The sequence below is a fragment of the Anabrus simplex genome, chromosome 14, assembly GCF_040414725.1.
Source record: "Anabrus simplex isolate iqAnaSimp1 chromosome 14, ASM4041472v1, whole genome shotgun sequence".
In the NCBI taxonomy this organism is placed as follows: domain Eukaryota; kingdom Metazoa; phylum Arthropoda; class Insecta; order Orthoptera; family Tettigoniidae; genus Anabrus; species Anabrus simplex.
The window spans coordinates 57,151,783-57,440,140 of record NC_090278.1 but is presented as its reverse complement, the minus strand read 5'-3'; the positions used below and the strand labels follow the sequence as shown (position 1 = coordinate 57,440,140).

The following is a 288,358-nucleotide window of genomic DNA, read 5'->3' as shown; positions in this document are numbered from 1 at the left end:
AGATACATCAGGCAGATATACTGTCAAACTCCCTATTAACAAATACTTTAAAACTTCGTAGATCTAAACAAATGGCAATTCAGCATTTCCTGTCCTTAGAAAGAAAAACTGTAACGAAATAAGAAGTTCTGCCAGGAATACATTGAATTCATGTGTGAACTCAAATCACTAGACCACATGAAAGGAAATGAATTTGAAACCCTTGCAGGAAGAAGATCACTATTAAATTCCACATGATATTGTCATATATCAGTGAAGTTCAACAAGAAACACTTGTTAATTTCAAAGCTTTGGTCAAAACTAGCAATGGCATAAGTCTCAACTACATCCACCATGTAGGGCCATCAATTCGAAACATCTTTTCTATATAATCACCTGATTATGGGCTGAAAAAATAGTATTTACAGCAGACATAGGATAATGTATCATGAGGTGAACATCAAATCTAACATTTACAATTCATTATGTATACTCTGGCAAGATAAGGCACAACAGTCAATTAAAACGTAAGGACTCACAATGGTAACCTACAGAATAGCATTCCTTTCCACAAGATGCACAAAGAAATTCCACTAAGATACAAGCTCCCCTCATGCAAGAAACATCATAAATCAAGACTTCCGTGTAGATGACTTTATTTCTGGCATGGGTGAATTACAGGAAACAATCAAAATTTGTGATGAACTACTAAACCTTCTCACGAGTAGAGGTTTCAACTTACGGATGTGGAACTCTACCTGCACAGTGTAGTTGAATTGAATTCCAGCACATTTCCTTGTTAATTTCAATGCTTCGGTCAAGACAGACAATAGCATAAGTCTCAACTACATCCTCATGTAGAGCCATCTATTGAAGAACATCTCTTCTCCATTACCATCTCATTGCAGGCTCAACAAATAGCATTTACGTGTGTATGTCAGATCATTTAGAAATAAAATTCGAGTGACAAAAATGTTGCTCTGTGTAAAATGCAAGGTAGCACAGCTAAAAACCTCTCCTTTCAATGTCTGAGTTTTGCAGAGCCTTTCTCTTGACAAGACTACTCAAGAAAACATTAAAGGCTCTGAGTTTGAACTTGGTAAAGATACAAATGAGTGGCACCATGTGCCGTCTGAGGAGAAACACGCTGACTTAGTGTCCACACGACTACAAATGAACATAATCGTCAATAATTCAGCTCATTTGCATGGTCCTAGATGGCTGAATCAAGATTCCTTGAGTAGGTCAAAATGAAAATATGATGTTCAAATTTATCTCAGAGCTCAAAAAAAGCCACTATTGCTTCTTACAGCCATGCATGAATATCTATTCATAAGAAAAGTCTCAAGATTAAGACAATGAGTCCCAAGCAAAACCATTTGGGTGCACAGTAACTGTGTGTTTCAAAGTTGTATAAAGTATCTTCCTGCAATCTGTTGGCCGTCTATTTATGTACGTGCATAGTCCAACTTTCATTCGTCAATTACTGTTTTGGTGCGACCCCAAATGCTTTGTAGGGCAGCAAAGTCATTGTTTATCTCACGCATGGATTGTTTATGTAAGTGTGCAACACTGTGAGTTTCCCTTTTCTTTATGTCACTATGAGTAAATCGAGCAGTAGAAGTCTTAGGGCAGATAGACTGGACGATATATTGAACAAGTCAGACAATGATGATGTAGACGAAATATATAGTTATAGTGATTTTACAACTAGTATACAGCAAACAGCGATCTTGCAAGTCCATCCACTTTGATGAATTACTACCTTCAGCATACACTTCCCTACTGGTCACTGGGTTTCCAAGCTACCTGTTGCAACACTTGGTCAACTTGACCAACTTCAACCATCCTCATTGACATTGTCACTGGTTTCCCACGTTGCACAATCATCAATGCTTGGTTTTCTTACCCAAATTAAAAGTTATACAAACATAATTATATACATATTCAATATTCCCTAAATAAAATTACTCTTATATTATGCTCTCACATCCTAATTTACTAAATTCACATAATTTTCACTACTTTCCATAACAAAATTTTATACAAAAATTTCCCAACCTTAAATGGGGAGATCGTCATTTACAAACATATCCTAATCCAAAATTGGAGATCGTACATTTGTACGCCTCCAGTATGAACAAGCTAACATGTCTCTCGAAATCAATGACATGTAATGCATCACTGCAAAGGAAAAGGTAAGTATGGCTGAGTGTTGGGACATTAATTACTGCATAAGTGCTACTCCATATGGGGGAGCGTGTATGTATACAATTCATAATGACCAATATGACCCCATACGGGTTTGCAATACAAGGCCTAATGTACATAAGAAGTTAACTGAATATATCATAAATATATCCTCATTTCAGCGATTACTTGCTTGGTTAAGCCTGTGAAAATTTTGGCAACAGGGAGTAACTCAATGTCACCCATGGCACTAGATGGAAATCCCATGAATTTCAGGCCAGCACTCAATGTGTTAAACAAGGTACAGAGAGTAGCTGCATGTTGTTTGTGATTTATCTTAAATTATTGTAAACAACCCATGGAGTGAAATTCAAATTCACTGTACATATAGGAGTTGAACCCTGCACTCAAAAGTTGCATTAATATTGTGTAGGAAACTATAACTCATATTAAGACTATAAACCCATTCATAGATCAAGAAGGCAATCTTCATGTCGGTGGACGACTGCTTAATATCCTAATTCTAGTAGAGTGGAAACATTAGATCCTTCTGTATCCATATCATCATCTCATAAATCTAATTGTGATGCTGGAACGCCTTCGACTGCTTCATCCTGGCACTCAACTCTTCATCACAACTCTGAGAGACAAGTTTTGGATCCCATTAGCAAGGGGATGGTAAAAAAGCCACATTCATGCACATCTTAAGTGTTGTAACTTGAATGCAGATACTTCTGAACAATTAATGTGAAATTCAAGAAGAGTGCATGTATCACTGATGTACCCATTCCATAAAACTAGAATAGACTATGCTGGCCCAATTCTCATAAAAATTGGTGTCAGATCAAACAAGACCAAACCACCTAGGTACCAAGTCTCTCTACATGGACGTGATATCTGACCTGAACACAACTACATTTCTTGCCGCTCTTTGTTGACTCAGTTCTCATACAGGTCAACTCCTGAAAATTTACAGTGATAACCGCATGAACTTCTTTGGTGCAGCTAAAGAAATCAAGGCCTTTCTGCAAAACAACCCTAAAAAAACCAACCCTTCACTGAAACTGCATACATGGGACTGACAGGGCATTTCACCACTCCTGCAACACCACACTATGGTGCAATCTGCGATGCAGCAGTCAAGAGTCTGATATATCTCCTCAGAAGAGTGATGGATTCTTGTTGCTTCACCAACAGAGAATGGACCACTCTTACAACACATCCTCATGCCCCTCACTAAAGTTAAATAATGACCATTTTGACACAACTTACATAACTATATCCTATTTACTTATAGGAGAGCCAATTACTACACTCCCTGATCACGACTGTATTTCCATTCCCATTACCCAGATGACTATATATTCAGCAGGTAACCCAGAATTTCTGAAAGAGATCATCAATTGAATATCTCAATAAATGGGCAATGAAATACCCCATAGCCACATAGTCACAATGAAGGAAGACGACAGACATGCTATGCAGTGTACGATGATAATGATCAAATGTGTATTCTGGTAGTGACGGATTAATCCATGTGACAAAAGTTCAGGTGAGTAACAGTGAACATACAAGGCCTATTCACAAACACTGTCCCTTACGAAGTATGGAACAGAAAGACAAGATCACTTTTCAAGGGCCTGTTAATGCCTTGCAAGTTTAAGTAATATTATAAGTCACAACAGACCACATTAGGAAGAATACGAATGTTTTTCACTTGCCACAAGATGGCTACAATGTGTGTAGTATATAAGTGAACACTCACAGTAAGCAAGCATAATATCTGCAACTTGTATACATAAACAATTGTATTATCTAGAAATAAATAAATATAATCATTAAGATTACAAAGGTGTTTCATTTGCAAGCAACGAGCAAAATACCCAGGAACAGTAACAAGAGAATGTATCTTATAGCAACTCTGTGTTCGAAAATATTTACGAAGTCAAAAGTATTAGTAGCAGTGATACCAGCCCCCAAATGATATACAGTAGAGGTCTTTGGAGCAATCTTAACTGCTACACAATACATAACACAAGATTGCAGAACAACTTGAAGGAAAAGTGAAAATTAGGTAAAAAACAGTGAATCTCAGAAAAAGCTGTATTTTCCGTAGGACTATCAATTGTACTGTATGCATGAAAATGAAGGGTGAACAACTGATATCTGTTGAGGCATTTTATAACTATTCTCATTACCTGATGATGACTTATCAAAATATGTACATTACCTGAAGCGAGTCTTCATGTGTTGGTCCTGGCTCTGTTAACTCTGATATAACTTCTTCTTTCAGGGGTATCACTTCTGATGAGTGTTCAATATCCTCCTGTGAAAAATAAGATATATTATGAATGCACAAAAAACACATCTACAAATATTGTCACCAACAAAAGAGCATGATAATATGTTACTCCCAATAGTGCAGTTACTTTCAAATTTTCACTATTGTATAAGAAAGATTTCTACCAGCAGAGGACTGTTAATAAAAATAATAATAATAATGTTATTTGCGTTACGTCTCACTAACTACTTTTTAAGGTCTTCGGAGACGCCAAGGTGCCGGAATTTAGTCCCGCAGGAGTTCTTTTATGTGCCAGTAAATCTACCGACACGGGTCTGTCGTATTTGAGCACCTTCAAATACCACCGGACTGAGCCAGGATCGAACCTACCAAGTTGGGGTTAGAAGGCCAGCGCCTTAACCGTCTGAGCCACTCAGCCCAGCGAGAGGATTGTTAAAACCAAAGGATTAACTGAGGATGGTGTTATTATCCTCACTCACACCTAATGTCAGAGAAAGGATGAGACTGAGAACCAAATAAAAAGTGAGAAACATTTTCTAGCTATATCAGAAGATAACCTACCAGAGATGGAATTGGCACCATCTCGCACAGAATTTTGGAAGGAAGCTGCCCTAGACATAAACACTAAATCTTACTAACTGTTTCATATGTCCAATTGTAGCAAACAAATCATAGAGGTTGTTTGAACACTTCCAATTATTAAGACTGTTCTAAATCTTTTGCTATATAATGAGAAATATGAATAAAGTTTGTTTAAAGACAGATTAAAATCTCTTTAATCACATTCTCTACTCTGCTTTTGTAGCGCTCGCAGGGACTACATACTGCACTGTGACAGTTCTGTTTCAAAGAGAATATTTCAATGCTTCTAAATATAAAAATTAAAAAATGAACATGAATGAAGCTAGCTTATCACAGTCATATATGAGGGAAAGGTGTGATGTACATCAAACACACAGCAACTATAAATGAAAAGTTTTACTACTACAAGGATGTTATGCGGTGTGCTGTAATGAACTCTGGGGATGAGAACACCATCAATGGTAAATCATCAGTGTTGGAATGTAAATCTGCAGTTTCAGAAGCTCTTTCGTGATCTACTACAAGACCTTAACATTTCTCACCAGGACTCATAAAACCTCGTTGGCGCTAAAGGGGTGCGAGAATGACTGTGATCAAAAGCTTACATACTAATAGAAGTTAATTTACCAATAAAAATATAGAAGAAAGTAAAGAGTAGCCAAACTAAAGAAAGGAAGAAAAAAAGGATGCACAAAACGGAGAGCTGGTTAAGAATGAAGCCATACTTTCTGTTGTAGACTTAGTTAAATCTAACATAAAAACTTTGAAGTCTGTCAAACACACAAACTTTATAACATAAATTGTAACACTATAAATATACTTGTAAAAAATACACATCGTTATACATAGAATGACATGTATTGTTCTACAGAAACATCCTCAGATTCTATCAAATCACTTAAGACATGTACATATATGTACAGCATTGTTTAATTCCCACACAATGTCAGTGATAGAGAGGTTAGTGATAATATGAACCAGTATAAAAAAAAAATATTTTTACAAATATTAATATAACAAAAAACTTCTGTATTATCTAGAATGCCAGTTCTCAGTCAGTTGTCACCAAATACTCTGTCAGGACTGTGTGGATGACTCATGTTGGATATTAAAATCTAGTACTGTCCCCATCAAATTTGGTCAGTAAAAAGCTTAAAGTTACAAGCCAGCCTTAAGAAATTTTATTATTTGTCAAGGGCTGGATTCTGTCATCAGCTAGCTGTTTTCCATGTGCATACGCTGGATTTTACCAGTTCTGAGCATTGCAAGTATTGATCCGATGTTCGATCAAGAGAAAGGGGGAGGCCTCGTGACCAACAGGTTTCCCAAGGTAGCAGCGCGCATGCAGAGCGAGCACGTACATTCTACAGAATTCTAGAACAGACACAGCCAATAAAAGGAGATATCGGTGAACCAATAATCGTCATTCAAAGCAACAAAACCCTGAACCAGAAATGATACGACTTTGTGCGCACATTAAATCGCTCTCTTACATACTTACTTTTTCGTCGCCTGGCCAGGTGAATGCATCATGAACTACATCGTACTTGTCTTAAATCTCATGACAGCAGCCTACTCTCATATATGAGACATTAGTTATTGAGAATTGAACATTACCGGGTGGTAATCTGAGTTTAAAGACACAAGTTAAGTGTAATACTCAATGTGTTAATAGAATTTCAACTGGATCATGCACATTTTAATGCCTGTTGTGTTAGTTACAACTAAACTCGCATGTAGTGAAGACCCAGCTCAACGGACATCGTCGCCAACCACAAGATGGATCCCGTGTTATCTAGAAATATATCATTCTCACCATGGGACGTCAACTGCTGTGTCACCATGAATTGCTAAGTATGTAAGGTGATTCTGGCATGAAGAAGGTGAACGAGATGGAGGTGTTGAAATTGTGAAGATATCAACCAGGAATTGAACAGCATCTAACGTTTAAGTATCCATTTATTGTACAATATCTTTCTTATCTGCATAGAACTAAATGATCTTTCTTCTCTAGTTAGTAGTTCTGTTAGTATTTGCTGTATTCAGAGTTATTTCAAGTTTCCATTCTTAAAGGTGGCGAGGTAGACAAGTTACCTGAGTGATCAAAGATTGTGAACTCTATTAGAGTAGCTTACTGTAGTTGTTCTTTTGAATGGATTCTGAATAGAAGGTCTACATTTAAAAATAAATGACCTCACATTAAAATTTGTCTTGAATTACGTGTGATACTTGAGATACTGTGAAATGGAACTATTTGTGATTTCAATGATTAGAGTTCATTTTGAGTTCCATCTATATATCATCCTATAATTCTTTAGGATTGTGTCATCCATTTTCAAGATAATTTCAAGATTGCTGATAGATTTCATAAATCACTGATAATAATAATAATAATAATAATAATGAAATTTAAGTATGAGATCTGGTTAAACAGTGACTTAATGCGCGTGAGCCATAAAGTGTTAGATTATTCTGGAATGAGATATTTAATGTGCTCAATCAGTGAATGTGCCGGGAATATTGGTGATCCCAAGGGATATAATTATAATAATTCTGTAGCTTGTGTCTTTGGAACACAGTGATTTAGTATAATTTGGAGCATGTATTGGATACATGTCTTATGTGTAGGAATTAATAATAATTAATTGAGGCTCATGGACCCTGTGTTGGTAACCTGAGATGACCCACCTGATGGTGATGATTATTTATTTCTATCAAATCTTCGAATAATATTCTGAAACTATGATAGATTGTTGTCGTTCTTAAATAATTTACTCAATATAAGTGATAACTCTAATTCGATCCGAGATTATAGGTTAATACTTTACAGAAAAACAATATATATACAAATCTCCACCTTATCAATACAAATTTATTTTACATTAAGCAAGTAAATATAGTCAAATAGTCAAGACTAGTTTCGACCCCTAGGGGGTCATCCTCAGTTGACATGCAATAAAAATTGTATTGTTCATAAAAACATCACATATAGTGGTAAAAGTTTGGACTAATTTAGACTGATCATTAATGTTGGTATGTCTAATGCATGACTAGTGTGCATCGTTCATGAAGACACATATCACCTTACTGCTACTACCATCCAATTTTTAGGTTATATAATATGGAACACACATATGTTTGTGTAATTCAACAGTGGCAAGTTCAACTATGTACACAATTGGCTATTGATTAGTCACATGAAAGTACAGAACACTGGCTTGAACATTTCTGATTGAGGTATCAATGCAACACCTTACTTGCATACATCCTAGAAGCTAAATTCAGTTTGTAAGGCCCATTACTTCTGATTGAAACTTAGTATGAAGTTAAAATTTGAATAAAAATATTTGCTAATGTAGACATTAAAATGTTGTTAAAATGGGCATATAGTCAAAAACAGTGGTATGTATGCCACACATGTCTAGTTAAAAATACATTACATTGATGTTGTTTATGTGCGGTACAACATGTACACTGATTTGGAATAAATGAGGTTTGTATATATAGTGTTCCAACAAAATGGATCCATAAAAATATTATGTAAAGACAATTGGTATTATAATGATCCGCTGCAGATCAGGTAATGCTGTTTATTTATCTGGAGATATTATTGGCAGCTACAGATGTTGGAGTTATTAGAAATGTTAATGGAGCATGTTTTCTTCCGTAGTCGCGATGTTTATAGTTGGTGGCATTAGTCAAATATGTTGAAAGTTATGCGTCTTGGTGCACGTTGATTTGTTCTGGAAGCTTATATGTTGTAAAAAACAAGGTGGAGTGTCTGGAAATAGAAATAATAGTGTGATAATGTTGTGGATAGAAAGTGTAATAGTGAATCGTATGTCGTTTTACTTACGTAAAGTGTTGGAACCGTGCGTTCTTTGTAGCTGCCTGTTGGGATCTGATACGTGTAGCTCTGAGATTGTAGTTAGCGGCGGTAGAGGGGAGGTTTGGGGGGATGGGTGGAGTGTTAGTGATGGGAGTGGGGTTGGAGGGGAGAGGGTTTTGGGGCGGTTGATTTGAACATACCGATTTTTGTTTGCTTATTCTTTTGATATAGAAATCTTTTAATAAGGGAATTACTGCATGAAAAAGAATATTGTTTCTGTCTATACTTTCATTTAGGTTGGAGTTTGGATTCACGTATTTGTCTAAATTTATGTAAAATTCTTCTATTATACTGAGCAAGGGACTTTTTGGATTCATATTAAGGATTTGCATGTCGTTCTTAATGTCCGTGAAATTATGTTTTTGATCGTCAATATGCTGACCCATAGCTGAGAAATGTCTGTGTTTGACGGCGTTTACATGTTCATTATATCGTATTAAAAAACTTCTACCGGTAAGTCCTATATAGCTGGCTCGGCAGTCGTTGCATTTTAGGCGATAGACTCCTGAGTGATTGTATTTATTTATGTTATTAACTGATTTGGAATTGTATAGTATGTTGGTGTTATTGCGTGCCGTTTTATATGCTATTTTTAGGCCTTGTTTTTTGAAGATATTTGTTATGGGATGTATATGGTTATTGTTGTAAGTAAACAGTGCATATTCTTTTTTATTTTTAGTGATTCTGGTTAGCTTGGTTTTAGGTTGGTTTTTGACTTTATTGATGATCCGGTTTATCATTTCTCTTTTATATCCGTTTTGTTTTGCTATTTCATGGATTGTGTTTAGTTCTTTATTTAGATTTTCCTTTGAAAGTGGAATGTTGTATGCTCTATGAATCATACTATAGTATGCAGCTCTTTTATGGGCATGTGGGTGGGTGGAGTCTATCTTTATTGTATTTGATGTGTGGGTAGGTTTTCTATATATATTGTATGTTAGGTGGTTGTTATGTCTGGTTATGGATATGTCTAAGTAGTTTATGGTATTGTTGTGTTCAGTGTCCATGGTAAATTTAATGTGGGGATCTATTCTATTTAGTTGTTCTAGGATTATGTTTTCATTAGTATGTCTATTGTCCATGATTATAAATGCATCATCGACAAACCTGCACCAATAAATGATATTTTCTATTTTTTTAATTTCTTGGTGTTCTAAGTAATCCATGTATATATCAGCTATTATGCCTGATATTGGTGATCCCATGGGTAATCCTTTTTGTTGATAGATAGTGTCATGGAACTTGAAATAATTGTTATTGATAGCGAATTGTAAAAGTTTAATAAATTCATCTATTTCCAATTTGCTTAGCTTACTGTGGTTATAAAGGTTTTCTTTTGAACGAACAGGAAACTGCAAAATTAACCACCATGAATCCAGGGATACCTACAGCTAAAGCTTATCCTAAGATCCATAAAAACAATATTCCTATGAGACCCATAATAAATTATAGACCAAGCCCTATTTATAAATTATCCAAATACATACAAAAATTCCTTAAAAAACATTACGTTTTTCAAGCAAACAAAACCATAAAAAACTCAATAGATTTCTGCAACATTACTAAGAATATAAGAATAGAACACTTCTACAAGCTAGCAACATATGATATAACAAACATGTATCCCAATATACCCACACAAAAAACTATCACTATCATAGAATCCAACCTTTATAACCACAGTAAGCTAAGCAAATTGGAAATAGATGAATTTATTAAACTTTTACAATTCGCTATCAATAACAATTATTTCAAGTTCCATGACACTATCTATCAACAAAAAGGATTACCCATGGGATCACCAATGTCAGGCATAATAGCTGATATATACATGTATTACTTAGAACACCAAGAAATTAAAAAAATAGAAAATATCATTTATTGGTGCAGGTTTGTCGATGATGCATTTATAATCATGGACAATAGACATACTAATGAAAACATAATCCTAGAACAACTAAATAGAATAGATCCCCACATTAAATTTACCATGGACACTGAACACAACAATACCATAAACTACTTAGACATATCCATAACCAGACATAACAACCACCTAACATACAATATATATAGAAAACCTACCCACACATCAAATACAATAAAGATAGACTCCACCCACCCACATGCCCATAAAAGAGCTGCATACTATAGTATGATTCATAGAGCATACAACATTCCACTTTCAAAGGAAAATCTAAATAAAGAACTAAACACAATCCATGAAATAGCAAAACAAAACGGATATAAAAGAGAAATGATAAACCGGATCATCAATAAAGTCAAAAACCAACCTAAAACCAAGCTAACCAGAATCACTAAAAATAAAAAAGAATATGCACTGTTTACTTACAACAATAACCATATACATCCCATAACAAATATCTTCAAAAAACAAGGCCTAAAAATAGCATATAAAACGGCACGCAATAACACCAACATACTATACAATTCCAAATCAGTTAATAACATAAATAAATACAATCACTCAGGAGTCTATCGCCTAAAATGCAACGACTGCCGAGCCAGCTATATAGGACTTACCGGTAGAAGTTTTTTAATACGATATAATGAACATGTAAACGCCGTCAAACACAGACATTTCTCAGCTATGGGTCAGCATATTGACGATCAAAAACATAATTTCACGGACATTAAGAACGACATGCAAATCCTTAATATGAATCCAAAAAGTCCCTTGCTCAGTATAATAGAAGAATTTTACATAAATTTAGACAAATACGTGAATCCAAACTCCAACCTAAATGAAAGTATAGACAGAAACAATATTCTTTTTCATGCAGTAATTCCCTTATTAAAAGATTTCTATATCAAAAGAATAAGCAAACAAAAATCGGTATGTTCAAATCAACCGCCCCAAAACCCTCTCCCCTCCAACCCCACTCCCATCACTAACACTCCACCCATCCCCCCAAACCTCCCCTCTACCGCCGCTAACTACAATCTCAGAGCTACACGTATCAGATCCCAACAGGCAGCTACAAAGAACGCACGGTTCCAACACTTTACGTAAGTTAAACGACATATGATTCACTATTACACTTTCTATCCACAACATTATCACACTATTATTTCTATTTCCAGACACTCCACCTTGTTTTTTACAACATATAAGCTTCCAGAACAAATCAACGTGCACCAAGACGCATAACTTTCAACATATTTGACTAATGCCACCAACTATAAACATCGCGACTACGGAAGAAAACATGCTCCATTAACATTTCTAATAACTCCAACATCTGTAGCTGCCAATAATATCTCCAGATAAATAAACAGCATTACCTGATCTGCAGCGGATCATTATAATACCAATTGTCTTTACATAATATTTTTATGGATCCATTTTGTTGGAACACTATATATACAAACCTCATTTATTCCAAATCAGTGTACATGTTGTACCGCACATAAACAACATCAATGTAATGTATTTTTAACTAGACATGTGTGGCATACATACCACTGTTTTTGACTATATGCCCATTTTAACAACATTTTAATGTCTACATTAGCAAATATTTTTATTCAAATTTTAACTTCATACTAAGTTTCAGTCAGAAGTAATGGGCCTTACAAACTGAATTTAGCTTCTAGGATGTATGCAAGTAAGGTGTTGCATTGATACCTCAATCAGAAATGTTCAAGCCAGTGTTCTGTACTTTCATGTGACTAATCAATAGCCAATTGTGTACATAGTTGAACTTGCCACTGTTGAATTACACAAACATATGTGTGTTCCATATTATATAACCTAAAAATTGGATGGTAGTAGCAGTAAGGTGATATGTGTCTTCATGAACGATGCACACTAGTCATGCATTAGACATACCAACATTAATGATCAGTCTAAATTAGTCCAAACTTTTACCACTATATGTGATGTTTTTATGAACAATACAATTTTTATTGCATGTCAACTGAGGATGACCCCCTAGGGGTCGAAACTAGTCTTGACTATTTGACTATATTTACTTGCTTAATGTAAAATAAATTTGTATTGATAAGGTGGAGATTTGTATATATATTGTTTTTCTGTAAAGTAATATCCATCAATACGGAAATGAAACTTATAAATAACATTATAGGTTAAGTCGAGTGTGTTAACAGACTTGACTCTACTGACCCAACCATATGTAAAAATAATGAACTGATAAAATTATGTCCAGGATTTGCATGTAATAATGTATATAAAAATTCATGTTGCCCTTGTGTGAATGATATGAATGAATGGAGTAGTTAGCAATATTTTCAGATGTTCACTTTTCACATAGTTTTAATCTAGTCATGAGTTTACTGCGATGACTCAGGTTTATTCCTGCAATGTTTTTGTCAAAGTGTTGGTTCAATGGAAGTGCTTATGGAAATATTACTGAGATTATAACAACGTAAAGACTAGATTTAGATTTCTTTTCTTTTAAATTTGATTCAGATGAGAGATCATGCAGTCAAAAGAACGGCAAAGGCAAACATTTCAAATAATGAGCGGATAAAAATTAATTTGTACCAGATTGCATAACGAATAAATCAAGGGGGTAATAATTAGTAATAATGAATTAATTAATTCGATTACCAGATGAGTCATGACTGAATTAAGAACACAATAGGTGGTATACATTAGCTTATGTGAACACGATCATGTAATTATTGAATGGAAACTGTAATGAAATAATTCGATGGCAATTAACAGCAGTGTTAATTAATTAATTGTGCCATTGAAATGAGACTCACGATTGATAGGAGGATTTTCATAAATTGCACAAACTAGTGTTACCTACCTTGGAATAATGTAAAAAATTATTAATTTAGATTTCAATCAAAGAGTTACCATGTGGCCAAGTGGGAATTCTGTGTTAATTTTTGCTATTGTGATAATAAGAGAAGGTTAGATGCCAGTTGATTTGCAAATGTTACTGTAAATTAGGAGAGGCTCTCACATTTTTTATTTTAATTTTGAAGTTGATGAAGGCCTAATTTGAATTTGTTATTTTTCAGAGCCCAACCTTTGTCTACATCGATGAAGATTAATTTAATTTTGAACACTCACTCCTGGAGGAAATTCGACAACATGAAGTAACAAATTAAATTTTTTCACAGCTAGAATATTGTCGTGTTTTTCTGCAAATGCTTATATTGAAAAAATGTTAGAAATGTGGTTTTAATTTTTTTTTCTGCCTTTTCATCAATCCTATTCCCTTCAATGCCTCTAAACTTCGGTCAGCCTTTGAACGAAAGTGCTCACGTGGGATCTGTCATTCAGTGGCTGGGTTAGCCAGATAAAAAGGGTGCAGTATAGGATACCATGGAGAGGAGAGGGGGAAATAGGGTGGAGCGAGTGAAGTGTTATGGAACCTTCTTTCAACACTGCAGAGGGGAGAGAAAGTGATTAACCTACTTCATGTTATAATGTACTTTTATATAATATGGACAAGTGCAAGTTAATTATTTTATGTAAATAAAATACGGAATTGAAGTAGAGAATTTAATGAGTATGCGTTGTCCAGATATTATGTGAGTAGGGCGGAGAATGGGGAATTCTTTTAGTGTGTATGGTCATTCAGGCTGGTTACATTAGCATGTTTTGCAATGTAGGTTATGATTGCTTGCTTTATATTCAAAGATTTACTTTTATCCTTATGTGTAAAATTTTTAGATCTCTGTTGATGTCTGTGAAATGATTTGAACTGTCATATATGTGCTCTCCTAAGGCTGAATGCCCATTATACCTGATCATGTTTTTTGAGTTCTTTATATCTTGTGTGGATATTACGTTCTTTTTACTTACATATGTGGCATTGCAGTTCAGAGATTCCTGACATTGAGAAAGGGCTTTTATTGTTTAGGTTGCACTTGTCCCTGCAGTGTGCTGTTTTTTCTAATGGCTACTTGTTTCCTGAAAATATCAGCTACTTTTTATGTGTTCTTGTTAACGTACTTGAGAACCACACATACAAAGTAGCTAATAGTTTCAAGAAACTACAATTAAAAGTAGCCTTTAGAATGAACAACACACAACGGAGACACATCAGCAAGTGCAACCTAAACAAAAAAGACCCTTTCTCAAAGTCAGGATTCTATGAACTCAAGCGCCCTTAACGTAACTGCAATGCCACATATACAGATAGGTCAAGCGAAAAGTAACTTCCACACAAGCTACAATGAACACAAAAACACAATCAGATATAATCGGCATTCAGCCTTCGGGGAGCACATATATGACATTTCACACCATTTCACATACAGCAACACAGATCTAAAAATTGAACACATCGAAAAAAAGTAAATCTTTAAATATAAAGGAAGACATCAAAATTTACATCGCAAAAAATGCTAATGTAACTAACATAAATGAACGTACACACTTAAAAATTCTGCCCTCTTCGGTCAACTCACACAATATCCAAACAAAACTTACTCATTAAATTAGCGTTGATCATAATAATATCCAATAGATATTCTCCATTTCAATTCCATACTTTATTTACCTAAAATTATTCATTCGTATTCATCCATATTATATAAAAGTACATTATATCATGAAGGAAGTTATTAACATTCTCTCCACTCTCCAGTGTTGACTGAATGTTCCACATCACTCCACTCCCTCTGCCCTATTTCACCCTCCCAAATCCAGAGTACAATATACTATATTTTAACATCCAGTAGGAGGCATCCGCAAAGCTCAACATGCCCCTCCCAAGCTTCCCCTCCCTCTCCACGAGCAGTAAGCTATACCCAAAACTTTGCATTTGCCTCTACATGGTCACAGACTTGAAAGAGTATCTGGTGACAATGGACTTAGTATCGGCAGTCTATATACGCACACAAGTTTTCTAGTTATATTAATACTTGTAAAAGTATTCTTTGTCAATACTGGTTCATACTATCACTATCACTAAACTCTCTATCATTGTATAATAGTGTGTGATTTTTACAGCTATGTTTATAGTGTAATAATATATGTTAAAATTGTTGTGTGTTTGGCAGACTGGAAAGTTTCTATGTTACAAGATGGAGGGGGAAAAGAATATCAAAGAGGAAAGAAAAGTTCATTTTTAATGTGCCTTACGTCCTCAAAATCCCAAAGCCCACTATAAAAAAAACTTTCCATTTGCCTCTCAATGACCACAGTCCCGAAATAGTGTTACAATTTATATTGGAATTGTAGTGTGTTTGACAGCCTGTAAATTCTTTATATTACAAAATCAAGAGGGAACGTGTGACAAAGAGAAAAGAAAAGTTCATTTTTAATGTGCCTTAAGTCCTCAAAGTCCTGGGGCCCACTAAGAAGGGGCATTTAAAAAAAAATGTTCTCATAAATCATGCATTCTAGAGCCTTTAGACATGGATCTCTATGTAATATAGGTATTGACCTGTATCAGAGGAATAAAATGAGCCTTTCTAAATGAATTCAACATCTGAGCAAAATACATTTTTTGAGAGAATTTACATTTCAGAATTTGATCTATTTTATCACTCCTATCCTATACGCAAATTTGCTCCTTTTTTAACACAAATATCTTCCAGCAGATTGTGGATGTGAGGGTAACCCAGAGTAATCACACCTGTACTGTCATTCTGTTCAGCAAACTGGTATATCCAGTCTCAAAATACATTGGCAAAAATTTGTGATTTAAACTTTTTCTACATTAATTAACAAAGAAGTAATAATTTTTAACATGTGGAGCTAATGGTGGTGCAGTAGTGTTGGAGGATATTACTGTTTAAAAAAAGGTGTAACAGGTTAACCATCCTCTTTTATAATCAGGGGGGGAGAATAGAAAAGTTGCGACCCCTAAACCAAAGTAATTTTGATTCTCACAGTAAAACTTACACAAATATGCAACCCCAACCTTAACACACTCGCTAATAGTTTACGAGATTGGTACACATTTGTACGACATAACTCAGATATCCATACCAGTTTGACACAGAAATATCAAACCTAGAGTTCTTGATCAGGCGTGTGCTCATAGGTCAGGTTTAAGGTTGACACAGAACATAATATCACAGGTAGATATCTTGAATAGCAGTGTGCTTGTATCTTTGATATGTTCAGACACCATCCTCTTCTGTACTGCCTGTAACTCAGAAGTCAACAAGCGCACATTTACTGTTAGAAAGGTTTTCAATGACTCTGAAGTGCCAGATTGATGTTCAGGAATTCACTTTCATGCCAGTATAAAAACATATGTGTTTGGATAATTCAGCTTCTTCAAATACCTCTAGAGCTAATGTGAACACCAAAATCCCAAAGCCTACTATAAACAAAACTTTCCATTTGCCTCTCAATGACCACAGTCCCGAAATAGTGTTACAATTTATATTGGAATTAGCATGTTATCACATCACCCTCTAAGCTATCAGATGAAGAGCCACACAACCGAAGGCCACACACTCAGACGATTGCAATGGACTGTGTTTGCAGTAGCAACAGACAGAGCAAGGAAAGTTAATGAAAACATCTTGCTTCTTCTCAAAAATCTTTCACTGCTTCTTCCCCTTTATATGAGTGTTTACTTAAGACATGCTATACTGACAGTAAATTGCCAAGGCAGAATTTTGCTACGTGCACACCTAACATTAGTTACATTGTAAGGAAGTTTAAATGATGTTAATCTCACCTGGTTTTTCTTTTGGAGGAAAAATATGTTCACTACGAGAGCCAGTGCCTACAGTTATCATTGAGTTCAGCAGCTACCAGCACTGTAATTGGCTTACATATGATAGGAAATGTTGTCAATCTCACGATACCATTATCAAACCATGCAGAATAAAAACATAACCACACACTCTCCATAAATTCATTTCAATAACCAACAGAGGTAATCAATAAACAATAGACAGTCATTCAATGAGTACTTAGCACACAAAATGCCCTGATGCCTTGATCTTGAATTACTGCCTGTCACATCTTCTTCACTATCTGTACCTAAGAAAGGTTCCCTAGCTATCATGCCCACAACATTATTTCAACTTTTTGCCACTATCAAACATAGAATGCACTGCCATCTCCCTAGTAAATGCTACAGGCCAATTGTCCATTTGCTGGCCATATTTCAGGGCTTATGCCTCCAGAAGCCCTTTACTTGTCCCATGAACAACGCTTTTGTCACTAGATGGGCCCATAGATGTACATCAATACTGTTGTTTGTAGTTCCAAAGAGTTGGCAACTTTGTGTAGCACGCTGTGGCGTACCACTCCCAGACAAAGACATACCATGCCTCGATTCCCATGCAGCAAATGGCGACTGCTGGTGTTAATATTGGCGAAGCACATAGTATTTTATACCCTGCAAAACTTACTCAGCTACTAAGGGTTAAATTCTGATCTCTATAAAGTTATCTGGAATGAGACTTACAAGTGATGAATTTGTTGTTCCTTCAAGCCAGGCTGGTTCCTCCTTAATGTTCACTTCCAGGTCCATTTCACACTGCAATTGAAGTAGTTGTAAGGTACTGGGGTTGTTGATTACTTCTAATGACCTTACACTGAAACACAGGCCAGAAAAATATATTACCTTATTGCCATCATTGCTACTTAGATTATTTGTCAACAGACTAAGCAACAAGGTTGTAATTTTACATGACCATCAATATTATGATGATACTGGAAAGACAAAATTTTACATGAATGTTGATATCATGATCATACCTATAGTACCACCAGTTTTACATTACTTTAAATACAGTGATCACTTCCATAGGAAATCTAATTTAACATATCTGTTGATATCAAGATCATAGTCAAAGGAACCCTAGTTTTATATGACTCCTTATGTCATATTCACAGCTATATAACATAGAGTTTTATATGAAACTGAAGCCAGAGCAAAATGACTTGACTTTTTAATAATCCAACGTAAATTGATTATGATCAAAATTAACATTTTTTTTTGAAAATACAGTGATTACTCCACTTGCATATCACTATGATCACCCAGGTCTATATCTTGGAATCTTCCCACCATTTTTTCCTTTGTACTGCACTTCAGTGGCTTGAGATTTGTCTTACAAAATTCTTCTTCTTAGGATCAAATTCTTACAAACCATTCTCCTCTCATCAAGCTGATTCACTATATCTTTATTTGAGACATGTTATATTCACCTGATCTTCAACAACTTCCAAAAACACGGCATTTAAAATGCTTCAACTCTGTTTCCGTCTGCACCAGATATTACCCATGTTTCACTTCCGTATGGTGCCGTACTCCACACTCGGTGTAACATAATTTTTAAAGTTTTCGGTCTGTTGAATCAAAGAACTTAATGGAGAAAAGACGGGAGTTTGGGCAGGATTTAGTGATGATATTTATAGATATTGAGAAGGCATATAACAGAGTACCACGGCAGGTGGTCTTGTGGGCATTCATAACAAAGAAGGCAGGGAGAGGAGAAGAACCAATTATAAAAGCCATAAAGCCACGAGTAAGTATTATGAAGACTACGATAGAAAGATCAAACTGATTGAAAGCAGAAACTGGACGTCAACAAAGATGTGTATTATCCCCTCAACTCTTCATTACAGTCATGAATGAAATCCACAAGAGTATACAACGAAAAATGGGAAACAAGGAGGCAAAGGCCTTACTCATTGCAGCTCACACAGTAATATGGGGAGAAGATGAAATGGAAGTACAAGAACAAGATCCTGTAAGGAATGAGGAGGTAGAGTAATATGGAATGAAAACAAGTGTGGAGAATTGTACCATAGTATTTGTGACAAGAGGTAATAGAGAAGTGGGGAAATTTTGAAGTAAATGGAAAATAATTAGAAATTGTGGAAAGCTTTAAGTAATTGGGGAGAATAATTGCAGAAAATGGGAAAATCAATTACAAAATTGAAAAGAGAATTGAACAAGCCAATGGGTTTTACCAATGAGTGAGATGTGTAGTTTGGAACAGGGATGTCTCAAAGGAATGAAAGATAATTTTTCCACCCTATGTATTACACACCAATTTTAACATATGCAGCAGGCACATGGACAACAACCAAAAAAACATGATGAAAGCAGAATCCAAGTGGCCAAGAAGAAATTCCTTAGACGAATAATAGGGAACACATGAAGGGATAAAATCAGAAATACAGAAATAAGGGAGAGAGTTGGATTCCCTGAACTGATAGGCAAGATAGAAACCAGTAAGCTGAAATGGTATGGACACATAGTGAGAATGCAAGAGGATAGAGTTCCAAAGTAAGTATTTACAGACAAAATAATAGGAGAAACACATCAGGGAATGCCCAGAAAGAGGTGGATGGATATGGTGAAGGAGAGTGCAGAGAAGAGAGGTGTATATGTAGAAGAAATATTGGATAAAGGAAGGGAGTGTTGGAGAGGGAGAAAGCTGAGGAAATCCTTGATTCACAACTCAAATCAGAAGACTCAAAACAGAAAATGAAGACAAAGAATCTTTTGAACTGACGACAAAAAATTATACAACACTGCTATAAGCTTATTTCATCAAACAATGCCATCAACCTTTACTTAAACATCCTTTCTTTACTTGTCTGTGCATCTCATGTCTCATAACACAACCAAGAGTGCTTACCAGAGCGCCCCTTGAGTGTAGATCCGCGTCAAACAATGGCTTTAACTGTTTGGCAGTTTTTATTGTTCCCCAGGTGCCACAGTGAATTTATTTCAGCCAATAGCAGTGTTTGTTAGACATTCTGAGATTTTTTTTTGCTAGTGGCTTTACGTCACACCGACACAGACGATGGGATAGGAAAGGCCTAAGAGATGGAAGGAAATGGCCGTAACATTACTTAAGGTACAGCTCCAGCATATTCCTGCTGTGAAAATGGGAAACCACAGAAAACCATCTTCAGGACTGCCAACAGTGGGATTCGAACCCATTATGTCCCGGATGCAAGCTCAGAGCTGTGCATCCCTAACTGCACGGCTAACTCTCCTGGTGTGATATTTTACTGTAAAAGTAATCATAATGCACTGACAGTGAATACTACAATTTCTCACACATGTAATACCAGCTTCATTCCTGAGGCCAGTTGCGTCGATTATTACTCATTGCCAGAAAACATATTTGTATATAAACAAATATCGATAGAGGAAACTAAGATCAAGTCTATTTTGCATATTTCAATGTAGAGGACAATACTGAAATGTGCCATGTTTACTTGTTCTAGCCATGACTGGTTATTCCATTAATGTATTATTGGTTTTACTTGAAATTAGCAAGCTTCCAGAGCCAGAATTTCTTCCAGAAGACTGTTCTTCCATTCCTGCAAGTAGTTTAACGTTGCACTAACAAATCGAAGGGAAAGGGCTAGAATTAGGAAAGTAAATCATTAATTAAGGTTAATTAATGAGAAATGTGGAAACCACGGAAACGATTTCCAGGGCTGCCAATCCTGGGATTCAGACTTACCACCACTCATCCCTGAAGATCTTTTACACACCAATAAATCAGGAAATATCTTACGAAAGCGAGGCAGCCTACTGTTAACTAAAACATCAGAAGTAAATACCGGATATAGCTGTTGTGGGATAATGACGTGATACAGAAGAATATGATAAGCTTTACAGACATTCTAAATAGAACAACTCTCAAGATTTCGAACCCTACAACCATCTTTCGCAACCGACAGTGTAAAGAACAAATCAACATTCACAGCGTCACTTTTATCACACAGAGAGGTAAATAACACATCAACACAATAATTAAAATTATGCACTACAGCATGTAGTTTCTTTCTGAAACCACCATCCGCATTTCTTCACCTGCGTAGCTCTTCACAAAAATTACTCATTTCACTAAATTCAGATAGGCCTATAAGATATATTGTTACAACACACGACTTGCTGGCACTTGCAACGCAAAGGCCACGAGTTTTCAAAAAGAAAGCTAGTTATTTGCGTCTACATTTTTAATTAAAAGTCAAATGTAAGAAAATTGAACATTATAAATGTTCAAAATATGTACAATGCTGAATCTCAGAAAGATTAGTACCGGTATCAACTTCTTACTGTTCTCAATTGAGATCTATACGTTTGGCAAAAGTAAATTACTGAAACTTGACCATTACCGACAATATGTTAGAGGTTGTGGACTCAGTGTAAAATTATAGAAATCACAATTACTCAGTGATGAGATATGTAACACAATTAAGGAAATAAGCTGTACAACTGGCTAACAAGCGTCTTATATTACAACATACCCGACACTTCGAAACAAAACCTGATATTTTAATGTAGTTTAATCACTTTAAACAAACTCTTTGAGAACAAATTCGACTTGTATCAGTCAGTAGAACAGGCTGAATTTCGCAGAGGATGTATTACTAGTGACAACTACAGAGTATACAACACTTATTGAAAAAAAGCGCAGTGTGCAATTCCCCGCTACGTCTGGCCCAAAGAGGATATATAAGAGAAAAGGAAACTCTCCTGCTATAAATAGACGGGAATACAAATATTGGACGTCAGATATTTCAGTGGAGAGAAAGAATACAACAGCAGGTCCATAATTCGTAACGTATGTGGACAGCTATGAAAGGAGGGTTCACCTGACTTAACTTTACGATTCACTTCATCATATAACGGAAATAAAATCGTACATAATATTATTATTATTATTATTATTATTATTATTATTATTATTATTATTATTATTATTATTATTATTATTATTATTATTATTATTGTTGGTGGATCAGCAGAGGTGAAAGAAGGTGCCGGGGCGAATGGGTCCAACTACTTTGTCAAGAAATAATTTATACTGAAATGGAAGGTTATATTTTCAAAAGCAACAAGTTAACAAATTCTCACTTGGTGAGATAACAAAGACATAGCAATTTAAAAACAACATACATACATACATACATTATCATTATAGACTGTTATGCCTTTCAGCGTTCAGTCTGCAAGCCTCTGAAAATTTACTAAACGTCGCCACAATCCTCGATTTGTAACTAGTGTTGTGGCCTCATTTAGTTCTATACCTCTTATCTTTAAATCGTTAGAAACCGAGTCTAACCATCGTCGTCTTGGTCTCCCTCTACTTCTCTTACCCTCCATAACAGAGTCCATTATTCTCCTAGGTAACCTATCCTCCTCCATTCGCCTCACATGACCCCACCACCGAAGCCGGTTTATGCGTACAGCTTCATCCATCGAGTTCATTCCTAAATTAGCCTTTATCTCCTCATTCCGAGTACCCTCCTGCCATTGTTCCCACCTGTTTGTACCAGCAATCATTCTCGCTACTTTCATGTCTGTTACTTCTAACTTATGAATAAGATATCCTGAGTCCACCCAGCTTTCGCTCCCGTAAAGCAAAGTTGGTCTGAAAACAGACCGATGTAAAGATAGTTACGTCTGGGAGCTGACTTCCTTCTTACAGAATACTGCTGATCGCAACTGCGAGCTTACTGCATTAGCTTTACTACACCTTGATTCAATCTCACTTACTATATTACCATCCTGGGAGAACACAAAACCTAAATACTTGAAATTATCGACCCGTTCTAGCTTTGTATCACCAATCTGACATTCAATTCTGTTGTATTTCTTACCTACTGACATCAATTTAGTCTTCGAGAGGCTAATTTTCATACCATACTCATTGCACCTATTTTCAAGTTCCAAGATATTAGACTGCAGGCTTTCGGCACAGTCTGCCATTAAGACCAAGTCGTCAGCATAGGCCAAACTGCTTATTACATTTCCACCTAACTGAATCCCTCCCTGCCATTTTATACCTTTCAGCAGATGATCCATGTAAACTACGAACAGCAAAGGTGAAAGATTACAGCCTTGTCTAACTCCTGTAAGTACACTGAATCAAGAACTCATTCTACCATCAATTCTCACTGAAGCCCACATGTCAACATAAATGCCTTTGATTGATTTTAATAATCTACCTTTAATTCCATAGTCCCCCAGTATGGCAAACATTTTTTCCCTCGGTACCCTGTCATATGCTTTCTCTAGATCTACGAAACATAAACACAACTGCCTATTCCTCTCGTAGCATTTTTCAATTACCTGGCGCATACTGAAAATCTGATCCTGACAGCCTCTCTGTGGTCTGAAACCACACTGGTTTTCATCCAACTTCCTCTCAACGATTGATCGCACCCTCCCTTCCAAGATGCCAGTGAATACTTTGCCTGGTATACTAATCAATGAGATACCTCGATAGTTGTTGCAATCCTTCCTATTCCCTTGCTTATAGATAGGTGCAATTACTGCTTTTGTCCAATCTGAAGGTACCTTACCAACACTCCACGGTAATTTGACTACTCTATGAAGCCATTCCATCCCTGCCTTCCCACTATACTTTACCATTTCAGGTCTAATTTCATCTATTCCTGCTGCCTTATGACAATGGAGTTTATTTACTATCCTTTCCACTTCCTCAAGCATAATTTCACCAACATCATTTTCCTCCTCCCCATGAGCTTGGCTGTTTGCAACACCACCATGATGATTTCCTTTTACATTCAGAAGATGTTCAAAATATTCCCTCCACCTCTCCAGTGATTCCCTGGGATCTATTATGAGTTCACCTGAATTACTCAAAACACTGTTCATTTCCTTTTTTCCTCCCTTCCTAAGATTCTTTATTACTGTCCAGAAAGGTTTCCCTGCTGCTTGACCTAGCCTTTCCAGGTTATTACCAAAATCTTCCCATGACTTCTTTTTGGATTCAAAAACTATTTGTTTCGCTCTGTTTCTTTCATCTACGTACAAATCCCTGTCTGCTTCGGCCCTTGTTTGGGGCCATTTCTGATAAGCCTTCTTTTTACGTTTACAGGCTGCTCTCACTTCATCATTCCACCAAGATGTTCGCCTTTTCCCATCTTTACACACAGTCGTTCCTAGGCATTCCCTTGCTGTTTCTACTACAGCATCCCTGTATGCCACCCATTCACTTTCTATATCCTGAACCTGCTTACTGTCTACTGTTCGAAACTTCTCACTAATCATATCCATGTACTTCTGTCTAATTTCCTCGTCCTGGAGATTTTCTACCCTTATTCGTTTGCAGACAGATTTCACTTTCTCTACCCTAGGCCTAGAGATACATAGTTCACTACAGATCAGATAGTGGTCTGTATCATCGAAAAATCCGCGAAAAACTCGTACATTCCTAACAGATTTCCTGAATTCAAAGTCTGTTAAGATATAGTCTATTATGGATCTGGTACCCCTAGCCTCGCATGTGTAGCGGTGAATAGCCTTATGCTTGAAGAATGTATTCGTAACAGCTAAACCCATACTAGCACAGAAGTCCAGCAAACGCTTCCCATTCCCATTAGCTTCCATATCTTCCCCACATTTACCAATCACCCTTTCGTATCCTTCAGATCTATTCCCAACTCTTGCATTGAAATCACCCATTAGCACTATTCTATCCTTGGTGTTGACCCTGACCACGATGTCACTCAATGCTTCATAAAACTTGTCAACTTCATCCTCATCTGCACCCTCACATGGTGAATACACGGACACAATTCTTGTCCTAATTCCTCCAACTAACAAATCTACCCACATCATTCGCTCATTTACGTGCCTAACAGAAACTATGTTGCGTGCAATGGTATTCCTGATAAAGAGCCCTACCCCAGACTCTGCCCTTCCCTTTCTAACACCCGTCAAGTACACTTTATAATCTCCTATCTCTTCCTCATTATCTCCCCTTACCCGAATATCACTTACTCCTAGCACATCCAGATGTACCTTCTTTGCTGACTCAGCCAGTTCTACCTTCTTTCTTCCATAAGCCCCATTAATATTGATAGCTCCCCATCGAATTCCATTTCGTTCGCCAAGTTGTTTCCAAGGAGTCCCTCGCCTGTCAAATGGGAGTGGGACTCCAATACTCCCATAGGTCCGAGGCTTGCTTAAAGTGTTCTGAGCTCGGTAAATTCATGAAGCAGGATGCTGCCCTACTTGCACATAGTCCAAGTGAGGATCTCTCCTCTAACGGGTTATGGACCACCGGTGAATTGTATAGTCCTAGCCGCCTGAGCACAAGGAGGGCCACGACTCAGAATATGTCTGAGATGCCCACTCCCATTCCATAGCAACTGGTATCCCGACTCTCAGGACCACTTACTAGGCCACTCAGCCGTTGCCCATGGTTCACGAACTAGGACGTGACTACAGTAACCCACAAACTTGAACCTTAAAAACAAGGCTTAGAAAAAATCCAAGACTTCAAATCCTTAACACACTTGGGCTACGAGCCCCTAGTTTTACAACCTTTGAACTTCCAGATCAAACTTTACAGAGGAGCATAAATTTGCAAAAGGGCAGAAATCCCCTAATACCTGGAGCACTTGCTCCCCAATTTACAATATCGAGCCTCCTAGAGGCACATTTCCAACACTTGAAAAGAGCTGACACGGTCTCAGTTTTCCCAAGCCTTTTACAGGCAATGTGAGACTTTACAATTAATTGCCCTCAAGGCACAACTTACAACAATGACACGGGGGTACCTTGTACCCAACCTATTGAGCCTTAGCAGAAAAAGAACAGGTAAAGTAAATGGCCCGAAATACAAAATGAATGGAGGCGTGTACTTGCGCTCCTAAATACTCATTTTAAAACCTAAAAGGCACTAGGCTGATGAAACAGTGGCTATTCCCAAACTATGGAGGTGACCCGTATAAGAAAGAAATTTAAACATTAGGGAAGAGAAGAAAATCAGTTACCAAAATGTAGTCACCTCAAACCAAAATGAAGGGGAGCTCGAGAGGGTAAATCACTCTCTATCGCCGAATTACAGTAACAGATTTATAAGGTTTTTACATAAGCCGGCAGAACTTACATTTTAGAGAAGTTAAGTTTCAGACCTTTCCCGCGGGTAAAACTGCTGAGCTAGCAAGAAATAAGATGTTAAACGGCCATTACCTTGCTGAAGAGCAGCTGCCTGATGAAAGGTGCACCTCCCGCCTCCTGCTTCACGTACACATTTAGTTAGCTGTTGATCAAGTGGCCAAGAGATGTGAAAATCCGCAGTTTATAAACCCTCGGGGGAAGTTGAGACCTTTCATGAATAATAAAACCACACCCTCTCAATTTTATTGGATACTTTACAGTTACACACCAAATCGAAGAAGAAGAAGAAGAAGCCGGTGATCAGTCGAAAATTAATTACAGAAAGGCAAATATTGCCAACACACAAATGAATGAACAAAATTTAGTAAAGAACAAACTTATGAATACAAAATTTCTTCAAATAAAGTTCCTTCACTTCGCACCTGGGTGCATGATCATAGTTTTTAGTAGAGACACCTAGGAGAGAATGTCCACACTTCTTGAGGAACAGAAAACAAAACAAGTTGAAATTCACACAGTACTGGCAACTTCATAATCACAAAATTAAGGTAGTGACATCATCTGAGCAAAAGTTTAAGGAGGTCTAGTTTTAAGTTCAGTGTTTCTCCAGTAGAGGAGTTCCAATTGGCGCAAGATTTAAACGTGCGGCGTAGAGGTGTACCTCCCGGTACAGATCTCCCCCCCCCCCAAATGTCCCTCCAAGGGGTGACAGAGAAGAATTTGAATAATTTATTATTTAACTTGAAGAGAATTAGTTTTTTGAAGTATTCGTGTAGCAATTCGTTACATTTCAGCCTAGGAGTGTCTTTGTTACTACAGACTTAGAAATACATGTTGCTATTTTGACGGCAAGACCTGCCGCCGCTGCCGACATCCAGGTTAGGTCGCCCGGACTCCTCAAGTACCCTCAGATACACCTCTCCCGCTACTATGAGAGGGGTAGTCGTAGTGAAGGACGCCGGAGATCAAAAGTATATGATCAGTCCCCAGATGAGTTGGCGGGTTGTGCGCCGCACTTCAGCCTTTGCCGGAAGATGGACTCCGGCGCGCCGTACATAGATAGTCATCACGGGAGTGGAGTGGGCCCGTACCCCACCTCAGTGGCGGTACGGCGACGAACGGCTGCAGGGTACTGAAACAGTAAGGTCTCGGCGACAGAAATGTGTTGTTGGTGACTTGAGAATAGAGGGCACGATCTTTATTGGTGATGCTGTGGACCGGGTGGTGTAGAAGGTTTTTGGTGCCATGGTGTGCATATGCAGGAGGCGGGGTCTTGGTAATGGCCACTCAGGAATGGACAGAAATAAAACCAGAGGGAAGGATCGTACATTTAGATAACCAATTACAATCAAAGAGCAGAAAGCCTTAAATTTAAAGAAGATATTACCTTCAAAGTTCCTACTAAGGTTTAGCGGCAATGAACAAAAAATTATTATACCGGTTTAACTTGGGAGATGTGGACTCTAAAGATCCTCTCTGTGGCTGGATTGCTAACTAATAATGTAACAGGAGTAAGGAAATCTAAAATGATGCACGCCCCATGAAATCTGGGGGCAAGCTTGCGGCGGGAACAAAGTTTTTTACCATGACTTGATCTCCTACTTTTAGATTGGTGGGCCTCCGTCCACGATCATATCTTTCCCTTACCTTTTCATGGGAAACTTAAAGATTGGCCTTAGCCTGCTTCCATAGATCTCTAATGTTATCGGGATCGACTGTCTCTGGTAGAATATCATTAAAGACCAAAGGATAGAGAGCGGGTAGTTAGGCACAAATTTAAACATCAAGGAAGCTGGAGTGAACTTATGAGATTCATGAACCGCCGAATTCAAAGCGAAGGCCAACCGATGCAGGGATGTATCCCACCTGGAATGATCATCGTGATGATAGGCAATAAGAGCCGATCTCAGATTACGATTGACCCGCTCAGCCAGAGATGGTTGAGGATAATACGCCGAAGTAGTTACGTGAGAGATGCACAGATCTAAACAGAATTTACGGAAGAGATTGGAGGTGAAAGCTTTAGCATTAGCAGAAACAATATATTGACATGGACCAAAAGAAGCAAAGATGGAATTTAAACAAGAAATGGTGGACTGAGCGGTAGCCAACTTGGTGGGAAATAACCAGGAAAATCTAGTGAAGCCATCTACACACACGAGAATGAATTTGTTGGCGTTCCCCTTTGATTGGGGGAAGGGTCCTACGTAGTCGATATAGAGACGTTCCATGGGGCGCGACGCTTGGTGAGAAGACAATAGACCTAACTTTGTGGACATGGTGGGTTTACTAAGCAAACAAGATTTACAAGCCTTTACCAATTCACGAATTTCACCATCCATACCTTTCCAAATGAACATCCCTCGAATCTTTTCTCGAGTTTTGAAAATGCCTAAATGCCCCCCTAATGGGTTCTCATGGTAGTACTTGAAGATCATAGGTACAAGAACAGCTGGGACCACAAATTTCATCTTCTTATCATGCCCCGACGGGCAACATAAAACACCATCCCTCAATACATAAGGGACGACATGTTCCCCAGAAGAACGGGTTTCCATGATAGGGGCCAGTGTCGGATCTTCACGCTGATATTTTTCAATATCCCTAAACAACATGGGATCATCAGTTAGAATGGCATTTACACCAGGAGGAATGGACTCGGGAAGTGAAGAACTATCTACCTGTTCAAAAGTCTCTACGTCATTAGAAAACATACGGCTTAGTCCGTCCGCCACAACATTTTCAGACCCTCTTATATGCCTAACATCGAACTGGAAGGCAGAAATTCTGATGGCCCAGCGGGCTATACGACCAGTACGACGCGGCCTAGCTAAGAACCAACTTAAGGCTTGGATATCTGTCTCCAAGTCGAGTTTGACATGTTCCACATAGAGGCGGAACTTTTCTAGCGCAAATAAGACTGCCAAACCTTCAAGTTCATAGATGGAATACTTGGCTTCTTGAGCCGATAGTGTCCTAGATGCATAGGTGATGGGTCGCCTTCCGAGTTCAGTCTCTTGAAGAAGGACTGCAGCCACCGCCGGCGACGACGCGTCGTTTTGGACGATGAATTTCTTCGAGAAATCAGGCATAGCAAGAACAGGGGCATTACAAAGGGCTAATTTCAGGTCTTCAAAAGCGGCTTGTTGAGAAGGCCTCCACTCGAATTTGACGCCTTTCCTACGGAGTAAGTTCAAGTGCGCCGCTCTGTTAGCGAAGTTGGGAATAAATTTCCTAAAGAAATTCACCATGCCTATGAACCTGGCAATACCTTTGATGTCCTTAGGAGGTTTGAATTCACGGATGGCCAGTGTTCTAGAATGATCCACTGCGACACCATCGGGCGACACAATATGCCCTGGAAATGACATGTAAGGCTTAGCGAATGCAACCTTGGACAACTTCACGGTTAACCCTGCCTTACGAAGGCGATTTACGACCTCTTTCAAATGATCTAGATGTTCTTCAAAGGACTCCGAAAATACGACGACGTCGTGAAGATAATGGTATAAGTATTCGAATTTGATGTCGGACAAGACCCTATCTAGCTATCTTGTAAGCACAGCTGCTCTCGTGGGGAGCACAAAAGGCACGCAGTTGTACTCATACAAGTTCCAATCCGTGGCAAAAGCTGTAAGATGTTTGGATTCTTCGGCTAGAGGGATCTGATTATACGCCTGATTAAGGTCTAAGATGGGGAAGAACTTAGCTTTTCGAAACCATGAGAAACAAGAGTGAATGTCGGGAAGGGGCACAGATTGTAACACCAACTTCCGATATAAAGCCCTATAGTCAATCACAGGCCTGAAGCCACCTTGGGGTAATGGAAAGAGAAAAAAAGGCGATGAATACGCCGACTTAGACGGTCGAATTATACCATCTTTCAGCATCTGATCTATGATCTCCTTCAGTGCCTTCGTTTTAGGAGGAGATAGCCTATAAGGTGGAAACCTAACAGGGATTGAATCCGTGACCTCAATCTTGTATTCGATAAGGTCAGTAATACCAAGAGTATCGGAGAAAACATCTGGAAACGACTGACACAACTTACGAATACTCTCAGCCTGCTCCTCATGTAGATGTCTAAGGTCTAACAAAATCTCATCCTGGGTAGGCGAAAGAGATGAACATGACACAGAATTACATTTTAGTAAGGGGATTTTGAAATTACTCGCAAATTTGAAAGTGCACGTCTTGCTCTGCATGTCGAGCACTAGACCAGTAAAAGACATGAAATATGCTCCCAATATAATAGCGCAAGACAAATGCTTAGCCACAAACAGTTTTACTTTCCAAGTAAATTTAGCAATCCTAATTTTGGCAAAGATGAAACCTAAAATTTCTAAGGGAGAATTGTTAGCCGAAACGCATTGAACCGAAGACGATCAATAATCGGAAAATTTAGAGACAGGCCTTAATTTGGAATACTATTCAGCCAAAATAATTGAACACACACTCGCAGAGTCTAATAGAACGGTAACGGGTTCATTATTCAATTCAATTTTGAGAAAAGGTATAAGTGCGGGAGTCTCCGCCGCAATCCTAAGACATCCTTTAGGGCATTCCACTGCCGGTTTAGGAGAATATGTATTCTGCTCCAAGCTTTCACAGGCTTTAACCGGGGCTGAGCCTTGGAAAGGTGAATTATCCGACTCAGTCGATGCCACTAGTCACTTTTGATTATTGGCGTTGATGGAAGTTGCACCAGAAGTTGAGCAGGAGGGGGTGCTATTAGTATTAGGACAATTATTGGCAATGCGATTAAATGAGCCACACTTGAAACATCCTTGTGATGAACCTGCTCGGTTCTTTGTCCCATTGGATATGGTCAAAGGACACTTGTTCCGGAGGTGATCTGCCGACCCACAAGCATAACATTTGCGGGGTGTGAAAGATCGGCGAGGTGGAGGCCGAAAATCACCCGAGGACGGAGGGGCTCCTTCGCGATACGTAATATGTCGGCATATCTAACTCCTTCGGCTGAGACAGCCATAGCCTCTAACTTGGCAAAGTTTGCGGGCGCGACGCGAAACACAAATATGACCTGTAGGATGGTGAAATTCCTTCGAGAAAGGCCTGTACAATTTGATCTTCAGAGAAATGAAGAGCAAATACCCTTGTATAAAATTTAATATCTTGGATGAAGTCTGCCAAGTTTTCATCCAGTCGCTGTACTCTGTAATAGTACTTCTGTACTAGAGAAGACCTTGCCCTAGCCGGAATGAAATTAGCTAGCAGACGGGCGTGGAAGTCTTCTATAGAGGATTGAACAGCTATGGCTTTTACTATTTTGTCTGTGAGGACACCTATGGAATAGGGATAAATAATCTGAAGAATTTGACACGGGGAAAGATAAAAGACAAGGGCGTGATCCTGGAACTCGACTAAGAATCTTAAAAATGAAATGACGTCACCAGCAGAGTTAACGGAAAACTTAGAAAACCCTCTAAACAACATCGCAAAAGGATGAGGCAAACTACTGAACCCGGGTGACATAGTAGGTAAAGGCCTAAGGGGCGGAGAAGCTGTTTCAGAGGCTGCATTATTCAAAACAAATGGTGGAATAGATGTACAACGACCGGACTCGGTTTCTAATGGGGCAGATGTTTGTTGAGTAGCCGCAGATGTACTACTTTTTTCCCCTTTGGAAGAAACCTCCTCGCTTACTATGTTTACCGCAGGGGCTTGGTCGGATTTGGGAGGAACAGACCCAGATAACAATTGACTAACCTTACTGGACATTCTAGAAATGTGTTGTACAAGATTACTAGCCTCCTTACCCTTAAGTTCATTTAACTTAAGAGACAATACGTCGCTCACCCTATTATAAAAATGGTACAATCTAGCCTGTACTCTTTTAAGAAGATGGATCACTTACTTCAAAAAACTAACTACAGATGCTAGCTCAGTAGTATTGTCAGTGATCGTGGAGAGAGCGTCGTCAATATCCTTATCTCCCAAGATTGGGATACAAATTAGTAACTCTAATGACTCCTTCAGTTTGTTTGTGTCTACCGCAACCGTGCCTCCAGAGTAGGTATATTGAATGGTTCGGGTGCCGCCGCCTCCGCAGGGCTCCCAGGGGCCTCCTCCTCCGCCACCGCACTGGGGGGCGTCCCCAGGGGCCTCTTCCAGTGCTGCCAACTAAACTGTACTAGCGCGAGATTTGTATTGGTAAACAAAGCCACGTGCTTTTTCTGACAGCTACATGCTTTTTGACAGACGACAACGCATCGCTAACCTCACTGCTGCCATCTTGACGGGCCTAAACCTCAGTGCTGCCAACTTAAACTCACTTGCGCGAGATTTGAATCGGTAAACAAAACCACGCGCTTTTTTGACAGCCACGTGCTTTTTGACAGCTATCATCGACAACAACGAATCGCTAACCTCAGTGCTGCCATCTTGACGAGCCTAAACCTCAGTGCTGCCAACTTAACCTTACAAGCGTGAGATTTGAATCGGTAAACAAATCCACGTGCTTTTTTGACAGCTGTCATCCGCCATCTTTAATCAACAGAGCACCGTGCTGCCCTCTTTATGGCTACTACCTTAAGCACGTAGTAGCGGGCAATTTGAAAAGTTCCGTTAGCTGTCATCCGCCATCTTTAATCAAGAGAGCACAGTGCTGCACTCTTTAGCTACTTACCTTTGAAATGTGCTGGCAGCATATTCCACGTGCTCTTGTTTGGAAACAAACCTACGTGCTTTTTTTGACAGCTGTCATCGGCCATCATTAACCAAGAGAGCACCGTGCTGCACTCTTTAGCTAGATACCTTTGAAATGTGGTGGCGGCAATTTGAAAAATTCCACATTGTCTTGTTTGGAAACAAATCCACGTGCTTTTCTAACGGCTGTCATCCACCATCTTTTAATCAAGAGAACACCGTGCTGCACTCTTTAGCTACATACCTTTGAAATGTGGTGGCGGTAATTTGAAAAATACTTTTTGACAGCAGCCATCTTTAATCAACCGAGCACCGTGCTGCTATCTTTATCGTAGCAGTTGTAGGCAGTTTCTACGTAACAACTGTCATCCACCATCTTTCATCGCTAACCTTAGTGCTGCACTCTTTAGCTACTTACCTGTAACATGTAGTGGCGGACTATTTGAAAAATTCTATTTCACAATCTGTTATCCGCCATCTTGCATCGCAAACCTCAATACTGCACTATTTAGCTACATACCTTTGAAATGTTGTGGCGGATAATTTGAAAAATTCTATTTGACAAGCTGCCATCTTTAATCAACAGAGCATCGTGCTGCTATCTTGCGGGTAATTACGCCCGCTGTCATCCGCCATCTTTAATCAACAGAACACCGTGCTGCCCTCTTTACGGCACTGCTGGTAATTTAAAATCCACATGCTTTTCTAACAGCTGTCATCCGCCATCTTGCATCGCAAACCTCAGTGCTGCATTCTTTAGCTACTTACCTTTGAAATGTGGTGGCGGATAATTTGAAAAATACTTTTTAATAGCTGTCATCTTTAATCAGCAGAGCACCGTGCTACCATCTTTAGCTACCGCCATCTTAACATCGCTTTCCTCGCTGCTGCACTCTTTAGCTACTTACCTTTGAAATGTGGTACGGCAAATTTAAAATATTCTATTTGACAGCATCCATCTTTATTCAACAGAGCATCGTGCTGCTATCTTTACGGCTACTGCCTCACTAATTAGCACTTAGAGGCTACTACACAAGATGGCGGTGGCTGTTAGAGCCTTTTCCTCTGTTAAGGCATAGCTTTATCGAACAAGTTTAAACATGCATCGGGATAGCTAGAGTAAGCACGCGCTGCAGTGATTACATTGTGCATGTTTAGACTTAATCGTTTTCTTAAAAGTAAGTCGGTGTAAGGAATGCCGTAAAAATGCATAATGAAAGCAAGAGTGTGCATCTGCTGCAGCGATGACATTATTATAGCTGTACATATTTAAACCTGTTCGTTGACTAAAAGCTTTAGTTTCCCAGATACAGTGATATAGAATGGAGCGCGAACATGACGAAAACATTAATAGTTGATATACAAGGCTTTAAATTAAACGGCAACAAATTTGTGTTTAAAAAGGTAGCTGTGTTAGATTGCAGTGTGTTGTGGGCACTAAAAATTGTTAGTTTAGTATTTAGCCCAGCTTTTCCTTACTGTTTGCAAACAGATGAATATAAAAAGCAGACTCAATGGATCGAAAACAATTTAGGTTTGAAGTGGGAAGAGAAAGGAATACCTTATCGTTTCCTACCTTTAATGATGAACGCACATTTGTCAAGAGCAGATCTTGTTCTTTTAAAGGGTTGTGAAAAGAAAGAATGGTTGCGTGTGTATCTACCATCATCGTGTAAAATTATCGACATGCATGAATTAGGGTGTCCATCATTTAAAACTCTTCCGAAAGAGCTTAGTAGAGAAACAAGTAAACAGTCTTTACAACATGTATGCATGCTATTTGATTGGTTGTGTTGCAGTGCATGCCGGGAAGTAAACAACATATGTAGACTGCAGTGTCGAAATAAGCTTAGTGTAAAAGAAACATTTGTAGAGTGAAAATATCATGTCATTTCTAACGGATACTAAGTGTAACGCAGTTGAAAAGGCAATCGAAAAGATTTATGCATGCAGAAAGAAACTAAACACCTTTACTGAAGAATAGTTAAATGCATTACCAAAGGCATGTTTGGTTAATGTAGCTGCGAATGCTGTAATGAAGATTTGGAATAAGGTGCCTCGGGAGTGGACCCAAGATCATGTTTTGTCAGAGCTTCAAACGTGTAGTTTACATCATGAACACGTGAGTTTAGGTAAAAGACCTTCTGTGAGACAGTGCCGTATATATCAACTAATTAAACTGTGCCACGGACCTAATACTAACGAGTTGTCTTCAATTATAAACACGTATCATGTCTGTAAAGAGAGTAAACAAGGAAAAGGTGAAGAAACGTGCTGGGAAAAAGATGAGGAAGCATGTTGGGCATGGGCTCATCAATAAAGTAATTGATCTTCTTTACTTCGCGCTTCATCATCCCTGCGGCCCTAGAACACGTTCGCCTAACACGTAGTTAGATGCTGCCTGCAAAGAGTATGTCAACAAAACTAAACTAGGACGTGTAGCTGATAAAAATCTGCTTCGTAAAATTATGCCGTGTGTGTTATTACCTAGTGCTTCAGCTACATAGAAGATACCAGCACATGTTGTTGGTGGTGCAATAAAACGAAAACTGAGTGACAGAGACAGTAAAATAAAGGATAAAAATGTATATAATCTAAAATAAATATGAGTTGTTAAAACATATTACAGGTGTTGTTTAATCCTACAGTATTTCCTAGTGACTTAGAAGAAAGGAGAGGTAGAGGATTAAAAGAAAACACACATAAGATTTAAAGTACATCCTCTTTATTAATCCATGAATTAAAGCTGTTATTAAAAGCAAGCCATTTAACATACAGTTTATTCCCACGACGTCGAATAACACGTTCATCTAAATAGTGATCAGGATATTTTGTTTTCTGCAGTTCTTTGATGTAGAATCCTTCAATAGGTTGTCCTCTGAGATCGCGAAGTAAATACTTAACTGGATTAGTAAGCTTAACACTTCTGATTTGAAAAATTTCAGTGCTCCAGTTAGGTGTATCCTTTTGCAAAGATAGACTTGTGTTTGCTGATGCGAACAAAATCACCTTCTTTAAAGCGATGGCGACGTGGATCAGCTGTTTTAATTACAAGATGAATAGCATCTATACGAGGTGTATTCTTTGTAACAAGACGTGGCTTCGTTCCGATAGTGCGATGAGGTGTATCGTCGTAGGTAGATGCAAGTCTAGGAGCAGATCAATCCAACGATATGAACCTTGTGCTGTAAATTCTAGCCACATCATTGTTTTGAGTGTACGATTAAAGCGTTCTACAACACTTGCCTCGAGATTGCTGAACGTGGAGTAGTGTTGAATGCCAAGTAACTTGAGGTAAGAAGAAAAATCCTTGTTGTAAAACTCTTTACCTTGATCAGTTTGAAGAAGCCTTGGGCAGCGTTTCGATTCTTCAACAATATGTTTAAATGCTTCTTTAACTTGAGCTGCTGTTTTAGAACGCACGGGTTGTGCAAAAACAAACTTCGAGTACACATCGATAACAGTAAGTAGATACTTATACCCCTTATTACTAGAGGCATATGGAATCATTTCTACTAGTCTGCTTGCCAGAGATCATCTTTTCCTCGTGTAATAACGCGTCTGCGGCAGTAGGTGCGACGTGCTGGTTTATGTAACTGATGTGCGATGTTTACTTTTACAGGTAAGATCTTCTCTTGACGAGCCATTACAAAATAATACCGGCATAACGTAATTTTCTTTCTATTTCTAGAGTTTCTGATTCGTGACCTCTGTGACCAGCATCTTGTGATGCTCTTAAAAGTTGAAACCATTCAACGAGTAAGTTTGGGTCATTCCAGTATTTTACGTCCACATACGGCAACAAAGGCTTGTAGATAACTTCAACACCACGTGCAGTCGGAAACAGCTTAGATATAAACTCACGATACTTGTAACTCTTATTTGCATTTACAACTTATGTTCTCTTGTAATTACGTCGTGTTGCATCAGTAGCAAAAAGTACTGCTTTATATTTTTTAAGATCATCTTGTAAAATTATAACCTTATCAGGTATTCGTGAGAAAGAAGTTCTAAGAGTCCTTTCGTAGATTTATAGGTAACACCTTTTACAATGAGTTTGTTGTTATTAATCTTAACATTTGAATTTCCTATCTAGAAACAGTCATCTTCGTAGCGAATACCGTAGGTAGTGTCAGTTTGTCCTGTAAAACGTTTTTCTATGTAAGGTGCAAAGAGAGATCCATAGGTATCTTGAATAAAAGTTCTAGACTGATTGCGATACTCTGGCGTAATCATAACCTCAGACAAAATGGTAGATCTTGCGTTGATGTAGTGTTTCAGCAATAACATCTGTAGTTAAAAAATCAACACGCTTAGACGGTGGTGTATCATTAAGTTCTTCTTCCTTATCCTCCTCTTCCTCTTCTTGATCTACATCTTGCTTTTTCTCTTCCTTATCTTGTTCACGCTTTTCTTCTTCTTCATGCTTCTCTTTATGATATGATGTTTGCATAGAAGCAAAATTTGAAGTAGCCTGCGGTAATGAAGTAGAATTAAAAATTTCTTTGTGTGGTATTCTTAGTTGTGTTTTTAAAAGTAATTCCGTGTCTGCTTGAATACGTTTAAGCTCTTTAAATTTCCGTCGAATATTGTTTCGAGCTTGGATAATATGTTTTGTAATCTACTTGCTAGATGTTAACATGATGATGGTTTTTAATCAAGTAGTTACTGTAATTCTGTTCTAATGCATATAAAATGATCGAAACCCATGCGATATCGTCCATGCTGAACATCACTTTCTTTATCAATAACTAAAAAGCTGTAACGGTGTAATGACCAACATTTAGCACACATACGTTTAAAGTCATCGAATGTCATATCAGTGTTAACATGATCGTTATACACATGTCGCATGTTGCGCTCATCTTGCCGAAAAAGCACAATAACATTTGCGTTGTCGCGTATCAACTGCTTAGGCACACGAGAATAGGTTTGACACAAATAGATGCAATCAACATATTTATGCCGTCCCAAACTAAAGAATGCGCGAATAACGTTTTGCTGTTCTGTTGCGACATCATCTAAGAGAATTAGGAAGCACATTGTCTGGTGATGGTACTTGCTCATGCGAATTAAATTTAAAATATCTTATTCCATCTTTAACTAGATCGTGCATTACAGTTTGTAGAAAAGTATATAGCGGTTGATAGAGTGACTTTGCGAAAACGTAAATATTCTCGAAGCGCATACCATTTACAGAAGTAATAAGTGTGAGTAAAAGATTTGTTTTACCACATCCCGATGGGCCTGATATAATACATCGAACAGTAAAAGGAAACAACGTTCCATGGCGCTTTCTTGTAGTTGTACTAGAACTAGGTAAGATATGTGGTACAATGTCGGTAACAGGTTGTGTGTCTTGCTGCTTTATAATCTTCATGGTAACTAATCATAAAGTAGGTAACAGTAATATATATATTAAACGAAACAAGAGGTAACGGTTAGTTTATGATTTGCTCTTGATCAGTAAAGTCGTGTACAGCATGGTAAAACAACGATATCCAAACGACATGAAGAAGAAGAAAGCGAACACTGTGGGATGGAAAGATGTTATAAAGGCTGCGCAAAAAGCTATTCGATGGGAATACAATCCTCGTGTAGCTATTACTAAGGCATTATGCGCAGCGAGAGCGAGAAATTCTCCGATGTGCAGAGCAATATTTAGTAAACTTGCACGAATTATTCCTGTTCCAAAACGAGGATTTCTTCCTGCGCTGTTTGCTGGCCTAGCAGCTTTAGGGTCATTGCTGGGTGGTGCTAGTGCCGTAGCAAGAACTGTTAAAGCTGTAGAAGAAGCAAAACAACAGTTGAAAGAGAGTGAACGTCATAACAAGACGATGGAGGCGATTGCATTACGACGCAAAGGTGTACACATGAAGCTAGCACCATACATTTGGTATCTACATTTCTCCAAAAAACGTCTACTGAATGCACTGCCACATCGAGTTCTATCGCATGATGAAGATTTTACGTTTGCTAAACAACTACGTTTGCTAATCAACTACCAGCGCACCCACGTGAACGTGAAAGTGCCGTAATTAACTTGGACAACAGTCGTGGACCTGGAACTCATTACGTTGCTTAGGTAAAACGTAAATCTAAAGTATGGTATTTTGATAGCTATGGAGACTTACCTCCTCCTTTTGAGCTCATACGTTATTTCGGAAGCAGTGCAGACATTGTTTACAATTAAAACCGTGTGCAAAACTTTAATACACGCATGTGTGAACGATTATGTCTTATGTTCTTATATCAAACCCAGACAGTAGAGAAAGAGCATTAGTGTCTACGTGATGATTAACAGTGGAAGAACGTTTGCTGTACGTGGAGAAGGACCTGAAACAAACGTCTATTTTAATTTGCCGATCGAACTTGGCTATCAGCCGCGTAGTCTTGGACTAGTATCGTTTGAAAGCTACAATAAAATCTATAATGTGCGTGATGGTGTAAACAAGTTCTATTACGATGAGTATGTGCTAACGCTACCCTCAGGTAGTTATTCAGTAGACGATATTCATGGCTATATTGAAAGTACGTTAATCGATCAGTTTGGAGAAGATAGTTTTAGTAATCATAATTACATGTTCTCAATCACTGTAAGCAACATTACACATAAATGTGATATTGAATCATCATTTAAGACTGACTTCAAATCACAACCTGATTCGATTGGACCATTGCTTGGATTTTCAACAAAGGAGTTCCTACCGAACGTACGTTACGTGTCTGATCAACCTACAGCACTCTTCGATGGTTATCATGTGAACATTACTTGTAATATTATTACAGACTTGAATTGTAATCTACAACCTTGCACGTCCTGCACGCCTTTATTGTTACAGAGGAACGTGGATATACTATTTTTGAGAAACTAGCAGTAGTTCTTTATCATCCTGTGTCTGTAAAACACATTAGTAACATTACTCTTAGGCTTGTAAATAAACATAATCAGCTTATTCATTTAGATCGGCACGCGTACGTAGCTTATAAACTCCATCTCAAACCAGTATGAAAAACATCTATAAAACACGGTGTACATTCCAAAGACATGTATGCAGAGACTCATCGAGTTAACAGATACCCATAAGCAGATACTCCATGATTTAGGCTTTACGCTATTACAACAGAATGGAAGAAATGCTAGACATTACGAATACAGTAGAAACTCGTGAAGGTATAGTACGAAGTGAGCTTCATTCCTATCAACCTTTTACGTTTGGATTAAATAACAATGATTAAATTAATTTTATTATTAATCAGCAAGATGTATACACTTAACCACACGAAAGCTACCTCTATATTGAAGGACGACTAGAAAAGTTGGATGGAAGTGTACCAAGCACATCACAACTAAACAACCATGCTCTAGCTTTTCTCTTTTCTGAAGCGAGATATGAAGTAAATTATGTTGAGATAGATCGAACGAAGAATGTTGGTATTACAAGTGCAATGAAACTCTACTCTCCTTCTGTGATGAAGAAAGTAATATTTTGCGGATGGCAGGATGGTGTCCAAAAGCTACTAACAACTGGATGATTAATGAGGATGGATCTTTTACGGGTATGTTATCACTGAAACATATTTTTGGCTTCGCAGAAGACTTTACACGTATTATAATCAACGCGAAACAAGAGCTTATTCTAATCCGTGATCGAAGTGATTACAATTCTCTTAAAGCAGCAAAAACACCGGTGGAATCGAAAATTACACTTCATCGTATACTGTGGAGGATTCCACATGTAACCTTATCTGATCGTGAAAACTTCGATTGCTCAAGATTGTAGAAAATGATACACCATTACCTATACGTTTTCGAAGTTGGTAACTGCATGAATATCCTGTGTTACTACCTACAAACGTCACGTTTTACCGAGAAGCACTTGTATATTATTTTTGGATTTCAAACTAATGGTAAATTCAATCACGAAAAAGATAGCTCACTGTTTCATCACTGTAAAGTAAGGCACGTTAGGCTATATCTCAACGGAATTACGTATCCCTACGAAAACATAGACATTAACTTTGAGAAAAATAAGTTTGGGATGCTCTATGACATGTTTTGTAAATTTCAATCATCGTATTATCAGAAAGAAGATCGTCCGCTATTTACACCTCAAGAATTTAAAACTAAAGCACCGATTGTAGTTATAGACTGCTCTTATCATGAAGAATCTATAAAAGAACCTCCAGTTGATATTCGTTTAGAATTTGAAACATCTGAAAACATTCCTGCTAACATATTCTTATAAGTGATGTTACTTACCAACCGCTAACGAATATTGTTACCAGACTATAAATCAGGATAACTCTTTATCATCAACATTAGTGTGCGTTTCGACATCGTATGCTATGGAACAAAACTGTAAATGTGCGTGCTGTTTGCATGCTCATACGCAACATCTTATTTATCTTACACGAGCAAGTGAGGCTATTAAGATGTTCTATAAACATAGAACTTCAATGCCAAAACATCTTATTCAATGCTCACCGCCAGGATTTTTATCTACGTACGCTGCCTCTTACGCACATAATTTTTGGGACATCCTTCCTCTACACAGTAAGATGTCGATCGATGTAGCTTTATGCAGAACCTGTCAACGACATTACAAGCATCGAGGAGAAAATGGTGATGATTGGGATGGACCAAATCCGAGGATTGAACACTGTACACAGTGTATGAATGAACTTTTCTAGTACCTCATGATGATGACGATTCAGAAAAGGAATAGCAACAAGGTAAGAAGTGTATGATCTTCTCTGTAAAGCATAACATACTTAGTAAAATATATTTCTAAATGTTTTGTTTAATTTGAATGCTGCAGGAGGCATTTCGGAAGCATACCGCAAAACGTTGTTAAGAAGCATACCAACCTTGTCAGAAACGAAATGAACACTGTTGTAGTACATTGTAAATAAATATTTAATCGCATTCAAAATGTTGTACTTACTGCATTCCTTACACCGACTGACTCTTAAGAAAACGATCAAGTCTAAACATGCACAATGACGTCATCACTGCAGCACGTGCTTACTCTAGCTATCCCGGTGCATGTTTAAACTTGTTCGATAAAGCTATGCCTTAACAGAGGAGGTGGAGAAGGAGGCTATAACAGCCACCACCATCTTGTGTAGTAGCCTCTAAGTAGCCTCTAAAGATGGCAGCACGGTGCTCTGTTGATTAAAGATGGCAGCTGTTAAAAAGAATTTTTCCAATTATCCGCCACCACAATGCAAAGGTAAGTAGCTAAAGTGTGCAGCACTGAGGTATGCGATGCAAGATGGCGGATGACAGCTGTTAGAAAAGCATGTGGATTTTAAATTACCAGCAGTGCCGTAAAGAAGGCAGCACGGTGTTCTGTTTATTAAAGATGGCGGATGACAGCGGGCGTAATTACCCGCAAGATAGCAGCACGATGCTCTGTTGATTAAATATGGCAGGTTGTCAAAAAAATTTCAAATTATCCGCCACCACATTTCAAAGGTATGTAGCTAAATAGTGCAGCACTGAGGTTTGCGATGCAAGATGGCGGATAACAGCTTGTTAAATAGAATTTGTCAAATAGTCCGCCACCACATGTTAAAGGTGACTAGCTAAAGAGGGCAGCACTAAGGTTAGCGATGATAGATGGTGGACGACAGCTGTTACGTAGCAACTGCCTACTACTACTACTACTACTACTACTACTACTACTACTACTACTACTACGATAAAGATAGCAGCACGGTGCTCGGTTGATTAAAGATGGCTGCTGTCAAAAAGCATTTTTCAAATTGCCGCCACCACATTTCAAAGGTATGTAGCTAAAGAGTGCAGCACGGTGCTATTTTGATTAAAGATGGCGGATGACAGCCGTTAAAAAAGCACGTGGATTTGTTTCCAAACAAAAGCACGTGGAATTTTTCAAATTGCCTTCAACACATTTGAAAGGTATCTAGCTAAATAGTGCAGCACGGTGCTCTGCTGATTAAAGATGACGGATGACAGCTGTCAAAAAAGCACGTAGGTTTGTTTCCAAACAAGAGCACGTGGAATTTGCCGCCACCACATTTCAAAGGTAAGTAGCTAAAGAGTGCAGCACAGTGCTCTCTTGATTAAAGATGGCGGATGACAGCTAACGGAACTTTTCAAATTGCCCGCTACTACGTGCTTAAGGTAGTAGCTATAAAGAGGGCAGCACGGTGCTCTGAGGATTAAAGATGGCGGATGACAGCTGACGAAATTGCCTGCTACTACAATAAAGAGTGCAGCACGGTGCTCTGTTGATTAAAGATGACGGATGGCAGCTGTCAAAAAAGCACGTGGATTTGTTTACCGATTCAAATCTCGCGCTAGTGAGGTTAAGTTTGCAGCACTGAGGTTTAGGCCCGTCAAGATGGCAGCAGTGAGGTTAGCGATGCGTTGTTGTCTGTCAAAAAGCATGTGGCTGTCAGAAAAAGCACGTGGCTTTGTTTACCAATTCAAATCTCGCGCTAGTAAGGTTTAGTTGGCAGCACTGGAAGAGGCCCCTGGGGAGGCCCCCAGTGCGGTGGCGGAGGAGGAGGCCCCTGAGAGCCCTGCGGAGGCGGAGGCGCCCGAACCATCCAATATACCCCATCAACGCAGTAATTAAAACTGAGAGTACTTTTCCTAATTGTGAATCTCACAACCTGACTTTTAACCTCGTTTATCAACATACAATTGCCTGCTGTCCATCTCACAACATTTTCGAGGTCACGTTGCAGTTGCTCACAATCTTGTAACTTATTTATCACTCTATAAAGAATAACATCATCCGCAAAAACCTTTATCTCAGATTCCACTCCTTTACTCATATCATTTATATATATAAGAAAACATAAAGGTACGATAGTACTGCCTTGAGGAATTCCCCTCTTAATTATTACAGGGTCAGATAAAGCTTCACCTACTCTAATTCTATGGGATCTATTTCCTAGAAATATAGCAACCCATTCAGTCACTCTTTTGTCTAGTCCAATTTCACTCATTTTTGCCAGTAGTCTCCCATGATCCACCCTAACAAATGCTTTAGACAGGTCAATCGCGATACAGTCCATTTGACCTCCAGAATCCAAGATATCTGCTATACCTTGCTGGAATCCTACAAGTTGAGCTTCAGTGGAATAACCTTTCCTAAAACCGAACTGCCTTCTATCGAACCAGTTATTAATTTCACAAACATGTCTAATATAATCAGAAAGAATGCCTTCCCAAAGATACATACAATGCATGTCAAACTTACTGGCCTGTAATTTTCAGCTTTATGTCTAGCACCCTTTCCTTTATACGCAAGGGCTACAATAGCAACTCTTCATTCATCTGGTATAGCTCCTCCAACCAAACAATACTCAAATAAGTACTTCAGATATGGTACTACATCCCAACCCATTGCCTTTAGTATATCCGCAGAAATCTGATCAATTCCAGCCGCTTTTCTAGTTTTCAACTTTTGTATCTTATTGTAAATGTAATTGTTATCATATACATTTTATTACTTCTTTGGCCTTAGTCTCCTCCTCAATCTCGACATTATCCTTGTAACCAACAATCTTTACATACTGCTGACTGAATTCTTCTGCCTTTTGAAGATCCTCACATACACACTCCCCTTGTTCATTAATTATTCCTGGAATGTCCATCTTGGAACCTGTTTCTGCCTTAAAATGCCTAAACTTACCCTTCCATTTTTCACTAAAATTTGTATGACTGCCAGTTATGCTTGCCATCATGTTATCCTTAGCTGCCTTCTTTGCTAGATTCAATTTTCTAGTAAGTTCCTTCAGTTTCTCCTTACTTCCACAGCCATTTCTAACTCTATTTCTTTCCAGTCTGCACCTCCTACTTAGTCTCTTTATTTCTCTATTATAATAAGGTGGGTCTTTACCATTCCTCACCACCCTTAAAGGTACAAGCCTGTTTTTGCATTCCTCAACAATTTCTTTAAACCCGTCCCAGAGTCTGTTTACATTTTTATTTACTGTTTTCCACCGATCATAGTTACTTTTTAGAAACTGCCTCATGCCTGCTTTATCAGCCATATCAGCCTACTTTTAAGACCTTCCTTTCTATCACATTTATTTTTAACTACCACAAAGACAGCTTCATGATCAATAATACCATCTATTACTTCAGTTTCCCTATAGAGCTCATCTGGTTTTATCAGCGCCACGTCCAGGATATTTTTCCCTCTGGTTGGGTCCATCACCTTCTGAATCAGCTGTCCTTCCCATATTAACTTTTTTGCCATTTATTGGTCATGCTTTCTGTCGTTCGCATTTCCTTCCCAATTGACATCTGGCAAATTCAGATCTCCCGCTACAATCACATTTCTTTCGATGTCGTTTCCCACATAGCTGACTATCCTATCAAATAATTCCGAATCCGCATCAGTGCTACCCTTTCCCGACCTGTACACTCCAAATATATCAAGTTGCCTATTATCTTTAGAAATGAGCCTTACACCTAGAATTTCATGTGTCTCATCTTTACTTTTTCGTAGCTTACAAATTTTTCTTTCACCAGAATGAACACTCCCCCTCCCACACTTCCTATCCTATCTCTACGATACACACTCCAGTGCCGTGAGAAAATTTCTGCATCCATTATATCATTTCTCAGCCATGATTCAACTCCTATTACAATATCTGGTAAATACACTGACTGACAGAGCAAAAGCAACACCAAGAAGGAGTGGTCAGAACTTTATGCCAATTGCAGGGTAGACTGACGTCACTGAGTTATGCTGCGCACGTAGCGAACGATAAATCACTTCGTACCGTGATTTCTCAGCCGACAGTCATTGTAGAACGTGTTGTCGTGTGCCACAGGACACGTGTATAGCTAAGAATGCCAGGCCGCCGTCAACGCAGGCATTTCCAGTAGACAGACGACTTTACGAGGGGTATGGTGATCGGGCTGAGAAGGGCAGGTTGGTCGCTTCGTCAAATCGCAGCCGATACCCATAGGGATGTGTCCACGGTGCAGCGCCTGTGGCGAAGATGGTTGGCGCAGGGACATGTGGCACGTGCGAGGGGTCCAGGCGCAGCCCGAGTGACGTCAGCACGCGAGGATCGGCGCATCCGCCGCCAAGCGGTGGCAGCCCCGCACGCCACGTCAACCGCCATTCTTCAGCATGTGCAAGACACCCTGGCTGTTCCAATATCGACCAGAACAATTTCCCGTCGATTGGTTGAAGGAGGCCTGCACTCCCGGCGTCCGCTCAGAAGACTACCATTGACTCCACAGCATAGACGTGCACGCCTGGCATCGTGCCGGGCTAGAGCGACTTGGATGAGGGAATGGCGGAACGTCGTGTTCTCCGATTAGTCACGCTTCTGTTCTCTCAGTGATAGTCACCGCAGACGAATGTGGCGTCGGCGTGGAGAAAGGTCAAATCCGGCAGTAACTGTGGAGCGCCCTACCGCTAGACAACGCGGCATCATGGTTTGGGGCGCTATTGCGTATGATTCCACGTCACCTCTAGTGCGTATTCAAGGCACGTTAAATGCCCACCGCTACGTGCAGCATGTGCTGCGGCCGGTGGCACTCCCGTACCTTCAGGGGCTGCCCAATGCTCTGTTTCAGCAAGATAATGCCCGCCCACACACTGCTCGCATCTCCCAACAGGCTCTACGAGGTGTACAGATGCTTCCGTGGCCAGCGTACTCTCCGGATCTCTCACCAATCGAACACGTGTGGGATCTCATTGGACGCCGTTTGCAAACTCTGCCCCAGCCTCGTACGGACGACCAACTGTGGCAAATGGTTGACAGAGAATGGAGAACCATCCCTCAGGACACCATCCGCACTCTTATTGACTCTGTACCTCGACGTGTTTCTGCGTGCATCGCCGCTCGCGGTGGTCCTACATCCTACTGAGTCGATGCCGTGCGCTTTGTGTAACCTGCATATCGGTTTGAAGTAAACATTAATTATTCGTCCGTGCCGTCTCTGTTTTTTCCCCCACTTTCATCCCTTTCGAACCACTCCTTCTTGGTGTTGCATTTGCTCTGTCAGTCAGTGTATATATATCTATTAAATTACTTAATTCTATTCCTTTCTTTACAATACTTCTACAGTTCAACACTAACAATTTTATGTCATCCCTACTTGATTTCCAGTTTCCTGTTCCATTATCACCGCTCCCTTGGCCCTCCCGTTTCCCTGAATGTACCTCCCTATTACCCTTCCAAACAAATTTCCTAACTTATACGTACCACTGCGGTTTAAATGAAGGCCATCTGAGCGCAGATCCCTATCTCCTACCCACCCATTAGGATCTAGAAATTTCACTCCCAGCTTCCCACATACCCACTCCATAGACTCATTTATATCCCCAATCACCCTCCAGTCAGTATCCCTTCTACACAGTATTCCACTAATAACAATCTCCGCTTTCTAAAAACTTCACCCGTGCTGCATTTACCAGATCCCTCATATCTCCAACTATGTTGGTACTTATATCAGCTTGCCTTACGTTGTTGGTACCAACGTGAAACACTACCACCTTCTCCTTCCCCTCCTCCCTCTCTTCTACTTTCCTCAACATCTGCCTCAACCTAATTCCTGGATAACACTCTACCCTGGTACCCTTTCCTCCACACACTTTCCCCACGTGTCTAACGATGGAATCCCCCATGACCAGAGCCTCAACCCTACCCACCTCATTTGATCCCTTCCCCTCCTGGTCAGCCCTATCTTTCCTGATAGCTGCAGAAGCTACTTCCTCCTTCCTTTTCTCCTTCCCATGAGCCTGTTCCACCTGTCTTTTCCTATCCTCTACTCTACATTTCCCTTTCCTACTTTTTCCCTTCCTCCTACTTCCACACATCTCACCAACAGTTCCCTGTCCCTCATCTTCCCTCTATTGTTCTACCTGGAGTGACTGGTACTGATTTCGCACAGACACCTGTCCTGAATTCTGATCCTGAATGGAGCCCTTAACCTACAATCTCCTTCCCCTTAGAACATTAGACCACCTGTCTGCTACAATTCCCCCCTTTCCTTCCCCTCCCTCTTGTGCACCTACTGTAACCAGTACATTTTTTGAGGGAGTCCTATCTTCCTTCCTGTCTTCTGTGAGAATCCCAAATATCTCCCTCAAACTTTCCAACTCCTCCCTCATACCCCTCAATGCCTCGCCACACCCACAGTTCGTACACTCGCGCTCCTTAGCCATTCTTTACGGGGAAAAAGAAGAAAATAAAATAACTTATTTGCAAAAAAAAAAAATGAACGGAGGGATATATTGTCTGGGATAGTACTCAAAGATCACACGACTGTAAGGTAATTTATATACGACTACACTACAATACTACTTAGTCGTACTCTATTATTTATCCTACAACCCCTAACAGGATAAAAACTGCTGTTAATTACTGAATACACAAGAACTACACAATTCCAAACTGCAATTAATCCTATCCTAATTACAACAACAGTATTTTAGTATGAGTTTCTACGGATACCTCTACTACACCAGTACTACACAAATATTTTACAACAATAAAATAAGCACACTAAATTCTAATAGGATATTACTCGTATACTACTGTACAGTACAGTACAGTACAGTACAGTAATTTTTAAACTACTTTCAGACGTGTCCTAATTACGATACCGGTACTATATGTCACTACTAAGCACAAACAGAAATGAAATTTGCAAGAACTACTGTACTCAAAGATTACCAACGAATCTAAATGCTTAGACAAATTATTATTGGTATTACGGTCTAACAGATACACACGAAAAATAACGCGAATATAGCAGGCAAGATACGGCACTATCTAAATGTACTGTATCTATACTACAATGTATCTACACAACACTTCACTGCGTTTGGTTAAATGCTTAAGTATCGAAAGGATTGCCGTACACGAAGAAAAACACGAATATAACTGGCAAGATACTATCTAATATATTATACCTTATCTTCACTACAATTCTACTGAAATGTGGTTATGTGATTATTACAGCTGGTGGATTACTATTATTTTCCCTACTCCACGGGACGGAGAATAAAAGTGTCCTTAATTAGGCCTACTGAAAAATACGAGGTTGTCTACAATAATTTCTCAAATATTTCTATCAAAACTACTACTACTACTACTACTACTACTACTCCAGGGACTTGAACTGCAATTACAGGGATATATGAACTTTATTATTATTAGATAACCGCTCATAAATACTGAAAGATCGAGGGAGCGAAATATAAATTACGGGTTCTTTAACTACCTACTCAGAAGTACAAATGTTTGGAATACAAGGTAAGCTGATTTTTATTTATATTAACTTGACTACACTACTCCCTTTGTTTACGACTGTGGCCAACAATGCAATATTTGAATATGAGGAGCGACAATAATCAATAACAATACGACTGTTAACTATTACCGTCTAATCTCTTTAACTACTTTTTAAATAGAAGTTTACAGGCCTATCGTGTTTTTTAATGTAGTAAATTATTACCTTCGCGATAGTTTGGACGGATATCTATACGCTAGGGGCTTTACGTCGCGCCGACACAGATAGGTCTTATGGCGACGATGGGATAGGAAAGGCCTAGGAGTTGGAAGGAAGCGGCCGTGGCCTTAATTAAGGTACAGCCCCAGCATTTGCCTGGTGCGAAAATGGGAAACCACGGAAAACCATTTTCAGGGCTGCCGATAGTGGGATTCGAACCTACTATCTCCCGGATGCAAGCTCACAGCCGCACGCCTCTACGCGCACGGCCAACTCGCCCGGTGATATCTATACGAAATACCGCAGAAGTTGCGGCGGAAGTTACGGTATTATTCCTTATGATAATCTGCCTTTGTAAGTATTATACCAACGAACCTACACAAATTCACAAATATTTTTAAAGTTAATATGATTACCTAAAGTATTTCCTAAACCTAAATTCGAAACAAGGTACACCTAGCTAGCTTACTTAACCTAAAAAACGTAATTTACTGAAGACCAACTTAATTACTTGTTAGAAAATTTAAATAAATATCACTACTCCCAATTTCTACCAACAAGCACTAAACACCACTAAATAAATAGCACTAAATAGTTTAAAGTTACACATCAAAGTCGAAGATATGCTTGGTCAAAAAATAATTAAAGGAATGCTGGATTGGCTAAGTTCAAAACTGGCGGAGGAAAGATTAATATTGCCAACCCACAAATGAAAGAACGAAATTTAGTAAGGACAAAACTTATAAGTACAAAATTTCTTCAAGAAAGTTCCTTCACTTCGCACCAGGGTGCATGATCATAGTTTTTTTGTAGAGTCATCTATCAGAGAATGTCCACACTTCTTGATCAATGGAAAACAAAACAAGTTGAAATCAATACAGTACTGACAACTTCGTAATCACAAAATTTACGGTAGTGACATCTTCTGAGGAAACTTATGAGTTGATACAGTTTTTAAAATTCAGATTTTCCCCTGTAGATGAGTTCCAATTGGCGCAATATTTAAACTTGCGGCGTATAGGTGTACCTCCCGGTACAATTCTTCTTCTTCTTCTTCTTCTTATTATTATTATCACTTCTAATTTAATATAGATGTCTATGCTTTCGTATCCTGTGTTAACAATCTTTATCTCTACGTATTTATTGCTTTCTCTGTAATTCATGTCGTTATCCTGGGATCTCCCTACCATTTATTTCTTACCCACTCTTACCTGCAACGTAACGTCGTCCATTACCTCCCTTAAGCTAAAGCGATCCGAGTTGAATTCAACACAGAATGTGCATGTCAGAGAGAGTGTAAATAAAATATTGCTGCATTTTCTATTCAGGGACAAATTCTTGCACGTCAATGGTTCGTAGTCCGGCTCCATGGCGTGCTGGTCTTTCTTCACAGGGGCCTCGGTTTCGACTCCCGGCAGGGTCGGGACTTTTAACCATAATTGGTTAATTCTGCTGGCACGGGGCTGGGTGTATGTGTCGTCTTCATCATCATTTCATCCTCATCATGAAGCGCAGGTCGCCTACGGGAGTCAAATCAAAAGACCTGCATCTGGCGAGCCGAACTTGCCCTCGGACACTCCCGGCACTAAAAGCCATACGCTATTTCATTTCAATGGCTCTTAAAAGCATAGTAGCTACAATTTCCATTTGAGATTCCGGTAAGTTTCTTTGGGTTTATATTTATAGTAGCTGATGTACCCGTGCTTCGCTACGGGATTCTCAGAAAGACGGTCTTTGTGGTTTTCCTAACTGAAGTCAACTCAAGCCTTTACACAAACGTCAGTAGGAATGTAGCGATTAAAAGCAGTGCTATCACATAAAATACTCGATCAAATGAAAAACTGCACATTTTCACACTTTTAACGAACAGCACTACGGTGCCGATCTAACAGTGCCGGAATGACCAGGCCGCAGACAGCCGTGAACTCCGTTAAATATGCACACTGCTCAGTGTAGGGATTGAATAGAGCGCATGCTGTGATGAACCCCTCTTTACGTACCAGTAGTATCAGGAACCAGAGGAATGGCATGCTAAAGAAGAAAGTTAACTCCCGCCAATATTCAGACAGGCTGTTATACTCGGTCGACTGGTCAAGTTGGCCGTGAGGTTAAGAGAGCGCAGCTGTGGGCTTGCATCCGGGATGTAGAGGGTTCGAACCCCATTGTCGACAGCCCTCAAGATGGTTTTCCGTGGTCTCCCATTTTCATAGCAAGCAAATGCGGGGGTGTATCGTAATTAAGGCCAGGGTCGCTTCATTCGCACTCCTAGCTCTTTCATATCCCATCGTCCCCATAAGACCTATCTGTGTCGGTGCAACGTAAAGCAAATTAAGAAAAAACTCGGTATACAGCAGTAATCGTATTTATCGGAGATGAGTGACAACAGAGACACAAAGCAAATCACAACAAACAATGGTCAATGTAACGTTATTGTTGATCAATGTTATGAGCTTTCTGTATTGTAGGCCTTCACATTTAGTTATCTTTCGACTCTGTGATATTAGGACGTCTTACAAAATTATTTATAGCTTAGACTGTAGTTCATTATTCTCCGACTTTACATCTAAGGACCACGGAAATTAACCTTGTGCATTCATCTTAATCCTTCGTTTCTTGATTTCCAATAGTTCTTCATCCTTTGCTGTTTCCTCCTCTCTTGTGTCCAGACGTTATTATTACCTCTCCTCTTTTCCTTCTCAAGAAAACCATTGAAATTTTGTATCAATCTTCTCAAAGTTGTTCTGTCTTGTATTATATACCGATTTTCATTAAATTCTGTTTGCCCATTTTATCGTGGCTCGGCGCTGGTATGGACTTAGCAACAAAAACCCATATTCATGAATATCTCTGTTATCATAGCCGGTACGGTAAAAGTGTATAAGACACAAACGATCGGACATTTAATGCTATATAACTTTAGTTATGTAGTATTTGTCGATGGGGCAACTAATAACAGAAATATTGGCGACTTAAATTTTAGACCTTCCTGTAGACTACCACTTCACTCAGCGTTAATAAAATTATTTATAGCCTAGATTGTAGCGACTTATTCCCCGACTTTTTATACCGATTTTTATTAAGATAGGACCTCTAATAACACAAATATTTGACAATTAAATTTTAGGCCTTCCCCTAAACTACCATTTTCTCAGCATGAATATGATTATTTATAGCCTAGATTGTAACGACTTATTCCAGGACTTTACATACCAATTTTTATTAACATAGAACCATTCATAATATAAATATTTGGGAATTAAATTGTAGGCCTTCCTTTAACTACAATTTCTCTTGCCGTGAATAAGAGCATTTATCATTAAAATTGCAGCGACAAAATCCTGAACTTTACATGCCAATTTTCATTAAGATAGGGCCGCTAATAACATAAATATGTGAGAATAAAATTTTAGGTCTTCCCCTAAACTACCATTTCTCCCAATGAGAACAAGATTATTTATGGCCTAGATTTTAGTGGCCCCTTCCCGGACTTTACGTGCCGATTTTCATTAAATTCTCTTCAGCTATTTTTCGTCATGCGTGTACATACATACATACATACATACATACATACATACATACATACATACATACATACATACATACATACATACATACATACATACATACATACATACGGACACACAGAAATTACGGAAAATTTAAAAGTGCATTTCCTCGTTACCATGGACACGACCGATACAGAAATACCATCCTTTTTAATTTCTGAGCAATGTACAGACAAAACTCTTATTTTTTATATATAGATATCAGGTGGGTCTCGAAACCTGAACCACAATTCACAATTAATATTTTAAAGTGGCATAATGGCTGTCGAATTCACTTAACGTCAGAACACTTCTAGTTACATTTAGCTTATTTCTGCTCTTAAATGCTACCCGAAATTCATAGGGGAGCCAGAAAATACAGGAGCCTCGCGGCCAAGAAGAGCCGAGAACCAAAATTAAATGGTACTGGTTCTAACGTCGTGTGATGGAATCAAGAGTATTGAGGTCAGGTTCTGCTGTTACTGCTTGATTTATGGGTCATCGCACTGGTGTGTCCGTGTGTATTGTGTTCTTGTACTGTCTCGTGATGGAGTAAGTAGTATTGAGGTCGTGTTGTCCTTTCTTCATTGGTTGGTACTGCTTGATTCAAGGGTCACCGCACTGGTGTTTCGTATGTGTCCTTGTATTGTCATGTGTCGGAGGACAGATAGGCTTGGTGATGTTGTTTCATGCTGTAATCTGATAGTCCCTGGTATGAAGGTGTTATCTGTGAGCTTTTATTTCTTATATCAGTGAGTTGCGCACTTTAGAATTGTTTTTATTTTTCATTTGGATATTCGGTTTATCGGTAAATTTCATCTGCTTTTTAATTCTGTATTCTTGGTCTTAATTGTGTTTAAATTTGACTGGTGTGACACGTGATACTTAATGAGAGTTTTATCTGAGTTAAAATTTTAAAGTAATGTGTACATGGCGTGGCAAAGGGATAGTGACTTACTAACCTCATTTCATTGGATAATGTGAGCAACGTTGCAAGCTAACGTAATAAATATAACTATCTTCCTGTTTTTAATTCCCTTGCAACATTCTAAATTTCACCTCCCATTTTATGCCGGATAATTCAGAATACATATGGTAAATTAATTTAAAGTAAGTTTTAACGGGAGTACATTATGTGACCTAATGGTATGATTGTATGTGTGTGGTACTTCAGTCAATGAGTTTGGGTAATTTATTACTTGAAGGACGTTTCCTGTCATACCTGTTGTGCTTGCTTGTCGGGTAGTTAATTTAGTGTAATGGCACTGGGTTTGTGCTGTATCCTCAGCAACATATGTTTTTTTAAATTTTTCTGGCAAAGGTCTTTCTTGACTTCTCGGATAAGTTACGTCTTGATCCTAAGGGGGGGTACACCTTTCGCATGACAATTCTACTGAGATAAAAAATGTATATCTCATAAACTACACGTAGCAATGGATTAAGACTTTGCAGGATTATTAAGCACAGTTTACTCATTACTATGCACGAAACAAATTTTACAATATGCTTGCAGTCATACATTATTATACCACCAAACATACAGCCCTTTTCTGTACGGTTGGACAGCGTTTACAAGATAACTGCCCCACAATTTAAAATAATTACATATATGTTCTTTTGAGCTATTTGTAATATTCAGGGCTACAATATACACCAAAATAATTGATATACATATTAGGGAAGTATGTTTATTATGTTCTTACTCTAAGTGCATTTTTTTAACTTTTGCTGGGTAAAAGTATTCTGTTAAGTGGGAACTATGCTTGATATACAAAATATTTTGGTGTATGTTGTTCATATTAATACAATAAACAATCATGCAAATCTTCATTGAGATATCTTGAATAGTATTGGAGTTATCATGTAAACGCTGTATGAAAATAAAGTTTTTGGGAAACGAGTTACCTAAGGGTGGAATTTAGATCTAAAAGCTCATACTGCATAAATTAAGCCTCTTCTAGTTAAAGACTTCTTCTGCATTGTTTCCTCTTTTGTGGCTTCATGTGCACGTTTATTTCCTGAACGTACCCGTTTGTCATCCTCTTCATGAAGCATCTTAACACAAAATATTCGAACCATTAGCCCTAGCTTCTAGCACTCATCCCATCATTGAAAGTCATTAACTGATATCTCAGCAGTTTTTCTCCAACAAAATCCAGTTTTTGGTCACACTTTCCAAATTTTGGTGTTGAATGATTCATTATTATTTTGGGTGTAACCACCGACACACCGCTTTAGGAACTCAGTCTGAACGAGATTTTTAAATACTGGCTTTATTGCCTCCATTACAGCACAGTCAATATATACTGGCACAATCGCTACTACAACTGGTTTTGCAGGAAAGCACTGTTGCAAACTTGATTAGAAGTACCATGTGCTTGTGCTTTGTTTCCAATGTTTTTGTATTGGTTTCCACGGAACAATGTCTTTTAAGGCCTATATTCTCCTGATAACGACTGCTGAGAAATGATATAATGGATGCAGAAATATTTTCACGGAACTGGAGTGTGTATCGTAGAGATAGGATAGGAATGGTAGGAGGGGGAGTATTCATTCTGGTGAAAGAAGAATTTGTAAGCTACGAAAAAGTTAAGGATGAAGAATATGAAATTCTGGGTGTAAGGCTCTTCTCTAAGGATAATAGGCAACTTGATATGGGAAGGGTAGCGCGGACGCTGATTCAGAATTACTTGATAAGATAATCACCTATGTTGGAAATGATATGGAAAGGAATGTGATAGTAGCAGGTGATCTCAATTTACCAAATGTCAATTGGGAAGGTAATGCGAACGACAGGAAGCATGACCAACAAATGGCAAATAAGTTAATATGGGAAGGGCAGCTGATTCAGAAAGTGATGGAACCAACTAGAGGATACAATATTTTGGATGTGGTGCTGATAAAACCAGATGAGCTCTATAGAAAAACAGAAGTAATAGATGGCATTAGTGATCACGAAGCTGTTTTTGTCGTAGTCAAAAATAAATGTGAAAGAAAGGAAGGTATAAAAATTAGGACTATTAGGCAGTACCATATGGCTGATAAAACAGGCATGAGGGAGTTTTTAAAAAGTAACTATGATCGGTGGAAAACTGTAAATAAAAATGTAAACAGACACTGGGATGGGTTTAAAGCAATTGTTGAGGAATGTGAAAAGAGTTTTGTTCCTTTAAAGGAGGTAAGGAGTGGTAATGATCCACTATATTATAACGGAGAAGTAAATAGACTAAGAAGGAGGTGCAGACTGGAAAGAAATAGAGTCAGAAATGGTTATGGAAGTAAGGAGAAATTGAAAGAACTTACTAGGAAATTGAATCTAGCAAAGAAGTCAGCTAAGGATAACATAATGGCAAGCGTAATTGGTGGTCGTACAAATTTTAGTGAAAAGTGGAAGAGTATGTATAGGTACTTTAGGGCAGAAACAGGTTCAAATAAGGACATTCCAGGAATCATTAATGAACAAGGGGAGTGTTTATGCGAGGATCTTCAAAAGGCAGAAGTATTCAGTCAGCAGTTTGTAAAGATTGTTGGTTACAAGGATAATGTCCAGATAGGGGACGTGAGTAATACTAAAGAAGTATTAAAATTTACCTATGATAACAATAACATTTTCAGTAAGATACAAAAGTTGAAAACTAGAAAAGCAGCTGGAATTGATAAGATTTCTGGGGATATACTAAAGGCAATGGGTTGGGATATAGTACCATATCTGAAATACTTATTTGATTATTGTTTGGATGAAGGAGCTATACCAAATGAATGGAGAGTTGCTATAGTAGCCCCTGTGTATAAAGGAAAGGGTGATAGACATAAAGCTGAAAATTACACGCCAGTCAGTTTGACATGCATTGTATGTAAGCTTTGGGAAAGCATTCTTTCTGATTATATTAGACATGTTCGCGAAATTAATAACTGGTTTGACAGAAGGCAGTTTGGGTTTAGGAAGGGTTATTCGACTGAAGCTCACCTTGTAGGATTTCGGCAAGATATAGCAGATATCCTGGATTCAGGAGGCCAAATGGACTGTATTGCGATTGACCTGTCTAAGGCATTTGATAGGGTAGATCATGGAAGACTACTGGCAAAAATGAGAGCAATTGGACTAGAAAAAAGAGTGACTGAATGGGTTGCTATATTTCTAGAAAATAGAACTCAGAGAATTAGAGTAGGCGAAGCTTTATCTGACCATGTAATAATTAAGATGGGAATTCCTCAAGGCAGTATTATTGGACCTTTATGTTTTCTTATATATATCAATGATATGTTTAAAGAAGTGGAATCAGAGATAAGGCTGTTTGCAGATTATGTTATTCTGTACAGAGTAATAAATAAGTTACAAGATTGTGAGCGGCTGAAGGGTGACCTCGATAGTGTTGTGTGTTGGCATGCGGGAGGGAAAGGAAGGGGGAAAGTTATGGAAGACAGGTGGGGTCATGTTTTAAGTTCAAGGAAAACGATAGCTAAGAGTTTTCCTCAGGCAGTGGGTCCAGGAGAGGTATCAGTGGGGAATCATTGTGAGTCAATGAAGGTAGATCAGCAAAAGGGAGATGGACATCACGGAGGTGTTACAAAGGAGGGATGGGGGAAGAGCAAAGTGACTGGTAGAAAAGGGAAACGTAGAGTAGAGGATAGGAAGAGAGAGGTGGAACAGGTTAGGGTGACGGAGCAAAGGGAGGAGGAAGTGTGTTCTGGGCCCGGCTCGACTTATAAATGGTTAGCGTGCTGGCCTTTGACCACAGGGCCCCCGGGTTCGATTCCAGGCAGGGTCGAGAATTTTAACCATCATTGGTTAAGTTCGCTGGTACGGAGCCTGGTGTATGTGTCGTCTTCATAATCAGTTCATTCTCATAATGACGCACAGGTCGCTTACGGAAGTCACATCAAAATACCTGCAACTGGCGAGCCATAAATATCGTCGGACATTCCCGGCAGTGGGTTCTGCAGGAATCAAGGGATGCTCAGTGACACGAGCAGAAGTGAGGTTCAAATAAGGAGGGCGGTGTTGAGGAACTGGTCATTTGCGACTCAATTATCAGGCATGTGGGGAAAGTGTGAGGAGAAAAGGGAGCCAGAGTAGAGTGTTATCCTGCAATCACGTCAAGGCAGATAGTGACGAAAATAGAAGGGAGACAGGTGGTAAGGAGAAGGCGGTAATCTTCCGTGTTGGTACCAATAATGTATGAAAAGCAGGAATAGGTACTAACATGGTTGAGAAATGTGGGATCTAGTTACTGCAGCACGGAAGAAGTTTGAGGAAGCAGAGATTGTTGTCAATGGGGTACTGTGCAGGAGAGAAACTCACTGGAGGGTAATTGGGGATTTAAATGAGACTGTGGAATGGGTACGTGGGAAGTTGCAAGTGATATTTGTGCATGCTAATGGCTGGATAGGGGATAGGTATCTACGCGCAGATGGCCCTAACTTGAACCGCAATTGTACTTATAAATAGGGAAGTTTGTTAAGAAGCGTTATTGGGAGGCACATTCAGTGAAGCGGACTGGACCAGTGAGCGGCGATCAAGGTGCAGGTATTAGGACGTCAAGTTGGGATGACGTAAAAACTTTAGTATTGCACTGAGGACGTACTGTAAAGAAAGGAATAGACTTAAGCAGTTTGGTAGAATATACTTACCGTATGTTGAAATGAAATTTGAATCGTGACTTAGAATTGATAAAATAGAAGCAGAAACTCCCTCAGATTACTGAAGTGCTTATCGTAGATAGGATAGGAATTGTACAAGGGAGAGCATTCATTCTGGTGAAAGAAGAATTTTTTAGTTACTCAAATGATAAAGATGACAAATATGAAATTCTATGTGTAAGGCTCATCCCTAATGGTAATAGGCAACTTGATGTTTTTGGAGTGTATAGACATAGAAATGGTGACGTAGACACTGATTCGGAACTATTTGATAAGATAATCAACTATATGCGAAACGATATGGAAAGGAACGTGATTGTAGCAGGTATTCTCAATTTAGCAAATGTCAGTTGGGAAGGTTATGCGAAGGACAGGATTCATGACCAACAAATGGCAAGTAGGGCAATATGGGAAGGACAGCTGATTCAGAAAATGGTGGAACCAACTAGAGGGAAGACTATTCTGGATGTGGTGCTGGAAAATCAGATGAGGTCTACAGAGAAACTGAAGTAATAGATGGTGTTATTATAAAATGACGTGTGGCCCCGAGAGGCTTGATGCGGGTATTTCGATATGATACCCGTAGGCGACCTGCGCGTCGTGATAATGGTGATGATGAAGGCACAAAAATCCAGTCCCCAAGCCAGTGGAATTAACCAATTAAGGTTAAAATTCCCGACCCTGTCGGGAATCGAACCCGGGACCACTGTGCCCATTTATCCGTTGAGCCGGACGGTGGTATTAGTGATCACGAAGCTATTCTTCTCGTTGAAAAGTGATAGAAAGGATGGTCGTATAGGTAGTACCATATGGCTGATAAGACAGGTACGAGGGCGTTTAAAAAAGTAAGAATGATCGACGGGAAACGGAAAATAAAAATGTAAACAGACTGTGGGATGGGTTCAAAGCAATTGTCAAGGAACCTGAAAACACCTATATACGTTTAAATGTGGAACCTGAGAACAGCTATATACTTTTAAATGTAGTGAGGAATGGTAAAGAGTCTAAGAAGAAGGTGCAGGTTGGAAAGAAATGGAGTTAGACATGGTTGTGAAGTAATGAGAAATTGGGGGAATTTATTAGAAAGTTGAATCTAGCGAAGAAGTCAGCTAATGATAACCTGTTTCCAAGCATAACTGACAGTCACACACATTCCATTGAAAAATAGAATGTTATGTGTAGGGATTTTAAATAAAGGATACAGAACTCTGCACATGGTTATGAGGGTATATAGGGGTTGCAGTAAGGATGTAAAGGATGGAATAAGTAAAGAACAGATAGGGTATCTGCTACATGGGCGACTGCAGATTAGTGGTGATTGTTAGATTGATATTATAATAAAATCAAAGGAATAAATAAAATTACATATATTCTTACAAGAACAGTCGGACGCTATTGTCAATGACATAAAGAATACCATGTCAAGATTTGGACTCGGCATTTTGAAGGTAACTGCCTTTAGAGCAGTAGCGTTCACACTTAAGTTTTCCAGTAGTCGACTGGTGAGAAGGGAAATACCTTGAAGTAATACACAATGTTGTAGAAATGAATGCAGAATATTGCCACATGACGTAGAAAATACGATGCTGGAGTTTTTCCGAGTAATCTTACTCAAATATATACCGCACACTTGTGACTATACACACTGGATAGCATGACATACATGTTGATCTAATGAAGTTTAATAAGGGTGAAGGAATGGGTGAAAAATAAATTCAAATTTAGAAATAAACGAGAATATAAGTTCAAATGAGTTTAAAGGCACCAAGTTAATCACAATAAAATATTGTTATTTTTATTGCTGATCTGATCATCTAATATTAGTTAAAAATTTCTCTCATCATTGAACACACCTCAATGCTTCATAATTCCAGCTCTGTTTGCTATGTCAAGCCTGGGACATGTTTAAGTGGTACACCCGAACAGAAAATACAACAATAATTATTTAAATTCAATCAATTTATTCCATTATTACAAGAACTATGACTTATTTAAATCAAGGCTGATGGCCTAATGAACACCATAACATATTACAGCAATGGTAGAACTACATTTATTTACAGATAAAACATAGAAAGAATGTTGTTAAAACATCCATGCCGGACTGAATCCCGGTAGAAAGTAGGCTTACACTTGTTCATTTACCAACTGAAAAAACATGGAAGCAGACGACGAAGTCCTGCCTCCACTAAAATACAAGCTATCTAATGAAACACTATGTTTCTACTTGTGGACCTGCGAATGGCATTAATTAACAGCAACCACTATAGCACAGGGCAAAGGTAAGAACACAGTCACATGTCTGCACAATATCCCATACTAAATTGATCAATGATTCGCAGGATTATCACAAATATCAGTATCATATATATTATTGTCCGACTCGTTGGCTGAATGGTCAGCGTACTGGCCTTCGGTTCAGAGGGTTCCGGGTTCGATTCCCGGCCGGGTCGGGGATTTTAACCTTAATTGGTTAATTCCAATGGCCCGGGGGCTGGGTGTTTGTGATGTCCCCAACATCCCTGCAACTCACACACCACACATAACACTATCCTCCACCACAATAACACGCAGTTACCTACAAATGGCAGATGCCGCCCACCCTCATCGGAGGGTCTGCCTTACAAGGGCTGCACTCGGCTAGAAATAGCCACACGAAATTATTATTATTATACATATTATTATTATTCTAATTATAATCCATTCACTGTCAAATTAATTATTCATTAATGTGATTATATTCATTGTTAGAGATCAGAGAAGTTACCATCATAAGTTACTTGGAGCTAATAATGATTTTTATTTATTAAATTTTGGAATAATAATTTTCTTCTTCTTATTATTATTATTATTATGAGCATGATGGTGAGAAATCAGAACAATTACGATTTATTATTATAGTTGATTAGTTACCATCCTGCAATCAGCTGACCTACTTGTGAACCTGGTACCACAGCATAACTCAACTAGAGAATTGTGGAGGTCTGAACGGACACTCCACAGGCTAGAGAGAACACTATCAACATCATCACTAACACTACTATTTACATGGAAATAAATCACAAAACCCTGGCATGGCGAGTGACCAGGCTTTACTTTCACAAAAACGTTCAACAGAATAGTAATGGATGGTTTGGGAACTGTACATCTCAATAAACAGGCATAACGTAATCTACAGACTCCAAATGATTTTAGAACCAAACACAACAAGATTTCCGCCAAAAATTACAAACTACAGATGCAAAAGTCAATTGTCAAAATTCTTCTTCAAATAATGTAGTATGTTTGACACTGAACTAGTCATGGTCTAGGGAAATGCCAAGATTTCCACCCTAGCCACAGGCTAATTTAAATAACCTCTCAGTATTGACAAATGGTGTAACTGGGACAATACATATTCAAGAACACATAAAACCTGCCCTGGGGTAAAAACAACGAACATCCGGATGATGTGCTGGGACTAACATCTTACAAGGACATACTGGTCATCACTGGCGCCTATGAACAATCTTATAAACCTCATTAGAGTGCCCCTCACATGGTGCATTATTCATTTATCATCAATACTAACTTCACCAGGGTTCAATACATCATCACAGATTCATAATACTAGCCTCACATCAAGAACTCACTAACATCATCGCAGATTCATATTACTAGCCTCACATCAAGAACTCACTAACATCATCGCAGATTCATATTACTAGCCTCACATCAAGGATTCATTACATCATCGCAGATTCATATTACTAGCCTCACATCAAGGATTCATTACATACGGCATCGCACATTCATATTACTAGCCTCACATCAACGACTCACTAACATCATCGCAAAATCATATTACTAGCCTCACATCAAGGACTCAGTAACATCATCGTAGACTCATATTACTAGCCTCACATCAAGGACTCACTAACATAATTATTTTACACAGTTACAGTTTATGATGAGTAGACATCGGATCTGTATGGAAATGCCGATATGTAGAGCTCCAAAACCGATAAGCAAGTGCGTTTGAAGGCGAAATGCGACCAATTATTGAGAGAAATAATGCATGTATATACATATTTGAATATATTTGAGATTAGAGCGTACATTTCAAATTTCGAATTTACTGTGCATGTTTCCGTTTTCTATTATGCACATTTAACCTGTTTTATAAGCAATCTTCAAAAATATTAAGTAATTAATACCGTGAACTCTTCCGTCAATAAAACAGTTGAAAGGGATTCGGCACCTATCAAGAGACACTTCCAAATCATACGAGAATCAGTCAAGAAACTAAACGCACGTGGGTTGAGTCTTGGAGAACGTGAAGTGTGAAATGAATGTTTCCCAGTAAACCTCAGATAATGAGGATCTACCGGAATGTTTAACACATACACGCTCCCAAATTCAAGCACTTTCCTGTCACATCCGTACATGTAGAGAGATCATTCTCAGGACTGAAGCTGGTTTTAACAGACAAGCGCCACAGATTTCAAATATAAAACCTGGAAAAGACCGTCGTAGAGCCTTGCAAAGCAAATTACGGTGTGCAGTAGCTCAAAGGGTTCAGGCGCTGGCCTTTTGGTCTCAACTTCGCAAGTTCGATTTTGGCTCAGTCCGGTGGTGTTTGAAGGTGCTCAATACGTCAATCTCGTGTCGGTAGATTTGCTGGCATGTAAAAGAATTCCCGCAGAACTAAATTCTGGTACCTCGGCGTCTCCGAAAACCGGAAAAGCCGTTCGTGCGACGTAATACAAATAGGACTATTTTATTTAATATCTGATGAATACTGTATCTTGATCACGAGGTCCGATCACCCGATTGTTGTTGCTCCCTTAGCACCACCCGGGGTCACGTGTAGGATACTTTTAGATTAAACCATCGGACGTGAGGTCGGGTACCACCTACACATTAAGCTTATGAAAGATTTGTAGGCGCTATGACATCTGCAGCAAAGAAAAATATCCCTAAATGCAGTGAGGAAAGTGAAAAACTGTACCAACAATTTCTTCAGGACAGTGGCCATGAAACTGCAGATCAACTCTTACACAGTCTAGATGCAGTCAGGAGGAAAAATGGGAAGATAAATATCGCTCACTTGACTGCACAAAATTAAGCCGAGAAGCATGGTCTCTTCTATGGAAAATTGAAGATGGAAAATCAACTGCACGGATGACGTCACATGTGGTTCACTTGTTGGGTGAGCGTTGCGTCAAGATCCGAGGCTACAAGTCGCTTGCTCGGTGAGGAACGCAGATATATCCGCCACATTTAATTATTTTTATCTCAGTTACCCGCCTGTAGATTTTGATTTCTTTTTCAGCAGCGTATTATGGATGAGTCTGTCCTGTGATGTGAATTTTTTCAACTACGTTTTGCCAGTTCCAATGTGTCATCCACGAGATGTATCATAAAGAACGCAACTTACATCCGGGGAAGAATGAACTAAAGTCCAGTAGCCTCGCGCTGAAACTTTACCTCATCGCCTAATCACCCCTTAGATGAAATAATGTTGCTGTTGAAGGAATTTCTGGAGATCATGATACTCAACACACCTCTCTGATGATACTTTAGAACTGCGACGTTGAGTTCTAGGGTTCTTTCTTCACGACTGAAATGCGTGTTTACTGCCAGTAATACAACATATATTATCGCATACATATGTTCTGTAAAAAAGGCAAAATTTATATTCTACCAAACTGCAGAGATCCGGGTTCTATTCAATTCCGTTTCTTACATTTTCCCGCTAAAATGCCTAGGAGGAATCAACGGTCCCCGCCGTTAGAGGAAGACGATTTACGGGTTATGGTAAACGAATTGTTGAAATTTAGTAGAGAGGATGGTGATCATGGTGAAGTAAGTTTTGCCGAAGTGGAATTCGTAAGTGACAGGAATTTACCTGGAACAAGTACAGCAGGCTCCAATGTACAGGGATCGGGCCCAGCTGTTGCCAATATATAGTAGTCACGAAAGATATAACACGAGTTGATTCCTTTTAGAGCCATGATGATGACAATGATGACGATAATACTAATAATAGTCCAACCAGTGTAACTTCTTCGTCAACCTGGACCAAAGTGGACAAAATGCAGGTCCTGCTTTGATCCAAAATCTCATCATGATGTAACGGGAGAGTTTTGGGAAAAGAAAACCGAGCGAAATATTCTTTGATGACGAGATATGCCACAACATAGCTGAACAGACAAAAGATGTCCGGCAGGAAATCGCGCATATCCACATCTGATATTTAGTAAAACAACCGAAAGAGTAGAAATCAAGACCGGGTCCTGACAAATAAGGATGAAATAAAGATTGTTATGGACATACTGTTGCTGCAGGAGATTGAACAGAAAACTAAATTACGACATTATATATCTCACAGTTACTTTTGACTACTCCTATTTCTTATGAGCTGATGACACAGAAGAGATTTTTCCTCGCCAGGCTGAGTGATTCAGATGGTTGAGGCGCTGGCCGCCCTTCTGACCCCATCTTGGCAGGATCTATCTTGGCTCAGTCCGGTAGTATTTGAAGGTAGTCGAATACACCAGCCTCGTGTCGATAGATTTACTTCCATGCAGAGGAAATCCTGCGGGATAAATTCCGGCCCGTCAGCGTCTCAAAAATCAGTAATATTAGTGGAATACAAAGACAGTAATACTATTATTATTAGATATTTCGTAGACATATTTTATATTTATCTGACAATGATGCATATAATGGACAAATTCCTCCCAAAACATGCAAGGTAAAGCCAGTAATTGACCACCGCGTAGCAAAATTTTCGGAAGCTTATACCACTGATGGCAAAGTGTCAGTTGATGAGCACCTCTTGTTACGGAAAGGGTGGCTAGAATGGAAAGTTTACATGAACTTGGTTTGGTTCTCCTTTCACATACCCCTTGCCAGGAACATAGAACCTAAAAGAGTGATGTATTCATCTATGGAGACATTTTCGCTGCAGGTGTATAGCAGGCAAGCTGTGAGGACACTGTTGAGTGTAGGTCTGACCTTTCAAAATTTGTCGTTCTCCTTCTCCTCATTAGTGTTGTGTCATCATCAACTAATTTCAAATTAGGTATGTCTTACAATAGTTAAAATAATGTATTATTAAGGTCCACCTTTTCAATACAAACTGTACCGAGTTTAAATTACACATGTTTAGGGACTAGTTTCGAACTAACAGTAGGCCATCATCAGCCTAAAGCAAATTAAATACATAAGTATCGAAGAAATTAAACAATGTAAAGACACATAAGATCTCAAAACTGTACATACCATAAAGAAATTCCAACCTTAATGACATTTCCGAAAAAAACGAATATTCTCTTGGACCTGATCATTCACCTTTTTAGAATCTCAAAATCAAATAATCAAGGTCCGATTTTTCATTCTATTTACTGTACTTTACTTAGGCAGTCAACCATATTTCCTCATCCCTCAGCACCGCCTAAATAGCCCCCCTCCTCTCCTCCCGCTTACTTTCCTTTCTTTTCTTTTTCTCCCCGCACAAGGCATCCTTTGAACCTCACCTACTCCACACCCATTCTCATTTCATTTCTAGCTACCCTCAGCCTATCATATCAATACACGAAGTAATTTCCCATATAACATATTCCATTTAAGCATTTCCTTCCCCCTAAATTATCTCCTTCTTTCTTAGCTGTCATTTATTCAATGTCAACTGTACGGTCCGCATTGAACTGAGAATTTCTAACACCTTTATTTAATTTTATATATATTAAGCCTCCACGCGCAACCTCCTCAAGATTCTAGAAACAGAAGAGCTTTTTTCTACCATCATGCTTCGCATCCATGTGTACTAAAGTTATGAACATCTTGAAGACAGCGTGACTACAACTCAGTTGATCTTCTATGGAAAGCAGCATCTCTTATAAGCCAGCCTATATTGATTTCCGTGACCAGCAATTTTAAGCATTACTTTTACAACTTTTTAATGTTGTGCGGCGCACTGGACTTTTTTTATGAATCTCTATTTTTTAACACAGTGTGGCGCATCTCTCGATTCTTAAGCTTCCACGCACAATAATCACCTCTCTTCAAGTACCAAAAAACAAAAGAGCCTATCTAGCATCCATGTGTTATTATATTTACGTATATCTCAAGAAAACGACGTGAATTCGGCTCAGTTGTTCTTCGTATGGATAACAGCATCTTTAAAGAGCCAGCATACATTGAATTCCTTAACCTCTTCAGGGGCAAATTTATTAAATTAAATTTTTTCTCCTGGATTTTTGATATGGTACATTGAGGCTAAAATGCCATAATTATATACTTATTTTTAAGAAATCTCCTAATACCACCCTAAAACTAACCTTTTTGTTAATGGCAACATTTGTGTACACAGTACATAGGTGGACCAATCAAGGAAGCTATTATAAAAAATATTGCGTTTCTTTTGTACCTATTTTATTTCACAACTAGTTACAATTATTGTAAAATGGAGGAAATTAATAATTTTACACATTGTGGAATGACTTCATGCATGCTGGCACACAACACTTTTTGCATTCATATTGTGTTCGCCTCTTACAGTTTTTATCTCTACATCGAGGTGCACTTCTGTGGTCCTTTTTCGCTGGATAATGGTCCATCTTATCTAGTCTCACTTCTTGAACACAACCCATGCGAGCTCTTTTCTTAATTACAGAGGGAGATTTTGGTGATAAGGATGGCCTTCACCGCTTCCTTCTTGCCAAGCACATTTCCACTACTGTAGTAGCTACTGAAGCTTTCAATTCTACTAAGGAAATTTTACTACAGGTTCTTCTGAATAAGATCCATGCTTTTACAATACTGACAGTGAAGAAATGAAAGATCCTCATATAAATCTTCTTGTTTTTGAAAGCATGAGGGTAATGTGGTACCATGCGATTTGTAAGGTCTACACCCCCATGTGGTCATTATAGAATGCAACTGCATTTGGTCTCTCAACATCAATATGTTCCTTCTTCTTTTTGTCCCATCTCTTTACCTTATCTACAGGATCCCTCCCAGCAAATGTTGATACCATGTGGACCAAATTGTTATCTAACCATCTAAGAACAGATATATTTTCATTAGTAGTTGTAATAGATATACTCCCCCTTCCATTTTTCAATAATTCCTTCTCAACTTTCAACTTAATTTTAGCTCCCTCTAGTCTGTTAGATCTAATTGTGCAAAGCACAAAAATGTCATGTTCCTGAAGATGAATACTCAGTGGAATGGAGGTAAAGAGGTTATCCAGGAAAGGTTTGTGATTCTTTCCTTTGATATCTTCAACTAGCCTGAGAACTGTGTCTCCAATTGGACCAAATTTACTTCTACGGGGTGTCTGTCCTTGAAACGTATTGGCTCCCTGATACATTTCAAATTTTGACACATACCCATCCGAACCTGACCTAACCCAAGCCTTGAATCCCCACTTATTTGGCTTTGACTTGATATATTGCTTGGTCCTACTTCTTCCCTTGAATGGGATAATCATCTCATCAATAGCTTGATATTCAGTGGGTGATACAACACTACCAAATGTCTCATTTAGAATATTCAGTATAGGTCTTACTTTTGATAAAAACATCTTTGTTGTCATTAGGAATACTGTCATTATCTATAAAGTGAAAATATTTTTTAATTTTGTCAAATCTCTTTATCGACATGGCATCAGCTATTAAATTCATGCGTAATGCTGGATTAGCAGACCAGTATAACCTGTAGTTGGGATATCTAATGAGTGTCATAATGATATTTATTGCTAAAAATACCCTGACTTCATCTCCTGAAGTGCTGAAATTATGCTCATTACTTTGCATAGTTTCCCTTGCAATAAGATCAATTATTTCCTCTGTGAATAGGCTATTGTAGTATAGGTATGGCGTTTCTGGTTGTCCAGAAACAGTACAAACATAATTTCCAAGGAAAGGTGGGGGTTACCAGAAAAACTGTTATCTTTTCCTGCATGCCATATGGAATTTTGATTTACTGTAGGATTACCATTTGTTTGCAATTGTATAGGATCAAGGATAGGACTAGTCATGTTGGATGGATCCCCGTTTTGCGTTTGTGAAGTTTGTGAAATATCACGGCTCTTGGAAACCGATGGTGCAGATAACTGGAGCTCATGTTCCTGAACACTTTCATCTTCATCACCTGACTCACTCTCATCATCGGTGGCTATCATTTCAAGATCTGAACCATTTGGGTCGTCCAGAATATGAAGAATATCCTCTCCACTTAATATGCAACTCATATTGACCTATAAAGAAGAGCAATATCCATTCAGTCCAATAAAAGTCTTTCTACAAGGAAAAAGTGTGAGGTTATGTTATAACGTAATGAGTGCCACATTTGCGCATGGGGCACATAAGAGACCATTTGTATATTATCGATTTTCACAGATGATTTCACGATTTCGTAAGACTATTATCAAAATATTATTTTCAGGTTGTCATTTGCCATACTAAAAATTGTCAGTGTTCGAAATTTATTACAACACAACAAAATCACTTAGCAATATATCATATTCTCACACCAGGATGAAGTATGCACGTTCCATAACAAATATAATAGCTGTGAACAAACTGCTGCTTTATGGGTAAGAAACGTGGTTGCTGCCAACACAACAGATCTTAAAGGCCACATCTCTGTACTCTGAGCGTTGGAGAACCAATTATAAGCACATTTAAAATACACTGAATTTAATTGCATCAAATGTGCCGATGCCCCTAAAGAGGTTAAGGATTTCTATCTCTAACACCTTTTTTTAATGTTGTACGGCGCACTGGATTTTTTATGTATCTCCATCATAGAACTATTTTTTAACATAGTGCAGCACGTCTCTACTATCTAATCTCAGTTTCTCACATGGCTTGTACAGTTCTGAGACCTTATCTCAGTTCCTCACATGGTATGTACAGTTTTAAGACCTTATGTGTCTTTACATTGTTTAATTTCATCGATACTTCTGTATTTAATTTGCTCTAGGCTGATGATGGCCTACTGTTAGCTCGAAACTAGTCCCAAAACATATGCAATTTAAAATCTGTACAGTTTGTATTGAAAAGGTGGACCTTATTAATACATTATTTTAACTCTATTGTAACCGCAGTTCAATACGGATCCTATTATAATGAAATTTATTTCCTTTAATAGCTAAGTCTTGCCATTGATGCTTTCACGGCCCGTACTTATAGACATGATACTGTATAGGCTTTTGGGCTAATGTCGTGTCAAGAAAATTTCTTTACGTTTCACAGAGAACCGTGCTCTACATCATCAGAAGAAATCTCGACCGTCTACAAGAAAAACTTCTTAAACAATATAAATAATTTCAACTTATTTTCTTGACATGGCATAAGCCCAGAAGCCTATACAATATCATATCTATAGGTATGTCTTAATCGAGAGTAACGATCTTTCGTTATGTGGTCTGCTATACTTGCAACTCTAGTTTTTAGAAGCTTTCCTGTACCTTGTGAATGTTGTAAGGTCTTTTATGATATCTGCAGGCATGTACTTGCTGAAATAATCATGTGGTGATAGTTTAGTTGCTTGTACCTGGTTTGTTGAGGTAGGAGCTGGTTGCAATGGCTGGAATCCGTCAGAAGGTAGTCATTTCCGAAATACTCTCCGCATAGAGCTGGGAGAATTTATACAAACGGGAGCTTCTGGGACATTTCCTACAATAGGCCATGGGCGCCAAACCCCTCGCCTTCTCCGTGCATCTCCTTCACTGTAACAAATCTCCCGGTCTGAGAAATGGCGGTACCGTCTAAGAGGCCCGCCCCCCATTCAGGAGATGAATGAAAACATTTTAGGAAAGAAATGGGAGCTATGCGGTAAATCTCCTTCAGTCTCAGTTTCTGAAGAATATTGCTGATTACTTTTGGGTAGGATGTAGGTTTTGTCCTCCTCGTTACCACATCGGAAGATGAGTCTGATAAGAGCTCATAGTCTGAATCTTCACCATAAAAGCAATCTTCAACAAACTCTGAAAAGCCAGGTGAACCTGTAAAAACACACTTGAATTTGGTTCTAGGAACATGAGTTTAACTTGAAATATTGCAACAAATACTAGAGTACATGTAGAGCAGACTAATATTAGCCATCAGTATAATTTTATTATTTGTTTGTGTCCTTACAGCCCGTACAGTAGTGATGGGACATTCGATTCATTTTACTGAATCGATTCATTTGATTCCGTTCATGTTACTAAATCGATACAGTGATCCGATTCACGGCACATTAGTCACCGCTCCTACTGCATCTGTGTAGTATGTGCTGGTAAGACAGCAGCATCAGCATTCAGTGCTCGCAGCTGCCATCTGGTCTTCATACTATGAACTCCTTCCTTAGAAAAAATTCTAGTCTCTCTAATACATCGAAGGTTTCCGGCTACGCAGGGTGGGAAAGGTTAGGATTAGGAAGGTAGCAGCCATGGCCTGAATTAAGGTAGAGTCCCAGCATTTCCTGGTGTGAAAATGGGGAAACTACGGAAAACCATCTTAACGGCCGCCGACGGTGGGATTCGAACCCACCATCCCCCGAATGCAAGCGCATAGCTACGCGATACTAACCGCACGACAACTCGCTCAGTCATTTTTGAACATATTTATTTTTCCATCAGCTGAGGCTTTTTTTAAATCGTCACATTTTGTATAGGCTACACGAGATGGACAGTAGCCCGCTAGTTTTCTGATTCAACATACTGTTGGTTAAGTTGTTGCGTCTGTCCACATATGATTGAAGTCTTGTGCAACGATGTGACATATGAACTGAGAGAATACTGAGCCGTTCTTCCCAATATAAAACAGGTACTTTTGAGTGTTCATGAGCATGACTCATAGTCATAGGGCAGGCTAGAGTCGAGTTTAATTGTCAAATAAGTTATATTACAAAGATTCATTAAACTAATAAATAGTATAACCTAATAGCCTACCTACTTACTAGCTACTTCATATTTATGTTTTGACTACCTATCCATCTATTATTTAAACCTCCTTGTAAGAAGAGAACAGTGAATGCAAAGGGGTATTATTTTCAAATGAACTGAGCTCTAGAGTCCATTATAGCATAAGATTCTTTCAGTGTACCATGTGTGCCATTTCACTGTTATGTAAAGTTACGGACGGAACAAAAATGGAGTCTAAACCTCCGAGAATAACGAATATTTAAAGTCTGGCGATATCATGAACTAAGATGATAATATCTTCAGCAGGCACTTGGAAAAGGACTGAGGTGTAGAAGGCAGTGAAAAGGAACGAAGTGAGAAGATTGTTACGAACAATTATTGAAAAAACAACAAGTTGGAAGAGAACTACTTTTCATTTCAATCACATACGAGAAGTAACGTCGTCTACCATATAAAAGAAGATATCAGCATTAGATTTCTCCACTGGAAACAAGAAGAAGACGTTGTTGACGGCTGCATTGTAGATTATTGGCAGAAGATATTATTTCACTCCGCGAAATTTAAATACACCAAAACCTAAAGATAGAAGTTACAGCAGGCATACGTCACGACAGTATTTTTCTGACGTATTACCCGATACCGACAGTCTTAAACAACTGAAGGAGTAGAACTCTGACCACAATCTTTAGAAGGGATATATAAATACAATTTGCTCATTTTGAGCATTACAATCAATTCCATTATCCCGGATTACCAGCTGTCTATAACATCAACTCTTCCAAGAAGAACGATCATTCCATATATGCAGATAATAAACAAACCTAATCCTAAGATGACCATACTAATTAAAACTGCATATTATTTTGTTCCAACAACTCAAGCCATGCACGAGATGTTCTAAGAAGATGGGAGGCGAAACTACCCAAATGAGCTCCGTGGAATGACATCGCCAGCCATAAGATGACTAATGCCCCAGATGAGAAATGTCCGAGCTTTCCCAAATACATAGGGAAATGAGAGGAGGGGTGTCTACACGTCCAGTCACCGGGACATAAACCAACTTCAGGAGCTGCTGTATGAGATAAGTCCATTTTTTAAACTAATGTTTAAATAAGTAGTATTTATTTCACTTTGTTATTAAAATACGGAGTTATTCTGTATGAAAGTAATGAAAGACGCAAACAGCGGATTGCGAGTATGGTTAAAGGTGGTCAGGTAGTCTTCACATCATTAATGTCAGATCCATGTGTAGGAAGTCAGTCAGTGATTGAAAGCCTACGTTCAAAATACGGTCAATATAGTGTGAGAAGGGATTGGTTTCTTTAAGGTGTTGGTAAATTGTATACGACGTCAGAGTTGAAGTTAGTTATATGCTTTAATTCTGAAGGATTTCCCGCAGATATTGCAGGAGTGTTTCTTTTCGTCTGCGTGAGTAAACACATATGCGGCCAGATACGCTTTAAAGGTGAAAGACATACCACAAACATTGCATCAGTATGATTTCTCGCCTGTGTGTGTCCGCATGTGAACTGTAAGATTGCCCTTCTGGCTGAATGATTTTCCGCAGACACTGCAACAGTGCAGACTTTCACCTGTGTGAATCCTCATATGACGTGTCAGGCTGCCTTTATGGTTGAAGCACTTGCCACATACATTGCAAAAATGTGGTTTCTCTCCTGTGTGAATCAACAAGTGGGCTCTTAGAACTGCCTTCCGACTAAAGGATTTTAGACAGACATTACAACAGAATGGTTTCTCGTTTGTATGAGTCCGCATGTGAACATTTAGACTCCCTTTCTGGCTGAAACATTTGCAACAGACATTGCAACAGTGAGGTTTCACGTTTGCATGAGAACGTATGTGGACTGCTAGGCCGTCTTTCCGACTGAAGGATTTACAACAGATTTTGCAATAATGAGGCTTGAGGCTTACGTGAGTTGGCGTGTGAGCTACTAAGTACTTTTTACTGCGGAAAGATTTTCCACATATATTGCAACAGTGTGGCTTTTCAACTGTGTGATTCTGCATATGGACTGTTAGACTCCTTTTCCGTGGAAACGATTTGCAACAGATTTTGCATTGATTTGTCATTTCTCTAGTGTGAATGAGCATGTGACTACCAAGGCTAGCTTTCTGGTTGAAGGATTTGCCACTAACACTGCCATAGTACGGCCTCTCGCCTGTGTGCGTTCGCATGTGAACTGATAGATCGACTTCCTGCCTAAAAGATTTGCCGCAGATATTGCAGCTGTGTGGCTTCTGGCTGAAGGATTTGCCACAGCGATTGCTCCTGAAAGAAGGTGCTCCATCATCCGTAGGCTGATGATCTGCGTAACTCACCTCGGGTCTCGATCTATAGTGAAAAAATTAAAACAATATTGCCAATAAATGAACAGTCAACTCCACTACGACCATCACACAGCGAAAATCTACTGAACATTCCACTGACTGATATCACATGCACAGAGCTTGTTAGTCATGAACATATTCCTGAGGGTAAATACCATCTGAGGTCAAATTCAGAGTGTAGCCGTAAATTTGAAAAGCTCTCGCTTGTTACGTGGATGTGTTGCGTGTTCTGTCTCGAATCACGATATCACGCCGTAGAAATTTCTGATGATTTAAGAATGTGAAGGCTCATAGACAACCTCATTTAAAGAATAATTCTAGGAATATGAAGGCTCATAGACAACCTCATTTAAAGAATGCATGAGAAGAAATAGTACAGCCTGAAAGGAGAAATACAAGCTCTTTAATCCGGCAAACATTTATCTATTTAAAACCGTATATGTCTGTACTGCTACACAGTGGACAGCATATGCTCTTGGCGATTTGATCTTCTACAAACAAATACTATGCGGTTCCTGACAGCGAGTAATGATTTTTGTAAATATCCCTTGTTCTTGAGGTTATTTGAGAGAATCACAGTGTTGTACATAATAATAAAATTGAGAACATAGTTTTCCGACAGTCAGCACGGTCTGCTGAAGAACGGCATATCATTTATAAATATTAATTAACAACGCGCAAACATGCGTATTGTATTTGTACATTGTTACCATATCAGAGCCGCACTCTACATTTGAGTGTAGTTAGCTCTACTAGGGATGTAGGCAGAGAAAGTTCGCGCCAGATAGCGCTCGTGTACTACTGGGTAAGCGCAAGGCGATCGTCTTATGTTTCTCCCAGTCAGCTGCGAGAAATATACAGATTGTGACCGAGTTTCCAAAGCTAAAGCCTATTATATATTCTCTAATTTTACTCCAAGACTATACTAATTATTTGTACAGGTATATCCCCTAGTATATTATGGACGATTTTCAGCGTTTAAGCGTTAAACAGCTGCAAAATGAGCTACGGACCAGAGGCGCTAAAACTAGCGGGAGGAAGGAAGAATTAGTGCAGCGGTAATTACAAAATTCTAACACGCTTTATTATCTAAATAATAAATAGGAGTCAGCATGCCTTTTCCTAAAGAATACAATTACTTTGTACATTGAGAAATATATAAATATACCTCCACAAGACTTAAATCATAAATAGAGATTTAAATACGTATTTACTCTACTTGCTTATAGTCTTCAATTCACGTATTTTTTTAGGTTGATGGCTTACATGAAACTGCAGATACAGCCTTGTCCACCACCAAAAGCATGTGAATTTCTTCAGTTTCCTAGTACCGGTTCCTTTGAAGAATTGACTATCAGCCATAAGGTGAAGATCACCATCACAAATGTGCATTTGATGGATTATTTTGTATTTAGAAAATCGGAAATAGATGGAGCACCTGTTTCAACTACAAATCATTGTGTGATGCTGGATACAGACTTTTCAGTGAAAAGTTTGTTTTATTTATAACATGTTTTTTCAATCGGATGAAATTCTAATATGCAGTGCTGTGAAATCCGAGTACACAAAACATAAGAGCTATAACGTGAAGCTTATTTTAGGAGTACCTGGTGACATTATAGGAGCGGAATGTGAATGTGTTGCTGGAGCAGGCCCCAAGGCATGTTGTAACCATATTGCTGCTGTAAGCTATGCATTAGAGCACTTCTCCAAGACTGGTATTGTTCAGTGTTCAGAAACATGCACCCAAAATTTACAAACTTTTCACCATCCCCCTTCCAAACGGTTGAGGCCAGTTAGCCCTATGAAAGTGGAATGTTTGCCCTTGGAACAAGTTTTCCAGGAACCCTGCCATGATGTTAGGCCATTGTCAGGAGTTAATCAGCCTGGATATCAGCAATATGTTGAAGGTATTGTGAAAAGTTCCCAACATAAGCTTGCTTTTTCTTTTGGTCTAAAAAAAGAACAGGCCAGCTGCTTTGATGTCATTCATGACCACCATTATGGTGTGGATCCATGTGCGACACAAGCTGAAAATCTTGTAAAAGTCAATGATGAGGAAAGGAATAAAATTGAGGAAAATACTAGACAACAATCCCAGCCAAGTCTATGGTTCAAAGAGAGGAAATATCGTTTGACAGCAAGTAATTTTGGGAAAATCTGTCACTCAAAAACACCTAAAGCCCTAGCAAAATCCTTATTCAAGGGAAGTTTGTTTTGCTCCAGTGATATGAAATGGGGACTTCAAATGGAAGTCTCAGCAAAGGACAGATATTCTCAACTAACAGGCCATGTAGTCCAAAAGTGTGGCCTCATTATTCATCCTACCAGACATTATCTGGCAGCATCTTGTGATGGATTAATTGGACAAGATAGAGTCTTGGAACTTAAAGGGTTGCCAAGTAATAAAAATGAAGCTATTTCAATCAAATGTGTTCCATACTTGGGGGAGAGCAGTGGTGCAGTGATACTCAAGAAAAATCATAACCATTACTTCCAAGTGCAAGGCCAGCTGTTTGTTACAGGCAGACATTATTGTAGCTTTGTTGTGTACACTGCTGTTGACATGCTAGTGTTGGAAATAGAGAGAGATGACATTTTCATTCATGAAATGGTGGCAAAATTAGACAAGTTTTACCATGAATATTTTGTTCCAGTCATCCTAACCTGACATAATGGTTTTCCTGAAATTGCATAACATAAAACATACAAATATTATCCTCCCTGAAAGACGAATTTTACTGACATGCAATTTTGACTGCAGTATTTTGTATGTTTTAGCAAGTCCTATAGCCCGTTCTATGTGTATTATTTTAGAGGCTCTCCTCCTTGTTTCAATGTTTTCTGATGGAGTAAACTGCCTTTTGCCTTTCAGAAATGGTGGGATATTTAATGTTACACCTTTAGTGCATAACAGATCCTGAATGTTGAACCCCCTATCTGCCATAACTGAATCTCCTTCTTCCAAGAGATCCAACATTCCTGATCTGATAAATAACTGTCTATCTGATATTGCCCCACCATATGCATCAGATATGAAACTTATGAAACCAGATGGATTTATACCTATTAATACCTTTGTTGTGTTTGCATTTTTGTATGTAGAAAATGTAGCTTCCTGTGCTGTAGGGTTCTTAGGTTTTGCTATTGTAATCTCAGTTGCATCAATTATTACTCTAGTCGAGGGGTATTTCTGTCTAAAAGCAAGGGGGCTGTTTTCAAGGACAGTTTCTCTATCAGGCCATATGTTCAACTCTTTAAATTGGCAGTACATGAAATTAATCCAAACATTAAATATTCTTCCAACAGTAGTTTTATGGATTCCAAAGTTAAGGCCTAGTTCCTGGTCAGATTTGTTGGTCCTTAGCTTCATAACTGTCAATAAGAAACACAGTCTGGGTTCAAGAGGGAATATCTGTAAATTGTATCTGTTTCCTCCCAAAACAGCAAACACCAAATTAAAATGTTGGACGTCTGCAAACCCTGTATAAAGCAATACGGCATCAGGATTATTCATTATTTGCTCAACAACCAAATTACCTGTAGTATTTGTCTGAGTACTGACGTCTATGAAAATGGGAGTCACAGATGTTACATTCACTTTTTCGGGTATATTCACAATTTCTTCCCGTACTTCAATGGGGATGATTTCTGAAGATTCCAATATTGTAAGCTTATCGTGGTAATCCGGCGATTTTCTTGTGTATGGCCTCTTCCTTCTTTTTGTTGTGTTCGTGGTCCATGGAAAAAGCGATGGAACAGCGCCCGGTTTTAATCTTGCTCTCTCACCTTTAAATAGAAACATAAATTCTGTGGTTGTTATCGAAATGCCTAATCACTTTATAGGTAGAAAATACGAATTATTTCCGTTCGTAAGTCGCACTTACCCAACAAAGTTTTCGTGAAGTCTCCGGGTTGAAAATGATGGGAACACACTTTAATATTTTCGGTCAGATTCTTCTCACTGAAATGTTTCCTTCTAATAGTATGTAACCATTTCTTCCTCATTTCTTTATTTTGTGGAAACTGATGAAACGAAAACGAGCTTCCCTGATTTTTACAAAGAGGAACACTGCAATAGCTCGGCATAGTCACGAAAATAACAATTTAAACAACTTAAATTCGTGGATATTAGCGGCATGAGTACACAGGAGACAAATGAAGAGCGCCTTGCGCTTACCCAGTACAACAGCACTGCGCTCTATCGGTGCTAGTTCTATACATCCCTATTACATTGCTTTGATGTGCAATCAAAGAGAGCCGATATACATAGAGACGGATGGTACATTTAACAAGGAAGTGCACACTACTACTATGTACTACATCTAAATTACTGCCTTTAACAGCAACATGGGAACCGCTAATCCTGATGAAATCCTCGAAAAGCTGAAAGATAACGTGCAATTGACGGTTTTTCCTAACACTGACACTTTCATTTCCACCTCCAGATACTAGTGTCACAGATAGTATGAAGGCGACATGGAATATGGCTTTGGTAGTAGTGTTTTATTACAATGTTCTGATATGCTGAAATATTTGATGATGATGATGATGATGATGCAGATGATGGTGCTTGTTGTTTAAAGGGGCCTAACATCTAGGTCATCGGCCCATGGAGTATTTGAACACAAATGCAGGCTATCACGTCCTTGAATATTCTTACAAGTGTTCTCTAACACTACAGCTAAAAGGGGCATGAACATCAAGGCTTGAGCCAAAATTAAAGATGACAAGACATTAAACTGCACCATATTGGATACTGCTGCTATGCAAAGGAAGGTGAGGGAGATTCCTTTTGTTTCAAGAACTTCCAGGATCAAGTGATCATATTTTGCAGAAAGATAACACCGTTGGAAAGCATCCAAGTTTGAACCTGTCTCGCTACCACCGAGTGGTTCTAGGTTTTCTAAGAAAGAAGGGCCAGGAATACTAATTTCCTGGTTAACGGTGAGATTCGCTTACAGCAGGCACGTGGAAAAAGTCGATTACGCAGGCCAAAATACATCGTAAGATGAAGTGGTACTTTCCAATTTAAACAAATGGGGAGGATAAGAGGAAACCCTGGTGGGGTAGCAGTTTTAATAAAAAATGAGATAGCGTGGAGGGTAGGGAGGATACAGAGTGAGGTAGAGGGGGTGGTGTGGTTTAGAATGAAAATGGGATGTGACGCGTAGGAGGCAATTTGTCTGGCTCTATTATATAATCATCCTAAGGATTCAATTTATGCGAATACTTTTTTTTTGAGGGTTGAAGAAATAAACAAAATTAAAGGGCTGTATGTGGAAGATGATATGATTTTAATGGGGGACTGGAATGCAAGAGTTAGCAATAGGGTACCAGATTATGGGAAGGAGGATACCGCAATGCGAGGGTATTGAAGAAGGAGTAACGACAAAGGTATAAGCAGTTATGGAGTAAGGTTGTTAGAGTTATGTGCTACAGAAAATTGATATATTTTAAACAGATGGATGAGGGGAGACAGTAAGGGTGAATTGACGTACATCACATCGAATGGAGGGAGTGTAATAGATATAGGAGTAAGCACGTAAACAGCGTTAAGTAAAATGATACGCATTGAGGTGGAAGAATGTGGAAAAACAGAACACATTCCTATTAAGATAAAACTAAGAAGTGAGGACGATGAGGTGAGGAGAGGGGTAGGAAAAAGGTGAGGTATAAGAAGGGATGGAAGTATATCTGGAATGATACGAGTGAGAAAATGAGATTAGACTTAAAAGAGAAGGGACATAATTTAAGGGTATAAATTGAAAGGGCACTGGAAGGGAATGATATGGATAAGGTTCTAAAATTAATAGAACTCCCAATATGGAAAGTGGGAAAGAAAGTGAAGATAAAAGAAGGGAGAAACAAGAACAGAGTCATGGGGTGGTTTGATGAAGACTGTAAGAGGAAACAAAAGGTTGTAATGACAGCTCTAGCGGAGCTTAAGAAGGAAGGGAAACAAGAAAACGGGGAGGAATATTGTGAATGAGGAAGAGATTACAATATGTTACTGAACGAGAAAAAGAAATACTGGAAAGAGGCGGAAGCTGAAAAAATAAACGGATATTGCAAGGAGAAGAGATTTGAGAGGATTTGGGAAGCAATAAATAAGATAAAGAGAATGAGACCAATGGAGAAGGAAATAAATATAGGGGAAAATGAATGGGTAGGATATTTTAGAAGTCCATTGGGTGGGAGGGGAAAATAGCATGGGGAAATGGGCAAGACTTATATCGTAAGAGTACTAGAAGTAGGAATACAGATACTAGATGAGGAGATAACAAGACAGGAAGTAATTATGATATTAAGTAAAGCAAGAACGAATGCAGGAGGGGGGCCGAATGGTTTCCATTGCTGGATGCGCTAGCGAGTGGTTGACTGTTTCAAGAGCTCTGTGTTATCTCAGTGATAAAGTATTTAATAATTTTAGAAATTAACCAAATTTTGTGTGTGTGTGTGTGTGTGTGTGTGTGTGTGTGTGTGTGTGTGATACATTTAGCTCCACAAATAATTGGGTTTAGTGTTTATTTGGAGTAATCTGCGTTTAGTGGTATTTATTTACAGTTTTCACACAGAGTAGCTCCGTAGGCGTTCGCTAGATTACAAGCGGTAATTTAGGTCTGTGTGAAAGAAGAAATATATCTTTCTTTTTAATAGTATTATTAAAATATCAATAGGTTTGTTGATAAAAATACGGTACTTACAAACACAGGATATTAAAAAGAGTCGTAACTTCGAGAGCGGTTATATTTATTATTGCAGGCATTTGACAGTGTATTTCAAATAGCAGTTCAACGGTCCCACCTCACGAAGGTAATAACTTCTTTTAATAAAGCGATACTGTTGTAAATTTTGTTTCAAGAAATGATTTCAACAGAATAGACAGTATTTCACTGGCGAAATACCTAACAGTCGTAATTGTTATTGATTATTGTCGCTCTTTTAATTCAAATATTGGCATTGATGGCTACACTCTGTGAACAAAGGGTGTACTGTATCAAGGAAATATAAATAAAAATCAGCTGATTCCTGTATTCCGATCATTAGTAGTTCTGAATAGGCAGTTAAAGTATCCGTTATTTATATTTCACACCCTCGACATTTCAGTATTTATGAGCGGTTAGCTAATAATGAAGTTCCTACATTCCAATAACTGCAATTAAAGTCCCTGGCGTAGTTTAGACAGAAATACTTTTGAGAAATTATTGTAAACAACCTCATATTTTCCAACATGTAAGGACATTTTTATTCTCCGTCCCGCGGAGTAGGGAAAATATTAGTAATCCACCATCTGTAAGGATCACATAAGTCCATTTCAGTTGAGAATTGTAGTGTAGATACAGTATATTAGATAGTACGGTACCTTGCCTGTTAAATTCGTGTGCATTTTTGTGCAAACGGCAGGTTTTATTTCTGTTACAGCATAGTAGGACAAAGTAGTACTAATATTAATCTGTATACGTGTTTAACTTTGTTGGTAATCTTTGAGTACCGTACCTACCGGTAGTTCTTGCGAATATCTAAATTTAGGCCTAATTGAAATTTTCATTTCTATTTGTGCTTAGTAAGAAGCTAGTATACGTCCGAACGTAGTTTAAATATTATTGTAGTGTAGTATAGTAACTTATTAGAAATTAGAGTGCCTATTCTATAATTTTGATTAGCTTTGCGAATTTCGAACTTTAATGGTAATTTTCTGCTTTTTCTTGGTAATAACCTGTTGTAATTAGAATACATCTGAACGCAGTTTAAAATTACTGTCGTGTATTGTAGTATCTGTACTTAGTCTGAACGTAGTTTAAAATTATCGTAGTGTATTATAGCATCTTATTAGAAAGTAGTGTGTTTATTCTATTACTGTGAAATATTCGTATAGTATAGTACCGTTTCTGTGGTATCTGTAGTAACTCTCTTACTAAAATTCTGTTGTTGTAATTAGGGTAGACTTAATTTCAGTTAAGAACTGTGTAATTCTTGTGTATTATTCTCTGTTTCCAGCAATTAACAGCAATTTTCATCGTGTTGGCGTGTTGTAGGGATAAAAATCGTACAATTAAGTAGTATTGTAGTGTAGTAGTAGCCTATATTAAATAACTTACTGTCGTGTGTTCTTTGCGAACTAACCTAGACAATATTTCTTGCCTTTCATTTTTATTTTGCACAGAATAAGTTATCTTATTTTTCCTTTTCTTTTCATTATTTAGTAAAAACATGCCTAAGCAGTGCGAGTGTAGGAACTGTGGTGTGGCCAGGCATTAAGGAGTATGAGGGAGGTCTTGGAGAGCTTGAGGGAGATAATTAGGATACTCTCAGAGGACAGGAAGGAAAGTTGGAGGGAAATGGGGGAATTGTGGAAGACAGATGGTCTAATGTTTTAAGGGGAAGGAGATTGCAGGCTAAGGGCTCCATTCAGGATCAAAATTCAGGACTGGTGTCGGTAAGAAATCGGTACGAGTCACTGCAGGTAGAACAACCGAGGGAAGATTAGGAACAGGGAACTGTTGCCGAGAAGTTTGGACGTGGGAGAAAGGGAAGAGGTAGGAAAGGGAAATGTGGAGTAGTGGATAGGAAAAGACAGGTGGAACAGGGTCATGGGATGGACAAAAGGGGGGAGGAAGTAGCTTCTGCAGCTGTCAGGAAAGATAGGACTGACCAGGAGGGGAGGGGATCAAATGAGGTGGGTAGGGTTGAGGCTCTGGTCATGGGGGAATCTATCGTTAGACATGTCGGGAAAGTGTGTGGAGGAAAGGGTACCAGGGTAGAGTGTTATCCAGGAATTAGGTTAAGACAGATGCTGAAGAAAGTAGAAGAGAAGGAGGAGGGAAAGGAGAAGTGGTAGTGTTTCACGTTGGTAATAACAACGTAAGACAAGCAGGTATAAGTACCCACATAGTTGGGGATGTGTGGGATCTGGTAAATGCAGCACGGATAAAGTTTAAGGAAGCGGAGATTGTTATCAGTGGAATACTTTGTAGGAGGTATACTGACTGGAAGGTGATTGGGGATTTAAATGAGAATATGGAGTGGGTATGTGGGAAACTGGGAGTGAAACTTCTAGATCCTAATGGGTGGGTACGAGATAGGGATCTGTGCTCAGATGGCCTTCACTTAAACCGCAGTGGTACATATAAGTTAGGAAATTTGTTTAGAAGGGTTATAGGGAGGTACATTCAGGGCAACAGGGTGCGCTAGGCAGCCGTGTTAGTGGAACATGGAACTGGAAATCAAGTAGGGATGACATAAAACTGTTAGTGCTCAACTGTAGAAGTATTGTAAAGAAAGGAATCGAATTAAGTAATTCAATAGATATATACTTGCCAGATATTGTAATAGGAGTTGAATCATGGCTGAGAAATGATATAATCGATGCAGAAATTTCTCACGGAACTGGAGGGTGTTACAAGTAACAACTCTCATTATTGTTCCGTATTGAAGATGACGTTAGGATAATTTAATAAAAAACCACCTATTCAATACTTTCCACGTTTAATGTGGTTATTATCCACATGATTTTATGTAGATTTATTTGGTCAGGTACATGTTTCACCCATTATTTTGGGCATCTTCAGCCTGTAAACAACCTTTAGGTCAAGGTTTGGGACCTTGATATCTATGCCTAACTGGAGGGTGTATCGTAGAGATAGGATACGAAAGGTAGGAAGGTATTCATTCTCGTGAAAGAAGAATTTGTAAGCTACGAAAAAGTTAAAGATGACAAGCACGAAATTCTAGGGGTAAGGCTCATTTCTAAATATAATAGGCAACTAGATGTCTTTGGAGTGTACAGACCAGGAAAGGGTAGCGCAGATGCTGATTCAGAATTATTTGATAAGATAATCAGCTATGAGGTAAACGATAAGGAAAGGAACGTGATCGTAGCGGGTGATCTCAATTTACCAAATGTCAATTGAAAGGTAATGCGAGCGACAGGAAGCATGACCAACAAATGGCAAATAAGTTAATATGGGAAGGGCACCTGATTCAGAAAGTGATCGAACCAACTAGAGGGAAGAATATTCTGGATGTGGTGCTGGTAAAACCAGATGAGCTCTATAGAGAAACCGAAGTAATAGATGGTATTAGTGATCACGAAGCTGTTTTTGTGGTAATTAAAAATAAATGTGAAAGATAGGAAGAGATTAAAATTAGGACTGTTACGCAGTACCATATGGCTGATAAAACAGGCATGAGGGAGTTTTTAATAAGTAACTATGATCGGTGGAAAACGGCAAATAAAAATGTAAACAGACTCTGGGATGGGTTTAAAGCAATTGTTGAGGAATGTGAAAATAGGTTTGTACCTTTAAAGGTGGTAAGGAATGGTAAAGATCCACTATATTATAACAGGGAAGTAAAGAGACTAAGAAGGAGGTGCAGGTTAGAAAGAAATAGAGTTAGAAATGGCTGTGGAAGTAACGAGAAATTGAAAGAACTTACTAGGAAATTGAATCTAGCAAAGTAGTCAGCTAAGGATAACATGATGGCAAGCATAATTGGTGGCCACACTAATTTTAGTGAAAAATGGAAAAGTATGTATAGGTACTTGAAGGCAGAAACAGGTTCCAAGAAGGACATTCCAGGAATCATTAATGAACAAGGGGAGTGTGTATGCCAGGATCTTCAAAAGGCAGAAGTATTCAGTCAGCAGTATGTAAAGATTGTTGGTTACAAGGATAATGTCCAGATAGAGGAGGTGACTAATACGAAAGAAGTATTAAAATTTACCTATGACAGCAATGACATTTACAGTAAGGTACAAAAGTTGAAAACTAGAAAAGCAGCTGCAATTGATAAGGTTTCGGGGGATATACTAAAGACAATGGGTTGGGATATAGTACCATATCTGAAGTACATGTTTGATTTTTGTTTGCATGAAGGAACTTTACCAAATGAATGGAGAGTTGCTATAGTAGTCCCTGCATATAAAGGAAAGGGTGATAGGCATAAAGCTGAAAATTACAGGCCAGTCAGTTTGACATGCATTGTATGTAAGCTTAGGGAAAGCATTCTTTCTGATTATATAAGACATGTTTGCATAAGTAATAATGGTTTGACAGAAGGCAGTTTGGGTTTAGGAAAGGTTATTCCACCAAAGCCCAACTTGTAGGATTACAGCAAGATATAGCAGATATCCTGGATTCAGGGGGTCAATTGGACTGTATTGCGATTGACTTATCTAAAGCATTTGATAGAGTAGATCATGGCAGACTACTGGCTAAAATGAGTGCAATTGGACTTGACAAAAGAGTGACTGAATGGGTGGCTCGGTTTCTAGAAAATAGAACTCAGAGAATTAGAGCAGGTGAAGCTTTATCTGTCCCTGTAAAAACTAAGAGGGGAATTCCTCAAGGCAGTATTATTGGACCTTTATGTTTTCTTATATATATCAATGATATCACAGATAAGGCTTTTCGCAGATGATGGTATTCTGTACAGAGTAATAAATAAGTTACAAGATTGTGAGCAACTGCAAAATGACCTAGATAATGTTATGAGATGGACAGTAGGCAATGGTATTATGATAAATGGGATAAAAGTCAGGTTGTGAGTTTCACAAATAGGAAAAGTCCTCTCAGTTTTAATTACTGCGTTGATGGGGTGAAGGTTCCCTTTGGTGATCATTGTAAATACCTAGGTATAAATATAAGGAAAGATCTTCATTGGGGTTATCACATAAATATGATTGTAAATAAAGGGTACAGATTTCTGCACATGGTTGTGAGAGTATTTAGGGATTGTAGTAAGGATGTAAAGGAGAGAGCATATTTGTCTCTGGTGAGACGTCAACTTGAGTATGGTTCCAGTGTATGGGACCCTTACCAGGATTACTTGATTCAGGAACTGGAAAAAAATCGAAAGAAAAGCAGCTCAATTTGTTCTGGGCGGTTTCTTACAAAAGAGTAGCGTTACAAAAATGTTGCAAAGTTTGGGCTGGGAAGACTTGGTAGAAAAGAGACGAGCTGCTCGACTAAGTGGTATGTTCCGAGCTGTCAGTGGAGAGATGGCGTGGGAAGACATCAGTAGACGAATAAGTTTGGATGGTGTCTTTAAAATTAGGAAAGATCACAATATGAAGATAAAGTTGGAATTCAAGAGGACAAATTAGGGCAAATATTCGTTTATAGGAAGGGGAGTTAGGGATTGGAATAACTTACCAAAGGAGATGTTCAATAAATTTCCAATTTCTTTGCAATCATTTAATAAAAGGCTAGGGAAACAACAGATAGGGAATATGCCACCTGGGCAACAGCCCTAAATGCAGATCAGTAGTGATTGATTCAAACTGTATTACAAACAGGGTATGGAAGGTAGTGGGGGCAGATGAACCGATGTTGAAGGTGATGATTAAATTTTTAACAGGATGTCTGAAATGGCGAAATTTACTAGTGAGTGGAGAAAAGGGGTATTATGTCCAATATATAAGAATAAGGGGGTTCGAAGTGATCCTAATAATTATAGAGGAATAACACTTCTGGTCTCGTAGTCGAAGGTGTATACAGGAATTCTAGCCAATAGGATTAAAAATTGGGCAGAGCACTATGGAAGGATATTGGAGCATCAGAATGGGTTTAGGAAAGGGAGGAACACGGTGGACAACGTGTGGACTTTTGATACATTAATTACGAAATATGTGAAGATAGCAGGGATGAGACTATATGTAGCAGCAATTGATTTAGAGAAAGCCTTTGATGCAGTGAGTCGGGAGGCGCTATTTACTAGATTAACGGATATACGGCTGTCGATCAAAATGAGGGCGGCAATAGAAGGAATATTTGAGAAAATACTGGTGATAATTAAATTACAGGGGCGAGGGTTGAGTAAGTGTACCGAGTCGAAGAGGGGCATGAGACAAGGTTGTAAGCTGTCACCGGTATAATTTTTTTGTTTATAAATAATATATTAGAGACGTGGAGGAGAGAGATGGCCATGTCCTTGTATAGGGAAGTGGGAGGTACCGGGTCTGCTATTTGCAGATGATCTATTGATCTTGGCACTAACAGCAAGTGGGTTGCAAAGAGGGTTAGATGAGGTTGTTGAATATACTAGAAGGTGGTCACTTAGAGTAAATGTACGGAAGACGCAGATAATGGTATGTAGGAAAAGGAAAGACAGGAAGGAAAAGTCTGGATGGTAGAGCCAGAAGAAATGAGACCTGGAAAAAACTGAGTATTTAGGTGTAATAATTAGTAGTAACCGATCATGGAAAGATCAGTGTAGGATGGCCAAATGTAAGGGAAGGGAGCACTTGCAGCAGTGGGGGTATTACGAAATTAATCCCCGGATATAAAGTACAAAATTCAGAAAATGGTGGTTCCAATCACTGGTAAAAAGCAAAATGTTATTTCGGGTAGAAGTTTGTTGATTGGAGGAGGGAGGAAGGAACTAAACCAAATGGTGGCGAAATTTAGTAAGACTATGATGGGTGTTCCAGACTGTACTGCAAATGCGGGGGCTAGATTTGTGTGTAAAGAATCGATTGAAATTACAATAGCTAAGAGGATGATGAAGTAATGGATAAGATTAGAAGAAGGGAAGGGAGGGGATTTAATACAAGATGTGTATATGTTCCAAAAATGTACGGAGAACGAAGGATACTGGGTGAATAAGTGTAGAAAATTACAAAATTTAGTGTTAGGGGAATTAGGGTTAGCGGGATGGGGAGAAAGGAAAGAATGGGCATGGAAAAGGGTAAAGGGGAGAGTATGAGATATACAAAGACAGAGTTTAATAATGGAATGCAGGGAGAGAGACTCGCTATCAATATTAGACAAATGGGTGGAAACAACGAACCTGAGAGGTCAGAAGGCATAAGAGAGGTTTCTATTGGTGGGTAATGGGAGTTCTGAAAAACAGGGGGTGGGTACATCGAGAAAAGAAGGATAGATGCATTTGGAGTGGGGAGGGTTGGTCTGACCTGCATATATTTAACCAGTGCATACCGTTAGAGGAGATTAAAAAGAATGTGCTGAATAACAAGAGTGGTACTTTCCAATTCATGCTGTATGCACTGAATTCACATGGGACAATGTAAAGCATGACTTCCTCACAAGTGAAGTGGTGGGAGGCTCCACCACATGTTATTACTGCACTCTTATGAGAAAATAACTGGAAAAATAAAACTGGGTCATTGATTCCAGATACGACAGACTAGACCATTTGAACACCACAAAAGATATTAATATTGCCACAACAAGGCAACAGCAGGCAGAGAATATGGCAGTGGTTTGTGTGTCATACACTTTGTGGCATATCACAGCTAGCAAAGGTACAATATCCTGTGGCAATTCTTCCTTTCGTGATTTTTGTGACAAGTGATTTATCAAGTTTTCAATTTTTCATTTTTTATTGATGAATATTCTCCACGAACCAGTTACACTTCCGTAATACGTGGTGCATCCTAGGTGACGGATACTGGTTCCCCAGCGGCCTGCCGGCAGACTTGAGCGAAATATAAACCCTCTTACGGACCAAACACGCACAAAGTCTTTAATGTCAACATTGGCGGAGATGGAAATATTCGGTACGGAGCAGTTGGCAGAAGAGGTGCTCTACCTTTCTAGAAGTTCATGCAGAAAGGAGCGTAGCATTCCTTCTACAGAGGAGCGGCTGCAAAAGGCGTCTCCGGAGCGGCGTAACTACCTGCTCTCACAAGCTCTAAAATGTTTCATAACAAGCCGCCCTTAAAATAAAACCATCACATGATTGTAGAAATGTCTCATGGAATCGGAACCAAGATTAGGGCGTCTCCTGGAAGGGATGCGCATTGGCAGGGCTCAGTCGGTGCGAAAAGTATGCAGGGGTTACCGTCGCAAGGGCTGTGACGGCTAAACAAGCGAGTACCCACATCACTGAACAATGTCTGGACGAAGTAGCGAAACAGCCACAGCACTTGAGAGAAGGCATACAGGCAGCAGTTAGGTGCGGGAAAAAGGATGGAGTGGGGGGAAAGTAATGCGAAATGGGGTGCAGTTCTTAAGTTATGTACAAAGGGACACGAACAATTTTTATGCTGGCCTTGTTATATAAGCAAAATTTGTCTGTACAGTCTCCGAAGTGCAAAAGTAGCACGACAATCGCTTGATGTAACTCGTCTACGTCGTGGATAGAAGGAAATTCCAATTTTTCAGTGCAACGCTCCATAAACTGGCCTGGACACAGAAACCAAAGATGCCTCCTGGGCATCACATGACAAGAAGACTGCTGACTATGTTTTTGTTGCCGGTGATCAGAATGTACACGTCGGATAGTGGAAATAATACCACACAGCCCATGGAGTAAATGGATATGGACAGAACAGCGACGACCAATTTATTCCAGATTATGCAGAAACTGATCATCACGAACATATAGTTTAAAAAGCGCGATATTCATCTTGTCACGTACTGCAGTGGCTACATCCTTGTGAGACGAAGGAATCTCAAAGATGTTCTAGAGACCGTTGCAATACAACTTCGACCAGTCACCAGTAACCTGCGGATAAAGTCACCAAGAGCCCAATACTTCCCAGGAAATGGACCAAAAAGGATCACATGATGGCGCCTGAAGGAGGAGGTCGATGTTGTTCCAAAAGTTACAGTTGAAGTGAGCCGGTCTGAAATTAATGACGCCACACGCTCTGTTCTTAGAACAACTAAATGAGGGCGGCGACGAAGGATTAACTTATGACACGTGGCTGCAGAATGACGATGTTAAGGATGCACTACGGTTGAAGGAACAGCTGTACCACGCGTTTATTTCTCGTTGAAATGCCTATGAAGCAGCCAAAAGAACAGTGGAGGAGGTCATTGCCATAACAAAAGCAAACCGGTATGCAGGTCTATATGTGATATTTGACACGCGTGAAGATGAGCGGGATTTTTAAGGCTAGTCAAAAAGAGGCATCGCAAAACGGAAGGAATCCAACGTTTTTAGAACTTCAATGAAGAAACAGACGATTTGCTATTCGACTGGCAGGAAGCGCTATAACGCAGGCGGAACTACTTTGGAAATATTTCAATCTTGGAATTTCCGCATCCACCAATCCAAATCATCTCTGTTGTTGAAGGTCTAATGAAGGCCATTGACATCATCGAAGTCCAGGCTATGCTGAAGGAAATGAAACCAGGTAAAGCCATTGGCCCCGATTATCTTCTGGCAGAGTTTTGCTTCTCTCAACTATGGGATGCAGCCGTGTGGCTAGAATAAGCTTTTTAACTTGATCATCAAAGAAGGTCAAATACCAACAGATTGTAACGGAGTATCCATTCAAAAGTAAGGGAAGCCCAGCAGTTTTCTCTAATCACCTCCCAATCAGACATGTGAGCCACGAAATGATAGTTTTTGAACAAGTCCTCCACAAAAGGATTAGCGATTTAGCCAAAAATACGAGCCCAGCTGGATTGGTGTAAAAATGTGCATAACAGGAGCAATCCACGCTGCACGGCTCTTGATTGACAGACATTTTAAAAAGAATAATAATATTCATCTCGACTTTCTGGACCTTGAGAAGGTCTTCCATCAAGTACCTCATGACCTTAACTGGTCAGCACTACAAGAACATGGCATTCCAGAGCACATTGTTAAGGGGGTACAATTCCTCTACATAGGACCAAGGAGTTATGTTCAACCTGCTGTAGGAGCGTCTGATGACTTCCGCATAACTGTATGAGTCCACCAAGGCTCTGCCTTATCACCACTGCTGTTCATTCTTGTGATGGACACCATTACATCAGACCTGCACAAGCCAATACCAAAGACACTTCTATATGCTAATGATGCCATTTTGGCTGCAGAGAGTAAGTTTGATCTTCAGCGCCAAACAAAAGATTGGAATAATTGACTGGCGGAATATGTCCCGCGCCTCAAAAAGAAGACAAAATACATGACATTGTATTGTCAAAATGTTGAAACCGTGTGTGTTGGCGGTAAATATATAGCACAAGTAGAGAAATTTGGCTCCACAATCTCTGATGATGGCCGACTTACTGACGAAGCCACCTTAAGGATATACAAAACCTGGCTTAAATGGAGGATAACAACGGACCCTTTGCGACCGTCGGATAAAGGGCCATGTGAAATCTAAGATCTATCAAACTGTTATTTGTCCTGCCGTATTCTAGTGCAATGAATGCTGGCCAGCTACAAAGGAGGTAGAAACCATCTAAGCGTCATGCACACGAAGATGTTTATGTGGAAGGCTGGCATAACTAGAGAGGACCACATTCCGAACGATGTTATTATGAAACATTTTGGCGTTGCACCAATCCAGAAGAAAATTGAGGAAAGCCATGTGTACTGATTTGGGAATGTGTTGTGTGCAGAGGCCGATATATAATAAAAGTCAGCGTATACACAGGAAGTCGGTGGAAAGAGGCGCAAGGCACGATCAAGGCAGCAAAGGACAGATACAGTGCACAATGACCCGAAAGCCGAGAATACATACATACATGGCCCGAGACCGAACTAACTGGAGGCAATGAATCACAACACTGGACCATCCACCAGGCAGGACTAACACTAAAGAAGCATAATAATAAGAAGCAGATTGATGAATATTCTACTGTGAAAATGGCATACAATGGATATTTTACACATCCTAGCATTCAACGTAATATGTTCAAGTTCTCTCCCCTAAAGCCTTTGTCCAATACTTATAAATGACTTATTTACACAAAATAGTGTTTGAATGACCGAATACTTCTTGATTTCATGTTTAAACAACTCTATTAAATGCATTATAAGGAAACATTCATAACTCAACAAACTAAAAATTTCAGGATTATCTGTGTTAATCGGGTGTGACAGAATTTCTGCTGAAATACTACGAGTACCAACAAGAGAGGAGTCAGTCAGTGTATTCTGGACTGAATGGAATTTTGCAATAATTCATATTTCTGCTTACATTCGTCATAGATAACAGACAATCAGATTAAGCAATTTGTTATTTTCACCCCGATGACGTCTATAATTATGAAGACTGTGGAGAGGTGGCACAAAGTTGCTGGTTCAGGACCATGTATCGCTACACATGTCTCTTCACTAATGATTTAGCTCAGGACAATGTGTCTCTCCGCAAATGGAAGGTAACCTTGTCACTAACTGATTAGCTCACGGCCATGTGTCACTACACAAACGAATGTTAACCTCATCACCAAGAGGTAAGCTCTAAAATATGCGCCTTTCCACAAGTCGGCAATTAGGAATCTTCATAACCTGTTCTTATATAATTTAGTACAAAAGTGGCATGGCAAATCTTTGAGACATCTTGAAAGTAGTCTTCGACAATTCATCCAGAATAAGCTAACGCGTTGGGGATTAAAAATGTGGGCTATAGCTACATCTACAGGATATTTATACACTGAAGGAAGTGGAAACTGCAAGACCCAGAAGGAGTGGTGCGACATTGCTGCAATTGAACATGCAGGACGAGTGTTCGGTTGTGTTTCGATGATTACAATTGCAGGTTCCTCTGACCGCAAGTTTGGACAACCATAAAAACAGGATGTGCCCACCACGAGCTGCAATACATTGATGAAATCGTCGAGTCATGGAGTCAATAAGGCCCTGGATCGCTTCTTGAGGAATTGTGGCCCATGCTTGCTGCACTGCACGGGTCAGTTGTTCCAGAGTCTTGGGTGGCTGAGGACGGTTGGCCAGTTGTCGACCCATCATGTCCCACACATGCTCAATAGGACTGAGGTCCGGGGATCTGGCGGGCCATTCTAAGATTGTGATGTCGTGGAGAGCTTCTCTGGAGATGCGTCCAGTGTGAACGCGGGCATTGTCCTGCTGAAACATTCCATTAACAATGGTTGCCATCATAGGGACAACCACTGAATTGAGTACCCTATCAACGTACTGTCGAACAGTCATAGTGCCCTCAACAAGCACTAATTGTGATTTCACATTAAAGCCAATAGCTCCCCAGACCATAATGCTTGGTGTTGGCCCTGTGTGCCTCTCGACAATAAGATATGGGCGGCTCCTCTCCCCGGTACGTCGGCGCACACGATTCCGGCGATCACTGCGGGCAAGACAGAAGCGCGATTCATCACTAAAGACGACCCTATGCCATTCGTCGACCCACATCGATCTTTCCCGACACAAGGCCAGCCTTACACGTCGCTGTTGTGGGGTCAATGGAACACCTTCTGCAGGGACATGGGCTCGTAAGCCAGCTGCACGCAGGCGATTACCAACTGTTTGTCGTGTAACATAGGGTGCCACAGCTGCTCGAATTTGCGCTGCTGTTGCATGGGGTTCCATCCGGGCCATCCGAATGATGCGGCGATGCTCTCTCACAGTTGTCTGTCGAGCTGGGCCTGTGCCAGGTCTACGAGTGTGGGACCTTCATTTGACCACTGCTGCCATACACGTATCGTAGATGCCTTTCGGCCAACACATGCAGCGAGTCCTTAGCGATAATCTAGCCTCACACAGCCCAATTATCCTAGCCCTCTCAAACGGCAACAGTTGTTGATAGCGTGTTCTTCTCTGTCGTCGAGGCATGTTTGACGGGGAACACTTCACTGCACAGACTGCAAGTCAACTACGCTACACCAGAGTCCGTATACTGGAGTTGATTCCTGCGCGACCAATCACGTGGGGAGACCTGTAGCAACAATCCAATGGGTCTAAAACTTTGATTGTTAACATACCTACATGACATCGTTCCATATCTTAAAAATCAACACAAACGACCAATGCCTTCATGGCGTTGCAATTTCAATTTTCTTAAGTGTATGACTTTGATGTGTATCAGGGCACAGATCCTAACAGGGTAAAAAATTTACCGGACAAGGGACTTGTTTACAATGTAGTAATGAAACTAACCGCAACATTGGAAGATATTCGATTTTTTGGGTCTTTGCAGACAAATTTTACTACATGTCAAGTCGCTCAGTCCCTACATAGAAGGGGCATCTATTATGCCGGTACCACAAGAGCTGAAAAATTCAGACAATGCACCCTGTCTAACGAAAAAGAACTAAAAACCCAGGGACGAGCCACTGCAGTTTCGAAAGTAGATACGACTGGTAAGTTTACTATTGTGAAATGGTATGATAATAAACCTGTCACATTATTGTCGTCTTTGACTGGGATATAACAGCAGGATAAGGCCAATAGATGGGACAATACTAAGAAAGAGCACATTCTAGTCCCAGGACGAAACAATCTTCACGAGTATAACAGTCAAATGGGAGGTGTTGATCTCCACGATATGTTGGCTTCCCCCTACAAATTTCCCTGTACATATTTTGTCACATTGTTACGATTGCCATTGTAAACTGCTGGTTGATATACAGGGAGCACTGCAAGGTACTGTGTGAGAAACATGTCACTCTGAAAAAATTTCAAGCTGACCCTGCCAGCGCACTGATCTCTGCTGGTCAGGGAAAGTTGAAGATGGGACGACTAAGTGCCGAGGATATGTCCAAAAAGTGAAGAAAGCAGCAACTATAGTGACACCAGTGCTGGACTGCCAAAAGGACAAGTATGATCCTTCCCACAGTGGAATGAGCCTTGAGGAAGGTGCAAAATTTGCAAAAATATGAACTATTTTGTTCAGTGCCAAAAGTGCAAAGATTTCCTGTGTCTGAACAGAGACCGCAACTGTTTCAGGAGGTTTCGTTATTAGCGAGTTGAATTTTTAGGGGATCTACTTCTAAAATACACAATTTTTGAGTGTTCTTTAATTATTTCTTCAGTGTGATGACTAAAATTTGACTTACTATCATTTCAGGAATGTAAAATCAATTGTTCAATGTCCTCAATCGAAGATATTTAAGGATTTCTGTAAATTTGAGAACTTTATCAGGAGTGCAATTTGACAGAATATAAACACTGAAGATGTTTGTGGTGTCAAATAAGCAATAAATTATTTCATTTGAACTAAAACACATGTATACACTTAATACTGAAGTTGAACGTTCAGAATCCCTTAAAGCCCACTGTTACACATTAGTAACAACAACGAAAACAGGCTATAAAATACTATACTAGCAAATTTTAAATGTTTTTATGAACTGCCTTCAATAAAAAGACAATTTCAACCCTTTGCAGAGGAAAAGTTAACTTTTCAAGCCAGTATTAATTGTCATGGGTACTAGAGGGTTAAGTTGCTGCATGATATTTGTGGACTGTTGAAATGAGAGTCAGGACAACACAGGAACAGAGGTGAAATATAAAAAAAGTGGGATGCAGTAGATACAGTAAGATCCGGTCGAGTGAATCCTTCAAAAGAATCGAAAACACATGAGACACAATGGACTAAGCTGCGTAGACAATGGACTGTCCTCTGCATTGTATACCAAGGAAAAAGAATTAAAACAAAAAGGCTTGTTGCTTTGCTGGTTGGAGAGTGACTCTACACGAGATATGTTTAGGAAGAAAGCTAAATTAATCTCCATCCAAAAATAGAAATATGTATTGAGAAATAATGTCTTTGTGTGAAAAGTATTCATAAGTAACATTTTTGTTGTTGGTCATATTACAAGATTGTTCTTTCAACGTAGCCTACTGTGTCCTGTTACACAAGAAATACAACGAAATGGCAGAATTTGAACTTCAAAAAGTTGCCGTATTCGGGTGTTCATCAGTTGTGTGCATGGTTCTACTCTGACTAATAAGAGAGTGTACTGGGCAGTTCTGAGGAATGAAATGAATATTTCTTGCCACTGGTTGTGAATGTCAGGATAACACAGCACCAGAGTGGAGATATAAACAAAAGTGGGAAGCAGTCAACACATCACATAACAGACGAGAAGACTCTCACTACACACAAAATCAAATAAACCTTTCAGAATTCATAGTTTCCATTACTAATCTGGTTTGAAGTCAAACCTTAGGCTATGACTAGCCATTGCAGAGCATGCCGATACAAGGACGCAGCTAAGAGCACAAATCCAACCTTATACAATCATTTCCCAGGGATTATCAAAGATCGTTTCATACAGAAACCAAAAAAGGTGTGACAGCAAAAAAAATAATTAGCAAGTAGTCCACTGGCACACCTACAGTTCAGGAAACACCACTGCATTAAAAGCTTGAAAACAGGATATACATTTGCGATACTGTGTTATGTCACTGATAAAAATAACAATTTTGAAATAAATTTGTATCACTACATTATTATTTACCTACTTTTATTAGATAATAAATTCACTCGAAGAATTCTGGAAATTTTTTAGGCAACCTGCACAAAATATAAAACATCTCTTGTAGCTATCCATTTTATTAGTTACATTAATTGTCTAAATGAGTTTACAATCAACACAGTACAAGCACTTCACTGACAATTAGTACTAAAATGAAAAGTGGGGAAATGGCGACAATCAGCAAGTGTGACCACAACACTGGAACAAACATAATTCAATACAACATCATCTTGTTATGCTTACAACCATGTGAAAGTTTTATTTGAAAACTATAATAACTACTAAATTGAACGTTCCATTTCTACAAAACATTATCTGCCTTGGTGTTCACAAATGGAGGAATTTTACTTAACACACAAACCAAATAAATAATTTAAAAATTGACATTCTTTGTGTTAATTTGCTATGGAATTGGGCCATCAATATACTGATTAATGAAGTTATGCTATTTAAAAAAAATATTATGTTGTTTGCAATGAACATTTAAAAAATAACAATCTTGAATTCGTTTGTTTAGTTTATAATCTACAATTATGCCTTTCTCTGTGCATCACTGTTGATAGAAACATACAAAATTACTGAGAATATCTGGAGGTAATAGTTGCAGATGGCATTTCAGATGATAAAAATGTGATGAACAAATGATTCGGTGACAGTGAAAGAAAGAATACAGGTTTCACGCTTGCTTAAAGGTATAAAACTAAGAAACAATGCTAGGTTTTCGTCCATCCAATCAATACACATCACTCTACAAATGAACTATTTACTCAGGGACATGTTTTGTCTCTATTTGAGACTACATCATCCAAAAAAATCATGTGGTAGATTGCAAAATTCAAATTAGAAACTGAAAAAAATGTTAAAAAATGGAAGAATCCAATGTCTTTTTAAGGACTATTTAGGAAATGCTAAAGATATAAAGATGTACTTACAATGCATTCCATTTTATTTGCGACATGACATTAGAATGAATTCTATTCCAGAGGGACCATCCATAGGGGGGACTCAAGATGACCTACATACAACTTTTCATTTAAAAAAGATTTCCTTCTGTAAAGGAATTATCTCTTTTCTTAACCACAAGAGGTTGACCTTGTTTTGAATTGAAACGTGAAACTGAGATGATATTTTTTGGGGAAGGTTTTAAGAATTCGGGAATTACTTTGCTTACTAGACATTTCTTTTAAAATGCTAAGTTTTTGAAATTTTTACTAATCTGATTTTGAGATCCATGAACCTATTTACAACTTTCTTAGTCTGGTTGGCTTCATTAGTACAATTTACGAACTTCATCATGTAGATCCGTATTGGTACAGTTAAAACTAAGAAACAATGCTAGATTTTGGTCCAACCAATCAATACATATCACTTTACAAACGAACTATTTATTTTGGGACATGTTTCATGTTTATTTGAGACTTCATCAGCCATAAAACCACGTGGCAGATTACAAAACTCAAATCAGAAAATGAAAAATGTAAAAAAAAATGGAAGAACCGAATGTCTTTTTAAAGACTATTTGGGAAATGCAAAAGATATAAATATATAATTAATATGCATTCCATTTTATTTGTGACATGACATTGGAGTGAATTCCATTCTAGAGAGACCAGCCATAGCGGGGTCTCAAGATGAGCTAAATACAACTTTTCATTTAAAAAGGATATCATTCTGTACTGAAATTTAATCTCTTTTCTTAACCATAAGTGGTTGACTTTGTTTTGAATCGAAAGGTGAAACTAAGATGATATTTTTTGCCTTCCTAAATATATTGATCACTTGTAAAGTGATGCGTATTGATTGAGTGGACCAAAACCTATTATTGTTTCTTAGTTTTAACTGTATCAATACAGATCTACACCATGATGTTCATAAACCATGCTTAAAATTATTGTAAACAAATACACTTCACAAATATCTAGCTCTACCATAGATTTTTTGTAGATATATTCAATAAAACTATATGAAGGGTCATTAAGTATGATCTAAAAGTTACTGAATATTTTAGATAATTTTAACCAATAGAATTTTAAGATATTAGTTTTTAAGTGTAACCATTTACATACAAATTGATGACCAAGTCAAGACTTCGAAACTGATCAACAGAGTACTCCAAGGAGACCAACTAAGCCCCTTGCTGTTTAACATTACGACGTATGATGTGGTAAAGGTTACTCAGCAAGGAATAGAGGATTTGAAAATATACTTATACGCAGACGACAGGGTCATTGGATCAAGTTTCCTACATGATGTGCAAAAAGCTGTAGACAATCTAGACAAGTGGGCAAAAGATAAGAAGATGAAAATTAACATAGAGAAAACAGTGAAAATGATATTTCGGAAAGGAGGCAAGAGGATGCAAGTGACAGGATATACCTAGGATCTACAGTCCTCAAGACTGTCAATACATTTAAGTATCTAGGACTGACCACGCAAACAACAGCAACAATCTATAGATTTCACATAAAGTCTAGAGCAACGGCGGCAACCAAGGCAGTATATGATATTAAAACTGTACCGGGTGGTACACCTCCACGCCGCTAATTCAGACTTTGCGCCAGTTGAAACTCCTCTACTGGAGGAAGCCTGAACTTTATCTACAGTGTTAATTTTCAAGTTTCTCAGAAGATGTCCCTACTTGTAAATTTTGAAGTTTCTGAACTGGGTCATTTTCGATGTATTTTTGTTTTGCCTGTAGTAAGAAGTGTGAACATTCTCTTCTAGAGGACACTACTGAAGAACTACAATTGTGCACCCTAGTGCGAAGTGAAAGAACTGTGTTTTGGAGAAATTTTGGGTTCATAAGTTTGTTCTTTGTTAAATTTCTTTCAGTCATTGTTTAAGTTGGCAATATTAACCCTTTCTTTCCCCTTGCTTTGAATTTACCAATCCCGAATTTCTCTAATTAATTTTCCACCAATAATGTGTTTCTTCTTCATCTAGTGTAGGGGTTTTCATTGTTAGCCAATAAAATGATTGTGGGCGGGTGTTCTCATTCCTGAAACGCCTCGAACTTTCCACGAAGGTATATAAACTGCTGATTTTCGGGTCTCCAGGCCACTTCAGTAACAGCTATCAGTGTGTAAATTATGTAGCAGGGGGCGGGAAACGCCTCTTTCTTCGGGCAGCAGTTCAACCACCAGGTAATGGTCTTTTAATAACTTCTTTTCTTGCTAGCTCAGCAGTTTAACTTTCGGGGCAGGTCCGAAGCCTTTTCCATGTAACTTTCCTCTAAAATGTAAAGACACTTGGTATCAATTCTATCTTTTTAAACTACAAATTGGGACAGAGAGTGCTTAACCCTCTCGAGCTCCCACTCATATTGCTTTGAGGTGAACTTTTTTTCTCAACCGTTTCTTCCCTTCTAGTGTAATGTAAATCGTTCTCTTATATAAGTCACCTCTTTAGTATGGGATTAGCCCTTGCATTAGCAGCCTAGTGCCAGGTAGGTTTTAGTAAAGTATATTAGGAGTGCAGTTTTGCCTCCTCTCAAGTTGGTATGGTCGAGGCCATGTTATATTTCTGTTTCTTCATTGAATAGGCCTCAGTTGGTTGGGTATCTTTTTACCCCTGTGTCTATGTCCTTGGAGGACAGCTTGAAAGTCGAGTTTGGTGTGGCCTTTGATAGGCTTAAACTTTGAGAGCGGATTGCTCTTTTGAAATTTGTTTCTGCGTGCCTCTAGGAGGCTTTACTGTGTAATTGGGAGCAAGTGCTCCTAGGCATGATTGGGGTTTTCTACCCCTTTGTCGAACCTTGTATATTAGTAAAGTTGGGCTTATTGCTCAAGAATTGTTGTCTGGCTCTCGGAGCCCAAATCCTGTAACACTGTAATTGTACATTCTCGTCCTTTGCTTTGCTACTCTGTACCTGCTATTCTTGTTATTTCTTGATTTGCAAAGAAAATATAACCTGTTAAATTTTAAATTAACTTTAATTTCGTAGATGGAGACCTGTTCATCCCAGCACCCTCTTTCACCTCTGCACATCCACAATAGTCCGTAACAAAAACAATAACTAAGCTTTCACTAGCAACTGCTATGAAACTATTCGAGGCGAAAATTGCGCCAATTACCACTATGGACTGGACATTATATGGGATAAACTGGGTCTGGCTGAGCTGAAGATAACTGAAGCAGTCAAGTCGCGCTTCCTGAAAGGTACACTAGGAATATCAAAGTAAATATATTGTGCCGTTTCACAGTTCTTTATACGAGCTGGTGGGAACAAATATGGAGTTCCAGAGATTAAGATGTTAATGTGAATGCATTTAACGTCAATATGGACGGAAATGTAGTTATTTTCATCAGTTGGTTATGGAAAGAACCATGTCTAGAAGGCTCAGGAAAAGAATGACAAATGGACATTATTTAAACCTATTATTATAAAAAAAAAATTTCTCATCATTCATTACACAATCAGACCTTGAAGCAGCAAGAAGCCATCGAACTAGACTGAAAGAATCTACTTATCTGAAGCAAACAGCGTCATTTAGAAGAAAATATAATTCGCGGCTACACGCATAACATCTATTATCAAGATCTACTCGCTGCGCGAAATTTAAAATACAATAAAAAGGAGATTACCCAGATTATAATAGAGATACGTCATGAATTGACGCAGAGCATATATAAATTTATCGGATACCGCTCAATAGTAAAAAGCATACGCACTGATCAGCTGTCGAGTGCACTTGCAGTAACAAAAACACAGAGGAGCGAACTTCATTTTCCAAACAGAATAAACACTTAGCAATTATCCTAGCCGATTTGAAGCTGTCATATTGAACTAAAATGTACCATAACAGAACCTACACAATTTAAGCTTCCCAAGAGATATATTAACTGAAGAATGACTGCAATGAATCACATATTTTGTTCTTGCTCTGTTCCATACATACGAGACTCCACTATGAACCTGTAAAGAAGCAAGGCAACGCTACTTGGACCTTGATGAGGTGATACGATGTTGATCAGCCCAGATGACCTGTAATCAGCTGTGAGGAGCTACGATGAACCCGATCACTCGTGAAGGAACCCGATGACGAGATCCTAATCTCAGATGACCGGAGATGAGAAGACATCGAGACCACCTTAAGGCAAGCTAAGTCCATTATCTGAGTCGTTTTCGTAAGTAAGAGAACATTGCCTTTTTATAATTAAATGTTGATATGTGTACTTCCATGCGAAGACAGTACGTAGACAAACGTCTAGGTGAGGTTGTAGGAAGTAGGTACTCATCTATGTGTAACGTCAGATCCATTAGTAGGCGTGGTCACCAAGTGATATTCCGATCGTAATGTTTCCAATGATATGTGAGAGTAAATGATTAGTGTTTTTATTATTATCAGTGAAGAGTAAAGTGTGAAGTTGGTATTAATACGAGTGTTTACTAATATAATTAAGGTCACATCGTACAAGATCGTATATAGGAAGTGTTTATGAAGGAATAAGGCATTGTACTGCTCAGAGTTATAATGTTAAATTTGACACTATGACGGTAGGAAGTAAGGTGATATTTTAAGAATGTCGTGGCACATTTTGCGTGCAGTTTAATGAATTGATATGCATATAATACAGTGAGAGGTTTACTATACATGAAGTAAGAGTGATAATTGACATATTATAGAAATGGTATAAGGATAATAGTGAGTTATGATGGTCATATTTATTTATTTTTCTTCGAGTGAATAGTCATAGTTGTCACAGGTGAGATGAAGTGATTTTCAAGTGATGTTTTCTGAGATTGTCATTGAATCTTTGCCAGTTCCAAACGGTAGTTCTTAATCTTATGCAGAATCACGTAGTTTAGGATACGATCTAGACGCTGATGGGCAGCGCTATTATCCATGTTGAGATCATCTGAATAATCATGCAGGTAGACATGGTTGTACTTAGGCCTTCACTGAATTATTTCGGATAATTTTGACAACTCTCACAGTTTATAACCTCATTTCGGATAATATTCAAGCTACTAGACAGATCACTGGTGACATATATATTCACACAAGGATATTTAGTTGAAGATAGTGTCTTCCAACCAACTAGATTTTCCACTGGTAGTATGTTTGATAATAACTTAGTAGGACATGTGTGATGATGTTTCTTACAACCAAATACGCACTTAAATTAATATTTATCCCTGAATTAAGGTCATATTATCTTAAGTCTATAATTTAAATCTTACGATAACATTATTTTGAGGATGATTACGACTTCCAGTGGACATAACTTAACTTATGGTGAATAACACAAGGAAATATGAGTGACTAAGAGGCAATTGAGCATATGAATATGAATATTTAAACGGCAAAACATATGAGAGTGTACTAGTCAATCCAGGTCATGAGAAGTATTGTGATGATTTTCATTGAGAATTTTAACCTGTATGGATACAAACATTTAGTGTAACTTAAATAACATGTATCATTTTAATGAGTAGGGAGTAGGTATTAATGAACTGAATTTCACATTTATTCGAAGAATAACCGATATCAAGGCAACATAGACTCCAATCCTTATCTGAATACTTACTTGACAATTCCAAATGCGTTCTTTATTTTTCTCCAGAAAGTTTAATCGGAGACATTGTAAATAGTAACTGATATAATTCTTTATTTCTTATTTTAATGGATGCATCCAACACTTTTAAAGTTATTGATTTTAATGTTCATTTCTTGTCAATACCATTCACTCGAATGTTTTAATTTCATTTATATTAATTTAATTCAATATTACCAAGCTTAGTAGGTGAATTGCATATGAATGAAACCATTAATTTTATAAATAATTCCTTAATGTTGTACAATACTTTGCTTCTAATATTCTACGGTTTTGAGGGACCAAAGGACTTATAAAATGGAGTGATGGAGCCCTAGAATGCGTTTATATTACGGTAACTTCGTAGGTTCAACCATTCTTACCTTTGATATAACGAGGTCACGACACTGTACTGTGAATTAATGATTCAGTAGAGGTCAGATGACATGACTTTCTGGAACATTGGTGATGAACACAGACTTTAAGAATAATACAGAGTTATTTACTTCAAGAAATATTCATTCGATTGAATTTAAGATGAATTTTCCTTTAATGTCTGACTTAATAATTTAATAAATGTGGGATATTAGAACCTCATTACTCTTTCTATGTCTTCGTAGAATAAGTGTTAGATGTAAGACCGTACTATCTTAAGTCTACAACGATTTCTCTAATGACTAATATGGATATGGTATCTAACTGGTAACGGGTAAGAGACGTCTTCCAACGTTGGTTAGAATTTGCCATTAACTGACCAGAGCGTTTTTCTCTTACGGAACTCATAACCCATAGATCTTAGCCATCGAATCAATGTTGTATTAGAGCTAGTCTGGATCTCTTGCGTCCATGCCTGGACGCGGGAACGGCGCAAGTAGAAAATGTCGCCCATACGTGTAGCAATTCGAGAGAAAGACACCCTGGTCAAGAACTGTTGGCCGGCAAAACAAATAGAAAATGCCGCCTGACAGTGGTGCAATTAAAGAGGAAAGTGCTGGAAAGAGAGTGCACACGAATGGTCGCCAAATCAAGTAGAATTTTGGGATACTCATACGTGTGGAAATTCAAGAGAAAGTCATCGTGGGAATTTCCAAAGGAAAGAATGGGACATAGAACCGCGAAGAAGTTGATTCCCATACGTATCAATGAGAATGAGGAAGACATCGGGAAACTTGCTAAGAAGATAATAGAGATGATATTTGAATGACGGATCTTTGGTGCAATACTAGAGTAAAATGGGAGAATTTACTCAAAGAATCGGGTAAGATGAAGGAGATATTTTAGGAATTAATGGATGAGGAGTTCTTGAATGTAACAGCAAGATGATTGCATGGAGATGGAAATGTCGTACGGTAATTTCTTTACCTGACTGTTATTCATCAGGCAATTATTATTTTATGGGATCGATGTGAACACAGCAAGATATTGGACTGTGAGAACAAGTAGATGCCCAGTATAGATAATGAAAATAGGAGAAAGAAGAGATGGATGATTGCTCTGAAGAGAATAGCAGAAAATGACTGATGACAGTCAGAACTCGGAAGGGAGGAAAGATAATATAGAATGCGATGACTTTGTAGTTGTAACATGATTAGTTAAGAATGTATTCAAGAATATTATTAACATGTCAGTCGTAATTTGTTCAGATAAAACTTAGGCATAGGAGACAGATTGTAAGAGGTTATTTAAATTTCTTTCAGTTAAGAATTGGAGTCGTAATCACACGAACAAGTACCTCATATTTCCTAGTGTGATTGGGTCAACATCGTGAGCTGAGTCAGATCCACGTAGTGAAGCCCGTCTGTTTCTTTATTGAGCATATATATTGTTGAGTGAAGTAGTGGTAGAAACATTGCTGGAGAACTTGAGCTGTGGAGAATTTAGGAAAATTTAGAGTTTTGTCAGGATTTTTAGAAATTTAAAAATACTACTTGAATATCAATATGACGACGTTAAGCCATTTGAAAGCTCAATTTGAGGTGTACCAGAAGGAACGAGAGGAACAAGAACAGTTCGGAAAGAACAGGAAGAGAAGGAAGGAAGACAGAAAGAAGAATAACAGGGAATGTTACAAGCCATAAAGGAAATAATGGAAAGAATGAATAAGCGTGATGAAGAAGCTAGAAAGCGTGATGAAAAGCGTGGTAAAGAGGCTAGAAGACACGATGAGGAAGCTAAGAAAGAAAGGCAGGAAGAAATGAGAAAGCAAGAGGAAAGGTTAAAGGTGATGATGGAAAAGATGGATAAGCATGAAGAAGAATCTAAGAAAGACAGACAGGAATGAGAGGATAAGGAGAAGAAGCAGGAAGAAGAAAGGAAGAAAGAGAAGCAAGAACAAGAAGAAAGATACCAAAGATTCATGGAAGAAAAACATAAAGAAATGGTGGAAGAAATAAGGAGAGGTCAGCAAGAACAAAAGGAAGAGATGAGTAAATACCAGGAAAGGATGGAAAAAGGACGCAAGATAATGATGGAAGAGATGAAAGAAAAGATCATGAAAATAGGATCCAATATGGACAAGATCAAAAATAACATGGATGAATGGAAGACTGAAATTAATGGAAGTATGGAGGGGAAGAACCGGGAGATATGAGAAGAAATAAACGAAATTAAGAAAGAGATGACAGGGAATAATAACTATCTCCAGTCCTTAACGGAGAATGTAATAAAGGATTTACAGACAACATGGAGAAGCTGAACCTAGATTCCCAAGAAAAGTGGAGATTGTGTGAGGAAAGGATAGGAAAACTAGGTGAAGGCATGCAAACAACGAATACAAGTCTGGAAAAGAAGTACGACCAGGCTGCAAACCAAATTGGGAACAGAATAACGGAGATAAGGGACAAAATAGAACAACATAAGGATGAATTAAACCAGAGAATATCGAAATCTGAAGAAGGGCTTAGACAAATGCAAGCTCAGTTACGAGAAATTCGTGAGGAAGGACCAAGAAAGACTGTTATGATATCCGGTAGCGAGCGAAATAGAGGTGTTGAGTTTCAAATGAATGAAAGAGAAGTGACATCCATACCAGTCACATGTTCTAACCACAGTATGGGGGAAACAAACGTGGAGAACGGAAGCAGTGGTTATCCTACCATTGTTAACGTCATAAAAACGTTCAATGATAGACCGAAGCACTTTAATAATTCAGCCAGTATTTCTCCCAAACGTTTCCTTAGGGAAATGGAGGATTATTTTAAGGAACATGGCATCGCTGAGGAGAAGAAATTGAAAATAGTGGAAAAGCATTTAGACGCTAATCCAAGCTTGTGGTTCCAAGCATTTAAGTATACCTTTCATGAATATAGCGATTTTAAGACAGCTTTCTTGCAACGCTTCTGGAGCCCAGACGTGCAGCAGAATTTACGTCTGGAGCTGTATTCGTGCAAGTACGCTACTAACGGTCAGACAGGGTTTAGTGACTACTTCGCTTATCAATTTCACCGTTTTCAAGATCTTCATTCGCCACCCAGTGAACTTGAAGCGATCATGACGATACAACGACAATTCCCCTTAGATGTCAAACGACTACTGGCTACTGCTAATCCAACTACAGCAATACAAATGGAAACAACGCTTAGACAGATAGATATGACTACATCACCACACCCTCAAAGAATGGTTAGGAATATTTATGGAGAAGAAACGGTTAATGTGCTGACACAGGAAAGCACCAATAGGAATACTCCTGAAGAGCGAAGAAAAACGAACAGGAAGAGACAATGGGGAAATCAGGAGAGTGGAAGGAGAGATGAGGAAAGATGCTACTGCAGGAAAGGGTCCTACAATCAGGGAGCATACATGGGAAATAGGACATATAGACCCAACATGCGGTACAGGAACCCATACAGAGAAAACAGAGGAAGAGGCAATTTTAGAAGAAGACCTGGTTATGGAAGAAGAAATGTGAGAGACAACCAAGGAAGGGAAACTTATAATAGGAGACATATACGCGAAGTAAATGAGGACCGAAATGAGAAGGTCAAGTGGGAGAAAGCTATTAGAGATCAAGACGCCAACGCTGATGTAGAGGGAGCGGAGAGTCTTGAGTTACAGAGGTATAAAAAGAGGCAACAGGAAGAGCAAACACTCAATCCCAACTCGAGAGAATTCGAATGTAGGAGAGAGAATGAGAAGATAATAAGCAAAAAAAATAAAATAAAAAAAAACGCCGATTTACGATTAGAAGGCTAGGTCAAGAATATAAGGAACGCAGAAGACTCCAAAATTCACAGTTACTTCATAACACAGGTTGATTCATGGGAAATCAATTCAGAAGAACTAGTAAAGGATTTGACAGTACATCATATGAAAAGATACGTATAGTATTACCTTCGATGCTATACAAGGAAGTAATCTGGAACATACATAGGATTACAGGTCACGGTGGCGTAGAAAAGGTAACTCAAGTCATACTCGAAAAATTTACTTGGAAAGGTATTCGAAGAACTGTGAGGAATACAGTAAGAACGTGCGACACATGCCAGAAAGTCAAACATGGCAGTTGTATAGTAAGGCATGAACCCAGAGCTATACTACCGCAGAAAGCTCGAGAATTATATGCTATAGACATCTTTGGCAGACTCCCAACCGCCAGAAAGGGACATAAATACATAGTCATAGTAATGGACGTTTTCCCTAAGTATGTGTCATTACAACTAATCCAACGCGCTAACACAAAACAGGTGTTACAACGTTTAATCAAGTACACCTTACCTAGTATGGGAAAGCCTGAAAAATTACTGTCAGACAGAGGAACACAATTTACGTCGCTTCAGTTCAGAGAAGCCATGGAAGAGTTAGGAATTAAGCACATTCCTTGCTCGGTGAGACATCCAGCGTCCAATCCAGTTGAAAGATGTATGAAGGAAATAGCGAAGTTCTGCCGAATCTATTGTCCGAACCAACATTGGAAGTGGTTAGATGAAACTGGAATAATTGAGGACAGCATAAATAACACGATACATGAATCCAGCGGACAGATACCCAAAACTAATCACCATAATGTTAAACCTGAGAGACCTTGGGACGCGATTATTCAACTACCTACTGAACAGAACTTAGATCTCAACGAAATCAACAAACTGGTTCGAGAAGGAATGTACAGACAAGCACAGAGGAGGTTAAGGAGAGTACAGCATAAGAAATTCCAACCTGAGTTGAAGAAAGGAGACCTTGTGTTAATAAAAAAACCCACAGTCTCCAGTGTAATGGAACAAAATCTTCGCAAAATTCTTGCATTTATTCGAAGGACCATTTATAATAAACCACTCGTTTAGAAATAATCCATATGAAATACACGACTTAAACAGAAAGAGCAAAGGAGTACATAACATTTCCAACATCAAGTTGTATTTCAAGGAATAGAGAAATTACAGACCATCCTATGTTATGGCGAAGCAAAGAAGTATGTATTGAAGCCACTTACATTGTGAACGAGCAGATTGATCTGGAGAAATGTGCAATGATATGAATGAGAACTCATAAAGAACAGTGAAAAGTCCCATTATAATAAGAAAAATGAATAGAGTAAATATATAGCAAGCCATATATTTCTTTCAACGTAGGGGAAGTTAATGTGCCGTTTCACAGTTCTTTATGCGAGCTGGTAGGAACAAATATGGAGACCCAGCAATTAAGATGTTAATGTGAATGCATTTAACGTCAATACGGACGGAAAGGTAGTTATTTTCATCGGTTGGTTACGGAAAGAACCATGTCTAGAAGGCGCAGGAAAAGAATGACAAATGGACATTATTTAAACCTATTATTATAAAAAACAAATTTCTCATCGTTCATTACACAATCAGACTATGAAGCAGCAAGAAGGCATCGAACTAGATTGAAAGAATCTACTTATCTGAAGCAAACAGCGTAATTTAGAAGAAAATATAATTCGCGGCTACACGCATAACATCTATTATCAAGATCTAATCTCTGCGCGAAATTTAAAATACAATAAAAAGGAGATTACCCAGATTATAATAGAGATACGTCACGAATTGATGCAGAGCATATATAAATTTATCGGATACCGCTCAATAGTAAAAAGCATACGTACTGATCAGCTGTCGAGTGCACTTGCGCTAACGAAAACATAGAGGAGCTAACTTCATTTTCCAAGCAGAATAAACACTTAGCAATTATCCTAGCCGATTTGAAGCTGTCATATTGAACTAAACTGTACCATAACAGAACCTACACAATTTAAGCTTCCCAAGAGATATATTAACTGAAGAATGACTGCAATGAATCACATATTTTGTTGTTGCTCTGTTCCATACATACGAGACTCCACTATGAACCTGTAAAGAAGCAAGGCAACGCTACTTGGACCTTGATGAGGTGATACGATGTTGATCAGCCCAGATGACCAGTAATCAGCTGTGAGGAGCTACGATGAACCCGATCACTCGTGAAGGAACTAGATGACGAGATCCTAATCTCAGATGACCGGAGATGAGAAGACATAGAGACCACCTTAAGACAAGCTAAGTCCATTATCTGAGTCGTTTTCGTAATTAAGAGAACATTGCCTTTTTATAATTAAATGTTGATATGTGTACTTCCGTGCAAAGACAGTGCGTAGACAAACGTCTAGGTGAGGTTGTAGGAAGTAGGTACTCATCTATGTGTAACGTCAGATCCATTAGTAGGCGTGGTCACCAAGTGATATTCCGATCGTAATGTTTCCAATGATATGTGAGAGTAAATGATTAGTGTTTTTATTATTATCAGTGAAGAGTAAAGTGTGAAGTTGGTATTAATACGAGTGTTTACTAATATAATTAAGGTCACATCGTACGAGATCGTATATAGGAAGTGTTTATGAAGGAATAAGGCATTGTACTGCTCAGAGTTATAATGTTAAATTTGACACTATGACGGTAGGAAGTAAGGTGATATTTTAAGAATGTCGTGGCACATTTTGCGTGCAGTTTAATGAATTGATATGCATATAATACAGTGAGAGGTTTACTATACATGAAGTAAGAGTGATAATTGACATATTATAGAAATGGTAAGGATAATAGTGACTTATGATGGTCATATTTATTTATTTTTCTTCGAGTGAATAGTCATAGTTGTCACAGGTGAGATGAAGTGATTTTCAAGTGATGTTTTCTGAGATTGTCATTGAATCTTTGCCAATTCCAAACGGTAGTTATTAATCTTATGCAGAATCACGTAGTTTAGGATACGATCTAGACGCTGATGGGCAGTGCTATTATCCATGTTGAGATCATCTGAATAATCATGCAGGTAGACATGGTTGTACTTAGGCCTTCACTGAATTATTTCGGATAATTTTGACAACTCTCACAGTTTATAACCTCATTTCGGATAATATTCAAGCTACTAGACAGATCACTGGTGACATATATATTCACACAAGGATATTTAGTTGAAGATAGTGTCTTCCAACCAACTAGATTTTCCACTGGTAGTATGTTTGATAATAACTTAGTAGGACATGTGTGATGATGTTTCTTACAACCAAATATGCACTTAAATTAATATTTATCCCTGAATTAAGGTCATATTATCTTAAGTCTATAATTTAAATCTTACGATAACATTATTTTGAGGATGATTACGACTTCCAGTGGACATAACTTAACTTATGGTGAATAACACAAGGAAATATGAGTGACTAAGAGGCAATTGAGCATATGAATATGAATATTTAAACGGCAAAACATATGAGAGTGTACTAGTCAATCCAGGTCATGAGAAGTATTGTGATGATTTTCATTGAGAATTTTAACCTGTATGGATACAAACATTTAGTGTAACTTAAATAACATGTATCATTTTAATGAGTAGGGAGTAGGTATTAATGAACTGAATTTCACATTTATTCGAAGAATAACCGATATCAAGGCAACATAGACTCCAATCCTTATCTGAATACTTACTTGACAATTCCAAATGCGTTCTTTATTTTTCTCCAGAAAGTTTAATCGGAGACATTGTAAATAGTAACTGATATAATTCTTTATTTCTTATTTTAATGGATGCATCCAACACTTTTAAAGTTATTGATTTTAATGTTCATTTCTTGTCAATACCATTCACAAGAATGTTTTAATTTCATTTATATTAATTTAATTCAATATTAGCAAACTTATTAGGTGAATTGCATATGAACAAAACCATTAATTTTATAAATAATTCCCTAATGTTGTACAATACTTTGCTTCTAATATTCTACGGTTTTGAGGAACCAAAGGACTTATAAAATGGAGTGATGGAGCCCTAGAATGCATTTATATTACGGTAACTTCGTAGGTTCAACCATTCTTACCTTTGATATAACGAGGTCACGACACTGTACTGTGAATTAATGATTCAGTAGAGGTCAGATGACATGACTTTCTGGAACATTGGTGATGAACACAGACTTTAAGAATAATACAGAGTTATTTACTTCAAGAAATATTCATTCGATTGAATTTAAGATGAATTTTCCTTTAATGTCTGACTTAATAATTTAATAAATGTGGGATATTAGAACCTCATTACTCTTTCTATGTCTTCGTAGAATAAGTGTTAGATGTAAGACCGTACTATCTTAAGTCTACAACAATTTCTCTAATGACTAACATGGATATGGTATCTAACTGCTAACGGGTAAGAGACGTCTTCCAATGTTGGTTAGAATTTGCCATTAACTGACCAGAGCGTTTTTCTCTTACGGAACTCATAACCCAAAGATCTTAGCCATCGAATCAATGTTGTACTTAGAGCTAGTCTGGATCTCTTGTGTCCATGCCTGGACGCGGGAACGGCGCAATATCGAGGACCTCCGAATGAAGCGAGGGTTTCCATCCACAGACACTTGTGAAAAATCACTGCAGGACAGAGTGAAGAAGAGGGAAGAAATCTGGCTCGATTTTTACTCAACGGAGGCGATGATGAAAAGAACATGGGTAAAGACTAATCAAGACATGCGACATTTTGTTAACTCAAAGGCGGTCCATGGGTATCATCATAAAATGTGCAACACTGAGTACTTCCATGACCCTGACGAAACCAGTGTTTTCATGCTGTGCAGTGAGCATTGCAGTCGATATCTTTTTTACCCATTTTGAAACGTAACAAGCATGCAAAAACCGGGGATTATCCATTGTGAACTTCTGTAATAGTGAGAGGTGACAGTACATATGACGAACTTTGTTTATACGATGCACAATGTGTGCGCTGTGTATTTATTAATTATGATGATTAATATAGAGTTTATTAAAATGTAACCATTTAAAGAAAGGATTAAACTGATGAAAACGGCCAGTTTTCAGATATAAAACATCCACTACTGAACACAACTGTGAATAGGTACTATGTAGGGTATACTCTGCTGGGTATGTGGTGTACATACCTTGTTTCTTCTTTGATATTCGGTACCAGCTGGTTAATTGTGCCAGGTTCTGTGAATATTTCCTCCTTAATACATTTGGAAGGCTATAAGTAAGAAACAAGAAAAGTAGATTAAAAGTGGAATAAAAATATACAGGGCAAAACAAGAAACAGCTGAGAAAATACATTTCATATTGGCACAATAAGAGTATAATTAATTTGTCTCCCAATTTAAAAATACAAGAACGAAAAGGAACTGTCAAATCAAATAGAATCAAATCAAAATCACTCTATTTTCAAAAGAAATGTCTACCATGGTGGCAAATGGTACACAAAAATACATCATTATCAAGCACTAAATTTTAAATTAAGAAGGGAAGAAGGCATTTTCCTGAAACACAGTATTATACAATTCACATCAAATGTTTTTCTATTAATCACACAGCTCATTCTTAATAAATTTATATTACTTACAAAATTCTGCACATAATGACTTCTGTACTTACAAACATAATCGACTCATACACATTATGTGGACTTACCTCAAATAATGTTATAAAACTACAATAAAATTCAAATATACATTGCATTTACTTATTATCTTTTTTACCCATTTTGAAACGTAACAAGCATAACGAACTGCTGTGTCTTAACCAGAGCCCATTTCGCCACTGCTAGTGATAAGGGAGGTAAGAACATGAAAATGAACACATAATAGAATAGCAGTAGGCAAGGTAGCAATAGAAAAGGAGGAACATAAAAGGACAAATACTATCTCCAAATCCTCACCCAAAACCATTCATTGCTTCTTTTTCTCTTTCTATTGATACCTATTTCCACACTGACTAGCTATTTTATTTATACTCTTATACTCACAATCCCCGGTTCCCATCTTTCTATAAATCACTCGTTGCTTCTTTGTTCATTTCCATAATACTATATACTTTCTTATCAAAACACCGCAATGTAGTATAAAATTACCCCACATCATTCCTACCACATCCCCAACAAGTGGACAATGCATAAATCACACCCACAGAAATATCCATCAATCCTCCCTGCACAACGCATTAAAACCATAAAACAAAAATCAATCAATCAGTCCATCAATCAAGCTATCAACCATAAAATCCATCAATCACCACTGATCAGCATTTAGCGCTGTCACGAAGGTGGCAGATTTGTTTACCAGATGTTTATGTAGAAAAAGATTGTGGAAAGGTATGAAACAACTCCCTTGGTAAATTATTTAAATCATTAAATCTTCTTCATACAAATGAACATTTGCCGAAAAATTTGTCCCTTTGAATTCCAATTTATCTTCATTTTGTGACCTTTCCTATATATAAAGAACATGACATATTCATTGATCAACTAACGTCATTCCAAGCCATCTCTCCAATGACGTCTGAAAATATACTGCTTAGTCAAACAGCCTCTCTCCTTCTTCCAAGTCCCCAACACAAACTTCGCAACATCTCCGTAACACAACTCTTTTGTCAGAAATCACCCAAAAGGAATGGAGCTGCTTCGGTGGATTACTTCTTGTCCTCTAATCAAGTAATCCTGGTGATGGTCTCATACTCTAATTGAGGCCTTGCTGGAAATTTATATTCCCTCACCTTAACAACCTGTAAATAATTACATTAAGAGATCCATAAACTTTATTTTCAATCTTGTATAGGTGAATACATCAATGAAGATCTATTCTTATTTAAAATACCTAGGTATTTACAGAGATACACATGAGAAACTTTCACCCCGTCAACACAATAATTAAAACAGAGAGGACTCCTATTTGGGAAACACACAACCTGCCTTTCCACCCCACTGCCCAATGTCCATCTCACAATCATGTCAAGGGCTTTTGCAGTCGTTCACAATTCTGAAACTTATTTATTATAAAAAGTCTTATTCCTGATTCCATTTCATTATTCATATAGTTCATATATATATATATATAAGAAAATAAAGGCCCCATTATGCTGCCCTGTGATACTAAATCCCATAATCGTTACAGAACCAAATAAAGCTTCACCTCGTCTAATGCTCTGAGTTCCATTATCTAGAAATATAGCCACCCATTTAGTCACTGTTTTATCTAGTCCAAGTGCACTAACTTTTGTCAGTAGTCTCCCAAGATCTATCCTATCAAGAGCCTTACAGATTCCAAACGTGACACATTTGATCTCCTGAATCTAAAATATCTGCTATATCTTGCTGGAATCTACAAGATGAGCTTCAGTGGAGCATTGTTTCCTAAACCTGAACTCCATTCTATCGAACCAGTTAGTAATTTTGTAAAGGTGTATAACAGAATCATTAAGAATTAATAACAAGAGCTTGCATACAACACCAGTCAAGATGACTAGAGTGTAATTATTGGCTTTGTTTATCAACATTTTCTTTATATGCAGGGTGTTACTACACCATATCTTCATTTACATGGTATAGCTGCTGCATACATACTCTAATCAATTAAGCACTACAGATTTGCTTCTATATTGCAACCAATTCACTTTAGTATATGCCCACAAATATTACCATTCCCAACAGCATTTCTAGTTATAAATGTTGGTAACTTATATACAATGTTGTTTTTATTGTGGGTCCATATGGACATTGCAAATTAATTTCAAAGGACTGGATGAAACTGTCAACTGCATCAGGTACTGCAAAAGGACATGATCATACCATTCGTGACACGCCCTATGCCTTAGGAGTGATGGGTGCGATGCCCATTTGCTGGTGAATGGCATCTTTCAGGATTGCCATACCCATCGACTAATGGAGTATACACATTCCCATGTTTTATAATTGGTACACCATACTGTGCCATTCCACTATTCCAGCAATTAAGCTCAATCGAATTAAGACGAACGCGATTACTAGTAATGAAGTTAAAAACAATGAATAAATAATATTAAATGTCAAAGAAGTTGAGAGTAACGCAAAGTCGGAATGGATGAGATCGTGATGGCAGTGACCAAGACAAAATTGATATTCGAATTGTTAAAACCAACACTGTCCAAAAATCACAAATGAAAAGCTAACTCAAGGGACTGGACGTGTTCGGAGCAAGAAGCTGCATAAAACATGTAAGATATTAATAACGAGAGAAGAATTTAAAAAAAAATATTTATAACTTCTAAAGAAGAATATAAGAAGGAACATATAAAAAGATTAAATAATACGCGTGAAATATTGAAATACGAGGCTTATAAATTGATTATCAGTTGCATATAATATCCACGAAGGCAAGGCCGTGACTATAAAAGTAGATATGCAATATAGATAGATATATCGAAAAATAGAAGAAAGGTTAGTATTCATTTAGTAAAGGCCCACAGTAAAAGATATGTGTTTAGTGTCTTCAGAATGATTTACATGATATTAGATTCTCGCGAGTGATTTATATGCGCCGATGATATAAGGAAATAGGTAGTCTTCATCAGAAATAAAAGAAACCCCAACTTTTCTTGCTAGTGGCTTTACGTCGAACCGGCACAGGCAGGTGCTATGGCGACGATGGGATAGGAAAGGGCTAGGAGTAGGAAGTGGCCGTGGCCTTAATTGAGGTACAGCCCCGTCATTTGCCTGGTGTGAAAATGGGAAACCACGTAAAACCATCTTCAGGTCTGCCGACAGTGGAATTCGACCCCACTATCTCCCGGATGAAAGCTCGCAGCTGCGCGCCCCTAATCCCACGGTAAACTCGCCGGGTAAACCACAGTTTGGTAATGTAATAAAGTGACTATCATGTTTCAATGAGAGCAAAGAATTCCAATTAGCCATGTTATACCCTGTCATACGTGAGGGGTCTAAGAGGACAAATTTTAGGTCCTTCGATGTGTAATGCCAGCTGATATTATGATAAGTAGAGGTTATATGTTACCATAATAAGTTAGGATACATTTTAGGATATTATGGCCGACTGAAGACATGTGAATGTTATTTAGAAAGATATTGATCCGATACGAGTATTTGAAAATAAGGTTATTTGAGCGTCAAGTGAGGTAGATGTGCGAAATGTATGAAAGAATATGAGGAGATATTATGATGTTATATGAAGAAAGTGAAGAATATATTGAAGGAATGAGTAATGCTACGACGAAATATGAGATGTAAATGATGTATTTGAAATGTTAGGAAAGAAATATTGACGCACAGTGGGATCATGCATGTTCATTACACAATGATAACATATTGTTCGAGAATCCTGATAATATTTTTATGGAATGATAATATATTGTCCGAGAAACCATATTATATGTTAATGGCGACGTGGTAACACATACATGAATTGTTATTATAGATTAAGATCATCAAAGGTAATCCAGACAAGATTGATTTGATTACTCACTTGTATGTTTCAACCTAATACTTCCACTCTGAACATTTTTTTTCAAAATAATGATGGCATACGTAGGTTAATGGATAATTATTACTATATTGTTTAACAAATATAATTTAAGGTAGATATTACATAGTGTATTCAAAGATGATTGTACACAGGTCATTACAGTGAGTGCGCCTCGATTCAGCGACAAATTACTTAGCCACACGTTTGGCAATTCTTTCCCTGTGTTCTGAATTCTTTCGTTAAACCAAGTTTATATACAGTATGCCTTTTTTGCTACACTTCTTCTTCGACTGGAATCATCCATAAGAACGTATGCTTTTCAATAAGGTAGGAACTAGATTTTGTTGTACTCATGTTTACTGTGACGGTTGCAGTGAAAAAAACTGTAGAATGTAGTCCAAGTGTTGTTAATCGCATTCAGGTCAATGGGAGGAAAATTTATGCTGTTTGCTAGGGTCTCCTTCTGGCCTTTAAGCTTCCACAACTTGACCATCTCGTGGACATTTATCCCTCCAGTTCTACGATGCTTAGAAGTCCTTAAATCCCCTATGACTACCTTATGTTGAGGTGGTACACATTCACACCACTTGCTAGTTGAAGATCACGGTGTCGAACAAAGATAAGGTCAATTTGGTTGCTGCAGGCACCACTGGTATAGGTGATGAGGTGATTGATGCACTTCCGAAGAACGTATTACCTGAACCCAAGCCATTTGCCTTGGTGAAATCCAAAATATGATTTCCATCATTACTTCAGATACCGTAGTTATTACCACCATGGCATCTGTAACAATTCTTAGTGTGACCGACATGCGCATTAAGATCACCAGAGAGAAGTGGGAACTCATCTTCAGGACAGTCTCAAACATGATCCCGTAGCTCCTGCCAATGCTGTTCCTTTTCAAGGTCATCACAGCCAGATTGCGACAGAGAAAACACACGTTTGAGAGGATGCAATGACGACCGTAATTGACATAGGGCTGTCTGAATAGCACTGAACCTCAACAATTCAATCTTGAGCACTCAACGAAGTCAACAATTCCTGTTGGATGTACCCTGGTAGATTAGTTCATAAACATCTCTGACGTCATTTAGTAGAGGAGCTGTAGGGCTCCTGAATATGCTGAGTCATAATTTTTTCTGCTGACGTCAGCAAGGTCATTGACCCCCAAGGTCACTGACCCCGGCCAAGGTCATTTGTATTTGTATTTATTAATGAACAAAACAGGCGTTCAGCCCCGAATACATGTTCACAATAATAATAAATAAATAAATAAATAACTAATAATAAACGCAGTCCAACCCAAGCCACCACTCTCCACCACATACAAAATAAAATGAAATGAACACCTCATCAGCCTGTTCTATGTTTACAATCTGCTGCTGGTGTTGCAACTTGCTGCTTGTTATCACTCACACGTACCCACTCATCACGCGACCTTCTTGCTTCAGCATTTTCATCACCTCTATTGTTCCCTGACCTACTCCAAAATAAGCTACACCAGCAACATTACACTATTGCATACCAAACCAGCCATGACACTAACATTGCATTCAATCTTTCAGATTCCACCTCCTATAGTACAAGTCTAAATAATAACAACAATATTCCGTCATTGCATTCCAATCCATCATACCACAGCTTTTACCAATCAGCGTTAACATTGCTTCATATCATTTCACTCCGCCATAACACTCCATAATAAAATTACCTCTCCATCTCCCAAAAATTTCGACCATGCATAACAAATACCAATCACGCCTATACCAACACCTCTCCAACATCATACTCCTTCCTCCTCTCCATACAAACAAACCACAATTTACAAAATTGTAATAAAATCACCTCTCTCCAGCTCCAAAAATTCAATACTCATACCAGGCACCAATACAATAATACCCCCTCCCAACTTCCACGAATTCGGCCGTAAATAAACCATCTCAATACCATACCATACATCACCTAATCATACATACTAAGCCTCCAATGCTTCCGACACCATATCTCAGCAATACAACACATACCAACACCTCTCCAACATCATATTTCTTCCTCCTCTCCATACAAACAAACCAAAATTTACAAAATAACAATAAACTCACCTCTATCCAGCTCCAGAAATTAAATACTTATACCAGACACCAATACAATAATACCACCTCCCAACTCCCACGAAGTCAACCATAAATAAACCATCTCAGTACCAAACCATACATCACCTAAATACTAAACCTTCAATACTCCCCACACCACATTTCAGCAATACAGCACCAACTCCACATTATATACCACCTCTACTTATATCACCACTTCTCTCACACTACATTCCAACGATATAACACTTTTCCAACACCACATTTACCACCACTCCTCCAACTCCAAATATCACAATAAATATATCACTTCACCATTACCACATCTCAGCCTTCACAAATTATTTACCATCATAACCTAATGAAATTACAATGAATAACCAATACCAGTCACGCATATACCAACACCTTTCCAACATATTTCTTCATCCTATACCACTTCTCCATTACCATATTTATACCACCAATCCTCCAACTCCACATATCAACAATAAATATACCACTTCACCATTGCCACATTTCAGCCTTCACAAATAATTACCATCATAACCTAATAAAATTACAATGAATAACAATTACTAAAATATCATAAAACAAACAGACCATGCAATCCTGTCCTCTTACCCAACTCCGCCTAACTAAGTACTCAGTCCCTATATTCCCTAATCCATTAGAATTTTAACATACTATCCCCTTCCCTTATACAGATAACTATTCCACCCCCCTATTCCCCTGCCCACCCTCTAACTCACTCTCCTTCATTTTACTCTCGCAGGCCTTTTTTGTCGCACAAAAATACCTGTTCAATTCACCCCCTTTTTCCCATTGTTTAATAATCCATCTCAGTATTGCATTCTCATCCCCTCTCCCCAGTATTTCCCGATGCTCGGCACTCAATAATCCATGCCTTAACCCCCTCGTTACCTCACAGTCTCTTAGCAAGTGAAACTCATCATTCACATCTCCACAAAGTACACACCTTGTCTTATCCCTGCCCTGTAACCAGCCTTTATTCCTTGGCAGACCTAAAAGCCACCACATCATCCCATATCGTTTTGACCTATCGACGTATCTAATATTCAACCCTGCTATCTCCTCTATTTTCGTCAAAACAGTCAGCGAATTTCTTAGTCTGCTTTCCCCCAATAATTTCTGCCTATGGATATCTCTAATTCTCCTTTCCAGTATATTCATCCCTCTCACTTCTGTCTTTGACCAAACCTCCCCCCACAGGTGTCCTAATCCTATCCTCTCCAAATATCCCTTTATTTTTTCTAACCATCCACCCTTATACATGCTCTTAAATTGCTGTACATATGCTGCCTGTAAAACTCTCCCACCTTCCTGTCTTTTTAAATTCATCCAATATCTAACTATTCTTTTCACACCCTCTGATTCCAAATCCTCCCCACACATTAATTCCGCCCCTACATTTGCTGTACACCTCGGTAAGCCCATCACTAACTTGGCAAAACTACTAACAATCCTTCTTAGTTCCTCTCTTTTCTCATCCAGCCCCCAAACTTCTGCTCCGTATAATACCCTCCCCACGATTACCGACCTGAACACGAGTCTCAGTGTTTTGTAACTGATCCCCGGGTACTTGAGTAGCAAATTTCTGACTGAGGCTAAGGCTGCCAATCCTCTATATTTCACTCTTTTGATCTGGTCACTCCAAGTTCCTTTATCATTAAAAATAACTCCTAGATATTCCAGCTTCCTTACCTGTTCCAATCTTTCTCCCTGAATTACCCAATTCCCTTCTATCTTTCTTCTTTTGTTCACCTGTACTACCAATATTTTAGACTTACTTCCATTAATTTTCAATCCCCATTTCCTCGCAAATAGCATCACTGACTCTAAGGCCCTATTCATCGCCCCTGAAGTTAACGTCATCAATAACACATCATCCGCAAATATCAGTCCTGGCACTTCCAAACCATTAATTACTGGTACAGCCCAATTTTCTGCCCCAAACCCCTCTAAAATATCGTTGATAAATAAAATAAACAGTATGAGCGATAACTTGCATCCTTGTTTTAAACCCACCTTGGACTCTAATGGTCCACTCATTCTCCCTTCTCCCAATTTTACACAAAACCTGACGTCCCTATATATTCCTTCCACTGCCCTCAACATCTTCTCCGAAATCCCTAACCTTCCTAATTTCTCTAGTAGGGCCTCTCTATTTACCTTATCAAAAGCTTTCTCAAAATCTATTGCTGCTACATAAACCGTACTTCTAGCCATATTCTTATACTTTTCTAAAATATTCTTTACTATCATTATATTATCCACTGTTCTTTTCTTTTTCCTAAATCCCCCTTGGTAATCTGTCAAAATTTCATTTTCTTCCGCCCACCCGCTTATTCTGTTCGCTAGCACCCCAGTATATATTTTACTCAAAGAATCCAACAGAGATATACCCCTATAACTGTTCACATTGTTCCTACTACCCTTTCCCTTGTATATAGGGCATATAATTCCTGTTTCCCATTCCCTAGGGTAATTTCCTCCCTCGAATATCCTATTGAATAGTTTCACCATGCCCTCTATCATTATCTCATTTTTACTAATTTCCTTCCAAAACTTATTATTTATACCATTACACCCCCCGGCCGACTTCGCTCTGGCTCTGCTTATCACTCCCCGGATTTCCTCTCTTGTGATTTCTTTATCCAAGTCATAAATTGCCACTCCCCTATTCCTCCAAATTACTTCTTCTCCCGAACCTCTCCATCTATCACCCCCCTTTTTTCCTAGTAATTCATCGAAGTGCCTGACCCATTGCACTTCCTCAATACTCGTTCTCTCCATATTCCTTCCACCCTTAATAATTCTATTAATCTTATCCCAAACTCTCTCAAAATTGTTAGTCTTGCAGTCATTATTTATGGCTTCCATTTGTTCCTCTAACCACGTCTTTTTTGTCTCAGAGATTTTCTTTTTATACTCCTTCCTCAATCTACAGAAAAACTCCCTTTCTTGGCTCCCACCTTTCCTTCTATATTCTCCTAACGCGTCCATCACCTTCCTCCGCAATCCTTCACACTCCCTATTAAACCATTCTTCTCCCTCTTTCTTATTTCCTTTTCTAGCTTTCACCTTCTGCGCTATCATCTTTATTGGATGTAGCAACAATTCCAAGGCTTTATCAGTATTATTCTCTTCTAACGCCCCTTCCCACCCATATTTCAGAAGATGTAGCTCCTCCTTTACTACCCTATTCCAATCCCGGCCCACCTTCTCTGTCCATTTATACTTATTATAACCCCTCCCTCGTTTATCCTTTGTCTCATTTTCCTTCATTGTACACTTCTCTTCCTCTCTTTTCAGCATAACCCTCACCGGGAAATGGTGTGACTCAATCCAATCTCCTATTTCCATACTTACAACTTCCTCAATCATCCCTTCCGAGCTCAAAACCATATCTATCACACTACCCCCTTTCTCCGTAACATATGTCAATTTCCCCGTCCTGTCACCCTCTATCCACCCATTCAGAATATACAAGTTTCCCACAGCACACATCTCTAGGAGCTTCTCTCCATAACTATTTGTAATTTTGTCCTCACTCCTTCTGCTTTCTAACAAACACATTCCATCCTCCCTACTATAAACTGGGCTCTGTTCTCCTATTCTCGCGTTCCAATCCCCAAATAACAACATATCCTCCTCCCCTGGATACATTCCCCTTATCCTACCAATATCCACCAATAACTCTTCAAAAAAATATTTATTTGCATATTCTGAATTACTAGGGTGGCAGTAAACAAAAGCTAGATTTATTTTCTTCCTCCATCCCTCTCTCCCTCCCAAATTCAATCTCAGCCATATGGTTTCCATCATATCGGTCTCTATATCCTCTACTCTTTCACTAATTTCTTCCCTAATTAGAACTATCATCCCTCCTGGTGCTCGTCCCTTATTCCTCTCTTTTCTTCTATATTTATATTTTATCTCAAACCCCTTCCATGCAATCTCCCTCCCTGTTTCCAACCACGTCTCCAAGAGTGCCACAACATCGAAACTTTCAATTACTTCCCTAACTTTCTTGTTTCCTAATTTGCTCCTTACTCCTTCAATATTCACACATCCTATCTTCCAATATTGTTATAACTTTCCCTCCCTCCCTTCTAGGTCTCCCCCTCTATTCTTACTTCTAGTATTTATCGACCTCTCTCCCTCTGTATCCTCCATCCCTTTACGTACTTTTCCCCATATGTCTTTTAAGCTCTTACTCCTGACTTTACTCATAATTTTTTTACCTTCTTGTCGATCTGTCTCCTCTTGACCTTTGTTGTTCACTACACCACTGCACCCTGTACTCACCCCTTCTTGCTGCTCACCCCCACTCACCCCCTCACTATTTTGGACTTCTGAATCCACCTCCCTTTGTCCTTTCTTGCTCACTGCACCTCTACACTCTCCTCTCCCAGTTTCTTGCGGCCCACTCTCACCGTCCACTTCACTATCTTGGTCTTCTGTCTCCCGGCTGCACTGCCCATTCTCTTCCGAGATGCCCTGCTCTCCTGCCACGTCCCTCCTCCTCTTCTTTTCTTCTTTCTTCTTCCCATCTTGCCTTGTCCTCTCACCACTCTCAACCCTCTCGTTTTCGTCCATTTCCTTTAGCTTAGTCACTGAATGAACTCTGACCCATCGCCCGTTTGTCACCTCCAACCTCAGACCTCTTATTCGGGCCTTTAGCCCCTGGTTCCTCGCTCTCCATAGGTGCCTATTCAAGATCTTCGCGTTTTCACTTCCTTCTCTTCCCATGTCTCCTTTCACCCCTATTTTCCGCCCTTGTAAATTCTTGCTGTTCCTTAACACAGAATCTGCCATTAAGGTTGAGAACAATTTAACCCTAATTGGCCTCCGACCTTTGATTTTACCAACTCTCTCTACATCATCAATGTCTACCTCACTAAAGTTTATCTTCATAACATCACGTATAGCTTCCACCACCTTAAATATCAGCTCAATCTTGCTCTCTCTCGCCCCTTCCTCAATTCCATATATAAATATGGCTTTTTTCAATCTCTCCTGCCTGTACCCCTCCGCTTCTTTCTTCATCTTCATCACCTCCTCTTTCAGATGTTTCACTTCCCCTCTCAATAACTCGATTTCTTTCTCGTTATTGACCACTCTCCTGCTCGATTCCTCTGTCTTCGTTTCAAGCCATTTCTTCATGTTCCCTATCTCCCTTCTCTGCTCCTCCATCATGTCCTTTATTTCCTGCACCTTATCCCATTGACACTTCTCCTGCATAACTTCACTTACAACCACCCTGAGTGCGGCCAAATCCTCCGTACTATATTTTCCACTGGTATTTGGGCCTGGGTTTACTTCCACCCCCCCAATAACCAGTAACACTGCTATCACTGTCACCACCAGCACCGCTTCACTCATTTTCAATCCGTCCGTCACCAATCCACTCCTGGCCTCCTTCTTCTGCCTTGCCTGCCATTTCCCAATAGCGGCCCGGTACTGTTCAATGCCGACCATGTTTACAGCACGCACTTCGCTACGCAACCTCTCTCCTCGACCGCTCGAGCTAGACTGTGGCCAAGGTCATTGATATCCGTGTGTCATCAACATGTGTTCTTGTTGTAAACAAAGCCAGGTGCTTTTTTGACATCTGTCATCCGCCATCTTTAAACAACAAAACATAGCTAACTTCAGTGCCGCTATTTGACGGCACTAAACCTCCCTTTTGCAACCTTAACACTTTCCACACTATGCCCGTACGGGATACGGGCGCGCTGCTTTCCTGCTTCTGGACGGCGCCCGTATATGATACGGGCGTGATTTTCTCGTGTGTTTATATCCAGCTGCACGTATCACGTACGGTTCCCGTCCCTTGGTTGGAGGTAATAGTTCATCTAGTGACCACTAGAATGCAGCAGTTTTCGGGAATTTCAAAATGAAACGATAAACAGGGTATTTTCTCCTTGCCGTGACCTCTACCAAAGCACTCGGTGTGCCGTGTGCTGCGCGCGCCAAATCTGTCAGCCTGTCAGCTGTGTTTACTGTGTAAACATGTCTTTACGCCGGCTCAATGATAGTGATATTTTATCGGGAGAAGCGAGTTCAGAGATGGATGAAAGTGATTACGACCCTACTTACGAACCGGATAACGTATCAAGCGATAGTTCAGGTAAGATTTTTATTTATTACGTCACTTTGGAACGTAAGTGTTTAGCTGTATTATTTTACTCCGAATACAAACGATAGAAATACTTCACCTAGAAATTTGGGTTTATCTTTTTCGTTTAGATGAAGAGACGCAGGCTGATGATTCACCTGTGCTGGGAACATCTGCTAGATCATCTGAACCTGATGATGAATGGTCAGAAACAGATGACCAACTACAGCTACCTGTCTTCCAGTTGGCATCTGGTCCTACTTAGTTTTGCGCGGGGAGTGACGAAATCGATTGTTTCAGTAATTTTTTTTGGTGACGATGTGATCAAAAATATAAAAACAGAAACTAACAGATATGCAGGTATGACAATTGCGGCAATGAAACGTCAGGGCAAACTGAAGGAAAATTTCATGTGGCATCGGTGGTCTGCAGTAAAATTTCACAAAATTTATTGGTTTTTTGCAACAATTTTCCATATGTGTGAAAGCTACTCGTTATTGCAAGGTATGCTCAGACAGGGGCAAGAAGGAAAGTGGTAAGTGCGTCAGAAAAGAGAGTAGATGGTAGTGCAAGGAGTGCAAAGTAGGACTGTGTAGACTATAGTCCAATGTTTTCAGGACTACCATACGAAAACAAACTATTCCTAAATAGGTAAATATTTTATTCCACTGCATTTGTGTTTATTTGTGGCCTATGTAGTCGCATTAAATGATTATTTTTTATTGTTTGAGCAAGCTTATTGGTATAACCTCAATGTAAAAAAATTTTCTGTACTATTTTTTTCATGTTTTTCATAAGACTAGTATAATTAAATTATTTCAGATATTCACTTGTTGATTAACATCTTCATTTTGGACGGTTGACACCTACATATGGTACAAAAATCAGGCATGTAATACGTTTCGCTGTTCCATAACAACGTGTTAAAAATTAGCAAAAATACACAGTTCACAGCCAGGATCCATGTTAAAATATGGTAGTGTTGAAAGTGTTAAGCACGTGGTGGCGTGCAATTTGAAAAAATCGACGTGCTTTTTGACGGCTGTCATCCGCCATCTTGCATCGCTAACCTCAGTGCTGCCATCTTGACGGGAAAAATCCTCATGGATGCCACCTTAGGCACGTGGTCGCGAGAAATTTGAAATTCCACGGCTCTTTTCTTAGGCTAACCTAAGTAAATGGTTATGTTTATTAACTTCTGGGGAGTATAGAGGGGGGTTTAAAGAGGTAGTACTCTTTCCCCTATCTCTCCTTACCAAAAATAAGGGACGGGTGAGTGAAGAATGTGCTCTCTCTCTCTCCCTAGAGATCCACCGCCGTAGCTATGTCTCCTTTACAACAAAGATTGCCTGGGGCCAGGGCACGGCCACCTCTTACGAAGCAAGCAAGGATGCATTGTCTTACACTCGTATTTATACTTACGTTAAGCTGGGGTGGGAGAGAATGGTTAGATCAACATGCGCGTGCGCAACTCCTGCTATCTACTGAGGCGAGCAGTGGAGTTTTCTACACCCGGAAATGAGTCAACACTTTTTTTGTAGAGTCAGCACCCGATGTCTAGTAGTGTAGCAATGCAGGTTCAATGAATCCTAATATAGTAGGTGAGCAATGTCGATTTGTGGATTTTGCATAAGAGTGCGAGCCTAACCTTACAGTCACCATATTGAGGGGCGTAACCTCACCTTAACGGCCAGTTGCCTTTCCCGACGCATAAGAGAGCAAGCCTAACCTTTTAACCGCCATCTTGAAGGAGCTACCCTTAATTTTACGGCAAGATGCCCTTCCCGACGTCAATTGCACAAGATAGCAGCTTACACAGCTCCTTATGAGACGGCCTAGGGACGCTTGCGCAAGATGGCGGCCGCAAGCTGGGAGTATACGCAGCTCCTTATGAGACGGCTTAAGGGCGCTTCCGCAAGATACCTGCTGCTCTTATGAGACACCCTAGGGACGCTTGCGCAAGATAGCGGCTATACATGGGCTCTAATGAAGAAACCTACCTTAGAGGATACTGCACAAGATCGCGCCTGCTGTTATGAAGATCCTTATGCATGCGGTGGACGGCAATTTGAAAAATTCTGTGTGCTCTTGTTTGTAAACTAAGCTGTGTGCTTTTTGACAGCTGTTAGCGGTCATCTTTAATCAACAGAGCATCGTGCTGCCATCTTTAGCTACTACCTTTGAAATGTGGTGGCGGGAAATCTGAAAAATTCCACCTGCTTTTTTGACAGCTGTCAGCGAACATCTTTAAACAACAAAACTTCAGCGCTGGCATGGGATAAATTCACATGCTTACAACTTTAGGCATGTAGTGGCGGGCAATTTGAAAATTCCACGTGCTTATTGACACCTGTCATCCGCTATCTTTAACTACATGCACATGGCTTACTGTTATCTTGACAGAAGTAAACTTTATAGCGCAGGACTTAGATACGCCGCAATCAAGCAAGTTGCCCTTCACACCTTACAACGATCTTATAGCAAGCTGCCCTTCTCAACATACATACCGAGCTTCCCTTCTCAGCATACTATTAACTTTGTTTATAAAACCAAGATGGTGTTAGAGATGCCGGCTATGGGCGATTGCACAAGACGGCCTAGGGGGCGACTGCGTAAGATGGCGGCTCCTCCTTCTCCCCCTCCTCATTCTCTGTCAAGGCATAGCTCTACGGAACAAGTTTAAACATGCATCGCGAAGGCAAGGGTGTGCACGTGTTTTTAACCTGCAGCGATGACGTCATCAGAGTTGTACATGTTTAGACTTGCAGAACACAAAAGAAGTGATTGAAACATAAATAAAACTAGAATCAAACACTGTACTCGATGTCGTTCTCCTCCTCATCCTCCTACAGAACGCTAGTGCTATAAGAAATACACTGCTTACATTTAAATTCCTGGCAGTCGAACAAATTATCGGATAAACATGTAACTTGAAATTTTAATTCGGAAATATACTATTTGAATCTGCTGGCATGGGTTTAGCTCATGCGGAAAGTGAAATTAAACAGAACGCCTAGTGCTATGAGAAATACATTGGTTACCGGTACATATAAGCCCCTAGCATTCGAACAAATTATCAGATAAACATGTAACTTGAAATTTCAGTTCGGAAACATATTATTTCAATCTGTTGGCATGGGTTACAAGCATGTAGGAGAGGGCTACTATGCAAGATGATTTCAAAATGCTGAACTGAAAAATGATCGTGCTAGACACATGATAGGGAATTGAACGCAGGGGCCACGCCTTATCAGAAGGGCGAAAGGAAGAAAGGACTCCTCCACCTCCTCGTCCTCCTCATCCTAGGGCTAAAGGGCTAATCACTGTACTCTATGTCGTTCTCCTCCTCCTCCCCTGCCAAGTCATATCTCTATCGAACATGTTTAAACATACATTGCTAAGGCAAGAGTGTGCACGTGTTTTTTTTTTTTGCTAGGGGCTTTACGTCGCACCGACACAGATAGGTCTTATTGCGACGATGGGATAGGAAAGGCCTAGGAGTTGGAAGGAAGCGGCCGTGGCCTTAATTAAGGTACAGCCCCAGCATTTGCCTGGTGTGAAAATGGGAAACCACGGAAAACCATTTTCAGGGCTGCCGATAGTGGGATTCGAACCTACTATCTCCCGGATGCAAGCTCTCAACCGCGCGCCTCTACGCGGCACGTGTTTTTAACCTGCAGCGATGACATCATCATACTTGTGCACGTTTAGACTTGATTGCATACTTACGGAGCTGCTGTTCAGAACATATAACTAGAATCGCGTACTATAGTCATTGTCGTTACTTACAACGACAAACATATCAAGACTAGAATCACATACTATAGTTGAATGCCGTGAGTGTTGAGAACACTAAATAAATCGCATACTATAGTCCATGTCGTTACCTACAATAAGTGATCAGAACATGTTTACTGCAGTGCAAGAGATACTTTTGAAGAAAAACAAAACTAGAATCGAACAACAGAACACTGTTCAGAGAGATATCTTTGTAGAAAGGAAAATTGCATTCTCAACATACTTACTGAGCTGATCTTTTAGCAAGCTGAGATTTCAGTTTGAACCGACTACCATACGATCCGGAGACTAACCCGTCGCCAACTCTACAGTTTAAAGTTGATTACAGCTAAGATTCATCTTTTATTATTTGCCAGGTGCGGTTAGAATCTGCCCGCTGCAAGCCGATAGCTACATGCGCAGTAACATGCGAATAAACGGTAATAATCACTGCTTACTATTGCTCTGCATCGTAAAACTAAACAAGATACATCCAGTCTTTGAAGGTGTTGACGTGTAAATTATTACCACTGCACAGTAGAAACGCACATACTTACCTGAAAAAGGGAAAAGAACAGATCTGCATTTAACACACACAGAACATTCAAAGTAAATATCTGCATGCAGCGAGCTGGCTGAATCGCGACCGGAAATAAGCGTTAATTTACTAATGACACAGCAGTGTGCGTCGACTGCATGTCGTGGCTCACACAGGAACATTGTATCGAGATAAGTTTGCGTAGATTTTAAATTGCCCGCTACCACATGCCTAAGGTAGCAACAGTGAGGTTTAGAAAGTTAAGATTTCAGCACTGTAGTTTGCGATGTTCTGCTGTTTAAAATTCCGCGCCCACGTCGTTAAAGATGGCAGCTGTCAGGGGTTAAAAATGCACATGGATTTTAAATTCCGCGCTACAACGGTGCATAAGATGGCAGCAAGGAGCTTTAGCGTCGTGAGGATTGCAGCACTGAGGTTAGCAATGTGTTGTTGTTTAATGATGGCGGATGACAGCTGTCAAAGAAGCAAGTGGCATGTTTACAAAGAGCACGTGGTGATGACGTTACTGTCACGTGGTATGTTGTGTCAGCACCCGAAGTTTAAAATCCACCCCGTGCGTAGTTAGAACTCGTTAAAATCACAAAGATTTCAAAATTCTGTGCTCAATGTCGTTCAGAGCAGCATTGAGAATATCCCTGTTTAAAAATCCAGTGAAAGCGCGTTCGCATCACCTGTCGATGATGCTTGCATCGACTATCGTACAAAACATCTTCCGACAGAGCGTGCGGCAACCGCATATGCGCGCGCACACCTATCGTTAATGCTTGCATCGACTATCGTACTAAACTTCTTCTGCCAGAGCTTGTAGCAATTGCATGTGTGCACTGTTATCTTACCATGAACTATGCGCACGAACTTAAAGCACAAAGAATAGCAATGTTTAAAAATCTCGCGAACATAGCAGCAGTAAGAATACCAATGTTTAAAAGCGTGTACACATCACGTATCGTTGATGCATGCATCGACTATTGTACTAAACTTCTTCCGCCAGAGCGTGTGGCAATCGGACGTGTGTGTGCTGCTATATTAGCATGACCCATGTGCACGAACTTAAAGACGTAGGCGCAAAATTCAAAATCTATGTGCTTTCTGACGAGTTCTAACCACGTAGGCGTGGATTTAAAAGTTCGAGTGCTGACGCAGCATACCACGCGACCGTGACGTCATCACCACGTGCTCTTCCTTGTAAACAATGCCACGTGCTTTTTTGACAGCTGTCATCCGCCATCTTTAAACAAAAACATACCGCTATCATCAGTGCTGTCATTTTCACGACACTAAACAGCAGATCATCGGAAACGTCAGTGCTGGAATCTTAACGGGCTAAACCTCACTGTTGCCATTTTAGGCATGTTGTAGCGGGCAATTTAAAATCTACGTAATCGTAACTCAGTACTAAGTTACTCTGTGAGCCACGACAAGCAGTCGACGCACACTGCTGCATCATTTGTAATTTAACGCTTATTTCCGGTCGCGAGCCAGCCAGCTCGCTGCATGTGTGTTATATGCAGATCTGTTCCTTTCCCTTTTTCAGGTACGTGTGTGGGTTTCTACTGTGCAGTGGTAATAATTTACACGTCAACGCCTTCGAAAACTGAATGCATCTTGTTTAGTTTTACGATGCAGAGCAATTGTAAGCAGTAATTATTGTGTTACCGTTTATTCACATGCTACTGCATGTAGCCTCCGAATCGTAAGACAGTCGGTTCAAACTCTAATCACAACTTGCTAAAAGAAGAGCAGCTCAGTAAGTATGTTGAGAATACAATTTTCTTTTCTACAAAGATATCTCTCTGAACAGTGTTCTGTTGTTCGATTCTAGTTTTGTTTTCCTACAAAAGTAACTCTTGCAATACAGTAAACATGTTCTGATCACTTTTGTAGGTAACGATGTGGTCTATAGTATGCGATTTACTTAGTGTTCTCAACACTCACGACATCAACAGTAGTATTTGACTCTAGTCTTGATATGTTTGTCGTTGTAACGGCAATGACTATAGTACGCGATTCTAGTCGTGATATGTCCTGAACAGCAGCTCCGTAAGTATGTAATCAAGTCTAAACATGCAGAAGTATGATAGTCATCGCTGCAGGTTAAAAACACGTGCATACTCTTGCCTTAGCGATGTATGCTTAAACTTGTTCGATAGAGATATGAGTAGTATAATGGGAGAGTTCTGCGGCCACCGCCGCCGCAGTGCTCCCAGGGGCCTCCTCCACCGCACTGGGGGCCTCCCACTGCTGCCAACTTAACCTAACTACCGGGGGGCCTCTTCCAGTGCTGCCTACTTAACCTTACTAGCGCGAAATTTGAATTGGTAAACAAAGCCAGGTGCTTTTTTTGAGAGCCACGTGCTTTTTGACAGACAACAACGCATCACTAACCTCAGTACTGCCATCTTGACGGGCCCAAACTTCAGTGGTACCAATTTAACCTAACTAGCGCGAGATTTGAATCGGTAAACAAATCCATGTGCTTTTTGACAGCCACGTGCTTTTTGACAGACAACAACGCATCGCTAACCTCAGTACCGTCATCTTGACGGGCCTAAACCTTAGTGGTACCAACTTAACCTAACTAGCACGAGATTTGAATCGGTAAACAAATCCACATGCTTTTTTGACAGCTGTCATCCGCCATCTTTAATCAACAGAGCACCATGCTGCCCTCTTTAGCTACATATTTTTGAAATGTGGTGGCGGTAAATTTGAAGTGCTTTACAAACTCACGTGCTTTTTTGACAGCTACCATCCGCCATCTTTAATCAAGCGAGTACCGTGCTGCCCTCTTTAGCTACATACCTTTAACATGTGGTGGCGGCAAATTCGAAGTGCTTTACAAACTCACGTGCTTTTTGTAATCCGCCATCTTTAATAAACAGAGCTCCGTGCTGCTATCATGCGGGCAATTTCGTCAGCTGTCATCCGCCGTCTTTAAACGTCACAGCACCGTGTTGCCCTCTTTATGGCATGTAGTAGGGGCAATCTGAAAAGTTCTGTCAGCTGTCATCCGCCATCTCGAATCTACAGAGCACCGTGCTGCCCTCTTGCGAGCAATTTCGTCAGCTGTCATCCGCCATCTTTAAGCCACAGAGCACCGTGCGCACTCTTTAGCTAGATACCTTTTAGCCGGCAATTTCGTCAGCTGTCATCCGTCGTCTTTAAACGTCACAGCACCGTGCTGCCCTCTTTATGGCATGTAGTAGGGGCAATTTGAAAAGTTCTGTCAGCTGTCATCCGCCATCTTGGATCTACAGAGCACCGTGCTGCCCTCTTGCGAGCAATTTCGTCAGCTGTCATCCGCCATCTTTAAGCCATAGAGCACCGTGCCGCACTCTTTAGCTAGATACCTTTTAGCGGGCAATTTCGTCAGCTGTCATCCAGCATCTTTAATCAAGACAGCGCAGTGCCGCACTCTTTAGTTGAAATGTGGTGGCGGCAAATTCCACATCCGCAATCTTTAAACTACAAAGCACCGTGCCACATTCTTTACTTGAAATGTGGTGGCAGACAATTTAAAAGAAAGTGTCAAGGAATACCTTTGTTCTAAGAGAAAAATTATAAGGCCACAGTTCTGAACAGCTTGCGTAAGATAGCGATTGTTATAACCTCCTTTTCCCTGCTCTGTCAAGGCATGGCTTTATCGAAAACTTGAAGATTATATTACAAAAGAAGTGATTAAGATTATAATCGAACACTGTACTCGATACAACATATGATCAGAACATAGATTGATGTGTTTAGAATATGTCTGGGGTACACCTTCGTTCAAAGAGAAAAAAATAATAAGACTACAGTTCTGAACAGCTTGCGTAAGATATTGATCGTTTGCTTAGCATAACTTGCACCTAACATGCTTTTGTAAATTAGCGAAAAAAATTCTAGTCTTGTTACATCAGGAAGGGTAACTGGCTAAATCCTGGTCTTTCAGCGTCAGGAAGGGCATCTAGCCGTAAAACAATAGTTCATGATGTAAAACACTAGATACTGTGATTTAAAATCCTAAAAGGATATCCGGCTGTAAAAACAGATTATTGCGTTAGAACGGGGGCATCCAGCTGTGAAACAGGCCCTTACAACTTAAAATCTCATGTCAGGAAGGGCATCCGGCTGTAAAACAGGACTAGGAGTAGGAGAGCAGCAGCTAGCTGCTTCCTAGTGTAGTTCAAGCGTTATGCCTTGCGAGTAGGTATGTACTAGCACTGGGTTTCGAATAAGCAGACTCAAGAGTTCCCGAACAGGAAAAAGTATCTGGGATGTGTTTTTAGATGAAGTTTGAAGCAAGCCTGCACACACAAGCTACATCAGGCTGGCGAGCTGCTGTCGGAATGTGATGCTCCAGCAAGGTATGAAGTCCACTGCACGCATACAGTCCACATCAAAATTATTAGCAGCGGCAACAGCTTGTCGAGCTGAGCTTAGACCTTCTCGTTTAATCGTAGTACAAATACGCCTGCTTGTAGAACTTCTATATTTCGGCACCTCAGCGTCTCGTGTTGTTCTTACCCTAGCTCAAAGGTCGCTAACAGGTAGGGGATACTGTGGATGTAGGCTTAGCTTAGTGCTCCCGAGGATCACTTCTCAGCCTAGCTCCTCTGTTTACTTACAAGTAAGGAATACCGTAGATGCAGTCTTAGCTTAATAGCTTTGAAAATCACTTCTTAGCCTAGTCCTCTCCCAGGATCGATACCGGCTTAGTGCTTAAATACGTCAGCTTGCAGAACTCGGCGTAAGGCAGTCGGGAGAACTCTTGTTGCATAAACATTTCGTTCGGACTGTACTGCAGACGTTTGCAAATCCTACATCTGCTTAGTAATAAGCTGCATATTTACTCGGTGCAGCATGTGTGAAGCGCTCCTCGCAGTTCTCTATGTACGTTAATTGTGTGCGTATACTTTACTTGCTCACCTACCGTCTAGTAGTAAAAACAGAAGGTAAGACTAATTCCTTGAATATTATTATTATTACTATTTATATTATTATTATCATTATTATTTACGATTTCTTTTTTTTCTTTGTTTTTTAAGAAAATAACTGTCTGCTGTAAATGTTATTCTCCAGTTTGCAGCCTTCAACTTAAGGTAAGCATAAACTGTTAGTTAGTGTGTAACTTCAAACTCACAACAACGTCTGACCTCTATAGGTTGAAACTTGGTTTCTTCTAAACATCGCAACTCTAGGCTAGCTCACTTGTCCTTTCATATCCAATTATTACATTTGCTTTTACGCTAGGCAATAAAGGTCTTTGAGTTAAAGATAGCTAGGTTAGCTGTTAACAAACCAAGTAACTTTTGTAACCTTCATAATTTTAGCATTTTACGATAGGAGGATTAGAAAGCGTAGACACGGAAGAGGTTAATCTCGTAACTTCAAAATCAGAACAATGTCTGACATCAATAGGCTGAGATATGGTTTCTTCTAAACAGCGCAACTCTAGGCTAGCTGACTTGTCCTTGCATATCCTATTATTACATTTGCTTTTACGCTAGGCAATAAAGGTCTTTGAGTTAAAGATAGCTAGGTTAGCTGTTAACAAACCAAGTAACTTTTGCAATCTTCATTGTTTTTAACATTTTACGATAGGAGGATTAGAAGGTGTAGATAAGGAAGAGGTTAATCTTGTAACTTCAAAATCAGAACGATGTCTGACCTCTATAGGTTCAAACTTGGTTTCTTCAGTTTTAGCATTCTAGGATAGGAGGATTAGAAGGCGTAGACAAGGAAGAGGTTAATCTTGTAACTTCAAACACACAACAATGTCTGACCTCTATAGATTGAAACTTGGTTTCTTCCGAACATTGCATCTCGAAGCTAGCTGACTTGTCCTTTTATATCCTATTATTACATTTGCTTTTACGCTAGGCAATAAAGGTCTTTGAGTTAAAGGTAGCTAGCTTAGCTGTTAACAAACTAACTTTCCCTTTCATATCCGCACTCTAGGATAGCTGACTTGTCTTTTCATATCCTATTATTACATTTGCTTTTACGCTAGGCAATAAAGGTCTTTGAGTTAAAGGTAGCTAGCTTAGCTGTTAACAAACCAAGTAACTGTTGTAACATTCATTGTTTTTAGCATTTTACGATAGGAGGATTAGAAAGCGTAGACAAGGAAGAGGTTAATCTCCTAACATCAAACTCACAACGCCTGACATCAATAGGCTGAGATATGGTTTCTTCTAAACAGCGCAACTCTAGGCTAGCTGACTTGTCCTTCCATATCCTATTATCACATTTGCTTTTACGCTTGGCAATAAAGGTCTTTGAGATAAAGATAGCTAGGTTAGCTGCTAACAAACCAAGTAACTGTTGTAACATTCATTGTTTGTAGCATTTTACGACAGGAGGATTAGAAAGCGTAGACAAGGAAGAAGTTAATCTTGTAACTTCAAACGCACAACAATGTCTGACCTCTATAGGTTCAAACTTGGTTTCTTCTGAACATTGCACTCTAGGCTAGCTGACTTGTCCTTTCATATCCTACGTTTACATTTGCTTTTACGCTAGGCAATAAAGGTCTTTAAGTTAAAGATAGCTAGGTTAGCTGTTAACAAACGAAGTAGCTTTTGTAGCCCTTTAATATCCGATCATCACTAAGTGCGATGCAAGTGCTAACGCTACATTCATATATTTTTGTTCTTTTCTAGGTACATCAAGAGTTATCGTCGACATTTATTCGAGTTACAGGCTTGAACGTGCACATTTTATTTATCCGAGTAACAGTTTGCAGTCTGCAATGTGAACATTTTTAAGGTATGTTTCGATCTTTTTTAATTGTTCTTATACGTTTACATTGTTTTTAAAAATCTAAAAAATAGTATTCCGCTTTTTCGTAGAAAAACCATGGAGAAGATTAACCAGATAGGTCATTTTCCAACTCCAACTACCAAGCCGCTGACAAGTCTACCGCTAAATGAGCAATTTTAAGTGATTTCACTACGAAGATTAAAAACGAAATTTGGAGAAAGGATTTTATGCGCCCGCAAAGACTTTCAAGTTTTTTACCTAATAGATTTAGTGTGCTAACTTATTTAGAAATAGAAGAACCAAATCAACGTTCTATTTGCATTATATATCGCGGAACAGAGAACAAATCTTCTGTTATTAGTTTTGTTGAGGCGTAATAAATTAGGAAACTACACCTGTTACACCTTGCAAAGCCCTTAATGCATAAATTACACTAAGCATTTCGAAGTATTTCTACATATTAGTTATATGCACATACAATTTTAATACAAACATACATCTATACCCCTACCATTGTTAAAATGCAACAACTTTAGCTAACTTACGCTCTTTAGTTAAAATGTTGTTCTATTGCAGCAGCTTTTAAGTATTGTAGTGTCGGAATTTTATCCTGCAAGCGTTGTTTTCAATATTAAGCATGTAAAGCTATCTTGTCTTGCGAATGTTACACTACACTGCTCGCAGAATAACATAGTAGATGCCTGATGTTTTTGATTTTATGTAGCGTGTGAGGCTATCCTGTCTTCCGAATGTTACACTACACTGCTGGCAGAATTACATAGTAGATGCCTGATGTTTTCGATTTCATATGACGCGTGAGTGTCTCGTCTTGTAAAGGCTATGTTGCGCTGCTCGCAGGGAAACGTATCGAATGCCTCTCGATGTTTAGATTTTATATGACGTGCAAGGATGTCACGTCTTGCAAACGTTTCGTTACACTGCGAGCAGGGAAATATCTGAAAAGAGAACAACCATTTATCAATAGAGATTAGGCGGAAGTTGTGATGTTCGGAAGAAACCAGGTTTAAACCTATAGACGTCAGACATGATCGCGAGATGAAAAACCGAGTTTTTACCCATAGAAGTTAGATATTATCGTAAATTTAAAAAAGCAGATAGAGAGATGAATGTTCTACACCTAACAAAGTAAAAGCACTCTTGCAGATAACATTCGATAAGGGTGTTACTTAATGTCCTTCTCTCGAGTCGCAAGATTAAAAACTGATTGATTTAATTAGTTAATTGATTTACTATCAAACAGTCTAAGTTTTGTATCGCTCGGTTTTTAGTTATAGCATTGTTTACTACAGCATAACATCAACTAAAACTCATACATACAAGATTTGCATTATTAATTGTAAGATAAAGCATGTACATAGAAGAATTACATCGAGAAGAGAAAAGTACGCAAACATCACTACAAGTAAAATCATTCATGATAAAACTTGTACATACAAGATGTAAATAAATACTGTAGAATTGGCATATTCTTTTATTTTAGATTAGGTATTACCTTCTCTTCCTACTCCTTCCTCTCGAAGAAGAATAAGAGCAAGAAAGAAGGTGTTGATTAAATTCGTAAGTATGTTATCGTCTAGCACAGTAAGTATGTTGAGAAGATATTTTTTCTAAACAGTGCTTGATTCTAGTCTTGCAATGCTGTGTTCTACAACATCGAACTATAGTATGTATATATGTTTTTGAACGGTAGTATGTGTTCAAGTCTAAACTTGCACACTCTCGCTTTTGCAATGCATGTTCGATAAAGATGTACCTTGGCAGAGTAAGTAAAGGTAAAGGAAGTTATAAGAATTGCTATCTTGCGCAAGCTGTTCAGAATTCTAGTCTAATTTTTTTCTTAGAACAAAGGTATACCCCAGACATGTTGTAAACACATCAACGGATGTTCTGATCATATGTTGTATCGAGTACAGTGTTCGATTCTAGTTTTGATCACTTATTTAGTGATCTGAACACGTCAATTAATGTTCTGATCACATGTTAAAGCTAACAACATCGAGTGCAGTGTTCGATTCTTGTCTTGTTATGTTTTAATCTGATTTTCTTAGAATAAAGGTATCCCCTGACATGTTCTAAATACACGTTGTATCGAGTACAGTGTTCGAATCTAGGCTTGATCACTTATCTAGTGTTTTGAACACATCAATTAATGTTCTGATTACATGTTAAGGTTAACAACATCAAGTGCAGTGTTCGATTCTAGTCTTGCTATGTTTTAATCTGATTTTATGTTCTAATCACATGTTGAAGTTAACAACATCGAGTGCAGTGTTCGATTCTAGTCTTGTTATGTTTTACAATCGCTGAACAGTTAGAGCAGCTCAGTAAGTATGTTGAGAAGAGAATTTTTTTTGTAAACAGTGCTTGATTCTAGTCTTGCAATGCTGTGTTCTACAACATCGAACTATAGTATGCGATTCTAGTTGTAATGGGTTTCTAAACAGCAGTATGTGTTCAAGTCTGAAAACATGCATCACTGCAGTTACGCGATACGTGCGCTGTCTTACGCATAAGATCGCGTTGTATGTTCGATAAAGCTATGCCTTGACAGAGCAGGACGGTGCTCTGTAGATTAAAGATTTCGGATGTGGAATTTGCCGCCACCACATTTCAACTAAAGAGTGCGGCACTGCTCTCTCTTGATTAAAGATGGCGGATGACAGCTGACGAAATTGCTCGCAAGAGGGCAGCACGGTGCTCTGTAGATTCGAGATGGCGGATGACAGCTGACAGAACTTTTCAAATTGCCTGCTACTACATGCCATAGAGAGGGCAGCACGGTGCTGTGTCGTTTAAAGATGGCGGATGACAGCTGACGAAATTGCCCGCATGATAGCAGCACAATGCTCTGTTGATTAAAGATGGCGGATGACAAAAAGCACGTGAGTTTGTAAAGCACTTCGAATTTGCCGCCACCACATGTTAAAGGTATGTAGCTAAAGAGGGCAGCACGGTACTCTCTTGATTAAAGATGGCGGATGGTAGCTGTCAAAAATAGCACGTGAGTTTGTAAAGCACTTCGAAATTACCGCCACCACATTTCAACTAAAGAGTGCAGCACGGCGCTCTCTTGAATATAGAAGATGGATGACAAAAAGCGCGTGAGTTTGGTTCCAAACAAGAGAATGTGGAATTTGCCACCACCACATTTCAACTAAAGAGTGCAGCACTGTGCTCTCTTGATTAAAGATGGCTGCTGTCACGTGGAATTGCCTGCCACCAGAGTGCAGCACGGTGCTCTGTCGATTAAAGATGGCTGCTATCAAAAAGCATTTTTCAAATTATCCGCCACCACATTTCAAAGATATGTAGCTAAAGAGGGCAGCATGGTGCTCTGTTGATTAAAGATGGATGACAGCTGTCAAAAAAGCATGTGGATTTGCTTACCGATTCAAATCTCGCGCTAGTTAGGTTAAGTTGGTACCACCAAGGTTTAGGCCCGTCAAGATGACAGTACTGAGGTTAGCGATGCGTTGTTGTCTGTCAAAAAGCACGTGGCTGTCAAAAAGCACGTGGATTTGTTTATCGATTCAAATCTCGCGCGAGTAAGGTTAAGTTGGCAGCACTGGAAGAGGCCCCTGGGAGGCCCCCAGTAGTTAGGTTAAGTTGGCAGCAGTGGGAGGCCCCCAGTGCGGTGGAGGAGGCCCCGGGAGCACTGCGGCGGCGGTTGCCGCAGAACTCTCCCATTATACTACTGATATGCCTTGACAGAGGAGGAGGAGGATGAGGAGGAGGAGGAGGAGGAGGTGGAGGAGGAGAACGACATCGAGTACAGTGATCAGCACTTTAGCCCTAGGAGGAGGAGGACGAGGAGTCCTTTCATCGTTTCGACCTTCTGATAAGACGTAACGATTATTTTTCGGTTCAGCATTTGCAATCATCTTGAATAGTAGCCCTCTATTGCAAAAGCTACATGCTTGTAACCCATGTCAACAGATTGAAATAATGTGTTTCAGAACCGAAATTTCAAGTTGTATGTATATCTAATAATTTGTTCGACTGCTAAGAACTTAAATGTAAACAGTGTATTTCTTAAAGTACTAGCGATCTGTAGGAGGGGGAGGAGGAGGAGGAGAAGAACGACATCGAGTACAGTGTTTGATTCTAGCCTTGTTATGTTTCAATCACTTCTTTTGTAATCTGCAAGTCTAAACATACACAACTCTGATGACGTCATCGCTGCAGGTTAAAAACACGTGCACACTCTGGCCAACGAACAGGTTTAAACATCCACATTTATGATGACGTCATCGCTGCAGGTTAAAAACCCTTGCACACTCTTGCCTCCGCGATGCAAGTTTAAACTTGTTCGATAGAGAGGTTGAGGAAGAGGAACGGGAGGAGGAGGAGCCGCCATCTTACTCAATCCCCCCCTAGGCCGTCCCATAAGAGCTCGTGTATAGCCGTCGTTTTGTGCAATCGCCCATAGCCGGCATCTCTAACACCATCTTGGTTTTAAAAACTAAGTTAATAGTATGTCGAGAAAGGCAGGTCGGTAAGTATGTTGAGAAGGGCAGCTTATTTTCTAATTGCCCGCCACTGCATGCCTAAGGTTGCAGGCATGTGTATTTAGCCCCAGCCAGCACTGCAGTATTACTGTTTAAAGATATTCGCTGACTGCTATCAAAAAAGCACGTGGAATTTGTCAAATTGCCCGGCGCCACATTTCAAAGGTAGTAGCTAAAGATGTCAGCACGGTTCTCTGTTGATTAAGGATGGCTGCTGTCAGCTTGTCAGATGTCAAAAAGCACGTGGCTTTGTTTACAAACAACAGCACGTAAAATTTCCAATTGCCCGCCACCACGTGCCTAAGGTAGTAGCCGTCAGGCTTAGTGTTGTAAAGAAGGCAGCACGGTGCTCTGCTGATTAAAGATGGTAGCTGTCAAAAGCACGTAGAATTTTGCAAATTACCCGCCACCACATATCAAGGGTAGTAGCTAAAAATGGCAGCACGATGCTCTGTTGATTAAATATGGCCGCTGACAAGAAAGCACGTGGAATTTTTCAAATTGCCCGCCACCACGTACCTAAGGTAGTAGCTAAAGATGGCAGCACGATGCTCTGTTGATTAAAGATGACCGCTAACAGCTGTCAAAAGGCACATGGCTTTGTTTACAAACAAGAGCACACAGAATTTTTCAAATTGCCCTCCACCGCATGCATAAGGATCTTCATAACATCAGCCGCCATATTGTGCAGTAGCCTCTAAGCTAGATTTCTTCGTAAGAGCCTATGCATAGCCGCCATCTTGACCAAGCGTCCCTAGGGCATCTCATAAGAGCAGCAGCCATCTTGCGCAAGCGCCCTTGAGCAGTCTCATAAGGAGCTGTGTATTGCCCCATCTTGCGGCCGCAATCTTGCGCAAGCGTCCATAGGGCGTCTCATAAAACCAGCAGCCGTCTTGCGCAAGCGCCCCTAGGCCGTCTCATAAGGAGCTGTGTATAGCTGCCATCTTGTGCAATTGACGTCGGGAAGGCATCATGCCGTAAAATAAGGATAGCCCCTTCAATATGGCGGATGTGAGGTTAGGCTTGCTCACCTAGGCGTCGGGAAGGGCAACTAGCCGTTAAAGTGAGGTTACGCCACTCAAGATGGTGACTGTAAGGTTAGGCTCGCACATTTTTGCAAAATCCGCAAATCGACATTGCTCACCTACTATACTGTACTAGGGTTCAATGATCTTGCATTGGAACCTGCATTGCTACACTACTAGACATCGGGTGCTGACTCTGCCAAAAAAGTGTTAACTCATTTCCGGGAGTGAAAAACTCCACTGCTCGCCTCAGTAGATAGCAGGAGGTGCGCACGCACATGTTGATCTAAGCATTCTCTCCCACTCCCACTTAACGTAAGTATAAATACCAGTGTAAGACAATCCTTGCTTGCCTCGTAAGAGGCGGATGTGCCCCTCCCCCAGGGCAATCTTTTTTGTAGAGGAGACATCGCTACGGCGGTGGACCTCTAGGGTGAGAGGGAGAGCACATCTCTCACTCACCCGTCCCTTATTTTTGGTAAGGGGAGAGAGGGGAAGGAGGCCTACCACTTTAAACCCACCTTATATACTCCGCCGAAGTCAATAAAGCATAATAAGATAAGAGCCGTGGAATTTCAAATTTCACGCGCCCACGTGCCTAAGGTGGCATCCATGAGGATTTTGCCCGTCAAGATGGCAGCACTGAGGTTAGCGATACAAGATGGCGGATGACAGCTGTCAAAATCACGTGGAATTTTTCAAATTGCCCGCCACCACGTACATAAGGTGGCAACAGTGAGATTTAACCCCGTCAAAATGGCGGCACTGAGGTTAGCGATGCGTTGTTGAGGTTTAGAACCATTAAGATGGCGGCACTGAGGTTAGCAATGCATTGTTGTTTAAAGATGGTGGATGACAGCTGTCAAATTAGCACGCATCTTTGTTTACAAGCAAGAGCACGGAGTTTACGTCACAGGGGTCAATGATCATGGCCGGAATCAATGACCTTGCTGACGTCAGCAGTAAAAGATGACCCAGCATATTCAGGAGCGCCACAGCATTTGATTTCTGGCCCTTCCAAAGCAAGCAACTTACTATGTAATTAAAGTAGATACTGCACTTAAATTATCCTAATTACAGCAGATTAACTGAAACATAACAATTTTTGTGAGAACTAAATTTCTAAGGAGGTATCTCCTTTACAATGCAAAGATTAGGTAATGATATAGCAATCACAATATTTACTAATAAAACAACTACAGTACAATTATTCCAAGGCACATTTAGATGTCTCCTAATTACGATAGTTTATCTGAAACAACAAATATACTTAAAACTGTGAACCTATCTAACTTACGAGCATGTAAATTTTCATTGACTGTGTACACAATATTTAGTTCCCTCGGTTTATGAAAGAGACAAGAAGGTGAAGAGTTTGAATGTAATTATCAGTCAAAGAACAGTGGCCAGTTGAATTCATAAATTTAAGCTTTACTAACGAAAGTTAATTAAACATAACCTACAGCAAATTGGGTTTCTTATCATTTCTGCCATTTCTCTTTCACCAATGAACGGGTTTTTACATCACACCAACAAAGATAAGTCATATGGAGACGATGAGCTAGATAATGGCTAGGAGTGGGAAGGAAGCAAGTGGGGCAACTGCACCATTTGCTTGATGTGAAAATGTGAAACCACGGTAAAGCCACTTTTAGGACTGTCGAGGCAGTAGGTTCGACCCACCATCTCGAAAATGCAGGCTGATAGTTACAAGACCAGTTGTTTAGTACCACAAAGAAACAAATGCTTGAATTCCTCGTGTTCCAATAATGCTGTGAGGGTATCTTAATATGTAATTTCAAACAATATGTTAAGAAGTTGTTATTTTGAATTTGGGTGCTCACAATTACCGAGCTTTACACGTAACTTCGGATATAAGTTTTCATATACGTGTCCAAAATGTTAAGATACATGGGGTTACTTTGGAAAAATCTAGAATAAAATAGAATCCCCTATGCATAGTTTTCAAAATTCAATGCAGAACATTCCTTACTCCCTTGAAGTCAAGATGGGTTGCCTACCTGCACTCTAAAGTTCTAGGATCGAGGAAGCCCTTACTTCGCAGCTTCTCCGTATGTCATTCATCATATCGGCATTGTAATTACGGAGACAATAATTTACGATACCCTAATTTGTTGGACATATATATTTGTGTGTGGAGACGTTATCTACATTATCGGCCATTGTTGGAACTGTTGCATAACTATGGAAGTTACCAGGCAAATTTAACTCAAATAACTTTTCCCGATTGTTACGAATTTGGTGGTTCGGTTTGATTCGCGGGATTGCCGTTTGAGTGGTGCGCGCGTCGCGCCGCGCGCGTTTTGAATCCTGGGAGGTGGCTGCTTCACGCTTGCTTGGTGTGAGCTCGAACAGTGTGTTCGCTGGGACGGTCCAAGATGGCTGTGTTGTGTGAAGCTCCCAGGAGGACATCTTGGCGCATAGAGGGAGAATTACTGATGGAGTCTGACTCCGGCGGATAAGAGTGTGAAGGTTGTGGCAATCCCTCTTACTGTTTTAAAAGTTTATTAGTGTACTCCAACCTGTTTTTTTCTTTGTGTGAAAGTAAGCTTGTGTCTTCTAACCGTTACCGGTATGGAGTTTAAAAGTGTTGTAAGTTGGATACCCTAACTCCACGTAAGTACTGGAAATTATAATTGAAGGGATTTCGTACGACCGGACATTAAAGTGGGTAATTTAATCGTGGATTTGACCAACATCATAAACGCACCCTTTCGGCATCGTATAACTTTTGTAACCAAAATCTTGTGTATCACCTTTGGACTGAATCCATAGGAAAAACAAATAAATGTAACATAGGGAGGTTGGGATTGCCAGTTATGCGTCTATGAGGTGATATTTTGTGTAAGTCGTTTTACCTTATTGTTTTGTCGACGTGTATTATTGCCAACTGTTCTTCATGATGTGGATTATTATTATTATTATTATTATTATTATCTTATTATTATTTTGATACCTTATGTTGAGCTGTGTTTTTCTCCCTAATTTTCCTTCGCTGCTTGTATTTGCCGTTTGATTGTGTTCCTATTGCCTTCGTGGCTGATTATTTGTATGTGACCGTTATTTGCATTGTTAGGGGCGTTAATGACACCTCATGTACGCATTGTAGCGCAATCCAAAGCCCCGTCAGTTTTAGAGTATGTAAGCCGTAGGCAAACTGATTAACTAAAGCTAATGTAAATTGGTACTAGTACCTCTTGGATAAATTATTATAATAATTTTTAATTCCGTCAAATCTTAAAATTGAAATTTGCTGGTCGATATTTAACTTAAAATATGCCGATCTCTACGTTTTCCTGTCACCTTCTGCTCGTTGTTTTGGGCTCCCTGCCTTTGTTTTTATTACGTAATGATCTCTTCTTATCTAATCTGATGGACCCGTTGTAAATTTTGGTGGCTTTGATGATCATGACTGGATTATGGCTTGGCGTCGGTACTGGTAGCTCCTAGGGTGTGCTTCCGTGCTCTATTATTTTTTGTGAGGAACGCTCATTGTAATTTTCCTTTGATATACTGTACTTCATTTAGTTGAGACTGCTGTCGACTTTAATTTCATTGTGTTTTCATCTTGTTCGTTTATTTTATGTAATTTTTATTCGTGGTTGGAGCCACTATTTTTCTCTTTTCGTGTGTCCTTGTGTGTGACTTGTAATTAACTATTTTGTAGTGTAGGAAATTTCAATTTTAAGCTATATATTCGTAGTTGCGGGCCCGTATACTGATGATCATCAATATAAATATAACAATGAATTTCCTTATACTTATTTCCTAGTGTTTATCGTTTAAATTATTTGAAGAGGTTGCAGCCTATTTTAATTTTAACATTTTATCTTTCCATATCTTTAGTAATTGTCATTGAGAATTTTATTCAATGATATCTGTTTTGAGTATTTCAGTATTTACTTGAAGATGCCTATCTTGCTAGCAGATTCATTTTACCTTAACTTAAAGTTCATTATAAAATGGTGTTTCACCTTTGAGTTTTAATTGCGTTATGGTTTAAAAAAAATAATGTAAATTTAACTGTTTTTAAACTATCTTAAATGTTCATATTTATTTATTTAGTAAAATTTCTTCATTTTAAATTTATCTGGTCTTTCATTCAGTAGTTAGTAATATTGACCTAGCAACCTGTCAACCGTTAATGATAAGATCCTGCCCTTTCATTTATGCCTTTGCCCTCCACGCTTCATATTTTGTGCTACTGCCCTTACGGTAAGTATTGTGCTTGTTTTCTTCTTGATGTTTGTGCTTTTTCATTTTGATGTTTTGTGTACTACTTGGTAAGATTACAATTACAATAGACCATGCTTCCAATTTTATGCTTATATTCCTGCAGCACTGTCCAAAGTAACCCCACACAAGCGCCCTACTGAGAAAAAACGCCAAAGGCACAATTCATGAGGTGATCAAGCTAACGCAAGTTGGTCCTAACAGAACTTCAGTTGCTGTAAAACACAGAAAAAAAATTCACTTCAACTAACATTTGCTGACAAGTGAATGTTCAGTACCACACGATACAACAAACAAATTCTCCCACTGGGGGACAGAGAAAAAAGGCGACAATCAAGAAATAGGTTTACCCCAATAGTTCCATGAACTTTGACTGTCCAATATCAGCACAGATTTATACATATCAAGGAACAAAGCGTGCACTTGTTTGAAGACCAACCGTCGTCCGGATTAATCCCTTGGAATATTTTGAAGCTAATACTCAGAGAAGTGTAAGAAAACACCAGTCAATTGCAAGGTATATTCTGTAAAAGGGAACCATGGATCAAAGGTATCTGCGCATAGAGAAACACTCATGGCTCAATTTACCTCTTAAGGATAAATATAGGATTGGTTCAAACACATTTTAATGACACTTCAGTGAATGATCAATTAATGAATAATAAAGTTAATGATTATCATTATTTTACTGTAAAACCAATTATAGTATTAATATTGACAACTAAAAGAGAGGTGGGCAGCTCAGAATAGTTAACTGTTAATAATGTAGAATGACACTGCGTAGGCATTGTACAAATCTATAGATAGTTTCACTTTAAAGTTCTACACAGCAATTTATACTGAATATGAGATTTTCACACCAGAAATATAATTTCTACAAACCAATTTTACTAATTCTACAACACATCAATATATCAAAATATTATATTGTTAATACTTCTGTATCATTTATACAGTAGTAGATACTGTTGAAAGAAATATTTCATCTACAACATATTGTACACGCATATTTCAGCATAATTGGAGTTAGAATTGAGATTGCCACAAGACCCTAATTTAATTCGTTGAGTGCATAATTATTAACAGTTGCGGTGAAAGCCAGGATCAGATAACCTTGGAGCAAGTCGCCTTTAAGCTCATAGCTGCATGACCGCGTGGGATCCGTCAGGTCATGCGACAGACATGAACAGCTACCATTTTCTAGGCTAGAACCACCCGGCAAGTTTTCAGAACTCTTCACATAACCAGTTTCGAACCATGATATTGTAAGAAGACATGAAGAAAAGTTACGATTGTTTTCCAACTAGTCACAGCTACTAGACTGAGAACTAAAGACACTGTGTAATCGACGCTCTACTTACTCAGCTCTTACTCTATTGCGCATTCCCACTACAATGCTACAAGATATTCTACGCCAAGCGATGTTTATAAGCCGTGATGTCTTATAAAGGGAACACGTTATTTCATCTTCTGCAAGACATAACCACTAAAATATTAATTCCAGAACACGTATGGTATGCATAAATCATCTGAACCAGCAAACAAAGTACCATTTGTGTCGACTGACAATTAAATAGACATGGCTAGGAGCACAAAGAATGTGCCGTTTTAGTTTCAGTGTTTGTCAGGGTGTGTGTGTGTGTGCGCGCGCGCATGTGTGTGTATGTGTGTGAGGAAGCCTGCAAGACAAGGGGAATCATCACGCTGCACCATGGTGCACATAACAAGGGATATTTTTTCTTTTGCTAGTTGCTTTACGTCGCACCGACACAGATAGGTCTTATGGCGACGATGGGACAGGAAAGGGCTGGGAGTGGGAAGGAAGCGGCCGTGGCCTTAATTAAGGTACAGCCCCAGCATTTGCCTGGTGTGAAAATGGGAAACCACGGAAAACCATTTTCAGGGCTGCCGACAGTGGGGTTCGAACCTACTATCTCCCAAATACTGGATACTGGCCGCACTTAAGCGACTGCAGCTATCGAGCTCGGTGATATTTTTTTTTCTGGAATGTGCTACTAAATGACCATAAAAACCAGAACAACTCTAAAGGCTAGAGATACTAAGTTCAAATTAACGGGGCCTGTGCACTAGTATGTTCTAAAGAAATGATTAGCATTAGAATCACGTTGACCGCCAGGTTCAAGGTCCACATCGATACCTCTTCGCACCTCCACCGACGGGTAAAACGTGCCTGCGGCTCTTTTTGTCGCTACAAACCGAAGGTAATGGATCAGTGTGACTTGAGTAGACACGCAGGATGCCTCGCAGATGTATGCACATTATTAAGCCCGTGAGGCGACCAGCTTAGTTTAAGATAATAATCACTTTCTGTGCTCATTCAAAACCTCAAGCTTGTCTGATTAATGCTAATTTTAAACAATTACTAGTCTGTCTTCTATAATGTGTGAAGATAGATTGACAAATCTTCTTAATGTCCTAAAGTGATCATTCTTCTAGTTATTCAATCATGACTCTTATAGTGAAGATGACAAATTCTCGAATGTTCAGGAAGTTAAGGTGTTCAATAAATAATGAAAACATACGTAATGCAATACTCACGCCTAAATGATTAACCTCACATGAGCTTACTTCGTCGGGGATGTGGAAAGTAGCGCTTGGCCAAGAATGCAAGCTTAAGCTAACGGGCACGGACTCAACTCAAGGTCAAACGTCACAGGCCCTGGATTTGCTCCTAGGCTTAACCTTACAAGGTCATTACGTTAGCTTTACAGACTCAAATTTGATGCCCAAGAGTGCTAGGTTAAGCTAACAGGCACAGCCTTGATGCCTGGCTTAACCCTACAAGGGCGTTACAGATTCCAGTTTGAGATTCGATCCCAGGTTTAACCTAATTAGACAAGATGAGACATGGTCCATGGGCTTCAGGACCTGAGCTTGGAACTGGACGGTGGTCATACATATTATTTTAATAGGACTAGGGAGATGGTGTAAGGATTAATACGTGTGCTTTATTCATAGGGGCATAACGCTGAAAGGTGACCTTATGTCACGGAGCTGAGTGACTGCAAAAGGGAAAAAGGCCAAAGGGCTAAATGGCTACATGGCAAAAGGACAAAAAAGTGTTAAATGGCAAAAAACAAAAGTGCAGAAGGGCTAAATGGCTAAAGCACTGAAGGTCGAAAGGGTTAAAAGCTACAGGGCAAGAGGGAATGAGCTATGGTCTAGGGCTCAGAGCTGAACTTGGAACAAGACGGTGGTATGGGACTATGGAGATAGTGAAAGGTGCATTATTCATAGGGACATACCTTTAGAAAGCTACTTCAAAGTCTTGAAGCTGAGTGGCAGCAGAGTCAAAGATGCTAGCATGTGCACAGATGCATAATGTGCTGTTGGTTTTAAGTGTTTGAAACCCTAAATTTTTTATTGTAAAATTCTAGCTCTTACATTTGAATTGTAGGGATTTACAGTAGCTTATAATATTGTTGACACAACTTAGGGATTAAAACCTGGTGTTCAGAACTAAAAAAACATGTTCGCACTACATACGATTGGCAACTGAACCCAGGGCCCTTCTCCCTGGACTACTGAGTACCATGCTAAGTAAATGACAGCACACTGAATGTGTGTATTTAAATCAAAAACACCTAACGTTTGCGCTTCGTGAAATTAAAAATCCCCACCCCGACTGGGAATCGAACTCCGCAGTCTTTCCCTTGGACTGCTGCCTATCATAGTAACTAAATGATTGAGCATTAAATTCAAAAACACCCAACCTTCGAGCTACAAGATATAAAAAGTCAACGACCCGACTAGGAATCGAACCAGTGGCTCTTTTACTTGGGAAGCAAGGAAACACGCTAACAAAATAACTGCACATTAAGAGTGTATGTGCTTAATTGAAACACCTAACTTTAGCGCTATAAGAATTGAAAGTTGAAAATCACTGACCTGACAATAGAGCTGGAAGCAATTAAGAAATCCCCAGGCCGTCTGGGAATCAAACTCGGCACACTTTCCCTTGAACTACTGACTACCATAATAACTAAAGGAACGTGCGTTAAATTCAAAACACAACAATCGTGCAGTAATAAATTAAGAAATCACCTACCAGAGAAGAAATCAAACCGGTTGCTCCTTAACTCGGGCAAGAAACAAGCATACTTCTAACTGACGGTACATTAAAAGCTTGTGTGTTTAATTGGAACACTTCAAGTTCGACTTTCTTTCGAGGTGAGGACAATAATAATATTCCACTTTACGCCTTACTAATTACACTCCACCGTTTCAGAAGTTAGCAATCATAAAGATAATTTTGAGAATCCAAGCTGCTTTCATGCTGAATACTCAACATTAATGCACAGTAAGAAAGTTAAAGCCAGCATTTTACCGTCTGAGCTACTGATCTTGGTAATTAATTTCCTCAGTTGGTAAGTGCTGAAATAGCAATACCCGTTTCAAACAGTTTTCAAAGATACTGATGTGCCAGAATTTAGTCCTCCAAGTTTTCTTTTACGTGCCAGTAAATCTAACAACACGATGCTGACGAATTTGCACACCTTCAAATACCACTGAGCTGAGCCAGAATCGAACGTGCCAAGTAGGGGTTAGAAGGCTAGCGCCTTAATCGTCTGAGCTACAAAGCACAACAATTCAACTGTTACAGTAAGTACCAAAAAGATACACATGCTAATAATAATAATATTAATAATAATAATTTGGAGGATCCAAACCACCTTCGCACTAAAGATTCAACATGAATATCCAATAAGAAACAATATCTGGTGCCGGAATTAAGTTCCGTAGGAGTTCGCGTCTTATAAGAATTGTCTAATAAAGAATAAAATTCCCAACTCAGATGGGAATTACAAAGTCTAGAATATTTAAATCAGCCTGGGTTACACCTACATGCACATTATATCTGTAATATAAATCGTTAACCAGCAAAGTGCTAGTCCTGAACAATAGACGTGTTCCACATTCAGCTGTCAGAGACCAAGGGAGATTCTAACAACTAGGCTCGCGGTAATAATGCTGACAAGTAAACAGGGAATTTTGTGTTACTGCATTCTTTGGACCTCGCTCGCTAGATGTGCGCAGGAATGGTCAGAACTGTTAGCAGGATGATGATATGAGTTTCCTTATTATCAGTGTGCGTTTTCGGCACTTTATAGTTGAATTGTCGGGCTGAGTAGCTTAGATGGTTAAGGCGTCAGTCTTCTAACCCCACCTTGACAGGTCTGATTCTGGCTCAGCCCAATTTTGAAGGTGTTCTAATAAGTCAGCCTCATGTCAGTAGATTTAAAGCAATGAAAAAGAAAACATGAATTCTGGCACATCAGCGCCTTCAAATACTGTTTGAAGCGGGGGTTGCAATTTCAGCACTTAGCAAATGAATTGCCAAGATATGTAGCTCATGCGGTTATGTCCTTCTTAGTGTGCATGTATGTTGAATATTCAGCATGAAAGAAGCTTGGATTTTCAAAGTTATATTTATTATTGTTTGCGAACTCTTCAAACGTTGGAGTGTACTTAGTAAGACGTAAAGCGATTATTGTAATTGTCCCCACATCAAACGGAAGTCGAACTTGAAGTGATTCAATTAAACGCGCAAGCTTTTAATGTACAGTCATTTAGTTGGCAAGCTTGTTTCTTGCCCAAGTAAAGGAGCCACCGGTTCGATTCCTAGTCTAGTCGGTGATTTTTAATTTCTTTTAGCTCGAATGTTGTACGTTTTGAATTTCACGCACATTCCTTCAGTTATTATGATAGTAGTTTATGGGAAAGTGTGCCGAGTTTGATTCCCAGGCGGCCTGGGCAGATTTTAATTGCTCACAGCTCTATTGTTAGGTGCCAAGTGATGTAAACATTACAGCAGGCAATTACAAGACATTCAGCCATTTTGTCCTTTAGCCATTTAGTCCTTCGGTCCTTTTGCAGTTGCTTAGCTCCATCACCTAAGGTCACCTACGAACGTTATGTCCCTATGAATAAAGCATATGCAAACAGCCTTACACCATTTCTGCAGTCCTAATAAAACAATGTGTGTAGCCATTATCTTGTTCCAAGATCAGATCCAAAAGCCCCTGGACCATGTCTCAATTGTCTAGTTAGGTTAAGCCTGGGATCGAATCTCAAACAGTAGTCGGTAATGCCCTTGTAACGTTAAGGCGGACATCAAATCCATGCTTGTCACTAATCACATTGGCAGTTAGGTTCAGCTAGCACTCTTAGGCAACAAACTTGAGCCTGTAAAGCTAACGTTATTGTAAGGTTAAGCCTGGGGTTGAATCCGGGGCCAGTGAGGTTAGGATTCGAGTTGACTCTGTGCCTGTTAGGTCAAGCTTTCACTCTTGGCCAAGCCCTATTTTCCAAATCCCCCGCCAAGTAAGATCATGTGAGGTTAAGCACGCACTCTTAGTGAGCACATGGCATGTGGTCGCGGTGGCTGGCGAACCTGTGAATATCTTCTTCCTTCAGTGTTACATAAACCATGTTCCATAACTTCCAAGGTCGTCGCCATAAGACATATCTGTGTCGGTGAGACGTAAAGCAAATAGCAAGGACGGAGAAGAATATCTTCAAAGTATTATATACTTACACTGTAAAAATTTGCGAGTGTTGATTTAAAATTCAAAAAGACTTTAATAGTGAACAACATCAAGAGACCTAATTATTGTAATTCTTGTGATTTTTGAACAGTGATGTTATAAAATAAACGTAGTCTCCTGTTATAATTTGCCAAACGTGTTCCAAGTCCCGTCACATCTAAATATGCCTCAAATATTTAAGTGTTGCCAACACAAATGGTCAACCTATGGATTCCCTGTGTTCACCAACTGAGTGCAGAGAAGTTTGGAGGCAATATATAAACATGCAAGCTATTAAGATAACATTTTACTAGTACAAACAACACAAAGAATGTTCAAAATCTTTCATTTCGTCATGCTGTAGACAATTGTGTAACAATTGCAGTAGTTAGATGATGTCCAGATTATTCCACTGAATATCTGACCAAGTTTTAATATGCTTTCTTTACTATTGGTTTTACATCGCACCGACATAGATAGGTCTTATGGCGACGATGGGATAGGAAAGGCCTAGGAGTGGGAAGGAACCGGCTGTGGCCTTAATTAAGGTACAGAACCAGCATTTGCCTGGTGTGAAAAGGGGAAACCACAAAACACCATCTTCAGGGCTGCCGATATTGGGGCTCCAACCCACTATCTCCCGGATGCAAGCTCACAGCTGCTCGCCTCTATTTGGATGGCCAACTCGACCGGTAGTTTCAATACAATCAATATCTTTGATACTCCAGATTACAGTTAAAAGTCATTACTTTTAATACTTGCAGGATTAATCTCCCAGTGATAATCCTAACAGTTTCCATTGCATTCGGTCTAGACCCACCCATGCTGTTCCTTGTCAGATGACCACATGGCTGGGGACGTCCTCGTATGTACCCATTAGTGCAGGAATGTTTATAGAGTAAGGATAACTCCCTCAATTCGTAACAGCAAAGCCTGAAAGAACTTGTACAAAATTCATACTACTGTCCTAAAAACAAGCTAACATGCCAATCCTTGAAATGGGAAATTCCTGCATTATACCGCAAGTAGCAATGATACCAACTGCCATACCTTATGTATATGGCAAAGAATCTTGGAACAGTATCAAATGTTGTATGGCCTTGGAACAAAGCCAGATGTCACACAACACCTAGCGGTGCACAACAGTACTCTGTGGAAGACATAGGAACTACTTGAAGGAAATGAGAATATTCATATGAAAATACAACGTTTCTAAGGAACTTCAAACTTAATGCTTTAAAATAAGGGGTGTGGTAGTAGTGGTAAATGATTTTATAAGAGTTAGTACAACTACACAATCATCCTCTCAAAGAAGGGGTAATCTCCATAAACCGAGTACCTAATAATAATGGAACTGAAGCACAGTATTACAGTGAAACCTCGTTACAGCGTGTCATTAACACCTTTCCCCACTTAGCACGTCGTAAATTCGAAGTACCACTGCTCATCATATTAAATCTATATAAAATACGTCACTTATCACGTCACGAATTTTTGCAATTGCCGCTTAGTACGACCACATTTTCCCTAGCCTTGAAAATGATATTTGTCACCCTTGTGGAAGGAACGTGATTTCGAGCTCCGATAAGGGCCATCGCCGCAGTTGCGTGATAACTGGAAAATGCCTTGAATTCTTGAAGTTCACAGGATAAACTGCACATTCAGGGGGCCTCAGAACCGCTCAGATTTGCTTGCCGGTTGGCAGTGAAACTGCTGAATAACACAATGATCCTGTTTGTGCTTGTATTTCACATTCGATTCAAAAGTTATAAATATACTTCGTGTTTAGTTGTGCAATTACGGGTAGAAAATATTTGTCGCGCGATAGCCTACATCTGCAACATTATCATGCGAAGTTGGCCCCCCACTAGTCTGAAATAAAATGCTTTCTCTAACATTTGTTTTAGAAAGAGTGTAACCTGCAATAATACTTCGATATTTTTATGGGGCCTGTTCAAATGTTGTCATATTTGTAGTTATAACTCTTTCCAGTGCACTATTGTTATGTTATAAGCCTCGGCGGAATAAGTTCTCCTATTTGTTCTCTATGTTTTTTCACCTCTTAATCTATGGATGTACGACGTAAAATCCCCATATGTCGGAATAATTGTATCCAGTGTTTCCACATCCCTGTTGGATAGTTTTTATTCGTTTATTCAGTAGCACGTTTCCTCGCTATCACATTCATTTTCCTTGTCCCCTGCAGAAACGTCTTAAAGAGGTTTCGCTGTATTTAAATCAACAGAATTGGTCAATGTGACAAAGATCTGGCTTCCAAAAATAAAATTACCAATTTTCCATGTGGACAATATTTCAAGGGTATTTTTGACAATATGATCGCTAAAAGTTAAGGCCTCATTGGAATAAAAATATTCCAATATATCACCTCATCCCTGAAAGCCAAAGAAAACCGTATAAAAACATTGCCATGATCGAATCCAAGGTCACCATACTTTACAAATTAAGCTCATTGCATCAGAGTATGTGAAGCACATTCTTGAATCCACAAATAAGCTGTGCTCAGATAATATTCTCATCGTCTGGGCATGGCCTTTAAGGCTCGTTGACTCAGATTTAATTTTCAATTGCTTATAACTGAAAAAATATGGACGGTATATGCCCAAAACCTTGTGCATTTGTTCATCACGTTTAGTAGCTATTGACATGATTTAAGAATATTTTTCAGTTGCTGACTACTCTACCAGTTCAATAAATTACATACATGATGAATGAGTTGATGGACCAATCCAATAATTTCAAGCCTTCCCTGCATGCTGGTCACTAGAGAAACAATGGTTGACTACCTCCACGACTATGGAGAGCTGCAGTGTTCACATATAGCAGGTCAGCAACGGATATGTGAGAAATCTATACGAAATATATTGTACGAAATTAGTAGGAGGGAATATGAAGAGGAAGCTGATGATGCTTTGGCTTTTATTTCACAAATAACTCATGATAATATCACGCTTCCCTTGAGGGAGAAGAAAACGATGACCTCAGAATATCTGATAATGAAATACAAGATGAGGTTGACTGTTCAACAAGAAGTGTACATACATTGAAATGGGAGAGAATGGAGAGAACAATCCTATTGACAATCACGTGTAAGGTACATTCAACTAATACAGCAGAACAACTATGTAGCGTTTCTACAGGGACCTGATTCTTTTAACCTTAAATGGGGGTTTACTTTAAATCGAGGTTTCAGTAGGAAGCACATACTTTCCAGAGAATTTTGCACGTATTAACATAAATTGTACCATCATACATTATTTACACAATGACAGCAATAAAAGAAGGAGATATATAATCTACACAATGTACTGTAGTTACAGTTTGTGCTTCATTTTTACAAATTTTTGCCAGTGAAGGCATATCGCATCAGTTTAATGTTTTTCTTATAACGTTATACATGATTTTCCATAAAAGAATGGAAAAATACCAAACTTGCACAAAAACACATTAAGAGGATTGTGGCAAATATAACCTAGGTTTACCGCGAACATATTATTGAAACATATTTCAAAGCTCCCTGTAGAAAAACTATAAAACTTTTACTACAAATTTACATGGGAATTTGAGTACATAGTATTAAAATTAAGAAATCATTCAGCTTTTATTTCTAAGGAGTAAAAAACTGGTGTCATTGCAGTTATTGCAAAAAACATGTTATCTCGATATATAGTACACCAGTCGGAGTTTTGTGAAGACTTCAGGCTCCATCAAAATCAATTCGCTCGCACGTACATATAAACGCTGGAGTAGTGTACGGATATTGATTATGGATAAAAACTAGCATGCTGAAATTTGTCCGTGATAATGGATGAATCAATAAAAGGGTTCTCATTGTAACTGAAGGATACTGCACAGAATTATATAGTAATTTTTGAAGTTTATAATAACATTGTCATTAAAACGGGGGTTCTCTTCTACAACAGCTGCCACGGTCTGATGTGTATCAGAGGCCAACATCTCACTTCAGCCCTAAGTGCCCGTCTCTAAATTCCTATTCTGCCTTGAATCATTCTTAGCAAGCTTATAATGTCTTTTACAAAAGTTCTTAATTTGCAATATCCAAAATGAATAGAAATAGGTATCTGAGAATTTTAGCATTTCCTGAACGCTAAAAGCAAGTTTTGCCCATTTTGAATTATTGAAATCCAATATAAAATTGCATTGCTGTTATGGAATAATTTACAGGACTGGAAATTCCTTCTGTTAAATGCAGGTTTACGCTAAATTGAGGTCAAACAAAATCGGCGTTCTACAGTAATATGGACTATGTCATTGCTCCGTTTACATTATGTACCATCTATATCTACTGACATATAAACTCATCAAGATTTCAGTAGGTTATATTTATAACACTTCAGAGAAACATACATTTCAATTATGTGTATTCCAGATTGGGTAATATAATGAGAACTGCACCTGGACCCATGAGACATGCTCTTCAGAGGACATATGACTGCCAGATGTTGGCAGTGAAGTTATTCGTCATTGATAAAGTGCTGGAAACCAATTTATAGGAAAAAATTGTGAAATGGAGAGGGTTTTTGTAGATAAAGGGAAAACCTACAAGCCCATTTCTTTGATAGAGCTTGAAGCATACTTAGGTATGAACGATTTAAATAATTTAGAAACAACAGCAGTTTCTGCCTTTATTGTTGACTGCTAATAATCAGAACCAACAATGAGATGCAGTTATCTATATTTACAGGGTTGGTATTGATGAACAGGTGAATAACTTCAAGAATTATAGAATGAAGCAATGGTCGCCCTATCCTTAGAGTTAAATGTCCCTTCAATGGTTCTAAATGATAACCCAGTTTTGAAGTTAAATAATAAGGAAAACAAACCTGCCCTTAAATGTAATGACAAGTTAGCAGCAATAAGCAATGTCTTTGACATGTTCGTTTCACAACTACCTTAAGTATTTTATTAACACGAAAATACTACTCTGGATGAATAGAAAGTTCCCTCTAAAGGAAACTGTCCCTTTAAGCAGTTTTTACCTTTCAAACCTAGAGGAAAATAAGGAATAAAACTATGGATCCTCTCGGATTTGGCCAAGGCTTATGTGTGCGCTGCCAATGTTAACAACGGTAAACCAGTAAACAAACAGAGAGAAGTGAACCAGGGAAGGAATGTGGTATTGAGAATCGTCAACGATATTGAGGGAACAGGGAGCAACATCACTACAGATAATTTCTTCACCAACTTCACCCTGGATAGCGAGCTTCTGAAAAAAAAACACTATATCAACAATGAATGCATTGTTCTTAATAAAATAACTGATCATCACCTGTCCTACTGTAACATTCCTAGAGAATTAACACTTGCTGATCCCATTTTCGATTCTCCCCCAACAGATACTTTCCCAGGAACTCAAGTTTTAATGCAGCATTTAATAATGGATAAGGAAATTCACGAAAACCTGACCTGTTCTCCAAAACACTAAACTGAGATGAATCTGTGATGGGTAGGTTGGTATAATTACATACGAAAGATAAAAGATGATCATCGAAGAGACATATGTAAGGCCTGGCAAACGAGGGGTGATGGATGTTACACAGGGGAAAGATATAGGTAATGTACAAGCAGTCAGGAAAATACAAGGGCACTAGTGTATGAACAACAATTGGCTACTTCGGATGAACTGAAACACAAGACACAACAAGTTACAAATAGTACAGCACAAAAAAATATAGAAAGATATTTCACAACAAACCACAAAGGAAATATTACAAAGATCAGTGAGAGTGACACTAACATTTACAATTAGATTCGTTACAGAGAACAGATGTTTTCTAACCAACTGTACAATGAGAAATAAGATTTCAGTAGGTTATATTTACAACATTTCAGAGAAACATACATTTCAATTATGTGTATTCCAGATCGGGTAACGTAATGAGAACAGCACCTGGCCGCATGAGATATGCTCATTCATTGACAGCTGCTTCCCAGATTCCACCGAAGTGCGGTGCTGCAGGGGGGATGAAATGCCATGTCAGTCCCATGCCTGCAGTTGCCATGAAGAGTTTGTTTTTCTGAGGATTGTTTTGCAGGAAGGCCTTGATTTCTTTAGCTACTCCGAAGAAGTTTGTGCCCTTATTGCTGTAAATGTTCAGGGGTTGACCGCTGTCAGCACTAAGTCAACAACGAGATGCGAGAAAAGCAGTTGTGGTGAGATCAGGTACCATTTCTATGAAGACAGCACTAAATTGCTGTGTGTGTGGACATTTGAAGGAGACCAGAATATGTGAATTTTGGATAACATTAATTTGAACATTCTAGAGTAAAAATGAATGAAGTGTGGCGAAGTGTAGCAATTGGCTCTCCTATAAGAAAGTGGGATGTAGTTAGGTAAAAAGTCATCATTTAACTTTAGTGAGGGATGTGAGTCTTTATTATAAGAGTGGTCAATGAAAAGAAAATGAGGATTTTCAATTACAAAGTCCGGGCATACCGTAGGAATTGACCTGACTAGAAAGTATAAACGTAAACACGTTTAAGATAAGACTATTACACAGTTGAGGAATGTAAACAAATATTGAATTCCAGAAGTTTTCAAGAGAACTGACACGCAGAAAGTTCATTTCCACATAAATTCCAAAAGCGAAAAGTGATCCAAATAAAGGAAGAGACATACATCTGCTTCCTTACGGATACGAAATACTAGAATACAAGCAATCGAGAATCAAGTGCAGTTTACATTACCTTATGGTCTAAGAAAAAGTTGTATAACAACTGTTTCATTGAGGTTATTGTTCGTGTTAAATTTCTGCCCCCACATTTCTCGTTGGTTTTGATAATTATTATTAAATTCTGGTCAGTGTATTTCATTCTATTTCTCCTTGTTCTTGTTATTTGATCTTTAATTGTGCTGTAAGTTTGTGTTTTGACATGTGTTAGTTTATTTATCATTATGGGATCATTCTTTTCACTGTTCTGGGGTCTAATTTAAATTATGGCTCATACGCACAATATGCTGTTTCAAAAGCCAGTCATTTTAAATTTAATTATAACAATTTCGGTCACCTGTTAAATACTCTGTAAAATAAAATTTTAACTCAATCCAACTATCATTTAATGTAATAATAATAATAATAAACATTATTATTATTATTATTATTATTATTATTTATCTACTGTAACTACGTGGTTATAGAGAATTGAAATTTGTTTCTCCTGTTCTTAATTCTCATTTGGTTCATGCCCACGTCTTATTCATATCCGTCTTTTTTCTTCCTTTAATTATTTGTTGTGTCAATAAGCTCTTAACCCTTATCTTGTGGATGCTTTAATTTTTGCAGGCCTTGTCTGTTATTGATTAATGATAGCTTGAAGGTGAATCAAATGCTATTCAGTGGATGATGGCAGTGATCAAATGTGTATCCTGGTAGTGAGGAATTCTTTCATGTAACGAATGTTCAGGTGAGTAACGGTCAACATACAAGGATTATTGAAAAACACTATCCCCTATGAAGTGTGAAACAGAGAAGCAAGATCATTTTTGAAGCGATCATTTATTCATTGCATGTTTAAGTAATATTATAAGTCACAATAGACCAGTAACACCACAGAATAAGAACATTTTTCACTTGCCACGAGATGGTTACACTGTGTGTAGTATATAAATGATAGCTCATAGTAAGCAAGCATATCCCCTGCAACTCGTACCTAGACATAATTGTATTATCTAAAAATCAATAATTAATATAATTAATAAGATTACTACTCTGAGAGAAGTAAGAGAAGATCTGAAGGAAATAGGCCTTACAACAGAAGACACCACAAATAAGATAAAATGGAATACAAAACTCAAGAACACAAACCTCCGCTTTACCCTTACACAACACAAACAAACAACATGCATATTTTCAACTGAGGAAAGGGCACGAAGATCGGAGCGTCTGAAGAAGTACTGGGAAGACCGCAAAGCCCGAACAATCCCATCGAAGAGACCTGAACGACGGACTGACTAAAGTGATCCTATGTGGTCATAAAAGAAGAAGAAGAAGATTACAAAGGTGTTTCATTTGGAAGCAACTAGTAAAGGATCCAGTAACAATAAAAAAGAATGTCTCTTAGAGCAACTCTGTGTTCGAAAATATTTACGAAGTCAAAAGTATTAGTAGGAATGATACCGGAGCACAAATGATAATACAGTAGAGGTCTCTCCAGTAATACTAACTGGTACACACTGCATAATGCAAGATCATGGAACAAATTGAAGGAAAAGTGAAAATTAGGTAAGTAAACAGACAATCCCATAACAAAGTACATTTTCTGTAGGACTATCAATCATATGCATTGAAATTAAGGGTCAACCACTGATATCCGTCGAGTCATTTTCTAACTACACTTAAGAAAATTGAAATTGCAACACCATGAAGACATTGGTCGTTTGTGTTGATTTTCAAGATATGGAACGATGCCATGTAGGTATGTAAATGATCAAAGTTTCAGACCTATTGGATTGTTGCTACAGGTCTCCCCTCGTGATTGGTCGCGCAGGAATCAACTCCAGTATACGGACTCTGGTGTAGCTTAGTTGACTTGCAGTCTGTGCAGTGAAGTGTTCCCACAAGTTAATGTTATGAATGCTGCTGGTGAACAACGCGTTGACTTACAGGATACAAGGAAAGAAAGAGATTCTCAACCGCAGGAAGTTCGTGATCGTCAGAGACAATTTCAAGATAGGAGAGATGATCGCAGAAGAAGATTTTGAGATAGGGGAAGAGAAGATGGTAGAAACACTAGATACAGGAATAAAACTAGAATACCTAGTCGACAATGGGAAAATCGAGGAACTATACATTACGCTCGACCCAGATATTTTCGACAAGGATCGCGGAATTTTAGAGAAGAAATGGAGAACCGTTCTCAAGAGAGTAGGAAATACTTGGACGAACTACGAAAGGAGAAAGAAGGGAGAAATGGAGGCAAGCAATTACTAATCCAGATGTGAATCCTGATAGAGTTGAAGGCGCAGAGGGATTGGAATATCAGAAGTATCGGAAAGCTGTAATGGAAGGCAAACCGCCAGACACTTACAATAGTACTACTTCAGGAGAGGATAAAGGTGCAAAAAACGCCGATTTCATGACAGGGTTTGCGGTTTCCGAACAAAATTCTAGGCTACACGAGGGATGGACGATCGTTCAAGTAAACTCCTGGTACATCAAATCGGAAGACCTTATTGAGGACTGTCAACCAGCTGCTACACACAAATACATTGCCTATAAATGACACACGTGTTTGTGGATTTAAGGTGTATTCTCTCTTGGATACAGGAGCTTCCATAAGTGTTATTTCTAGACCATTATTTGAGGAATTAAAAAGGAGATGTGATATTCCTATTTTACCTGCTTCGAATGTAAAAGTGAGAAGGGTTATCCCGGACAAGACCGTAACCTGTAAAGAACAGGTTTATCTCGATATTACGTTGGGTAATTCTACATTTTCACATGCATTTCTGGTAATGTCTAAAGTTAATTTCAATCTTATACTGGGAGCCGACTTCGTTAGTAAACATAACATCGTCATTAACCTGCCTGAGAAGGAAATATATTTCCGTACAATATCTGATATGGAACGATTGTCGCTTGAAGATGGGAATCCCGATGCTGTATACTTGCAAGAGATAGAAAATATATTTACTTCTATGGAGACGACACTGTCTGAAGTCGAAGAAGAAGGTTTTGAGAAACTGGTGAGGGAGTAATATTCTTCCATGTCCACCTGATGCCAGACCGTCACATGATTGATGTATCGAACTAACAGCAGAACACTTAAGGAAACAGGCTAACATTCGCCTTCAGAGGGTAGAAAAGAAAAGATTCCACCGACCACTAAGAGTATCTGAACTCGTGTTATTCCACAAACCAATTACGTCTAATCCTGCGGAGCGAATATATGGCAAGTTCTCTAAACTGTATGTGGGTCCATTTACGGTTGTGAAAAATTACAACAACAATGCGTATAAGATACAGAGTCTGGATGGACGGAATGAACTCGTCTACAATTCGGCAAATTTAAAATTATACCATATGCCAGATGAATAAGAACAAGTCAAGTTCAGAGACCTTATGATGTTCATCAGGCTAAGTGTGAGCTCTCTCAACTGTACTAATAGAAAGACAGGATTGGAAACTGCCACGTTTAATCTTATCCATATGGGAAAGTTTTATTCGTGGAATTTTTTTTTGTCGAAGTAAGGGGTGTATATGACAGTTTCAATAGGCTGGATGGCTCGAATATAGGAACTAAGTGGCATATCTTTGAGTTAGTACTCTTTTGATTCACACTGACTTCCCCTGTGGGCGTAATACTCTTTGAGTTAATGGTTTAAGCCATAAAATTTTATCCTTGTGTCAGCGATTAGGAATGAACTCTTCAAAGAAAGAAAGAAAAGAAGGAAAAGAAAAGAAAGACAGAGCACGCCTCGCTAGCATACGATAAGCTTGTAGTACAACACTGGTTATAACCAGCCATGTGATCAACTTGTGATACTATCATATAGTGTGTTAGAAAGGCAATGTGTATCCCAATAATAACGATTATAATAATGATGATAATAATAACATTTCTGAACATTATCTTATAAGTAAAACCAGTGTGGGAAGTTATTACAGTGGTTAACTTGACGAGATTTCCGGTCCGAGCACGTGTGCAGAGCATCAAGGACTCCAGCTCGCAGCTGGAGAAGGAAAAGTAGATCACTGTGTCAGTGTGAGAGTCGCCGTACTTGCGTGGTGCTCGACACGCTGTTAAAACAAGTACTTGGTTCGATAGCGGACGGCTATACCCGAAGAATGATCTGTGGAAGTTGAACTGTGTTAACATAGTCAGATATCATACAAATATAGCATTTGGAATATTACGCTTGTTAACGCACGTAACACAGCAAACTTCAAGTTAAGTTGAGCTGCCTACAGCGTTTAGTATTTGAACAATATTTCCAGGAAGTGTGTAACAAATCTATTAATCCTTATTGTACCAGTTTCAGCCTGAAATTCAAGAAGAGGATAATTATGAATATCATCATGGTGATGTCACATACCGCTATATGTGTGGGTGCTGAAATGGAAGCCTAAAACCATGTGACCATAGCTGACAGCGATGGGCTGAGGGAAAGGCACCTATGATTGTATTCTGGAGGACGACCAGCCGTTCAACAGCATGAAGAAAGCGTAAAGTTAAGTCGACGCAATTGTATAATATAATCTGTTTTTGTAGAAGTATAGTTATGTAGTTGTAGTTGGTAAATGGTCTTGCAGTCTGTTTCAGTTGAGTAGTCATAGTACTTTGCCATATTATAGTGACAGTAGATGATCCTCTCATATTTATTCTTGTCAGATAGGTGTAATGTGATATTGGATAATTGTGATATGTGAACATTAAAAAAAAAAAATTAAAAAAAAAAATCCGTCATTTTGAATCAGAACCAGTGTGTGTAAGAGCGGAACAGAGATAGATGAATCAAGACTTGAGAACCGGTAGTTGGATTAAATCTTTGAGAATTATATACATATAGGACTTGTTGCGTGATATTAGTATGAATTTGTGATATCCTGGGGTGGATCATAAACGTATTGTCCTATAGTACGGGTCATTATTAGAGATTTCATTATTATTAATGTAATAATTGTGTCTTTGAGAGAAATTATATTGTAGTGAATAATTGATGCAGTTCTTCGAGAACAGTCACGTCATGGTTGTAGAAGGTAGTTATTGAGGCCAGTGATAATTTGCTAATGTAATAGGGTAGATATTTGCGTGATTTAGGATGACGAGCCTACGTCTGTTTGAATTTGACTACGTTTCTTAATTTGTTCTATCCCGAGTTCTCTGTAATTCATAACTGTAATGTTCACGATAACCCACGATGGTTCTGGAACAATATTCGAGACCTTACCTGAATGTTCGAGGACGTTCATCCAGGTCATCTGATTGAACACTAGAAATTTTACGGTACATTCATCCATCCTAGAAGTATTCAATGATATCCTGACAATATGAGCATTTTGTTGTGTGTAGCCAAATGTATAGATAGTGTAAAATATTGTGTAAACATTAGTATAATCTAGTATTACAACATGGTTATGGTATTTTGGAATTGATTTTCCCTTTATCTCAGATGTTGTTATATGATGTGGATAGTGTTAATTTCTTCAACCTTCGCATTCAGGACTTGTGACATGGCATTTCAGAAGTTAAATTTTGAGTTAGGCAGACCATTTCAAATGTACATTACATTTTCAGACTTTAGCTATTTATTTATTTAATTCCGTTAATCCAGTAAGCGACTGGCAAGTTGAACAGATTATTATTACATTGGGCCGACTCAGTTTTAAAAAGAAATTATAGCATCAAATTATGTAATTGAAAAACATACATACATACATTATCATTATAGACTGTTATGCCTTTCAGCGTTCAGTCTGCAAGCCTCTGAGAATTTACTAAACGTCGCCACAATCCTCGATTTGCAACTAGTGTTGTGGCCTCATTTAGTTCTATACCTCTTATCTTAAAATCGTTAGAAACCGAGTCTAACCATTGTCGTCTTGGTCTCCCTCTACTTCTCTTACCCTCCATAACAGAGTCCATTATTCTCCCAGGTAACCTATCTTCCTCCATTCGCCTCACATGACCCCACCACCGAAGCCCGTTTATGCGTACAGCTTCATCCATCGAGTTCATTCCTAAATTAGCCTTTATCTCCTCATTCCGAGTACCCTCCTGCCATTGTTCCCATCTGTTTATACCAGTAATCATTGTTGCTACTTTCATGTCTGTTACTTCTAACTTATGAATAAGATATCCTGAGTCCACGCAGCTTTCGCTCCCATAAAGCAAAGTTGGTCTGAAAACAGACTGATGTAAAGATAGTTTCATCTGGGAGCTGACTTCCTTCTTACAGAATACTGCTGACTGCAAGTGCGAGCTCACTGCATTAGCTTTACTACACCTTGATTCAATCTCACTTACTATATTACCATCCTGGGAGAACACACAACCTAAATACTTGAAATTATTGACCTGTTCTAGCTTTGTATCACCAATCTGACATTCGATTCTGTTGAATTTCTCACCTACTGACATCAATTTAGTCTTCGAGAGGCTAATTTTCATACCATACTCATTGCACCTATTTTCAAGTTCCAAGATATTAGACTGCAGGTTTTCGGCACAGTCTGCCATTAAGACCAAGTCATCAGCATAGGCCAAACTGCTTACTATATTTCCACCTAACTGAATCCCTCCCTGCCATTTTATACCTTTCAGCAGATGATCCATGTAAACTACGAACAGCAAAGGTGAATGATTACAGCCTTGTCTAACTCCTGTAACTACCCTGAACCAAGTACTCATTCTACCATCAATTCTCACTGAAGCCCAATTGTCAACATAAATGCCTTTGATTGATTTTAATAATCTACCTTTAATTCCATAGTCCCCCAGTATGACGAACATCTTTTCCTTCGGTACCCTGTCATATGCTTTCTCTAGATCTATGAAACATAAACACAACTGCATACTCCTCTCGTAGCATTTTTCAATTACCTGGCGCATACTGAAAATTTGATCCTGACAGCCTCTCTGTGGTCTGAAACCACACTGGTTTTCATCCAAGTTCCTCTCAACGACTGATCGCATCCTCCCTTCCAGGATGCCAGTATCTCTAAGTATCTCTAGGCCTAGGGTACAGAATGTGAAATCTGTCTGCAAACGAATAAGGGTAGAAAGTCTCCACGATGAGGAAATTAGACAGAAGTACATGGATATGATTAGTAAGAAGTATCGAACAGTACACAGTAAGCAGGTTCAGGATATAGAAAGTGAATGGGTGGCATACAGGGATGCTGTAATAGAAACAGCAAGGGAATGCCTAGGAACAACTGTGTGTAAAGATGGGAAAAGGCGAACATCTTGGTGGAATGATGAAGTGAGAGCAGACTGTAAAAGTAAAAAGAAGGCTTATCAGAAATGGCTCCAAACAAGGGCCAAGGCAGACAGGGATTGGTACGTAGATGAAACAGAGCGAAACAAATAGTTGTTGAATCCAAAAAGAAGTCATGGGAGGATTTTGGTAATAACCTGGAAAGGCTAGGTCAAGCAGCAGGGAAACCTTTCTGGACAGTAATAAAGAATCTTAGGAAGGGAGGGAAAAAGTACATGAATAGTGTTTTGAGTAATTCAGGTGAACTCATAATAGATCCCAGGGAATCACTGGAAAGGTGGAGGGAATATTTTGAACATCATCTCAATGTAAAAGGAAATCATCATGGTGGTGTTGCAAACAGCCAAGCTCATGGGGAGGAGGAAAAGGATATTGGTGAAATTATGCTTGAGGAAGTGGAAAGGATAGTAAATAAACTCCATTGTCATAAGGCAGCAGGAATAGATGAAATTAGACCTGAAATGGTGAAGTACAGTGGGAAGGCAGGGATGAAATGGCTTCACAGAGTAGTAAGATTAGCGTGGAGTCTTGGTAAGGTACCTTCAGATTGGACAAAAGCAGTAATTGCACCTATCTATAAGCAAGGGAACAGGAAGGATTGCAACAACTATTGAGGTATCTCATTGATTAGTATACCAGGCAAAGTAATTGTAAAAGAAATGTAAAATTTTTGGGTAGATAATTGGAGACTTAATGTGATTATTGAACAAAATTTAATTCAAATTTTTCTCTTTCTAATATTTCAGAGCGGATCATCTGAATCCAGAGCTTTCAGTAAATCAAATGAAATTTGTTAACATGAACAAAATTACTGAAATTAATATCTAATTGCGATTTGCTAGGGCAAGATAGGGCGTGAGATCATGTACCACCCCATCTGGTTATTTCGTTTGTACATCAAGAGATATATTTTTAATTTATTAGCGATCATTTTCACTATCACAATTCTGAAGGATGACAATTTGAGAATATTTTGTTGTTAATAAACCATGCCATATATTAATTTTATTCTGTATTATCTTTATTATATGCCACAATTTATGTTCGTATTTCCTATGCATGCCACAATCTTGGATATTTTGTTTGTGCGTTATATTTCCGAACTGAGCACCCCTGAGGTGTCTCAGTGTTCTCCGACTGTTGACTAGCTATATATTAATGGTTTCAGGATGTACATGCATCACGAGAAAACAGATGAAGAGAATTTAATAAAAATTGGTATGCAAAGTCGGGGAACATACCGCAACAATCTAGGCCATAAATAATTGTATTTACGCTGCGTACAATGGTAGTTTAGGGGAAGGCTTAAAATTTAATTCTAAAATGTTTATGTTATTTGTGAACGTATCTCAATGAAAATCGGTACGCAAAGTCGTGGAATAAGACGCTATAACTAGGCCATAAATAATTTTATTCACACTGACCGAAATGGTAGTTTAGGGGAGTTCGTAAAATTCAATTCCCAAATATTTGTTATTAGAGGTCGTATTGATAAATACTACATAACAAAAGGTAAATAGTATTAACACGTTGGGTGCCACGTGGCGCCATATGGCGTCACGATGGTCTTCAAATTTGAGATGGCGTGACGCCATATGGCGGCACACCGTTCCTGAAATCAGAGTTGGCGTGACGCCATATGGCGGCACAGTACAGTTTCAGGCGATGTGCCGTAGATAGTCAGCTGTGACATCTATGCGCGTAAAATTGGTACTACTTGAAGAGCGAACTTCAGGGTCTATTCCAGCTATGTATTTTTACTGTGAGCCACAGTATTCTTCCGAACTCACTGACTAGCCAGTGGTCATTGTCACGGGTGAAAGCGCGCCAGGCATTGTTTACTCCTCATTTACATACGTAATATCACTCAGTTTGTATAGTTGTGCAAAAATATAAAAAATGGAAGATATTGGTAATAATCTTAGTAGAAATGGTAAGCGACTTGCAAAGAAGAGAATTAGTGAATTGGATATTTGTGAATTACTGATGGATTCTGATGGAGAGGAAGATGTAAGTGTTGATGGCAGTGAATATAACGCTAGTGATGATGAGTGCAGTGACAGTGACAGCATGACGGATGTATGGATTGATGCGGAAGACGATGGCGATACTGATAGTGATATTATAGGTGGGGACGGTGCAGGTAATGGTGTAGACAATCATGTGAACAATGATGCCTGGGGTCCTTATGTGGGGGCACAGAAAGATATTCCATTTACAAGCCAGGAGCATCTAAATCTTCAAATTGATACTTCTACAGCCACACCATATGAGTTTTACCGACTGTTCCTAACTGATGAAGTTCTTGATTTGATGGTACTACAAACTAATATTAATGCAAATGAAACACTAGCCTCTATGCATATTAAGCGGTCTATTCGTTTGAAGGAGTGTGTAGATACTACAAAGGAGGAAATAAAAGTTTTTATAGGTTTGAGATTGTGGATGGGTCTTGTAAGATGCCTTCATTATCAAATTACTGGAGCCAGTTTTCTGTATATGGAAATAGTGTAGCTGGTAAGGCAATGTCAAGAAATCGTTTTCAGTTACTACTTCGATTCTGGCACTTTGGTCCCAATGATGCTTCAGCTGGAAAGTTGCACAAGATCCAGCCACTGTTAGATATAATACATATGAACTTCAAGAGCGTCAAAACTCCAGGTGAAAACCTCGTAGTTGATGAATCAATGATTCCGTGGAGGGGTCGTTCATCATTCCGGCAATTTATGCCTGGTAAGGCACACAGGTACGGTGTTAAACAATTTAAGCTGTGCGACGACACGGGCTACACCTACAAAACTAAAGTGTACGCTGGTAAAGGTACCTTGAATGCTCAGAATACACTGAGTATGGCTACTCAAGTTGTAATGCAACTTATGGACCCGTATCTGGACAGTGGTCGCTTTCTCAGCACCGACAATTATTACTCATCAATTGAGTTAGCTGAGGTGCTACTGGATCGTAAGACACATTTTATTGGCACACTTAGGAAAAATCGGAACGGTTTACCACAGGATGTTGTAAATGCAAAGCTTAAGAAGGGAGAACTCATCGCAATGGAGAATGGAAATGGATTGACAGTGATGAAGGAGAGATCAGAGGGACGTGCTGATTATGTCAACCAAATGTTCTAATGAAGTAATTGCTACGGGCAAAAAGAACAGGAAACACGAAGATGTGGTTAAACCGAAAATGGTAATAATGTACAATCAAATGAATGGAGGAATAGATATTGCAGACACACTTTCTTCGTATCACACTGCAATGAGGAAAACCATTCAATGGTACCACAAAGTACTGGTACTGCCGTTGTAAATGCACTGCTTCTGTACAATAAGACGCGGGTTACTGGACATCGGAAAATGTCTCTTGCAGAGTTTCGAAGGAACGTGGTCAGCACTCTGCTTTGTCTAACTAACGACCCTGTTAGACGTATTCCTAAGAGAGAGAACCACTACCTTGGGGAAGCCAACAAGACGGAAGGACAGAAATGTACCAGGTAAGAGTTATCAAGTTCAACATTACTGCACTTCCGAACTATGTCAGTACTAATTATAAAATTCTTTTTTATTTCTTCCTTTCAATATTGCAGGAAAGCTCGAGGTCGGTGTCGAAGCTGCTATCAGCAACTATGCAAGATCATGGGCAGAAAGGCTGCTGCTTCTGGCGCAAAAAGTGTGTCAACTATCTGCACAACCTGTCCTGACACACCTTTCTTTTGTCTGAAGTGCTTTGAATCATTTCACAACAAAGAGTGACTGAAGGTTAATTGTTGTAATGCTTATGTTGCAATGCGAGTGTCACTGCCTGCCAATCGTGCCAAGACTCATATTTTCATTGTTTCGAGTTAATTGCGTTAATTTGAATTAGCAAATAAATCTCCCGTATTTGAAATTCGTATTGCAAATTTCATGTCAAAAAAATTCTGTGACACCATATGGAGTCACGCTATATTTTATCTTTCGTAAAAATTGATGTGACACCATATGGCGTCACATATGACCTTGGTATGGTGAGATAAAGTTTACTTAGTACATCATATAAATACATCCCCTGATTATATAAACAGCCTACAACGTGTACAATTGCTTTGGCACCAGTGGAATACTATTCAAAAACATGCCTGGCACCAGTGGAATTGTGTGCTAAAATCGGCTCGGCACTCAACGTGTTAAATTTCTGATCAATTATGTCTTATACATTGTTGGTGTACCGGCTATGATCACAAAGATATTCATGTATTTGGATTTGTGTTACTAAGTCCATATCAGCGCTAAGTCACAAGAAAGTGGTAAACATAATTTAATGAAAATCAGCATGTAAAGATGTAAAATAAGGAACTACAGTCTAAACTGTAATTAATTTTACAAATCACAGAGTCGAAATAAAAATTATGTGAATGCCTACAATATAGAAAGTCCGTAACACTGATCACCAGTAACATTACATTGACCATTGTTTGTTGTGATGTGCTTTGTGACAACTGTTGCAACTCATCTCCGGTAGATAGAATTGTTGCATACCGAGTATTTCTTTATTTGCTTTACGTTGCATTGACACAGATAGGTCTTATGGTGATGATGGGATTGGAAAGGACGAGGAGTGTGAAGGAAGCAGCCTTGGCCTTAATTAAGGTACAGTCCCAGCATTTGCCTGGTGTGAAAGTGGGAACCACGGAATACCATCTTCAGTGCTGCCGCCAATGGGGTTCGAATCCACTATCTCCTGGATGCAAGCTCACAGCTGCGCACCCCCAACAACATGGCCGACTCACCCGGTCATACAGAGCGTAACAGCCTGCCTGAATAGTGAGGGGAATAGCTGGGGAGTTAGATAATTTTCTTCTTTAGCGTGCCATTCCTCTGGTTCATAAATTTTCTGATTCTGCTGGTACGTAACACACTGGTTCATCATAGCATTTGAACTATTCAATCCCTACTCTGAGGCGCTGTTTGGAATGAGCAGTGTGCATATTTAACGGAATAATGGTAGAGGAGTGTTCACGGCTGTCTGCGGCCTGGTGATTCCAGCTCTGGAACTTTGGACTGTCAGATTGGCACCGTAGTACTGTTCGTTAAAAGTGATTAAATATGCAGTTTTTAATTTGATCAAGTATAATAATAATAATAATAATAATAATTTTGGGTGGCTATTTCTAGCCAAGTGCAGCCCTTGTAAGACAGACCCTCCGACGAGGGTGGACGGCATCTGGCATGTGTAGGTAACTGCGTGTTCATGTGTTGGAGGATAGTGTTATGTGTGGTATGCGAATTGTAGGGATGTTGGGGACAGAACAAACACCCAGCCCCCGGGCCAATGGACATAACCAATGAGGGTTAAAATCCCCGACCTGGCTGGGAATCGAACGTGGGACCCTCTGAACTGGAGGCCACTATGCTGACCATTCAGCCAACGAGTTGGATATATAATCGAATATTTTATATATGTAAAATATATACGTTTTTGCTTTTAATCGCTAAATTCCTACCGATGTTTTCGTAATGAGCATGTTGATTTCAGTTAGGAAAGCCACTAAGTCAGTTTTTCTGAGAATCCTGTAGCGAAGCACGGGTACATCAGCTAGTTTTTCTCTATTTCTCGAATATCCCTTTATTTTCCTCATTGTACACGTAGTTCGTTGTTTGAATTACTTAAACGAAAGACAGAAGCATCTAATTCAAGACAAACATTCGCCCAGCCAGTATCCACACGTGAGCCAAATTCTATTATAGTAGCTGTCACATTAGTACACAAAGTTGAGAAAGCCTTATCCAAATTTCACTCTATTCAACGTTTCTAACTCAATTTTGACCATTAATAGATGAGACAGGAGAAAATATCTTAAGACCAGCCTTTTTAACCACTAAATGAGGTGTCTCATGGTACAAATCCTTTGTCGATATGATGTATTATATAGCAGTAGTTAATTTGTAAATGAAAGTTTGCAATATTCTAAACATGCAATCGATCTATATATATTCATTAAAGTCTATTTGTAGGAATGGAGAAAGCGTGTGTCTGCCATTATAATTAATATTTTACAAACCGATAGTGACTCTGAGCAGCAGGGGATCTGCTATTCTAATCATTACTCTCCACATTGACTTTAAATGGCAGTAAAAACGAAATCCTTTCCAACTGCTGTGTAACTGGCATTAGTAAGGAGGAACTACCATTGTAATGAATAGCTCCCTTCTTGATTTGACTGGCAGAAGTTCAGGGAGCATGCAATTTTATTCAAAACTCCCCTAATCGATTGTGTTTGTGGGTAGACAAGTGTGCCCGCCATTATAAAAAAATTTACCCATCTAAAATGTGACTGGCATTAGGCATAGTGGCCTTGCTATTGTAATGGAAACTCACCAACTTGGTGTGACTGTCATTAAGAAAAGTGGGCTGTCATTACAATGATAACAGCACAACTCAATTCTGACAAGCAGTAGGGAAGATGCCAGCTATTATAATAAAAACTCCTCAACTGTAATGTGTTTGGAAGTAGGAAAGGGCGAAAACTCCCCAAATATATTGTGAGCACACAGTAGGTAGAGGTGCCAACTTTTGAAGTGGATTATCAGTAATCACTCCCCTCAGAAAATGTTCGAGTTTAAGTCCATAGCATGTCCTCCATTCTCGACAATAATACCCCCTTTTTCCTTCCCAACGCAATCTATTCTTAAGCATATCATATTACACAATAACTTCTGCATACTCGCTGTTAATTCGATGATAAAACATTCTTTGCAATTTGTTTCGCATCCAGCAGATGCTTCTCAGTGTCGTTATTCTTGAAACATTCTTCCCCCGTGATGACATTTTCGTCTTCGTAACCAGAAATGATTCCAGTGTATATGTGCTTAATGTGGCCCTCAATTCTGTAAATACTTCATTACTTAAGGATTTGTACTGGAAAAGTGCAGAGAACCTCCATCATTAGCACAATGAATTTAACAATGTTTACATCATATAAGTACCGTTGCCAACTCACAAGCAATGAAACAAGGGGGATTTATCAGACAAGCTGGAGAGGCCTGAACATATTTCCCTGTTTATTTCTTTTTGTCTGCAGAAAATGACTTCCATGATAATGTTGCTTTTCCGTAATAATTTTCCCCTTGACCTAATGCTGTACTTGTGAGGTAAAATCCGTAATAATTACAGACAACACGTAATAGTTGGCACCTCTGAGTAGATAATGGGGCCTCCCATAATAATGAAAACTTACCAACTTGATGATTGTGAATGGCCGTAGGCAGGTGAGCATGCCGTTATCATCACAACTCCACTACTTGCAATTTACATTGAAAACAACATATCGGAACCACACCCTGCTGCTTCTGGATAATGCTAAGAGACATGCAATTTTTAAAAGTCTTATTCACTGCATGTAATTTACTTCAATATTCGTATACAATGTAGAAAGCCTTACCAAGGCACAGGTACATTTGCTAGTAATTAATGTAGTCAATAAAGGTGTATCATTTGGAAGAAACTAGTAAAATATCCAGTAACAGTAACAAAAGAATGTATCTTATAGCAACTCCATGTTCAAATATATTTACAAAGTCAAAAGAACTGGTAGGAATGACACCAGTACCCAAATGATATAACGTAGAGGTCTTTGCACCATTGGCAACTGTTACACAATAATTAACGCAAGATCATGGAACAGCTACAAGGAAAAGTGAAAATTAGATAAGTAAACAGTCGATCTCATAAAACGTATATTTACATAGGACTATCAATCGTATGCATTGAAATTAAGGGTCAACCACTGATATATGTTGAGCCATTTTCTAACTATTTTCACTACCTGATAATCAAACTGTGCACATTACCTCAAGAGAGTTTTCTTGTGTTGGCTCTGTTAACTCTGACTTGGCTTCTTTTTTCAGAGCTATCACTTCTGATACATGTTCAATATTTTCCTGTGGAAAGTAAGTTATATTAGGTACGCAACACTCATCTACAAATATAGTCAACAACAAATGGGCATGATAATTCATTACCTGCCAGTATTACAGTTACTTTCAAAATTTCACTAATGTTCAAGGAAGATTTCTACCAGCAGAGGATTCTTAATAATAATAATAATAATAATAATAATAATAATGTTATTTGCTTTACGTCCCACTAACTACTTTTTAAGGTCTTCGGAGACGCCGAGGTGCCGGAATTTAGTCCCGCAGGAGTTCTTTAACGTGCCAGTACATCTACCGACACAGGGCTGTCGTATTTGAGCACCTTCAAATACCAACGGACTGAGCCAGGATCGAACCTGCCAAGTTGGGGTTAGAAGGCCAGCGCCTTAACCGTCTGAGCCACTCAGCCCGGCCAGAGGATTCTTAAAACCAAAGACTTTACTAAGAATCGTGTTACTATCCTTGCTCACTCTTTATATCAGATAAAGGATGAGACTGAGAATGAAATATAAAATGAGAAACATTTTCTAGCCATATCAGAAGATATCCTACCAGGGATGGAATTGGGGCCATCTCACACAGAATTTGGAGGAAGCTGCCTTAGACATAAACACTAAATCTTATGAACTGTTTTCGTATGTCCAATAATATCAACCAAACCTTACAGATTGTTTGAACCACTTCAAAGTGTTGAGACTTTTTAAATCTTTTTATATTCTTAGTATAGAGTTTGTTTACAGACATTAAAATACCTCAAATTTTTTAATCACATACTCTACTCTGGTTTTGCCCTCCACACAGAGGCTACATACCGCACTGAGAGAGTTCTGTTTAAAACAGCATATTTCAGTGCTTCCAGGTGTAAATATAAAAAACGATCATGAATGAAGCAGGCTCATCACAGTCAGATACCTGGAAAAGATGTGATGTAGTCCAAACTCAAAGCAACTACTGTACAAATGAAAATGTTTTACCACTACAAAGATGTTATGTAGTGTTCTGTGAAGACCTGTGGGGATAAGAACACCATCAGTGGATAGTCAGCAGTGTTGGAGTATACATCTACAGTTTCAGAAGCTCTTTCATGATCTACTACGAGACCTTCAAATTTCTCACTTGAATTCATAAAATCTCATTGGCACGGAAGGAGTGGGGAAGGGATTGTGATCAAAAGCTTATGTTCTAAAATAAATTCACTTACTAATAAAAGTGAAATAAAGTATAAAAGTCTAGAATATACCAACGTAACCCATTCAATACCGAAGAAAGAGAACAGTATTCATACTAAGAAAAGGATGAAAAAAGATGCACAAACCAGAGAGGGAAATGATGATAAAATGCCTCAAGTTCCCGCAGTATCAGAGCCCGCTAAGAAGGGGCACATCAAAGGGAATTTTCTCAGAAATCATGAATTCTAGAGTCCTTTGAGGTAAATTACATTCGAATTTTGAGTTATTTTATCTCTCATATGCCATAGGCAAATCTGCTCTTTCCTTAACACACATATCTCCCAGCAGATTGTGGATATGAAGGTAACCCTGAGTTATCACATCTGTACTGACATTCTGTTTAGCAGACTGGTATATCCAGTCTCAAAAAGACTGACGAAAGTTTGTTACTTACCTTCTTCTATACTAATTACGACAGGAGTAATAATTTTCAACATGTGGTGCTAATGGATGTGGATTAGGAAAATGGGCCAATCATCCTCTTTTATAATCAGAGTAACCAAAGTTATTTCGATACTGCCAGTAAGAAGTAAAGAGTAATCCAACCCCAACTTAATTCACTCGCTAACAGTTTCCGATATTGGCACACATTTCTTTAACATAATTTTCATATCTGTACAAGTGACATTATAAGAAACATCAAACCTAGAGTTCTTGAACAGGAATGTGCTCATATGTCGGGTTCAAGTTTGAAACAGAACATAAAAAGAAATATCAAAGGTGGAGATCTTGAAAACCATTACGCTCACATCTCGGATATGTAGAGAAAACATTCTCTTCTGTAGTGCCTTTAACTTCGAACTTACTAGCACACATTAATTCTGAGAATAGTGTGCATTTATTGCAGAATTTTAGCTTCAAGCAACTCTTGGTCAATATCTCCGCTATAAATTAGTGGTTCACAGTATTTGAAATAAATTATTACTGTCAAGTCACAGTTATTCATTGAACATCCCTCGTTCAACTTCCAAATTTTTCAGAGACACTCAGGTGCCATAATGATGTGCAGGGATTCACTTTCATGCTGGTATCACTACAGATATGTGCTGGGATAATTCAGCTTCTTCAAATACCTCTAGACCAAACCCGAATCACACTCGCCGACAAGAAATTAGCATGTCACTAGTTTACCCTCTGAGCTACCAAAAGAAGTCACTGAACTGAAAGCCTCACACTCAGAGGATTGCAATGGACTGTGTATACAGTAGCAACAAACAGAGCAAGGAGAGATCATGAAAATATCTCGCTTCTTCTCCTAAATATTCCACTGCATTCATGACTTGTTTAGGTGAGCTATACTCACAATAAACTAACAAGGCAGAATTTTACTATATGCTCACACAACATTACTACATACATACATATTTTATCATTAAAGACTGTCATTCATGCCTTTCAGCATTCAGTCTGCAAGCCTCTGTGAATTTACTAAACATTGCCACAATCCTCTATTCGCACCTAGTGCTGTGCTATACCTCTTATCTTAAAATCGTTAGAAACTGAGTCTAACCATCATCATCTTGGTCTCCCCCTAATTCTCTTACCCTCCATGACAGTCCATTAATGTCCTTGGTAACCTATCCTCCTCTATTAGCCTCACATAACCACACCACTTAAGCCGGTTCATGTGTACAGCATCATCCATCAAGTTCATTCCTAAATTAGCCTTTATCTCCTCATTCCAAGTACCCTCCTGCCATTGTTCCCACCTGCTTTTACCAGCAATCATTCTCGCTACTTTGATGTCTGTTACTTCTAACTTGTGAATAAGATATCCTGAGTCCACCCAGCTTTTGCTGCCGCAAAGCAAAGTTGGTCTGAAAACAGACCGATGTAAAGATAGTTTCGTCTGGGAGCTGACTTCCTTCTTACAGAATACTTTATTACAAGTGCGAGCTCACTGCATTAGCCTTACTACACCTTGGTTCTATTTCACTTACCATATTACCATTCTGCGAGAACACACAACATAAATACTTGAAATTATCAACCTGTACTAGCTTTGTATCACCAATCTGACATTCAATTCTGTTGAATTTCTTACCAACTGACATCAATATAATTTTCGAAAGGCTAATTTTCATACCATACTCATTGCACCTATTTTGAGTTCCAAGATATTAGAGTGCAGGCTTTTGGCTAAATCTGCCATTAAGACCAAGTTGTCAGCATAGGCCACACTGCTTACTACATTTCCACCTAACTGAATCCCTCTGTGCCATTTTATACCTTTCAGCAGATGGTCCATATACACTATGAACAGCAAAGGTGAAAGATTACAGCCTTGTCTAACCCCTGAGAGTACCCTGAACCAAGAATTCATTCTACCATCAATTCTCACTGCAACCCAATTGCTGACATAAATGCCTCTGATTGATTTGAATAATCTACCCTTAATCCCATAGTCCCCCTGTATGGTGATCAACATTTCCCCCGGTACCCTGTCATATGCTTTCTTTAGATCTACGAAACATAAACACAACTGCCTATTCCTCTCATAGCATTTTTCAATTACCTGGCACATACTGAAAATCTGATCCTGACAGCCCCTCTGTGGTCTCAAACTACACTGGTTTTCATCCAACTTCCTCTCTACTGATCACAGCCTCCCTCCCAAGATGTCAGTGAATGCTTTGCCTGGTACACTAATCAATGTGATACCTCAATAGCTGTTGCAATCCTTCTTGTTCCCTTGTATAAAGATACGTGCAATTATTGCTTTTGTCCAATCTGAGGGTACCTTACCAACACTCCATGCTAATCTTACTACTCTATGAAGTCATTTCATCCCTCACTTCCCACTACACTTCACCATTACTAACACTGTAAAAAGTTTAAATGATGCAAATCTTACCTTGAATATCATTTCAAGGAAAAATATATTCACTGTGAGAGCCAGGGAACTGCTGGCCATAACCTAATTCAATCTAGCACCCACCATTTTCTATCACCTCAGTAACTACTAGCACTGCAATTGGCTGACATATGATAGGAAATGATTTCAATCAAACAAATATTCCATTACCAAACCATGCAGGATAAATTCATAACCACACACCCACCCAAAATCCATTTCAATAACCAAGAGAGGTAATCAATTTACAACAGACAGTCAGTCAATGGGTACTTAACACATGAAATGCCATGAAGCCTCGAACTTGAGACACTGCCTTCACAACTTTGTCACAAGCTGGACCTAACCAAGGCTCCCTAGCAAGTGCTACAGGCCAAATGTCCACACAGCAGCCCTAATCTGGGGAGTTATGCCTTGTGCCATGAACAATGCTTTGTCACTAGCTGGACCCATAGATGTACATCAACTATGTCGTTTATAGTTCCTAAGAGTTCGCAGCTTTGTTTAGCACACTGTGGTGCATTCCCAGCGAAGGAAGAAACAAATCAGAGACATACCATGCCAAGAAGCTCCTGCAGCAAATGTTGACTGCTGGTGCTAATATTGGGTAAGCACATTGTAAATTTTGCCCCTGCCAAAATTATTCAGCTACTACGGATTAAATTCTGATCTCTGTAAAGTTATCTGGACCAGACTTACAAGTGATGCATTTGTTGTCCCTTCAAGCCAGGCTGGTTCCTCCTTGATGTTCACTTCCATGTCCATTTCACACTGCAACCAAAGTAGTTAGAAGGTACTAGGGTTGCTGATTACTTCTGAAGACCTTACACTGAAACACAGGTCAGAAAATATATTACCTTATTGCTGTCACTGCAAATAAGGTTATTTGTCAATAGACTAAACAACAAGCTTGTAATTTTACATGACTCAATATTATGATAGTACAGAAAAGACCCAAAATTTTAGGTGAATGTTGATATCGTGATCATACCTATAAGACTTCAAGTTTTCTATGACTGATACTATGATCATAGCTAAAGACTTCCAGTTTTACATGACTTCTAATAAGGCGATCACTTCCATACAATATCTTGTTTAACTTAACATAATTTCGATACTGAGATCATAGTCAAAGGATCCCTAATTTTACATGACAACTTATTATCATATTCTTAGCTATATGACATGCAGTTTTATATGGAATTAATCCACAGCAACATAACTTTTCTTTTCAAAAATCCAACATACACTGACTGTGATTGAAATGAACAAAATTCCTTGAAAATTCAGTAATTGTTCCATTTGCATAACACTCTGATCACCCGGGTCCGTATCTTTGAATCTTCCTAACATTTTTATCCTCTGCACTTTGCTTCAAAACTAACTGAACAAGTTCACAGTGCCAAGATATTTGTTCTATCAAACTCTTCCTTCCTAGGATCAAATTTTCAAAAACCATTCTCCTCTCATCAAGTTGACTCACTATCTCCTTATTTGAGACACATTCTACACATCTGATCTTCAACAACTTCCGATTACATGGCATTACAAAGGCTTCAACTCTGCTTTTCTTGGCACCAGTTATTATCCACATTTCACTTCCATAGTGCCATACTCCACACTCAGTGTAAACATAATTTTTAAATTCTTCAATCCATTGAATCTTAAGAACATGATGAAGAAAAGATGGGAGTTTAGGCAGGATTTAGTGATGACATTTATAGATATTGATGAGGCATATGACAGTGTACCATGACAAGTGGCCTTGGATGCATATATAAAAAAGAGGGCAGGGAGAGGAGAAGAACCAATTATGAAGGCCAAAAATGAAAAATAAGTTGTCTGAAGCCTACGATAGAACAAAGTGGTTCAAAGTAGAAACAAGAATTCAACAAGGATTAGGATTATCCCCTCTACTCTTCATTACAGTCATAGATGAAATTCACAAGAGTATACAACAGAAATGGAAACCAATGAGGCACAGTAAGATGACACAGTAATATGGGGAGAAGGTTATACAGAAGTAGAAGAACAAGTTACTGTATGGAATCAGGAAATAGAAGCATATGGAATCAAAATAAGTGTGCAGAAGTGTACAATATTAGTGGTGCACTGCAACGGTACCGAAATGAGCAGACACAAGTAATAACACAGAAGGATAACAAAAACAGAAATAAAATAGACGGCCCATAAAAAACAAGGAAGGAAACTTATGCTAAAACCCACAGAGAGATCTGGAAGGAGTGGATCAGGAAACATACCCATACAGCATCAGTCTAATATCCATTAAAAGAAACACACCTCTTAAAACTGAACAACAACATTTAATTTAGGAAAAAAAAAATAAAGCTTTAAAGTTGAATTAGCAGACAGCAAAATTAGTGTTTAAAATTAAATTAACAGAAAGAAATGTTTCAGGTCATCTTCAATTAAAATGCACAATAGGTATAAACAATAACAAGTTTTAAATGTGAACAAGATGAACAACTAGGAGACTAACCCTACTTGAAACATGATCGGCCAATGCAAAAGGAAAATAATTGAAACAAAATGGAAATAGCTGAAACGGAAATCACATAACTTGTTAGCAAGCTTAAATTATAGATTTTAAGTTACACCAGAAATAAATTTAAGAAGAAAACAATTTCAAAGATTTGCAAAGAAGGTGTGATAATCTCAAGCTCCGCCACATAGTTCAAAATGATGACCATGAGAAGCTGATGTCTTGGTCCAGAAGGATTTTTGAATTCAATGCCAAAACACACCAATGTTAAATTCAACGCATTACTTACATTTTATTGGACAGTCATACCATGATACGCAAATCACTTCCACAAGATATAGACATGCAGGCGTGCATTTCCGGAAACACAAATTAACTTTAAATAAATTGAGGTACAATCTTAATTTCTTTCTTTTAATTAATTCTCAGCCTTAGTTAAGTTCTGCAAGACGTCCTACTGAGTTTCTGTAAGGCATATCACCAAAATAATCCACTAGTTTGAGTTTACATCAGTTACATTAAAATGTAAATAAACCAGAAAAATATTTCCATGAAGAAGCAAAAGAAAAGTGCAAGCATCACTTGGAAATGAAGAATTAACATTATGTACGCCACTAACACTTTGTATATCCACAGACAAAACTGCCACGCCGGCTGCCATCACCATAGCAACGATCAACCCCAAAACAATGCGCAACAATGAGAAGCACACAGGATATGAAACAAAAGGAATCAGTTACATCCCACAACATGAAGAATTACATGTTAATATAAAATAATAAAAATCGAAAAAAATTAATATAAAGCAGGGGATCAGATAATAATTTAAAACTCTTGCAGAAACTCACATGGTAATTAAACCACCTTTAACATAAATTTGAAATTAATAATGCATTACATAATATTTTAAAAGGAGCCTGCTTGCGATGATAATAATAATAATAATAATAAATGTAATTAATCAATTTCACACGAGTGAGATAGTTTAATTCGACCCAAATGGAAATCACATAACTTGTTAGCAGGCTTAAATTTTAGATTTTAAGTTACAACAGAAATAAATTTAAGAAGAAAACATTTTCAAAGATTCGCAATATAGACATGATATTCACAAGCTCCGCAACATCATTCAAAAAGAATGACCACAAGAAGCTGATGTCTTCGTCCAGAAGGATTTTCGAATTCAGTGCCAAAACAAACCAATATTTAATTCAAGGCATTATTTACCATTAATGGGCAGCCATACCATGATATGTTAATCACTTCCACAAGATACAGACATGCAGGCGTGCATTCCCAAAAACACAAATTTCCACAGCGGAATGCCATACCTAAAAATGTTAACAAAGGGAATAACAGAGCAACCTTGGTTACAGCGGTGACAAGAGGTAATGGAGAAGGAAGAGCAAATATTGAAGTAAATGGAAGAAAATTTGAAGTTGTGCAAAGCTTCAAGTATTCGGGGAGAATAACTGCAGAAGATGAGAAAATAAAGTAAGAAAGTGGAAAGAAAATTGAACAAGTCAATGGGTTTTACCAATGTGTGAGAAGTATAGTCTGGAACTGGGACATCCCACAGGAATGCAAGAAAATATTGCACCCACTGTATTACACACAAATTATGACATATGGAGTGGGCACATGGACAACAAAACATGAAGAAAGCAGAATCCAAGGGGCAAAGAGAAAATTCCTTAGAGGAATAATGGGGAAGGTATGAAGGGATAAAATCAGAAGCATAGAAATCAGGGAGATAATTGGATTCCCTAAACTGCAAGACAGTATAGAGACAAGTAAGCTCAAATGGTATGGATAAATGATGAGAATGGAAGAGGATAGAGTTCCAAAGTGATTATTTACAGAGAAAGTGATAGGAGAAGGACATCAGGGAATGCCGAGGAAGATGTAAGAGAGTATAGAGAAGATAGGTGTTAATGTAGAAAATATATTGGAAGAAGGAAGGGAGTGGTGGAGAGATAGAAAACTGAGGAGGTCCTTGATTCACAACTCTACCCAGACGACTGGAAATGGACAATGAAGAAGAAGAATCTGTTGAACTGAAGACTAACATTTATACAACACTGCCATCAGCTCATTTCATTGAACAATGCCACCAACCTTTATTTAAGTGTCCTATCTTTATCTGTCTGTGCATGTCATGACTAATAACACAACGAAGGCTTGCTTACCAGAGCGCCCCTTGAAGGGAGTACCGTGTAAAACAACTGGTTTAAATGTTTAGCAGTTCTTACTGTTCTGCAGGTGATACAAAGCTTCTCTGTTTGAATACTGTGAATGGTGCCTCAATGAAATCATTTCAGCCAAGAGCAGGGTTTGTTAGTCACTTTGTGATGTTCTACTGTAAATGTAAACTTACTGCACTAACAGTAACACTACAATTTCTTACACATGTAATATGAGCTTCGTTTCTGTGGCCAATTCCATTGATTCTTACTTATTGCCAGGAAACCGAATTCTATGTAAAAAAAATATCTATTCAGGACACTATGGTTAAGTGTATTTTGTATATTTCAACATAGGGGACACTACTTAAGTGTGCCACGTTTACTTGTTCTGGCCATCGCGGATTATCCTGTTAATATACTTTCAAGTAACTGCATTTTACAGTTTCCATATCCATAATTTACTCCTGAAGATTTTTCTCCCTTTCTTGGTAATAGTTTAATATCGCACCAACACATTGAAGGGAAAGGGCTAGAATTAGAAAGATTAAGGTTAATTAATGAGAAAATGGGAAAACCACGGTAACGATTTGCAGGGCTGCAGATCATGGCATTCAAGCCCATGCAAACTCACCGCCACTCGCCCCTGAAGATCTTTTACACATCTATAATTATCAGGAAATACGTTACAAAAGAGAGGCAGCCTACTGTTAAGTAAAATATGAGGACTAAATACTGGATATAGCTGTTGTGGTGTAGAGATATAATACAGAGGAATCTCCAGAACAACACTTATACAACAAGAATTCTAAATATTCAGATAATATTACAAACATCCTAAACGGAAGAACTCTTAGGATTTAGAATCCTTCTTCTGCAGCCTACAGTGTAAAGAAAAACTCAACATTCACAGCATAACTTTTAATTCGCACACAGATGTAAATACCATATCAACGCAATAATTAAAATTGTTCACTACATTTTGTAACTTCTATCTGAAACTACCATCTACAAATAAAATTTTATCAATTTAAAAATATATAACATAAAAAATTTGTATTCTAGAATGCTGGAACTGAGAAATCTCAGTGTTATGTCAGTACGGTTCCCAATTGAGATCTATACGTTTGGCAAAGGTAAATTATTGAAACTTGGACTTTACCCACAATATGTTAGAGGTTGTGAACACACTGTACAATGATGGAAATCACAATACCTCAATGAAGAAAATCTGTAACACAATTAACGTTTAAGCTGTACAACTGGCTACCGGTACTACGCGTCTTATATAACAACAAACCGGACACTTCGAAACAAAACCGGATGGTTTAATGTAGTTTAATCACTTAAAACAAACGCGTGTAGAAGATTTCTATCATTCCGTAGCACAGGCTGAATGTAGAAAATGATTTATTATCACTTAACATCCCGAAGTATACGACACTTATTGAAAAGAGCACTTTGTGTAATATGCCACTATGTCAGGCCCAAAGAGGATATGTAAGAGAGAAGGAATCTGTGCCTATGTGGTTTCTCTGACTCTTAACACCACACTTTACCGAACACAAACTCTCGCCGTGGTAGCGAGCCCAACTCGGAAACGGGCAGATATTACTTGTACCACTTCCCACTCTTCCCTAATATTTCTTTTCTTCTTAAAAAATGAATAGGATGTCGGAGGTAATGAAGATTTTGCTGATTGCCACGCGGGGAGAGCTGCATCCGCCCCCCCCCCCTCGAAAAAATCTCCGGGTATAAACGGACGGGAATACACATTTTGGACATCTGTTGCTTCAGAGAAGAAAAATAATTCGACAGCGGGTCCTTAAGTCGTAATGACTGAACTTACGATCCAATTCTTCGTATAATAGAAATTACATATTATTATTATTATTATTATTATTATTATTATTATTATTATTATTATTATTATTATTATTATTCCGGTCTAGAAAGCCAAGAATAACGGCCGAGAGGATCCGTCGTGCTGACCACACGACACCTCGTAATCTGCAGGCCTTCGGGCTGAGCAGCGGTCGCTTGGCAGCCCTTCAAGTGCTGTAGTGCCTTGGTTTTTTAATTATTATTATTATTATTACTATTATTATTATTGTACCGGTTGGTACACCTATACGCCGCATATTTGAATGTTCCGCTTTAACTTACCTCTCTACTGGAGAAACCCTGAACTTTAACAACTGAAATAACTCTACTGTTTATCAGAAGATGTCACTGTGTTTTTGATTTGCTTTTGTTTTTCATTGATCAAGAAGTGTGGACATTCTCTAACAGATGTCTCTACCAAAAACTATGATAATGCACTCTGGTGTGACGGAATGAACTTTCTTGGAGAAATTTTGTATTCATAAGTTTTGTCTTTACTAAATTTTGTTCTGTCATTTGTGGGTTGGCAATATTAATCCTTTCTTTCTGCCTATTTTGAATGTAGCCAGTCAGGAATTTCTGTAATTAATTTTCGGCCAATCGGGGCTTTCTTCTTCAATTTTGTATGTAACTGTGTACTGTAGCCAATAAAAGTTTGAGGGCGGGTTGTTATCATTCATGAAAGGTCTCGAACTTTCCACGAAGGTATAACAACTGCCGATTTACTTGTCTCCGTGCCACTTCAATGACATCTAGCTTAGCGTGTGGATATGTAGCAGGGGGCGGGAAGCGCCTCTTTCTTCGGGCAACAGATCTTCAAAAAGGTAATGGCCATTTAACATCTTTTCTTGCTAGCTCAGCAGTTTAATTCGCGGGGAAGGTTCGAAACCTTTAATATGTAACCTATATCTTTAAATATGTAAGCCTTTTCACTCCTTGTAAAAACTTCACATAACTTGAACTGTAATTCGGGGATAGAGAGTGCTTTACCCTCTCGAGCTCCCCTTCATTTTGAAATTGAGGTGACAACGTTTTCGTGACAGTTTCTGCTCTTCCTTAATGTGTTAAAATTTTCTCATACGAGTCACCTCCCTAGCTTGGGATTAGCCCCTTTGTAATCGGCCCAGCGCCACTTAGGTTTTAAAATGTGTATTTAGGAGTGCAAGTTCACGCCTCCAGTCCTCTCTGTACTTTGGGCCAGTAACCTACCCTGTTATTTTTCCTTCATTGCGAAGGCCCTGTAGTGTGGGTACAAGTTACCCCTGTTTTTTTATAAGTGTGACTTGTGGGCAGTTTGTAGTAAAGCCCGTTTATGGCCTCTTAATAGGCTTGAAAGATTGAGAGCGGGTCAGCTCTTTCCAGTATTTTGAAAAGGTGCCTCGGGGAGGCGTGACATTTTGATTGCTGGGAGCTAGTGCTCCGTGTAAGTAGGGGCGTTCTGCCCTTTGGTATCTTGTGGTTGTGAGCTGTGAGCTCAAGGATTGACGAATTTGGGCTTGTAGCCCAGAAATTGTAAAGACCCCGTAACTTGTGCTTTCTTTTGTAAAGTTGCATTGTACCTGATTTTCTTTGTTATTTCACTTAGTGAAAATTGTTAAATGTTATCTGTTGAAAATATAACCTTTATTTAAATTTTAATTTCATCTTTAAGACTTGTAGTTAGACCCATTCCAGCCCGCACCTTCTTTCACCTCTGCCTTCCAAGGATAACTCCGTAACAATTATTATTATTATTGGGAGTGTGAATACCTCAGTGGCTTAGGTACTGACCTACCACCTGGAAAGCTGAGGATGGAATCCCCGTCGATACTTAGTAGTTCCAGTGACCTCAATTATAGCCGGGTTATGCTGAACAATGAGTAACACTTTGTTAAATAATTACAGGAAGTTGAGGACTGAATGGGTAACTTCTCATACTAATCACAGAAAACTCGCTATTCTTTGTTAGAGTATTATGTGGTATTATCTTTCTGTAAAAATGTCCAATAAAATTGAGAGGAAACTGGTTTTGTTACTTCATGTGCTCACTCCTAACTATCCTTTCACTTTAATGCTGATAATCACAAATACCTCATTTCCTTATTTCAATGCCTTTTGTAGCGAAGCAAACGCGTGCCAAGAACTGGCAGTGGCCATCCCAGGCAAGAGAAGTGCGGGGTTGAAAGGTCAAACGCCGCGGCCTGGTGTAAAATCGGCCATGGATTGAGGCTCTGGTCAGGCATGTGGAGGAAAGGAAAACAGATTGGAGTATTAAGGCAGATGTTGAGGAAAAGAGGAATGCGAAAGTGGCATAAGGAGAAGGTGGTAATTTCCAACGTAAGGCAAGCAGGATATTTGTGGGATCTAGTTACTGCAGAACGGAAGAAGTTTAAGGAAGCAATACCGTGTAGGAGTGATAATGAATGGAGCCACGAGCTAGAATAACATAGAAGGGCTGTATGCCTGACATCAGTGCTCCCTGCTGAAGCAAGGTGATAAAGGGCAGCCATGTTAACGGTTGTCAAAACAAAGCTTGTTGGCACGAGAACGTACTTTGGGGAGTGAAAAGAAAGATTCTTGCTTTCAAGAATACCAGCCGTATGCTCAGCGTACCATTGTACTAATTGGAGTAAAAAAACAAAGGATATATCGTATTTTAAGTAAGTATTGCTGAGTGATAGCCGAGATCAAATTTGTGTTATTTCTATTTGTATTTAAAGCCATTTCAGTGATTACACAGCGAAAATACTGAGAGCCACGGTAATTATTTGTCCGATCATGTTACATGTTTCCTTTAAAGAACAAGGAATTCACTCAACAGTGGGTTGAGGGGACGTAAAGGTATAAATGCTATCCCACTCTATAACTCACTTATGCTCTGTACATTAAGTACATGTATGAAGCAAATGACCAAAAGCGATTACTGGCAGATGCAGTCCAGACTCTATTTAATTCTCCTCCTCACTTACAGACAAACAAAAGGGAGCGCCCACCTCCAAGTGAAACGTGACCACGAAAATTTACCTGAGGTGATTGATGAGGAACCTCATACAAAACGATGTAAGTAGGGCCTATATAAGGTAGGGACTATTAAATAATTACAAATTATTTACATTCTTAATCACTCACTACTCCTATTTATTATGCAATATAAAATTTTATTGTGCTGGATGACATTGTTTAAAAGTTACTTTTATCATTCAGATCACCAGACTGATGACCACAACTACAGCTTCTGTACCAGCCCTAAGAAATTACAGCAGCAATTGGTGCAGACTGACAGGGAATTAAAACAGCTGAAAGAGAATTATAAAGTCATTGTGTAGAAAGCATAAAGGCACAAGAAGAAAGTTTTAAATCAACAAGAAATTATCATGGTCTTAACAAAAGGCTTAGTTCTTCAGCTCTGAATGTTTTGGTACTGGTAGCTACTTCCAAGAGGTGATCCAAGACCTGACCAGACTTAAGGACAATCCAACTGTGCATCAGTATCCCCAGTCTCCGAGGAAGTTTGCTTTGACTGTAACCTTTTATTCATCTCAGGCATACTGTTACCTCAAGAAGTTACTTAATATAACACATTCTCAAACTCCTCCTCGTTGGGCAACATCTGTTGAAATCAGTCCAGGTTTTACAGAGGAGAGTTTTGAAAAGAATTCAAATAAGTTAGGGATAGTTCAGAACCAATCCTGGGAACTTTAATGTTTGATGAAATGGTTATTAAAGAGAACTTGGTTTGGGACAGTAAACAGATTTGTGGCTATGTTGACTTAGGTCAGGGGTATTTAGACACTGAGGAGTGCGAAGTGGCTAAGGAGGCATTAATGTTTATGGTGACAACACTGAATAGAAGCTGGAAATTACCAGTATGTTATTGTCTTGTCAATGGACTGCCCAAAGAAGTGAAGTTAAATTTGGTGAAACAGTACTTGAGAGAAAGGTATGAGACAGTGTGTGATGAGACTGTGACTAATAGGTGTGTGATGCAAGGCTTAGGAGTGAAATTTGATGGTCTGAAGTCTCAGTGTTGTTTCCCTACCAGCAGATTCTGAACAAAAGTTGCTTGTTTTACTTGATGCTGCTCATCTTACAAAACTTGCAAGTAATTTGCTGGCAGAAAAGCAGGTTCTCATAGATGGTAGTGCTCCACAGGAAGAAAATAAAATTGAGTGGAAATACTTGGAAAAACTTGAAAACTTATTGAAAGCAGAAGGCCTGCATGCTGGTAATAAATTATGAAGGAAACATTTAGAGTTGGAGAGACAGAAAAAGAAGGTTTCCTTAGCTGCACAAACCTTCAGTAATTCTGTTGTCTAATGCCATTAAATTTTGCATTGAGATGCACCTTGAAGAGTTTTCTAATTTTAAAAATACCATTCAGTTTATCATGACGCTAAATTCTACATTTGATTTGCTAAATTCATGCCATCCTATGGGTAAGGAAACCAAGGCTGCAATCAGAAAATTCTGCAAGGCCTAAATCTGTGCAGATGTTGAGAAACGCATAAGTTACCTTAAAAATGTGACATTAAAAGATGGCCCTTCCCTCTGTAACACTAAGAAAAAAATTGCAGTGAATGTTATAAAATCAAAAACGCTCAATCAATCAATCAATCAATACTGATCTGCATTTAGAGCAGTCGCCCATGTGGCAGATTCCCTATTGTTGTTTTCCTAGCCTTTTCTTGAATGATTGCAAAGAAATTGGGAATTTATTGAACATCTCCCTTGGTAAGTTATTCCAATCCCTAACTCCCCTTCCTATAAATGAATATTTGCCCCAATTTGTCCTCTTGAATTCCAACTTTATCTTCACATTGTGATCTTTCCTACTTTTAAAGACACCATCCAAATTTAGAGGACTTTTCCTATTTGTGAAACTCACAACCTGACTTTTATCCCCGGTTATCATCATACCATTGCCTACTGTCCATCCCACACATTATCAAGGTCATTTTGCAGTTGCTCACAATCTTGTAACTTATTTATTACCCTGTACAGAATAATATCATCTGAGAAAAGCCTTAACTCTGATTCCACTTCTTTACACATATCATTGATATATATAAGAAAACATAAAGGTCCGATAATACTGCCTTGATGAATTCCCCTCTTGACAATTACAGGGTCAGATTAAGCTTCGCCTACTCTAATTCTCTGAGTTTTATTTTCTAGAAACAGAGCCACCCATTCAGTCACACTTTTATCAAGTCTAATTACACTCATTTTTGCCAGTAGTCTCCCATGATCTACCCTATCAAATGCCTTAGACAGGTCAATTACTATACAGTCCAATTGATCTCCTGAATCCAGGATATCTGCTATATCTTGTTGGAATCCTACAAGCTGGGCTTCAGTGGAATAACCTTTCCCAAACCCAAACTGCCTTCTATCAAACCAGTTATTAATTTTGCAAACATGTCTTATATAATTAGAAATACTGTTTTCCCAAAGCTTACATACAATGAATGTCAAACTGACTGTCCTCTAATTTTCAGATTTATGCCTACAAACCTTTCCTTTATATACAGGGGCTACTATAGTAACTCTCCCTTCATTTGGTAAAGGTCCTTCATGCAAACAATAATCACACAAGTACTTCAGATATTTTACTATATCCCAACCCATTTTCTTTAGTATATCCCCCGAAACCTTATCAATTCCAGCTGCTTTTCTAGTTTTCAACTTTTCTATCTTACTGTAAATGTCATTGCTGTCATAGGTACATTTGAATACTTCTTTAGTATTAGTCACCTCCTCTATCTGGACATTATGCTTGTAACGAAAAATCTCTACATACTTCTGACTGAACACTTCTGCCTTTTGAAGATCCTCACGTACATACTCCCCTTGTTCATTAATGACTCCTGGAATGTCCTTCTTGGAACCTGTTTCTGCCTTAAAGTACCTATACATACTCTTCCATTTTTCACTAAAATTAGTATGGCCACCAATTATGCTTGTCATCATGTTATCCTTAGCTGACTTTCTTGCTAGATTCAATTTCCTAGTAAGTTCCTTCAATTTCTCCTTATTTCCACAGCCATTTCTAACTCTATTTCTTTCCAACCTGCACCTCCTTCTTAGTCTCTTTACTTCCCTGTTATAATATAGTGGATCTTTACCATTCCTTACCACCTTTAAAGGTACAAACCTATTTTCATATTCCTCAACAATATGATAAAAATGATGTTGTAACCTATTGTAGGTCCCTACCATTTTAAGGATTTCTCTCCTAATTTGTCCACGGTTTTATTGTAATTTACGCCACAACAGCGAAGCAGGATAACGTATTGCTCCGATTTCGAAGCCTAATCGTATGTCAGTGAGAAGATTTCGAACTACCCTACATTCGAATGATCGTGATGTTGTCCTCGTGCCACAACATGATGAAGTGGCGGTATTCGCACTCTGATTTTTAAATGATTTTAACATAAGGTGACACAATGGATGAAATGAGGTAGGAGTTGGAAAGTTTGAGGGAGATAATTAGGATTCTCACAGAAGACAGGAAGGAAGATAGGACTCCCTCAAACAATGTACAGGTTACATTAGGTGTACAAGAGGGAGGGGAAGGAAAGGGGGGAGTTATAGGAGACAGGTGGTCTAATGTTCTAAGGGGCAGGAGATTGCAGGCTAAGGGCTCTATTCAGGATCAGAATCAGGACAGGTGTTTGTGCGAAATCGGTACGGGTCACTCCAGGTAGAACAACAGAGGGAAGATGAGGGACAGGGAATTGTTGGTGAGATGTGTGGAAGTAGGAAGAAGGGAAAAGGTAGGAAAGGGAAATGTAGAGTAGAGGATAGGAAAAGACAGGTGGAACAGGCTCATGGGAAGGAGAAAAGGGAGGAGGAAGTAGCTTCTGTAGCTATCAGGAAAAATAGGGCTGACCAGGAGTGGAGGGGACCAAATGAGGTGGGTAGGGTTGAGGCTCTGTTCATGGGGAATCCATCGTTAGACATGTGGGGAAAGTGTGTGGAGGAAAGGGTACTAGGGTAGAGTGTTATCCAGTAATTAGGTTGAGGCAGATGTTGAGGAAAGTAGAAGAGAGGGAGGAAGGAAGGAGAAGGTGGTAGTGTTTCACATTGGTACCAACAACGTACGGCAAGCTGATATAATTACCAACATACTTGGAGATGTGAGGGGTCTTGTAAATGCATCACGGGTGAAGTTTAAGAAAGCGGAGATTGTTATTAGTGGAATACTGTGTAGAAGGGATACTGACTGGAGGGTGATTGGGGATTTAAATGAGACTATGGAGTGGGTATGTGGAAAACTGGGAGTGAAATTTCTAGATCCTAATGAGTGGGTAGGAGATAGGGATCTGCGCTTAGATGGCCTTCATTTAAACCGCAGTGGTACTTATAAGTTAGGAAATTTGCTTGGAAGTGTAAGAGGGAGGTACATTCAGGGAAACGGGAGGGCCAAGGGAGCGGTGATAATGGAACAGGGAACTGGAAATCAAGTAGGGATGACATAAAATTGTTAGTGTTGAACTGTAGAAGTATTGTAAAGAAAGGAATAGAATTAAGTAATTTAATAGATATATATTTACCAGATATTGTAATAGGAGATGAATCATGGCTGAGAAATGATATAATGGATGCAGAAATTTTCTCACGTGACTGGAGTGTGTATCGTAGAGATAGGAAGGGTGGGAAGGGGAGTATTCATTCTGGTAAAAGAAGAATTTGTAAGCTACGAAAAAGTTCAAGATGAGACACATGAAATTCTATGTGTAAGGCTCATTTCTAAAGATAATAGGCAACTTGATATATTTGGAGTGTACAGATGAGAAAGGGTAGCACTGACGCGGATTCAGAATTATTTGATAGGATAGTCAGCTATGTGGGAAACGACATGGAAAGAAATGCGATTGTAGCGGGAGATCTGAATTTGCCAGATGTCAATTGGGAAGGAAATGCGAACGACAGGACGCATGACCAACAAATGGCAAATAAGTTAATATGTGGAGGACAGCTGATTCAGAAAGTGATGGAACCCACCAGAGGGAAAAATATCTTGGATGTGGTGCTGATAAAACCAGATGAGCTCTATAGGGAAACTGAAGTAATAGATGGTATTAGTGATCATGAAGCTGTTTTGTGGTAGTTAAAAATAAATGTGATAGAAAGGAAGGTCTTAAAAGTAGGACTATTAGGCAGTACCATATGGCTGGATTTTGCTACAATTGCTCCTTAGATAAATGACTAAGGGTGTAATTTGGTTGCTAACCTTGCCCTAACAACCACCCACTCGCTACATTTTCTTGGTCTCCATAGATACTACCTACTAGATATATAACTCCACTCTTCCATTGAGGCGTTTCTAAGGCAACATATCTTTGCCTGCTGCTGGGAGCCATCTCGGTGGTCTGCGATAATACAATAATGGGAGTAAGATGCGTCATTGCAGTCCATCTAGCAACAATCACCACTCTATCATCCACTAAAGTGTGGTGATTACTATGGCATATATGGCAAGCTGTACTGCTTGTAGCCATAGAAGCACAATCAGAGATAGTCGGCAACTAGAAACACGCTCCTGGAGGATACCATTTAATCTCCAAATGTTCGAATAAGGTACAACTCCAACTACACCTGATTATGTCCATGAGGTCTAACAACCTCAGCAGTTTTTGGATCTCCGGACGTCGTAGACCCTATGCCACTGGGCGAGCATCCCGAAACTGTTAAGGGCCGTGTGACTGTTGATGTGCACCTGCATTCCCACGTAAAAAGATTTCACGCGCAGGCGTCATTTGGAAAGCAACATCATCTACTCAATATTAAAGTCCTGCGGCGGTCGGCAAGTTGCGACGGGGGCATGATAGTGTAGTCTGTGAGCTCCTAGTGATGAGTCGGCACGTAGGCGGCGAGTGTGTGATCGCCGTTTTGCTCAAGGACAGACTGTAGAGCAACTCGTGTGCTACACCGGTGACTGAGCAGTCCTATTTAGGATCCCCTCTGCTTGCCCTGAATGGGGAGGGGGCCATAAAAGGTGCCCTAAACATAGGCAGTCTAACTTCTCACCTGACTGGATTACCGCGTTGAGTGGGTACACCAATTAGCGGTAGAAACAAAAGAAAGATTTGCAACATGAATATAACTACCTGGAATATTGGTACTCTGATGGACACTGATGTAGATAACCGTCCAGAGCAACGTACAGCAATAATAAGTCGTGAGTTGAAGAAATACAACATTGATATCGCTGCTCATAGTGAAACTAGGCGCGCTGGAGAAGGACAACTCAAGGAACATGGCGGTGGCTATACATTTTTTTGGAAAGGAAAAGATGAAAACGAATTAAGAATTCATGGAGTAGGTTTTGCAATAAAGAATGAGCTCATTCACAATCTTGATGAATTCCCATCTGGAATTAATGAAAGACTCATGACACTCCGTCTGAAACTCAAGAACAACTGGAGAAAACATTGGAAAAGCCGGAAGGGGTATCCAAGGTTTCTCGGGAAATAAGAAAGGAGATCAGCAGTTACAAATTTATTATATAAATGATATAGAAATAACAACAATAATTAGAAAAATTTTAACAATCATTAATATTTTAACATTATATTTCAAAACTTGGCCTTGAGCGAAAGGTTGCCACAGGCTGTGCGAATAAACGGTAAATAAGTAAGACTGTTGTCTTACGACAGCTGTGAAAATCAGAGTACAATATCTGAATACTTGAATTACTCTGAAGGCTGGTTAAAAAACCAGACCGAATTAAGTTGAATAAATATGAGCAATTAATAAGATTAAAGCTATCAAAATAACAAGGTTAAATGTAGGAAATTTTGATGAGAAATTTACACTGTAGCAGAACAGTTCTGGAATTGAATTTCAGCACACAATTCTCCGCCGGGGAGTAGTGAGTTCAAAGAAAAAAAGGACCTTCTGTTCAGGAACTCCATTATTCATTTAAGAGCCGCAGTTAATAAGTTTGTAGACGATCCAGCCGACATCTGGATAAAACGTGTCTATGGACACAATTAGCTAAAACAGTCATAAGAATAATTCAGTAGATCCTGGAGCAAGAACCAGACCCTAAGCTGGTGTTGTTTTCATGTTCAAATGTAAGGTACGAGGCCGAAAGGGCCACATCAGTGCGGCTAGCTGGCTGGCAGTCATACTTGGAGAGAACCAGACCTGAGCAAGAAAGCGAGTTAAATGACCTCGAATTGACTGCAGCAAAGAAGACACGCTGAAGAAAAGTAGCTAGTCCATATGCGAAGTAAATATGTTTCTAATAGAAGTACAGCATAGTAGCTGCTGCAGAACACCAGCGGCGATTCCGGCCAAATCCGGAATGATAAGGCGAAGCACACAGGCAGGCATGTCGCTTAAATAGCATAAAGGAAGATTCCAGATGCGACGCAACATAGTACTGGAAAACTAACAAGAGCAATTTACAAACTGTGCATGGAAAACTTAACAAAAAATAACTAAATAGTAAGAAAAAGGGAACCCAGAAAGAATATCTTTAAAAATTTACAATTAATAAATATAATCAGTACAAAATACAAATAACGAAAGGAACCAATGAAAGGACAAGAAAGCGCGGAAGGATACACTTTCGGTACCAATCAAAAGAAAAGTTGCCAGTGACGTAAACAGTCATGTTAAAATGCTGCAACCAATCAAAAACCCAAGAAGGAATGACGTGGGGCAGCGCAAAAGTGAAAGAAAATATACGAACAGAGTTCGTTAAGCTTGTGACATGAGTGCACGTCGAAGGAAACTTATAATAAATTAACGAAAAGTAGCCAGATCGAAAAAAGTAATTAGGGTAAGAACAGCATGTAACATAAATTTAGAGAAATAGGAAAGGTACCGAAAACAGTGAAAGTAATCAACAAATGGTACGTTCATGAACGCATGAACCATACTGGGGGGAGGGCAAGAAAAGAAAAAGAAAAAATATTCTTTCGGGGCTTACAATAACAAGATTACAAACTTGTCAAGAACTATCAAGAGGGAGAAGGCACACTGACGTAATGGGTCTAACAAAGAATCCATTACTAGTGCGGATCTTTACCACCCTAATCCTTTTATCCTGTCCAGAAAAAAACTTGAACAACTCTGCCCAATGGCCATACTAAAGGAGGACTTGGATCCCGCAAAAGAACCAAGTCGCCTTCCTTTATGTTGGGTTGCTCAAATTTCCATTTACTCCTTACCTGAAGCTGCCCCAGGTATTCCAGGCGCCAGCGTTGCCAGAATCTATCACGAGCAACCTCTACCTTCCTCCACAAAATTGGCAAAGATAAATCGAGTCTCCGGAGCAGCGCCGGAGTAGAGGAGACAATGGACTGTCCTATCAAAAAATGTGAAGGGGTAAGGTGAAGAAGATCTTGGGGGTCTTGAGACTAAGAGCGGCCTAGAATTTATCACACCTTCAATCAAAACAAGTAGCGAATTAAATTCTTCATAAGAAAGGAAAGATGAATTCAAAGTTCTCTTTAAATGACGCTTAAGAAGCTTAACACAGGATTCCCATCGGCCTCCGTGATGGGGTCCATATGGGGGAATAAAATTCCACTTAAATCCTTTTAAGTAGGCAAAATTTTGAATTTCCTGCTGAGCTGAAGAAGAAGCAATAGCTCGCCTTAATTCTTCAGAAGCTCCACAAAAAATGTTTTAGCATTGTCAGAAAAAACTTCTGAGGGCAACCCTCTACGAGAAGAGAATCGAGAGAAAGCAGCTAAGAAATAGGAAGTAGAAGCATTGGTAACAAGCTCAAGATGAATAGCTCCAGTAACCATGCAAACAAACAAAACAACATAAGCCTTACCTAAAGTCTTAGAAGAAGGCCTTAGAGGATTGGTTTTATAAGAAAATGGTCCTGCATAATCCACACCGGTAAACTCAAAAGGGCGACAAGGTTGAGATCTAAATGATGGTAGATCACTCATAAGCTGAGATTAAGGGATAGGATTGGCACGAAGACATCTTACACAATTACGTATGACAGAATTAACCTCATGAATCCCGTTAATGATCCAGTAATGTTCACGAATAAGATACAACAAGGTGCGAGCACCGGCATGCAAATGCTGATAATGAAATTGTCTTATAATCAACTTAGTAACGTGATGTTTAGAGGGTAAGATGATGGGATACTTCTTATCCTCTGACAGAATGGAAGAAGACAACCGACCACCTACTCGTAAAAGATTATCGTGATCAAGATAAGGAGACAAGTTTACTACCCTTTTTCAAGGGAATGCCCTTACTAAGTGATCGAAACTCCTCCAAAAATACTTCTTGTTGCACTAAAAACAAGATTTTATTAGTAGCTGTTCTCAATTCCAAAGCAGTTAGAAATTCTCGAGGCCTTAAAGGTTGATCTAACACAAAATATTCCATCTAAGAACATAAGCCATAACTCTTACGAGCTTGTGAAAAGTGGAAAATTTGTGAAGCAATGGATAGGTTGCAATAGCAACATGCGCAGAAATTAAAGTTCTGCGAGCTTCAATTTGCTCAACAGATTCTAAATTAGGATGGCTAGGCCAAGAAGAGGTAGACTGAATAAGCCAAGTAGGACCATGCCAATATAAAGCAAGGTTAGCTAAATACTTAGGACTACAACCTCTAGAAATCACATCAGCAGGATTCTCACAAGTGGGAACGTAACGCCAGGAGTCCACTGAAGTTCGTTCCTGAATTTTAGCAAGTCTGTGAGACACGAAAGACTGCCAATGATATGAAGGCTTAGCAAGCCAAGACAAAACGATAGTCGAGGCAGTCCAGAAAAATGTTTGAGAAATGTGGACCTTTAAATTCTGAAGTAGTTTAACAGACAATTCTACAGCGAGTAGGGCAGCACAAAGCTCTAACCGAGGCAATGAAACGACCTTCAAAGGAGCTACCTTGGATTTCGAAGATACAAGATTGGAAAACAATGGTTCGTTTCTAGAGACAAGGTACGCACAGCACCCGTACGCTTTTTTATAACTGTCAGAAAACAAATGAAGTTCCAAAATATCAGCAGCGGGATGCTTAATGAGAACTATAGGTATGAGAATATTAGAAAGTCCATGAAGGCTGTCTCTATATTTAATCCATTTTTGAAGAAAACTAGAGGGAACAATGTCATCCCAAGTAGTTTTCAATGTCCACAACTCCTGCATAAAAAGTTTAGCCAAGACAATAATAGGAGCTAAATATTGCAAAGGGTCAAAGATTTTTGCAATTTCCGAAAGGATTTGACGTTTAGTGGTAGGTGACTCCGCGGAGAGTGTCAGTTTATAAGTAAAAATGTCCTGCTTAGGACTCCAATATACACCGAGAGCTTTGATAGTAGTTTCTTCCTTAAACAATTCTACGCAACTATTAATCAGATCTCTATCCTTAAAGACATTTAGAAATTTGTCGTGACTGGAACACCACTTGTGTAATACGAATCCAGCACCTTCAAGTAATTGAACCAAACCCTTAGCTACCTGGGTAGCTTCTGAGATTGAAGAAAAAGAAGACAAGAAATCGTCCACGTAAAAGGACGTAGTTGGCGCCTGACTTACCTTAGGAGGAAAGAGATGACCATCCAATTCGGCAAGACGGTGAAGAGTCCTGATCGCCAAAAAAGCAGAAGGTTTTAATCCATAAGTTAGAGTTTTTAACCTGAAGACCTTTAGCGGCTTCTTAGGATCATCGCGCCAGAGAATCCTTTGCAGGTCACGTTGAGTGGGGTCAATCAGAATTTGTCTATACATCTGCTAAATGTCGGCCATCACCGCGACAGGAAATAATCTAAAATTCAACAAGATAATAGATAAATCAACTTGAATAGAGGGACCAGACAAAAGAGTATCATTCAAAGAAATTCCTTGATCATCCATGGCTGAACCATTGAATACTACTCGAATTTTCTTAGATTATTCATTTTCACTCTTCCAAACAGGATGATGATTAAGATAGACAGAATCTACAACGCTAGTGTCTTCAATTTTCTTCACAACTTCCATGTGGTCTAAAGCTTCATACTCTTCCATAAATTGAGTATATTTAAGTTTGAGACAGGGATCATTTTAAAATTTTGATTCAGTAGCCATCAAGGCCTTAAGAGCACTGGGCCATTCCCCCTCAAGTTAAATTAGCAGACCCTAACTTCTTTCAGAGTGCACCTATAGATCTTTTATTGAGTGCTGATATTTTTTTGGCAAGTATTATTACCTGAGAAGGTACAAATTATGCCTAATGTGTTTGCCCGTAAAACTAAACTGGGTTGGATTCTTACTGGGCGTCTTCCTAAGAATTTTATGACTATTAAACCCCAATGTCATTTTGTTTCCGCTCAGGATCAATACAATTTGGAAAGGTTTTGGAAATTGGAAGAATGTTCTTCAGATAGCCTTCAAATCTCTGAGCAGGAGCAAGTTTGTGAACAACTTTATAAACAAACTACTTTTCGTAATTGTGATGGTAGATTCGTGGTTCATCTTCCTCGTGTCTCCAATCCCTCTGCCTTAATTAATACTAAGCCTCGTGCTCTTAAGGCCTTGATGGCTACTGAATCAAAATTTAAAAATGATCCCTGTCTCAAACTTCAATATACTCAATTTATGGAAGAGTATGAAGCTTTAGACCACATGGAAGTTGTGAAGAAAATTGAAGACACTAGCGTTGTAGATTCTGTCTATCTTAATCATCATCCTGTTTGGAAGAGTTAAAATGAATAATCTAAGAAAATTCGAGTAGTATTCAATGGTTCAGCCCTGGATGATCAAGGAATTTCTTTCAATGATACTCTTTTGTCTGGTCCCTCTATTCAAGTAGATTTATCTATTATCTTGTTGAATTTTAGATTATTTCCTGTCGCGGTGATGGCCGACATTTAGCAGATGTATAGACAAATTCTGATTGACCCCGCTCAACGTGACCTGCAAAGGATTCTCTGGCGCGATGATCCTAAGAAGCCGCTAAAGGTCTTCAGGTTAAAAACTCTAACTTATGGATTAAAGAAAGGATTAAGGAAAGATGAGGTGTGTTACTACTGATAACTTTCATAGTTAAACAATTCAAATTAAACAGTACATTGCTTTGAACAGAATCCCTAATACAAATCCTCAGAAAACTAGTGGAAGATGTTCTGTTGTTATTTATGCCTGTAACTTCCACATCGGTAGGAATTTTTTGTAATCCCAGCCTCTCTATCAGATTTTCACTAATAAGATCGTGAGTGGCGGCATTATCCAACAGACATCGAACCGAGTTCTATTGACCTCCCGAATCCTTTATTTGAACAACAGCTGTGGAAAGCAATACTTGAGAACCTCTCAAAGAGGATGAACCCTGAGTAAAAGTTTGTGCACTAGCAGATGGAATACTATCTTGAGCAGAGTCCGTCAATGAAGTATTAACTCCTGTTTTGTTGTGGCGATGTATTAAAGAGTGATGTTTAGAGCCACAATATTTACAAAAATTAGTAGAGTTGCATTTGTTTAGCAAATGATTGCTGGATAGACAATTAAAGGAACGCTTATTCGCTTGAAGAAATAAGCTCCTGTCATCTATGGACATCGATTTAAATTTAGGGCACAAATACAACAAATGTCTCTCTGAACCACATCCACATTCCGAGAGCTCGGTCTGAACATTCAACACCTGAGGTTTTGAAAATGATCTGAATTTGGAAACCTTTGACGGCGGCGAAATTTTGCTCGTCATTTTTACAGGCTGGCCATTCATTTGAAAATCAACAGCTGAAAGAATCTGACATCTCTGCTTTAAAAATTGAATTATAGTTTTATAAGTAACGGTTTGAGAATTGGAAATCTCAGATTCCCCGATTTTTTAAGTATACTAATCAAATTTGGAAGAAATCAAATGCACTAAAAACGTATCCCAGTGTTCAACTGGTTGATTCACAATCGCCAGAGCCTTAACGTGCAATTCGACAACATCCAATAATGCTCTGAATGTTTGAACCTTATCTACTCTAGTAGCAGGTAAATTAAATAGGGCTTGCATATGTCGATGTATCCTCAGACGGGGGTTCGCATAACGTTCCTTCAATAACCCTAGAGCAACTTTATAATTATCACCTGCAAGCGAAAGAGACTCAATGAGTTTCAGCGCGGAACCTTGTATCGAAGAACGAAGGTAATGAAATTTTTGAATGTCAGGAATTGTCTCATTCTGATTAACTAAAGAGTCAAATAATTCAAAAAAGGAATCCCATTCGTCTTCATTACCGCAAAATTGCGGAAGCTGAATTTTAGGCAAAGAGACTTGAGCAGAACTACCAGGAGTTTCCAGCAATCCTGAACGGGGTGTGGAATTTGAAAACTCTTCCTACTTCAAGGAATGAGTAAGCCGTCTAATGATTTGAACCGCTTGAGCGTGCCCTTCATAATAAAGATTCTCAACCTCCTCCCGATCTACAGACTGCTCCGGGCATTGAATTTCTAAATTCGTTTGGGCTTCATCATAACGACTATACGCCACTTCATAATTTTTCAACCTTTGGACAAGATCGTCAACATTGCAAGTTTCGTCTTCCCAACTGGAAAGGAACTTACGAAACAGGCCTAACTGTCCCTTGTAGGCAGCGCGAGCTCGTATCAGCTTGTCCTCGGGCGGCATGCTGGCATCCGGGTTAACTGGGGCAACTGCAGGCTGCATCAGGAACAGTGGAAAGTGACTTTAAAACAATCTTCTGAAACAGTAAGGAATCAAAATTAGTACAAAATAGGGAAAAAAGAAAAATCTGCTGATCCTGGTCACGGCACCATATGGAGAAAACAGTGGAAAAGCCGGAAGGGGTATCCAAGGTTTCTCGGGAAATAAGAAAGGAGATCAGCAGTTACAAATTCATTATATAAATGATATAGAAATAACAACAATAATAAGAAAAATTTTAACAATCATTAATATTTTAACATTATATTTCAACACTTGGCCTTGAGCGAAAGGTTGCCACAGGCTGTGCGAATAAAAGGTAAATAAGTAAGACTGTTGTCTTACGACAGCTGTGAAAATCAGAGTACAATATCTGAATACTTGAATTACTCTGAAGGCTGGTTAAAAAACCAGATCGAATTAAGTTAAATAAATATGAGCAATTAATAAGATTAAAGCTATCAAAATAACAAGGTTAAATGTAGGAAATTTTGATGAGAAATTTACACTGTAGCAGAACAGTTCTGGAATTGAATTTCAGCACACAATTCTCCGCCGGGGAGTAGTGAGTTCAAAGAAAAAAAAAAGGACCTTTTTTTCAGTAACTCCATTATTCATTTAAGAGCCGCAGTTAATAAGTTTGTAGACGATCCAGCCGACATCTGGATAAAACGTGTCTATGGACACAATTAGCTAAAACAGTCATAAGAATAATTCAGTAGATCCTGGAGCAAGAACCAGACCCTAAGCTGGTGTTGTTTTCATGTTCAAATGTAAGGTACGAGGCCGAGAGGGCCACGTCAGTGCGGCTAGCTGGCTGGCAGTCATACTTGGAGCGAACCAGACCTGAGCAAGAAAGCGAGTTAAATGACCTCGAATTGACTGCAGCAAAGACGACACGCTGAAGAAAAGTAGCTAGTCCATATGCGAAGTAAATATGTTTCTAATAGAAGTACAGCATAGTAGCTGCTGCAGAACACCAGCGGCTATTCCGGCCAAATCCGGAATGATAAAGCGAAGCACACAGGCAGGCATGTCGCTTAAATAGCATAAAGGAAGATTCCAGATGCGACGCAACATAGTACTGGAAAACTAACAAGAGCAATTTACAAACTGTGCATGGAAAAATTAACAAAAAATAACTAAATAGTAAGAAAAGGGGAACCCAGAAAGAATATCTTTAAAAATTTACAATTAATAAATATAATCAGCACAAAATACAAATAACGAAAGGAACCAATGAAAGGACAAGAAAGCGCGGAAGGATACACTTTCGGTACCAATCAAAAGAAAAGTTGCCAGTGACGTAAACAGTCATGTTAAATGCTGCAACCAATCAAAAACCCAAGAAGGAATGACGTAGGGCAGCGCAAAAGTGAAAGAAAATATACGAACAGAGTTCGTTAAGCTTGTGACATGAGTGCACGTCGAAGGAAACTTATAATCAATTAACGAAAAGTAGCCAGATCGAAAAAAGTAATTAGGGTAAGAACAGCATGTAACATAAATTTAGAGAAATAGGAAAGGTACCGAAAACAGCAAAAGTTATCAACAAACGGTACGTTCATGAACGCATGAACCAACAACCAAAGAGCTACGATAATTAGTGCATATGCTCCAACACTGAAGTCAGAAGATGATCAAAAGGAAGCATCATACACTGACTGACAGAGCAAATGCAACACCAAGAAGGAGTGGTCAGAACTTTATGCCAATTGCAGGGTAGACTGACGTCACTGAGGTATGCTCATGATGTGAAATGCGCCGCTGTGCTGCGCACGTAGCGAACCATAAATGGGACACGGCGTTGGCGAATGGCCCACTTCGTACCGTGATTTCTCAGCCGACAGTCATTGTAGAACGTGTTGTCGTGTGCCACAGGACACGTGTATAGCTAAGAATGCCAGGCCGCCGTCAACGGAGGCATTTCCAGCAGACAGACGACTTTACGAGTGGTATGGTGATCGGGCTGAGAAGGGCAGGTTGGTCGCTTCGTCAAATCGCAGCCCATACCCGTAGGGATGTGTCCACGGTGCAGCGCCTGTGGCGAAGATGGTTGGCGCAGGGACATGTGGCACGTGCGAGGGGTCCAGGCGCAGCCCGAGTGACGTCAGGACGCGAGGATCGGCGCATCCGCCGCCAAGCGGTGGCAGCCCCGCACGCCACGTCAACCGCCATTCTTCAGCATGTGCAAGACACCCTGGCTGTTCTAATATCGACCAGAACAATTTCCCGTCGATTGGTTGAAGGAGGCTGCACTTCCGGCGTCCGCTCAGAAGACTACCATTGACTCCACAGCATAGACGTGCACGCCTGGCATGGTGCCGGGCTAGAGCGACTTGGATGAGGGAATGGCAGAACGTTGTGTTCTCCGATGAGTCACGCTTCTGTTCTGTCAGTGATAGTCACCGCAGACGAGTGTGGCGTCGCCGTGGAGAAAGGTCAAATCCGGCAGTAACTGTGGAGCGCCCTACCGCTAGACAACGCGGCATCATGGTTTGGGGCGCTATTGCGTATGATTCCACGTCACCTCTAGTGCGTATTCAAGGCACGTTAAATGCCCACCGCTACGTGCAGCATGTGCTGCGGCCGGTGGCACTCCCGTACTTTCAGGGGCTGCCCAATGCTCTGTTTCAGCAGGATAATGCCCGCCCACACACTGCTCGCATCTCCCAACAGGCTCTACGAGGTGTACAGATGCTTCCGTGGCCAGCGTACTCTCCGGATCTCTCACCAATCGAACACGTGTGGGATCTCATTGGACGCCGTTTGCAAACTCTGCCCCAGCCTCGTACGGACGACCAACTGTGGCAAATGGTTGACAGAGAATGGAGAACCATCCCTCAGGACACCATCCGCACTCTTATTGACTCTGTACCTCGACGTGTTTCTGCGTGCATCGCCACTCGCGGTGGTCCTACATCCTACTGAGTCGATGCCGTGCGCATTGTGTAACCTGCATATCGGTTTGAAATAAACATCAATTATTCGTCCGTGCCGACTCTGTTTTTTCCCCAACATTCATCCCTTTCGAACCACTCCTCCTTGGTGTTGCATTTGCTCTGTCAGTCAGTGTATAACCAACTTGCTGAACTCCTGTCGAATGTACCCAATTCAGATAAGCTCATTCTGCTGGGAGACTTTAATGCTCGGGTTGGAAGAGAATCATCACTTTGGCCTGGAACTATTGGTAAAGAGGGTGCATGCAAATCAACGCCAATGGAACCCTTTTACTCACGAAGTGTTCTGAATATGATCTTGTCATTATAAATACACTCTTCCGCCAGAAGGATAGATTTAAAACAACATGGAAACATCCCAGATCAAAGCACTGGCGCTTAATCGAATACATTATCGTCCGCGCCAGAGATAAGCGCGATGTTCATATAACCAAAGTTATGACCGGTGCTGATGATTGCTGGACCGACCACCGCTTAGTTCGATCTGTGATGGCTATACAGGTTCCTCCAAAACGGCGGATTCAGGGGAAGGCGATAAAACATAAACTAAATACTGAACAACTTAGGAACAACAGTATCAAATCTGCCTATCAAGAACTATTGGCTGATAAACTTCCAAATGAATACCCAGAAGATATTGAGCAGCACTGGTCGTTATTAAAATCAGCTATTATAGCAGCTGGCATAGAAGCAGTTGGTGTTAATAAGAGGAAACATCAGGATTGGTTTGACGAGAACGACAAAGAAATATGTGACCTAATTGATGAAAAGCAGAAAGCCTACAACGCGTGGCAAAATGATTCAAATTCATTTCCCAAGAAACATAGATATCAACAACTCAAAACGGAAGTGCAGAAGAGATGCAGGATGATCAAGAATGAATGGTGGATGGATAAATCAAAGGAAATGGAGAATTTAATCGCGTCCAACAACACTAGTGCCTTCTTCAGTGCTACCAAAGCAATTTATGGTCCATCTACCAAAGGTCTTAATTGTCTACAATCCAAAGACGGTACTGAAGTTCTTAAAGACCCTGACTCGATAGTTTCCCGTTGGAAAGAACATTTTCAAGACTCCTGAACAGAAACTCACATGTCGAGGATGATGTGTTTGCTGATATTCCACAACAGCCAATTCAAGATCACTTAGGTGAAGTCCCTTCTATTCAAGAAATTAAGAATAGCTTCATCAGCTGAAGAATAAAAAGACACCCGGACAAGATGGAATTCCAGCCGAGCTCTTCAAGGAGGGTGGTCCTTTGCTAATTCACCATACACACATGTTGATTGTGAAAATATGGAACATGGGAACAATCCCTGCTGATCTACGGGATGCTTCCATCATCACTATCTTCAAGAAAGGGGATAAGACTCTGTGTAACAATTATAGAGGAATATCATTACTCTCTGTTCGAGGAAAAATTCTTGCTAGAGTATTGTCTAATCGTCTATTGCCATTGACTGAAATGTGCCTACCAGAAACTCAGTGCGGTTTCAGGCCAAACAGAAGTACTATCGATATGATTTTCAGTGCAAGGCAAGTGCAGGAAAAGTCCAGAGAGCAAAACCAACCCTTGTATATGACTTTTATCGATCTCGTCAAGGCGTTTGATTCTGTTAATCAAGAAGCTTTATGGAGAATTCTAGCTCTGATCGGATGTCCAAACAAATACATACAGATACTCAGACTGCTACACGACGGCATGTTTGCTACTGCTCTTTCTAATACAAAACCAGGAGACCCTTTCCGTATTTCTACTGGAGTCAAGCAGGGTTGTGTAATTGCTCCAACATTGTTCTCAATATTTATTGGAACTATACTACACCTTGTGGATGATAAACTGCCGTCAGGAGTAGAACTTCTGTATAGAACTGATGGAAATCTGTTTAACATTAACAGACTGCGAGCTAAGACAAAAGTGTCCTCAGTGTCAGTTATAGAGCTTCAGTACGCAGATGACAATGTTATCTTAGCCAACACAGAGGAAGATCTGCAATCAATCCTCAATGCTTTTAATCAAGCATATGAAAGTATCGGACTGGAAATTAATATTGATAAGACTAAGATCCTTTACCAGCCGGCACCTAATTCCAATAAGAGAATTCCAATTATTACAATCAATGGCCAGTCTCTGCAAAATATAAATAATTTTCCTTACCTTGGAAGCCATCTCTCGACATGTGCAAACATTGATGCAGAAATCCAATATCGTTTAAGATGCGCTAGTGCGACTTTCTGTCGCCTCCTAAGAAGAGTGTTTGACAATCATGATATCAGTGTAAGAACCAAACTGTACGTTTACAATGCTGTTGTAATTCCTACTCTTATCTATGGTTGCGAGACCTGGACAACCTACAGGAGAAACCTAAAATGCCTGGAAAAATATCATAAACGATGCTTACGGAGAATACTGAAAGTTAAATGGCAAGATCGTCGAATGAACATTAGCATCCTCGAGGAAGTCAACACTACAAGCATAGAGGCAAAGATAGTCAGGCATCAGGTACGCTGGGCTGGTCATATCGTCCGCATGCCAGATACACGCCTCCCAAAGAAAATCTTTACTCCCAACTAAAGAATGGCCAGCGTAACCATGGAGGGCAGCTTAAACGATATAAGGATGTTCTAAAGTATAATCTTAAAAGATGTCATATTGATACGATCAACTGGGAAACTACAGCCAAGGATAGGCCCAAATGGCGTAGCATTGTATACAATGGAGTTGAACATCTAGAAAAAGATAGGTGAAGATTAGAAGCTGAGAGGAGGAACCGCAGGAAAGAACGAGCGAATGCGAGGGATGGCATTCTTGCACAACCATCTGCTGCAACTCCTTGTGTGTGCTGTCACTGCAATAAAATCTGTGCATCCAGAATCGGTGCCATCTGAGACGACACAATTAATGTGTCGAAATGACATTGTATTTATATACTACATATTCGCTGACGAATAAATGCCTATGATGATGATGGCTGATGAAGCAGCCATGAGGCAGTTTCTAAAAAGTAACTATGATCGGTGGAAAACGGCAAAAAGAATATAAACAGACACTGGGATGGGTTTAAAGAAATTGTTGAGGAATGCGAAAACAGGTTTGTACCTTTAAGGGTGGTAAGGAATGGTAAAGACCCACCTTATTATAATAGAGAAATAAAGAAACTAAGAAGGAGGTGCAGACTGGAAAGAAATAGAGTTACAAATGGCTGTGGAAGTAAAGAGAAATTGAAGGAACTTACTAGGAAATTGAATCTAGCAAAGAAGGCAGCTAAGGATAACATGATGGCAAGCATAATTGGCAGTCATACGAATTTTCGTGAAAAATGTAAGGGTATGTATAGATATTTTAAGAAGGACATTCCAGGAATAATTAATGAACAAGGGGAGTGTGTATGTGAGGATCTTCAAAAGGCAGAAGTATTCAGTCAGCAGTATGTAAAGATTGTTGGTTACAAGGATAATGTCGAGATAGAGGAGGAGACTAAGGCCAAAGAAGTAATAAAATTTGCATATGATAACAATAACATTTACAATAAGATACAAAAATTGAAACCTAGAAAAGCGGCTGGAATTGATCAGATTTCTGGCGATATACTAAAGACAATGGGTTGGGATATAGTACCCTATCAGAAGTACTTGTTTGATTATTGTTTGGTCGGAGGAGCTATACCAGATGAATGGAGAGTTGCTATTGTAGCCCCTGTGTATAAAGGAAAGGGTGATAGACATAAAGCTGAAAATTACACGCCAGTAAGTTAGACATGCGTTGCCTGTAAGTTTTGGGAAGGCATTCTTTCTGATTATATTGGACATGTTTGTGAAATTAATAACTGGTTTGATAGAAGGCAGTTTGGTTTTTATTCACTGAAGTTCAACTTGTAGGATTCCAGCAAGATATAGCAGATATCTTGGATTCAGGAGGTTAAATGGACTGTATCAAGACTGACCTGTCTAAAGTATTTGATAGGGTGGATCATGGGAGACCAATGGCAAAAATGAGTGCAATTGGACTAGACAAAAGAGTGACTGAATGGGGTGCTATCTTTCTAGAAAATAAATCTCAGAATTAGAGTAGGCGAAGCTTTATCTGACCCTGTAATAATTAAGAGGGGAATACCTCAAGGCAGTATTATCGGACCTTTATGCTTTCTTATATATATAAATGATATGTGTAAAGGAGCGGAATCGGAGGTAAGGCTTTTTGCGGATGATGTTATTCTCTGTGGAGTGATAAATAAGTTACAAGATTGTGAGCAACTGCAACGTGACCTCAAAAATATTGTGAGATGGACAGCAGGCAATGGTATGTTGATAAACGGGGTTAAAAGTCAGGTTGTGAATTCCACAAATAGGAAAAGTCCTCTCAGTTTTAATTATTGCGTTGATGGGGTGAAAGTTCCTTTTGGGGATCATTGTAAGTATCTAGGTGTTAATATAAGGAAAGATCTTCATTGGGGTAATCACATAAATGGGATTGTAAATAAAGGGTACAGATCTCTGCACATGGTTATGAGGGTGTTTAGGGGTTGCAGTAAGGATGTAAAGGAGAGGGCATATAAGTCTCTGGTAAGACCCCAACTAGAGTATGGTTCCAGTGTATGGGACCCTCACCAGGATTACCTGATTCAAGAACTGAAAAATACAAAGAAAAGCAGCTCGATTTGTTCTGGGTGATTTCCGACAAAAGAGTAGCGTTACAAAAATGTTGCAAAGTTTGGGTTGGGAAGAATTGAGAGAAAGAAGAAGAGCTGCTCTACTAAGTGGTATGTTCCGAGCTGTCAGTGGAGAGATGGCGTGGAATGACATTAGTAGACGAATTAGTTTGAGTGGCGTTTATAAAAGTAGGAATGATCACAATATGAAAATAAAGTTGGAATTCAAGAGGACAAACTGGGGCAAATGTTCATTTATAGGAAGGGGAGTTAGGGATTGGAATAACTTACCAAGGGAGACGTTCAATATATTTCCAATTTCTTTGAAATCATTTAGGAAAAGGCTAGGAAAGCAACAGATAGGGAATCTGCCACCTGGGTGACTGCTCTAAATGCAGATCAGTATTGACTGACTGATTGATTGATCTGTCTACGATTGCAAAGAATTCGGACTACTAGTATCATTAGATATCGCCGGTGCTTTCAACTTTGTTGGTGGTCTACAGTGTTGCATCAGCTGAAAGTGAAGGGTTGTCCAAAAACATTTATAGGCTACCCGCAAAATTACTTCACACACAGAAAAGTGCACCTGACCATTTGTGGCACAACTTTGACAAGAAACGTAGATCGAGGATGCCCACAAGTCTCTGCTTGTAACCCGGGTCTCTGGAACATACTCTATGATGACATTCTTCAACACAAGCTTCCCGATAATTTTTCGCTAACTGCTTATGCAGATGACGCATTACTACTAGTTAGGGGTAGAAGAACAAATACATTAACATCTGCAGGAATCGAAGCACTCGACATACTTCTAAGGTGGGGACAGAACAACAAATTAAAATTCAACGCATCTAAGACTTTTGCTACGCTAGTGACCAAGAAAAGGAAATTTGAAACTCCGGTGGTTAAACTAGACGGCCAAAAATTAGATATTGTAGATAGCATGACATATCTAGGAATAATTTTAGAAAGGAAACTTTGATTTAGACCGCACTTTCAACATTTGGAAACCAAAGTAGCCAAATTGTATAGGAGCCTGACAATGGTAGCACGACCCACCTGGGGACTAAATTCGGAAATTTTGAAGATTATATATCGTGGAGCAGTTGAGCCAATGGTGCTTTATTGTGTCACTGCTGAGCCACACCCACCCTAGCTAACCTACAAGCAAGGTTAAAAACGAGTGTCGTAAATCAATAAATTAGGCGTGGATCCCAATCAGGAAGGGCGGAATACACAGCGCTAAACTAAAAACGTTACTCTCCTCAAACGATTCAAGCTAGTGACAAATACTACTTCCAAAAAAATCCGTATAAATGATGAGAATTTATTGTAATGTAACGTGAATAAAAGGGATTAATTAAGAGAAATATCTAGTAATAATAAGGTAATACATACATTCACGGCGTCAGCCAGAATGACAATCATACCAAGGTTTCGTAACCTCCTCTTTTCTTACATACACCAGCACAGTTATTCTAGAGGTGTTAGCATTAATACAATGTCCTCGTTGCTCGGAACAGCGAGGTTAATATAATTCAAAAAATCTTAATTCGAACTTTCCTTCGGCGAGAGATAAAAAACTGAAATTCAAGCCTGGGAGTCCTTTATCAATATATCCTCCCTTTTTTTATCTTCCTCTCTTTCAAACAATACCTTCCTCATATTGATTCTCACACACCAAGGAGTAGATAAAATTATAGTGTCATTAACCCAGAGAAATGGTGAACCAAGGAAATTGTCCACGAGGGGCAAAGAGAATGCTCCATGGAGCAATGACCGCAAAGCAAAACAATAAGAGTAACATGGACCTGCACACGGCCTCGAATGAAAAACAAAAACAAAACAAAAACACGGCTAACTCCAAGTCGTAAACGACCAGATCGCACACCAAACAGATTAAAGACTTCGCACCCAAGAGAAAATGAGGCGCGACAAGGAACAAATCAACAGACCGATATGTCATCTTAGTACCCGGCTCATTCATTCAAACACGCAATCTCTTTGCTCTCAATGCCAAATAATTCCAGCAGATTGGTGCTAGCAAATAATTTTAGGCAACACGAGAGTGCAATACAACATTTCACCAATAAGGCCTCATGTCAAAATTAGATATACAGCTCTTCGAGAGCAATCGACAGCAGGAACTTTGTGACCCCACGGTCCTTTGTAGATCCACCAACCTCACACTGCGTACGGCTAGAATAGACCTTCCGGCTGACACACAGTCCATACCTCCAAATGATGGCGAAAGTTACATCGAGAAACTCATTAAAATAAACAGAGACCAGATTTTGACGCACCACAATCACCTACTCACGCAGATGCCAATCTCGCCCCGAGTACCGAGATGGACTTCGGTCATAATAAAAAAGAACGATAATACAGCAAATGATATGAATTCAAAACGTTACATTACCGTCTATATCAATTATCGAAGCATGCAAATTATGCAGTAGTTTAGCATAGTTTAAAACTCATATATTGTATTGTATTGTATTTATTAATGAACAAAACAGGCGTTCAGCCCCGAATACATGTTCACAATAATAATAAATAAATAAATAAATAACTAATAACATTAATAAACGTAGTCCAACCTAAGCCACCCCTCTCCACCATATACAAAATAAAATAAAATGAAATGAACAATAGAACAAAAAAAGACCTAACGCCCCGGTTCTATACCAGAACCAACTCCATCTACACCAGTTAACAACAGCCTGGTCAATGTTTACATTCTACTGCTGGTGTTGCAACTTTCTGCTTGTTATCACTCACACGTACACACTCATCACACAACCTTCTTGCTTCAGCATTTTCATCACCTCTATTGTTCCCTGACCTACTCCAAAATAAGCTACAACAGCAACATTACGAGATTGCATACCAAACCAGCCATAACACTAACATTGCTTTCAATCTTTCAGATTCCACCTCCTATAGTAAAAGGCTAAATAATAACAACAATATTTCGTCATTGCATTCCAATCCATCATACCACAGCTTTTACCAATCCACGTTAACATTGCTTCCTTTCATTTCATTCCGCCACAACACTCCATAATAAAATTACCTCTCCATCTTCAAAAATTTCGGCAATGAATAACAAATACCAATCACGCATATACCAACACCTTTCCAACATCATATTTCTTCCTCCTCTCCATACAAACAAACCAAAATTTACAAAATGATAATAAACTCACCTCTCTCCAGCTCCAAAAATTAAATACTCATACCAGACACCAATACAATAATACCACCTCCCAACTCCCACGAAGTCAGCCGTAAATAAACCATCTCAATACCAAACCATACATCACCTAATCATAAATACTAAGCCTTCAATACTTCCAACACCACATTTCAGCAATACAACACCAACTCCACATTATATACCACCTCTACTTATATCACCACTTCTCCCACACCACATTCCAACTATATAACACTTTTCCAACACCACATTTACCACCACTCCTCCAACTCCAAATATCAACAATAAATATACCACTTCTCCATTACCACATTTCAGCCTCATAACCTAATAAAATTACAATGAATAACTAATACCAATCACGCATATACCAACACCTCTCCAACATCATATTTCTTCATCCTATACCACTTCTCCATTACCACATTTCAGCCTTCACAAATAAATACCATCATAACCTAATAAAATTACAATGAATAACAAATACCAATCACGCATATACCAACACCTCTCCAACATCATATTTCTTCATCCTCTCCATACAAACAAACCAAAATTTACAAAATGATCTCCATACAAACAAACCAAAATTTACAAAATGATAATAAAATCACCTCTCCCCAGCTCCAAAAAATTAAATACTCATACTGGACACCAATACAATAATACCACCTCCCAACTCCCACGAATTCAGCCATAAACCATCTCAATACCGAACCATACATCACCTAATCATAAATACTGAGCCTTCAATACTTCCAACACCACATTTCAGCAATACAACACCAACTCCACATCATATACCACCTCTACTTATATCACCACTTCTCCCACACCACATTCCAACGATATAACACTTCATAATTAATCATAACATATAATCATACCAAGCCCTAAATATTTTCCGACACCACATTTCAGCAATACAACACCAACTCCACCTCTTATACCACCTCTACTTCTTCTACCATTACACTCACCTTCTGCCATCCGCCATCTTATACCACCACTTCTCCAACACCACATTTCAACCCTATAACATATCATAACTTATACATCACTTCTCCATCACAACATTTCAGCCCCCACAAATAAATAACACATAATCATACATACCAAGCCCTACCACCACTCCTCCATGGTCTACTTGAACCCCACATTTCTCTCAGAACTCTGTCCCTGTGTCTGGCCCTACTCTGGTCGAGACTCAACAAGCTTAACCTTGTCGTTCCCTTTTTACCCTGCTCTTCCCTTACTTCACTGACACTTCCCTTACTTCTCTCTTCCCTGCAAATAGTCACATTCTCACTTGTCCTTTCTACCCGCACTTCTTCACTTCGAACACTGCTATTGGTCACTTTATCACTTGACAACTCTCCCTGCCTCTCTTCACACGGTACACTGTTACTTCTTGTATTTTGCCTATCCTCTCCACTACTCGCTGCACTACTCCCTTTTTCTTCAGCCCGCTTTGACTTCATCTCTAAGTCCATTCCGCAAAGTACACACCTTGTCTTATCCCTCCCCTGTATACTACTCTCCTTTTCTCCCTCTTGTTTTAACTTCGATAACTAAGTACTCGGTCCCTATATTCCCTAATCCATTAGAATTTCATCATACTATCCCCTTCCCTTATATACATAACTATTCCACCCCCCCTATTCCCCTGCCCACCCTCTAACTCACTCTCCTTCATTTTACTCTCGCAGGCCTTTTTTGTCGCACATAAATACCTGTTCAATTCACCCCCCTTTTCCCATTGTTTAATAATCCATCTCAAGATTGCGTTCTCATCCCCTCTCGTCACCTCCAACCTCAAACCTCTTATTCGGGCCTTTAGCCCCTGGTTCCTCGCTCTCCATAGGTGCCTATTCAAGATCCTCATATTTTACGATTAATGTGAGGAAGAGCAATGAGCAGATCTGCCATCAATAATTCTTTGCAAAAATTTCACCTTCCTCGTTTCCAAAAATTTCTTCATGTTGCCTATCTCCTTTCTCTGCTCCTCCATCATGTCCTTTATTTCCTGCACTTTCTCCCACTGGCATTTCTCCTGCATGACTTCACTCACAACCACCCTGAGTGCGGCCAAATCCTCTGTGTTATATTTTCCACTGGTATTTGGGCCTGGGTTTAATTCCACCCCCCCCCCAATAACCAGTAGCACCGCTACCACTGCCATTACCAGCACCGTTTCACTCATTTTTAATCCGTCCTTACTTATCACCAATCTATTCTTGTTCTTCTTCCGTTTCGCCTGCCATTTTCCAATAGCGGCCCGGTATTCCTCGATGCCAACCATATTCACCGCACGCACTACTCTACACGACCTCTCTCCTCGACCGCTCGAGCTAGACTGTAAAACTCATATAACATCCATATGAAAAGTAAAAACGCCGCTCCTGTGTGTGTGTGTGCGCGTGTGTGTGTGACCCATCTCTTAACTCACCAGCATAAACGGCACAACATTTACTTCAAGGAGAAGATATTGAAAAGGTCTCGCCGAGAAAAGATCCTTCTCTCTCGCAGCAGAGGGAGCTGCCCTCTGTCGAGAGAAGGTTGAAATACAATAACTATTGGAACAGTCAGATACCTACTCTTGGAGACATCGGTAAAATCACATTAGAAACCATGCTAAATTAGCATGTTTCACTGCTTTCGAACAAGTTCTGCATAAAAAATGGGCGCAAAATAAATTGTCTCAAATTCAAAGAGGATTCGTGTTACGCATCACACGCGCTTACCGTACAATATCGACAGACTCTGCCCTTATTATTTCTGATATAGAACCTCTGCATCTCACAGGACTCAGCATGTCAGCTTCTGTCAACTCTAAGAAGAACAGCATACATCCGCGGGATTTGGAAGGAGTGGAACTTGAACTTCCTGCACGTCATACTGCCGCCGGACATCTAGCAGATTATATGAGCTCTGTATTTGACCAACTATGTACCAGAGATCACAGCCATTCAATATGCACAGATGGTTCTCGCATTTCCAGCAGAGGAACACTAGTGGGCTGCCCCTTCGTGGTATATGAGGGTGAACACGAGGTTCATTCTGAGAAAATAAAACTAAAGGAATACTGTTCCGTGTTTCAAGCCGAGCTGCTTGCAATATTGAAAGTAGTTGAGTGGTGCATAAACAAAAATACGTGTGCTACTATACTCAGTGACTCACAAGCGGCGCTGAACTCCATAAAAGATAAATATAACTTACACAATTTGGCAGTACATGTAAGAGAGAATATATCAAAGTACAATAAACATATATGTTTCGGTTGATTGCGAGGTCATTCCGCCATAAAAGTGACTGACTAATTGGCCAAAGAAGCTAGTAATTCTAACTTGTCAGAGAGTTATACTAAATGCCCAATTTCTTTCGTCAAAAGAACCGTAAAGGATGAAATGCTCTCTCACTGGAATGAACTGTGGTTAGCAAGTAAAAATGGCTCAGTAACCAAAGACCTGTTTTTCCCAAATGAATATAGTAGGCTGGGATGTAAATATATCGTGTGCAACTTTCATTTAACTGAAGTGCTATCAGGTCATGGTAAATTCATGCTTACTTCGAGCGATTCAAAATTCCAACACAAAATGGCTCACTGTGCTTCTTCACTGAAGACATTCAAACTGTAGAACACACTCTGTTCAACTGTCCTGCTTTTGAGAGAGCACGTTTTGAACTTAAGATGCATTTGTTAACTTGCAGCTGCTATTTTAAAAAACCACTCAATTTCATATTTTATAAAAAATGCTGCACTTCTCAGTTTCCAGAATTTATTGCCTATGTATTTAAATATATATAATTTGATACTGTCTGCTATTAGCTGCTTAACATATGTATTGTACATATTGTATGTCTGGTATTTTTAAATATTAGTACGGTACTCTTAGTATTAAGGATTGTATACATCATACTTTTACTTTTCCATTTCTGTTCATGTATATTTTGCTGTCTATGTATTTTGAATTTTATCATATAAATTGTATATTTTGTATAAACTAAAACCCTAACATACCTTATGGTAAAATAGGGTTCACAGCACTTTGGAGATTAAATAAATAAGTCAATAAATGCTTTTAACTTTCGGCTAACGGTCTTTAATTCTACTCGAATGAATCTAAAATGCGTATTTTCAACACTTTAAGTCATTCAAGAGCCACGCCCCGTTGCTTGTGTGACAACAGGAAACATGCCGGACGTTAGTTCTATCAGCTTCACCCAGGCAGCGCTGTTATTCTAGCTCGTTCGAATGGAGAATGATTGTGGATATAAATGAGACTATGGAAGGGTTATGCGGGGAATTGGAAGTGAGATTTGGAGATACTAATAGGTGGGTAGGAAATATGGATTTGCGCACAGATGGCCTCACTAGGAACTCAATGGCAGAACTACGTAGTGACGGGACTATCGAATGGAAACTACCAAATTATTCGATAGTCGTCAACTACCGTTACATTCAATTGTTTCCGTTGGCATTCGGTTTTTCATTCGTATCGCAAATTCCAATTGTTTCCACTTGTCGGCGCTAAAATAGGTCCCCTCTTTCGCCATGGAGTAAAGTCTGAGTTGATAGTATTCTCTATACCCTTTGGTATGAACCCCCTGACCGGAGCTAATTATAATGTAAACATAAACTAACCTCTCACCCCCACCCATCGCAGAAGTGAACAAACTTGCAAGCTTGCGCAAATTTTGCGAAATAAAATGAATAAACGTACCGTACGCGTAAGAAGCGATTTTAAAGTTTGGCAATTATTATAAACTAGACGGGTTGGAGTAAATATTTTCTTAATTTCATAATATTTTCAACCATGCTAAAATATATGTAGTCTGGCGAGTTTTTCCTCCTCTCGCTGTCGCCATCGGGACTTATGTGTTGAGGTTTCTTGCGTCATAGACGTTCTATTGTGCGTGCATTTCTTAATTCTAAAATGAACAAGAGGAATATATCTTTGATTTGGGAGCATTTGGAAAAACTTCCGAATTTTCAGCTAAATTCTTAATGTGTACAAATGAGTACAAGTGCAAAAACAATGCTTCCACTTTAAGACATCATTTGAAACGGAAACATTTTACAGTGTTTGCAGAAAGCACCAATGCTAGAGTGACGCAAGATAATGATGATCCTTCTGACAATCAACAGCCATCGACATCTGTATTCATTCATCCTACTGCATCCAGTTCCGTGTCTCTAACCTTCACGTCTCCCTCTGCGTCAACTTCTCCCTCTGTGGCCTCAACTTCAAACGCAGCTCACCCTAGGAAACAGCTACAAAATTTGGCCAGCTACCTCAAGAAAAAAGGACACTTGATACTCTAGTAGATGAAATGGCGGCAGACGACCTACAGACTCCATCGATCGTTGAGGATAGGGAATTTACAAACCTCATAAAGGAGCTAGAACCAAGGTGTACGTACATTGCTTAGCCGTCGCCTAATCACAGATATTACAACAGATATGTACTCTAATTCTAACACAACCTCATTTATTATGGTAACTGCACACATTTTTCAACAGTGAATTTGAACTAAAATCGAATGTCCTTAATACCCTTGGGTTGCATTCAAACCACACTGCTGCTTACCTGTTAGATGTCCTAAAAAGGACCCTGGAAGAATGGCAAATCAAGGAAGAGGTTGTAGCTGTTATAACTTGTGGTGGAGCCGGCATAGATGCTGTTGTGTGACCCCTTTCTGTCAGTCACCTACATTATTTGGCCCACATGCTGAACTTAGTTGTTCAGAGTGGGTTAAGTAATATTGATGAAATCATCCTTATCCGCAGAACTGAGGTAACATACTTCAAGTCCAGCGTTCTTTCAGCTGACAAGTTGCGCAGTGTTCAGGCAGAGCTAAATGCCGTTCAGTATAAACTGAAGAAGGATGTGCTGACGCGGTGGAATTGGAGAGGTTACTTCATCAGCCTTGACATCACTACCGAACAGTCCGTCACCACTCACTGCCGATCAGTGGACTGTGCGGCAGTGTTGAAACCACAAGCTTCTGCCGTGTTGTATCCAACAATCTTCTCTAATTAGGGGAGTTAAGATCACACTCCGGAATAAGGTTCTAAAGACTGTGCTGTCTAGGAGATAACCTTATCCAGGAAATAGATAAAGGAGTTAGACAGGAGGAGAAAATGGACATTCCTGCATCAGCCACAATTCCGGACACACGGTTCAAAAAAGCAGGATTTGGGAAAGCTTAAAATGCACAAAATTCTCAAAAAATCCTTAACTCTTGCACTTGCAGAACTGTACCAAAAGCAGACTGCTGAAAAGAAAGTTCCTCACAATCAATCAATCAATCAATCAATCAATCAATCAATCAATCAATCAATCAATCAATCAATCAATCAATCAATCAATCAATCAATCAATCAATCAATCAATCAATCAATCAATCAATCAATCAATCAATCAATCAATCAATCAATCAATCAATCAATCAATCAATCAATCACTACTGATCTGCATTTAAGGCAGTCGCCCAGGTGGCAGATCCCTATCTGTTGTTTTCCTAGCCTTTCCTCAAATGATCGGAAAGAAGTTGAAAAATTACTGAACATCTCCCTTGGTAAGTTATTCTAATCCCTAACTCCTCTTCCTATTAACGAATATGTGCCCCATATGTCCCCTTGAATTCCAACGTTATCTTCAAATTGTGATCTTTCCTACATTCAAAGACACCACTCACATTTATTCGTCTACAGATATCCTCCCACGCCACCTCTCCACAGCACGGAACATACCACTTAATCGAGCAGCTCATCTCCTTTCTCTCAAGTCTTCTCAGCCCAAATTTTGCAACAGTTTTGTAACGCTGGTCTTTTGTCTGAAATCACCCAGAACAAATCGAGCTAATTTTCTTGGGATTTTTTCAGTTCATGAATCAAGTAATCCTGGTGAGGGTCCCATACACTGGAACCATACTCTACTTGGGGTCTTACAAGAGATTTATATGCCCTCTCCTTTACATCCTTGCTAAAACCCCTAAATACCCTCATAACCATGTGAAGAGGTCTGTACCCTTTATTAACAATCATATTTATGTGATTACACAATGAAGATCTTTCCTTATATTAACACCTAGGTACTTACAATGATCCCCAAAAGGAACTTTCACCCAATCAATGCAGTAATTAAAACTGAGAAGACTTTTCCTATTTGTGAAACTCACAACCTGACTTTTAACCCCGTTTATCCTCATACCATTGCCGACCGTCCATCTCACAATACTATTCAGGTCATCCTGCAGCCGCTCACAACCTTGGAACTTATTTATTAGTCTGTACAGAATAACATCATCTGCAAACAGCCTTATCTTTGATTCCACTTCTTTACACATATATAATATATATATAAGAAAACATAAAGGTCCAATGATACTGCCTTGACGAATTCCCCTCTTAATTATTATAGGGTCAGTTAAAGCTTCGCCTACTATATTTCTCTGAGTTCTATTTTCTAGAAATATAGCCACCCATTGTTGCCAGTAGTCTTTCATGATCTACCCTATCCCCTAGATAGGTCAATCGCAATACAGTCGATTTGGCTTCCTGAATCTAGGATATCTGCTATATCTTGCTGGAATCCTACAAACTGAGCTTCAGTGGAATAACCTTTCCTAAACCCAAACTGGCTTCTGTCAAACCAGTTATTAATTTCGCAAACATGTCTAATATAATCAGAAAGAATGCTTTCCCAAAGCTTACATGCAATGCATGACTGGCCTGTAATTTTCAGCTTTATGTCTGTCACCTTTTCCTTTATACACAGGGGCTACTATAGCAACTCTCCATTCATTTGGTATAGCTTCTTCAACCAAAAAATAATCAGATAAGTATTTCAGATATGGTACTATATCCCATCCCATTGCCTTTAGTATATCCCCAGAAATCTTATCAATTACAGCTGCTTATCTAGTTTTCAACTTTTGTATCTTACTTAAATGTCATTGTTCTCGTAGGTAAATTTTAATACTTCTTTAGTATTACTCACCTCCCCTATCTGTACATTATCCTTGTAACCAACAATATTTACATAGTGCTGAGTGAATACATCTGGCTTTTGAAGATCCTCACATGCACACTCCCCTTGTTCATTAATGATTCCTGGAATGTCCTTCTTTGAACCTGTGTCTGCCTTAAAGTACCTATACATACCCTTCCATTTTCCACAAAAATTTGTATGACCACCAATTATGCTTGCCGTCATGTTATCCTTAGCTGACTTCTTTGCTAGATTCAATTTCATAGTAAGTTCCTTCAATTTCTCCTTACTTCCACAACCATTTCTAGCTCTATTTCTTTCCAACCCATTTCTTAGTCGCTTCACTTCTCTGTTATATTATAGTGGATCTTTACCATACCTTACCACCTTTAAAGGTATAAACCTATTTTCACATTCCTCAACAATTGCTTTAAATCCATCCCAGATTCTATTTACATTTTTATTTACTATTTTCCAGCGATCATAGTTACTTTCTAAAAAGTCCCTCATGCCTGTTTTATGAGCCATATGGTACAGCCTAATAGTCCTAATTTTAATACCTTCCTTTCTTTCATATTTATTGTTAACTACGAAAGAAAACAGCTTCGTGATCACTAATACCATCTAGTACTTCGGTTTCTCTGTAGAGCTCATCTTGTTTTATCAGCTCCACATCCAAAATATTCTTCCCTCTAGTTGGTTCCATCACTTCCTGAATCAGCTGTCCTTCCCATATTAACTTATTTGCCATTTGTTGGTCATGCTTCCTGAAGTTCGCATTACCTTCCCGATTGACATTTGGTAAATTGAGATCACCTGCTACTATCATATTCCTTTGCATATCATTTCCAACATAGCTGATTTTCTTATCAAATAATTCTGAATCAGCGTCAGCGCTACCCTTTCCCGTCTGTACACTCAAAAGATATCAAGTTGCCTATAATCTTTAGATATGAGCCTTACACCCCGAATTTCATGTTTTTTTAATCCTTAACTTTTTCGTAGCTTACAAATTCTTTTTTCACCAGAATGAATACTCCCCCTCCTACCATTCCTAGCCTATCTCTACGATACACACTCCAGTTCCGTGAGAATATTCCTGCATCCATTATATCACTTCTCAGCCATGATTCAACTCATAATACAATATCTGGTAAGTTGATATCTATTAAATTATTTAATTCGATTCCTTTGTTTACAATGCTACTACAGTTGAGCACTAATATTCTTATGTCATCCCCACTTGATTTCCTGTTCCCTGTTCGCTTAACACCGCTCCCTAGGCCACCCCGTTTCCCTGAATGTACCTGCCTATAACCCTTCTAAACAAATTTCCTAACTTATATGTACCACTGCGGTTTAAGTAAAGGCCATATGAGCACAGATCCCTATCTCCTACCCATCCATTAGGATATACAGTAGAAATCTCACTCCCAGATTCCCACATACCCAATCCATAGTCTCATTAAAATCCCCAATCACCTTCCAGTCAGTATCCCTCCTACACAGTATTCCACTACTAACATTCTCCGCTTCCTTAAACTACATCCGTGCTACTACTTTGGTACTTATGCCTGCTTACGTTGTTAATACCAACATGAAACACCGCCACTTTCTCCTATCCCTCTTCCTTCTCTTCTACTTTCCTCAACATCTGCCTCAACCTAATTCCTGGTTATCATTCTACCCTGGCTTCCTTTCCTCCCCATATGTCTAATGATGGAATATCCCATGACCAGAGCCTCAACCCTACCCACCTCATTTGATCCCCTCCCCTCCCATCCTGGTCAGCCCTATCTTCTCTCACTGCTGCAGAAGCTACCTCCTCCTTTCTTTTCTCCTTCCCATGACCCTGTTCCACCAGTCATTTCCTTTTCACTACACTACATTCCCTTTCCTTCCTCCTACTTCCACAGATCTCAGCAACAGTTCCCTGTTCCTCATTTTCCCTAGGTTGTTCTACGTGCAGTGACTCGTACCGATTTCTCACAGACACCTGTCCTGAATTTTAATCCTGAACAGAACCCTTAGCATGCAGTCTCCTTCCCCTTAAAGCATTAGACCACCTGTCTTCTACAATTACCTCATTTCCTTCCCATCTCTCCTTTACACCTACTATATCCTGTACATTATTTGAGGAAGGCCTACTTTCCTTCCTGTCCTCTGAGAGAATCCTAATTATCTCCCTCAAACTCTCCAACTCCTCCCTCATAATCCTTAATGCCTGGCCACACCCACAGTTTATACACTTGCACTCCTTAGCCATTAATTACGGAATAATGGGATGAAAAATAAAAATAAAATGACATATTCTGTGCAAAATATAAATGAAAAGAAGGAAATATTGCCTATAAAAATGAAAGGAAAGAAATATTGTCTAGGGTAGTTCAAGATCACGCAACAACAAATTGTACAATTTTTTCTACAACACCCTAACAGAATGAAAATTGCTGTGAACTACTGAAAACCGAAAGTAATACACAAGAATTAAGTCTACAAAATTCTAAACTGCAGTTAAGTCTACCCTTATTACTGCAACAGAATTCTAGTAAGAGAGTCAATACAGATACCACAGATACTATAGATACTACATGTACTATACTACACTAGTATACACAAATATTTCACAGTAATAGAATATGCACACTAATTTATAATAAAATACCTACTATAATGTACTACAATGATTTTAAACTACGTTCGGACGTATCCTAATTATAATACAACAGGTTATTACTAAGCACAAACTGAAACGAAAATTACAATTACAGTTTGAAATTCGCAAGACTACTCAAAATAATAGAATAAGCACTCTAATTTCTAATAAGTCACTACAATACACTACAACAGTTTAAAAAATACGTTCAGACGTATCCTAATTACAATTGGTTATTATTAAGCACAAATAGAAGTGAAAATTGCAATTAGGCCTAAAGTTTGAAATTCGTAACGAAGTTAAACGCGTAGACAGAAGATTATTTCTTTAGTATTACTTTATCCTACTATGCTCTAATAGAAATGAAACCGTGCGTTTGGTTAAATGCTTATGTATTGAAAGATTGCCGTACACAAAGAAAGACACGAATATAACAGGCAAGATCATCACTACAATTCTCAAATGAAATGTGGTTATGTGATTATTACAGCTGGTGGATTACTATTATTTTCCCTACTCCACGCGATGGAGAATAAAGTGTCCTTAATTAGGCCTACTGAAAAATACGAGGTTGTCTACATTAATTTCTCAAAAATATTTCTGTCAAAACTATTCCTACTACACCAGGCACTTGAATTGCAATTACTGGGATATATGAACTTTATTATTATTAGCAAAACGCTCGTAAATACTTAAAGATCGAGGGAGAGAAATATAAATTATGGACACTTTAACTAACTACTCAGAACTACAAATGATTGGAATACAAGATCAGCTGATTTTTATTTAAACCTACTTGACTACACTACACCCTTTGTTCACGACTGTAGCCAACAATGCAATATTTGAATATGAAGAGCGACAATAATCAATAACAATACGACTGTTAACTATTACCGCGTAATCTCTTTAACTTCGTTTTAAATCGAAGTTTACAGGCGTATCGTGTTTTTTAACGTAGTGAATTATTAGCTTCGCGATATTTTGAACGGATATCTACACAAAATACCGGAGAAGTTGCGGCGGAAGTTACGGTACTTTTCCTTATCATAATCTGCCTTTGTAAGTATTTGTAGCAGATTTTAGAAGGCAGTGAAAGACAAGAGACAAAAGAAATAACAGAAAAAAAGAAAGTAGGAACCCGATATCGCGAATTCATTAAGATGATGTTTTTTTTGCTTGTAAAATCTTATTGTTGTACATACAGCAGTGTAAATAAATTCATTAAATATTGATTAGTGACCAAGAGTTATAAGCAGTAACATTGGTGACCTCCGACGTGATACAAATAACGGCAAGTTTTCGAAGTGTAGTGAAGTGAAACATAAAGAAGCCACCAATTAAACAACAGCACACTGTTACGTGAGTAGAAGTTCTCAGTCGCATTCATTTCATCATCCTGTGATGAATATCAATCTTAGGCCGTAGATTGTGTTGTAAATTGTGTATTCAGAAACATATACAATAGGAACTAACCCCGAAATGGCAACCCAGGAAAACAAAGATATTCCAACCGTAGGCTGCGAAGCTAACAAGGTTAGCATAAAAATTCCTCCGTTTTGGTCTGAGAAGCCCGAAATTTGGTTTTTCCAAGTAGAAGCCCAGTTCAACATTAATAGAATCACATCCGAAGAAACCAAATTTAATTACATAATTGCCCAACTCGAACCAAAATATATCGAGAATATTTGGGATCTAATAACAGGACCAGGAACTGCTAAATATACGGCCACCAAATCACGGCTCCTGGATATTTTCCAAGAGAGTGAAGATGTGAAAATCAAAAGATTGTTTACTGGTGTAGAGTTAGGAGATTACAAACCTAGTCAGCTTCTTAGAAAAATGCAGTCGTTAGCTGGAAAGGATGTGACTGATAAGGTTATTAGAACCCTTTGGCTAGATAAGCTTCCAGATTCGATAAAAATATCCTAGTCGTGAGCGAAGAGTGCCTGGAGCGTGTCGCAGTGATGGCTGATAAGATGTTGGAGATGAACCCCCGCAATGATGTATTCAAGGTTGATACCCAAGACCCAAAAGGTACTATTATTAATGAGTTAATTACTAGGATTGCTCATTTGGAACAACAAATCGCTACGATGTCCGTAGGACAACCCAGCAGTCGAAATCGTAGTCATCGCCGGCGAAGCTATAGTCGTGAGCGAAGCCGAAGTAGAAGAAGATACGACCCAAAAGGCAAGTACTGCTATTATCACTTCCGATTTGGTCAACAATGCATTCCAGAGAAATGTAAACAGCCTTGCTCATGGAAGTCGTCGGAAAACTCCAACGGGCAGTAGAATTAGCGGCTAGTTCACCTGCCGAGAACCATGATAGAAGCCGCAAACACCGGTTATTCGTAACAGATAATAAAGCAGGCCTGCGGTTTCTAGTTGACAGTGGGGCAGATGTGTCAATAATTCCACCAAGGAACTGTGATCGAATCGATTATTCGTTTAAACTTTATGCTGCCAATGATACTGTAATTCCAACGTATGGTATCAAAACCCTAACTTTGGATTTAGGTTTACGCAGACAATTTCAGTGGCCATTTGTAATTGCTAAGGCCAACAAGGGTATATTAGGAGCAGAGTTTTTAAACGAATTTCATTTATGTGTCGACATTCGTAACAAACAATTAACAGATGGCGTAACCAAACTTAAAAGCAAGGGTGAGGTTATGTCCATTTCGGAAAATGAAACTATAAGTACAGTGAACAAAAGTATGCCATTTTCCGACTTGTTCGGGTCCTATCCTGAAATAACATCGCCAAATTTGGTACCAGAAAAGATTCCACATAATATTAAACATTATATCAATACCCAAGGAACTCCAGTTTATTCTAGAGCAAGACCATTAGCACCTCATCGGTTACAGCAAGCGAAACAAGAATTTCAATTTATGCTGGATCATGGAATCATCAGGCCATCAAAGTCAGAATGGGCTAGTCCTCTTCACTTGATAAACAAGAGGGATGGATCACTTCGTCTATGTGGAGACTATAGGAGACTGAATGAACGAATAGTTCCAGACAGGTATCCTATTCCGAGACTTGAAGACTTTCATCACATCTTGGATGGTGCAACGATTTTTTCCAAAATTGATTTATTCAGGGCGTATTTTCAGATCCCAATAGCAGAAGAAGACAAGCAAAAAACTGCCATTATCACACCATTCGGACTTTTTGAATTTAATGTCATGGGTTTTGGACTGAGGAATGCCCCATCGACATTCATGCGGTTCATCCATGGTGTTTTAAATAGGTTAAATTTCGTATTTCCATGCCTGGATGATATATTGATTGCCTCCAAATCAGTTGCAGAACACAAGCATCACCTACAGCTAGTTTTAGAACGGTTGTCGAAGTATGGCCTCCGTATCAACATGACTAAATCTGTAATAGCTGCAAAAGAACTTGAACTTCTAGGGTACCTGATTACACCAGATGGTTCGAGACCACTTCCTGAGAAGGTACAAGCAATCAAGGACTATAAGTTACCTGAGACCGTGCGTGACTTACGCACATTCCTCGGTTTGATCAACTTTTATCGTCGTTATCTGCCAAATGCAGCAGAAACTCAAGCTATTCTACACGAATATTTGAAAGGAGCTAAGAAGAACGACAGCAGAAAAATTGACTGGACCGACGAAGCCAAGAAACAGTTTGAGAAATGTAAAGAAGACCTGATTAATGCTACATTCCTGACATTTCCAGTTCCAGATCTGCCTATAGCCCTTTTCACAGATGCTTGTGATCAGGCTGTTGGAGCAGTATTACAGCAATATGAAGACGCTAGTTGGAAACCTATAGCTTTCTACTCCAAAAAGCTTAGCAGTGCGCAGAAGAATTACAGTGCATATGATAAAGAATTGCTTGCAATATACCTAGCCGTGAAACAATTCAGGCACCTCATTGAAGGTAGAGAACTTACCATTATTACGGATCACAAACCAATCACCTACGCATTCCAACAAAAGAATGAGAAGGCATCCCCTCGGCAACTACGGCATCTGCAGTACATCTCGCAGTTCATGACTGACATACGTCATGTCAGTGGCAGAGATAATGTGGTAGCCGATACTCTGTCAAGACTTCATGAAATTTCAGTAATTGATTATGAAGTCATAGCAAAGCATCAAGAAAATGATGAAGAGCTGAAGCAGTTACGACAAGACAATACATCACTGAAATTCAAACAGTGTCACTTAGGTTCTCAGTACATGTTGTGGTGTGATGTCTCTACTAATAACATTCGCCCTTTTGTTCCAAAGTTATTTCGCACAAAAATTTTCAGACAGATTCACGATATGGCACATCCTGGCGTGAAAGCAACAGTCAAAAACGTTGTTGCCAAGTTTATATGTCCAGGACTAAGAAATGATGTGCGTAAATGGGCTTAATCTTGCATTAGTTGTCAACAAAACAAAGTGACAAGGCACACTAAGTCTCCAGTTGGAAATTTCGAGCAACCAGATGATAGATTCAAAGTGGTTCATGCAGATATAATTGGACCCTTGCCACCATCCGAGGGAAACATTTACTGCCTTACTTGCATTGATCGATTCAGCAGTTGGATGGAAATCATTCCAATGGTTAATATCACCGCCCAGTCAGTAGCAAGTTCATTCTACAACAACTGGATAAGTAGATTTGGAGTTCCAGAAGTAATTGTTACGGACCAAGGGAAACAATTTGAATCAGAATTATTTAGACACTTAACAAAGCTCTGCGGAGCGAAGGTGCAACATACAACTTCGTACCATCCCCAGGCAAATGGAAAAGTAGAACGGCTATATCGTACTCTTAAAGCAGCAATTAGAGCACACAAGGACCCCAGATGGACTCAGAGCCTACCGACAGTTCTACGAGCAGCCATTCGAGAAGACTCCAACTACTCACTTGCAGAAATGATGTATGGAACCACCATCAGACTTCCTGGAGTGTTTTTCGAACATTCAGTGCAGTTACAGTGCAATCCAGATACCTTTGTGACCCAACTCTGGGATCACATAAAGCATCTTAAGCCTGCTAAACCTAGAACAGTGACATCCAGATCGACATTTATTCACAAAGACCTCTCTTGTAGTTCACATGTGTTCTTGAGGACAGACAAAGTTAAAAAAATCCCTCGAGCCACCTTATGAAGGACCGTTCCGAGTGGTAAAGAGGCAGGACACATATTTCACCATCAGTATCAAGGGCAAAGATGTAAACGTTTCCATTGATAGACTCAAACCTGCTTATATACTAGCAGATGAAGAAACAGAACGAGATACAGTGAGGAATCCTAATCTACCTCCTATAACACCCCCTGTTTCCGAAAAATACCATGCCAACCAGAAACAGGAAAATACCTTCCAGGACAGTGAACAAGTCAAGACTACACGTAGTGGTAGAGTGATAAGATTTCTTACCAGATATCGGGACATTAATGACTTCTTAGGTTAGGTTAGGTTAGGTTAGCCTTTTGTCATGTACCGTTCATAAAAGTTTTCATCTTCTGTTAACGTAACTTAGTTACTGGCAGGAGAGTGATGTAGCAGATTTTAGAAGGCAGTGAATGACAAGAGACAAAAGAAATAACAGAAAAAAAGAAAGTAGGAATCCGATATCGCGAATTCATTAAGATGATGTTTTTTTGCTTGTAAAATCTTATTGTTGTACATACAGCAGTGTAAATAAATGGATTAAATATTGATTAGTGACCAAGAGTTATAAGCAGTAACATATTATAACAACGGACCTACAGATATTTACAAATAACTTTAAAGTTAAAATTATTACCTATAGGATTTCCTAAACAAAAATTCGAAACAAGGTACACCTAACTAGCCTACTTAACCTAGAGAACGTAATTTACTGAAGACCAACTGAATTACTTGTTACAAAATTTAAATAAATATCACTACTCCCAATTTCTACCAACAAGCACTAAACACCACTATATAAATAGCACTAGATGAATCACAAATACACAAAATTAAGCTATTTCAATAGCTTCTGCCAGTATCATATCACCTACATCCAATATTTGAGTTCCTTTAGAGGAAACGGTGGCTCTTTACAAGTGCTCAGAAAACCCTACAAGTAACGCAAATATTATTTTAAGGTAATATCTTGACCAGCCTTTCATAAATTTGAGAGAGAACCCAGCCGACTTTTGGAGGAAGCATGAATCGAATATGGAGCTGTTGTAAAGCAGTTTTCATATTCATTTTGGCTGTACAATACGACCAGACGAACAAGGAAATGCCATTTGGTCCTTGTTTCAGTGACGGTGAAATCCTGACATTCACCTCCCCGCGGTAGAGACGGGGCAACGACTATATTTTATATGCAGGCAGCTAGCGAATGAAGGGACCGATTATCTCCCGGTAGCAGGAGATCCCCTATACCAAGTCCCAACAATCTCTTTGAGAGTAGATGAGCGGGTATGGGTAAGGCCACTCTACTGTCCTGGGGACAAGAAATTGTTTCCAAGGGCGGAGGAACCAGTTTGGTCAACGGCATTAGGATGCAGAAGGCAACGGGAAACCACTGCATTAAAGATCCTGAGAGATATTCCAGTAAATCCACATGGCATGGCTGCAACGTCAAGATCGGAGCCGGCCGTGTGGATCGTCTACCTCCGTTTGGAGATGACGGCTTAAGAAGAAGAATAGGACTTTTATTGAATTGCGCCCTCTATTGATGTGCCTTATCTTACTGAATATCTACTTCTTATGTCATCTATTTTGCTGGTATCATTTTATTACGGTTCAGTTATTTAGTGGACTGGTATTAGAAGTCTCGGAGAAACAAATCTTAACTTACTGCCAGTTATTTTCTCTGGTACTCCAATTAACTCTATAATTAATTTTCCTTGAAATAATGTGCTGAATTATTTTGGTTCTAAAACATTGATATCTCTATTTTAAAGGGTCGACCTGTCTTACATTATTCATTGTGGTTTTAATTGTGATAATAACTCTTTTCGGTTTGCTTAATTATCTTAGAGTAAGTTTCAAAATATTATTATTGACCTGAAATTGATATTTTGTTTCTTTAAATTACTTAAAATTGGATGTCTTCCTTTCAAGTTAGCATAATTTCTTGGGTTGTTGATCCGCCTAGCCTCTAGGCCCAGTTTGTTGGATATTCACGCTTCTACGTTGGAACCTATGTGGTAAGTAGTTCGGTCTCTATTGTTTGCGTTGTGTGGTCCCGTGTTGTCCAACTACTACCGATTGGGAACATCTCGGAGATACAAGGTAGAGTTGGGTAAATTATGCTGTGTTGTTGTGACAGCAATATGACTTAGAATTTCTCAAGTGCCGAACATTGGCGGGTGATTGAATACAAAGTTAACTTGAACTCTGTAACTACGTCACCGGTCTTGCAAATTTATCGTGTTTAAATAGTCTCAAACACTTGGAAATATTGTCGTGGGTGATAGACTGCGAACTGTATATCTGAACTTGTATTTACCAACCTTACGGATGATTGAACCAAGGACTGTCAACAGAGTCAGTTTCAATTTATTTTTCAACTAATACATTGAACAGGACTAATTTCACAAGTAAAATATTTTCGTTTCCATCCGATCAAAGACTTCAAATCTCTGTCAAATCTTAGGAATATTTGTCAAGTAAGAAAACTTATGCCAAGTATTAGATTCTTCGAACTTACTAGGTCGATTTTATTGACATTCGACAATACGAAGTTACATTATCATAGAATTTTAAGTGGCTACTTATTTTGCGAGTTCGATTTTATTGACATTCGACTCCACATACTTACTTTTCAAGTGCTAATACTGAATGGTATGTTAGATTTTGTTGACATTCAGCCGCATATAATTCACTTTAAATTATTAGTGTCAGAACATGAGATAGATTCTGGTGATATTCTACTGTGTGAGAGTTACTGATTCATTCTTCGAGTACACGATTTCTGCGTGTTATAAACGATGTTTAAGATCATTATTAAATCTCTTTCTCACTCATGCTGATACCGTACATCCAGGGCATAAGCGCGTGTATTCACGTTCATCCCATACGTACACAATCTCGACACCAATACTACTAGGACTTCTAGAAATTCCAGACCATCCAGAACGTCTAGAATTTCCATCGAGGGAGGAATCGTGGTCCCATGGTGCAGAGAGCGGACCCATGGTAGTACGAGAGTGTCGGCTGGATTTCAAGGATCGTCGACAGCTGTAGGACAAGGGAAGGACACTTCCCAGTCCTTCATCTCTACAGAGGTGATATGAAATTCGAACTTTTGTTAATAAACTCAGTTTCCTTTGATTCAGACATTATTTCAACAAACCTCTGTCCCTCTGTAGCACTCCATTTCTGTACCGTACACGCCCTGCGTTGAACCTTATACTCTTCTAGCCCAAGAACGGCAGTTACGGTTACAATACATCACAGTCATATTCATGCGACCTGCAATCAAGAGTCTCATCGCCCGTAGTGACATTTGTAGGCAGGGAATGATGAAATGTGCTGCCGTACCTTTAAAAGCTTTTCATAGGAGGTCGCATTTGCTGAATTATGCTTACCTCACTTATCAATCAAAGAATTACAACAGTTAGCTTTTAACAGTGCTCTCTGTGTTCTGGAGCTATTAACATCTAAGTTTTCCATGAACATGGCTTTACGTACGAGAACGTCATTAGACCCTAACTTATGGCAGTACTCTCGAGTTTGTGATATCCTACTCTGTTTTTCTTTATCCTTAATTGCAACCAAACAACTTTAACTGCACTAGCTGTCCCATGATGCGTTATATACACCTTTCAGCATTTGCATATTTCAGCCGACAGTAACAGTCAAACTCCAAATCACGGATTTCTTGGAACTATTCTTCCTTTAACATCAATGTAAGACTCATCAGAATTGCTTGAGTGTTTTCTTACACTTTTTCCAAACAACAGGATTAGCAAATCTATTTTTCTTTGGTTTTTCCGTGGTCCAAAAAATTCACCATCCATGACTTTATTAACAGGTATGTTTTCTTTGTAACCTCTCTGGGCGGAAGCGCCGGCACTGTCGTTATGCAGGAGATGAGTGTTGTTTACATCTTGCAGTGCTTGCGTTGAAGTGGCTGCACGGTTGATATACAGGATTTCTGTACTGTTTATAATTTGCGGTGGCGCTGAAACAGCTGCTCCACCTTCAGGTAAATCACTCTCTTGAAATTTTATTCTTTTCTCCTTAATCCTGATATTCCTTGGCAAACTCTTAGGAATTTCTTCATCATCCAACCCTGAAAACCCGAGGAAATATGTAGGTTGAAGTTTTATTCATGAAAATATATTAAAAACAATGCAGAAATGTTTCGTGACAACTGGCTGCTTGCTGATGATTAATTATTAATAATAATGTAACATTCGGGGTTCACTGTCATTATTGAATAACCATTTACTGCTAAAGTAGGGCCCTCGAGAGTTGAAGTCTGACAGGTAAGCGGTGAAAGCTGTAACTACGAAGTACACTGCGTTGTCATAGTTACATCCATTTGCGGCCTACCACCCTTTCAGACAATCTGAGTGTTTAATAAAACATCTAGGCCTAGGCCTAATGAAATTCATTTAGCCTTGACCGGTTCCTAAGCTCGTGTTAATAATTCTTGCATTTAAGACAGAACCCGACATTATCGATATATATATAAAATATTTCATAATCACTAACAAAATCATCAGTTTCTGATAATAACCTCAACAAATGCACATGATAATCACAGAATAGAACAACACTACCTACATTAACAGTTTTTAATTATTTAACTCCGATTGTTAACGGTACCTGTACAATTCAGGAACAAACTACGGTATAATAAACACAATAAGAAGACGATACTTCATCGAGAAAAGAAATCAATCAGAATATGAATGACAAAAGCGACTGAGAGCAAGCCAACTCACATGGTGACAGCGACTTAAAATGTTGCAACTCTGTTATAGTTGCCATAGCAACAGGCCATTTTCGAGCAGCATTAGTCAACTTTTTCTCGCCGGTGGCGCTAAACGTCAGACTTCAACTCTCGTGGGCCCTACTGTAGTCCTAGACTCCTGATTTTTAGAAACATATTTATTTATTGATCATGTTTTGATAATATAGTTAACATAAGTCATCTCTACATCCAACCGGACTGAAGTAAAGACCAATACATGTCCAGCCATAGTGAACTTCTGTCCCTCACCAGAGTGAACTATAAGCCAATCTAAACACAACCATAATAACATCACTGTATTTATCTTAAAATGACAATTAAGGAAGAGAGTTGAACTATAAATAATAAAATATACTATGCTTCAGAGAATGGATCAAAAGTAGACTAATAAACACAATGCAATTACTTAAAGCAAGCTATATAATGAGCATGTCCCTTAGTGCACTATGGGTGGTCTAATAAAGTTAGAAACACAGCCTCGCAGACAGAATAAAATTTATATTAAGTAAAACATAAGTATTCAACCTAACAGAAGAAGTTGAAGGAATGTACACATCACTTTTCGCGAAGGAAAAATACTTAGATCGTTCAAAACTTCTTCCTTTTCTTTATCACTCAAAGTGAGGTTAGCCACCTTGCGTGTCGTTTAATTCTGTGTGGCTGGCTGCAATTGTCTCACTCTAACATCCAACCAAAACAAGATTTCCTTCCCCTTCAGCTGTTTCTAGAGTGTCGCTCAGTTCGTTATTGCAGACCCTAGGATACCAAAATCAGCACCATGGACTACGAACAGTCTATATTTTGAAAAATTGGCGCATAGTTCACTTAGGCATCATAGCGACCAATTAACATTCTGATTAAATCCGCCTTGTCGATACACTTTCTCTTAACCCACATGACATTCACGAGAGTATATTGCGAAGTGTGGCTTTTTGCCTGTGTGTATGTCCGCTCACGGACTGTGAGATTGACTTTCTGCCGGAATGATTCGCTACAGTGTATGTCGGCGTGATCTGTCAGAGCGACATTGCAGCCGAATAACTTAGCACAGATGCTGCAGTAGTGTGGCCACACGTCTCTATTAGTAAGCACGTGATGTGTTAGGCTGGACTTGAGGCTGAAAGATAGACGCGATCATTGCTTTAGTGTGGCTGCTACACCGTGTGCGTCAGTATGTGACCTGTAAAACCAATTTTGTGGCTAAAGACATAACACAGACAATACATTAGTGTTGCGTATGGTTAGTGTGAGTATGTACGTGACGTGCAAGCGGTTTTTTCGCGGCAAAAGACTTACCGCAGACATTGCAACAGTAGGGCCTCTCGCCTGTGTGCAAACGAATATGGTATGTTAGGCTGTTATTGCGGCTGAATGACTTACCACAGACATCACAACAACATGGCTTCCTGCCCGTGTGAGTACCGATGTGACCATTCAGATGGCTTTTATCTTTAAAGGATCTTCCACAGACATTGCAGGTGTGTGGCCTTGCACCTGTGTGCATCCGTACGTGGCGCCTCAAACTTTTCTTTTCGATGAAGGATTTCCCGCAGACATTGCACCAGAGTAGCATGTCGCGCGTGTGAAACCGCATGTGGTGTGTTAGATGGATTTTGTGGCGGAATGATTTACCACACGCATTGCACCAGTGTGGCCTCTCGCCTGAGTGAATTAGCATATGGGTAACAAGAGTATATTTTCTGCTATAGGACTTCCCACAGACATTGCAATAGTGAGGTCTCTCACCTGTGTGAGTAGGAATATGGACAGCTACTTTGGCTTTAGTGGTAAAGGATTTGCCACATATATCGCAACAGTATGGCGTAAGTCCCTTGTGATTCCGCATGTGTCGTATTAGACTGGATTTTTGGTTGAAGGGTTTCTCACAGACATTACACCTGTGTGACTTATCGCTCGTATGAGTCCGCATATGATCTGTTAGGTTGACTTTCTGGCCGAAGGATTTCCCGCACACATTGCACTTGAAACAAGCTCCTCCGTCATGCGTAGGTTGTTGATCTGCATATCTCACCTCGGGCCTCGATCTACAGTGAAATAATTGAAATGATGTTACCAATCATTTAATATTAAACTCTGCTACAACTCGTACACAAGGGAAATACTACTTAGTATTCCACTCAATGATATCATATGCAGAGTGCACATTACTCATAAACATCACATTCCTCAGGGTAAACACCACCTGAGGTCAAATTCAGGGAGTATTAAATTTTAAAAGCTCTCAATAGTTATGAGGATATGTTGCGTCTGTTCTCTTGAAACACATTATTAAGCGAAAGAAGCTTCTGACGATATAGGAACGTACTACCTCATGCACCTCATTGAAAGAATGCATGAGAAGGGGTCCAGGCTAAAGGAGAAATACAAGCTTTTTAATCCGGCAAAACGGTTATGAATTGGAATCCATATACGTCTGTCCTCCATGATATAGGACGGCATATGCTTTTGAGATTTGATCTTGACCAACCACTCTACGGTGTTTGGAAGGCGAGTGATAATTTTTGTAAAAGCCCTTTTTTGCGGGTGTGAGTTCTCATGTGGTCTGTTACTTTGAATTTTTGCTAACGAATATACCACAGATATTGCACCAGTGTGGCTTTTCGCACGTGAGAGACTTGTTTACATTAATAAAGTTGAGAACATTGTTGCCGACAGTCAGAAAGATCTGCTGAACCTAAATACATAGCTTTGATGTGCAATCAGAGGTGACATACTGTAAATATAGGACGGTAGGATTATACAAGGACGTTCGTACTACTACCATCTAATACATCAGTCTGCGTCTTAATTGCTGTGTTTAACAGAGGCCGCTTGAAATACAGAAACAACTAATCCTGATGAAATCCTCGAAAAGCTGACAGATAACATGCAGATGATAGCTCTTTCCCTAACCCTGATTCTTCCATTACACCCGTAGGGGATACTGCTGCTATATAAAGGAAAGAATTACATTAAATTTATTTCAAAAACTCAATGGATCAAGTGTTACTTTCAGTAGAGTGCTGACATAGTTGAATAACATCCAAGTCTATGCATGTGTCCCCACCGCACGGAGGTTCTAGATATCATAGAAAAGGAGAGAGAGACGGAAATACAAATTTCTTGGCTAAAGATGAGATGCGCCTGCAACAGGCACAGGAGAAAATTCATCATAACGTGCAGTGGGACCCAATTCATTCTGTATGCAATGATTTCGCATGTACCGGTGAAATGCATGATTTCCTCAAAAGCAAAGTAGTGGAAGGCTCGACCATTTGTTGTTACTGCACTCTTATGAGAAAGGCAGACAATGATTCCAGATGAGACAAGCTAGACCACTTATCATCACACAAGATATTGATATTGCAACCACAAGACAACATGGAGCAGAAAATACGACACTGGTTTGTATGTCAAAGGTATCGTGGCATCTCATGCCGAGAAAAAGGTGCAATGCTTTGCGGCATTCTTTACGTGATTACATGATTTTGGCGACAAGTGATATATCTGGTTCTCAATTAGTTTTTCAGTAAAATGATATTTCATTTTGCACTGATGAATATTCTCCAGGAACCATTTGCACTGCCATAACACGTGGCTCCTCCCAGGTGACGGATATGTATTCCCCAGCAGCCTGCCGGGAGTCTAGACTGGAATATAAATGCTCGTAGACCAAACACACACAAAGTCCTTAATGGCCCTTTTGCGGAGATGCAGACGTTCAGTACAGAGTAGTTTGCAGACGAGGTACTCTACCTCAGTGGATGTTAATTCAGAGAGGAGCGTAGCGTTCCTTCTCCACAGAAGGCTGAAAAAGGCGTTTGTTCTCCATGTCGGGAGCGGCATAACTACCTTCTGCCATGAGGTCTAAAACTCTTCGTAACAAGCGTCACCTCCTTATGGAAATACGTCTCATGGAATCAGAACCAAGCCTAGTAAAGTACGTTCATGTAATAAGTACATACATGTAATAAGTACATAAGTGCTTATATTCCTGAAACGGTTTGCTAATGTATTCCCTGTTCGACTTAAAGTACAAATTATTCGTTCTCTGATACTACCTATATTTGACTACTGTGACACTGTGTTGACTGAAATAACCCAGGACAGTAAAAAGAAACTGGACCAGAGCCTGAACAGCTCCATAAGATGTATCTTTATTCCGCGAAATGATTCATATCTATCACATTGTAAGGATGTGTTGTGGCTTTGAGTGCATCAGCGCAGTTAGCTTCACATGCAATCACCTCTTCACCTTCCACTAATACTCCCGACTATCTTTTTTCCATCTTTTTCTTACCTTCGTCCTATCATGAACTAGGGTTGGGAGAACCGGAACATTTATTTGTTCCGCAACATAAGGAGCTTGGGGCACAGTGTTTCGGTGCAGAGTGCCAGGACACAGGGCACAGGACTGTAACTGCGTCGTAGAGAGAACTTCGAGAGGCAACATGACATGCTCCGCGTCAGCTGGAATGTGCCTGTACTGAACGTACTGTATCAAGGCCGCACTAGATTAGTTGGCCTTGGCTGTGTCTGACTGTCGATACCGGCTGTGTGTCCCCTTGTGCTGGACTGTAAACATTTTTTCATCCAGTTATTAATTCCAAAGTGATGACCTATATTTTTCTTGGGCTTAAAAGTTTCCTTAAAGTCCAAATTATTTTTTAACGTCAATCCCCGAGAAAGTGTTGAGGGAAATTTTCGAGATAGTAAGTTGAGAGGGAAGAAATTCGAAGTGCAAAGAGCAAAACAACAGGAAAGTAATTAAACCGTATGAAAGACGGTACACTTTGCATAATGTCGCATTGGACTCCCGTTCAGGACTTTTTTTACTAGAAGAAAACCGGACAGAGTGAAATGCAATTTGTGTTCTATTTTGTCTGCAAAGGGACCTTCAACTGGCACAATGACAAGACATTTCAAACTTAAAACATCCCACAGTTTTTATTTTCGCGTTCCCCTCGCATTTTGTGTACGTGAATAGAGCACTGACGAATGTCTCTTCAACTGTGCGAGTGTATTTTTAATTGGTGAAAATAACATTGTGACATTTGTAAACATGTGTACTGCCAGTGTAATCGTGACAGGTGTATTTCAGAATGAATTAATACATTCTTATCCTAAAAAGAAAATTAAGACATGATTTCTTGGGTGAGTATTTCATGCAGAGTTCCGACTGCTTTCTCACGTGCCGTGAAGTTTTATCCCGGCCCTAATTACTAACAATACAGGCCAGTACATTTAACTGGTGAAACTATTCTTGAATTAGTTACTTTTAAACACCTGCACTGCCTTTGTAACTGTTTTAAGTGTATTTCACATTGACCGGAAAAATCTTAACCTAAAAGCAGCCTTTAAAGTTGATTACTGGACGCGAATTTCAGTGTTCCGACTGTTTGCTCACGTTCCGTGCAGCTTTATGCTGGACATGACCATAACTACACACAGCACACCCCACACAGCACGTTCTGTACGGGCACATTCCCGCAAGCGCGGAGCATGCAACGTTGCCTCTCGAAGATCTCGCTACACTGCGCAGTTACAGTCCCGCGTCCCGTGTGCCCACTGCACAGTGCAGCTAGTAGGCGAAGGGCAGTGCATAGTGGTGCTTCTGATGGGACAGCGAGTCAGTGTCTCCGTCTCGCTTGAGAATGTTTCGGAACAATTGACACTCGGTGTTCTGGAACAGCGGAACATAACTGTGCACCGGCACCGTGTGCCGAAACAGGGTCATAGTGCCCAACCCTATCAAGAACACAATACAAAATCTGGCTTCTCTCTTGCCATACCTGTAAACCACTCAGCTGTGTACAACCACTCCTTCATAATCTCAGTATCTAGGTCATGGAATTCGCTACCTGCGAACATTAGAGACAATCCTCATCGCATGTTTAAAGTGGCTTGCCACGAGCATTTGCTGGGTAGATTCCGCTGACTTAGTGGATAATTGTTGAGTGAATGCAGGAATGAATAAGATAAATGAATGGATTACTGTAGTTACATTATTTAAGTGTACTTTATTTTGTGTAATTTAAAATTAAGGATGCTTCCATTATTATTATTATTATTATTATTATTATTATTATTATTATAGTTATTGCTACAGTGTGATGGTAGTAGTACCAGACCTGTAGCTCAGGTCCTTTCCAACAGAACAAAGATGACCTAGGCCAACATAGCTCAATTGGTAGAGCAACCAACGTGAAATCAGGAGGTTGTGGGTTCGGATCCCACTGGTGTCTGGTTGGCCATTTTTGTTCTGTACATAACATCTCTTCAACATGTACTACATGTACGTAACACGACCTAATAGGTTGAAAGTCGGTTTCGATTATTATTATTTGTTTTATTTGTATTTGAAATTATAAGTTATGTAAATGTATACTCATCTCATGGTTAAGGATAAGAGAGAACCTTGAGCCCTAACTTCGCCACCAATAAAGGCATTATCCATCTATCTATCCCCTTTAAGGGACGCACGTTGGCAGGGCCCAGTCAGTGTGAAAATTATGCAAGGGTTACCGTCGCACGGGCCGGGACGGTTAAACAAGCCAGAACCCCCATTTGTACCGCACCACTGAACTATGGCTAGATGAAGTAGCGAATTAGCCACAGATCTTGAGAGAAGGCAAGTAGGCAAATGTAAGGTGCAGGGAAAAGGATGGGGTGCAGAAAAGTGATGTGAAATGGACTGCTGTTAATAAATGATATACAAGGGAAAAATGAAGAAAAACTAATTGCGCTGGCATTGTTATATCAGCGAAATTTTGACTGTTTGGTCTCTGAGGTGCAAATGTATGACAATCGCTTGATGTAACATGTCTACGTTGGGGACAGAAGGAAAATCCAATTCTTCAGAGCAAGGTTCCACAAATGGCCTGGGCATGGAAAGCAAAGATGGCTTCTGGGCAGTGCTTGACCAGAAGACTCTTGACTATCTTATTGTTGCATGTGATTGAATGGACGCCACATGAAGGGAATAAGACAACACAGCCCACTGCGGTCATGAATATGGACAGAAGAAGGATGACGACGACCAACGAACACGCGATAATTCACAAACTGCGAACACACGGTTCAAAAAGCGTGAAACTCATCTAGGCAGGTCCTTGTGAGATGACAGAATCTCAGAGATGTTGTTGAAAACTTCACAGGAAGTGGACCAAAATAAATCAAATGGTGGCACCTGAAAGAGGCAGAAGTTGTCGCAAAACTTACAGTGCCACCAATCACAGCAGTTGAAGTGAGCCACACTAAACTGTAAAAAGCCGCATGCCCTATTCTTGGAACAACTAAATACCGGCGATGACGATGGATTGGCAATGACATGTGGCTTCGGAATGACAATGTTCAGGATGCAATAACGTTGAACAAACAGCTGTTCTACAAGTTCCTTGCTCTTTGGAATGCCTACAAAGCAGCCAGTAATACAGAAAAGGTCATTGGCAAAAATAAAACCAAACAGCTATGCAGGTCTATATCTGAAACTAGACATGAGCGATTACGAGCGGGATATTTAACAGCTAGTCAAACTGAGGCATCATGAAACAGAACAAATCCAACGTTTTTACAGCATCAATAAGGTAACAGATGATTTGCTACCCGACTGGTGCAAAGCGCGAGAATGCTGGCGGAACTATTGTGACAAAAATTCAATCTTGGAATTTACGCATCTAACAGTCCCAATCACCTCCGCTCTAAAATAAGGGAAGCCCTGCCGATTTTTATAATATCGGACTTCTGAGCCACACAATGACAGTTTTCGAACAAATCTTCACAAAGAAAATTAGCGATTTAGCCAAAATTACAACGAGCCAGCCTGGATTTGTGTAAAATTGTGGCACAGCCGGAGCAATTCACACCACACGGCTGTGAAAAGAATAAGAGGCTTCATGACTTTCTGGATCATGATAAAGCCTTCCATCGGGTACCTCGTGACCTTCCCTGGTCAGCGCTACAAGAACGTTGCATTCCAGAGCACCTTGTTGAGTTTGTACAATTGCTCTATGTAGAATGAAGAAGTTATGATCAAGCTACTGCAGGAGCATCTGATGACTTTAGCATAACTGTAGGAGTCCACCAAAGCCATGCCGTATTACCACTACTGTTCATTCTTGTGATGGACATTACATCAGACCTGCGTAAGCCAATACCATGGACACTTCTCTATGCTAATGATGTCACTTTGGCTGCAGAGAATAAGCTTGATCTGCAGCGCCAAACAGAAGATTGGAACAATCGACTAACGCAATATGCCCCATGCCTCAACGAAAAGAAGACAGAATACATGACATTACATCGTCGAGAAGTTGGAACCATGCATGTTGACGGTGAAGATATAGCATGAGTGGTGAATTTTCAGTATTATGGCTCCAAAATCTCTCATGATGGCCAACTTACTGATGAAATCATCTTAAGTATTTACAAAGCCTGGCTGATGTGGAGAATGACTACGGGCACCCTTGCGACCGTCGGATGAAGAACAATCTGGAATCCACTACCTACCGAACTGTTATCTGTCTTGTCGTTCTCCACAGCAACGAATGCCGGCCAGCTACAAAGGAGGTAAAATGCCAACGAAGCGTCATGGATACGAAGATGCTTAAGTCGAAGGCTGGCATAACTAGAGTGGACCACATTTCAAATGATGTTTTTAGGAAATGTCTTGGCATTGCACAGATCCGGAAGAAAATTGAGGAAAGCCGTGTGCGCTGGTTTGGGCAGCTGTTGCGAGCAGAGGATAATACATTGTGAAAATCAGCATATACACAGAAAGTAAGCGGAAAGAGGCGCAAGGGACGAAATAGACAGCGAAGGACAGATGCCGTGCACAGCGACCCGAAAGCTGTGAATCTATATTCAGACATGGTCCGAGACCGATCTAACTGAAGACAACGTATCACAACACCGGACACTGCCACGAGGCAGGACTAACACTAAAAATCAGAATAACAACAAGCAGATTGAGGGACATTCTAGTGTAAAAAATGGGCTGCAATGAATATGTTACACATCCTAACATTCAACTTAATACGTTCCAATTCTCTCCCTTAAAGCCAGTATCTATAAATGACTTATTTTCACAAAAGGGTGTTTGAATGACAGAACACTTCTGGATTTCGTGTTTAAGTGACTGCATTAAACGTATTTTGTAGAAAAATATATAACTCAACAAAAAAATTCAGGACTTTCTGTATTAAACGAGAGTGACAGTTTGTAAATCCAATGAAATTCTATGGGTACCAACAAGAGGGGAGTCCATCAGTGTATTCTAGGCTGAATGGAAGTTCGCAATTAATACTTCTGCTCACATCCGTCATAGATAGCAGATGATCAGATCAATCAATTTTTTCTCACCATGATCAAGTCTGTAGATACGAAGAGGATGGAGGAGTGGCACAAGGTGGTCAGCTCAGGGCCGTGTAATCTTACACAAACGGATCTTAACTTCATCACTAATGATTTACTTCATGGCAATGTGTCTCTGCACAAATGGAAGGTGACCTCATTTCTAATTGGTTAACTCAGGGTCATGTGTCTATACAAAGATGAAAGGTAACTCATCACTAATTGGTAAGCTCAGGAATATGTGTCTTTCCACAAGTTAGCAATTAGGAAATTTTATGAATATTAAAACCTGTTCTTATATAATTCAGTACCAAATTGAGACAGCAAACCTCTTAGACATTTTGAAAGAAGTCATTTAATTTGCTACATGATATTTGTAGAATGTTGAATTGAGTGTCAGGATAACACAGCGCCAGAGGTGAGAAATAGAATAATACACAAAAGGCTGGTTCGAGAGTGCCTCTGCTCAAGATACATTTAGAGAGAACAAAGCTAAATTAAACTCCATTCAAAAATCTTAATATTCATTTTGTGTGTGAAAAGTAACATTTTTACTGGCAGTCAGATTACAAGATTGTTCTCTAACATAGCCTATTGTGTCCTGTAACACAGGAATTACAAAAAAGCAGCAGAATTTGAACCTCAAAGAGATGACGTATTTGGGCGTTCTTCAATTGTGTGTATGGTTCTGCTCTGTACGAAAGAGTGTAAGATGATACTGGGCAGTTTTGCGGACTGAAATTAATATTTCTTGCCACTACTTGTGAATGTACGGTAGGAACAATGCAAAGTATCACATAACAGATGGGAAGACTCCAACCACTAACAGAATCAAATAAACCTTTCAGAATTTGTAGTTTCCATCAATAATCTGGTTTGACGCCAAATATTAGGCTATGACTAGCCATTCCAGAACCTGCCGATACAAGAGTGCAGCCAAGAGCACAAAGCCGACCTTACACAATTGTTTCCCAGGGATTATCAAAGATCGCGCCACACAGTAACCAACAGAGGTGTGATGGTGAAAATTTAATTAGCAAGTAGTCCAATAGCACACCTAGAGTACAATAACACTACAGCATGAAACGTTTGAAAACAGGACACAATTGCATCACTTTGTTATGTCACTTTTAAAAATAACAATTTTGAAATAATATTCTAACATTACATCATTATTTAGCTATTTCTATGAGATAATAAATTAACTTACTTGAAGAATTCAGGAAAGTTTTTAGGCAACCAGCACAAATTTAAAACTTCTCTTGTAGCTGCCATTTTATTAGTTTACAATAACTATGTAAATGTGTATGCAAACAACAAACTACAAGCACCTGACTGACAATGAGCACTAAAATGAAAAGTGAGAAATGGCGACAACCAGCAAACGTAACCACAACACTGGAACAAGCATAAATTCAATACCATGACATTTTGTATGCTTACAACAATGTGGAAGTCTATTTGAAAACTATGCTATCTAAAATGTAGTACTACTGAACTGAACATTTCATTTCTACGACACATTATCTACTATGGCGTTCACAAACGGAAAAATTCGACTTAACATAAAACAGAACTGGACAGATCATAAAAAGAGGAATCTAAACAAAATTAGAAAACTGACACTATCTGAGTTATAACACTATTGAAGTGAGCCATCAATATACTGCTTAATGAAACTAAATTATGTTAGACTGAAATTATTACGTTGTTTACAATGCACATGAAAATTAATTTTGAATTTGTAAATTTAGTTTATAATTTGTAAAAATGCATTTCTATGTGTGTCACTGTTGGTACAAACGCACAAAACTGCTGAGAATATCTGGAGGCAATAGTTGCAGATGGCGTTTCAGATGATAAGAATGTGATGAACAAATGATGCAGTGACAGTGAAAGAAAGAATGCATTTTTCACAGCTGCTTAGAGGTTTTTTTGCTAGTTGCTTTACATTGCATCGACACAGACAGGTCTTATGGCGACGACCAAAGGTATAGTAAACAAATATACTTCAGAAATACCTATTTTTTCTAGAGATTTCTCTAGATATATATTCAATAAATCTACATAAAGGAACAATAAATTTGATCTTAAAATTCCTGAATATTTTAGTATTTTAAATGTAACCTTGTAAAGACAGGATTAAACTGATAAAAATGGAAAGTTTCAAAAATAAGACACAACTGTGAATAGGTACAACATATTGCATATTGTATAGGGTTGGTGGAGTACGTACTTTGTTTCTTCTTTGATGTATGCCAGCAGCTGATCATCAGTATGTTGTTCTATGAATATTTCCTTCTTAATGTCTTCAGAAGGCTATAAGTAAGAAAGAAGAAGAGTAGAATATAGAAGTAAAGGAATAATAATACAAGTATATAGGCCTAAACAAGAAACAGCTGAGAAAATGAACTTCATATTGGCGCAATAACAGTATAATTAATATATATCCCAACTTAAAACATAAACATTTAAAAATGGAAAATAAAACTCAAATCAAAATAACTTTATTTACAAAAGAGGTGTCAACCTCGGTGGCAAATGGAACACTAAAATACACTATTATCAAGCACTAAACTTTAAATTAAAAAAAGGAGATATTTTTCTAAAATACAGTGTTATACAATTTACACTAACAATTTTTTATTAATCACACACTGCATCTTTTAAAAAATTATATTATTTACAAAATTCTACTCATAACATCTTCTGCACTTACAAATCTTATCATATCATATACATTATGTGGAATGACTTTAAATAATACTATACAACTGCTACAAGATTAAAGTTTACATTGCATTTATTTATTTATTTTCATTATTTACATTTTTTGGTACCTCACTATCATAACGACCTGCTACGTCTTAACCAGAACCCCTTTTGCCACCGCTTTTCGGATATGTCATAAGAGAGATTAGAACATGAAAATGTTCATACAATAGGATAGCAGTAGACAAGGTCGCGATATAAAAGGAGGAATATCAAAGAACGAATACTATCTCCAAATCCTTACCCAATACCACTCCTTGCTTCTCTTTTTGTTGATCCCTATTTCCACACTGACTTCCTATTACCCTTATCCTCTTATATTCACATTCCCCTGTTCCCATCATTCTTTACATGACTTAACTTGTCACCTCTTTGTTACATTCCATGCTCCTATATCTATATAAATATAGTTGTACGGGGTCCGCTGTCTGTAGTTTCGAAACTTTTATCAATTTTTCAGATATTTATCCGTTTTAGGTCAACTGAAGACCGAATCGATGATTTTTTTAATTTTCCATGCCTGTTTGTCTGTCCCACCATCACGGCTAAATGGCTGGATAGAACTCGACCAAACGTCATATTTCGTGATAACTCTTCTCTGGGAAGGTTTATACTACTGATTTTCTGTAAATTCCATGGGCTGTATGTGAAACGTCTCTTCATTATAAACAACTTTTGTTATGGACATAATTTACCTTACCCCTCAAATGGCGGAGAAAATTACTTTTATCCACAGGTATCATGCTCTGCATTGAGTGACCGACAGGCCGACATGAACCTACAGGTTACCATGGCAACGTCTCTGACTGCTTGCCAGAAGGGGAGAAGCTTACTGATATTTTCATCATTATTCCTGCGAATTCGTGGCTGTTCCTTGCGTAGAAAGCAAGAGAGGCGTCGATCGGCCATTCTGCGGCATATTGGCGGAATATCTTTGGAGGTTATAACCGTTCTCGAATAGCTTAAGTAATAACACCTTTAGTCATCTTCTTATCTGTTTACCTAAGAATCCTTGCGCCTAAATTTCTCCTCTGTACCGCATTCTTACATCCATAACTCATACCAGCATAATTTATTGAGAGGCATTTGATTATCCAATACATTCACTTGGAGTAGATGTATAATGACGATACGGCCCCAAATTTGAAACCCGTATGTCTTTATATGGGAAAACACCATAGTCATAGAATATCCCAGTGTATATGCTTCTATGTATCTCTCCCATGTTCACGGAATGCACACAGCTTTTTATTATTTTTACATTTCCAAAAATTGATTAGCCTGCCCCTCTGTGTATTTTTGTACTGAAAAAAAAACAGATATTTTACAAACCACCCTGTCCCCTGTATATTTTTGCACTGAAAAAACGGCATTTTAAAGCATCACTTTTTCCTAAGAAAAACAGTGTATATTTTACTTCAAATACTTGTTAAATCTGGGGCAGACCACATGCAGACGAAAGAGCGCTTATTTGGGTGTTTTTGCTAAAGAAAAAGTAGATTTCCACCCCAATTATTTTTGAAACCAGGGATTAACAGTGGTCTTTTACCCCAAATATTTTGTAAAATTGGAGCCAGTCCCCAAATTACATAAATTGTTTTCCTAGTATAGGAAGCCAAAGTAGTTGAAAAGATACATATTTAATAAACGGCCAGCCTGCACAGTATGAAAACTGCTGACCTGTGAGAGATAGCTAAGAAGAGGCAATTAAAAGTTATACAAAGTTAAGTCAGGCCAAATTAATAAGTCTCATCTCTTCTAGACTTCCTTTTCATTTCGCTAACGAAATATTTGGTGAACCGGAAGAAGCTGAATTTTGTGAGACTTGTACGACTTGGAGTATACTTGGCTACCGTTGCTATATTTGTTCGCCAGCTGCGAATAATCCACACAACTACTTTGCATACCGAAAGAAAAGAATGCACAATATTTAGTTGACTTATTTCACGCAAAGCGGATTATCTACGAATTATTTAATTTAGAGCGGCATGCCACCATTTTGTGGACAATATGGCGGCCTTTCCGACGACGTCAGCTCATAAATAAGGATGAAAACTACGTGCTGTCAAGTCTTTGCATCAATATACTACGTTTTCGTGACATCGGGAAACAATGATGGCAGCGAACATGGTTGCTTGAAGTAGTCAAGTGAGTCGTATAATTGGATGGTTCTGCGGCCACCACCGCCACCGGGCTCCCAGGGGCCACCTCCACCGCCACCGCACTGGGAGGACTCCCAGGGGCCTGCTCCACTTCCCGTGGGAAATTTGAATTGGTAAACAAAGCCACGCCCTTTTTGACAGCTATCATCGACAACAACGTATCGCAAACCTCAGTGCTGCCATCTTGACGGGCCTAAACCTCAGTGCTGCCAACTTAATCTTACTAGCGCGAGATTTGAATCGGTAACCAAAGCCACGTGCTTTTTTGACAGCCGTCATCCGCCATCTTTAATCAAGAAAGCATTGTGCTGCTATCATGCGGACAATTTCGTCAGCTGTTATCCGCCATCTTTAAATAGCAAAACACCGTGCTGCCCTCTTTATGGTTACTACCTTAAGCATGTAGTAGCGGGCAATTTGAGAAGTTCCGTTAGCTGTCATCAGCCATCTTTAATCAAGAGCGCACAGTGCTGCACTTTTTAGCTACTTACCTTTGAAATGTGGTGGCAGCAATTTGAAAAATTCCATGTGCTCTTGTTTGGAAACAAACTGAAGTAGTTTTCTGACAGCTGTCATCCACCATCTTTAATCAAGAGAGCACTGTGCTGCACTCTTTAGCTACATACCATTGAAATGTGGTGGCGGCAATTTAAAAAATTCCACATTCTTTTGTTTGGAAACAAATCTATGTGCCTTTTTGACAGCTGTCATGCGCCATCTTTAATCAAGAGAGCACCGTGCTGCACTCTTTAGCTACATACCTTTGAAATGTGGTGGTGGCAATTTGAAAAATTCCACATTCTCTTGTTTGGAAACAAACTCATGTGCTCTTTTGACAGCTGTCCTCCAACATCTTTAATCAAGAGAGCACCGTGCTGCACACTTGAACTACATAACTTTGAAATGTGGTGGCAGCAATTTGAAAAATTCCACATTATTTTGTTTGGAAACAAATCTACGTGCATTTTTGACAGCTGTCATCCGACATCTTTAGTCAGGAGAGCACCGTGCTGCACTCTTTAGCTACTTACCTTTGAAATGTGGTGGTGGCAATTTGAAAAATTCCACATTCTCTTGTTCGGAAACAAACTCACGTACTTTTGTGACAGCTGTCATCCACCATCTTTAATCAAGGGAGCACCGTGCTGCACTCTTTAGTTGAAGTGTGGTGGCGGCAATTTGAAAAATTCCACATTCCCTTGTTTGGAAACAAACTCACGTGGTTTTTGTTATCCGCCATCTTTAATCAACAGAGTACCGTGCTGCACTCTTTAGCTAGATACCTTTGAAATGTGGTGGTGGCAAATTGAAAAATTTCACATTCTCTTGTTTGGAAGCAAATCCACGTGCTTTTTTTGACAGCTGTCATCCGCCATCTTTAATCAAGAGAGCACCGTGCTGCACTCTTTAGCTACATACCTTTGAAATGTGGTGGTGGAAAATTCTACGTGCTCTTGCTTGGAAACAAAGCCACGTGCTTTTTTGACAGCTACCATCTGCCATCCCTAATCAAAGAGCACTATGCTGCACTCTTTAGGTACATACCTTTAAAATGTGGTGGCAGATAATTTGAAAAATGCTTTTTGACAGCAGCCATCTTTAATCTACAGAGCACCATGCTGCTATCTTGCAGTCAATTCCGTCAGCTGACATCCGCCATCTTGCATCGCAAACCTCAGTGCTGCACTCTTAAGCTACTACCTTTGAGATATGGTGGCTGATAATTTAAAAATTCTACAGCAGCTATCTCTCAACGCTAATTGCATAAGATGGCGGCTATACATGACTCCTTAAGGGTGCTTACGCAAGATGGCTGCTATACATAAGTTCTTATGAGACTCCCTTAGGATGCTTGCGCAAGATAGCGGCTATACATGGCCCCTTATGAGACGTCCTAGGGATGCTTCCTTAAGATGGTGGCTGCTCTTATTAGACGGCTTAAGGGTGCTTGCACAAGATGGCTTGAGACGCCTTAAGGATGCTTGCGCAAGATGGCGGACACAAGATAGCAGCGATACACGTCTCCTTATGAGATGCCTTAAGGGTACTTGTGCAAAATGGCTGCTGCTCTTATCAAGAAAGCTAGCTTAGAGGCTAATGTGTCGTGCTAGTTCGATTCATTAAATTTGGGGCTTAAATGCAAAATGTTAAATATCTTGGAAACGGTGCGTCGTAGAGCAAAACAGACAAATTTTTTCCGCCTAATATGCAGGTTCACAGTATGAGGAACATGATTGCATAAGGAAAACATAGTATGATGATGAGATCAACGGTTCGCTTCCTACTTAGGCCCTTTGGCATTTGTTCTGTTTTAGCTTGTATTGAAGCAAGTCTTTGTAACATGATAAGGTCTAGCTATGGTAGAGAGTATAACGTGTCATGCTGGTTCGATTCATTAAATTTGGGGCTTAAATGCAAAACGTTAAATATCTTGGAAACGGTGCGTCGTAGAGCAAAACAGACAAAATTTTTCCACCTAATATGCAGGTTCACAGTATGAGGAACATGATAGCATAAGAAAAACATAGTCTAATGATGAAATCAACGGTTTGATTCCTGCTTGGTCCCTTTGACACTGATGGCTATCTAATTCTACAAGATGGCGGTTATATATAGCTTCTTACGAGACAGCTTAAGGGTGCATGCACAAGACGACTGCTGCTTTTATGAGACTCCCTAGGGATGCTTACGCAAGATGGCGGACACAAAATGGTGGCTATACATAGCTCCTTATGAGACAGCCTAGGGGTGCTCGCACAAGATGGCGGCTACTCTTATAAAGAAAGCTAGCTAGAGGCTACTACGCAAGATGGTGGCTGCTGTTATGCATGTGGTGGAGGGAAATTTGAAAAATTCTATGTGCTTTTTTGACAAGCTACTATCTTTAATTAACAGAGCACCGTGCTGCCATCTTTTGCTACTACCTTACATACGTAGTAGCAGGCAATTTGAAAAATTCCACGTGCTTTTTTTGGCAGCAGTCATCTTTAATCAACAGATAGGTAATGCGTACAAGCTTCTAAACATGGCTATTCTTACTGCTGCTGCTATGTTCACAAGATTTTTTTATACATCGCTAATCTTTCTGCTTCAAGCTCATGCATATAGGTTATGCTAAGGTAGCAGCACACTCTAGCGGGAGAAATAGTCGATGCATGCAAAATTGATAGATGATGTGTACAGGCTTTATATAATAGCTATTCTTTGTGCTTTAAGTTAGTGCACATAGATTATGCTAAGATAGCGGGAGAAGTATAGTACGATAGTCGATGAATGCAAAATCGATAGGTGATGTGTACACGCTTTAAAACAGAACTATTCTTTGTGCTTTAAGTTCGTGCACATAGGTTACGCTAAGATAGCGGGAGAAGTTTAGTACGATAGTCGATGCATGCAAAATCGATAGGTGATGTGTACACGCTTTTAAACATGGCTATTCTTACTGCTGCTCTGTTCCCAAGATTTTTAAACATAGGTAATCCTAATGCTGCTCTTAACGATGTAGAGCTAAGAATTGATTACGTAACCTAGACGTCATGACCACGTGCTCTTGTTGGTAAACAAAGCCACGTGTGTTTTTGACAGCTGTCATCTTGACGGATCCTAACCTCACTTTGAAGGACAATAGAGCATCGCTAACCTCACTGTTGCCATCTTTACGGCGCTAAACCTCAAGGCTGCCACTATATGCATGTTGTAGCAAGAAATTTAAAATTCACCAACAGAACATCGCTAACCTCACTGCTGCCATCTTTACGGCGCTAAACCTCAAGGCTGCCACCTTATGCATGTCGTAGCGTGGAAAATAAAATCCAACAACACAACATCGCTAACCTCACTGCTGCCTTCTTGAAATGTTCAGTGTTCCTAACACTAAAAACTATTGAGCAGATACTGATTTCTGTTAGGAAAACGCAACTCATTGCACCTCGGGGATTTTATTAGATAACTCTGATAAGACGTGACCCCTAGGTTCCATTCCTTGTTCTGAACATAAAACCATTTACCAATAAAGATTAATTTGCTACACTTAACAAAGTAAAAGCGTTCTTGCTGATAGCGATCGGTGAGGGTGTAAAAATGTGCCTACTTCAGCTAACTCTTTCTAGGATGAGGGCGTGGTAAGGTAGTAGATGATAAGGAGGAGGAAGAGTCCTTTCATCCTTTTTTCCCTTCCGATAAGACGTAACCCCTGGGTTCCATTCCCTATTACGATTATTTCTTCGGTTTAGCATTTTGCATAGTAGTCCTCTCCTACACAAGTTACATGCTTGTAACCTATGCTAACAGATTGAAACAATAATATGTTTCTGAACCGATATTTTATGTTACATGTTTATGCGATAACTTGTTCAACTGCTAGGGACTTAAATGTAAGCGGTGTATTTCTTATAGCACCAAGTGTTCTGTTTAATTTTACTTTCTGCATGAGCTGCATGCTTGTAACCCATGCGAACAGATTGAAACAATAGGTTTCCGAGCTGATATTTTACATTACATGTTTATGTGATAACTTGCTCGACTGCTTTTCGCACAAGACAAATGATAGAAGGCAAATCATTTGAAGTTGTACTTTTGCTCTATCATTTACCGAGCGAGTTGGTTACGCAGTATGTGCACCGCCTTATGCATAAGATCGCATTGTATGCTCGATTTTAGTGTTCTGAACACATCAATCAATGTTCTATTCACATGTTGAAGTTAACGGCATCGAGTACAGTGTTTGATTCTAGTCTTGTTATGTTTCAATCTAATCTTCTTAGAACAAAGGCATCCCCTGATATGTTCTAAACATGTTGTATCGAGTACAGTGTTCGATTCTCGTCTTGATCACTTATTTACTGTTCTGAACACATCAATCAATGTTCTGATCACATGTTGAAGATAACGACATCGAGTACAGTGTTCGATTCTAGTCTTGTTATGTTTCTATCACTCCTATTTTAATCTGATCTTCAGGTATCCCCTAACATGTTCGAAACACATGTTGTATCGAGTACAGTGTTCTCTTCTAGTCTTGATCACTTAGTGTTCTGAACACATCAAGCAAGGTTCTAAACACATGTTGTATCGAGCACAGCGTTTGATTCTAGTCTTATGTTTCACAAGTCTAAACATGCACAATAATGTTATCGCTGCACACTCTTGCCTTCGCGACGCAGGTTTAAACTTGTTCGATAGAGCAATGCCTTGACATAAGAAGAGGCCTTAACAGCTTATGTATAACCGCTATTGTTTAAAGATGACCGCTGGTAGCTGTTAAAAAAGCACGAAGAAGATTTTAAATACCCACCACCACATTTCAAAGGTATGAGATTTAGTGCTGTAAAGATAGCAGCACGATGCTCTGTTGATTAAAGATGACCGCTGTCAAAAAGCACGTGGAATTTTTTAAATTGCCCGCTACTACGTACGTAAGGTAGTAGCTAAAGATGGCAGCACAGTGCTCTGTTAATTAAAGATAGCAGCTTGTCAAAAATGCACATAGAATTTTTCAAATTTCCCTCCACCACATGCATAACAGCAGCCACCATCTTGCATAGTAGCCTCTAGCTAGCTTTCTTTAAAAGAGTAGCCGCCATCTTGTGCGAGTACCCATAGGCAGTCTCATAAGGAGCTATGCATAGTCACCATTTTTAGTCCGCCATCTTGCGTAAGCATCCCTAGGGAGTCTCATAAAAGCAGCAGCCATCTTGTGCATGCACCCTCAAGCTGTCTCATAAGAAGCTATGTATAGCCGCCATCTTGTAGAATTAGATAGCCGTCAATGTCAAAGGGCCCAAGTAGGAATCGAACCGTTGATCTCATCATTAGACTAAGTTTTTCTTATGCTATCATGTTCCTCATACTGCGAACATGGGTAGTAGGTGGAAAAATGTTGTCCGTTTTGCTCTACGATGCACCGTTTCGAGATATTTAACATTTTGCATTTAAGCCCCAAATTTAATGAATCCAACTAGCACAACACGTTAGCCTCTAAGCTAGCTTTCCTGATAAGAGCAGCAGCCATCTTGCGCAAGTACCCTTAAGGAATCTCATAAGGAGTCGTGTATAGCTGCTATCTTGTGCCCGCCATCTTGCGCAAGCATCCTTAGGGCGTCTCAAGCCATCTCGAGCAAGCAACCTTAAGCCGTCTCATAAGAGCAGCCGCCATCTTAAGCAAGCATCCCCAGGGCGTCTCATAAGGAGCCATGTATAGCCGCCATCTTGTGCAAGCATCCCAAGGGTGTCTCATAAGAACCTATGTATAGCAGCCATCTTGCGTAAGCACACTTAAGGAGTCATGTATAGCCGCCATTTCATGCAATTAGCGTTGAGAGGTAGCTGCTGTAGAATTTTTTAAATTATCCGCCACCATACTTCAAAGGTAGAAGCTAAAGAGTGCAGCACTGAGGTTTGCGATGCAAGATGGCAGATGACAGCTGACGGAATTGACTGAAAGATAGCAGCACGGTGCTCTGTAGATTAAAGATGGCTGCTGTCAAAAAGCAATTTTCAAATTATCCGCCACCACATTTTAAAGGTATGTACCCAAAGAGTGCAGCATAGTGCTCTCTTGATTAGAGATGGCAGATAGTAGCTGTCAAAAAAGCACGTGGCTTTGTTTCCAAACAAGAGCACGTAGAATTTTCCACCACCACATTTCAAAGGTATGTAGCTAAGGAGTGCAGCACGGTGCTCTCTTGATTAAAGATGGCAGATGACAGCTGTCAAAAAAGCATGTGGATTTGTTTCTAAACAAGAGAATGTGGAATTTTTCAAATTGCCACCACCACATTTCAAAGGTATCTAGCTAAAGAGTGCAGCACGGTGCTCTGTTGATTAAAGATGGCGGATAACAAAAAGCACGTGAGTTTGTTTCCAAACAAGAGAATGTGGAATTTTTCAAACTGCCACCACCACATTTCAAAGGTAAGTAGCTAAAGGGTGCAGCACGGTGCTCCCTTGATTAAAGATGGCGGATGACAACTGTCAAAAAAGCACACAGATTTGTTTCCAAAAAAAAGAATGTGGAATTTTTCAAATTGCTGCCACCACATTTGAAACGTATGTAGCTAAAGAGTGCAGCACGGTGCTCTCTTGATTAACGATGGTGGATGACAGCTGTCAAAAAAGCACATGAGTTTGTTTCCAAACAAGAGAATGTGGAATTTTTCAAATTGCCACCACCACATCTCAAAGGTAAGTAGCTAAAAAGTGCAGCACGGTGCTCTCTTGATTAAAGATGGAGGATGACAGCTGTCAAAATATCACGTAGATTTGTTTCCAAACAAAAGAATATGGAATTTTTCAAATTGCCGCCACCACATTTTAAAGGTATGTAGCTAAAGAGTGCAGCACTGTGCTCTCTTGATTAAAGATGGTTGATGACAGCTAACAGAACTTCTCAAATTGCCCGCTACTACATGCTTAAGGTAGTAACCATAAAGAGGGCAGCAAGGTGTTTTGTTGATTAAAGATGGCGGATAACAGCTGACGAAATCGCCCGCATGCTAGCAGCACGATGCTCTATTGATTAAAGATGGCGGATGACAGCTGTCAAAAAGCACATGGCTTTGTTTACCGATTCAAATCTCGCGCTAGTAAGATTAAGTTGGCAGCACTGAGGTTTAGGCCCGTCAAAATGGCAGCACTGATGTTTGCGATACGTTGTTGTGTGTCAAAAAGCGCGTGGATTTGTTCACCGATAGAAATCTCGCGCTAGTTAGGTTAAGTTGGTAGCATACAGTTTTAGGCCGGTTAAGATGGCAGTACTGAGGTTAGCGATGCATTGTTGTCGATGATAGCTGTCAAAAAGCACGTGGCTTTGTTTACCAATTCAAATTTCCTGCTGGAGGTGGAGGAGGCCCCTGGGAGCCCGGTGGCGGCGGTGGCCGCAGAACCATCCAATTATACTACACAAGTGGTCGTAACTGACAATTTAGTATATTTGAAATTGCTCTTTTAAGAACCATTTTAAAGGCTATAGATACCAAAATCCTGTAATTATAGTCAGTTATTGTTATTGCTAAAATTAATATTTTATCATGTTTGTATTGACGTTGGCAAAGAATGGAGGCGACGATAGTTGCATGAAGTAGTCACTACTCAAGTAGGCGTGACAAATTTAACATTTAAAAAATTGTGCTCTTTAAAACTATATTAGAGTTTCTGAATGCCAAAATACTGTAATTATAGTTATGTTTAGTTATTGTTGAAATTCCTTCACCAAACCATCATGAATATTTCGTCTACCTACTTTTAATTAATGTTTTTATGTGCTCTAAACATACTAGAAATCCATAGGTGACTTGCACTCGGCTGAACTAAGTATATATACCATTCGACATGACAACATCTGTTGGAAATAAGCCGCAAAGATTGCTGACGTACTTCTCCGAGACTGAGTGGCCATAGGTCTTGCGTTCAGAAGAATTTAAGTGGTTTGCGATAAGTACCCTTCATTTCCCCTGTTGGGGATAAGGTCTCCTTCCTTCTATCATGGACTTACAGTAAGCCCGAATTAACGACCCCAGCTCTATAAACTGAGCAGGCAAGGTCGTGATGGGATATCACCCGAAAAATGCCCCCGACCATAAACGTTGGATATTAAGCGGCAGTGCATGGGTGAGTGCTGTAAGATAGTAGGATTGATGACTGACGTCCTCAAGAGGTTTTGCATTTTTACTACCTACTTGGCTGGCAACTACGGAGAAAGACACAAAGTGAAAGTTACCCTGCGGCTGGGATGACAATAGAAAAGTGATCTCCACATTGTCCTTTCGCTCTGTAGATTATTTTCAAAATAGTAAGGCAGTGCAGTCTATTTTCATTTTCAAGAAATACCTTCGAATACCGGTCAGGGAGAATAACTTTGTGTTTTTTGTCCAAAGCCACTAGTTTAGAAACGTAAACTGTTTCAAGAAATTCTGCTGTGAGATTTGTGCTTTTTGAGCTCTACGCCACCGGGATATGATCCGGCACTCAACAAATAGCGATAACAAGTAGAAATGTCCACTTAATAAGGTCACCTTTAAGTTGATCGGTGAAGTCGACTTTCTGTTCCATTGATGTAGATAAAATATGTATCTTCAGTTTGGACAATAGTGACCCAACGCAAGAGTAATTTACTTTCTAGAAACTTTCTTTTGTTGTCATGCGGACTCAGGGCAATTTTATTTACTTCGACGGTATAAATCATATGTTTTCCGGTTTTAAATAAATTCATGGTCGGATATTCTTCTTTGTTACCGAATAAACAATCTTTGTAATCTTCTAGTGTAATCCTCTTCTGAACTACACACTTCTTTATTCCCTTTGATTTTTCTCTCCTTTTCCAGAGACTTTGTAGGCATATAATTTAGATCTCAGACCATAAATTCCTCAATGATTTGCCCACTTCTTTCATATTTCATTTTGCCTAAAACTTTTTTATTTACGTGAGGCGTTTGATGTTACTTTCATGATAGTCGCTTTTATCAAAATGACTGATCATAGTTTTTATATATTTGTAAACATCTTCAGTTTTTATGTTGTAAAAGATACTGTCCGTGTCTCCATTGCATATTTCAATATTGTCGCCGTATTTTGGGTTCATGACATGGTAATGGAAGTCGTACATACGTGTTTTTAAAATATCCAAAATGCCCCTTCCTATATAAATTGGCTTATCTTGTCCATATTGATGGTGACTAACTCATTATTGAATATTGTTCTCTTTTTGAAATTTGGTTTTGCCACCAACATTTCACATTTTTCTCCATTAGTAACTAGTTTTATGTCAACTCTGTTCCGAATATCTTCCACTGTTTTTCAAAAAACACTGTTGTTCATTAACTTGTAGAAATCCTTTTCGAAATTGTTAGTTGCCTTCATTCTCATCTCTGTATTCAAAGCAATATATTTCTTTAGCTAGTCCGACTGCTCGAATTCTATTGCTCGATGAATCGTTTTTAGTTTCATACCAGGAGCGATATACTGTTTCAGGTTTCTGTAACGGAGAACATAGTTTTCGTTGTTATGCAATGTTCCAAGTAATTTTGACTCCTTAGTACCTGGTACCAGTAAGAGTAACAAAGGAATGTATCTTATAGCAACTCTGTGTTCAAAAATATTTAAGAAGTAAAAAGAATTAGTAGGAATGTCTTCAGCACCCAAATGATATTACGTACAGGTCTTTGCACCAATCGTAACTGCTCCACAATACTTAATGCAAGATCATGGAACAACTTGAAAGAAAAGTGAAAATTAGGTAAGTAAACAGTCAACCTCATAAAAAGTATATTTTCCACAGCACTGTCAATCGTATGCATTGAAACGAAGGGTCAACCACTGATATCTGTTAAGCCATTTTTCTAACTATTTTTATTACATGACGATGGCTTATCAAATTATGTACATTACCTCAAGAGAGTTTTCCTGTGTTGACTCTGGCTCTGTTAACTCTGACTTGACTTCTTTTTTCAGAGCTATCACTTCTGATACATGTTCAATATTTTCCTGTGGAAAATAGATATATTAGGTATGCACATAACACATATCTACAAATGTATCAATAACAAATGGGCATGATAATTCATTACCTGCCAGTATTACAGTTACTTTAAAAATTTCACTAATGTTTAAGGAAGGTTTATACCAGTAGAGGATTCTTAAAACTAAAGGCTCTACTAAGAACGGTGTTACTATCCTTGCTCACTCCTTATATCAGAGAAAGGATGGGACTGAGAACCAAATACATTGAGAAACATTTTCTATCCATATCAGAAGATATCCTACCAGGGATGGAATTGGGGCAATCTCGCACAGAATTTGGAAGGAAGTTGCGATAGACATAAACATTAAATCTTATGAACTGTTTTCATATGTCCAATCATATCAATCAAATCTTAGAGGTTGTTTGAACCACTTCGAAGTGTTAACACTTTTCTAAATCTTTTTTTATTCTCACCATAGACTTGGTTTACAGAAATTAAAATACCTTGAAATATTTGAATCACATTCTCTACTCTGGTTTTGCCGAGCTCAAAGGGACTACATACTGCATTGAGACATTCCTGTTTCAAACAGCATATCTTCCAGGTGTAAATATTAAAAAAACTATCATGAAAGAAGCAGACTCATCACAGATACCAAGGAAAGATGTGATGTAGTCCAAACTCAAAGCAACTACTCTGCAAATGAAAATGTTTTACCACTCCAAACATGTTTATGTAGTATTCTGTGAAGAAATGTGGGGATAAGAACACCATCAGTGGAGAGTCAGCAGTGTTCAAGTGTACATCTACAGTTTCAGAAGCTCATTCATGATCTACTATGAGACTTTCAAATTTCTCACTTGGATTCATAAAATCTCGTTGGCACTGAAGGGGTGGGGGAGGGACTGTGATCAAAAGTTTACATTCTAATATACGTTCATTTAATAAAAAAGCAAATTAAAATATAAAATTCTAGAATATACAGACTTAACCCATTCAATACAGTAGAAAAAGAACAGTAACCATACTAAAGAAAGGATTAAAACAGATGCACAAAACAACAGAGAAGGAAATAATGATAAAGAGGAAAGAAAATTTCAGTTTTAATGTGCCTTAACCCATATGCACACATCAGCCCTGTGCGCTGACACTGCTTGGAATCCACCAACTTTTCAGTAAGCAACCTTGGTGTTGAAAGTTTTTGTTGAAACAGTTCAGTGGGTGACTGAGCTGTTTTATATAATTGAGAAGTTCCATGCTATTGCTCATGACACAAAAAACATGTTTGTGTAGTGTTCTGTAAAGATATGTCAGGATAAGAACACCATCAGTGGAGAGAAATATAAACCATAAAAATATCTGTTTGAGAACTTAATTTTTTCATTAACTTATCTTACCTTAGAAGATCTTTAGTGTGTGGTATGACCTTATATATACGACATGAGCCTAACATTTGGATGATTTGGCAATAAGGAAATAATGGGAAACCATTCACGAGGCAGCAAATAAGGAGATTCGAACCTACTATCTCCCAAATATGGACTTACAGCCGTGTCTCACTCGGCATATTATTATTATTATTATTATTATTATTATTATTATTATTATTAAGATTCGGTTTGAGGATCAGTAGTTAAGTGTTTGCATCCAGGTACCAAGATTGTAGGTTCAAATCCAACAGTCCTAATCAGATCTTGAGGGACAAGAGAAAGTCCATTCAGCATTCCATGTAGTAAGATATTCTTATGCGAAAGATCTCTGGTGTTACATTTAGTGTTCATTAATACACAAGATCACTAATAACTTCTTCCTCAGTATCACTGCTGAAATCAGAGCCTAAAACATCAAGTAAGAGTTGAGTTGTGCTATTACTGAGCATATCGCGCGCGCAAAACACTTCCTTCTCAGCCATCTTGTCAACAACAGAATACCGATTCCTTGATCGATATTTTAATCAATTCTCTTTGCCACAGAAGCATACCAGACCACTCTGGTGACACTTTGAGACACGAAGAACATATTTCAAGTAGAAATGTCTCCAGAAAAAACCAACAGATGTCACAAACATCTCCAATAAGCGACCTTGCACCGCGGCGGCAGCTTGTGAATTCCTGGCCCAGCCAGTTGAGCGTGTATCAGTCTGCTTGTGGGTGCATAGGAGTTAAGTTCCCAAAGTATCAGAGACCAATAAGAAGGGGCATATTAAAGAAAATTTTCTCAGAAATCATGAATCCTAAGTCCATAGACATGGTTCTCTATTTAACATAGACACTGACCTGTATTGGGGGAATAAAATGAGCGTTTCACTATTCTGCCTTTATAGATGAATTCAACATCTGAGCAGATCCTAATTTTGAGAGAAATTAGATTCGAATTTTGAGGAATTTTATCTCTCTTATGCCATAAGCAACTTTGCTCTTTGCTTAACACATGTATCTCCCAACAGATTGTGGATGTGACGGCAACCCTGAGTAATCATACCTATGTTGACATTCTGTTTAGCAGACTGGTATATCCAGTCTCAAAAACACTGACAAAAGCTTATGATTTATCTTCTTCCACACTAATTATGATAGGAGTAATAATTTTCAACATGTGGTGCTAATGGGTGTGCGGTAGTGTTTGAGGATATTACAGTTTTAAAAAAGTAAAATGGGCCAACAAGCCTCTTTTATAATCAGAGTAACCAAAGCAATTTTGATACTGACAGTAACATATACAGACTAATCCTACCCCAACATTAACACACTCCATAACAATTTCTGGTATTGGCACACATTTAATTAACGTAATTTTCATATCTGAACAAGTATGATGCAGTGACATTATAAGAAATTTCAAACCGAGTGTTCTTGATCAGGAGTGCACTCATATATCAGGTTCATGTTTGACACAGAACATGAAAAGGAACATCGAACGTAGAAATCTTGAACAGCAGTACGCTTACATCTCGGATGTGTTCAGAACCCATTCTCTTCTTTAGCACCTGTACCTTAGAACTCAACAAGCACACGTTAATTCTCAGAATATAATACATTTATTGCAGAATTTTAGCTTTAAGCAACTCTTGGGCAATATCTCATCCATAAATTAGCATTTCACAGTATTTGCAAAAGTTATTACTGTCGAGTCACAGTTATTCATTAAAGTCCCTCTTCCAACGTTCAAGTTTTTCAAAGACACTCTGGTGCCATAATGGTGTCCAGAAATTTATATTAATGCAGGTATAACTACAGATACATGCTGGCGAAATTCACCTTCTTCAAGTACCTCTAGACCGAACCCAAATCACACTTGCTCACATGAAATGAGCATGTCACCAGTTTACCCTCTGAACTATCACAAGAAGTTACTGAACTGAAAGCCACACAATCAGAGGATTGCAATGGATTGTGTATACAGTAGGAACAAACAGAGCAAGGAAAGATGATGAAAATATTTTGCTTCTTCTCCTAAAAATTCCACTGCATCTCTGCCTTCATCACGGTGTTTGTCTTAGTTGAGCTATACTCACAATAAACTGCCATGGCAGAAATTTATTACATTCTCACCCAAGATTACTAACATTGTAAAAAGGTTTAAATGATGCAAATCTCACCAGGAATTTCTTTTCGAGGAAAAATATGTTCACCATGAAAGCTAGGGACCTACTGGCCTTAACTTAATTCAATTTATCACCCACCATTTTCTATTAACTCAGTAACTACTAACACTGCAATTGGCCGACATGTGATAGGAAATGATGTCAATCACACAAAGATTCCATTACCAAATCATGCAGAATAAATTCATAACCACACACCCTCCAGAAATCCATTTCAATAACCAACAGAGGTAATCAATTAACAAAAGACAGTCAGTCAATGGGTACTTAACACAAGAAATGCCCTGAAGTCTCGATCTTAAGACACTGCCTTTACAACTTTGTCACAAGCTCGACTTAACCAAGGGTCCTTCACTGTCAAGCCCACAACATTAATTCAGCTTTTTGCCACTACAAAACATACAATGCACTGCTGTCTCCCTGGCAAGGGCTACAGGCTAATTGTCCACTCAGCGGTCCTAATATGGGGGGCTTATGCCATCAGAACCTCTTTCCTTGTCCCATGAACAATGCTTCGTCACTAGCTGCTTCCATAGATGTACATCAATAGTGTTGTTTATAGTTCCTAAGTCTTGGCAGCGTTGTTTAGCACACTGCGGCGTATTCTCACACAAAGAATCAAAACAGAGACAAACCACGCCTAGAAGCCCATGCAGCAAATGGTGACTGCTGGTGTTAGTATCGGGTATGTGCATAGTAAATTTTGCCCTGCCAAACTTATTCAGCTACTAAGGTCTACAATGTTATCTGGATCAGACTTACTAGTGATGCATCTGTTGTTTCTTCAAGCCACGCTGGTTCCTCTTTGAAGTTCACTTCCAGGTCCATTTCACACTCCAACCGAAGTAGTTAGAAGGTACTGAGGTTCTTGGTTACTTCTGAAGTCCTTAAACTGAAACACAGGCCAGGAAAGTAGTATATTACCTTAATGCTGTCATTGCTACTTAGGTTACTTGTCAATAGAATAAACAACAATGAGAATGCAGAAAAGACCCAAAATTTTAGGTGACTGTTGATATCATGGTCATACCTATAGGATTTCAAGTTTTCTATGACTGTTACTACGATCATAGCTAAAGACCTCCAGCTGTACATTACTTCCATACAATATCTAATTTAACATTATTTCGATACTGAGATCATAGTCAAAGGATCCCTACTTTTACATGACATCTTATCATCATATTCATAGCTATACAAGACACAGCTCTATATGGAAATAATCCACAGCAGTGTAACTTTTCTTTTCAATAATCCAACATACATTGATTTTGATCGAAATTAACAAAATTCCTTCAAAATTCAGTAACTATTCCATTCGCACTTCACTCTGGTCACCCGGGTCCTTATCTCTGAATCTTTCTACCATTTTTATCCTCTGCACTTTGCTTTAAAACTAACAGAAAAAGTTCACAGTGCCATGAGAGTTGTTCTATCAAACTTTTCCTTCTTAGGATCAAATTCCCACAAACCATTCTTTTCTCATCAAGCCGATTCGCTCTCCTTATTTGAGACATGTTCTACCCATCTGATCTTCAACAACCTCCCATAACGTGGCATTTCAAAGGCTTCAACTATGTTTTTCTTGTCATAAGTTATTATTTGTGTTTCACTTTCATACAGTGCCGGACTCCACACTCAGTGTAAACACAATTTTTAAATATTTCAATCTAAAGAACATAATGAAGAAAAGATGGGAGTTAAGGTAGGATTTAGTGATGACATTTATAGATATCGAGCAGGCATATGACAGTGTACCATGACAAGTGGCCTTGGATGCATTAATAAAAAAGAAGTCAGGAGAGGAGAAGAATCAATTATAAAAGCCAAAAATGAATAATAAGTAGTACAAAGACTGTAATACAACAAACAACTGGTTCAAAGTAGAAGCAGGACTTCTACAAGGATGTGCATTATCCCCTCTACTCTTTATTACAGTAATGGATGAAATCCACAAGAGTATACAACAGAAATGTAAACCAAAGAGGTATACTAAGATGACAAATTAATATGGGGAGAAGGTGAAATAGAGGTACCAGAAAATTTTATTGTAAGGAATCAGGAAATAGAGGAATATGGAATCAAAATTAGTGTGCAGAAAAAAGTGTACGATAGTAGAGGTGTGCTGCAATGGTACAAACATGAGCACACACAAGTAATAACACAGAATGATAACAATAACAGAAATAAAACACCAGGCCAAAGAAAAACAACAAGGCAGGAAACTAAAACAAGGGGAGGAAACTAAAACACAGAGAGAGACCTGGAAGCAGTGGATCAGGAAACATAGCTATACAGTACTGGTCTAATACCCATTAAAAGAGAAACACCTCTTAAAACTGAACAACAAAATTTCATTTAGGAAAAAATTAAGCTTTGAAATTGAATTAGCACAGAGCAAAATTAGGGTTTTAAAGTAACAGAAAGCAAAACTTAAGGTCATCTTCAATTAAAATGCAATAGAGGTATAAATAATAACAAGTTTTAAATGAGAACAAGATTAACAACTAGGACACTAACCCTACTTGAAGCGCGATCAGCCAATGCAAAAGGAAAATAGTTGACAGGAAATCGAAATAGCTGAAATGGAAATCACATAACTTGTTAGCAAACTTAAGTTTTAGATTTTAAGTTACACCAGATATAAATTTCAGAAGAAAACATTTTCAGAGATTCACAACGTAGATGGGATATTCACAAGCTCTGCAACATAGTTCAAAAAGATGACCACGAGAAGCTGATGTCTTGGTCCAGAAGGATTTTTGAATTCAACGCCGAAACACATCAATATATAATTCAAAGCATTACTTACAGTTAATGGGACAGCCGTACCATGATACGCAAATCCTTCGACAAGATACAGACATACAGGTGTGCATTCTCAGAAAAACAAATGAACATAAATTTAACTTAAAATAAATTAAGGTACAGTCATAATTTCTTTCTTTTAACGAATTCTCAGCCTTAGTAGTATTCTGCTAGTTACAAGACATCCTACTGAATTTCTGCGAGGCATATCACCAAAATAATCCACTAGTTTGAGTTTATATCAGTTAAATTAAAAGTTAAATAAACCAGAAATTATCAAAAGAAAGAGCGCAAGCATCACTTGGAATTGGAGAATTAACATTAAATACACCACTAACACATCCACAGACAAAACTGCCAGGCCAGCTGCCTTGGCCATCACCATAGCAATGACCAAACAAGGTAGCAGAACAACCAACCTCAAAACACTGTGCAACAATGGGAAGCACACACGATATGAAACAAAAGGAATCAGTTAGATCATATAACTCGAAGAATTACATGTTGATATAAAATAATAAAAGATGAAAAGAAACTTTAATATTAAGAATGGGATCAGATAATAATTTAAAACTCTTGCAGAAACTCACGTGGTAATTAAACAGCCTTCAACATAAATTTGAAAATAATAATGCATTACACAATATTTAAAAAGGAGCCTGTTTGTGATGATAATAATATTTAAAAAAGGAAGTAATCAACTTCACACGAGCGAGTCAGTTTAATGTGACCCAAATGGAAATCACATAACCTGTCAGCAGGCTTAAATTTTAGATTTTAAGTTACACCAGAAACAAATTTAAGAATAAAACATTTTCAAATATTCGCAGAGTAGGCATGATATTCACAAGCTCTGCAATATATTTCAAAATTATGACCACGAGAAGCTAATGTCTTGGTCCAGAAGGATGTTTGAATTCAATGCTAAAACACACCAATATTTAATTCCAGGCATTTCCTACAGTTAACGGGACAGCCGTACCACGATACGTAAATCACTCTCACAAGATACAGACATGCAGGGGTGCATTCCCGGAAAAAAAATGTCCATAGCCGAATGCCATATCTAAAAATGTTAACGAAGGGAACGACAGTGCAACCTCGGTTACAGCGGTGACAAGAGTTAATAGAGAAGGAAGAGGGAATATTTAAGAAAGTTGTGGAATGTTTCAAGTAACACCAATATAAATGGTCTGTTATTGGACATTATAAGTTTTCCAGCTAACTCATTCCTGGCTGCCAGCGTTTCACCCCCATGTGCTAGGCTGGGGTCATCAGTTGGTACCTAGCACACCTACCAAGACGCATGGCTAGTGCATACCGTGGAGGCCACTGCGTAGGCTAATTGTAGCCACCGGCAGTGCCAATGCACTATGAGAGACTTTGCCTCACTACCAAAAATTGATGCCTGCTTGGCCATCAGATATAGATGTTCATTCCTATGGGGAACTATAGGGTACTGCCAGTGGCTACAATTAACCTACACAGTGGCCTCCATAGTATGCACTAGCCATGCGTCTTGGTAGGTGTGCTAGGTACCAACTGATGAGCCCAGCCTAGCACACGGGGGTGAAACGCTGGCAGCCAGGAATGAGTTAGCTGGAAAACTTATAATGTCCAATAACGGACCATTTATATTCGTATTATAAATTTACTCATTCAGAACAAATATTTCTGATTCCCTATAAGAATCAACATCTATATCATGCTTCAAGCATTCAGGAAGAATAATTGCAGAAAATGGGAAAATAAACTAAGAAAGTAAAAGAAAATTGAACGAGACAAAGGGTTTTACCAATGTGTGAGAAGTATAGTCTGGAACTGGGACATCCTTAAGGAATACAAGAAAATATTGCACCCACTGTATTTCACACCAATTATGACATATGCAGCGGGCACATGGACAAAACAAAACACGATGAAAGCAGAATCCAAGAGGCAAAGATAAAATTCCTTAGAGGAATAATAGGTAAGATATGAAGGGATAAAATCAGACATTTAGAAATCAGGGAGAGAATTGGATTCCTTAAACAGCAAGACAAGATAGAGACCAGTAAGCTGAAGTGGTATGGACACATGATGAGAATGGAAGAGGAAAGAGTTTCAAAGTGAGTATTTACAGAGAAACTGATAGCAGAAAGACATCAGGGAATGCCCAGGAAGAGGTGGATGGGTGTAGGAGAGTATTAGACAATAGGAGAAAATGTAGAAAATATATTGGAGGAAGGCAGGGAGTGGTGGAGAGATAGAAAACTGAGAAGGTCATTGATTCACAACTCTATCCAGATGACTGGACATGGAAAATGAAGAAGAAAAATCTGTTGAACTGAGGACTAAGATTTACACAACACTGCCATCAGCTCATTTCAATGAACAATGCCACCAAACTTTATTTAAGTGCCTTATCTTTATTTGTCTGTGCATGTCATTACTAATGACACAATGAAGGGTTACTTACCAAAGCGCCCCTTGAAGGGAGTACAGTGTCAAACAACCAGTTTTTATTGTTCCCTGGGTGGTACAAACCTTTTCTGTGTTGAATACTGTGAGTGGTGCCTCACTGAATTCATTTCAGCTTACTGAGCTCGATAGCTGCAGTCGCTTAAGTGCGGCCCGTATCCAGTAATCGGGAGATAGTGGGTTTGAGTCCCACTGTCGGCAGCCTTGAAGATGGTTTTCCGTGGTTTCCCATTTTCACACCAGGCAAATGCCGGGGCTGTACCATAATGAAGGCCACGGCCGCTTCCTTCCAACTCCTAGGCCTTTCCTATCCCATCGTCGCCATAAGACCTATCTGTGTCAGTGCAACGTAAAGCAAATAGCATTTCAGCCAATAGCAGTGTTTGTTAGTCATTTTGTGATATTCTACTGTAAAAGTAAACTTACTGCACTAACAGCGAATACTACAATTCTCACACATATAATACGAGCTTCATTCCTGTGGCAAATTGCACTGATTCTTACTCATTGCCAGGAAACGGATTTCTGTGTAAAAACATATCTATTCAGGAAACTATGGTTAACTGTATTTTGTATATTTCAACATAGGGGACACTACTTACGTGTGCCACGTTTACCTGTTCTGGCCATTACTGGTTATTCTATTAATATATTATTGGTTTTACTTTCAAGTAACTGCTTTTTACAGTTTCCAGAGTCAGAATTTAGTCCTAAAACTTTTTCTCCCTTTCTTGCTAATAGTTAAATATCGCACTAACACATCGAAGGGAAAGGGCTAGGATTAGGAAGATTAAGGTTAATTAATGAGAAAATGGGGAAATCATGGTAACGATTTGTAGGGCTGCCGATTGTGGAATTCGAACGCATGACAAATCACCGCCCCTCGCCCCTGAAGATCTTTTACACACCAATGATTATCAGGAAATATGTTACAAAAGAGAGGCAGTCTACTGTTCAGTAAAACATGAGGTCTAAATACTGGATATAGCTGTTGCGGGGTAATGTTGTGATACAGAGGAATCTCCATAACAACACTTATATACCAAGAATTCTACATATTCAAATAATGTTACAGATATCCTAAACGGAACAACTCTCAAGATTTTGAATCCTTCTTTTGCAGCCTACAGTTTAAAGAAAACCTCAACATTCATAGTGTCACTTTCAATTCGCACACAAATGTTAACAACATATCAACACAACAATTAAAATTATTCGCTACATTTTATAACTTCTTTCTGAAACTGCCACCTAAAAATAAAATTTAAGAAAATTAAAAATATTATATAAGTTATACATAATACGTAGGCTAGAATGCTGAAACTGAGAAATCTTAGCGTTATGTTAGTACGTTTCAAATTGAGATATATAAGTCTGGCAAAAGAACATTATTGAAACTTGAACGTTACCGACAATATGTTAGAGGTTGTGAACATACACTGTACAGTGATAGAAATCACAATTCCTCAATGAAGAAAATCTGTAACGCAGTTAACGGTTAAGCAGTACAACTGGATAATACGCGTCTTATACAACAACATACCCGAGACTTCGAAACAAAATCGGATATATTTTTCTTCTCCTTCTCTTGATATTTGATTGGGCTTGGTCGTTGACTAACACCCAGTACCAATACTTTAAAAATGAAACACTTCTCGACACTATTAACTATATTTTATGATGGTTAATAAAGATGTTCGCGAAACTTTATCTCACAATTTGCATATCTATGAAAACACTGTAAGCTTTTTAATAAGTACTACCACTGAACTGTGTTCAATGAGTACTACTGAACCAGTGATCTCAATATATAAAAAGGATACACAACAGCTATGCTTTGGAATGGCAAAAATCGTGACGTTCGTTTTTTGTTACGTTGGCAACTGTGTACGTACTGAATGCGAATTTGTCATTTGTGGTTCTTATTGGAAAATATTTTTCTACACGAGTTTTCGTCATTTTTGAATGATAAAATAGTGAAATATTGCGTGGCGTATGGTTGTAAAGAGCTCCAGAGAAAAGGATGTGGAGTTCAGTTTCACAGCTAAGTTATTTTAGTACGTAACAAAGGAGGAAACTGGTTAATGTCGGACATAACCTCAAGCGGTACATGGCCAAGACTATTTATTTATTTGTATGATTTTCTTGTTTATACACGTTTCCATTTTCTCGGCCTAATATTCTGAAGAAGTAGGCTCAAGCAATACGCAGAGGATATTGGTTACCCATAGCATACAGTATTTTAGAAAAATATATTATGCAGTAAACATTTTACACCTAATAGTTATCAGTCAAGACCTGCGCACCTGTAAATAACCCAATATCCCTTAGCCGAGTAAACAACGCCTCCCTGTTCACTGTATCCAAATACAGTAGAGACAATACACGACACTTACGGATTTCGCCTTGTTAAAATGGGAGACAATTCGACGGTGGCGCTCCTAGTGACTTGACCTGAACAAATCGCGCTAAATTCAAATATCAATGGAAATGTATATACGGAAATGGATAAATAAATTACGTCTAGAAAGAAAGTGGTATTGAGATATTAACTTCGAAGTTGCTAAAGCAATTCTGGATAAATGAATGAAGAATTATTTAAAAGGTTATTATTCAAAGACTGAAATTAGACATATAAACAAGGTGTGAAATGGACTGCTGTGAAATGGCTTGATCTTCCATTTATGCATTACTTTTTTAGCTTTAGCATACCTGCCTGAAATCTTACGGTTGGATTTTTCTTTTTTCCTCATTTGAAAACATTGTATCATCACATTAAGACATTTGTCAATAAAAATATCGGCACATTCCTTACACATATGATGCAATGAGTTAACATTTAATAGCTGGACAATTTTCCTCTTAACATGAAGCCTACTAACAGAAAGAAAATCTATAAAATCTCGGCTTTAATCTGAGAAGAGGGATAAAAGAAAGAAAAGTTTGAAAATGTTGTCGATAGTGATGCTTTGAGGAATATTTACGTACAATTAGAGTAAAAATGTAACATACCCTTGGCTGTATAGTCGAGGATTTTTAAAGTCGCTGGCCTGGAAATGATCTGAACAGATCTTATAATTCTTATACAAGCGTAACGTCCCTTCTTTCTTGTACACTTTATCCAAATCGCTTCTGTGACATTTCAAAACCCACAGATCACACCTACAACAACACATCGGTATTGAAGGTTAACTGCTGCACTACACAATAAAATATGCGTATTATATTTTAAGCCCGTTAAAATATGGGTCGAGCAGGTCAGAAGATTATGAAGTACTATAAAAATCACTGTCACTGGAAGAATATATATGCAAACACAATATTACTTACATGTTCTTGTCACGAGGGAACCTGAAGAACGACCGCGCATTTTTCTCTACTTCGTAATTACTGCAGCCAAACACAGCACATACCTTTCCCCTCATGTTGAGAGGAGATATCAAGGAATGACACACGCTACTATTTAATTATGCCAACTCACTGAAAACGCATAAATAACACCAAAAACTTCACACAAAAATACACGTGCTCTTATGACAGAATCAGTACCGTTTAGGTCTATCCGCTAGAGTGAGCTCCAATAGCTGTCCCTCGATATCTCGCTCAGTGTCGTGTATTGTCTCTACTGTATTTGCTGTATCGAAGGCTTTCTCCAAATCTATTGCTGCTACATATAATCTCATCCCTGCTATCCTGACATATTTCGTAATTAGGGTATCCAAAATCCATGTATTATCCACAGAATTTCTCTCTTTTCTGAACCCATTTTAATACTCCGAAATCCTTCCATGCTTCTCTGCCCAATTTAAAATCCTATTGGTTAAAATTCCTGTGTATACCTTCGATAACGAATCCAGGAGTGTTATCCCTCTGTAGTTATTAGGATCACTTCGACTCCCTTTATTCTTGTAAATGGGACATAATACTCCTTTTCTCCATTCACTAGGAAATTTCGCCGATTCCCATACCTTGTTAAAAAATTTAACCATCACCTCCAACATCGATTCGTTTGTCCCTACTTTCTTTCCATACTCTATTAGTAATACCATTTGCCCCACCCGCTACTTTCGTTTTTAATTTACTTAACACACTGGTTACTTCTTGAATTGTTATTTCTCCATCTAATAACTGTACCCCTATTTGCAAATCTCTTTGGATAAATGTCCTACTTTTTCCCCCATGCCAGTCCCCTCTCCCACTCAAAAGACCTGCAAAATACCCTACCCACTCGTTTTCTTCTATGCTTATTCCCTTCCCCGTAGGCCTAGTTCTCTTAAGTTTGTTTATGATTTCCCATATCCTCTCAAATCTTTTTTTTTTTTTTTTTTTTTTTTTTGCAATATCTGTTCACTCTTTCTGCTTCCGTCTCTCTCCAGCATTTCTTTTTCTCATTCAGTAGCTTCTTGTATTCTCTTCTTAATTTACAATATTCCTCTCTTTTTTCTTGTTTCCCTCCTTTCTTAAACTTTGCTAGTGCTGACATAACTGTCTCACGTTCCCTCTGACAATCTTTATCGAACCATCCCTTGCCTCTGTTTCTGTCTCCCTCCTCTCTTATCTTCACTTTCTTTTCCACCTCCCATACAGGGCGCTCTATTATTTTTAAAGCTTTGTCTATGTCCTCTTCTTCCAGCATTCTTTCTGCTTCTACTCTTATACTATCTGCCCTCTCCCTTAGCTCCAATCTCAATTTCTCAATAGTAGTTTCATTCCAAATATACTTCCATCTCTCTTTATGCCTCATGCTTTTTCTTAACCCTCTCTTTACTTCGCCATTTTCCTGTCTTAATTTTATCTTAATGGGCATGTGATCAGTTGACCCACATTCTACCACCTCAAAATTTATTATTTTCCTTAAAGCTGTTTCCGAGCTTACTCCTATATCTACCACACTCCCTCCCTTCGATGTAATGAATGTCAATTCTCCCGTACTGTCTCCCTTCATTCAACCATTTAAAATATATAATTTTTCTATAGCACATAGTTCTAGCAACTTTACTCCATTACTATTTATCTCTTTGTCCTTACTGTTTCTTCTGTATCCTCTCACTTCAGTATCCTCCCTCCCATAATTCGGTACCCTATTGCTCACTCTTGCATTCCAATCTCCTATTAGTATCATTCCGTCTTCTACATCTGTACCTTTAATTTTATTTATTTCTTCAATCAAATCTTCAAAAAAATTCTTATTCGCATAAACTGAATCCTTAGGATGGTTGTACAAGAGAGCTATACAAATTGACTCGCCTTCTCTTCCCATTTTAACTCTAAACCACACCACTCCTTCTAGTTCATTCTGTATTCTCTCTACTCCCTACTATCTCGTTTTTTATTAAGACAGTTATCCCTCCCGGATTCCTTCCCATCCTCCCTATTTTTTCTTAGTGACGTTGACTACTCTATATCCATCCCATTTGATTTCAATCTCTTTCCCTAACCAAGTCTCTACTACGGCAATGATCTCAAACTCGTTGACTAATTCTTATATTTCTTTATTTCCTAGTTTCCCCATCAACCCCTCGATATTCCACAACCCTATTGTCATCTCTAGTTATTTTTACCCTCCCCCTCTCTGCTTCTGTACTTCTCCACTTCCACCCATACTCCTTGTCACTCTTTCTTGTAAGTCTTCTCCATTTATATCCCCTTCTTCATTCCTCTCGTCCTCCTTCCCTTTCTCCGTGCTTACGCCTTTTTCTTTCCCCATAAATCCTTCAAACATAATTATCTTTCCTTACTTAATACCTGTCTTCACTCTATTTTTTTCTGTATTCCTTTTATTCGGTGAGGATGTATCCTTACCCTGGCTCCTATTGTCTTCAATTACACTTTTCATTCCACTCAGCACCACTTGTGACACATTACTTGCTTCCTGTGTCTCTACGCTTCGCTGACTCTTCAAGGTCTCCGCAGTCCCGACCATCTGTTTGCTGACACTGCTGGTCAGCAGCTCTCTGCTTTCTGCACCTGATATGGTGTGGACTTCACTCACTTCCGTAATATCACACTCCACTACGTCACTACCACTTTTCCTCGTGACCTTCCTTGCTGCTCCCTCTGCCGTCCCGGGTTCCTTCTGTTGTTCTAAGTGTTCCTCATCAAGTTTTTTTAGCTGGTTTACTCCCCATATACGATTCCATCTTCCGTCTCCAACCACCAATTGTTGTCCTTTGATATAGGCTTTGAGGCCTTGTTTTTTGCGTCTTTTAAGTGTCTGTTTAGGATCCTGTTCTTCTCGATGTTTTCTCTGTTCATCTCCCTTCGTATCCACACTTTCTCTCCTTTTAAATTGTTCGAGTTCCTTATCACAATGTCAGCCATCAGAGTGGATAATAATTTCACTCTGATTGGCCTTTTGCCCTTCATTTTCCCCACACGATGCACATCGTCTATATCTACTTCGCTAAAATTGATTTTCATTCAATTCTGTATCACTTCCACCACTTTGTATACTAGTTCCACTTTTGTTTCTTTTTCTTTTTCTTGGACACCATATATGAAGATATTTCTCACACTATCTTGCACACCCTGCTCTACTAGTCTCTTAATATCTCTCAGGTCTCGCTCCAAACTTCTTACTTTCTGTTTCAACACGTCCAACTCATCTTTATTACATCCTTCTTCTTCTTCTAGTATCTTCTTTACGTCTTCCTTAATACTGCACTTTAGGTCCATAAAGTCCTTGGATAGCTCTCTAAACATTTCCTGTATTTGTTCTGTCTAGCAAGCCTCTCTTATCATCTCTTATTGCTTCCAATTCTTCCCATCAAATGGAAACCACTGGTCCTGGGCCAGGATTAATTTCCACCCCTCCTATTATCAATAACACCATCACCACCGCCGCCACCAGTAGAGTAGCCACCACCCTCCTATTTTCACCTTTTCCCTCTATTCTTGTCTCCATTTTGCTTCCCTTTATGGCGTTCCATCTCCCAATCGCTATCCTGTATTGAGTCAACGTGATACCCATTGTTCCGCTGCTCCGCGCACTACTCAGCACATCCGCACTCTTTACTGTCTCCAAGACGACTGTGCCCTTCTCGACAAGACCTTTCCCGACGTAGTTTACATGCAAGCTGCCCTTCTCGAATTGATCACTTCCAGACATCATTTGGAGAGAGGATTATAGATATAAAGCAAGCTGGCACTTATGGAGAAAGGTGGCTCAGGGGTGACAAAGGATAAATATATAATTGAATGAAGGACAAGCAAATGCCGTATATCTACATCCGATAAGACAAAATATGTTGAATATTCCAGGGGGCCTAACCACAGTGGATTAAGGCAAGCTGCTCTTTTCGACATTTTCCTTCCCGACATAGTTTTAATGCATGCCACCCTTCTCGACAAGACAATTTACGACGTAGTTTTTATGCAAGCTGCCCTTCTCGACATAACACTATCTTCATAGAATTCATAATTTTGTTATTAAGCAGCTAACTGGTGTTGATCTCCTATTCTAGTTTGCAAAGAGAGGATTAGGTGAATATTTATCGCTATTATCACATTTCTTCTAGTGTAGATATAGTTACGTTATTAAAGTGGAAAGCGTGGTGTAGAGTTTTCCTCTTGTTCTTTCAACCTCGTCGCATAAGAGCATTAGAAATGCTCGAGGAATCCATCATTAGATCAGCCAGAGAGAAACCACCAAAGAGAATTAGCACACCTTGTTTTGATGAAGAATGCTACACCCTAAGAATATCGACACTAGATAAACTGCACAAATGGAGAGAAACACAGACAACCGAAGCACTGACAGAATTAGCAGGGGAGGGATGAAGGTATAGAATCCTAGCAAAAAAGGAGTCTTCAGATTGCCAGAAGGAAGGAGCTGGAAATCATAACGGAAGCGGGAAACACTCCTTATAAAATACTGGAACCTCTACGATGTAACATAAACTCTCGAGTGCCGATTGAGGTATGGGAACAACACTTCTAAAGGATCTATAACAAATCACAAATGTCCGAAGTGCCAAACGAATTCAAAACATAAGATAGTACCGCAGCAGTCACAACAGAAGACGTCTGGGTGGCATTCCAACAAGGGAAACTGCGAAAAGCAGCTGATCCCGACAACCTAACGAATGAAGTCCTAGAGGAATCGCTGCCATTCACTATTGGGCTCTGGACTGTTCTGTTCAACGAATGCACCAAACAAGGAAATATCCCTGAAGTGTGGAGAAAATAAATTGCCCAGATTCTGTACAAGGGAGAAGAACCGAAAAGTTTCCCAGATTCTTATCGAGGATTTGCGCTTGAATGCGTTCCCTTCAGAGCCCTCTCAAAGGTGATATCAACACACCTCCTTCCATTAGCCACAGCAAATATGTCAGAGGAACAGTTCGGTTTCATACCCTGCAAATCCGCACTCCAGGCCATTGAGAAAATAATTGCAAACATATGGGATGCTAGCAGTAAAAGTGGAGGACATTTATATGTCGCCTTTGTAGACTTCACTCAAGCCTTCGATAGTGTGAATCGGAACATCCTCATAAGGAAACTCTCTGCCATTCTAGGACAACGAAACCCGCTCCTGCAACTAATCGAGAGTATATTAGCGTTCAATCTGCTACCAATCATTGATAAAGTAAGTCAATCTAAGCCCAACGGTGTTCTCCAAAGAGACCCTCTTAGTCCGATGTTATTTAATATCCTAACTCATGACGTAGCTAGGGAAGTTGCGTCAGATGAAGTATTAAAGATCCTTTACACAGACGATATGGTTCTTTCGAAAAGCAGATCTGTCCTGTACGTAGGACTGGCTAATCTCTGTAAGTGGTTACAGGAAAATGAATTAGTGATAAACACCAACAGAACAAAAATCATGAAATTCAGGAGAGGAGGCTGCATCTCAGAACTAGACAACTTCCACTGCGGACACGACAAGATAGTGTTGGTAGACTCCTATAAATACCTAGGACTAATACCTAGGCTTGGAAAACTGAGAGCCTGTTAGCTCTTTTTCAGAGTAAGATTACTTTATGCCTCTTGAAGGGTAGATGTTGTATTTTGGGAGCAAGTGCTCCATGAATTTAGGGGATTTCTGCCCTTTGAACAAGTCTGTGCTTGGCTGTAAGATTTGAGCTGGGAGCTCAAAAATTGTAAAACTAGGGGCTTGAAGCCCAAGAGTGTTAAAGTTCTGAAATCTTGGAGTTTTCTTTTTGGTACCTGAAATGGCATTGTTATTTCACTAAGTGAGAATTTGTTAACTTGTTGTTTTTCGAAAATATAACCTTCACCTTAAGTTTTAAATTCCATTCTTGACATTGTAGTTAGACCCATTCATCCCGGCACCTTCTTTCACCTCTGCGTTCCACGGGTAACCCCGTAGCAACTACGATGAGGACATCTTCATCTCCATTGAAGATAGAATTATATCATTGGGAGGACTGAACCTGAAAAGCTTCGGATTCCCGCGAACGATTAGAAACAGAGATTCCGCCACCCCGTGTGAAATACATACAGAACGAAATTACGACAAAGATTTGCTCACAGCGTATATCGAGGAGAACGAGTCAAAAATTGTCCACATCAGAAGGAAGCATTTGACAAGATTACAAGAGCTGTTCTTGATACACGGATTGGTATATTCTTCTTAGATGCTCCAGGTTGTACCAGGAAAACCTTTCTTCCTAATCTTGTTCTGGCAAAAGTGCGACAGAGAAATGAGGTTGCTATTGCTGTTGCTTCGTCCAGCATAGCTGTAACACTGCGTCGTGCTGCTATCTTTACGGCACTAAAACTTATTTGCACGTAGTAGCGGGCAATTAAAAAAAATCCACGTAATTTTTTGACAGCTACAATCTTTGTACAACAGAGCATCGTGCTGCCATCTTTACAGCACTAATCCTCATACTTTTGAGATGTGGTGGCGGGCAATTTGAAATTCCATGTACTTTTCGATAGCTGACAAGCTGCCATCTTTACGACACTAAACCTCATCCTTAGGCACGTGGTAGCGGGCAATTTGAAAAACTCAACGTGTCTTTTCAGCTGTCAGCGACCATCTTTAAAAACAAAACTTCAGTGCTGGCAGGGGCTAAATCCACGTGCCTGCAACCGTAGGCAGGCAGTAGCGGGCAATTTCAAAAATTCTACGTGCTTTTTTACAGCTGTTAGCCGCCATCTTTAACTAGATGCACATGGCTTACTGCTATCTTGGTGCGGAATTTAACAGGACAAGCAAGCTGCTACTTGTCGACGCACCGCCACCTTATAGCAAGGTGTCTTTCTCAACATACTCTTATCTCAGAAAACGACCAGATGCCCTTCTTGACGGCCCCCATCCAACGGAGAAATCTCTTCGAACTTAGTGTCAAAGCACACACCGTACACGACGAGGGAAGCAAGCAGAAAAATAAACTTCTACAGCCTCGGTTTACGATGCGACTGCTGCTCAGCATGACTTAGGCTACTTGCATCCTCGAACTCGAGGACGAGAAGCAAACAACAAGTAGACATGCTTTAACATAAAATATTCTTTGCTTCTTGTGCGGCAACTGTATGAACGCATTTCTGGTCTGCGAAATTTTCAGACCTAGTAAGGAAACAAACTCAGAGTCAAAGCATGCACCCTACAGGACGGGAGAGGCAATAAAAGTACTAAACTTCTACATACTTACATGTAAAAAAAGGGGTAGAGTAAAAAGAATAAATCATAATTCTTTTTTGTGTAGTCTGCTCTTAGTAGTGCGAGTTCTTGCTGTAGCTTGCAAAAACGTGAACGGAAGTGACTTAGAAAATATACACATTACTTGATACTGCGAATCAAAATCCCAGTAACTTAATGCCCTGTTACTTGATTGACCTTAGGAAGGGCATCCGGCTCTAAAACAGATTCCTGTGTTGTCGTCAAGAAGGCAATCTTTGATTCTGTCTAAAAGCTCAGCGCACACTACGTCTGTTAATGCCTCTTACTCGAAAGCGCCGAGTACACAACTAGCTCAGAGCCTCGTGTTATTCTACTTACAGGGAATGTGCTTAAAAGGAGCAAGAGATGACCAAGGGATAGTCGGATAGGTTAGAAGCAATGTCAAGACACAGCTCAGCACCCGAGGGTTGCTGCTCTCAAGTTAAGAGTCGGACACCCTCTCTTAGTCACCGCACACACAGGTACACTAACATTACGTATAGCCCCGCCTGGTAGCTATGATTTTTAAGGCGCTGACACCGAGGTTAGCCGGTTCAAGTCCCGTTAGTCGAAACTGTAAGCTTGAGTCTAGCTAGGACATAGCTCAGGGGCCTGAGGGTCGCTGCTTGAGGTAAACCCCTCTCCTAGTTATTGCAGACAAGGAATAAAATGGGTGTTATTCTACAGCCCTTACCGATGAAAGTAATGAGTCTAGCTAGGACTCGGCTCAGGGTCTGCTAGTGTTCTATCCAAGTACGGCAACAACTTGTAAGAATTTCTAATTACTAAATTGCATGCAATAGGCCTGATTTAAATTCCAGCGACGTTAAGCCTTGAGCAGAACCCTTGGTGCTGGAATAGGCTACGTGCCGGCACCGGGCTGTAGTTTTACAGAGCTAAATGCTGGGAAGCTCTAAGGGTATATTACGCTCTTCATCTGTCGGATAGGGGGCGTTAAGCCCTGTGCAGACCCCTTGGTGGTGGAGTAGGCTATGTGCCGGCATCGGGTTTTGAATGAGGACCGAGCAGACCCCCTTGAAGCTGGAGTAGGCTATGTGCCGGAACCGAGTTTTTACTCCCTCTGAGATGCATGAGTCACGGGCAAGAAATACCTCTTACAGGGGATGTGTTTGTAATCTCTTACAAAAACGTTGTTGTTCGATGTCGTATTTGCTGTGAGACGAGAGTGAGCTTACCTCTGGAATGTCGCACGCAACAGGTATCATAAGAAATTACTCAACAGTAGCTCAGTCAGTCGCTAACTAACACAGAGCCTTAGAGACTAATACTAAGCGCCTAGCTCAGAGCCCGAGGGTCGCTCCCCAAGTTAACAGGAAGAGGGATACCGTAGCCGCGCCCAGCTCAAGGCCCCAAGTGTCGCTCGCAAGTTAACAGGCAGGGAATATTGTAGGTGTTGTTAAGAGCCCCGCAATCTACAAATGAGGTATTTACAGTCACTTCTGCTCAACACTTATTCATTTTCTTTTCTGGAAACATAAACAGATGCAATGAGTGCCCATATTAAATATCTATAATGTAAAAAGAAAAAGGTTGATAATGATCGGCCAAAGAATAAAATGCAGGGAGGCGAAAGACCTGCACTCCTTCTAGAAAACTTAAAACCCTAAGTGAGCTTATGGCCCAAGGATACAGAGGCTAAGCAATAGGTGATAGATCTTCGATAGAAGACTTCCACGCCCAACTCTGGGCTAACTTCGTTCCGGGTGGAGCGATGTCATCTTTAAAACAGAAGTACTACTTCCGAGTGCAGAGATTCGACGAGAATTTGTCCGATTTTATTCAAGACATAAAATTCTATACTAGGCTATTCGGTCTCCATTTTTGCGAAGGCCAAATTGTACAAACCATAGTCGAAGGAATTTCTACAGCTTATAGGTCGTACTTATGTTTTACTTCTCGACCTCAAACCTTCTCCGAATTTAAGGCAATGTCAGTGTCAGCCGAGGGAGTGAGTTATGCTGACACCTTATGAGTCGCCCGAGAGCCCCCTTCGTCATCTAACAGTTCTCGGCCACCACCTCGCCGAACCTTCCCCACACGCAAGTGTTATGCGCGCGGATCGACAGAACACCTTCGCAATAAGTGTCCCTTGGTAAGATCTAGTGGAACTAGGAACGGCGCAGGTCCATCCCAAGGTTGCTTTAAGTACGGGTCGTTTTCCCATCTTGCTAAAAATTGCACTTTACTTAACAGCACACCTTCCTATTCAACTTCGTATGCTGCCTCCACTAATTTAGGCGATAGGAAGTGACTAGCGTCGTCGGCTGAGTCATCATGTTCAACATTGCGAGGCTCAGCCCAAGTTAAATCAGACACCCAACAAGTCGAGGAAGATACCCTCCCTAATTATCATATGAAAGCCCTATGGAATGCCTTACAATTGCTACTGACACCCCAGCTTTTGTGCCATATCTTAAAATTGAGGTAAATAACGAACCCGTCAAGGCGCTATTAGACGCCTAAGGATGTAAAAGGAATCGCTCTTTGCATAGGGACGGTGAATTTCTTCAGGAAATTATATTCCGAACTTCGCTAATAGGGCGGCGCACCTAAACCTACTTTGTAAGAAAGGTGTCAAGATCGAATGGGGGCCATCGCAGCAAGCAGCGTTTGAAGATCCGAAGTTAGCTCTTTGTAATGCCTCAGTATTCGTCATTCTCCATTCGTGTTTTTCATGGTTTCGTAAAGCTAATTTCTTCACCATATTGGAGCGATAGCTCTATTATTTCCGAGGAGTAGTACTCTAAGTCGAAAGCTTGTTGTAAATTTCGAGACTATTGTATGTATTCTATTAAATTCGTTTCGGCAAATTCATCACATTTAGAAATTTTGGTGCCGGGCTGAGTGGCTCAGACGGTTGAGGCGCTGGCCTTCTGAACCCAACTTGGCAGGATCGATCCTGGCTCAGTCCGGTGGTATTTGAAGGTGCTCAAATACGTCAGCCTCGTGTCGGTAGATTTACTGGCACTTAAAGAACTCCTGCGGGACTAATTTCCGGCACCTCGGCGTCTCCGAAAACCGTAAAAGAGTACTTAGTGGGACGTAAAGCCAATCACTATCACTATCACTATCACTATCACTATCAGCCATATTCAATCGTTTTTACGATGTGGCCTCTTTAAGTCCAAAGCAAGGTAGGTTTTCATGAGGTCTCTCCATCTGGGACGGTCTTGAGCGATGTTCTGCCAATTGATCCCAGTAATCTTTCGGATGTCTTTATCCCATCTGTCCGGTGGTCTTCCCCTTGGTCTGAGATGATCTTTCGGACACCACTCAAGCACAAGCTTTGTCCACCTACCATCAGTTCTCCGAGCAACATGGCCTGCCCACTGCCATTTTAGGGTAAATACCCTTTCTAAAATGTCACTGACCTTTGTGACTGACCTGATGTAATCTGCTCTCTTCCTGTCTTTCTTCGTCAAGCCTAGCATGAACCGTTCCATAGCTCTTTGGGTTGTTCTGAGTTTTTGCTTAACAAACTCGCTCAATGTCCAGGTTTCACAACCGTAAGTCAGTACGGGGAGAACACTCTGGTCAAAGACTATCTTCTTTAGGTGGGGTGGCATGTTGGATTTGAAGACTGAAGAATTTCTTCCGTAGGCTTACCATCCTAGTTTGATACGTCGGAAGATTTCCGGTCTTAAGTCCCCTTTCATGTTTACAAGTTGCCCAAGATAGACAAATTCATTGACCTGTTGTAATGTGGTGTTTCCCAAATGCAGCTTTCCTGCTGGGGCCCATTTGTTAAGCATTACTTTGGTTTTAGAAAGGTTCATGGATAGAAATTTTGGACTTCATTTTGCGCCTTCGGTAATGCATTGAACTCTTCTTCAGTAAAAGTGTTTAGTTCCTTTTTGCATGCACAAAACTATACGATTGCCTTTTCAAATGCGTTACACTTTGAATCATTTAGAAATGACATGATGTCTATACTCTACAAATGTTTCTTTTACACTGATGTCAGTTTGATATTGCAATTTACATCTGTTGTTCACCTCCCGGCATGCACTGCAACACAACAAATCAAAGAGCATGCACACATGTTGCAAGGACTATTTACTTGTTTCTCTACTACGCTCCTTGAAAAGAGTTTTAAATTATGGACACCCTAATTCACGCATGTCGATAATTTCACACGATGATGGTAGATACTTACTCAACCATTCCTTCTTTTCACAACCCTTATAAAAACAAGATCTGCTCTTGAGAAATATGCATTCATCATTGAAGATAGAAAACGATAAGGTATTCCTTTTTCTTCGCACTGCAAACCTAATTTTCTTCAATCCAATGGGTCTACTTTTTGACATCATCTGTTTGCAAACAGTAAGGGAAATACCCCTAGGCCGTCTCATAAGAGCAGCCGCTATCTTGCGCAAGCGCCCCTAGGTCGTCTCATAAGAGCAGCCGCTATCTTGCGCAAGCGCCCCTAGGCCGTCTCATAAGAGCCTATGTATAGCCGCTATGTTGCGAAAAAAGCAGTGGAACACCGTGTCTGCCCAGCGGAAACGGACACATGCAAGCATTTTCCATCATTATCTCTGCTGTTAGTGCAGTTCTTTAACAGAGGCCGTATGCAACATGGAATCACTAATCCTCATGAAATCTTGGAGAAGCTAAAAGATAACAAGCAGATGACGGCTCTTTCCCTAACCTTTACGCTTTCATTTGACGGCCAGATAATAGTGTCCTAGATGTTACGCTGGAGACAAGGTTGTAATGTTTCATAACAATGTTCTGAAATCCTGAAATATTCCAACCCAAATGCAAGCTATCATGTCCTTGAATATTCTTAAAAGTGTTTCTTTGACAATGCAGCTAAAGAGAGCATGAGAGTCAAAACTGAACCACAATTGTAGACAAAAGGACACTGGAATGCACTGTAGTGGATACTGCTGCTATGTAAGACAGGAAAGAGATCACTTTAATTTGCAAAACTCCAAGGACCAAGTGATATTTTTACTGGAATGGTAACATACTTAGTGTAGCATCATTGTATGCGCCTTTGTCCCCATTTTAGAGTGGTCTAGATATTCTAGGAAAAGAGAGACGGAAATACAGGTTAAAGGTGGAATCCGTTTACAACAAGCAGATGGGAAGTGTCAATCATGCAGGCCAAGATACATCGTAATATGAAGTGGAACTTCCCAATTAACTCCGTATACTCTGTTTGCACGGGGGGATGCACTTCCTCACAAGCAAACTAGTGGGAGGCTCCACGATATGTTGTTTTTGCATACTTAGGAGAAAATAAGTGGACAAATAAAAGGGCGACATGGATTGCAGATACGACAGGCTACACTAATTGGTCATCAGACATGATATTGCCACCACAAGACAACACAGCGCAGAAAATACGACATTGATTTTGTAGCATATAACACCAAGGAAAAGGTGCAATAATCGGTGGCATTCATTAAATTGTTTTTCTGACAAATGATTTATCAGGTTCGCAATTAGTTTGTCAGTAATGTGGTATTTTATGTTGTATAGATGAATATTTTCCACGAACCAGTTACGCTGCTGTAACAGGTGGCGCACCCTAGGTCATGAATACGTAGTCCTTACCGGCCTGCAGGCAGATTTGAGCGAGATATAATAGGACCAGACACACACAAAATCCTTGGCGGCAACTTTGACAGAGATGGAGACCTTCGGTACATTACAGTTGGCAGATGAAGTACTTGATCTTCCCGGAAGTTAAAACAGAAAGGAACGTCGCGTTTGTTCTGCAGAGGAGCGGCAGCGAAACGAGTCTGTTCTCCGTGTCAACAGCGGGCTAATTGCCTGCTGGCAGCAGCTCTAAATGTTTGGTGACAGGCTGCGTGACAAGTCGGCCGTAAAATTACTAAGGATTAAGCGTCCCCTGGAACGGATGCGCGTTGACAGGCTGTCAACACAAAAAGTATGCAATGGTCACTGTCGAATGGGCAGCGACAGCTAAATAAGTGATTCCCCACATTCTGCATCACATCACTGAACGGTGTTCGAAGTAGCGAATTAGCCACAGACTTTAGAGAAGATATATAGATATCTGTGTGGTGTAGGAAACAAGATGGAGTGGAGAAAAGTAAACCGACAATGCGTGTGGTAAGAAAAAAATGTACAAGGGAACCCGAAGTACAATTAACGGGGTCACCGAAGTGCAACGGCACGACGATTCGCTTGATGAAAATCGTCTATCTTGCAGACAGAAAGAAAATACAATTATTCAGTGGCAACGCTCCACAAACCAGATACCTTCAGGGCACTGCTTGACAAGAAGACCGCTGTCTATGTTATCGTTACCGGTAATCTGAATTGACACGCCGGTCGGAGGAAAGAAGACCACGCAGCCCAAGGCAAACATGGATATCGACAGAAGAACGACGACGGACAACGAATTCCCGACGACGGACAACGAATTGTTTTTGCTTAACAAAGTCGCTCAGTGTCCAGGTTTCACAACTGTAAGTCAGTACAGGGAGAACACTCTGGTCAACAGTAATTTGAATTGACACGCCGGACGGAGGAAAGAAGACCACGCAGCCCAAGGCAAACATGGATATCGACAGAAGAACGACGACGGACAACGAATTCCAGATTATGCAGAAACTGATCATTGCAAAGACATACTTCTAAACGTGATATTCATCTAGTCACCCATGCAAATCAGCTTGACTACATTCTTGTGAGAAGGGGGTAACTCAAAAATGATCTAGCCACATCAGTTGTTCCTTACGAAACTGTTCCGATGCTACATCGACCAGTCATCTGTAATCTGCGGACAAAGTCACCAAAAGCCATATACTTCGCCAGAAATGGACCAAAAATAATAAAATGGTGACGCCTTAAGAAGGACGCAGACGTTGTTGCTCAAATTAAAGTGCCACCAATCACCACAATTCAAGCGAGCTCGACTAAAATGAAAGACGCCGCTTGCTCTATATTTGTAACAACTAAACCAAGATGATGCACAATTGACAATGACACGTGGCTTTCGAATGATGAGGTTCAGGATGCAGTACGGTCGAAGAAACAGCTCTAGCACGAGTTGCTTTCAGATACAACACCGTCTCGTTGGAATGTCTACAAAGCAGCCCGCAATGAAGGGAATAGTCATTGCCGTAACAGAAGCAAACAGGTATGCATGGCTGAATATAAAACCGGACACGCACGAAGGTGGGTGGGCATTTACCGGCTAGTCAAATCGACGCATCGGGAAATGAGAGATCCAAAATTTCCACATCATCAACGAGGAAACACACGATTTGCTACTCGACTGGCAGGAAGCGCCTGAACGCTGGCGGAACTACCTTGACAAAATTTCAATCTTGAAATGTCCATATCTACCAATCCAAACCACCTCCCCTGTTGAAGGTCAAAATAAGGAAATCGATGTCACCCAGATCCAGGCTGTGATGAAGGAGATGAAGCCAGGGTAAGCCATCGGTCCCGATCATCTTCCGGAAGAGTTTTGTTTCTCTAAACGGTGGGATGCAGCAGTGTGGCTAAAACAGCTTTTCAACCCGATCCGCAAAGGAGGCCAAATACCAACAGCTTGGCGACAGAATCACTATCACTATCAGCCATATTCAATCGTTTATACGATGTGACCTCTCTTTTAGTCCGAAGCCAGGTAGGTTTTCATGAGGTCTCTCGAAATGGGACGGTCTTGAGCGATGTTCTGCCAATTGATCCCAGTAATATTCCGGACGTCTTTATCCTAGAGGTGGGGACGGAGCGAGTAATACCGATGAGTAATCCGGTTGTAGCGGTAGAGCGCACCACCGATCCCCTCCGCTTACAACTGCGAGTACTCGCGGAGGACCTGAGCACAGTGTAGCGCACAACACACGTACTAAAGTACCTGTATTCAATCTGTGTGTTTCCAATGTACGTATATATTTCCTACGCTTGTTATGTTTTGTAGATAATGTGAAGTCTGTTAGATTATATTTGTGGTGTTAGTGTGATATTTAAACATATTCGTAGATAGTAGTTATATTTTTAGAACATTTAAAGGAATTTAAAGAATTTTTTACAGAACGTTGTTCCACAAATGCCACGAAAACCGTCGGATGCCTGGCAGTTTTTGACATCACTGATAATAGGAAACACGCAAAATGCAAATTTTGTGGCCGCACATACGTGACGGGTGGTGGCGCATCAAATATAATATAATATAATATAATATAATATAATATAATATAATATAATATAATAACTGTATTTATAGAAGCATGCTACTGATAGCTGTTTGGCATTGGGACGTGTAGTAGTATGTTGTCAGATACGTTTTGTAATCACATTTGCAAAGAAGGACATTCCAGTCAACGTTCATTTACGAAATTACTTTTGTCATCCTGTAGATGAAACTATGTCAGTGTTTTTCATTATATTCTGATAAGATTCTTTATATTCAGGTTATTCTTCTCATTAACAGTGTACCGTATCACATGAACTTACGAAATAATTGTTAATACATTACTTTTCTGTTAACTTCCAATCCCCTTGTATACAAACCCTTTCGGTAGGTATGCGCCATACTTTGTTTCACTATTCGAATGATTTAACTATACGAATTACTAATATTTATTTCACATACTACCTCCTACTCCCTAGCAGTTACGTATATAACAATTATAGTGAATATATATGCAGTTATTTACAGTTGTTACGTTGTGAAAGAAGGGTATTAATAGGGGGATGCAATACCTTCGCAGTGCCATACCTATAACGTGTTTAAACGTCCCGCGTCAGGACATTCACTCGGTACTACCGAGTGATGACGTCACAACAACTGCTCCGCTCCGCTCCGTCCCCAGCACTACTTTATCCTATCTGTCCGGTGGTCTTCCTTTAGGACTCAGATAATCTTTCGGACTCCACTCAAGCAGAAGTTTTGTCCACTTACCGAGCAACATGGCCTGCCCACTGCCATTTTAGGGTAAACACCCTTTCTAAAATATCACTGACCTTTGTGACTCACCTGATGTAATCTGCTCTCTTTCTGTCTTTCTTCGTGAAGCCTGCCATAAACCGTTCCATAGCTCTTTGGGTTGTTTTTGCTTAACAAAGTCACTCAATGTCCAGGTTTCACGACTGTAAGTCAGTACAGGGAGAACACTCTGGTCAAAGACTATCTTCTTTTGTGGGTTGGCATGTTGGATTTGAAGATAGAAGAATTTCTTCCGTAGGCTTACCATCCTAGTTTGATACGTCAGAAAATTTCCGGTCTTAAGTCCCCTTTCATGTTTACAAGCTGCCAAGGATAGACAAACTCACTGACCTGTTGTAATGTGGTGTTCCCCACATGCAATTTTCCTGCTGGGGCCCATTTGTTGAGCATTACTTTGGTTTTAGAAAGGTTCATGGATTGTCCCACTTTTTGACAGGCTGAGAGTTTGTAGTTCATCAATGTCGTTGGCCAAAAGTGTAATGTCGTCTGCAAACCTTAAATTGTTCAGCCTTTTCCCATTGATTTTGATTCCTGTACTTTGCCAGTTTATTTTTGACATGGTCATTTCTAATACTGCTGAGAACAGCTTGGGAGATATGGGGTCGCCTTGCTTTACACCTCTTTGAATGGAAAAATCCGTGGTTGGCAGCCTTACCGATTTTTCTAATTACAGTCCAATCAGATTTCTGAGACACGCAATGAACGTTTTCGAACAATCCTCGACAAAAGGATTAGCCAAGCTGGATCTGAGAAAATTGCGGCACAACAGCTGCAATCCACACTGCACGGCTTTTAATTGAGAAACACCGCGAAAAGAATAAGAGGCTTGATCTCGACTTTACGGACTCTGGGAAGGCCCTCCTTCTGGTACCACATGGCATAATCTCGTCAGCGCTACGAGAACATGGCATTCTAGGGCCCTGATTCATAAAACATCTTTCACTAATATTATTGGTAAGAAACCAATAATATTAAGTAATAATATTAGTATTATGTTTCATAAAATTATTAGCTAATAATATTAGTTATTAGTTTATGAGTCAAAATTATTAGTATATGTTCCTAATAATATTAGTAAATTGTTTCATAGACAACATGACTAATAAAAGTTTCTCATATTATTAGGATTATTTCCATGAGTGTATTTTGACTCATAATTCATATTATTAGTGAAACCAAAGTGAGTGGTATTTTAATATTTTGGCATAAAATCATAAAGATCACTGAAATGGTCGATTCTGATACAAATAGTGATAAGGAACGAGTGTAGGTATTCACCGTTCAATAAATGTTACGTCAAAAAGAGCCTGTACCGACATGTAACAAACATATGAATACAGGTACAATGGGAGATTTAGGTTAGATTACATAACTTTTGAGTATTTGCTTGATAGGATTAGTAGGTAAAGAAGGTTCCACTGCAAGGAATGAAGCATAACCTTAAAATAGCAGCTCCGCATTGCACTCCACCGGTTGGTAGTGATACACAGTATCATTGTGTTTCTTTAGTGCAGTTCTGCTCGGACACTCCAAGTATCTTTTAAAATCTTGGCTTATATCACCAGTAAACCAAGATGATGCTGGTGATGATCATTGTTTTAAGAGGAAGTAGGCTACAAATAGGCAAGCATCATCTATAATAACACTAATCAGATAGAAAAATGGAAAGGATCGGACATTTTGAAAAATGAAGGTATCGGCTAATGAAAGAGAAGGGTCACGAAGGGCGTGAAAATGAAAGACTCTCTCGGCCTCTTAACCTAATACTGTCAGGATCGGAAAAGAACAAGAGTTGAACAAGGGAGGTCAGAAGGGTAGATGAAAATGAGCCTGGCAAAAGTAAGTTGAAGCAATGACAGGACTCATCTCGCCAACACACGCTCCCAAGTTGAGAGCCCTGGGACCCCTTTTAGTCGCCTCTTACGACAGGCGGGGGATACCGTGGCTGTTATTCTAACGCCCCACCAACAGGGGGTAGTAAACAAAGATTTTGCTAGTCCATCTCAACAGATATTTTTAAGATCACATGAAATAAAAAAAGTAAAAGGAACAAGGAGGGTTATAGTGTGCAAAAGGCTGCGAATAGTTGACGCTTAAACTCAATCACTTTCCGCAAAGAAACTTTCTTCTCTCACTTTATTTTCACTCCA

General features: G+C 39.2%; 1 protein-coding gene across 1 annotated transcript; it reads right to left on the bottom strand.

The window, feature by feature from the left end:
• Nucleotides 1-70,335: 70,335 nt before the first annotated feature.
• LOC136885602 (zinc finger protein 239-like) lies at nt 70,336-268,132 on the bottom strand. The gene is made up of 7 exons (XM_068230283.1): nt 268,026-268,132; nt 262,111-262,240; nt 257,671-257,766; nt 112,401-112,483; nt 73,895-74,349; nt 70,969-71,093; nt 70,336-70,380 (listed from the first exon to the last, which is right to left on the bottom strand). Exons 2-7 carry the CDS (start codon nt 262,174-262,176, stop codon nt 70,336-70,338), a joined length of 870 nt encoding a protein of 289 aa, XP_068086384.1. The 5' UTR covers nt 262,177-262,240; nt 268,026-268,132.
• Between the last annotated feature and the right edge of the window lie 20,226 nt (nt 268,133-288,358).

Coding starts and splice junctions, on each gene's coding strand:
- LOC136885602 (XM_068230283.1), bottom strand. CDS start 262,176: ATGGACCTGGAAGTGAACTTCAAAGAGGAACCAGCGTGGCTTGAAGAA. Junction 112,484..257,670: donor CACAGGAAAACTCTCTTGAG/GTAATGTACATA, acceptor TCTTACTTATAG/CCTTCCAAATGTATTAAGGA. Junction 74,350..112,400: donor AATATCAAAGAAGAAACAAG/GTATGTACACCA, acceptor TTTTCACTATAG/ATCGAGACCCGAGGTGAGTT.